Below are 288,358 nucleotides of genomic sequence, written 5' to 3'. Positions count from 1 at the left end.
ATTGAACTGGGCTATACCTAAAAATGTACATGAGTTATGTTCTTTTCTAGGTCTTGCTAGTTTTTACATGAAGTTTGTGCGAAATTTTTCATTACTCACCTTGCCTTTGACTAAACTTTTAAAGAAAGGTATTGTTTATCATTGGTCTGGTAATCAACATAAATCTTTTGATTTATTGAAACATGCATTAACCCATGCTCCTGTATTACAACTACCTGATTTTAATAGACCATTCTTTTTAGTAGTTACTGATGCTAGTGGATCTGGAATAGGAGATGTACTTATGCAAGATAATCATCCCATAGCCTATTTTAGCTGTAAATTGAAACCCTCCGAACTTAAATATTCCACATATGATAAAGAATTGTTAGCTGTTGTACAAGCTTTAAGACAATGAAAACATTACTTAATGGGTTCTGAGTTTATGATTAAGACTGATCAACAAAGTATTAGACATTTACTTAGTCAACCTCAAATATCTGACCAACACATCAAATGGGCAGCTTTTATTCAGAGTTTTCATCCCCTTATCCAATATCAACCAGGTAAAGAAAATGTAGTGGCTGATGCATTAAGTAGAAGACTGACCATTCATAATATCTGTGTTATATCATTTGATTCTCTAACTCCTATAAAAGATACTTATCATCAGGACATTACTTTTCATGTTGATTGGAATAAATTAGTTGGAAATAACTAGATTCCTATTGATTCACTGTCTTATAATGATGGATTCATGTTTTATGAAAAGAGATTATGTGTTACAGTTCCATTTAGATCTTTTGTTTTGAATGAGATTCATTGTCCTCCATATCAAGGTCATAGAGGTATCATATCTACTTTACGTACATTGACTGAAGATTTTTATTGGCCACATATGGACACTGATGTATCTAACTTTGTTTCTGAATGTTTGGTTTGTCAAAGAGTTAAGAGACATCATGGTAAACAGTATGGTTTACTTATACCTTCATCTATTCCATCAAGACTATGGGAACAGATTTCTATGGATTTTATTACTGGTTTACCTAATACTAAAGCTAACCATGATATGATTTGGACTATTGTAGACAGGTTTAGTAAACAAGCATATTTCATTCCATGTAAGAAAACTTTGACAGCATCTCAGGCAGCACAATTGTTTTTGAAAACTATTTTCACTAATCATGGATTACCAAAAGTTATTATTTTTTACCTAATTCTAGATTTTGTAACAACTTTTGGATTACTTTGTTTGCTAATCTAGGAACAAAGATTGATTTCTCATCTGCATTTCATCCTGAAACTAATGGACAAACAGAAGCCACTAACAGTACTATTTTAGATCTTTTACATGCTTACACTATTTCTAAACCACAGACATGGGATACACACTTACATTTACTGCAGTTTGCATATAACAATACACCACACACATCTACAAAGAAACCACCGTTTGAAGTGATTTATGGTTATAGATTATCTACACCTGTTGCATCTTTATCAAATAGAATACATAGTGCTAATGATATTACTAACATGCACGCTACTATTTTCAATGAGGTTAAAGACATGATTGCCAAAGCCGAACAATCGTATACAAAACAAGCCAATAAGAAAAGACATGCCATGAATTTCAAAGTTGATGACTATGTTTAGTTGAGAATAGAAAAACGTAGATTACAAAGTGTAGATAAACACCCAGTTGTGAAATTAGCACCTAGATTCTATGGACCATTTAAGATCATTCACAAAATCAATGACAATGCATTCAAGTTAGAACTACCACCTCACTGGAAAATTCACAACACATTTCACATTAGTTTATTACGACCCTTTAGAGGCCAATTACCTGTACACCCTGTTTATGAAAACCCTGAAATACTTGAACTTGAAGCTATCATAGATACTGATTTTATGACCACTCGAACTGGCCGTAGATATTCTAGATATTTGGTCAAGTTTAAAAACCATCTTGTTGAAGAGGCCCAATGGATGTACGCCAGAGACTTAAATGCTTTCCCCACTCTGTTAGCTCCACATTGAGCTAATAGTAATTGAGGACAATTGCTATCCCACCCCAGGGGTATGATGCCACGAGGCATATTTCACGATGGATTCCGTGCCACGGTGGATTCCGTGCCGCGGTGGATTCCGTGAGGTTTTACGGTGGATTCCGTAAACTTTGTTGACCGGGGCTCATACACAAAGTGGATTCTTTGTGCGGGAAGTTGATGGGGACGCCTATCCTTTTCGGGCGTTTCATTAATTTAGTGTGTACATGGGTGATTCCATAGCGGGTGATTCCGCAAAATACATATTAAATTAATAAACGTTTATGAGTTTAGAGTGCGTACTCGTGATAATTTAAGGTTAGGATTGATTTCTAACCAGTTGATTTATTTATGTAGCTGAAGACTGCTAGGTATTCACTTTTGTCGGTTTAATTGTATTATTTTACTAACGATTGTGAATGCTTCAATTGATGTGTAGAGATAGCAGCACTGCCGGAGGAAAGCATTGGAGGATAGCGTGTATTCGAGTTATCACTTATATTTTGATGGGCGCATACCTTAGGCATGGCGCCTATATTTTGTCGCGCCTATTTATTGAGGCATTGGATATTTATTTATTATTTTGTATGCGCATGGACGCACGATTATGATATTTGTATTTGGACATTGTATTGGGTACGCCTGACTCTTTAGGTGCCCGCTCATTAGCTTTATTTCTATTTTGTGCTAAAGCAAACTCAAAAGCCAAAAGCGTGCTATTTTGTAATTTGGGCTATTATTTGAGCTTGAAGATGATTAATACATAAAATGCATGCTTTGTTGATGCCAGGAGGCATATTTCACGGTGGATTCCGTGCCACGGTGGATTCCGTGAGATTTTACGGTGGATTCCGTAAACTTTGATGACCGGGGCTCATACACAAAGTGGATTCTTTGTGCGAGAAGTTGATGGGGATGCCTGTCCTTTTCGGGCGTTTCATTAATTTAGTGTGTACATGGGTGATTCCATAGCGGGTGATTCCACAAAATGCATATTAAATTAATAAATGTTTATGAGTTTAGAGTGCGCACTCGTAATAAATTAAGGTTAGGATTTATTTCTAACCAATTGAGTTATTTATGTAGCTGAAGACTGCTAGGTATTCACTTTTGTCGGTTTAATTGTATTATTTTACTAACGATTGTGAATGCTTCAGTTGATGTGTAGAGATAGCAGCAGTGGCGGAGGAAAGCCTTGGAGGATAGCGAGTATTCGATCTATAGATTATATTTTGATAGGCGCCACGCCTATATTTTGTCATGTCTATTGAGGCATCGATTATTTATTATTATTTTGTATGCGCCCTTGCGCACGGTTATGTTATTTCTATTTGGACATTGTATTGGGCGTGCCAGACTCTTTGGGCACCGTCCATTAGCTTTATTCCTATTTTTGTAAAAGAAAACTCAAAAGCTAAAAGCTTGATATATTTTTGTAAATTGGGCTATTATTGAGCATGAAGAAGAAATATACATAAAATACATGCTTTGTGAAGCGCTCACACAAGGCATGGGGGGAGATTGCATCCAATTGGTCTCTTGCTCTTGTCGTTCATGCTTTTTACCTTGTAACTTGTGCAAAAAGTAGAGTTCATTGTTCTTGGGGACCTTCCAGGATTCACTACGTGAGCATACAGCGACCGATCTGCGCACCAATGGTATCAGAGCGGAGCTGAGATCAAGAGCTTCCAATCGCTACCCATCTCGTGCGAAGGCGGAGCTCCTGGAACGATCTGGCTCTACAGTCAATCTCGTCGCGAACCGTCAATACAGGCAGACTTCTGGCGATCAAGAACCCCTGTTTCTGTCATTAGATCGCGAAGGACCGAGCTATACAGGCGGAGGACCACTCCTTCATCTCTTTCATCAAGTTGTGGACAACCAGAGATAAGCTTTATTATTTCCATAGCTAATTCCTTCAAAAAGCTTAATAGTAAGCTTATAAGCTTTAAAGAAGCTTAGAAGCTTCACAAAATCGGTCCACGAGGTATCGAAAGATCTTTGTTTTTTTTTCGCGACGGTTCAAAACGGCCCCCCCCCCCACGAAATTCGCCGATTAAGCTCCAATAAGCTTAAGCTTAATCCATTAAGCTTAGCCATCTAAGTTTCAAACCTTGCAAGTCACAATTAATCCAGGTCACACCACAGAAGTCAAGTTCTGCAAGTAATTTCTGATCAAGTTCCGCAAGTTCCTTAAGTCGAATAAGTTCTGCAAGTCTGCAACTCTGCAAGTCACATAAGTCTGCAACTCTGCAAGTCAGACTAGTCAACTGGAGTCAGAACTGACCTGTGCTCAAAACTCCTAGAAGGACTGTTCCTGCACAGAAACTCCGAACTGCAAAGTTGTTCATTGGAAGGTACTCTACCCATACGCAGCTTTGTTGAAGCATTTTCAGCATACGAAGAAGGAAAAATCCCAGACTTTCTGAAGATTGAGAAAGCTATACCCAAAAACACATAAGCCTTGTAACCCCAAACTTGAGCTACGCTCATCCCGCTAACCTGATTTTGAGTGAGAAAGGTCTTTTGAGTTTTACAGGATGACGGAACCACATATGGATGATCTTATGGGGGCTGAAGACGACCTACCTGAGCCTACGATGAAGCAAAAGCTGGATTTAATCATGATGCAATTGGAAGAAGAACGAAGGGCTAGGCAAGCATTGCAAGCGCAACTGGCAAATTTACAAAGAGTGTCTACTGACAAAGAAGAACCTCAAGAAGCTGAAGATCTGATTCGACGTACCATTGACGCAACTCTTGAAGCACAAACCATTCGCAAGGAATCAAAGATAAGTAAAAGAAGTTTCAAATTCTGTAGTTTCAATGGCATACGAGAAGGAAAAACTGTTCTAGCATTCATTAGTCAGTTTGACGACTATTTCCATGAGGAAACCTATGCAGAAAAAGATAAAATCAAGTGTGTTACTAATCATTTAGTAGACAGAGCATCTCTTTGGTGGACTGTAGTATGGAAGAGCATAGAATGTCCTGCTACTTGGGAAGATTTCAAGAAGAAGTTCATGCAGAATTTCCTTCCACCGCAATTTCATGAGAAAGCTATTAAGCAATGGGATCTTCTTCAGCAATGGGATCGTGAGTCTATACCTCAGTATACAGAGCGTTTTTGGAATGCACTCCTCCAGCTATGCATGCTTGAAGAGGTACCAGAGACGACACATAAGCGCAAGTATATGTCTGGACTCCTTGGGCATTACTACGCTGAAGTTAACATGTTCAAGCCTGCTACTCTTGAAGACGCCATTTCACTAGCTCACGACACTGAAGATAAGCTACGAGGCAGAGACAGACGACCACAGCAATTCCAAGCCAATGGTAATTATGGATCTAAACAATTCAATTCCAATTTTAGAAGATTTAATCCAGGTCATTTCTCTTCATCATCTTTCTGCAAGAATTGGGCAAAACCACCTGTATTACCATCCAATGTCAATCAAAACCCTAAGCCTATTCCACAGCCAAATCCAAATGTACCTAGACTTCCCGCCATTGCAAATAATGTAACCAAAGCCAAGCTAATAGTATGCTATAAATGCCACCAGCCTAGACATCTAGCAACAAATTGTCATTCAAAGAAGCCACCAGCTCATATCAACCACCTTGGAGCAATGGACGAAGACGAACATGAAGATATGCCTGATTTCACTGAAGATGAGGAGGGCACTACTACTACTTCCGATACTTTACCAGGTATGCCTACTCCGCATTCATTATTGACTATGAAATGTTTGGTGTATGGAAAGGAAAAGACTATTTTGCATGATGACGGTAGTACTCATGATTTTATTTCAGCAAAATTAGTAAAAGAATTGAAATTACAGACTGTACCTACGCATTATCGCATCAAAGCTGCATTTTTAGGCACTAGGTATAATGGTACACAGGAAGTGCAAGACTTAGAGATTCAAATTGGTTCATACACTGAAAGAAGAAATTTCTTAGTTGTTCCATTACAGTCAAGTGACATTATTTTAGGTATGCCTTGGCGTCACCAGCATAACCCAGATATAGACTATTCCACACACACAATGAATATTAATTTTCAAGGAAAATCTATTACATTATATGGTATGCATGCATCTAATTTTTTTCCACTGCTTTCGCATACTCAAGCTAAACGTGCATTACACAAGAGTACTAAATCTTACCTCATTTGGGTGAATGAACTGCAAGTAAAAGAAAATCATATGCACCCTAAGCATAAAGAATTTCTTGTATATTTTAAGGACTGTTTTGCAGAAGACCTACCACCTGGTTTACCTCCTTCACGTCCAGAAGACCATAAGATAGATTTGATCCCTGGCACACAACCACCTTGCAAAGCACCATATAGGCACAACCAGATAGAGCAAAAAGAAATCCAGAGTCAAGTTGAGGAATTACTAAATAGAGGATTGATTAGACCTAGCAGTTCTCCATTCGGTGCACCTGTTCTGTTAGTCAAGAAAAAGAATAATACCTATCGTATGTGCATTGACTATCGAGCTTTAAATAAGATCACTGTAAAGAATAGGTATTCTATTCCTAGAGGTGATGACCTTATGGACAAACTGCAAGGATCTGCTATATTTAGTAAGATAGACCTTAAGTCTGGTTATCATCTGGTGAGAGTAGATAAGTCTGACATATTCAAGACTGCATTTAGAACACAGTTTGGTCATTACGAATTTTTAGTCATGCCATTTGGATTGACTAATGCACCTGCTACGTTTAGTAGAATGATGAACCGTATATTTCTGAAATATCAGTATTGTGTAATTGTATTCTTTGATGATATTTTGGTGTTTAGTCAAAATGAGAAAGAACATTATGAGCATTTGTCATTGGGTTTTCAGTTATTGAAAGAAAATCAACTGTATGCAAATCCTGAAAAGAGTGAATTCTTTAAAACAGAAATTGAGTATTTAGGTCATATTGTATCATCTGATGGAATTAAAGTTGATCCTAAGAAAATTGATGCAATATTGAATTGGCCTGTACCTAAAAATGTGCATGAGTTACGCTCATTCCTTGGTCTTGCTAGTTTCTATAGGAAGTTTGTACGTAATTTTTCATTACTTGCTTTACCATTAACCAAACTTCTGAAGAAAGGAATTGTTTATCATTGGACCGAAAATCAACAGAAATCCTTTGACTTACTGAAACATGCATTAACCCATGCCCCTGTTCCACAGTTGCCTGATTTTAATAGACCATTCTTTCTAGTAGTGACCGATGCTAGTGGATCAGGAATAGGAGCTGTACTTATGCAAGACAATCATCCCATAGCCTATTCTAGTTGTAAGCTGAAACCCTCTGAACTAAAATATTCCACATATGACAAAGAACTATTAGCAGTTGTACAAGCATTAAGACAGTGGAAACACTACTTAATGGGTTCAGAATTTATGATTAAGACCGATCAGCAAAGTATTAGACATTTACTTAGCCAATCCCAAATCTCTGACCATCATATCAAATGGGCCTCCTTTATTCAAAGTTTTCATCCTATCATTCAATACCAACTTGGAAAAGAAAATGTAGTGGCTGATGCATTGAGTAGAAGACCTACCATTCATAATATTTCTGTTATATCTTTTGATTCTTTGATTGCTATGAAAGATACTTATCATTAGGATATTACTTTTCATGCTGATTGGAATAAATTAGTTCAAAATAATTTGATTCCTATTGATTCATTGTCATATAATGATGGATTTATGTTTTATGAAAAGAGATTGTGTGTTACAATTCCATTCCGATCTTTTGTTTTGAATGAAATTCATTGCCCCCCATATCAAGGTCATAGAGGTATCATATCTACCTTACGTATGTTAACTGAAGATTTTTATTGGCCGCATATGGATGCTGATGTATCTAACTTTGTTTCTGAATGTTTGATTTGTCAAAGAGTTAAGAGACATCATGGTAAACAGTATGGATTACTTATGTCTTTGTCTATTCCATCTAAACCTTGGGAACAAATTTCTGTGGATTTCATTACTGGTTTACCTAATACTAAATCTAACCATGATATGATTTGGACAGTTGTAGATAGATTTAGTAAACAAGCATATTTCATTCCATGTAAGAAAACTTTAACAGCATCACAGGCAGCACAATTGTTTTTGAAAACTGTTTTTACTAACCATGGATTGCCAAGAGTTATTATTTCAGATCGTGATTCTAGATTTTGTAACAACTTTTGGATTACTCTGTTTGCTAACCTAGGCACCAAGATTGATTTCTCATCTGCATTTCATCCACAAACTAATGGACAAACAGAAGCCACTAACAACACAATTCTAGATCTTTTACGTGCATATACTATTTCTAAACCACAGACATGGGACACACATTTGCATTTATTACAGTTTGCATATAACAATACACCACACACATCTACAAAGAAAGCACCGTTTGAAGTCATTTATGGATATAGATTATCTACACCTGTTGCATCTTTGTCTAATAGAATTCAGAGTGCTGATGATATTGCTAGTATGCATAACAGTATTTTTGATGAGGTTAAAGATATGATTGCTAAAGCCCAGCAATCATATACCAAACAAGCCAACAAGAAAAGACAAGCAATGAATTTCAAAGTTAATGATTATGTTTGGCTGAGAATAGAAAAACGTAGACTACAAAGTGTAGATAGACATCTAGTTGTCAAATTAGCCCCTAGATTCTATGGACCATTTAGGATCATTCATAAAATTAATGATAATGCATTCAAGTTAGAATTACCACCTCATTGGAAAATTCACAACACATTTCACATTAGTTTATTGAGACCATTTAGAGGCCAATTATCTGTACACCCTGTTTATGAAAACCCACCTTTATTAGAGGAAGAGACTGAAATACTTGAACCAGAAGCTATTATAGACACTGACTTTATGACCACTAGAACTGACCGAAGGTATTCTAGATATCTAGTTAAATTTAAGAACCATCCTGTAGAGGAAGCAAATGGATGCACGCTAGAGACTTAAATGCTTTCCCCACTCTGTTAACTCCACATTGAGCTAATAGCAATTGAGGTCAATTGCTATCCCACCCCGGGGGTATGATGCCAGGAGGCATATTTCACGGTGGATTCCGTGCCATGGTGGATTCCATGAGGTTTTACAGTGGATTCCGTAAACTTTGATGACCGGGGCTCATACACAAAGTGGATTCTTTGTGCAAGAAGTTGATGGGGGACGCCTGTCCTTTTCGGGCGTTTCATTAATTTAGTGTGTACATGGGTGATTCCATAGCGGGTGATTCCGCAAAATGCATATTAAATTAATAAACGTTTATGAGTTTAGAGTGCGCACTCGTAATAAATTAAGGTTAGGATTTATTTCTAACTAGTTGATTTATTTATGTAGCTGAAGACTGCTAGGTATTCACTTTTGTCAGTTTAATTGTATTATTTTACTAACGATTGTGAATGCTTCAGTTGATGTGTAGAGATAGCAGCAGTGGCGGAGGAAAGCATTGGAGGATAGCGAGTATTCGATCTATGGATTATATTTTGATAGGCGCCACGCCTATATTTTGTCATGTCTATTGAGGCATCGATTATTTATTATTATTTTGTATGCGATGTCGTGCTGCTGCGCATCCGAGTCGTATACACCTCCATTTCTTTTGTTGTGCATTTGTGTTATTTTCTGCGTGTGATTCATTGTTTGTGTGATGCATTTCGATAATCCACATCCAATGTACATATTCCCTTGCTGCATGTGTATGATTTTGTTTGGATGCATGATGTGTGTGTTTTAGAAAAATATGAAAAACTGATGCCAAAGGACACTATCAAGCTGATAATTTTAATGGTGAACTCCAAGAAAAGTGCAGGATACCGTGGAATCAAAGGAAGCTTTATAGAAGCTGACATTTAAGCTATGAAGACAAAGGTGTAAATTTAGGAATATCATGTGCAATGGGAAAAGCTCAAGGAGTGCTAGACGGGTTTCCTTGTCGAGATGTAGTCTCTTGGAATGCACTTATTGCTGGGTATGCACAGCATGGACCAGGTGAAGAAGCGCTAAAGTTATTTGATAAGATGCAATCTGAGGGTCAGTCTCCCAATGCAGTCTCATTTATCTGCGCCTTGAAAGCATGTGCTGACATAGGAGCACTTGCCAAAGGTCAACAAGTTCATGATGGAATTGTCAGACTAGGTTGGTTGCAAAGTGATATTCTGCTTGGGACTGTTGTGGTGGATATGTATGCCAAGTGTGGTGCATTTGGCAAAGCACAGGGAGTGTTGGATGAGCTTCTTGTCCGGAATGCAATAACTTGGAATGCCCTTATCACAGGTTATGCTTTACATGGGCAGATTGGAAATGTGTTGGACTGTTTTGAGCAGATGTAAGAAGAGGGTGTGTCCCCAGACCCAAGTTCTTTTGTCTGCATGCTGAATGCGGACAATCACTCATGCCTACTATTTGAGGGGGAAGGGAATGTAAAAACAGCACTTGTCGAAAGAAAAAAAGAAGATGCGCTAATATTAGAGGGAAGAAGCTTTTCCTGGGGGCCGTCACTTTATATGATAATGGGACTAAAAGTTTGGCGGACTTGGCTTGGGGAGAAAGACATGGCGGGGATCCCTTGGCTTTCTTCACCGTCTCAGAGAGGGACAAGGTGATAGAATAGCAAAAGATATTTTTTCTAAGAATATCAAACTGTTGCAGCAAAAACCGATTCAAGAAGCTAAAAACCCGGGGGAAAAGCAAAAAAGGCAGTCCAGTAATGTCCGCGCCCTGCTATGGTTTCCATCGGGGAGAATTCGCATAGCTCGGACGGTCTCTCTCAGATTTTTCAAGCCATTCCTTGGTCCTGTCCAGCTTGTAGAAGAAAATTCGTGCAACAGAATGCCTTCACGAAGCACTCATAAGCGACTATCTTTGTTCATGCCCGGAACCATTGCGAAATAGGGGAGCTGCTGAAGGAAGCAAAAGACCTCAAGATTGGATCTGAGTGAGGCGACTGGTCATCACATTATCAATAATAATGGACTCGTCAAAGGGCGTGCTTGCTGGAACAGTTGATAGATTTAAAGAGCACAGCACCGAACTGTGATGCTCAGGTTGATCCGCGTCCTTGGAAATACTGGTCGCAATCCTGCAGCGTCTGAGGTGCCCGTCGTCATGTCCTCCATAAATTCCCACAGGGATTAACGCAGTGGAAGATCTGTTCTGTTTGATGGGCTAGAAGTAGGTGTTAACTGAGCTTCATCATCGTATGCATCACTTGAAATGTCGAAACAGGACACCAACCTTTGCGCTGCTGCGGCTTATCATGTAGGTCTGTTTGACGACACCAACCTTTGCGCGATTCATGCTAAGAGGAATACCTTCAGGGAACTTCGTAAGCATTAGAAGAGAACAGAGCTCTCGAACCGTAAGCTTCCTTTCCAGAGAGAACAAAAAAACGTCACTGTTAAAGGATTGATTACCAGGAAGGGCAATTATCATTTCTGTGATTGACAATCATGTCAAAGGCGCAGCAGGATAGGCATTGCAAAATATGAACTTACTTATGGGTTACCCAGAAGATACTGGACTTCTATAACAACCAATGTTTCCTTAAGGATGTTGGATCGTTTACATTCAATAAAAGCTGTGATGATGTTGCAGAAAACCAGTTTATATACCACCAGTGGAAGCATAACTGATGTCCTTGGCGTGATATCAAAGACCTGCTGAAAAGTCTATGGAACAATCAAGGTTGTAGAATATAGTTATGGTCAACCATCTGGATTTGTCTGATTTGAGAATGCTGAAACTGTGTACTTTTCATTGGAGATGAAGACTGCACTGTATGGGATACAAGACCAACTGAGCTTATTCTGAAAATATCTGGTGATCATTCCAATCGAATCAGAGGGCTGAGTGTATTGGAATCAAGTCATACAGCAGAAGTGTTTCCATTCTCTACTGTCCACTGATATTGTCTTTTCCTGTGGCAATTTCTTGCTGAATTAGATCGAGAAAAAGTTCAGAATTGTTGCCTAGCAGAACTCTTCCAGCAGAACTCTTCAAGTCTCCTCAAGCCTATGTATCAAAGACATAACTGTCTTCAAAAACCTGAATGTAAACAGTTTATGAGAAACTTCAAATTATTCTGAATATGAACTTCTTGTAACTCATTTGACAAGGAATATAGTGAACTTTGGCATCAAATATTTGAGTTTTTCTTGTTAGCCTCATTTCTTGCTGTATCTTGAACCCCGTGTTCTGCAGCCCTTGCGTGAACTCTACGACAGCGCCCTTGCGCACGGTTATGTTATTTCTATTTGGACATTGTATTGGGCGTGCCAGACTCTTTAGGCACTGTCCATTAGCTTTATTCCTATTTTTGTAAAAGCAAACTCAAAAGCTAAAAGTTTGATATATTTTTGTAAATTGGGCTATTATTGAGCATGAAGAAGAAATATACATAAAATACATGCTTTGTGAAGCGCTCACACAAGGCATGGGGGGAGATTGCACCTAATTGGTCTCTTGCTCTTGTCGTTCATGCTTTTTACCTTGTAACTTGTGCAAAAAGTAGAGTTCATTGTTCTTGGGGACCTTCCGGGATTCACTACGTGAGCATACAGTGACCGATCTGCGCACCTTTTGTGGAGCGCTCACACAAGGCATGGGGGGAGATTACACCCAATTGGTCTCTTGTTCATGTCATGCATGCTTTCTACCTTGAGTTTTGTGCAAAAAGTAGAGTTCTTTTGTTCTTGGGGACCTTCCGGCATTCACTAAGCGAGCATACAGCATTTGATCTGCGCACTAGTTATACTTAAAGTTTTGACTATGAGTTGTAAACTTGTGGAAAATTCTCACATTTTCTAAATAGAAATGCTTGAAAATCTATTAAAATATCACAATTTTGAGTCCTTTATAACTTTATTTTATTATCTATATTTGAAGCAGGTTCTTTGATATCTTCATGTTCATAATCTTTATATTTTTTCTATTTTCAAATTTTTTTTTGAAATCAAATTTAAGATTTTTAATATGAATTATTCATTATAATTATATGCATTTTGCCAACTATGATAATCTTGTATTGCTCATATTCATGATTATGAAAGGGAATATATAATAATATATGTTCTCAATAAAAATTATCCAAATCTTTATGTTAGTTGTATTTAATGAATCTTATTATTCTTTCTTTTTTAATTTTATATATTTCTTGTTTATTACTATACAAAAGGCTCAAATTTTAAAAAGACATATTTCTTTTAAATTTTTAGGATGTTTGATGTATTTATCTATACTTTTTTGTATATTATATTTATGGAGTTAGGTGGTGAAATTGATAAATATTTTTTTCATTTTAAAATATAATTTTGTTATTGAAAATATGTATTTAAAATAACAAAATTTCTACTTGCTTGAGATACTAGTAAACTCAACATTAAATAACTAGCTAATTGATAACTCATTTCTTGTGCATTGAAAAATCATTTTCCAAGATCTTTTAATCTTTCTTAAATATACATGACTTGAAGAAGGGATAGCCCATATCGATGTTATATCAATGGGAAGGGTCACTATTATCATCAAGCTATAGAGGTGGTAGGCGATGGTAATGGGGCTCTAGTAAGTGTAGGGCAGTACCTCCATAGCAACCTAGGGGGGGGGAGAGAGAGAGAGAGAGAGAGAGAGAGAGAGAGAGAGAGAGAGAGAGAGAGAGAGAGAGAGAGAGAGAGAGAGAGAGAGAGAGAGAGAGAGAGAGAGAGAGAGTGTGTGTGTGTGTGTGTGTGTAGGGTTTTCTTTAAAAAAAGTATTTCTAAGAGAGAGAATAAAGAGAGAAAATGGAGAGAGAGAGAATAAAGAGAGAAAATGGAGAGAGAGAGAGAGAGGAGAGAGCAATGATGATGATGAAGGAGAACAAGAAGAAGAGAGGAGAGATAAATATTTATAGAGAGAAAATGGTGAGAGAGAAAGAGAGGATGAAGAACTGAGAGAGAGAGAGAGAGAGAGGAGAAGAAGAAAAAGGACAAAGAAATGAAAAGTAAAAAGAGGGGAGAGAAAGAGAATGAACAAGAGGAAAGAGGACAAGGGAAGAACTGAGGGAACTTTGCTTCCAACGCTAGACCATTCGCTTGTAGGTTTGCACTACGACGTAGCCTAGTGTTCCATGTGAGGAATGATCATCAATATTAAAGGAATACAATAGATTTCTTGACTATAATGATAAAGTCAAAATGAACACATTATTCCTTTGGCTACATTGTGTATGTAATCCAAGTGCTTTAAAAATTTATTAGAAGATGTTGATATGTATTTAGATTCCTTAGTCTCTTTCATTTCTTTCATCTTATCAAGTTACTCCCAAATATTTGATGTGGATCTTCTTCTTGTACTTTCCATTTATGATCATTACTTTCTTAACTCTCATGAAAGACTATTGAATTTGTCCAACTATATTAATCCAATAGAACTATCTACAAACATCATGAAATGAATACACAAGTAGAATCTTATGGGGCAAATGAATTGATAAGTACAAGATATTTCTATGTATGTTACCACAAGATGTGTTTAAATCTCTCTCTCAATGACCATTTTTCATAAGTGCTCACGTGTCAAAAAACAAGGTGTTAAATGTTATTCATTGTTTAGTTAATAACATTTTTGTACATAAGTCATGTGTTGAGAAACAAGGTGTTAAATGTTATTCATATTGTTTAGTTAATAACATCTTTGTACATAAGTCATGAGTCGAGAAATAAGGTGTTAAATGTTATTCATATTGTTTATTAATAACATTTTCGTACATAAGTCATTTATGTAAGAAATTTTTGTATAAACTCTTCTTATATGCTGCTATTTAAAAAACTATTTTTTTTTCAAATATTAGCAATATAAATACATATTTACACTTTTGCAAAAGTTGTTCCAATATATGAAAGTTAGTTTGTTGTAGAGAGGCGATGCTTAGCAAAAGCAGTCATATACAAGTAGATCTTAATTAGCAATTAACAAGATTATCATTTTGAATTTAAGAGATCGTGTACCATTGTATGAGGGTTGGCAAGGCCACTCATGAATATTTATGTATATCATGTGGGTTCAAAATAAGAGATTTCTAAAATACTACTTGTATACATATTTTACATACAAAAGAATCTCGTATTAAGGGATTATTTAAATATTGAATAGAAAAGCATTTTGTTTTATTCATGAAAAATTCACATACAAGGGTATTTATAAATAGGCATTGAATGCATGTGATATAGAGGATATATATATATAGTGAACCCCAAAGATGTGAGGTCGATTGACCCTTGTGATGGGAGGGCTTGGTAAGAATATACCATAATGTTTGACAATGTTTAGTATGGTCTACATCCTCAAGGATTAGGCTTACATATGCATTTGAGCATTAGCAACTAATTCATATCGCTAATGATGTTGGAGGCTTAATGGATAATACTTAATCAATGAAAACCCCAAAGTAAGAAAACATAAAGTAAGCAAATAAGAAAAAAATGTTGGAGAGAGAGAGAGAGAAGTGCATAAACTTGCATGATATCTAAAAAGAATCTCTTCTTGACCAACATGTTATGGCTTTCTCTCCTTCTTTGCATGGTTTATTGTTTTTTTCTCTTCTTAAGACATATGTTCGATATATGTTTAGAATTACTAGGTTATATTTGTGTACATTTGTTCAAAAAAAAAAATATATTGCCATATTTTAGCTATAGGCTTGCAATATTGAAGGCATAGATATTTGCAGTACAAAACATACTTGTAGATGCATAGATAAATGCCTTCATGTGTGGAATATAGTTGTATCACTCCAGATAGACACATTTGATCTAACTAAATCAACCTATATAGCAAGCATATAATTGAACAAGATTCTCATTTGTGATCCTATCATTTTTCTTCTATCTTTATGGTTGTAAATTTGCATTGCCATATGATGATTAAGAAAATATAGGGTTGTGCACAATCATAATTCATATCACTACATAGAGCATAAAAATCCAAAGCAACACATAGTGGTTATATTCATCCTAATTGAGAGTGGTGAGGTTTTTTGAGCTATATGCATGGGTTTCTTTTTGGGGATTTGAGACACTGAGAGAGCATGTGTGTTTTGATTTTCAACCTATTGAGCATAATTACCGTTTATCTCAAAGTTCTCAACCTGATATTTTATGCCATTGGAAGTCAATTGTGTTTTGGTATTGTTTATTCCATAAATAGATGGTCAAATTGAGAGAGAGAATCAAACTATTGAGAGTCTCTTAAGATCTTATTGTGGGAGAGAAGTAAGATAGTGCATCCATCATCTACCTCTTATGGAATCTACCTATAATGTAGCTTATCTCAATAGATAATCAAGATGTCCACATTTCAAGCCTTATATGGGCAAGAATGTTGCATGTCCCTAAATTTTTGAGATCCCTGTCACTAAATTGATTACTTATTACGCATTCTCTATTTAGTAAATTTATGTCAATAAATTAATGACTCACTTTTCTTTAAGTGTTGATGATGATCTAGCATGCCCATGAGATCATTTATAGACCAATATTCAAAGCACTATGACGGGGATATTTGCTACATGCATGGCCATGAGACCATTAAGAGACCAGTATTCAGAGCACTATGACGGGGATATCTGGTACAAGTTATAAAGGGGGAAGGAAGTGTTTGCCAAGTGTAAGAGTGTACACAAGAACCAAGGAGTTACACACAAATGAAAATGGATTGAGTTCTAAGAAGAGGAAGTGCATTAGCATGATTGTGTATATGTATTTATGTGTGCATCCGGGGACACATGGGAATGTTTACTTGTGTGTAATGAGCATTGCATTCATTTGGGGTCATCCTCTCCCTTACAAGTCAAGGTTTAAGGTCTTTTCTCTCTTAATGAATTAAGAAGAGAAGTAATTCTTTCATTAAGAAAGATGAGAGGGGTAATTCTCTCACTAAGAAAGATGAGAGATGTGGTCCTTTGGAAGTGAGGAGAGAAGTGATTTTTCCTTTTTAAGGTCTAAAATGACACAAGCTTTTGTGTGGAAGTCAATCTTAAGGTTGAGGCCCAAGGCAATCTAATGAACTGTCCTTATCTATGGCTCAAGGTGTTTGCATGGACCATAAGTTAAGAATAGAGTTTAAAAAGTTACTTTTCTTAAAATAGACATGGTGAATCCATTTTTAAAATATATCGCGATAGAAAGCTGATCTCTAAAAATGGCCCACTAGTGTTATCAGAAACAATAAGATCTACAACTTTCGTGTTGGACGTTTTTCATGTGAGAAATGCATAGAGAGATATTCCAAAATTGGTGTTGTAGAGTAGGTCTTGGAACAACCACATCTTGCATGAAGATCAACCTTTCCAATCTTGGCACTCAATTCACTCTCCAAGAAGAGAAGCTCTTGGAGCCTATAAAAGGGGAGGCTCTCCTTGGGTGTGGGAGAGATGAAGGAAGCATCACTTTGTGTGCATGCAAGAGGAGGAGAGAAGGCTATTTGAGTTTCACAAAGTGCTGCAAAAGATCTGCTGAAATCAAGTTCCAAGAGGAGATCCCTACATATATTGTGTAGGAGAGAATGTGCAAGTTTCAGCAGGCTGCTGCTATTGATTAATAGAACCAAGCAAGTCCAAGTCGTGAGAGATACTCTTTCTACTTCTTCTAACCAAGAATCCAAGGTTCTAGCCGTAACTACCTACAACCAAAAAATATTTTCACAAAAGAACTCAACCCCTTCATCAAAAGCCCAATTTTTCTCCTCAATCAACTTTAAAGGAATTCTTGGTAATCGTCAACATAAGGCCAACTCTTACTAGTCATTTCAACATCGACAATTATGACATGGAAGAGCAACCAAAAACTATCATCATCCTAATAGAATGATAATTTATTTTATTACTATAAAAAGATGTTTCTTATGTATTTTGTGGATTTTTGTTTATTTGTTGATATCACAATAGTGACTTGATGCATGTTGCATGCATGTGTAAGACTATTGCATTATGCCAAATAGATGTCAACGAATTCAAGTGTCTTGTGTTTCTTATGAGAAGATTATATGATGAAGTTATGGAGATACAATTATTTGCATGTTTACCACTATAGTGCATTTTGATATGCAAGATTATCATTATTTTTGGTGCTACTATTATGTGGATGATCTTATGTAATTATGCATTGAATTATTTTTTATTATTATAGCCTTTGTATTATGCCCTAAGGGTAAGACGATTATCTTTGTAAGATTAGTTTCATTAGATAGATTACACCCAAGGAGGGATGTGTATAATATGCTAGGGGTGAGCAAGGCTATCGTGCACATAGTTGATGGGATAAGCTAGGTGAATATCCCAAACCCTGAAATTAAAATGCAAGCAAAGATGGTTCTTGCCCTCTTCTCCAGTCAAAGATACAATGCCCTTATGAACAAAATCGAGGTACCATTTCTAGAAAGCATTGCAGCTGGATCACTAGATGAGGTGGACTGGAATGCCTTCATGTGCAAGTCCATCGAAAACTCAGTAAAAGCCTTGGCCACAAGCACACCAGCAGCAAGAGGAAAGTCCCCGGCCTCCACAATGAGGTCAGCTAGGAAAAAGTCCCCCTCCAAGGCATCCACCATCACGTTCCGTGGAGTACTGATGGCCATCATCCAAGAGGCCCTGAAGGATGCAGAAGGAGGTGAATAGGAAGTAGGGGAGACCCTTGACCGATTGCCATACCCCAACTAGGAGCAGTCCAGTGAGAGGACTATAAGTGATAGGGAAGAGCAAGATACGCTATTTGGACAGAGAGAGCCCAGGGCACCAAAGAAGAGAACCCCATTGAAGCTGCTCAAGGAAACAAAAGAAAGAATGACCAAGGAAAAATGGACCGAATTGAAGAGGGCCCAAAGAGAGTCCAAGAGGGCCGAATAGGAGAGAAGAGTTCTAGAAGGAAGCAACTAAGCTGAAGAGAGTGAAAGAGGAGTTGAGAAGGGCTGAAGAACAGACAAAAAAGAAAAGCAGAGGAAGAGGTGAAAGAGTTGAGGAGAAAGGAAGATGAAGACATGATCGAGGCCATGCACACATTAGTGGAGGAGTCTTTTGGTGCAGAAGAGCTAGCCACCATGAGTCCCCTAGAGGAGGGAAGGAGAGCCAAGAAGAAGCACCAGGGCCTCTGAGGTTGAAGTAGTCCTGATAGTATTAGGCAAGGATAGGGCCCCAATGCACCCCCTTCCATCAATTTTCACATCCCACGCCACGGCCACCTCGACTGCATAAGACACTACAGCTGCCATGGACACACTAGAAAGTTAATGTCCATGATATAGTTTTTGTTAATGAAGATGCAGGAGATAGCTCCGGATTTGGGAGTAGGGGTCCCCACCACAGGAGCTAAAAGACTTGCCACAGCCGATGTCGAGTCAAGGCAGGATCCCAAGAGGTAGAAGCTAGAGGCCTCTACGACTACAACACCTCTCACGACACCCACGGCCACAACATATGATGAGTATGTCAAAGACCTTCTAGCGCAGCTAGAAAAGGCCAAGGAAGAGAAGAGAGCAGCAACATTAGAGTTGGAGACTAAAAGAGATGCCTTAGTAGCACTAAAGTTAGAAGAAATCTGCCAGGAAACAAAGCATCAACAAGAAATTTGAGAGCTAAAAGAGCAACTCAAAGCTAAGGAAGAGGCAGAAGCAAGTTGTCAAGCAAAACTAGGTGAAGAGACACAAGACCTCATAAGCATAAAACGACTTAATGAGGAGCTAGTCAAGTTGTATGAAGAGCTGCAAGGAGATATGAAAAACGTCCTGGATGCCACATAGGAGCTAGAGGTAGCAAGAGAAGAGAGGGCACGAAGACATCAAGAAGAAATAGAAAACTTGAAGAAGAGGACTGCCATAGAGTTGGAGGAATAAGAGAGACTGGAAAGGGAAATCGAATGCTTGGAGAAAGAGAAAGAAGAAGATATCAAAGAAGCAACCCAAGGGATGTAGGAAGAGCTAGAGAACCTAGAGTAGGAGGTGGAAGAGATAAAAACCATGCCTGAATCTAAAAGACAGCAGCATGAAGGAAGGCAAGAAGCCCACGTGCAACAAAAAACGAAGATCTATCTAAAAGGTTATCAGAAACTTCCAAGAGCTACATGTTCTTTTTTAGCAAATCCCTTAGGCCACCCTATGATGCATCATCAGAAGAGGGCTGGGGTGGCACATCCTAAGAGCACCCCTGTATCTATGATGTTGATTGTGTTTATCTATTAATAAAAAGAGAAAAAAAGAAAATAAAGAAAATAAAGAAAATAAAAGAAGAAAAGAAAGAAATGGAAAGAAAAGGAAAAGACTAAGTCTCTGAAATCATTCGACTCCCATAATCCCTGCACCTAGGATTTTTACCTGGCCCCATTTTCCACTTCACTCTTAGAGCACCTCAAGGGTAGGACTTCCAGACCTATCTCACTAAGTCGTGCAATGCACCTACAACAATGCACGAAGTGTGTCCTCAAGTGTGGGACAACACCGCATGCTCGGCCCAACCCTCAGTTTCACTAGCACCTACACCATGCACTACACGAAGAGGTAGATACATCCCTTAGGAAGTGCACAAATTTGTCTTAGAGGTTAAGATTGCATCGTATCGACCTTGGAGGGCACACCGTCCAACACAATCATCAATTTCAAGGACAGATCCATCCATCCACCATTCTTCGAGAAGGATCTATCAAACACCATCTTCAATTTCAAATGATAGATCCACCCACCTTCCGCATGAGGGAGGAATTGGCCCCAACACCATCTTGAAATTTAAGGGTGGATCCATCAAACACTATCCTCAGCAAGGGCATGTATACAAACTCAAAAAGCCATATGGCTACACCCACCCCACCTTCCAGCTACTACCCATAAATGCCATGGGATTGACACTTGATTAGGACGGGGGTAATGTTAACCTCAACACAATAAAAGTGTTAAAAGTGGAAAAGCATAAGTCGGGAGTTCAAAGAGGTGGCCCAGAAGGAAATTGAACCTAGAAGAGTCCAAAAGAGTAGGCATTGCCATAAGAAGTCCAAGGTGTAGCCACTGGAGCCCAAAAAGTGCTAAAAAAGATAAGGCACACCTTTGAATGTAAGGGCATAGCGAAAATCATTATAAAAGAGCGACAGGCTCTCTCTTATGCAAATTATAAGGGTAGGTGGGTGGTAGAAAGGAAGCTAGGAAGATAGGAGGACAATAAGAAAGAGGGCCTAGGCCATCACCGGGCATGTAAAAAAGGGGATGACTGCTCAAAAGGGATAAGGGTTTTGTATATAGACTCAAAAAGTGAATGAGAAGCTCATTCTTTGGTGTTTGGCAAAAAAGCTCTTCTTCTTCTTTTTCTTATTCTTGCCTTCTTGCTTGTGCTTGAGTGAGGGAGTGTGAGTGAAAGAGTGAGGGAGTGAGTGTGTGAGGATGAGAGACTAAGGTGGAGAAGCTTCCACCATATCCTCTCTTCTTCTTCTCTTCTCTTCTCGTCTCTTGTCTCGCGCGCATTATGGAGAATGGAGCTTGAAGGAGAGGAATTGAGGTTGCCCAAGCTTGCAATATCATGAATTGTGGAGCTACCGGTATGCATGAGGGAGGAGGGTGCTCAATCAGGCATTGAGGTAAGCTCATTATAGTCGTAGAGAGGGATAGCATGTCGGCTATGTGAGAGGTAGCCATTAGTGCTCTGCTTACAATGTTTGAAAGAATAAGTGGTCCACTAGTCTTGGCGGTTGAGCGCAAGCTTTCAACAAAGTGTTAAATCTTTTACTTCTTGGATCCTAGTTGCTAGCCTTGTGAACATCATGAACACAATAAAATTTGGAGTCAATACTACTGTAATGAAGTAGCCATCACTACGCCTTCATGTTGCAATCGCCCCTTGAACTCCATATTGGCCCCTCTAAAATACATAGACTAACTATTCTCAAATCAAGTAACTCCTCTCCCTTTCAACACCAAAAGGAGGTTCTTTACAATAATTATGTTGAGAATCCGTGATAATTCATTGATGTGCCTTCAAAAGAGGCCACATAAAACTTTGGAGTCTCCCAGTCAAATATGCTTGATCTTTGATCATGCAAAGCCACCTTGAATCTTCTGCTTTGACATATCACTCCTCATGACATGCCAATAGCCCAAGCCTTCAATATGTTGACTAGTGTTATCTATGTTGAAGCTCTCCTCTCTTGCCTTACTCACATTTTCACCCTAGAAAACATGTGGTTCCAAACAAGATATCTATCAAAGAGAATTTAGGAGCCTCCCTAAATTTGAGGCATCTTCTCTAATACAGTGTTCTCTCCAATATCACCAATAGCAACTCCTTTTCCATGAACATCAATGACAGTCCCTTTACTATCAGTTTTGCAACTTTCACTGATTCTTTCTCTATGCCTTCACAAACTCTACATAGGTTTCATCCTCTTCCTTAGGATTGCAATCGATGATAGTCCTTGAGTAAACTTCTCAAACATGAATGACATCAATGTCTTGGCCTATGATATGTCCATGTAATCATGAAAGGGTTTTGACCCTAGACTAACACCCTGAATATAATAGCTATTCATGTATTTCCTTAATCTTCACGTTCATGTAGTTCAAGCATTCCCTACAGGAAATAGACCCATGTCGTCCTTCTTGAGCTGCATGCCTTGACCATTGGTATTTTCTCCCTTATTGATTAAGGTTTCCCCAAAATAAAATCTGATAACACTGCTAGATAATCTGCCTCAACTTTACACATACCATATCCCCTGCAATCCTCTCCTTCTTTTCTATATTTTCCACCCTTGATCTTCTCCACCACCCAAAGTAGCATGACCACCATGTAAGCATCTTTTCATTCTTTCCAAAAAAACTAGTGAAAGTAAAGCTTAAATCTTAAGGGTATGCTTTTTCTCCCTTCAGCTCCTACAACTTGACACCGAAATAATCTCTTAACCTTAGGAGGTTAATCCTCTTTTTCCCCCACCTTGTAACATAAAGACATTTATCATAAAAGCATAAATGCTTACTTAAGTGGCTTGCCATACATCACAACATTGGGTAATGATACATCACATCAACAATTTACCTACGGTTGCTTTAGCATATGCTTCCTCAAGATAATTATTAAACCTAGAGATTCATGCATTTCATCTCAATGATCACCTTTCATTAAGTATCATACTTGAGTATCTTGCCCTTCCAATCACCCTCACATTCTCTTCATCCATGTATTGGCAATTGCAAACCTATGTATTGGCAAGAGATCCTTTATTCAACAACACAATATGCCAATGGAATTGCAAGTCCCATGCTTGAATTTGTAGTTCAGATAATGCCTTTTGTTAGAATATAGTGCTTCTAGATTGTCTTGTCACTATAATTGTGTAATTGTCACTATAATTGTGGTGGAAAATTGAAAGTTTCAGTAAAAAAAACAAGCTTGAACAAACTGAATGTCTGCCATGCTACCAACCAGCCAGCATAGATGTATTTTTTCTGTCTAGATAGCCACACAATTGGGTGGCATCATTCTTGATGGACTACTCTTGTGTTTAGGATCTATCTTGGGTACAACACATTCTCAGAGATGCTTCAAAAGCTCAATTTCCCCAATCCTTGAGATGAGAAGACCAAGGGCTCATATCATTCTTATTTCTCTATACACACTTCTCTCATCAAGCATTTGTCATATATTGTTATTGTGTGTGTATGTATTACATGCACATGATGTGCTTTGTAGGAATCGTGGATAAATATTGCAATTAAGAGAGCCCTAAGATAGTACTAGGATGGTCAAGATGTGTATTCTAACATTTCTACTTCAATTTTTGTGATTAAAGACCACAAGGTTGGCTCTACAATAGAGTTGAGCAACTAGCTTACTAGCATGTGTGCATTGTACATCTAGTGTCTCTATTTGGATTTTTTTTCAAAACCTTAGCTTTATTCATAAAATTTTAAATTTTACCGTTGGATGTTATATATCATGAAGATATTTTGCAAAGCTTCAACATTACTAAAAAGATAAACTCTTTTATGAACCCTCAAGAGCTAGTTGTGATCAATTTTATGATAAAAATAGTATTTTGTATTTATTACATAAGGATTTGCTAAATTCTTTTCTTTAAAAAATAAATTTATAGTAAGGGATTTATAAATTATTGTAAGAAGTTACATAAGGGTCAAAAAAATCACAAAAAAGGTTGCATAGGGATATATAAAACATGCCATGAGCACACATTATATATAGGATTTATACATAGTGACCCCCCCGAGGTCAATGACCCATTTTTCCTTAATTTACTTCACCTTATTTTTCCCTCTCTATCGGGTGTTCACACATACAAGCACAGAGTGCAAATCTATCTCTTAAAATTTGGGGCCTTTTCCAAATTTGGTGCCTGGCACATATTGTAGTGACCTCTGGACCATAAATTGCAAACATTGAGTACACAATCCTCAGAAATTTTGGGGATTCTCAAATGCAAGTGAAATTTTTGCTTGGTTGAGCCAATTTCTTGGAAATTGTGCACTCTTAGACCCCAAAATTTGGGGCTTTTGCAAAAATCATGAAATTTTTGTAATATTAGCACGTACTTGATGCTTGGGAAGATGTATTTATGCAATTGGAGCAGATTTACTGCGGAAATTCTAGGGCTTTTCACATTGATGATGTATTTTTGAGTCGTTTTGAGATTGGACAGTGAAATTTGTAGCAGATTCACTGTTGAATGGGAGTCTTTAGAGTTTTGGATGCTTGAAATGTTGAAAAAGGGCAGCTTCTCTTGGTACATGTATAGTTGAATACTCATTATGTAGTGAAATCGGTACTTAATGCAAATGTATCAGATTTGATTCGTGCATATGTTGTAATCGGTACTTTAGACTGAAATTTGTAGTTAAGCATTTACTTCTTGGACACCTTGGAAGTACAAGAGTGTGTATTTGTTGTTACAATTTAGAAACCTTGCTATTGGTTGAAAGCATTTAGCCCTTTATTGCAGCTATGAATTGCTAAAGATGGATGGCAATACATCTACATCTGACACAAAGAATCTCTTTGAGATTTGTAAATTTGACGGAAATGGTTTTGATCTTTGGAAAGATCATATGCAGGGTATACTCTTTCTACAGGATTGTGATGATGCGTTAGAAGAACATAAGCATGTTGCTTTGTTAGATGAGGATTGGGCTAAAATGAATAAAAAGGCCATTACTTTCATTAAAATGGCTGTCATAGATGATATCTTGGTTGATATAAAGGGGCTTGATACTGCCTATGTAGTTTGGGGCTAATATCGATTATTCTATGGTGTTGCTAATATCGACGTTTTTTGCGACGACAGCGGTAAATTTCTTTATGAACATTTTCGTCGCTTTGAACGTCGCTATAAGGCCTGTATCTTGTAGTGTTAGGAGGTTAATCCTCTTTTTCCCCCACCTTGTAACATAAAGACATTTATCATAAAAGCATAAATGCTTACTTAAGTGGCTTGCCATACATCACAACATTGGGTAATGATACATCACATCAACAATTTACCTACGGTTGCTTTAGCATATGCTTCCTCAAGATAATTATTAAACCTAGAGATTCATGCATTTCATCTCAATGATCACCTTTCATTAAGTATTATACTTGAGTATCTTGCCCTTCCAATCACCCTCACATTCTCTTCATCCATGCACAAATACACCAAGAAGCATTAAAAGATCCCCTATCACTTGACCTTATTCGTAGGAGAAAGCAAAATTCTTCATACAAGTGGCTAATTAACCACTAAGCATTCTTCCTCCACAAGTTTTCAAAAGTGAATGAACAACACCACAACATCAGTGAGTGCAGTCTTTTGTTAGAGGTGTTGTTGTCGATGAGATAGATAGTAGGAGGATTGTTTCGCTTTGTGTTGTTGATGATGTATGTTACACATTAGAGGTTTTTTATCATAGAAGGGAAACGAGAATTTGGTGATTGAAGGATTCATACGTTGTAAGATCAAGTACTATTGTTGAAGGCTGAATATATGACTTGAGTGAGTGGAATGTTTGACACAGTATTAGGAGTAATGAAATTACAAGTTTCTTTGGGAATGGAAAGAAATTTTCATGTGGCTATATTTCATGCATTTTATGTTGAATATATGTATAGAACTAAAAGAGGCAATTTGTTGCTTGTAGCTTTGTAGTCTCTACAATTCTAGTAGTCTTGCACTACATGCAATGGAAGTTTCTAAAAGTAGGAGAACTATATATATGAATATTTGAAATGCTATAAGATGGATTGAGCTCTCAATGGAAAGAAAATGATATAGGGATCCTTGTTTTACTTTTCATGGTGTCGATTCAAATATGCTTGTTAAGAGAGATTCTTGGTTTTTATCATGTGGTGTTTTCTTGGGAGTTAATAGAGGCTGACGAGCCAATTTACCTATCAGCGTATGTGATATTATGAGTGTTTAAACTTGTTTGGATAACAAGCTCATCTACCAAAGTATAGCTGTTGGGGTTGTTTGAGTACCTTAATTATAACTGAACATATGCTTAAAATATCCCAATCCATCTTCATTATTACCAAGAGATCAAGATGCAAAATGGTTGGTTATGAATTACATCTAATGACTCATTAGTTTGCTAGCAATGTAGATAGAAATGATAAAGCAAATGATGAGAAAGTCAATGTACTAAGGAAACTAGGATGGTTCTTAGATTGTTTCAATGTTTCTATGATGGAAAATAGGCTATTTGTTGACACTACAATAGTGACTTGTTGTACATTGCATGCATGTGTAGCATTGGTTGCATTGTGCCTGTGGCAAATACATGACAAGAAATTCATGTGTTTTGTGTTTCTGGTGAGAAGATTATTCGACGAAGTTATGGAGATGCAACTATTTTCATGTTTACTACTAGATTGCATTTTGGTGTGTGCGATTATTGTTATTTTAGGTGCTACTGTTACGTGGATTATCTTATGCAACTATGCATTGAATTATTTATTATTATTATAGCCTAAGAGCAAGATGATTTTCTTTGCAAGACCAAATTCATTAGGTAGACTTTAGAAAATTATTAGACAAAAGTATGCAACTTCTATAAGGAAAGCATTTAAGGCTCTAAAAAAGGATGCTTTTCATTCAAGACCTATGAGGGTTGAAAAGCTAATAATACAAATTCATAATTGCATGCATGAGGGAGATGCTCACTAATGCATTGGGGGAGATTGCACCCAATCTCTTGCCATGCACTCTTTTCTCTATTTCTTTCTTGTTCTACTTGTGCTCATGCAATTTGTAGTTACTTATTATCCTCGATGGAGAGGAGTTGACATAAAAACAATAGCTTTTAGTCAAGCTAACTTTCAAATAAAAGGATGCTTAGAATTGAGAAAAGGCCTTTGGCAAGGATGGGATCAGCAATACAAGCACCTACCAATACTACCCCATGGCCATAATTTCACCCTCCCCTCGAGCTACTAGGCCTAGTTCAAATGTTTTCGAGCTATTGTGCCCAGGTGAATAAGTTCTAGGTTGAAACGAACCCACCTTTTCCCGAACCATGAACAGTGTGAGTGGGGAATAAATGGCACTTGACGTTTGCCTTGAGGGCTCAACTAAACGTGGTACGTACGTGCATATAAAAGGAAGATAAGGCTGAAATAATAACCTTGGATACCTGGTTGTCCTTCTCCTTTGATATGCTATAAATGATAGGTGCCGTGGAGCGGGAGGAAGCTGACGTAGCATTTGTAGCCGAGCAAAGGCGCTATGACTTGGAGCCTGCTTGATGCACACCTGCTGGGACCTAGGCTACATCTGGACTTCTTTGATAGGTGAAATAAATCAGCGGATATGAGGCATTGAGTACGTACTCATGTGAAATCTTGGGCAAGCTTGGACTCTGGAGCCGTTTTCGTGTCGGGATTCCTCACTTATCTGGGGCAGGTAGCAGCCCCTTTCAATACACCGGGATCACGTTTCAAACACAGAGAGACGTGCATCGTTTTTCCTTCTGGAAGCAAGCTGCGAAATAGGCTATAAAAGGCGCATGCGGGGCGGCAGCTATAGCATTCCACAACACCAGCTCCGCTTGTGTAGCATATAGAAGTAGCTTTCGGGATCAAGCAACATGGCCGCGAGAGTAGCCGGCCTGCGCCTTGGCAGCTGTAGTAGAACGCGCTTTCTTCTTCGTCTTCTTCTTGTCCTGGTAGTAGTCGTGGGTAATGATCTGGTGGCGAGGCCTGCGCAGGGCTACTCGGACAACTGCGCCGGGTCGGGGCTCTGCGGGCAGGTGAGCAAGAACGACTGCATCACCGCCTACAACCGCTTCGATGACGGCACCACCTACTCCGCCTACGCCTCGCGAGTGGCGGGCCACTGCACCGCCATCTACCGCTGCGACGGCTCCTACCAGTCCATCAGTGGTGCCTCCCTCAAGCAGCAGTTCGCCCATATCTACAACTCTCAGCCCTGCGGCCGCTGCGGCAGCCATGCCTTCAACAACTGCGAGGCCACCCTCAACTACTGCGGCAGCTGCAGTGACGTCGGCTAATACTGCTACTCCACTTGCAGAATAAGTGATTAAGCCCTCCTTGCTACAATAAGGCTGGCCTGTATTATGCCAAGTACGGCTGCCGCAACTGATCAATATAAGTAAAAAGCTCTTTTGCTCCGTTACTTCATAGCTTCGACCATGAAAGCCAATTATATTAGAGTTTGAACGTCCAGAAAAAGTTGCTTTGTCAGATGAGAACTTTGCCATTTTTACACGCCAAAAAATGGACTCTATTAATAAAGCGAATACCTTGATGGTCTCACAAAAGACAATATACTATATAGTGGCATTGTGCAAGGGGGGATACACTACTGCACAAGGATAGTACACACAATGGCTAGCATGTGAGGAACGTTGTCGAGACCACATGTGTATAAAGTGTGAAAATAAACATGTTCTTCAGTGTTACGGGATTTCAGTGTGTGTCTATGGAATCAGTTTTTCAGTCATTTATGTGACTTGTTGTCAAGAGAAAGTTAGTGAATGATACGATGTAAAGTATTGGTTCATATGCTAGATATGTAAGTGACAGTTGGATGCTTAGAAAACTTAGCTCAAGAAGAGCTTTGAGATAAATGACATGGGGTATGCCTCTCACATACTTGATATGCGCAATCCCTCTAGGGGACTGTCTCTCTCTCTCTCTCTCTTTATTCTCTCTCACACAAATACATTTTTAAAAAAAATCCTAAATTCTCTCTTTCTCTCTATATTTTCTCTCTTTACTCTCTCTCACATACAAATAAACCTTTTTAACACCCTAATTTCTCTCTATTTTCATTCTCACCATTCTCTCTCTTCATTCTCTGAATTCTCTCTGTCTCTGTCTCTCTCTCTATCACGGTTGCTATGGAGCGATTACCTTGCACTAGCTGGAGTTGCACTTTGGCCATTCGTCACCACCTCCATAGCTTGATGATACTAGTGCCCAAAGCTACGGGCTTCAATCAACTGTTGTTGTTTTGGATGCATGTGCATCTTCACTTGTTGTAGAGAGAGAGAGAGAGAGAGAGAGAGAGAGAGAGTCTATGGACATTCTACCCATCATTGTTGAGTTGTTGCCCAAGACCGCCACCTTCACCCACAGTTTTTACATACATGCATGCTTGTGTAATGCATGTTGTCGGAGCATTTGGGATCGAAAGTCTACCACGGGGGCAAAAGATAGTAGGGTGAAGGAAGATTCAGGGAGAGGAGTAGATGGAAGAGAAGGGGTTTAAAGAAATAGAAGATGTAGAAGAATTTTCATAGAGGTGAAGCCTGACAATTTATTTCTGCATCTTGAGAAGATAAATCTCTTGAGACAAAAACGTGCATAAAACAATAACTTCCTCTCTATTGCTCAGACCACTAATATGATGCTTCCGTTGGCTTGAAAAGAGGGGTAAACTATTAACACACCTAGCCAGAATTCTGCCAAATCACTCCTCCTCCCAGTTTGGAGTGCTATTGTTTACCTGTAAACTGCGATCGCGTGTTTCGCGATTTCGCCTATTCTTCTTTTTACATAAAATCCCCTAAAAATGGCTAAAAGCCACTTGTTTTGGATGCATGTTATCCTATTCTAGAAGTTGTCTATAGTTTTTGGATATTTACAAGAGATAATATTTAAAATATTAAAAATTGGCTAAACTTGTCCAAAAATCTAGTATTTTTAAACCATCCACACTATAGACACTAACATTAATGACTAATATAGCATTGGCTCTCTAGATTAATAAGAAAGCCAAATGATGATGCACTCTAGAGTTTTTCACACTGTGTGCACGTAGTGGCACGACAACGTGCTTGCTATTGAGAGAGAGAGAGAGAGAGAGAGAGAGAGAGAGAGAGAGAATGAGAGAGAGAGAGAGAGAGAGGATGGGTATTTGCCTACCAATTACTAACCAAGATTGTAGCATTTTCCCACCTTTTCTCCATGCTTACGCACTCACTATGCACCTATGCGCACTTGTTGTTGAGAGAGAGAGAGAGAGAGAGAGAGAGAGAGAGATGAAATGAAATGATATATTAACATCTACAAAAGGCCAAAATGACCTATGAGACCATGAGTTACAATCATATGTATGATGCTACAACTATCTAGGCAAAACATATAGCACAAAGCAAAATAAGAAAGGAAACTAACTATGGCTATGTGTAAAACATAGAGCTTTATTTAGTAATAATGAGCTCAGGATGGTAGAATCTCATGTGGGTATGAAGGGCCTAGCTCTATCTCGAGAAATAATCCCATGTATCTGCATATGAAGGCGTTCTCAATATCTATGTCGAGACATAGGATGTCTGGATCGACTAAGCTGAACGGTTCGATCAGTTAGTACTCGTTGTTTGTGTGTGGATTGCGGCGATGAGAGAGTCTCTTGTGTGGATTGGGGCTGTAGCTGTACTGAAGTTTCCTAAGTCTCCCTTGTAAAGAAGTTTGTGAGTTGCCTCTGCAAGGAGCCTCGATATTGAAGTAGCTGTACTCTTGATTAGGCGCATGTCATGAAGCAGGCATATCTTAAGGAGAAAGAGGCCAAGGCATCACTAATCGGTAAAATCCATGACTCTGGATAGTGCTCCTAATCCATCTCTAAATAGATAGTGGAAATGGCCAACGGATCTCTAAATATGCTAGGGAGTGGTGGCGTAAATATAATGTTCCTCTATCTCTGCTCTAATTGACATATCTGGCATATGTGCTCCTCTGGTGAGATCTCTGGTGAGATGGATCTATACCTGCCAATCTCAACATCTAGCTGATGTGAGGAGGTGCACAACTGGCCTATAGTACATCTGATCCCATGGGAACAGTGGGTGTCCATGTATCTTGAGTAAATAATAAATCCATCATATGTAATATGAAGAAAATGCTCATGGTAGAAAACCATCTTTGCCCCTAGCTCCTGCCCTAGCATCAACCGTGTTCACTTGATATCCAACTAGATAAGATCCATCTTGATGATCTTGCGAATCTCCAGCCTGCTCAAATTAAGAGCTGGTGCATCATTGTAGTACTAGAAGGGGGGTAACTTGTCCATGCTAAAGCCATATACCTCAAACCAGGCCAATATCTATGCATACCAAGATGAAGTATCACCCTCTATGGGCAAGTTGCTTGGAGGACTCAAGAGTCAACCATGCATATCTATGTCTAGGTAAGTCCCATAGGCTATGCATGTATGTGATCGATTGGGTGAGGGCCTCTAACAATCGGTGTAGATGCTAGCTCAGCTCTGATGATCTCATGTGGAATTGAGGCCTTACACATCTGATCATCCTAGATGTCATGGACACTAGGGGTTTCTCCATCGACCTCCATCCATCATATCTACTATGGTGGTCAAGACAAGTCTCTCATATCTATACTCCATAGAGTAGTGTGGATGTAACCAATGTATCAAAGAGCCATAGCTTGGTGCAGGGTTCCTAGAGTTGCACCTGTGAGCATATACTCTCCAAACCACCTAGTTCTATGTATCTATGAGTCAGTCTAGTGTCTGCGACCTCTCGCATAGAAAAGATGGGCCCTGTGAATAAGACTCCTAGGTTCGTATAATAGTCTCCATACTCTAGCTCCTTAGGTCCATATGTGAATTTAGGTGTTGATCTCTTAACCCACTATGGTGTAGTATTAAATACCATCACCTTGGTTTTACCAAGGTTCACTGAAAGCCTACTGTAGGAGTGTAATGTCAAGATTGTGGGAGAGAAGGAAGGAGTCTCGCTTGAAGCTTTCTTGCTTGCACAATGGGGGAAGACACACAAGGGTGGAGGCTGAAAACAGTTTTTCTCTTCTTAGTTGTGTAAGCCAAAAGAACTCTAGTACAAAGAAATAGAAGAACCCTCTATATGGGTCTCAAACCAAACTCAACTAACTAAGGTGGCATACTAACTGAGCCACGAACTAGAATAGATAAGGATAGCTATCATATAGCTATTATTCATGGGCGGTGTACCAACCGCATCTGCAACTAACACGTCGGTGACATAAATACACAACGGTCACCCTGGCGTATCACGAGTGGAGCTCGATATCTCAACACTCCCCCTCGAGCTCAATCCCAATTCCTGCACACCAAGCAGGTCTCTGAACTTGCGCAGCTTCTCTGCGCCCAATGCCTTCGTAAATATGTCAGCTACCTGATCCTCTGTGCTGACATAAACTAGAGCAATAAGACCTAGTAAAACCCTCTCTCGCACATAGTGATAATGCACCTCAATGTGCTTTGTTCTAGCATGATAGACTGGGTTATTTGCCAAGTGTATACTACTCATGTTGTCACAATAAATGACAACTGGCCCATCTGAAGGCTGATGCATATCATAAAGTAGCTTATGCAACCAAGCTACCTCACATGCAGCCATTGCTGCACCCCTGTACTCAGCCTCTGTGCTCGACAAGGCAACTGTAGGCTGTTTCTTGCTGCTCCAAGTGACTGCAGCACTCCCAAAAGAGAACACATATCCACTGGTAGATCTTCTATCAGAAATACTACCAGCCCAATCAGCATCAGTGTATCCATGCAGCTGTATCTGAACCCCAGTCTGATAAAATAGTCCATACTGCAATGTGGACTTCACATACCTGAGTATGCGTCTAGCCGCATCCAAATGCGGTTTCCTTGGAGCCTGCATAAACTGACTTACCAATCCAACAGCATAGCTCAAATCTGGCCTGGTAATAGTCATATAAATCAAGCTTCCTACTATGCGTTTGTACATAGTAGGGTCTTCTAGAAGCTCACCTGCATCTGTGCTCAGCTTCACATTCTGCTCCAAAGGAACTGAAATAGGCTTACAGCCTGTCATCCCATATTTGGACAGCATGTCCAATCCATACTGCCTCTGCAAGAGCTGTATCCCACTTGGTGATCTAATCACCTCAATGCCCAAGAAATAACGCAGCTCTCCCAAATCCTTCATCTCAAACTTCTGCTTCAATAGCATTTTCACATGAAGGATATCTTCATCACTGTCACCTGTCATAATCAAATCATCAACATAAATGACAAGTAGCATAATACCTTTCTCTGTTTTTCTCACATAAAGTGAGAAATCTGCCTTGGAAATTTGAAAGCCAATAGTGACAAGATACTGTCCTATCTTGTCAGACCATGCTCTAGGTGCTTGCTTCAAGCCATACAAGGCTTTCTTCAACCTGCAAACAAACTCAGGATGAACAGCATGCACATAACCTGGTGGCTGCTCCATATAGACCTCTTCTTGCAAATCACCATGCAAGAAGGCATTCTTTACATCCATCTGATGTAAAGACCATCCCTTTGATGCAGCCATAGCAATGACTGCTCTTACAGTTGCCATCCTTGCAACTGGACTGAATGTTTCTTCATAGTCAATGCCATATGTTTGTGCATACCCCTTGACTACTAATCTTGCCTTGTATCTATTCACAGAACCATCTGCATTGTGCTTCACCTTATAAACCCACTTACAGCCAATTGCATTTTTACCTTTAGGCAAATGTACCAATTTCCATGTAGCATTTGCTTCCAAGGCATCCATTTCTTCATCCATGGCTTTCTCCCATTTTTCTTTTTCCATGGCTTGCTCAAAAGAAGTGGGTTCTGGTTCCTGTATCACTTTGACTATATATGCATAGTGAATGGCTGTAAATCCATCATATTTCAGCCTATCCACAGGATACCTAGCTCTCGTAGACCTGCGCAAAATAGGTTCACTCCCAGGTGCTCTCAAAACATCCCTGGTTTTCCTTACTCCAGGTGTAACAATAGAAGGAATACCCAACTCATCATCAATGCTCTGTTCTGAGCCACTGGATTCACCATCCACATAAGAGTGACCTGCATTCACATCAAACATGGGCTAATCAACCTTCTCTTTTCCTTTTCGTGATACCTGCATACCACTATCTGCATTACTTTGAGAAGATTCTCCTGATCTCAATCTGCCTGTCCATGGCGAAGAATGTGAACCACTACTAGAGGACGCTCCAGGTCCACTAATATTTTGTGACTGCTGCTGTGAATTTTGTGCAGCATTACCATTTTGTGCATCTACATCATCAATCACATTTACTGGTTTATACCAGCTACTCATCTCATCAAAAACAACATCTCTGCTCACTGTAAACTTACGAGTAGAAGGGTTATAGCATCTATACCCTTTTTGTTGCAGAGAGTAACCAATAAAAATGCACTTCTCAGCTTTTGGATCCAACTTGGATCTCAACTCATCTGGCACATGTACATAGGCAATGCAACCAAAAATTTTCAAATGAGAAATATCTGGTTTCCTACCAGTATACCTCTCCTCTGGAGTCATTCCATGTATTGCTGCAGTGGGAGTCCTGTTCATTATGTAGACTGCTGTAGCAACTGCTTCAGCCCAATAAAAATCTGGCAAGTCTTTTTCATTGAGCATGGCACGAGATACCTCTCTAATATGTCTGTTTTTTCTTTCTGCAATTCCATTTTGCTGTGGGGTATGACTGCATGAATATTGCTGCTTTATGCCATGCTCCTGCAGGAACCTTGCAAACTCATTTGAGAGGTACTCTCCCCCTCCATCTGACCTTAGGCATTTTACTTGCAGGCCTGTTTCTTTTTCAACCATAGCTTTAAGAGTTTTGAAATGCCCAAAAACTTCACTTTTCTTTTTCATAAAATACACCCAAACTTTTCTGCTATAGTCATCAATAAAACTGACAAAATAATGACAGCCTCCAAGAGATGCAGCTTTAGTAGTCCACACATCAGAGTGGATTAATTCCAATGGCTTCTTACTCTCTTGAACATGTTTAGGAAATGGTTTCCTTGCCTGTTTTCCAAATTGACAGGCTTCACATACCTTATGCATTTCTGCAACCTTGAACTTAGGCAATCCTGCAACAATGTTTTGGGCCTGCATTGATTTAAGTCGCTGTATATTAACATGACCAATGCGTTTATGCCAGATATCAATATCTGCAACTACACCGGTCCCATGTGCAAACATTGCTGCACTCAATTCACGCATGTCTGCATCCAATGTAAACATTCTGCCCTTCTTCTTTCCTTTTGCTATCAAGCGACCTTTATTTTTCATATCCTCAACAAAGCATCCATGAGGATTAAATCTGACCTGCAAGCCCTGCTCAACCATTTGACCAACAGAAACCAGATTCTTGGTGATATTCGGGACATGAAATACATCAGACATGTATTTCTTTTTCCCATCCTGCATAGACAAGGGAATTTTTCCAATCTGCACAATAGGATGTGCAGTATCATCACTAGTCTCCACAAATCCTGGTTTTTCCATTTTCCTTGCATCCTCCATCCATTCTGCATGACCTGTCATGTGGTTTGATGCACCTGAGTCAAAATACCATACATCATTGCTTTCTTCTGCACTTGTCATAGAATTGTTCATGTGCTGCACCATGAACAAATGCTCATTTCTGTCATCACCCTGTCTGCTAGAAGATGCATAATTCCCTTGTTGCAGTTTTTCATTCATGATGTCAGTCTGCTTTTTATAGCAGTCTTTAGCCATATGACCCATTTTACCACAGTAGTAGCATTCAACATTACTGTTTGCATTTTGGCCTCTTTGCCATCCACCACGACCTCTTTGGCTCCCCCTGCCTCTAGAGTTACCACGTCCTCCTCCATAGGACTGGTTTTCTTGAGTTTGCTGCATATTCTGATTTCTGCCACGGCCTCCAAATCGGCCTCCTCTACCTCTGCCTCTACCTCTTCCAGCATTTGAGTAGAAGACAGCTTCTTTTGAAGTTCCTCCTGAAGAAGATGCACCACCATTTCTTTGCTCCTCAGAAATTAGAAGAGCAATCAACTCCTCAAAATCAAGAAATCTTTCACGAACTGAAATGGATGTCCGAAACTGTGCATAATCCTTTCCTAGACCATTCAAGGTCACAGAAACTAAATCATCATCTTCCACTGGCGACCCAATGGAAGCAAGTGCATCTGCAATCTTCTTCACCTTCATGTGGTAGTCGTTGATGCTCATATTTTCTCTTTGCACATTATGCAACTCTTGCTTGAGCTGCATTTTCCTGGCTTGAGTATTTGTGCTGTACATTTTTGACAAAGTATCCCATGCCTCCTTTGGCGTACTTGCATCCTGAATATGCACAATCATAGAGTCTGAAATGCTGATAGACAGCCAATACATAACTTTCCTGGCTCTCTTATGCCATGCTTTGAATGCCTGCATTTGCTGTTGATTGGGAACATCAGGAAGAACTGGTTCTTCTTCATTTCCTGCAACAAATTCCCAATATCCTTTTCCCATAAGGAAATTCGTCATTCTAAACTTCCATGCCTGGAAGTTGTTCTTGTCAAGCTTTTCAGTGACAATCTGTGAGAGAGAATCAGACGCCATTACAGAACACTGCGAAAAATTCTGTCACTGCAAAAACTCAGCTTCACCCTCACAAGGGCAAATCTGCGAAACTGGCGAAGGTGGTATTTAACCACACAGTCACTTCCTAGTGACGATTTTGCATCAACAAGCAACAGGGATGATTCTGTAACTCCCAATGTCTCTGCGCACAAGCATACGATGCGATTTCTACAGTAACTTTTCATTGACCTGTAGAACAGTGGTTGCACAACATAAAACTGGGCCTTTTTCCGAGTGCGTGCAGAGAACTTCCGCCTCCAAAACAGGCCCCGAAATGGCCTCAAATAAAAAAAACAAGGTCGCCGAGAGCTAAAGCTCTCGCGCAGCATATACTGCCCTCTTGCTTCACTGCGAAGGGCGTCTCAACCTGAGACAATGCACTCTTGCAATTTCCGGCTGTGCTACCTGCAGAGATCTGCTCCCAAAACAGAAAATGAAAGCAACACTGCTCCTCTTACCAGAACACCGCGAGCTTGGCTTGCTTTCTTGAGCTCCTTACCACGAACAAGGCTCTGATACCATGTCAAGATTGTGGGAGAGAAGGAAGGAGTCTCGCTTGAAGCTTTCTTGCTTGCACAATGGGGGAAGATACACAAGGGTGGAGGCTGAAAACAGTTTTTCTCTTCTTAGTTGTGTAAGCCAAAAGAACTCTAGTACAAAGAAATAGAAGAACCCTCTATATGGGTCTCAAACCAAACTCAACTAACTAAGGTGGCATACTAACTGAGCCACGAACTAGAATAGATAAGGATAGCTATCATGTAGCTATTATTCATGGGCGGTGTACCAACCGCATCTGCAACTAACACGTCGGTGACATAAATACACAACGGTCACCCTGGCGTATCACGAGTGGAGCTCGATATCTCAACATGTAACACATCCAAGTGTCTCTATAGACCCTCTAGAGAGTCAGCTATCAATATAATGTCATTTGCATAAAATAGGGGAGGTATCAAAGTGCGAACTCTAGTGAAGCTCCTTAATCTCCTTCATGTGAAATATAATCAGCAATCCCATCAATGTACATGCAAAATAATGTCAGAGAGAGGGGGCATCCCTGCTTCACCCCGATGGTGGAGTAAATAGGTGTGTGTCGAAAGGCCTTTAGGTGTTTATACTCTACCCACAACCCTCTCAAATAGTGCCAAAATACCCCAATTGAGCTCTTTCAGTAGTCCCATGGTATGCAATATGTGTATTAGCCTATCTATCGACATTGTGTCAAAGACTTTGCAAAAGTCCACAAAGCAGCAGTAGGTTTGTCGGCCATGGGCCTTTCCCTCCTCAATGATCTCTCCAAGTGTGAGGATGTGATCCAATGTGGAGATGCCTCTGCTAAAGCTAGTTTGTTCATGTGCTCTAAAACCCCATATCTCTACCCACCTGCTTAACTCATGCTCAAGGATGGAACAATATATCTTAGCCAATGTATGCCCAACCATGATAGTCCAATAACTACTAGGTAAAGTAGGATCCCCTAACTTGGGGATAGGAACAATAGTGTTCATGCCACAGCTCTTTGGTAGACCTTTACACATGGCTCTATTAAACATGTAAGCTAGTAATCCTACCACCAAATCTTTAGCATGGATCAGTGCTTGGCTACTAATCCATCATGTTCTTGTGCCTTTCCTCTACTTTGTCTATCAATGGCCTCTCGGACCCTATTCGCTATAATGAAAGTGGTGGTATTTGGACAAGGCTTAGGTGGATAGTATAAAGACTAGCTGCATACTCCTCCCATGTGGCAGTGACGTAACAAGTGTGGTCAAGCAATGCTCTCCAAAGAGCCTCCAAGCCTCTCTATAATCCTGGCTCAAGAATAGCTGATATAGGTCTCACTCTAGCTGGGCCAAAAATATTCTCTTCTTCCACCATGTGAGGCATCTAAAGAGTATATGTGCCTATTTGTGGGTACTGGATTCTACTACTATTTCTCTCTATAGCCATGCTTTGGTCTCATGGCACTCATTGTCATACCAGCTATTCGGAGGTGTCACTTTGGTGGAGGCTCTCTATGTGGTTCGTGAGTGTGAAAAGGCTACACCTGCATTGATGTGTAGGGCCTCACTAAACTGTTGAGTCAACTCCTGTAATGAAATGTTGGGTTTGTATCATGTAACAATCTAAAAATCTCCACCTCATAGATATTCTCTATCTCTCTGGAAAAGAGGTATCTCGAGTGTTAGTGAGTTGCATAATGGGTTTGCGTGTTAGTGAATTGGAGGTCGATGGTGAATGATAGGTAGGCATGATCCACTACAACTCTAAGAAGGCATGGTGATATTGAGAGGTAGTAGACGTGAAATATTAGCATCGGTGTCGCATAAAATATGCGCGAGAGTTCATAAAAGTCACTTGCTACATGGATGCTTAGCAAAATGGGAGCAAAAGCTGATAAAAAGTACTTAACTCAAAATAATTACCCAGAAGAAGAAGTTTAGATACAAGACAAATGTGAAAACATACTCATTGATTAAAGATATGGTCAAGATACATGTTCAAAAGACTCTTGGTAAAGAGGAGTTAAAGGATATGTTCAAAAGACATATGATAAGCTCAAGATGGAACTTGTGATGACAAATTGATCATTGATATAATGCCAGGTAGCAAAGATGATGAGGTCATTGTAGAGAAATTCACCATATCTCTTTTAAGCAAGCAGAGGCCAATCAAAAGACAAGGTTGTAATCTTGAATTGAGAGAGAAGAGAAGAAGGTGGAGAGTGACTGATGAAGAGAATTTTAAGAAAGGTGAGGAGCTCAATGCTCAAACTCTATAGCCTCTATGAGAAGCTCAATGCTCAAACTCAAACCACTCTCATAGAATTTTGATGACGAATACTTCAAAGTAGGCGAGGGGCTCAATGCTCAACCTTAAGCCCTTCGAACTTGATGGCAAATACTTTGAAGAGGTGAGGAGATTAAAGCCCAACTCAAGAGCCTCTCATGTGTGGTGTTGATGGAGAGAACGAGGAGGGCCCTTTGCTCTTCACACTCTCTCCTTATATAGATTTAGGCATTTGTCAAAGCATATGAAATATTCTCGACTTGTGTAGCATCACATCCATCGTCCTTGTATGCATATCCTGCAACTCATAAACCTTCTCACATTAACTGCAAGTGTATCTTGCATATCATGTGCATACATCAAGTCATCAATCTCTCTCTCATTCACTATATCAAGTAAGACATAAGCCTCATAGGCCTCCTCATAAGCACTCACAAAATCTACATATGCAATGTCCATCGCATCAACTTCAAGCTCTTTCATGACATCCTATGTATGGCTAATCAGAACCTCAATAGTTTCAGCATAGGCATCCTCGATATGGATAATCTTAGCCTCGATAGCAAATAGTGTAATTTGAGAAAAATCCTATGCCTCTTCTATAAGTTTAGCATCCTCTTCCTGCATCCTTATTTCAATCTCTTCACTTTAACCATTTGTTGCTTATACAATGCAATGAGCCTCTTGCATAAATCTAAAAGGTTCCTCACAAAATCTAGATTGCCATATCCAAGCTCAACCATCTACAAACTTGAATCCAAGACTTCTTGTACATCTTGCAAAGAAAGAATATTTGCATTCGTATCACCCATCATGCTTGAATCTTCACCCCAACCTTTCACATCAAGTTCACCAAAAGAAGTTGGAGTGATGCCACATGCGATGGAAAGAAAGATGCCAAGAAGGTACAACAAAAGCTTGTATATATGTAACTTTAGTTTAAAAACTTCATATGTACCAAAAAATATAAAAGAAGCTAGAGAAACTGTAGAATATAAAACCTATGATCAGATCTTGTGAACTAAAACTCAAAACTCATATCAAATACTCTTAGCAATTAGCCTATAACTCAACTCATCTCCTTGCAGTTAGCCCTGAAGGAGACTCTAACTTTGGACAAACACACCTCAACTCAGCTAGCAAAGAACTTGGCATGGCCTTTACAATCTGGTGTTTTCCATGGCTTCCATCTCAAAAAGCTTGATATTAAGCTCAAGATCTTGTTTTAGAACTCCTTTGAATGTAACTCATGCTATCGAGGCATAGGTATAAGACAGATGCATCAGTTTCTCAATATGAGAAAGATGTACCAATTTTACAATCTTGTTCTCTTGTTGATTTATGCAATATCTTTCTGATTTAACTCCAGTTAGATGCAACACTTTTTCCTTTAAAACAATAATGTGGCTAGGGGATGCCTAACACACACAATTACTTAAGAATCGCACAAGGGCTTAATGTTTTTTACTCATGGTCAATATATGGTATCATAAAGGGTAAATAGTAGAGTAAGAAAGGCACTCAAAGGATACCAATGCAAATGCATGAGGAAGAAGAATGATCATGACTTTCAATCACATACATCTATGGTCAAGGTAAAAGGATGTATATCTCTAAGGAACCAAGGTTGCCATCTCAAGTCACATAGGCATAACTAACCAGTTGCTCTCAATAGTGTTATTCATATGGCTACGTTTCTCATTGTTCTCTATATTTCTTGCACTTGTAGCAACAAAATAGCTACCTTATAGTCCCTTTTCACCAACCCTAGAGTCTTTGGCAAAGAACTCTTGATATGTAGTTACTATTTGATTCTTTGCCCTTGGCTCCTCACTTCAAAATTAGCACCTGCATCCCATGCATTATTTATCAGCTCTCCTAGTGTGCCAAGGACCATTGCATTAAAACTATGGTGGCACATGATTCCTCCTCATGATGAAGATGAAGCTTATTAAGGCGTCGTAGATGAAGGCCAATTGTTTTTCTAACTCCCACATGCCAACTAGTGCTTCATGCCATTGCAACAACCTTTTGTTGCTTTGAAAGGGCCATAGTGCCTCTCAAAAATAGTTCTTGAAGCACCTTGGCAAATGTCATAGATGTATTCAGCACATTCCACAACCATGAAGACTACTTCCTTTCATCAATATAGCCAATTGCCTATGCCCATGTAATGTACTCCCCATTTGCAAGACGAGAGCAAACATGGCTTCTACCATCAACACATGTTTCCATTATCATGCCATGAAGCATGATTGGAATATCTAGCATGCATCAATTCATGTTCCACTCTATTTATGTCATGCAAGCACCTCTTCCTTGTGTCTCACTTGTCACCTCAGTGTAGAAGGCACTAAAACTCCTACCTTCTTCATGCTTCCACTAGAATCTCTAGATATGACTTTGGCATGCCATCATCCAATTGACTTCTAAAAGCTTCTCAATGTCTATGTAATGAAGCTCAAGATGGTCATGTTGATGACTAATAACATCCTTCTCCTTCCTTATCCATAGCAACTTCATGCTCAAGATATCTAGTTGGCACATAAGCCCTCCACTTCACACATCCCACCATAATCACAACGCCATAAATAGCTAGCCTTCCCCTTTGGCCATATGGCTAGCAATGCTAAAGTTCTTCTCCACACGTTGAATTATCCCATGATGTTGCTCTTCTTCCTTACATTTCAGTTTTGCACAATCAACTATTTCTTTTCCCACATGAAATCAATCTCATGCTCATTATCTTATGACATGACTTATGAGTGATGTTGATTTTTTATTTAAAGGCGACCCCACAAACAAAAGATGGCTCTTCCTCTTCTTAGCATGTCTCATGAAATCGGATCCATAAAGTTTGCCTTAGCACACAAAAAAACGAATCTCCTTTTTGCATGTCTTTTTAGCTTGCTTTCCTCCTCTTGATCTTCCTACCGTGAAGCACTAGCCATCCTCCATTAAAGCTTTAGCCCATAAAAGTTATAGCACAAGGGGTTTGTTTGTATGCCACAAAGAAAAACAAGATGCACTCTCCATGTACTTGCCTTCACCTTGGCCACAAGTCTTCTTGTCCCTAATGCATGAATGGATATCACTCTTTTCTTGTACCCCATCATCCAACTTCTATAACACTCGGAGTTTCATACAACCTTAGGCGCTTCAAAGCATACTCTATGATCTCTTCCATGTGAACCATTCCCCTATTGTCCATTTTGCTAGCTTGCATCATACTCCATGTATCTCAACATTTTATTTTGAACCTTGCTTCTACTATCATTGTCAAATTATCCCCTCAATTGGAAATCGACCCAATACATAAAGCAATTAAAGATTTCACACAGAGTATGCTAATATACATGATAATGTGTAGATGTGATATGCTATAGTTGGGAGTCAGCTTGCAAAAAGGAGACACGCATAGACCACAATAATTGTGAGTCCAGAGGAATGGTAGTGTTATTTAGGGAGGAGCTACATCCAGATGATCTAGGTGGTCTTCTATAGAGATGAGTAGGCTAAATACAAGTAAGTGAGAGTGTGTGATGAGGAATGCACTTTTTTGTATATTGCCATATGCCATTTCCTCCCTATGATGTCCCGATATGCCCCACCCAAGGGGCAATTACCATATGTGGCTTTGGATGAGGATATTTGAGATTTCTCGAAGGAGGGAGATGTTATCTTGCTAGGAGACTTTAATGTCGAGACAACCTCCGATCAGGTGTCTTTCATATGAGGAGATGCTATAGGAGCAAGATGTGTCAGAGATCATGGGGGGTTCACTATATATATATTCTCTATATAATGTGTGTTCATGGCCTATTTATAAATATCCTAATCTGTGAATTTTTCTTGAATAAAACACAACCCTTTTCTATTCAATCTGTAAGTAATCCCCTTATATGACACCCTTCTGTATGTAAATAATGTATAAAAATGGTGTTTTAAAAACCCTTATTTTGAACTCAGGTTATATATACATATATTCATGAGTGACCCCCTCGAGTCAAAGATACAGCTAGAGAGGACATCTCAGGGTATGGGGAAAGTCACTGAGTATGGGAGATACCTTGTGGAGATGGGCACAACACACAACTTGGACATTCTCAATGGTCTAGCTAGATACATCCTATCCAATGCCTTCACATCTTATTCTCATAGACAAGATGCTAGCACAATAGATTATATACTTGCTCCACCGATGCATGATGCTGCACGTCCACCACTACAAACCTGAGAGTGGAGTTTTTTACAAGGATTTTGATCTCATTAGTCAGTGTCATTAGGAATTTATTTTCTGTTGTGTGTCTTTTTATTTGCATTTTTGCATGACACACGAGCACATGTAGTTAGTCTAGGCACATTTTCTTCAGTGCATTCATAATTTTTGTATGGAAACATTGATTGATTGATTGCATCGCATAGATTTTAATTTGCATTTTTCAAACCACATGAATGATTGAGCACGAAGTTCTGTTTCATAGCATATTCTTTGCTAGGGCACATTGCATGATAAATAGGTTTATATGAAGAGAATTTTAAGACTCAAGGGTGTGTACTCCATTATGGAGTTTATTACTTGATGTCCTTGCAAGGAATGCTAAGAATGTGGTTTCATTGGAGGGAGTTCCTGACTTTCTTAAGGCTCGCATCAGTGTGGCCTTTCGCAAACACAGGAAAAATGGATTCTAAATCTCTTGCTCTTTTATTTGAAGGAGTGCCTTCTGAAATAGAGACTCTTGATTGCACTCTTATTTCTAAGGTTAAGTTGACCCAAATCATGGGTCAGCTATCTACACACAAGCTAAAGTTTTTGCAACTGGGTTTCTATGGACGAGCTCTATCAGATAACTGCTTGTTAGCAATGATGAACCACAATTCCTCTCCCTATGTCTCAGTTTTCTCTCTCTACATGGAGCTTATAGGCTGTTTGACAAGGGTTTGAAAGTCTTATTAGTTGTCACTCCATCATTCACTCATTTTAACCTAAGTTATGCCTCACTCCTCACCGAGGATGGGATTAAAGTTGTTTTTAGCTGTACTAAATGCGATCATGAGCTTAGTAATGGGAGAAACAGAGAGCAAGCAATCGTCAAGAAGAGGATATTTGAGAGCAGGAAAGAAGTCAAAGAGGGAGTAGGAGAGTCTATTTGCACCACCTTCATTATCAACTTTAGAAGGAGGACCACTCTGGATTTTCAAAGTGTTGGCGCCATCAGTTACATAGTGAATTAGTGATGGTTGATCTCCTTGTGTGTTGATCAACTTGCGATTCAGTCCAAATAGCCAAGACAGGATCCTATATTCCATGCTAGGTACTGCAACATCTAGCTTCCATGAATAACGACCATTCATGGATGATATAGCTATGGCTATTGTACATCTACATGGGAGCTTGCGGGTGATCGAAGATGATGCAAAGTATTGACGAGGAATAAAGCCTGGAATCTTAAGCGAATAGCATGAAAAGGATGACGGGCAGAAGATAGCCAATGACTGGTGAAGCTGGCGTAGATTATCAGGGTGGTGGCCAGTTTTTTGAAGCACAGAGGCTCACACTACTGCCATTTTGTTTGAGCATGCTATCCAAAAATGGTGATGCTAATGCCATACCTAGCACAAGCTACATTCTACCTTTTGCATCTGAAGATTTGTTGCAGGGGGATGATAATGATGAACGCGCTATGAACGTGGGAAAAATAGAAAAAGCTTCACAAAAGCAAAGCTTTTTGCTTCGATTAAAAGCCTTTAAGCTTTAATAAAAGCATTAAGCATTAGAAAATATTCTAAAGATTTTTTTATACAGTGGATGATGTTTTTAAAAATGTGGAGAGAGTAGAAACAAGAGCATCTTCTAGAGTGATGGATTAAAAGAGAGCAAGGATGTTGCTAGGTTTTTTCTTTAAAATCCATGTAGAAAGGATATTTTTCTTTTGTGACGAGGCTAGCTTTATGGATCCAATTGCATGCGACATGCTAAGAAGAGGAGGGCAAGAAGAAGATCTATTTAAGGGGTTACTTATTTTTTTTGTTTAATCAACCTCACTTGCACGTTATGTCTTAAGACAACAAGCAACAACTTGATTTCATGTGGAAAAAGCAATAGCCGATTGTGTAGAGCTAGAATGTAAGGGAGAAGAGCAATGATGTGGGATAATTCAAGGTGTGGAGAAGGGGAATGCTAGTTGTTTATGCCACTATGATTATGGTGGGACATGTGAAGTCTAGTACTTATGTGCCAGCTTGGTTAATTCACTATATGTATACTCTCTATATCACGTGCATTCAAGGCCTATTTATAAATATCATTATCTGTGAATTTTTTCTTAATAAAATATAACCCTTTTCTATTCAATCTATAAGTAACCCCTTTATATGAGACTCTTTTGTATGTAAAAATTGTGTAAAAATGATATTTTAAAAATCTCGTATGTTGAACCTACGTGATGTATACATATATTTATGACTAACACCCTTGGGTGTACTAGCCAGTTGTCTCAAGTGTGTTAGATATGATCAATGCCCCACCCTCATTAGGTGCTACCAATGATCCATGGTGCTCAAAGTTGTAAGGCCCCCATTATGAGGAGAAGCCAAATGTGAGCCCGGACATTGATTGAGTCCTGACTTGTATATCAGATGAGGTCTATGTGACCCGATGGCAAAAAGGTGACCATTGTGGGTCTAATCTTTGGGTTAGACAGAGTGGTTAAGCTGGTAGCAACTCGAGGTGCATTGCATCGAGTTGTGGGGTAAGGGAGTTAAAAGGGGCCCCTATTGTGGGGTCCGGGGGCCGCGGAAGCGGCCCCTGGCTAGGGGGGTCCCAGGGGGGCCCCCCTGGCGGGGGTCCGGGGGTAGCGCCCTCGGCCCGATGGTAAAGGGAATATTCCCTGGAATATTCCCTGGCCAACTAGTGGAGGCTTATACGGTAGGTCGGTCAGGCCAACCTCACGGCCTTTGCAGGCTATAAAAGCTAAACCCCTTCACAGCCATCGAACACTCATCTTTCACCCAGTCAGAGTTGTTGTTCCAGGTAGCCTTAAGCTCTTCACCTATCTTCTATCTAGATCGCCATCTAAGCTTCACACAGTGGAAGCGCACGGGTGGACAGAGCCATCTTTGTATTAGTTGTTTGGAGTTAAAGAATTTACTGATTCTCCTCTTATCTGTTGTGTACTCTCTATCTCTTTCTCAGATTCTGTTTGTTGCCGCGTGTAATATTTTACAAAGTGTGAAGCTGCAATGGATAAGGAAGGAGAAGAACATTATTACCCATCAAGCCAACCATCTTGATCTTAATTACATAGACATTCAGAAGCTTCAAGAAGTCAATTGCATGATGTGGTATCATAATCATATCAAGAGACTATAACACAATATTAGTGATTTTGGGAATCTCCCAATTCCCATTTTTTGAATACTAAAAAGGTGGCACCCGGATAGCATGCCCATAAGTTTATCAAAACCATATGATGTGACCTATCATTGGAAAGCGCTTGAAAAATGGAAACTATTGAGCTATAAAGCGCTCAATTTGGAGTTATAGTGTTCAAGTTATGACAAATCCAAAGATTTGACCACGTGTCTCAAACTTATTGGAAATTTTCATATTCCCCAATATGGTGTTCTATAGTGGAAGCACAAAGAAGGTGGAAGTTTCTGCACCTTATGCATTGAGGTGACAAGTGAGACACAAGGAAGAGATTCTTGCATGATCTAGATAGAGTAGAATGTGAATTGATGCATGCTAAATATTCCTAACGTGCTTCATAGGATAGTGACAATCGGTGTTGATGGTAGAAGCCGTGTGTGCTCTAGTCTTGCAAATGAAAGTACACTATCTGAGTGTAGGGAGCTAGCTATTTTGATGTAAGCCAGTAGCCTTCATGATTGGGCGATGCTAGATGCGACATATGTTGCATTTACCAAGGTGCTTCAAAAACTATTTTTGAGAGATATTGTGCCCTTTTCAAAGTAGGAGAAGGCTGCTACAATGGCATGGAGAAAAAACAATTGGATTTCATCTATGCCAACTTTGTTAGCTTCATCCTCACCATAAGGAGAAATCATGTGCTACCACAGTTTCAGTACTGCAATGGTCCTTGGTGCACTGGGAGAGCTGATAGATAATATCGGGAGGGGGGTCACTCATGAATATATATATGTATAACGTTTTCGGAGGGGTTTTTGTCGAAAGGTCGAATCCACCGGGGATCAGAGGTAGAAGGAAGTAGAGATAGGAGATGGAAGAGAAGAAAGAGAATAGACAAGAGGTAAACACGATAAAGACAAAGCACAATGAACTGAATCAATATGTATTAAAAGAACTTGGAATCCTTGCACTACTCAGAAGAAATCTCCAGGCATTAGATCTCCTGGAGCTTCTTTGTAGAACAAAACGTGCATCAAAATTACATCTCCTTCTCTGCTGCTTGGAACCCAAATCTGATGGCTCTGTTAGCTCCAAAAGGGGGGTAAAACCCAAGGAAGCCTGGTCATGGATCTTCCAGATCACTTCTTCTTCCTCGTCCAATTCAAACTATAGTTTTCAGCCTGTTTACAACGATTGCGATGCGCGGGATTTTGTCAATCCGTCTTTTTTATGAAAATCCCATAACTGGCTGAAAAAGCAACTTGATTTTTGCATGCCATCCTAATCTAGAAGCTTTTTTAACTTTAGCATATTTTTTTACAATAATATAAAAATAGACTAAAATGTTCCAAAAATCTACTATTTTTGGATAATCCATGCAACTCACACTAGTACTAATAACTCAGATCACATTGACTCTCTATATGAATAAAGAAGTCGGATGATGATGCATTCCATGCTTTTCACACTGTGTCCGCATAGCATCATGACAACGTGAGTTCAAAATAACAGGTTTCTAAAATGCCATTTTTATACATTTATCACATACAAAAGGGTGTCATATAAAAGGATTACTTATAGATTGAATAAAAAAGAATTGTGTTTTATTCAAGAAAAATTCACAAATGAAGATATTTATAAATAGGCCATGAATGCATGTTATATAGATGATATATATATATAATGAACCCCCCGAGTAGATAATGCATGGGATGCATGTGCTTTTGAAGATAGGAGCCAAGGGCAAAGAATCAAATAGTGACTATGTATCACGGATTCTTCAGTAGAGACTTTAGGGCATGTGAAAAGGGACTACAAGTTGGTAGTTTTGTTGCTACAAGTGCAAGCAATAGTAGAGAACAATGAGCAACTTGGCCATAGGAATACCTCTGCTCAGAACAACTAGTTAGGAGTTGTGCCTATGTGACTTGAGATGGCAGCCTCTGTTCCTAGGATATCTATATTCTCTTACCTTGACCATAGATGTATATGAATGAAAGTCCTGATCATTCTTCTTCCTCTCATGCCTTTGCCTTTGTGTATCCTTTGAGTGCCCTTCTTACTCCACTATTTACCATTTATGATAATATACATTAACCATGAGTAAAAATCATGAAGCCCTTATGCAATTCTTAAGTAATTATGTGTGTTAGACATCCCTATAGGGCCCACCAAGTGGAACCCTACCCTCCATTGCAATAGAACAAACATATTTCACCATAAATAAGTTAATTTAATATGTATAGATGAACAATATATGTCCCAATGATATAGATCAATGTGTCTATGTGTTTGATTAGATATGTGGAGAAGGAGAAGGAAATGGTGATGTATCCATATTAGTAACTTACTTTAAGAAAGACTTAAGTCTTGCAATAGTACTCTTTTAATTCGAATTGGAAAGGGCTATTGTTGAAAAATACAAAACATCACAAATATAAATACATAGCTTATGAAAGATATGACAAACTAAAGTTGTAGAAATTACATATAATATCAACTATTTATGACCTTGGCCTATCTCTCAAGGAGCATGGATCTCTAGTACATGTATCAAGAAATGAGTCGAAAAGAGCATTGATAAGTAGATTTTTTGTGTCCAATATTATCTCTCTCATATTATGGCTTCCCACATAAACAATATTCTTGAAAGAAGAATGAGGATTCTCTCGATAGAAATACATAACTAGAAAGACGAATACAAGAATTGGATCACCAATATGTATCACTGCTCAACTTGGGTACATATGTATTCTAGTATGAAGCAAGGTTTCAGGGTGAAAGTATATGTAGTTTCACCTCTTAGACAAAGGAAGGTTGATTCTCACCTTATAATAGAGGTGTTGGTACAATAAATACTCATACATGAATAAATACATTTCACGCCCATTGTAACTATGTAACAAAACATTGCAAACAATAAGTCTTTACAACACATTGAGAATGAGAAATTTTATGATATCTACACGATTAATTGCCTTGTATTTATAGATGTATATCCATTGTTGTGAGTGGCTAGGGGTGAATTCCGGAAGATATTTGGGTTGATTTGGGGCTGATATCTTCAGCCATATTCGGAGAATTAGCTATAGAATTGTTCATTTAATTCATTTCTTACTCTACAGAAGACATCTTGTCAAAATATGCAAGTATTATATGTCCCTATGGTAGGGCAATGTTTGTAGATCATTCATAGATGCTTTGAGTTGAATTAAGAGGAGCTTTTTTCTCTTATTTCTTGGCTGTGGTAACTTATCCTTATCAAGAACTCAATTTGAAGCTCTCTTGAAGCAAGTCTCTTTGCCCTACAAGCCTTGTAATTGACTCATAAGCTTTTGTCCCTAACAGTCTACATTGAATGTAATAATGCAAAGTTGATTCATGCTATGGCATCATGCATGAATGATGGGATGCATAGTAGTTTATGATACGTGCACAGGGGATTCACTAGTAGTAATAAAGGAGACGTCACCTGCGTGCAAGAAATGTATGAAAATACCCCTTATCTATCCCCTATTTATGGGACCTTACCTTATAAAATGTACATTCCTTCCCTTAAATAACCCCCCTCCCTTACACTCACGTGATACCATACAGTAAACCCTAGTGGACCCCGTGGGGATATATGATAGCATATTGTACTTGATTTCATAATTTGTGATCGCCCTTACAGTTAAGAAAACAAGGTTGATTTGAGTTAGAACTTATGGGATAATACTCTTGTGATCTTTGCTAAGAACATGCAGTTGGAAGCTCTATTAAGATCTTCAAGAACTTGGCTTGAAACCTTCAACACTTCTCTTATCTCTACCATCTCCGGAGTCTAAGCTCTTGAACCCCCATACATTCTTCTCTCTCAAACCCCTATGATTGACCATGAAGTACCTCTTTAATCTTTAAATATTCACTGTAATCTACTTATATCTTGAAGACACGTCTCTATCTATCTTGTCCAGTTTTCTTGCCAAAACCTTGTGGTGACCTTCAACCCTACGCGTTGCGACATTGGTGAACCCGACGTGAAGGTCACTGTAAGAGAACTACAAGATGGGGGATTCTTCAGGAGATACTCTACAACAATTGGTGCACATACTGCAGCAGACTCAGCAACAACAAATCCAAATGTTACAACAACAACAACAAAGGCAAGATGAAGAGAAGATTGATTCCATAGCTATCAAGGCCCTAGAGGAAGTTGGACGGGAATTAAAACAATTTAATGGTCAAAATGTCTTTGCTTTCATTCGCTTGTATGTTGAGAAAATGCTCTTCTTTGGTGTACCGCAACATGCATGGAGTCGCTATTTTGCTAGACTAGCCAAGCATGGTCTTCAAGAAAGAATCCATGGTCTTTTTCAGCGAGATGCAGATTGGGCTGCATTCAAAAAATCCCTACACGAAGAAATCTTCTTAGAAGACTCTGGCCTAATAATGAAGAAAAGTTTCACTGATTGGGTTGAGAAACCCAACAAAGGTTTAGCTGCAACAGCATTATACCATGAGTTTGAAAGTAAAATTTGGACAACTTGATACTGAAGATCAACAAAGTATGGAAGGTCAGAAGATTACATCAATCCCATTCTGCAAGAGAAGCTTGCTGATCACCTAGAAGATGCTACCTCTGAATCAGGAGTCAAGACTACATGGATAAATGTTATTAATGCAGTTAACATGATTGCTTGAAGAGAGCGGATGCGACTAAGATTGGGATCTACTTCAACTTCAACAACTCCATTGATGGAGCTTGTTCCACCTTCAAAATCCCTTATACCTTTGACTAATCAACCAACTCTTTCTTCTTATGTTCCTTTTAAAAATGATGTCATGGATGAACTCATTAAAAGCATGCGTGACCTTCATCTGAATCTTATAGAAATTAGTTCCAAGGTGAAGAAGTTGGATGTCAAAGTTGAAGAACAAGGACGATCATCAATTCAAAGACCCATGAGAGAAGGCTTTAAGAGGCGATGTATTTAGTGTGATAGCCAACAACATGACAAGAGGGAGTGTTCTGCCTTCCGTGAGGCTGAAGCACAAAAGCTCCTCTTTTGGAAAGACGAAAAAATTCATGCAACTAAAACTGGTCTTCCACTAGAGCCAAATTTTGGCAATGGTGGAATGAAGAAAAGATTAGAAGATTTAGGTATAAAGAATGCCTACGCAGCAATTGATGCAGCTACCTATGGGCTGCAAATTGAACCAACTAAATCAAATTTGAAAGCATATAATGCTAATGTGCAATCTGAAGTATGGATGCAGGCACTAGATCAAATGGAACGTGGTAAAGCAACCAAAGAAGATTTGGCTAACGCCAATCAGTGCATTCGAGGAATAACTAGTTGGAAAGAACCAGTGGATTCTTTTTCCACCTTTGCACATTTGGCTAACGTCAATCATAAAGAAGTCTTGATTGAAGAAAAGAGAAGAAGAGAAGATGAACCAGGGCCTTCCTCTTCTGGCCCTCCAAAACAGGTAACTAGAAGAATGCCTAAACACAACCAAATCTTGTTGAAAACATAACCCCAGATTAAGAGATGGAAGATGCGCCACAAACAAAGAAGACCGAAGGAAAGAAGAAAGGCAAGCAGCCAAGCTACAAATTGCAGTCTAATAGATGATTTTTTATGTCGAGAAGTGCTTAAAAATAGCCAAAAAATCTAAATTTCAAGGGAAAAATAGACTTTGTCGAAGGTGGCAGCTACAATCCCTAAATCCTAATACCAACATTGAGGTTGTACAATGCATGAGAAGCCCAACCCGTTTTAGTCTACTACAACACTCTATTTGTATTGCTTTCAAAGAAATTGTCCACCATTTTGTTGATGATTTGTTGCAATCATTGGTTCTATTTGTACAAGCCTCTTTTCATAGTTTGGCCACCTTCTTCAACATGGTCTTCTTCTCGATGCAAGTCCAAGATATCATTTTCCTCCCTTGAAAGACAGTAGCAACCCCTACTCAAGGTTCTCATGGGCCTGCCATAATCTATTCCTTCTTTTCTTATCCAAGAATAAGGCCCCTTGTTTGTTTTGTTCGGTCACCTATGGCCTGATGATGCATAGTAGAATTGTCATATAACTAGCAAGAGGTTGAAAAATTGTTGAATTGTCATAGTATCCCTAGTTTTAGTGTGTTGTTACATTTCTAGGATGAGAGGGCCAACATTAGTGCATCTAAGGTTTCTTATTTTAACAGCACTAGATAAGAAAGTTTGAACAAGGCATAAGGTAATGCATCTAAGGTCTCTTGATTAATAGCACTACATAAGAAATTTTGGTCACAAATCTTATGACAAAAAAGCATGTGTATTATGCTTGCTTCAAAACCATTTTAGTGACTTCCATTAGACCATAGATTATGGAATTTGGATGCAATGTGTAAAAAACTATAACTTCCTATACATTAACATAATTGCGCTAGTAAGAGCACATCAACACATCAACATTCTATATGTTTTACACTCTTTGAGATTATCTTTACTTGTTGGAAGCTATCTTAGTATTGGCCCTCACTAGTGTAACTTATTTTTGTCATTACTAGTCCTTGTGATTCTATTAACCCTTTATTTATATGAGGTGCCCGCCCATCGGCTTTCCAAGCACTCTTTTAGTGGTCTATCGAGAAACGAATCTAAGCGTCGCTGCCCGGAACTCCCAAGGAATGTTCCGAGTTTTGTCGCCTAGGGTTTCCCGAATCCACCTCGCAACAGAACATTCACGACCGAACCCATTAGGATCGACTTGAAATTCGGGTTCCTAGTTGTCAAGGTCTCCTGTTAGCATTCTAGCGTCGGGTTTTGGACATCCTACTTTACGCAGAGATACCCAATCCGAAGCAGATCCATGCCACACTTGGTTCAAAGAGAATGGGAAACGAGAGGGATGCGTTGCTCAACCTCTCTGCCCATAAGGCATAGTCCCATTCCAATCCCCTAAAACGACATGAATCGGGGTTCTATCCTAACAATTTCTAAGGTCGAAGACGGTAAACCTTGTGAGAAGCCTCCCAGTTCTCTGGAACCACCCTACCATAGGACGGACCCGTCAGGGGTTCCGCCCACCCGCTTCCCTTAATAGCTTTAGTTTTCTAATTAGGTCCTACCACATTTATGTGTGACACTTAAAGCCAGCTTCATTAATTAAGCCTTTTAGGGAACAGGGTTCGTTTGCATAACTTATAGCATAGACACGAAAACAGAGCAAAGCAATCTATTGACAAACAAGATCAAACAAGTTCCTTAACTTATCTTCAAGTTAATCTTTGTCTCCCGCCCATAGAAGAGAAATTATGTATCGCTTCTGTCCAACAGAAGTATCCCTTCTGCCCTGCAGAAGTAACTGGTCCAATTCACATGGCACCACAAACTCAATCCTTTATCTAGAATAGGATCTCCCAACATGTCCAGATGTTGGGGGCCACGGAGGTCTTCAACTCCATTCTAGACTTAGCAAAGGGTGTCCAGAGCTCCAACTGGCCCGCAAGCTGTCTAGGAGCGAAACATCATTCCCATGGTTGGCCTTTTCACCACTCGACCTTCGGCCCATGAATCGAGCAGTGCCCTCTCGGGTTAATACGCGGTGCGACCATGGAGGTGATCCACCCGTACAATATATCCTTCCTTAATTAAATCCTTTAAGAATCAAGCACAAACAAGGCATTCAGCCTAATATCATTTTCCAAGAAAACATTCCTTTATTCCCATGGTGACTTGTCATCACAGACCCTTGCCATGCGTTTACCATAAATCACAAGCACTTGGAATAATCATCCAAACAACAACTAACAACCAGTTGAATATAAAACCATTTTGGATGTTGTTCGATCAATCAACAAAACCAATTGCATTCTTTCCAACCAATGCAAAAATAGACGATATAACATTTTCATCGTATATTTGCTCTCCCCCTTGGGATCTAAGAGCAATACTATGCAAAAATGCTTATTAACACTTCCTTCCTTCGGCTAGGGCATATGTTAAGGGTTCAAACACTATTCATGATGTAAGTTCTATAGGTCACTTACCTTGATTGATAACCCAACCTTGAATTTGGATTGGCAAAAGTCATCATTATCCCACGGATCTCAAGACATCCTAGTTTTAACCCCTATGATCAATTTCTTGTACTAGCTCTTAGTCAAGTCATGAGGCAACTAGAAAATTATCCTCATATATCAAACATGTTATAGGCATAACGTGTAAATAATGGATAAGATAAGTGCGAGATGATCTCAAGTAATTAGACTCCAACAGGCCTTGCATTGAGCTAGAATCTAGTTTTTCTTAATATTTGGGCTCTTAGGCTAAGTACTTTTGAAGTATCTAAACTTTAAACTAGTACTTTCTATTCATGAATCTCAATGCTATCTTCTTTTAGTAATTATGCCATTTGTAACCCTTGACTATACTTTAATCTAGCACTTGTATGCACAATCTTTTAATGTCGTTCTTTTAACGGCTATGCCATTCATAACGCTTGACTAATTCTTCCTTGTAATTACTCTACTAGCAAATAAATCATATGTAACTAGGTGCAATTATCTTCCCTTGATATATGCACTTTACAAACTCCATCTTCCGAGTAGGTGAGATGAAATTTATCCTTTCCCATAACCTATACTCGTGCATCGTAGTATGGGGCCTAACGTATCTCATACGAGAATCAAAGCAAGCATCTATCAATTTGAAAATACATTACTTACGACCGAAACTGCAGTTGGATTGACAATGATGCCTTTGCCCGAAGCCTTGTTGCTGGTTTGCAGGATTGTCATCCGCACGCGACATTCTTTGCTTGGAGGCCATCGTCCGCAAGTAGACTCAAGAGATTAAGGTGGAATAGATTCAAGATGGGGGAGCGTAAGAGAAGATGATTAAGTCGAGGATCGAGATAGAGGGAATTGAGCTAATTCTCTTCCTTGTAGCCTCTCGGGGTGACTCTTCTCTCTCTCTCTCTCTCTCTCTCTCTCAAGCTCTCACTCACAATCTCTTGGAGGGGTATACTCTCTCTCTCCCTCTCTCTTGCAGCCTTTCAGGGTATCCTTATGTTTTTCTTATGCCTCTCCCATGCCTCATATTTATAGTGAATTAGAGAAGAGTGCTTGTGGTTGAGAAGTAGAGCTCTTTGTGGAGGGGGATCTTGGAAAGATCGGTGATTTGATGCTCAGATCATAAATCTGATGGTTCCATTGGCTCCGAAAGGGGGGTAAAACCCCAAGACACTTGCTTAGAAAGCTCTTAGTTCACTCTTTCTTCTTTTCTCTGTTCGAAGTGCTGTCCACTGCCTGTGTACTGCGATCGTAGCGCGCGCGATTTCGCAAATCCTCTCTTTATTTTTTTCTTTTTATAAAATCTCCAAACTAACTAAAATATCTCTTGTCTTTTCTTTTAAATGACATCAGTTTCTAAAAATCTCCATATCTTTTTTTAGGATAATATCTAAAGTATCTAAAATATACTAGTTTTGCCCAAAATCTAATATTTTTGGACCATTCAAACTATACACATTAACCTAGTGATTAATATAACTCATAAGTCTCGTTCACGTTGCAATTTACGTGAAGGGTGGCTACGGTCCTTGCCAATCCGAGAAAAATATCGAATTTACGACTCTTGATTTTTTTAAATAAAATATTTTAAATTAAATAAAATTTATTAACAATTAATGTTAGTTAGTTTTTACCTTAATTAGTCTTTAGTTAGTAAACTTACTAACTTATTAATTGACTAGCTAACTTTCGAACCAACCAACTAACTTTTATTGTGCGGAGATATTACAATTTAAGATATTCACCTCTTATTTGAACAAAGTTACAAACAAAAACACGTGCATGAGAATCATTGGCTTGTAATTGATTAGAAGGAGAATCACTTTCGTGTGGCTTCCTCAAAAGAGTTTCCCCCTCGTCTTGAGATATCTCCACTTCTTTGACAAGTTTGTTAATGTCATGCTCATTAGAAAGTTTTGAAGGTTTACAAAACCCTTGTTTCTAATCCAAGAGTTATTTTCAAACTCTTTTTTTATTACATTATGTGAATTAACTTCTGTCTTTATGTATGTGTGTGTGTGTGTGTGTGTGTGTGTGAGCGCGCGCGCACGTGCGCGCACATGCACAAGCATTCATGTATGTATGGATGTACATATGTGTGTAGATGTATATATATGTATATATATAAAGAATGTGCATTTATGTATATGTACATGTGTATGTGTATATATGTATATGTATGAAGAAATTACATGTTATGTTAAAGATAAAGACAAAACATAAGGTTTTTACAATAGTTATTATTAGGAAGCTTAACTTGTGCCTTATGATAGTAGGGTAATATCACTTTTGAAGGCATGTGTTACAAAATCCTATCGTTATTGACTTACATAGCTACTTACTAATTATGTGTCCCTTGCATCTTAAATTGGAGTGTTCTCAAAATTAGTCTTTTATACCTCCTAAGAAGAGAAAAGAATGCCATCAACTGTTCACGGTCATACTCCTTTGAGCCTAGTTTCATACATACATACATACATACATACATACATACATACATACATACATACATACATACATACATACATACATACATAGAGAGAGAGGAACGAGAAAAAGAAAATAAATCAAATTGTCACACTACATGCATAATCCGTCTATTAATAATAAAATAAGTATAAACAATCTTGATAATTGCCTTCAGAGAATACTTTAGTTCTGAATGTGTATATTGCTTTTGATTAACTTCTAATAGAAGAAGGAAGATTCATTCCATCTTTTTCACATATTTGTGTATGTATGAGAGAGAGAGAGAGAGAGAGAGAGAGAGAGAGAGAGAGAGAGAGAGAGAGAGAGAGAGAGAGAGAGAGAGAGAGAGAGAGAGAGAGAGAGAGAGAGAGAGAGAGAGAGAGAGAGAGAGAGAGAGCATGCATCTCTCATGCAACTCCACAAAATAATATAACAATCACACTTTCTCTTCTTTTAGGTTGGCTTTACAAAAGCTAAGTTGAAGTGCTTGACCACTTTAGAGAATGTCTCTTCAATGTTAGGTCTTTTCACCCATGAGTCATTCATCCTCCACCACTTGTATGAGAGAGAGAGAGAGAGAGAGAGAGAGAGAGAGAGAGAGAGAGAGAGAGAGAGAGAGAGAGAGAGAGAGAGAGAGAGAGAGAGAGCATAATACCCTAAAGATTAGGGGTACTATGTTTACTTGTTGAGGTTCATCATATAACCCTTTTGTTAAAGATCCAGGTCATTTTTATGATTTAATAACACCCTTTTGTAAAAACTTTACATGTTCAATTTAAAGACCCCTTTTGTGAATAGATTTATTGCTTTTAAAATATTGCCTTCTATAAATGTATATCTATAAGCCTATGCATTTTTATATTACCTTTTTTTGAACTCACATTACACACATTTTTATACATAGTGACCCCCTCGAGCCGTTGACATTCTGCCCATCGTCGTTCGTGCACCTAAACACCATGTCGCCCATCACATGTTAGCCTTCTGTCTCTTTGCATGCCTCTAGTCTCGTTGCATAGCAGCGGTCACCTCCAGCCCCCCCGGTTGCGCAATAGCATCATGTAGTAGTCGCCTACTGACTAATCGCCTTCACTGTTCCACTATTGATGCCTGCCCCGACCAGTCGCGTGCCTGGCGTGCTCATCTACTCCTAACGACTTGACAGGCCGATTGCCTGCTTGCATGAGCCATTGGCTTGTTGAGATATCGAGCTCCACTCGTGATACGCCAGGGTGACCGTTGTGTATTTATGTCACCGACTTGTCAGTTGCAGACGCGGTTGGTACACCGCCCATGAATAATAGCTACATGATAGCTATCCTTATCTACTCTAGTTCGTGGCTCAGTTAGTATGCCACCTTAGTTATTTGAGTTTGGTTTGAGACCCATATATAGGGTTCTTCTATTTCTTTGTAAGAGAGTTCTTTTGGCTTCCACAACTAAGAAGAGGAAAACTGTTTTCAGCCTCCACCCTTGTGTGTATTCCCCCATTGTGCAAGCAAGAAAGCTACAAGTGAGACTCCTTCCTTCTCTCCCACAATCTTGACATGGTATCAGAGCCTTGTTCGTGGTAAGGAGCTCAAGAAAGCAAACCAAGCTCGCGGTGTTCTGGTAAGAGGAGTAGTGTTGCTTTCATTTTCTGTTTTGGGAGCAGATCTCTGTAGGTAGCACAGCCGGAAAGTGCAGGAGTGCATTGTCTCAGGTTGAGATGCCCTTCGCGGTGAAGCAAGAGGGCAGTATATGCTGCGGGCTAGGGCTTGAGCCCTCGGCGACCTTGTTTTTTTGATTTGAGGCCATTTCGGGGCCTGTTTTGGAGGCGGAAGTTTTCTGCACGCACTCAGGAAAAGGCCCAGTTTTATGCTGTGCGACCACTGTTCTACAGGTCGGTGAAAAGTTACTGTAGAAATTGCATTGTATGCCTGTGCGCAGAGACATTGGGAGTTACAGAATCATCCCTGTTGCTTGTTGATGCAAAATCGTCACTAGGAAGTGACTGTGTGGTCAAATACCACTTTCGTCAGTTTTGCAGATTTTCCCTTGTGAGGCTGAAGCTGTGTTCTTTGCAAAGACAGAATTTTTTGCAGTGTTCTGTAATGGCGTCTGATTCTCTTTCACAGATACTGAAAAGCTTGACAAGAACAACTTCCAAGCATGGAAGTTTAGAATGACAAATTTCCTTATGGGAAAAGGATATTGGGAATTTGTTGCAGGAAATGAAGAAGAACCAGTTCTTCCTGATGTTCCTAATCAACAGCAAATGCAGGCATTCAAAACATGGCATGAGAGAGCCAGTAAAGTTATGTATTGGCTGTCTATCAGTATTTCAGACTCTATGATTGTGCATATTCAGGATGCAAGTACGCCAAAGGAGGCATGGGATACTTTGTCAAAAATGTATAGCACAAATACGCAAGCTAGGAAAATGCAGCTCAAGCAAGAGTTGCATAATGTGCAAAGAGAAAGTATGAGCATCAACGACTACCACATGAAGGTGAAGAAGATTGCAGATGCACTTGCTTCCATTGGGTCGCCAGTGGAAGATGATGATTTAGTTTCTGTGACCTTGAATGGTCTAGGAAAGGATTATGCACTGTTTCGGACATCCATTTCAGTTCGTGAAAGATTTCCTGATTTTGAGGAGCTGATTGCTCTTCTAATTTCTGAGGAGCAAAGAAATGGTGGTGCATCTTCTTCAGGAGGAACTTCAAAAGAAGCTGTCTTCTACTCAAATGCTGGAAGAGGGAGAGGCAGAGGTAGAGGAGGCCGATTTGGAGGCCGTGGTAGAAATCAGAATATGCAGCAAACTCAAGAAAACCAGTCCTATGGAGGAGGACGTGGTAACTCTAGAGGCAGGGGGAGCCAAAGAGGTCGTGGTGGATGGCAAAGAGGCCAAAATGCAAACAGTAATGTTGAATGCTTCTACTGTGGTAAAATGGATCATATGGCTAAAGACTGCTATAAAAAGCAGAATGACATCATGAATGGAAAACTGCAACAAGGGAATTATGCATCTTCTAGTAGACAGGGTGATGATAGAAATGAGCACTTGTTTATGGTGCAGCACATGAACAATTCTATGACAAGTGCAGAAGAAAGCAATGATGTATGGTATGTTGACTCAGGTGCATCAAACCACATGACAGGTCATGCAGAATGGATGGAGGATGCAAGGAAAATGGAAAAACCAGGATTTGTGGAGACTGGTGATGATACTGCACATCCTATTGTGCAGATTGGAAAAATTCCTTTGTCTATGCAGGATGGGAAAAAGAAATACCTGTCTGATGTATTTCATGTTCCCAATATCACCAAGAATCTGGTTTCTGTTGGTCAAATGGTTGAGCAGGGCTTGCAGGTCAGATTTAATCCTCATGGATGCTTTGTTGAGGATATGAAAAATAAAGGTCGCTTGATAGCAAAAGGAAAGAAGAAGGGCAGAATGTTTACATTGGATGCAGACATGTCTGAATTGAGTGCAGCAATGTTTGCACATGGGACCGGTGTAGTTGCAGATATTGATATCTGGCATAAACGCATTGGTCATGTTAATGTACAGCGACTTAAATCAATGCAGGCCCAAAATATTGTTGCAGGATTGCCCAAATTCAAGGTTGCAGAAATGCATAAGGTATGTGAAGCCTGTCAGTTTGGAAAACAGGCAAGGAAACCATTTCCTAGACATGTTCAAGAGAGTGAGAAGCCATTGGAATTAATCCACTCTGATGTGTGGACTACTAAAGCTGCATCTCTTGGAGGCTGTCATTATTTTGTCACTTTTATTGATGACTATAGCAGAAAAGTTTGGGTGTATTTTATGAAAAAGAAAAGTGAAGTTTTTGGGCATTTCAAAACTCTTAAAGCTATGGTTGAAAAAGAAACAGGCCTGCAGATAAAATGCCTAAGGTCAGATGGAGGGGGAGAGTACCTCTCAAATGAGTTTGCAAGGTTCCTGCAGGAGCATGGCATAAAGCAGCAATATTCATGCAGTCATACCCCACAACAAAATGGAATTGCAGAAAGGAAAAACAGGCATATTGGAGAGGTATCTCGTGCCATGCTCAATGAAAAGGACTTGCCAGATTTTTATTGGGCTGAAGCAGTTGCTACAGCAGTCTACATAATGAACAGGACTCCCACTGCAGCAATACATGGAATGACTCCAGAGGAGAGGTATACTGGTAGGAAACCAGATATTTCTCATTTGAAAATTTTTGGATGCATTGCCTATGTACATGTGCCAGATGAGTTGAGATCCAAGTTGGATCCAAAAGCTGAGAAGTGCATCTTTATTGGTTACTCTCTGCAGCAAAAAGGGTATAGATGCTATAACCCTTCTACTGGTAAGTTTACAGTGAGCAGAGATGTTGTTTTCGATGAGATGAGTAGCTGGTATAAACCAGTAAATGTGATTGAGAAGAATTCTGCCCTTGCAGAGATGGTCACTTTGGCTAGTAAGCTTGCTACTAGTGAGAGTCTGTTCCAGCAATCTCAGGACATTGTAGAGTCCCAACAAAAAGTCATTGAAGAACTTGATCAGAAGGTGGATGTTCTTTATGTTTCCCCTCCTGCTCCTGTATATTCTGTTGTGTCATCCCAAGAGGAGCTTAATCAGTTGCAACATAAGGCTAAGCTCTATGACGGGTTCTCAACTAAGGTTGATCGCCTTCAGCCAGCGGATGGATTGTGTGCAGAATGATTTTTTCCATTATACTGAATTAGTATCACCTCCTCCATCCTTTTGGGTGAGATATCATCAACAGAGGTTTGCCTTATATATCTCTTTGAGCAATGTGGATTTAGAGCCTCCAAAGGATGGATGGTCCAATCTCTAGCCTGTGGATCTCTTACGAGCTGTTTTTGACAGATTTGTGGATGACTTGATTTCCCATGAGGTCCAGTTACTCTCTTTCATGTATCTTACAGGCTATCTATAGATCCCTGATGAGGAAGATTTAAACGTTTATGTGGGAGATTTCATCTTACAAGCAGTGATGTATGTACATTCATTTGAGCTTCTGTTAGCAGAGAGTTTACGAACTTATCATGAGCAGACGTCTTGGTGCAAGGGATATGCTTGGCATCCACCTTTGGAGGATGTTGCTTTGGAACCTCACCGCCTCAGAAGTGTCTTTCATAAATCAGATATCCAGCCTCTTCAATCTCAGTTGTTGAGCTTCATTGCTGATAACCCATTATTTACTGAGTCTTTCTTTTAGGATTTAAATTTCTGATGTTCTATTTATCCTTTAGATCCTGCTGATCTTTTATCATATTCCCTAATGTCTTATCGTTTCCCATTATATGTTTCTCTTCTTTCATCTAGTCCTGATAATATTCCCCTCTTATCATTTACACCTTCAGGATTTCCTCACATTCCAGTGTTCACTACATGTCCTTTCATTGTTGATCCTACATTATCTCCTATTCCTTCTGACATTCCACCTACTGTTCCTCCTGTTCCTTCAGTTTTTCCAACAGAATCCCTTCATACATTTTTGATGTATTCTCCATCTTTTCCACCTTCTTTATCCCTTCAATTACCCTCTTTTTATGATCTGTCCTATCCTCCATTACAATGCCCTCCTTTCATTCCATTACCCTCTCTGACAGATTACATTAATCTTCCTCCCCAAACAGTACTGGATGCCCCAGGGTATGATGGTGACATCCTTCATAGAAGACAGTGGACATTACATGATTCAGTGAGACAGGTCCAGTGTTTAATTGGCCTCTCATTCCAGGGTCCTGGGATACTTCTGCAGCGTGTTACAATTCTTACCTCCACTTTGCTAGGGTACATGGTACTTCTAGAGATACCACACTTCGTCTTGCTGCTCATTTTTGCTGGTATCTTGTGTTCATGCATCATCAGTCACATTTGAATACTCGCAAGGGTATCCCCCAGATGTTGATTAATCCAAATGAGGATGTAGTAGTTGCTCAAATGGATCTCTTATATTATTTTGCACAAGCCTTCCCTACCAGATTCATCATTTTATTGGAAAGGATGTGTTGCCTACAATTCCTCCAAAATGTACCTTAGTACTTTGTGGATGAAAAAAAAGCCTTGGACTGTCTTAAAATTAGTCTGCAGTTTAAGAAGAAATATCTTTATCCTACTTAGTAGGAGGGTTTTCTTGATTATATCCACTCTCTTCTTTTTAATGGAAATTAATTCTTTCTCTTCAACATTTTTGAGGAGTTTCACCATTCAAATTATATTTGTGTATGGGTATATTTTGTATTGGGTATTGTTGTTTTTCTTTGTGGATGAGGAGCTGATGAAGATGGAGCTGTGAAGATTGATGATGTTGTTTATTAGCTGGATGAAGTTGCAGTTGAAGATTTGGAAGCTGAAACATATTATATAGGTTTTATGAAGCTGATGTTGGGGTCGTGATTGTAGCTGGTACATTGTGCTGATTGAAGATTTTTTAGCAAAGAGATTAGAGCTTTTATTCATTTTTTCCTGAGGTCGCGAGGACACTTTCTTTCTAAGTGTGGGGATATGTTGAGTGTGAAATATGTTGGTTTTTGGGCTGTTTTTTTTTTGTTTTTGATGATAAATGGTTGTTTATTTTGAAGTGTTTGGAAAGGTTTGGATAAGTTTGAAGGGTTTTTTATGGTTTTTGATGAGGACGTTTGGTTCTGTAAGGTCTGATTTTCTTCTGTTTTCTTCTGTTTTGGTAGTAGAGATGGTTGAATGAATGTATTGAGAGATGATTGAAGTTGTGTGAAGAGGTTTATGAAAGATTGAATTGGTTTTGTTTTGGTTTTTATGATTTTTATGGGTTCTGTTGATCTTCTGTAAAGTTCTGTAAGCTTCTGTAGCTCTGTTGTTCTATACTTCTATTGCTCTGTGGTTCTGTTTTGTTGTTTCTGCTGAGTGTTATAATGGATGTGTGGATATTTTGGGAAGTGTTTTTGTCTTAGGAAAGGATGAATGTAAGCTCTATCCAAGCTAATTGAAGTGAAGAAGTAACTGCTGCTAAAGATTCACAGAAGGTTACAGAAGATAGTGACAAAAGACAGATCTCACAGGACACTATGAAGTCTTTGGTGACCCTTCATACCAGACATACCTTTTGGAAGGTGTATCCACGACCTAAGAAGGATTATTGAGAGTGAATATTGATTATTGTAGTGAGGATATGATGTACTATTGATGGAGAGAGAGAGAGAGAGTAAGAGATAGTAAAATCTATCAAAACAGTGTAATTGTATATGAGAGATTGAGAGAGAGAACTATGAAGACATTGAAGATGAATAATATGTGATTGATTTCCATTTAAAGATGGTGTATTACTTTGTGTTCTTTGTTATATTGATGGAGATTATGAAGATTATGAAGAATATGGTTGATTTTATCAAATCCGTGGGAGATCTACATGATGCTGCATGAAGATTTGTTGTGCCTGGTATTCTTTTCTTCATTGTGATCATATAAAAACTAATAAAAAAGCTTTTTGATGATGACAAGATAGGTTTTTTTACAGTAGAAACCCTATTTCCTTGGTGTCTCTCTTGGGGCTCCAGAAATCCAAGATGGGGGATTCTTCAAGAGATACTCTACAACAATTGGTGTGCATACTGCAACAGACTCAGAAACAACAAATCCAAATGTTACAACAACAACAACAACAAAGCCAAGACGAAGAGAAGATTGATTCCATAGCTATCAAGGCCCTAGAGGAAGTTGGGTGGGAATTGAAACAATTTAATGGTCAAAATGTCTCTATTTTCATTTGCTTGTATGTTGAGAAAATGCTCTTTTTTGGTGTACCGCAACATGCATGGAGTCACTATTTTTCCAAACTAGCCAAGCATGGTCTTCAAGAAAGAATTCATGGTCTTTTTCAGCGAGATGGGGATTGGGGTGTATTCAAAAATGCCCTACACGAAGAAATATTCTTAGAAGAATCTGGCCTAATGACGAAGAAAAGTTTCACTCATTAGGTTGAGAAACCCAACAAAGGTTTAGATGCAACAGTGTTATACCATGAGTTTGAAAGTAAATTTGGACAATTTGATGCTGAAGACCAACAAAGTATGGAAGGTCAGAAGATTGAATTATTCCTTAAGACTGCAAATCCCATTCTGCAAGATAAGCTTGTTGATCGCCTAGAAGATGCTACCTCCGAATCAGGAGTCAAGACTGCATGGAGAGATGTTACTAATGCAGTTAACATGATTGCTTGAAGAGAGCAAATGCGACTAAGATTGGGCTCTACTTCAACTTCAACAACTCCCTTGATGGAGCTTGTTCCACCTTCAATATCCCCTATACCTTTGACTAATCAACCAACTCTTTCTTCTTATGTTCCTTCTAAAAATGATATCATGGGTGAACTCATTAAAAGCATGTGTGACCTTCATCTGAATCTTATAGAAATTAGTTCCAAGGTGGAGAAGCTGGATGCCAAAGTTGAAGAACGAGGACGATCATCAACTCAAAGACCCATGAGAGAAGGCTTTAAGAGGTGATGTATTTAGTGTGATAGCCAACAACATGACAAGAGGGAGTGTTCTGCCTTCCGTGAGGCTGAAGAACAGAAGCTCCTCTTTTGGAAAGATGAAAAAATTCATGCAGCTGAAACTGGTCTTCCACTGGAGCCAAATTTTGGCAATGGTGGAATGAAGAAAAGATTAGAAGATTTAGGTGTAAAGAATGCCTATGTAGCAATTGATGCAGCTACCTATGGGCTGCAAATTGAACTAGCTAAATCAAATGTGAAAGCATATAAAGCTAATGTGCAATCTGAAGTATGGATGCAAGCAATAGATCAAATGGAACGTGGTAAAGAAACCAATGAAGATTTGGCTAATGTCAATCAGTGCATTCGAGGAATAATTGGTTGGAAAGAACCAGTAGATTCTTTTTCCACCTTTGGACATTTGACTGAAGTCAATCATAAAGAAGTCTTGATTGAAGAAAAGAGAAGAAGAGAAGACGAATCAGGGCCTTCCTCTTCTAGCCCTCCAAAATGGGTAATTAGAAGAACGCCTGAACAACCAAATCTTGCTGAAAACGTAACCCCAGATCAAGAGATGGAAGATGCGCCACAAAAAAAGAAGACCGAAGTAAAGAAGAAAGGCAAGCAGCCAAACTACAAATTGTAGTCTGATTAAATGCCTTGCTACGAGCACAGGTACAATTTCATTTATTGCTGCAAATGGTGATGTCAAAAAGCTTTCAAATGTGTTGTATGTTCCCGAAATTAGGAGAAATATGTTATCAGTTGTTGCCATAATTGATCTTGGTCATGAAGTGAGGTTTAGGAAGACAAGTGCAGAAATTCTTGATAGTGATGGCAAAGTTGTTGCCAAAGGAGAAAGAAGGAATAACCTATATGAGCTTTAAAGTGCTCTTACAGCCACCATTGGAGTGGGCACAAGTAAGCTTTGGCATGAAAGGTTTGGACACATTGGATTTGCAGTGTTGAAGGAGATGCACAAGCAAGGTATGGTTGCTCACCTACCTACAATGACTGAATTGAAGGAACCATGTGAAGCTTGTATGATGGGCAAGCAACAGAGAAAGGCATTTCCACAAGAAAGCAAGAATAGAGCATAGGCTTCTCTAGAGTTGGTGCATGCTGACTTGTGCGGAAAGATGCCTACATGAGCCTTGGGGGGATCTTCTTATTTTATGTTGATTGTCGACAACTATAGTAGAAAGATTTGGGTGTACTTCCTTTGTGATAAGGCTCAAGAATTTGGTAAGTTTAAAGAATGGCTAACACTTGTTGAGAATGAAACAAGGAAAAGTGTGAAGAAATTTAGAATAGATGGTGGTGGTGAGTTCAACTCAAAGGAGTTTGAAGACTTTTGCAAGAGCAAAGGGATCAAGCATCAATTGACAACGCCTCACACACCTCAGCAAAACGGTGTTGTGGAACACAGGAATCGCACTATTGTGGAGATGGCAAGATGCATGCCAAAGGGAAAGGGATTTCCTAACCATTTTTGGGCTAAAGCTATTAATACTGCAGTCTACATTTTAAATCAGACCTACACAAAGGCTCTCAAGGGAAAAACACCTCATGAGGCTTACACTGGAAAGAAACCGTCTATCTCACACTTTAGAATTTTTGGATGTGAATGTTATCCACATGTTTGGTCACCTATGGCCTGATGATGCATAGTAGAATTGTCATACAACTAGCAAGAGGTTGAAAATTTGTTGAATTGTCATACCCCTAGTTTTAGTGTGTTGTTACATTTCTAGGATGAAAGGACCAACATTAGTGTATCTAAGGTCTCTTTATTAATAGCACTAGATAAGAAAGTTTGAACATTGCATAATGTAATGCATCTAAGGTCTCTTGATTAATAGCACTACATAAGAAATTTTGGTCACAAATCTTCTGACAAAAAAGCATGTGTATTGTGCTTGCTTCAAAACCATTTTAGGACTTCCATTAGACCATGGATTATGGAATTTGGATGCAATGTGTAAAAAACTATAACTTCCTATACATTAACATAATTGGGCTAGTAAGAGCACATCAACACATCAACATTCTATATGTTTTACACTCTTTGAGATTATCTTCACTTGTTGGAAGCTATCTTAGTATTGGCCCTCACTAGTGTAACTTATTTTTGTCATTACTAGTCCCTGTGATGCTATTAATCCTTTATTTAAGATATTCACCTCTTATTTGAACAAAGTTACAAACAAAAACAGGTGCATGAGAATCATTGGCTTGTAATTGATTAGAAGGAGAATCACTTTCGTGTGGCTTCCTCAAAAGAGTTTCCCCCTCGTCTTGAGATATCTCCACAGCTTTGACAGGTTTGTTAATGCCATGCTCATTAGAAAGTTTTGAAGGTTTACAAAACCCTTGTTTCTAATCCAAGAGCTATTTTCAAACTCTTTTTATACTACATTATGTGAATTAGCTTCTCTCTTTGTGTGTGTGTGTGTGAGCGTGCACGCACATGCACATGCATACATGTATGTATGGATGTACATATGTGTGTAGATGTATATATATGTATATATATGTATATATAGGTGTATATATAAAGAAAGTGCATTTATGTATATGTACATGTATATGCGTATATATGTACATGTATGAAGAAATTGCATGTTATGTTAAAGATAAAGACAAAACATAAGGTTTTTACAATAGTTATTATTAGGAAGCTTAACTTGTGCCTTATGATAGTAGGGTAATATCACTTTTGAAGGCATGTGTTACAAAATCCTATCGTTATTGACTTACATAGCTACTTACTAATTATGTGTCCCTTGCATCTTAAATTAGAGTGTTCTCAAAATTAGTCTTTTATACCTCCTAAGAAGAGAAAAGAATGCCATCAATTGTTCACGGTCATACTCCTTTGAGCCTACATACATACATACATACATACATACATACATACATACATACATACATACATACATACATACATACATACATACATACATACATACATACATACATACATACATACATACATACATACATACATACATACATACGTAGAGAGAGAGAGAGAGAGAGGAATGAGAAAAAGAAAACAAATCAAATTGTCACGCTACATGCATAATCTATCTATTAATAATAAAATAAGTATAAACAATGTTGATAATTGCCTTCAAAGAATACTTAAGTCCTGAATGTGTCTGTTGCTTTTGATTAACTTCTACTAGAAGAAGGAAGATTCATTCCATCTTTTTCACATATTTGTGTATGTATGAGAGAGAGAAAGAGAGAGCATGCATCTCTCATGCAGCTCCACAAAATAATGTAACAATCACTCTTTCTCTTCTTTTAGGTTGGCTTTACAAAAGCTAAGTCCAAGTGCTTGACCACTTTAGAGAATGTCTCCTCAATGTTAGGTCTTTTCACCCATGAGTCACTCATCCTCCACCTATTGTATGAGAGAGAGAGAGAGAGAGAGAGAGAGAGAGAGAGAGAGAGAGAGAGCATAATACCCTAAAGATTAGGGGTATTATGTTTACTTGTTGAGGTTCATCATATAACCCTTTTGTTAAAGATCCAGGTCACTTTTATGATTTAATAATACCCTTTTGTAAAAACTTTACATGTTCAATATAAAGACCCCTTTTGTGAATAGATTTATTGCTTTTAAAATATTTCCTTCTATAAATGTACATTTGTAAGCCTATGTATTTTTATATTCCCTTTTTTTGAACTCACGTTACACACATTTTTATACATAGTCACCCCCTTGAGTCGTTGACCTTCTGCCCATTGTCGTTCATGCACCTAAACACCATGTCGCCCATCACATGTTAGTCTTCCATCTCATTGCACGCCTCCAGTCTCATTGCGCAACAACAATCACCTCCAGCCCCCACGGTCACATAGTAGTGTTGCATAGTAGTCGCCTGTCGACCTGTCGCCTTCACTGTTTGACTGTTGATGCCTGCCTCGACTAGTCGCATGTTTGGCATGCTCTCGTCTACTCTTAATGGATTGACAAACCAATTGCCTAATTGCATGAGCCATTGGCTCTGATACCAGTTTGCAGAGTCAAAGCAGAAGAGCAGATAGAGAAAGAGAACTGAGAGCTAAGAGAGGGCATACTGATTGAGGAGTTCAATGACTCAGAGCTGAACAGTGTTTGATAGTGATAGAGTGAGAGTGTGTCGTAGGATAGATGTGTACCAGTGTGGTACACACAAAGATTAAATGAATGTATTTATACTTAGGGTACGGTACACTTACACCCGTTAGGGTGGGTGCACATGTGTGAAGTAATATATACACAAGAGAGCGCGTAAGGGGCCTTTACACCCAACATCAAGTAGTACGAGGTCCAACACAAAGGTTCATTGCATACACACATCATTCTTTGGATACGTGAGGCTAATATTGACAATAAAACAAATGAGATCAATGCATACATCCTAGCCAATAGTGTTGAGATATCGAGCTCCACTCGTGATACGCCAGGGTGACCGTTGTGTATTTATGTCACCGACTTGTCAGTTGCAGATGCGGTTGGTACACCGCCCCTGAATAATAGCTACATGATAGCTATCCTTATCTACTCTAGTTCGTGGCTCAGTTAGTATGCCACCTTAGTTAGTTGAGTTTGGTTTTGAGACCCATATATAGGGTTCTTCTATTTCCTTGTATAAGAGTTCTTTTGGCTTACACAACTAAGAAGAGGAAAACTGTTTTCAGCCTCCACCCGTGTGTGTCTTCCCCCATTGTGCAAGCAAGAAAGCTACAAGTGAGACTCCTTCCTTCTCTCCCACAATCTTGACATGGTATCAGAGCCTTGTTCATGGTAAGGAGCTCAAGAAAGCAAGCCAAGCTCGCGGTGTTCTGGTAAGAGGAGCAGTGTTGCTTTCATTTTCTGTTTTGGGAGCAGATCTCTGCAGGTAGCACAGCCGGAAAGTGCAGGAGTGCATTGTCTCAGGTTGAGACGCCCTTCGCGGTGAAGCAAGAGGGCAGTATATGCTGCGGGATGGGGCTTTAGCCCTTGGCGACCTTGTTTTTTTTATTTGAGGCCATTTCGGGGCCTGTTTTGGAGGCGGAAGTTTTCTGCACGCACTCAGGAAAAGGCCCAGTTTTATGCTGTGCAGCCACTGTTCTACAGGTCGGTGAATAGTTACTGTAAAATCTGCATTGTATGCTTGTGCGCAGAGACATTGGGAGTTACAGAATCATCCCTGTTGCCTGTTGATGCAAAATCGTCACTAGGAAGTGACTGTGTGGTCAAATACCACTTTCGCCAGTTTTGCAGATTTTCCCTTGTGAGGGTGAAGCTGTGGTTTTTGCAGTGACAGAATTTTTTGCAGTCTTCTGTAATGGCATCTGATTCTCTTTCACAGATTGTCACTGAAAAGCTTGACAAGAACAACTTCCAAGCATGGAAATTTAGAATGACGAATTTCCTTATGGGAAAAGGATATTGGGAATTTGTTGCAGGAAATGAAGAAGAACCAGTTCTTCCTGATGTTCCCAATCAACAGCAAATGCAGGCATTTAAAGCATGGCATGAGAGAGCCAGGAAAGTTATGTATTGGCTGTCTATCAGCATTTCAGACTCTATGATTGTGCATATTCAGGATGCAAGTACGCCAAAGGAGGCATGGGATACTTTGTCAAAAATGTATAGCACAAATACGCAAGCTAGGAAAATGCAGCTCAAGCAAGAGTTGCATAATGTGCAAAGAGAAAGTATGAGCATCAACGACTACCACATGAAGATGAAGAAGATTGCAGATGCACTTGCTTCCATTGGGTCGCCAGTGGAAGATGATGATTTAGTTTCTGTGACCTTGAATGGTCTAGGAAAGGATTATGCACTGTCTCGGACATCCATTTCAGTTCGTGAAAGATTTCCTGATTTTGAGGAGCTGATTGCTCTTCTAATTTCTGAGGAGCAAAGAAATGGTGGTGCATTTTCTTCAGGAGGAACTTCAAAAGAAGCTGTCTTCTACTCAAATGCTGGAAGAGGTAGAGGCAGAGGTAGAGGAGGCCGATTTGGAGGCCGTGGTAGAAATCAGAATATGCAGCAAACTCAAGAAAACCAGTCCTATGGAGGAGGACGTGGTAATTCTAGAGGCAGGGGGAGCCAAAGAGGTCGTGGTGGATGGCAAAGAGGTCAAAATGCAAACAGTAATGTTGAATGCTACTATTGTGGTAAAATGGGTCATATGGCTAAAGACTGCTATAAAAAGCAGAATGACATCATGAATGGAAAACTGCAACAAGGGAATTATGCATCTTCTAGTAGACAGGGTGATGACAGAAATGAGCATTTGTTCATGGTGCAGCACATGAACAATTCTGTGACAAGTGCAGAAGAAACCAATTATGTATGGTATGTTGACTCAGGTGCATCAAACCACATGACAGGTCATGCAGAATGGATGGAGGATGCAAGGAAAATGGAAAAACCAGGATTTGTGGAGACTGGTGATGATACTGCACATCCTATTGTGCAGATTGGAAAATTTCCTTTGTCTATGCAGGATGGGAAAAAGAAATACCTGTCCGATGTATTTCATATCCCGAATATCACCAAGAATCTGGTTTCTGTTGGTCAAATGGTTGAGCAGGGCTTGCAGGTCAGATTTAATCCTCATGGATGCTTTGTTGAGGATATGAAAAATAAAGGTCGCTTGATAGCAAAAGGAAAGAAGAAGGGCAGAATGTTTACATTGGATGCAGACATGCCTGAATTGAGTGCAGCAATGTTTGCACATGGGACCGGTGTAGTTGCAGATATTGATATCTGGCATAAACGCATTGGTCATGTTAATGTACAGCGACTTAAATCAATGCAGGCCCAAAATATTGTTGCAGGATTGCCAAAATTCAAGGTTGCAGAAATGCATAAGGTATGTGAAGCCTGTCAGTTTGGAAAACAGGCAAGGAAACCATTTCCTAGACATGTTCAAGAGAGTAAGAAGCCATTGGAATTAATCCACTCTGATGTGTGGACTACTAAAGCTGCATCTCTTGGAGGCTGTCATTATTTTGTCAGTTTTATTGATGACTATAGCAGAAAAGTTTGGGTGTATTTTATGAAAAAGAAAAGTGAAGTTTTTGGGTATTTCAAAACCCTTAAAGCTATGGCTGAAAAAGAAACAGGTCTGCAAATAAAATGCCTAAGGTCAGATGGAGGGGGAGAGTACCTCTCAAATGAGTTTGCAAAGTTCTTGCAGGAGCATGGCATAAAGCAGCAATATTCATGCAGTTATACCCCACAACAAAATGGAATTGCAGAAAGGAAAAACATGCATATTGGAGAGGTATCTCGTGCCATGCTCAATGAAAAAGACTTGCCAGATTTTTATTGGGCTGAAGCAGTTGCTACAGCAGTCTACATAATGAACAGGACTCCCACTGCAGCAATACATGGAATGACTCCAGAGGAGAGGTATACTGGTAGGAAACCAGATATTTCTCATTTGAAAATTTTTGGTTGCATTGCCTATGTACATGTGCCAGATGAGTTGAGATCCAAGTTGGATCCAAAAGCTGAGAAGTGCATCTTTATTGGTTACTCTCTGCAGCAAAAAGGGTATAGATGCTATAACCCTTCTACTCGTAAGTTTACAGTGAGCAGAGATGTTGTTTTTGATGAGATGAGTAGCTGGTATAAACCAGTAAATGTGATTGATAATGTAGATGCACAAAATGGTAATGTTGCACAGAATTCTCAGCAGCAGTCACAAGATATTAGTGGACCTGGAGCGTCCTCTAGCAGTGGTTCACATTCTTCGCCATGGACAGGCAGATTGAGATCAGGAGAATCTTCTCAAAGCAATGCAGATAGTGGTATGCAGGTATCACGAAAAGGAAAAGAGAAGGTTGATCAGCCCATGTTTGATGTGAATGCAGGTCACTCTTATGTGGATGGTGAATCCAGTGGCTCAGAACAGAGCATTGATGATGAGTTGGGTATTCCTTCTATTGTTACACCTGGAGTAAGGAAGACCAGGGATGTTTTGAGAGCACCTGGGAGTGAACCTAGTTTGCGCAGGTCTACGAGAGCTAGGTATCCTATGGATAGGCTGAAATATGATGGATTGACAGCCATTCACTATGCATATATGGTCAAAGTGATACATGAACTAGAACCCACATCTTTTGAGCAAGCCATGGGAAAAGAAAAATGGGAGAAAGCCATGGATGAAGAAATGGATGCCTTGGAAGCAAATGCTACATGGGAGTTAGTACCTTTGCCTAAAGGTAAGAATGCAATTGGCTGTAAGTGGGTTTATAAGGTGAAGCACAATGCAGATGGTTCTGTGAACAGATACAAGGTAAGATTAGTAGTCAAGGGGTATGCACAAACATATGGCATTGACTATGAAGAAACATTCAGTCCAGTTGTAAGGATGGCAACTGTAAGAGCAGTCATTGCTATGGCTGCATCAAAGGGATGGTCTTTACATCAGATGGATGTAAAGAATGCCTTCTTGCATGGTGATTTGCAAGAAGAGGTCTATATGGAGCAGCCACCAGGTTATGTGCATGCTGTTTATCCTGAGTTTGTTTGCAGATTGAAGAAAGCCTTGTATGGCTTGAAGCAAGCACCTAGAGCATGGTCTGACAAGATAGGACAATATCTTGTCACTATTGGCTTTCAGATTTCCAAGGCAGATTTCTCACTTTATGTGAGAAAAACAGAGAAAGGTATTATGCTACTTGTCATTTATGTTGATGATTTGATTATGACAGGTGACAGTGATGAAGATATCCTTCATGTGAAAATGCTATTGAAGCAGAAGTTTGAGATGAAGGATTTGGGAGAGCTGCGTTATTTCTTGGGCATTGAGGTGATTAGATCACCAAGTGGGATACAGCTCTTGCAGAGGCAGTATGGATTGGATATGCTGTCCAAATATGGGATGACAGGCTGTAAGCCTATTTCAGTTCCTTTGGAGCAGAATGTGAAGCTGAGCACAGATGCAGGTGAGCTTCTAGAAGACCCTACTATGTACAGACGCATAGTAGGAAGTTTGATTTATATGACTATTACCAGGCCAGATTTGAGCTATGCTGTTGGATTGGTAAGTCAGTTTATGCAAGCTCCAAGGAAACCGCATTTGGATGCGGCTAGACGTATACTCAGGTATGTGAAGTCCACATTGCAGTATGGACTATTTTATGAGACTGGGGTTCAAATACAGTTGCATGGATACACTGATGCTGATTGGGTTGGTAGCATTTCTGATAGACGATCTACCAGTGGATATGTGTTCTCTTTTGGGAGTGCTGCAGTCACTTGGAGCAGCAAGAAACAGCCTACAGTTGCCTTGTCGAGCACAGAGGCTGAGTACAGGGGTGCAGCAATGGCTGCATGTGAGGTAGCTTGGTTGCATAAGCTACTTTATGATATGCATCAGTCTACAGATGGGCCAGTTGTCATTTATTGTGACAACATGAGTAGTATACACTTGGCAAATAACCCAGTCTATCATGCTAGAACAAAGCACATTGAGGTGCATTATCACTATGTGCGAGAGAGGGTTTTACTAGGTCTTATTGATCTAGTTTATGTCAGCACAGAGGATCAGGTAGCTGACATATTTACGAAGGCATTGGGCGCAGAGAAGCTGCGCAAGTTCAGAGACATGCTCGGTGTGCAGGAATTGGGATTGAGCTCGAGGGGGAGTGTTGAGATATCGAGCTCCACTCGTGATACGCCAGGGTGACCGTTGTGTATTTATGTCACCGACTTGTCAGTTGCAGATGCGGTTGGTACACCGCCCCTGAATAATAGCTACATGATAGCTATCCTTATCTACTCTAGTTCGTGGCTCAATTAGTATGCCACCTTAGTTAGTTGAGTTTGGTTTTGAGACCCATATATAGGGTTCTTCTATTTCCTTGTATAAGAGTTCTTTTGGCTTACACAACTAAGAAGAGGAAAACTGTTTTTAGCCTCCACCCGTGTGTGTCTTCCCCCATTGTGCAAGCAAGAAAGCTACAAGTGAGACTCCTTCCTTCTCTCCCACAATCTTGACAAATAGTGAGTTTTGCAACTTAACACAAAGATTGAGAAGTCTAGTCCTATATCAAAATAGCTTCATAGGTGTCACTAATTTTTATATGTATAACGAAAAGTATTGACATGCAAGAAAAATGCAAGTTACAGGTTTCCATTCCCACCATGTCACACAATCGAAGCAACAATAGATCATTAAACACAACTGTACATATACTATTTGGAGCCTCAAAAGGAACTCCAAGAAGATAGGGATTCTATTGCAAGAAAATCTAACTTGTATAATCAACAACCATATTCTTCACATCTGATATGACCACAACAAGGAAAAGAACACCAGGAACAAGAAATCCACACGCAGCTTCATAGAAACAATTCTCGCACGGCTTTAACTTGAATCACAATTCATTATGCTCTTCATAATCTTCATAAAATTCATTGATATTCCACAAAAACATAAGAGAATACACCACTTTGAATGGAAAGTTATCACATAGTATTCTTCTTCAAAGGTTCCATAGCTTTCACTCACAATCTCTCACTCATAAATACATTGTTTTGGCTATCTTTCACTCTCTTTCTCTCTCTCATACATGCTTTTTCTCAATAGTACAATGAGATCATCAAGAATAATCATTCATAACCCCCATTGTTTCATGGATACCAGTATGTTTAGTATGAAAGGTTACCAGGACCACCACAGTGTCCCTTGAGAGCTCACTACTGTCATTTCACTTCAGTCTTTACTTCAAGTCTTCAGCAACTTCTTTGAGCTAATTTGAACTTATATTCATCCCTTCCCAAGATTAGAAAAGTTTCCCAAGCTACACATTCATTCCATATCACACTTACAACGGCATACAAAAACAAACAGAACAGAAACAAATGATCTACAAATGTAGACACTCGATAGAGGGTTAACAGAAAGCATAAAAAAGCCTCTAGCTCACTTAAATCATTCCAAACCCATCAATAATCAATCAACAAGCTTCCAAACACTCTCAAACTTTATCAATCATTACTCCACAATTAACAGACTCAAATAAGCACACTCTCAAACTTTATCAATCAACAGACTCAAATAAGCACAATCAGACATTAATAGGACATCAACAAAACATCATATCTCCACTATAAAACATCATGAGCTTTCAAAACATAGTCAACCTCATCCAAAACACTCCCAAAAACTTCCAAAATAACTCAGCATCATTCAAAATCCATAAAAAATCAACCATTCGGTCCAGAAAAGCAACAAAATCAGCCAAAAAGTCAATCGTTTCAACCCTCAACATATCCCCACACTTAATCAAGGAGCATCCTCACGACCCAAGAAGAAGATAATATAAGTTCAAAATATAGCTCATCTCGATCTTCTGTAACTTCTTCAATAAATACCATCCAACTATGGCCCCAACTTATAACCTATTTCTAGTAAAGAATACAAAGAAAAGAAAACACCTTAATCTATTATCTCAAGTTTGAAATAGAAAAGCAATATTAACAAGATTGTGTCATTTTAGACCTTAGAAATGAAAAATCACTTCTCTTCTCACTTCTAGAGGATCACACCTCTCATCTTTATTAGTGAGATTTACCTCTCTCGTCTTTCTTAATGAAAGAATTACTCCTCTTCTTAATTCATTAAGAGAGAAAAGACCTTAAAGCCTTGACTTGTAAGGGAGAGGATGACACCAAATGAATGCAATGCTCATTACACACAAGTAAAGGTTCTCAGGTGTCCCCGGATGCACACATAAATACATATACACAATGCTAATGCACTTCCTCTTCTTAGAACTCAATCCATCTTCATTTATGTGTAACTCAGTTCTTGTGTACACTCTTACACTTGGCAAACACTTCCTTCCCCCTTCATAACTTGTACTGCGTGTACTAGATATCCCCATCACAGTGCTCTGAATACTGGTCTCTAAATGGTCTCATGACCATGCTAGATCATCATCAACACTTAAAGAAAAGTGAGTCATTAATTTATTGGCATAAATTTACTAAATAGAGAATGTGTAATAAGAAATCAATTCAGTGAAAGGGATCTCAAAAATTTAGGGACATGCAACATTCTTGCCCATATAAGACTTGAAATGTGGACATCTTGATTGTCTATTAAGATAATCTACATTATAGGTAAATTCCATAAGAGGTAGATGATGGATGCACTACCTTAGTTCTCTCCCACAATAAGATCTTAAGAGATTCTCAATAGTTTGATTCACTCTCTCAATTTGACCATCTATTTATGGAATAAACAATACTAAAACACAATTGACTTCCAATGGCATAAAATATCAGGTTGAGAACTTTGAGATAAATAGTAATTATGCTCAATAGGTTGAAAATCAAAACACACATGCTCTCTCAGTGTCTTAAATCCCCAAAAACAACCCATGCATATAGCTAAAAAAACCTCACCACTCTCAATTAGGATGAATATAACCACTATGTGTTGCTTTGGATGTTTATGCACTATGTAGTGATATGAATTTTGATTGTGCACAACCCTATATTTTCTTAATCATCATATGGCAATGCAAATTTACAACCATAAAGATAGATGAAAAATTATAGGATCACAAATGAGAATCTTGTTCAATTATATGCTTGCTATATAGGTTAATTTAGTCAGATCAAATGCGTCTTTCTGGAGTGATACAACTATATTCCACACATGAAGGCATTTATCTATCCATCTACAAGTATATTTGTACTGCAAAGATCTATGCTTTCAATATTGTAGCCCATAGTTAAAATGTGGCAATACAAATTTTTATTTGAACAAATGTACACAAATAGAACCTAGTAATTCCAAACATATGCCAAACATATGTCTTAAGAGAAAGAAACAATAAACCATGCAAAGAAGGAGAGAAAGCCATAACATGTTGGTCAAGAAGAGATTCTTTTTAGATATCATGCAAGTTTATGCACTTCTCTCTCTCTCTCTCTCTCTCTCTCTCTCTCTCTCTCTCTCTCTCTCTCTCTCTCTCTCTCTCTCTCCAACATTTTTTTCTTATTTGCTTACTTTATGTTTTCTTACTTTGGGGTTTTGAAAAAAGAAAACCCAAGACTTAAATGTTTTCTAAATTCATATTTAAATTTCATTTTAGATACTTTCATGAACACACATGTAGATGTGCATATAGATACTCTTGTAATGAAGTGCATCTATATTGCACAACTATTGCACCATTTTCTAATAGAGAGAGAGTGTGTGTATTCATGTAAATATGTGTGCATATGTATGTATATGTATGACTAGACACACGTATATGCATGTGTGTGTGTGTGTGTGTGTGTGTGTGTGTGTGTGTGTGTGTGTGCGTGCGTGTGCGTGTGCGTGTGCGTGTGCGTGTGCGTGTGCGTGTGCGTGTGCGTGTGTGCGTGTGCGTGTGTGTGTGCGTATGATAGAGAGAGAGTGCATGTATTCATGTAAATAAGTGTGCATATATATGTATGTCTAGATACATATATATCATAAGCCATTGATTAAGTATTATCCGTCAAGCCTCCAACATCATTAGCAATATGAATTAGTTGCTAATGATCAAATGCATATGTAAGCCTACTCCTTGAGGATGTAGACCATACTAAACATTGTCAAACATTATGGTATATTCTTACCAAGCCCTCCCATCACAAGGGTCAATCGACCTTACTTCCCCGAGGTTCACTATATATATATCCTCTATATCACATGCATTCAATGCCTATTTATAAATACCCTTGTATGTGAATTTTTAATGAATAAAACAAAACTCTTTCTATTCAATATTTAAATAATCCCTTAATATGAGATCCTTTTGTATGTAAAATATGTATAAAAGTAGTATTTTAGAAATCTTTTATTTTGAACCCACATGATATACATAAATATTCATGAGTGGCCTTGCCAACCCTCATATAATGGTGCCCGCTCTCTTAAATTCAAAAGGACAATCTTGTTAATTGCTAATTAAGATCTACTTGTATTGACATATATCACTGATTTTTCTAAGCACTAGACTCTCTACAACAAACTAACTTTCATATATTGGAACAACTTTTGCAAAAGTGTAAATATGTATTTATATTGCTAATATTTGAAAATTTCTTTAGATTCTTAAATAGCATCATATAAGAAGATTTTATACAAAAATTCCTTACATAAATGACTTATGTACGAAAATGTTATTAATAAACAATATGAATAACATTTAAGACCTTGTTTTTCGACACATGACTTATGCACAAAAATGTTATTAACTACACAATATGAATAGCATTTAACACCTTGTTTTTCGACACATGAGCACTTATGAAAAATGGTCATTGAGAGAGAGATTTAAAGACATCTTGTGGTAACATACATAGAAATATCTTGTACTTATCACTTCATTTGCCCCATAAGATTCTACTTGTGTATTTATTTCATGATGTTTGTAGATAGTTCTATTGGATTAATATAGTTGGACAAATTCAATAGTCTTTCATGAGAGTTAAGAAAGTAATGATGATAAATGGAAAGTGCAAGAAGAAGATCCACATCAAATATTTGGGAGTAACTTGATAAGATGAAAGAAATGAAAGAGACTAAGGAATCTAAATACATATCAACATCTTCTAATAATTTTTTAAAGCACTTGGATCAGATACACAATGTAGTCAAAGGAATAATGTGTTCATTTTGACTTTATCATTATAGTCAAGAAATCTATTGTATTTCTTTAACATTGATGAGCATCCTCACATGGAACACTAGGCTACGTCACAGTGCAAACCTACAAGCGAATGGTCTAGCGTTGGAAGCAAATTTCCCTCATGTTCGTGGGCAGGGTTTTGGACCTCGATACTCGTGTTCGTGCTTGCAATTGTTCATGTGTGAGGACACGTGTGTGGTTGTTTTGTGGGGTAACGTGCTAGCAGATGCTCACATGCAGTTGACATGCAACCCATTCTGAGGTACATTTTTTTGAATTTTTAAATCTTTCAAAATTAAAAAACACTTTAAAAACACATGAAAACTTATCAACAATTGTAAAAAAACCATAAAATTTTCAAATTAAGTTGAAAAACTTCTAAAATTTTTGCTAAGACCATTTGATACTTTTTGAAAATTTTGAAAAAAAAATGCTGAAAATGCTAATAAAAATTTAGAAAATAATTAAAAACCTTTTATTTTATGAAAATTTACCCAAAATTGCTTGAAATTTTGTTTAAAAAGTAGAAAAGTTCCCCAAAAAATCCAAAAAATCATACTCACTTTCCTTTATATTTTTATATCATTCACATATGATGCAATCATCAACATTAATTGGGAATCAATTAATTGAATAATAAACCCTTATTAAACGCGTATATTCTTGGAAATTTCTTTTTCATTTCTAAAAAATAGCTAGAAAAATTTTGAAAATTTTGAAAAATATATTGGAATTTTATGCTTAGCTTTTAACCTACATTTGGCTGAATGAACACAATAAAAAAATATTAGTCACACATCCATATCAAAATCAATTTAGAAAGAAAAAAAACAAATCGAACTTATAATACACACAGACAAATCTTTCAAAGAAATTTAATTTAAGAAAAATAAAACAAAAAGAAAATAAAATACACAAACCTACCACATAATTACCTAAATGCCAAACCCTCTTTTGTCCCTGTTCGTTTTTATATTAGGATGTGGTTTTTTGTAAATGCCAAGAGGCCGACTGCTCCTTGATCACCTTGTTGGTTGTATACCAATGATTTTCCTATCTTTTGGATAGTTTACAAGTGGGATTTTGCACGACAGACCTTGCGGGCGTCCACATGTCGCCAGGTTTTTCTCTTTCCCTCCTTCGCATCCACTGTCATACATAAGTGGTAATAAAAATTAACCGATCATTGCACCCAAAAAATTAATAAAATTCATATCCTAACTTTTAAATTAAAATGAACCGGCTATTAAGTTATAAAAGGAACCTCACCGTTGAATGAGCATAATTGCACCATAACTCACTTAATTTGGTAACTTAAAATCCATTCACATGTGCACGTACACACACGCTATACACACAATTAGTTTATAATTAATAATAGACCTCCCAAAGTCACACATGCATGCACTTTATGCCAAATATAATGTAATTTCTAAAAATGAATTGCATTAGTAGAGACCCCCAGTCTAGTCAAGTCAATATGAGTTGGGATTGGCCTACACAAACAACTCATCATGCATTAATGGATTAACTTAATAATAAACCTGAGCTTAATTGATCATCTAATAAAATGAATCATGCAGTTTTCACTCACCCACTTCACCACACCCTAGGTATACGCCTTACATTTATGAGGATTGGGATTTTTCTTGGTCAAAGATAATATATTGTTTGTTTATATTTATTGATGGTCATAGTATATGATAATTTCATCTTACTTTGTGTATTATCTTTGGGATATGGATTGTGTGAAATTTTATTTTCTTTTGATGTCAAATTTTTTGTAGGATGTGAAATGCTTAGGGAGGTCTAGTTGAGTCTAGTCAATGTGTTGATATTGCTATTTTTCTTTTCCCTATTATCTATCTTAGTGGTGTTATGTGTGGGTTTTGCATGAATCTTTCCTCTTTTCCTAGTTTTGTGTGTGTGTGGATACTCTAGTGTGGTCTAAATGGCACTTTTTTCCACTATCCCACTTATTATCTAGCATGTACCATTACTGGTCAATGACTATTCCCTTCTCTTGGATGATGAATGTATCTACAAGATTGGCCTTCATCTTTAGTGTATGCAAAGCTTTGTCATTCTTTTCTCGAGACTTACAGGAAGCAATCAGGCTTAGTTTATGGCCATCAATTTTGTTTATCTCCTGTTACTATCAATAAGGCCCTATTCCTTCCTTTTGCAACTTTTTCTATGCTTAGTGGTAATTAATTATTATCCACTATGGAGATCCTTGCCTTGTTACAGAAGGAAAACCCTACTCCATTGGTAGCACATAAAGTTATCACTAGCTCAGGAGTATCACTAGCCCATACTACCTCTCCATTATGGAAACAATTATGCCAATTTCTCCAAGACAGATTTATGTCAAGCAAGCTTGCTTCAAAGTGTTTGTCTAGCGAACTCTTCATAGCCTCTATTAGAATCCTGGAAGGGGTTGCTTAAATGGATAACCTTTTTGTTGGCCAAGATGGATCAACATTTTCAACGAGTCACGAAAGGTTAACTTAATAATGTGTCTTATGGAGTTTTCCTACAAAAATCATTCAATTGTTGGCACCTCTCCCAGGTTTCTTCTCCTCTTGTGGAAGTTAATTCTCCTCTCCTAGGCGGCATTCCAGTGCTTGATCCAGTTCCTATTCCACAACAGTCTCCTCCACCTGTTTCTTCTCCTCTTGTGGAAGTTAATTCCGATCTAGTAGATGAACCCCCTACCCAATTCATTCGAAAGAACCATCATACACACGGTCCTTCTGATCCTCTACCTGTTTCAACCCCTATGGTACAGGTTTTGACCCTTGAGTTGTTTGGTAGCTCCCTTCCCTTGTTCCTCTCATGTACCAATCTTTTTGTTGCACAAAGGGAAGGACAATTGGATCCACAAATTCCTTCTTCATTACAAACAATCCTTTTTGGATTTATGCTATCACAGCTAGTTTCGGGTGTTCAAAATGCTTTCAATACTTCCATGACTTCATGTCTTCAGACCATTTATACGGGAGTGTATACTTCCTTGCGAGATAAGGTGGATGCTTTGATGAGTCAGCTTAGTAAAGCTCTTGTAGATTTAGCCTCGGAAAAGACTACTTTCAATGACATCCATACCCAAATGACTACAACTACGGCTTTGATGGATTCACAGCAGGTCATGATTAAAGAGTTAGAAGCTAAGGTTGCTACTTTAGAGGAAGAAAATGTGCCCTTAAGTAAAGAGAAGGATTATTCCCTTGAGGAGATTATTGAAACAGTTCGGAAGCTTGGTGTTTATGAAGGCCAATTGCATCATTCTCAAGAGATTATAGAGTGGCAGAAGTAGTCTATTGATGAACTTAATTAGAAAGTTGCCACTCTTTCTGTTCCTCCTCCAGCTCCCATGATGTCTTCTTTATTTCCTAAAGAAGAACTGGACCATTTGCAACCAAAAGCTAAATTGTGTGATGGATTTTCTGCAAACGTAGAATGCCTTCATAAGTGCATAAATTGTGTCCAGGAGGATTTTGCCCACTATGCTGAATTGGTGTCACCTCCATCATATTTTTGGATTCAGTATCAATAGTAGCGCTTTGCATTGTATGTCTCTTTGAGTAATGTGGATTTAGAACCTCCAAAGGATGGGTGGAAAAATATGTGGTCAGTAGATTTACTGAAAGCAATATTTGACATATTTGTAGATGACTTGATCTCTCATGAAGCTCAACTCTTATCTTTTATGTATCTCCAAGGAGATTTACATATTGTTGATGAGGAGGATATGAACTTTTATGTAGGAGATGTGATTTTACAGGCATTCATGTATGTCCATTCAGCTGAATTGAATTTGGTTGAGGGCCTGAAGACTTATCAGTAGTAGACATTGTGGTGTAAAGGCTATGCTTGGCATCCTCCTTTGGAGGATGATGTTATGGAGCCTCACCATCGACAGAGTGTATTTCACAAGTCAGATGTTCAGCCCTTGAGATCCCAATTGTTAAACCATATTGCTAACAACCCCTTATTCAATGAAGATTTCTTCTTAGCCTTTGATCTTAATCTCTTATTGATTACCATTGTATATTTCCATTCTTCAATCTAATCCAAATAGTATCCCTCTATTATCTTTTACTCCAATTGTTTCCCCTCAAATTCTAGTTTTTACTAAATGTCCATTTATTCTTGATCCTATATCCTCGCCTACTCCTATTGAAACTACTTCTATTGTTCAACCTATTCTTTCTATTTTTCTAGCAGAATCCCTTAAAAAATTTCTACTTTCTTTTCCTTCTCTTCTACCCTCATTATCTCTACATATATCTTCATTCTATGATTTATCTTACCCCCCTCTTCACTATTCTCATATTATCCCTTTACTATCTCCATCAGATTATATTAATCTTTCTCCCGGCCCAATCAGTTATGGATACTCCTGGGTATAACAGTGATATCCTCCATCGATGTCAGTGGATGTTACATGATTCTTTGATAGGACCAGTGTTTAATTGGCTTATCATTCCTGTTTCCTAGGACACTTCAGCGCAATGTTCCACTTCTTATCTATAGTTTGCTAGAACACATGCTTCTTCTAAGGATACTTTGGTATGATTGGCGTCTCATTTTTGTTGGTATCTTGCTTTTATACATTAGTAGTCTCATGTGAATACTGGAAAGAGTATTCCAAAATTGATGATTAATCCAAATGAGGATGTGACTGTTGCTCAGATGGATGTTCTATATTATTTTGCACAAGATTTTCCTACTAGGTTCATTATCCTGTTGGAAAGGATGTGTTGCTTACAATCTCTTCAAAATGTGCCTCTATATTTTGTGGATGAGAATAAGAGTCTGGAATGTCTCAAGATGAGTATGAAGTTCAAGAAAATATACCTTCATCCTACATAGCTATGGACACTCTCTTGATTAATTAATCCTTTTTAATGCAAATCTTTCTCCTTGCTCTTTAATTTTTGGGAGCATCTGTCATTTAGACTACATTGTCTTGTGTCCATGTGAGTTGTGTATATGTTTTATGGTGTATGTATGGTGTTTTATTCATTGTGCATGGAGTTGAAGATGAAGATGAAATTAATTGAGAAGATGATTAATGGTGGTTCGAGATGATATCTATGGGATGGATGTTTTTGACAGAAGAAAGCAAACTTCTTATATCCTTTTACAAGTTTGTCTTGCTTTTCTATTTCAAAGTTGAGATAATAGATTAAGGTATTTTCTTTTCTTTGTATTCTTTATTAGAAACAAGTTATATATTGGGGTCATAGTTGGACGGTGTTTATTGAAGAAGTTACAAAAGATCGAGATGAGCTATATTTTGAACTTATATTCTCTTCTTCCTGGGTCGTGAGGATGCTCCTTGATTAAGTGTGGGGATATGTTGAGGGTTGAAATGATTGATTTTTTGGCTGATTTTTGTTACTTTTATGGACTGAATGGTTGATTTTTGATGGATTTTGAATGATGCTGAGTTATTTTGGAAGTGTTTGGGAGTGTTTTGGATGACATTGACTATGTTTTGAAAGCTCATGATGTTTTATAGTGGAGATATGATGTTTTCTTGATGTCCTGTTAATGTCTGATTGTGCTTGTTTGAGTCTGCTGACCTTCTGTTTTGCTCTTCTTTTCTTCTGTATGAAGGGTTGGAGTAATGATTGATAAAGTTTGAGAGTGTTTGGAAGCTTTTTGATTGATTATTGATGGGTTTGGAATTATTTAAGTGAGCTAGAGACTTTTTTATGCTTTATGTTAACCCTATGTTGAGTGTGTGCGTTTGTAGATCATTTGTTCTTTTTCTGTTTTGTTTTGTATGCCTCTGTAAGTGTGATATGGAATGAATGTATAGCTTGGGAAAGTTTTCTAATCTTGGGAAGGGATGAATATAAGTTCAAATTAGCTCAAAGAAGTTGAAGAAGTAGTTGCTGAAGACTTGAAGTAAAGACTAAAGTGAAGTGACATTAGTGAGCTCTCAAGGGACACTACGGTGGTCCTGGTGGCTTTTCATACTAGACATACCTCTTGGGAGAGGTATCCATGAAACAATGGGGGTTATGAATGATTATTCTTGATGATCTCATTGTACTATTGAGAGAAAGCATGTATGAGAGAGAGAGAGAGAGAGTGAGTGAGAGTGAGTGAAAGATAGCCAAAATAATGTATCTATGGGTGATAGATTGTGAGAGAAAGATATGGAACCTTTGAAGAAGAATACTATGTGATATCTTTCCATTCAAAGTGGTGTATTCTCTTATGTTTTTGTGGACTATCAATGAATTTTATGAAGATTATGAAGAGCATAATGAATTTTGATTCAAGTTAAAGCTGTGCGAGAATTGTTTCTATAAAGCTGCATGAGGATTTCTTGTTCTTGGTGTTCTTTTCCTTGTTGTGGTCATATCAAATGTGAAAAATATAGTTGTTGATTATACAAGATAGATTTTCTTGCAATAGAATCCCTATCTTCTTGGTGTTCCTTTTGGGGCTCTAAATAGTATATGTACATTTGTGTTTCATGATCTATTGTTGCTTCGATTGTGTGACATGGCGGGAATGGAAACATGTACTTGCATTTTTTTGCATGTCATTACTTTTCATTATATGTAGAAAAATTAGTGACACCTATGAAGCTATTTTGATAGGACTAGACTTCTCAATCTTTGTGTTAAGTTGCAAAACTCACAATTGGCTAGGATGTATGCATTAATCTCATTTGTTTATTGTCAATATTAGCCTCATGTATCCAAAGAATGATGTGTGCATGCAATGAACCTTTGTGTTGAACCTCGTACTACTTGATGTTGGGTGTAAAGGCCCTTTACGCACTCTCTTGTGTATATATTACTTCACACATGTGAACCCACCCTAACAGGTGTAAGTGTACCATACCCTAAGTATAAATATATTCTTTTATTCTTTGTGTGTACCACACTGGTACACATCTATCCGATGATTCACTCTCACTCTATTACTATCAAACACTGTTCAGCTCCTTTGAGTCGTTAAACTCCTTAATCACTATGCCCTCTCTTAGCTCTTAGTTCTCTTTCTCTATTTGCTTCTGCTTTGACTCTGCAAACTGGTATCAGAGCCATGTCAAGATTGTGGGAGAGAAGGAAGGAGTCTCACTTATAGCTTTCTTGCTTGCACAATGGGGGAATACACATAAGGGTGGAGGCTGAAAACAGTTTTCCTCTTCTTAGTTGTGGAAGCCAAAAGAACTCTCTTACAAAGAAATAGAAAAACCCTATATATGGGTCTCAAACCAAACTCAAATAACTAAGGTGGCATACTAACTGAGCCACGAACTAGAGTAGATAAGGATAGCTATCATGTAGCTATTATTCATGGGCGGTGTACCAACCGCGTCTGCAACTGACAAGTCGGTGACATAAATACACAACGGTCACCCTGGCGTATCACGAGTGGAGCTCGATATCTCAACACTCCCCCTCAAGCTCAATCCCAATTCCTGCACACCAAGCAGGTCTCTAAACTTGCACAGCTTCTCTGCGCCCAATGCCTTCGTGAATATGTCAGCTACCTGATCCTCTGTGCTGACATAAACTAGATCAATAAGACCTAGTAAAACCCTCTCTCGCACATAGTGATAATGCACCTCAATGTGCTTTGTTCTAACATGATAGACTGGGTTATTTGCCAAGTGAATACTACTCATGTTGTCACAATAAATGACAACTGGCCCATCTGTAGACTGATGCATATCATAAAGTAGCTTATGCAACCAAGCTACCTCACATGCAGCCATTGCTGCACCCCTGTACTCGGCCTCTGTGCTCGACAAGGCAACTGTAGGCTGTTTCTTGCTGCTCCAAGTGACTGCAGCACTCCCAAAAGAGAACACATATCCACTGGTAGATCGTCTATCAGAAATACTACTAGCCCAATCAGCATCAGTATATCCATGCAGCTGTATCTGAACCCCAGTCTCATAAAATAGTCCATACTGCAATGTGGACTTCACATACCTGAGTATGCGTCTAGCCGCATCCAAATGTGGTTTCCTTGGAGCCTACATAAACTGACTTACCAATCCAACAGCATAGCTCAAATCTGGCCTGGTAATAGTCATATAAATCAAACTTCCTACTATGCGTCTGTACATAGTAGGGTCTTCTAGAAGCTCACCTGCATCTGTGCTCAGCTTTACATTCTGCTCCAAAGGAACTGAAATAGGCTTACAGCCTGTCATCCCATATTTGGACAGCATGTCCAATCCATACTGCCTCTGCAAGAGTTGTATCCCACTTGGTGATCTAATCACCTCAATGCCCAAGAAATAACGCAGCTCTCCCAAATCCTTCATCTCAAACTTCTGCTTCAATAGCATTTTCACATGAAGGATATCTTCATCACTGTCACCTGTCATAATCAAATCATCAACATAAATGACAAGTAACATAATACATTTCTCTGTTTTTCTCACATAAAGTGAGAAATCTGCCTTGGAAATCTGAAAGCCAATAGTGACAAGATACTGTCCTATCTTGTCAGACCATGCTCTAGGTGCTTGCTTCAAGCCATACAAGGCTTTCTTCAACCTGCAAACAAACTCAGGATGAACAGCATGCACATAACCTGGTGGCTGCTCCATATAGACCTCTTCTTGCAAATCACCATGCAAGAAGGCATTCTTTACATCCATCTGATGTAAAGACCATCCCTTTGATGCAGCCATAGCAATGACTGCTCTTACAGTTGCCATCCTTGCAACCGGACTGAATGTTTCTTCATAGTCAATGCCATATGTTTGTGCATACCCCTTGACTACTAATCTTGCCTTGTATCTATTCACAGAACCATCTGTATTGTGCTTCACCTTATAAACCCACTTACAGCCAATTGCATTTTTACCTTTAGGCAAAGGTACTAACTCCCATGTAGCATTTGCTTCCAAGGCATCCATTTCTTCATCCATGGCTTTCTCCCATTTTTCTTTTCCCATGGCTTCCTCAAAAGAAGTGGGTTCTGGTTCCTGTATCACTTTAACCATATATGCATAGTGAATGGCTGTAAATCCATCATATTTCAGCCTATCCACAGGATACCTAGCTCTCGTAGACCTGCGCAAAATAGGTTCACTCCCAGGTATCAAAGATGCATTCTCCTCCTCTAGTTTAATAACCTTAGCTTCTAGCTCCTGAATACTGACCTTCTGTGAATCCATTAAGGCTGTGGTAGTAGTCATCTGATTGTGGATATCACTGAGGGTAGCCCTTTCTGAAGACAGATCCTCCAGTGCCTTACTCAATTGACTAGTGAGGGAATCCACCTTGTCTTGCATGGAAGTGTAAACACGGTGTACAGTGTCTGAAGACAGGAAGTAAGGGAAGTTTCCAGAGTAGACTGGACATTGGAGGAAGCATGGGTCTAGCTAACATGGTTTGTAATGATGAAGGGATCAGTGAATCTAATTTTCATTCCTTTTGAGCGGCAAATAGATTGGTACAGGAAAGAAATGAAGGAAGGGCACTACCAGACACATCAGGAGTGGATGTTTGCACCAGTGGATCTTGGACAAAAGGATTGGAAGGTCCCTTTGTGTGAAGGTCATCTTCTGAATTAAGATGCATGGGCCTAGGAGAAGAAACTGATATTGTAGGTTGCACTGGTAAAGGAGCTGGATCTGGCACTGGAACACCACTAGGAGGAGGTGCAAAATTAAGGATCCTCTGTAGGAAGGCACCATAAGAAACAGTACTATTTTGACCCTTCCTGACACACTGGAAATGTTGATCCATCTTAGATAACAAGAAACTTGCCTAGTTGAATTTAGCTCCCTCTAGAATCTTCACAGAAGCTGTGAATAATTCTTTTGACAGGTATTTGGATGCAGCCTTTCCTGACATGAACCGGTCCTGTAGGAACTGGCATAACTGCTTCCAGATTGGAGAAGAAATGTGGGCAATAGACACCCCTGAGCTATTAATGAGCTGGTTAAGGAGCAAGGGGGTGGAAGTTTCCTTCTTCATCAGTGTGACTATCTCCTCAGCCGTCAGTAGTAGCTGGTTACCACTGGGCACAAAGGAAGCAGATAAGGGCAAACATAATGCTTTACTAATATTGGCTACTGATAAACAGAATGTCCAATTGTAAGCCAGGCCAGGCTGGTTTTTGTAAGAAGTGAGGAAAGAATAACACAGCTTCTCATCCACAGGTGGTAAAGTGAGAGCCACAAATGGGCGAAGGCCAGCTCGTCAAATACAATCTGCCTCTAACAAAAGAGAATAGTCATGGACCGCAAGAGGAACATGCTGGACCACAATTGGAGGCGTAGAAAGAGGTGCCATTCAGACCATGGTAAAAAAAAAACCCACACACACAACCAGGAAAACAAAAAGAAAACCTTCAAAACCCAAAAACAAAACCAAGACTGAGACCAATGACAGGAAACCGACTAATTTATACGACTGACTGGACCATAACAACCCCCAGGCAAACCACATTCTAGAAAAAAAATTCATCATGACGTCTACACACATGCGACCGAAAGCTTCATGCTATGCACACATACATGCACCTTGTGACCCCGTATCAGGCAGAAAATAAAATAAAACTACATTCCGTAGCCCCCACAGAGACTCAAAAAAAATCATGACGCAATCAAATATTCTGACTAAAAACAAGAATAAATACCATGTTGACCAATGTCAAATTACTACTCCCACTCCCACGTAGCGTTCACGTCCTACAGTGCGGTGGAGTGTGTGAGTGAAACTAACGACTCATTTTTTATTATATAAACAATCAAGCATCGTTCATTATTAAATTAACCCGTTAATGCATGGTGAGTCGACATCGTAACCCAGGCCCACTCAGAGTTTGACACGACTTGACTGACTGACTGGGTCTCTACTAATGCAGTTCCTTGTAATAATTAGATGATGTATGGCACTTGCGTGCATGCATGCGTGACTTCAGGGGTTGATTTTAATTACAAGTTAATGTGTCTGAAACGCGTGTGCGTGTGCATTTGTGAATTGATTTTAATTTACAACTTATGTGGGTTAGGATGCAAAGGTGCACGTGCAACGGCAGGGTTTCTTTTTACAATTAACGTCCGGTTCATTTTATTTACAATTTATGAGGTGCAGTCTATTAATTATGTGTGTGCAACGTTCGGTTGATTTTATTTATAATTAATGTGTGTTATTGTGCAAGTGAGAGGGGGAAAAAGGAAGGAACCTGGTAATGTGTGGATCTGCCTGCGAAGTCTGAAAGCACAACCTCCAAAAGTGGAATGCCCAGTCCACAAAAATCCACAAAACGGTCAAACAGTCGATTGCCAAGAGTCGTCCTATTGGATAGAAAAACAAAAACGAGCTAACCGTGACCACGACAAAGAACAATGAAATGGATGACCAAAAGAAAAGAAGAAAAAAAATGTATGTCTTGGATTTATTTGGATGTGTTGATTTGTAGGGTTTTTATGTTTTAGTTTGTGGTGTTTGGTTAAGTTGTTATTTGTTTTTATTGTGTATGGTTTTATATTTGTTTTTGTTTTTGTTTGGGGTTTGTGGTGTTTTTTGTTTGTTTGTGTTATAATTTTTAAAAAAACCAAGAACCCAAATTTTCCCACTACGAGGACGGAAACCCATATTGTTTCAATGTGATGGAAATGTTCATTTGATGTTGGGGAGTTTCGAAAAATTTTGTTTATAATAAATACATTGTCATGAGATGTTTTCAAAAAGAAATAATTTCCCAACATTATGTGAATAAATTTTTTTATTCCAAGAAAATGTCCAAAATAGGAAAGAGAGTAAATGTGATTTTTTGAAATTTTTATTTGTTTTTATTTTTTACTCTTTTTTTGAATTATTTTCTGATTTTTATGTATATTTCTGAATTTTTTAATCAATTTCTATCAATTTAGAAAGAATTTCAACCAATTTGGAATTTTCAAGAATTTTCTAATAGGATTTTCCAGGAAGAAATTTTATTAAACTGTGGAAAAAGGTTTCAGCAATTTTCGGCAATTTTTTAGAATTTGTTTTGATTTTTTAATGATTTTTTTTCAAATTTTAAATGTGTTTAATGGATTTTGTGATTAAAAAATGATTTTCGGGATTTCAAAAATGAATACCCGGACACGTGTGAACAGCTGCGTGTGAACGAACGAGCACGCACCATCGCACGGACAAGTCCAAACGCGTGTCTCGCGCGTGAATAGTCGCAAAGAGACGCGTACACGCACGCAAACAACTGCTGACGGTCTCCCGCATGAACAACACACAGGCGAATCCACGCACATGAACACGCGGTGGGGGAGGGTGGGGTGAAGCCAACTGGGGGGCGGGGGGGGGGGGGGGGGGGGGGGGGGCGGGGGGTTGGGTCTGGTTAAGGGGGGAAGGTGGGTGTTAAGGGGGGAATGGGTGGTATAGGAAGGGGTGGAGGGTTGAGGGGGAAATGGGTGGTGTGGGAATGGGGGGTAAGGGAGGGATGGTGGGAATGGGGGGTAAGGGGAATGTGCGAATGGGGGGAATGGAAGGGTGTGTGAATGGGGGGTAAGGGAGGGGTGGTGGGAATGGGTGGTGGGTGGTGCGCAAATCGGATGCTGTACGCTCGCGTAGTGAATGCCGGAAGCTCCCCAAGAACAATAGAACTCTACTTTTTGCACAAATTACAAGGTAAAAAGCATGAACGACATGAACAAGAGACCAATTGGGTGCAATCTCCCCCCATGCCTTGTGTGAGCGCTCCACAAAGCATGTATTTTATGTATTAATCCTCTTCAAGCTCAAATAATAGCCCAAATTACAAAATAGCAAGCTTTTAGCTTTTGAGTTTGATTTAGCACAAAATAGGAATAAAGCTAACGGACAGTGCCCAAAGAGTCTGGCATGCCCATTACAATGTCCAAGTATAAATAACATAATCGTGCGCCCATGCGCATACAAAATAATAATAAATATCCAACGCCTCAATAAATAGGCGTGACAAAATATAGGCGTGGCGCCCATCAAAATAAATCGAATACTCGCTATCCTCCAATGCTTTCCTCCGCTTGCTGCTATCTCTACACATCAACTGAAGCATTCACAATCGTTAGTAAAATAATACAATTAAACCGACAAAAGTGAATACCTAGCAGTCTTCAGCTACATAAATAAATCAACTGGTTAGAAATAAATCCTAACCTTAATTTATTACGAGTGCGCACTCTAAACTCATAAACGTTTATTAATTTAATATGCATTTTGCGGAATCACCCGCTATGGAATCACCCATGTACACACTAAATTAATGAAATGCCCGAAAAGGACACGCGTCCCCATCAACTTCTTGCACAACGAATCCACTTTGTGTATGAGCCCCGGTCATCAAAGTTTACGGAATCTACCGTAAAACCTCACGGAATCCACCGTGAAATATGCCTCCTAGCATCATACCCCCGGGGTGGGATAGCAATTGACCTCAATTGCTATTAGCTCAATGTGGAGCTAACAGAGTGGGGAAAGCATTTAAGTCTCTAGCGTGCATCCATTGTGCTTCCTCTACAGGATGGTTCTTAAATTTAACTAGATATCTAGAATATCTTCGGCCAGTTTTAGTGGTCATAAAATCAGTGTCTATGATAGCTTCAGGTTCAAGTATTTCAGTCTCTTCCTCTAACAAAGGTGGGTTTTCATAAACAGGGTGTACAGGTAATTGGCCTCTAAATGGTCGTAATAAACTAATGTGAAATGTGTTGTGAATTTTCCAATGAGGTGGTAATTCTAACTTGAATGCATTGTCATTTATTTTATGAATGATCCTAAATGGTCCATAGAATCTAGGGGGAGGCGCCAGGGCGGAGGCGCTAAGGAGGGAGGCGCCAAGGGCGGAAGGGCGGTCAACGGGCCAGCGGGTGGGCAGTGTCTCCAGCGGGTGGCCAATGGGCCAGCGGGCGGGCAGCGTCTCCAGCAAGTGGCGCAAGGCGGAAGGCCGCCTCCAGCGGGTGGCGCAGGCGCCTAGAGGGAAGAAGGGAGAGAAAGGGATGGAGGCGGGAGAAGGAAGAGGCGGGGGAGTGGAGGCGGGAGGGAGCAGAGGAGGAGGGTGGAGTAGGGGAGGAGATGGAAGATGAAGGGAGGAGGGAATGGAGAAGAGAGAAGGAAGAAGGGAGGGGGTTACGGGGAGAAAGAGGGAGGGGGAGGAGAGAGAAACAAAGAATAAGAAGAAGAGAGAGAGATAGAGAGAAGGAGAGAGAGGAGGGAAGGGGAGAGGAGAGGTAACGTACATGGGAAGGGGGGATATAATTATTTTTTAAAAAAATAAATATTTTTTTTGTTAAAATAATAAATAAATTAATTAAAAGAAAGGCGTGCCCCCGTCCCGCGCGCATGCACGGAGCGGGGTAAAAAAATTTGCAGTGGTGGGATTGGAACGACGCCGGGACATCGGCACGAGGTGCGCTTACGCGACCGGGCATGGCAAGTCGCGTAAAACTGAAAATGCGTGCATTCACGCGCGAGATGAGTCGCGCAAGACATGTCAAAATAAAGAAAAATTAATATCTCACAATCCGATCGTCGAAATGAAATAGTGTAAAAAAAAATGTACAAGACGGCAGGGGGAAGATAGGGGAAAAGGTCAACGGGGGTTCCGGGGGAAGTAAAGGCGTGCACATGCAAAAAAACATGAAAAACGGCCCCGAAAACACATACAGGGATTAATTTCGGGAAATCTGTGCATTCGAATAAAGTGTGGAAAGAAGGGAAAATGGGCAAAAGAATGCACCCGACAACCCTATCATGTGAAAACACCGTTCCAACTGAGATAAGACACATTCACATGGAAAAAACGTAAAAAGGACACACGCAAAGACGGTCGAAAATTAATAACAGAAGATCGGTTCACCGAAACAGAGGGCAACAAAAATGAAAAATATGCGGGGGAAGGGGGGGGCACAAGCCTGTCATGTTAAAACGTAGTTCCGATAGGGTTAGGAGGCGTTCATATGCAAAAAATACCAAAAAGACACTCGAAAACACTTTTAAAAATTAATAATTAAAAATTCGGAAGTCGGAATAGGGGGAGAAAAAAGAAAAAATGTAGGAAAAGGTGCATGGACACGGATTTCAAGCCAAACTAGAATTCTGATGCAAACAAGGCAGGTTCACATGGAAAAATGTCAAAAATACGCACAAAAAGGTCCCGAAAAACCACAAAAATTAATATTGGACAAACCGTGCATCAGAATGACATGGAGTAGCAAGGACAAATGTCAGGGAGGAGGGTTAAGACAGGTCGGATGCATCAGATCAGAGTTCTGAAGCAACCAAGACGCGTTCACATGGAAAACCGTCTAATGGATGCAAAATCCTTCAAAAATTAATAACTCAAAAATCGTGCATCGGACTAGGAGTGGGTAAAAAGGAAAATTGGACAGTTTAAAGGGACGAACAGGGTTGTAAGGGCAGATGGGGATTCCGCTCAACGTAGGGTACGTTCACATGGAAACACATCAAAATAAGGAAGAAAGAGAAATGGAGGAGGAACAGCCCCAAGTGAGGGGTGACAGTGGACGAGTGGTTGGAGAAAGGACCCTAGGAGGGTAAAAGAAAGTCATGGTGTACATGCATGATCAAAGTGAGGCATATGCAAGGCGGTATGCCACATAGACGTGCAAGGACGCGTCCCCAGACTTAAAACATTAACGGTAAGGGAAATGCATCATGAAAACCTACGATTCGACAACGACTGGACGCTTTGACAGACTGGACGCTGATGTCCACACACTTAGCACCTCAACATACACGTGCAATCAGGAGATAGGGTTAGGAAAACTTGGCCCATGTGGCAGATAGTTAAAATTGATTGTCGATGTCGCGCGCTATGTCTCAGGCGGTGACAAGAGGTACCAAAGCTTGCTCTGCAACAGACGCGTCCAGCATGGTAGTGACCATGTAACAACACCCAGTGAGGTAGCTAATGGATGAATCTCGTCGGGTCGGTGTCGCTGATGAAGGATAATCACTCAGCTTACAGCACTCAGATGAGATGAGAGAACAGTCACTCGCCCCATGACGGACATCACTCGATGAATAATTATTGAAACCCATATCTCACACCTGGTTTAAGAATCGACAAAGAAACGGTGCAAAGGAGTACGCCAGGGTGCACAGTTGATGGTGCATCAGTGCGTCCAACCTGTCTGGCATAGGTGCAAAGGAGAAAGGCAAGGGAGCCTTGTAGTGCAGTGTATAGAACATAATGATGCGTCCTGTGTTGATGGCAGAAACCCAGCCCGTGGGTGCATAGAGAAATGGAAACGTACCTAACTCCAAAGGTCGTAACGTCTCTCAATCCTCACCTCTCAGTAATTGATTGAAGAAACTCCTGTCACACTTAGCCCCACCCTCTGTCTCACACTCCGTTGAAAGATACAGAGGGCAGCCATGTCCTGAAACCCGTTGATATAATCCTCACGGTCACTTGTGCAAAGGTTGTATGCCTTGTGCGCATTTGATGGTGCAACTGTGCATCCCACCTTGTGCCGACATATAGTGCAAGAAGGAAGGCCAGGGAGCCTTATAGTGCAGTGCACAAGAATCGATCGTGCTTTGTGCATTGAGAGGCCCATCCTGTGCATACAACACTCCATTCACACATCGTACCTCTCATTTGATTTGAAGGGAAAAGACTGGTCACTCGCCCCACCCTCTGCCTCACACTTGTTAAAAAAAATTTATGTGCTAAGACAAAAAATAGAGTATGAAGTACAAATACTGAAGGTTCCAAGGGTCATGAAGGATACCGTCACCACAACCAACATTCATCAAAAGAAACAAAGCTAGTAAATATTAGTGCCCACCTGTAGCTAACTATCAAGACTAACAGGTTTCCCTCCTGATAGAATTCAAAGACATCTTTGCTTGGAATTACTGTGAAATAAAGGGACTAAATCCCTAATTTTACCAACATCGAATTTCCCTCAAATTCGATATTGTGTTTGGTGCACAGATTTGACGCCGTATGTGCACGTAGTGAGCGTCAGAAGGTCCCCAAGAACAAAATAACTCTACTTTTGCACAAAAAACAAGGAAGAAAGCTTGCACGACATGAAGCAAAAGACTAATTGGGTGCAATCTCCCCCCATGCCTTGTATGAGTGCTCCACAAAGCATGTATTTTATATATTATTGATCTTCAAGCTCAAAAAATAGCCCAATTTACAATTAGCATGCTTTAGCTTTTGTGTTTTCTTTTGTGCCACTAAAGAATTAAAGCTATTGGGCACCCAAAGAGTCAGGCAGTACCCAAATACAATGTCCAATACAAATATTTAAATCGTGCACCCATGTGCATACAAAAGTAATAAATAAATATCAAGCGATTTAATAAATAAGTGCGTCAAAATATAGGTGCCATGCCTAAGATACACGCCCATCAAAAATTGATGATAATTTGAATACACACTATCCTCCAATGCTTCCCAATGCCACCGCTGCTTACTCTACACATCAACTAAAACATTCACAATTGTTAGAAAAATAATACAATTAAACTGACAAAAGTGAATACCTAGCAGTCTTTAGCTACAAAAATAAATTGGTTAGAACTCAATCCTAACCTTAATTTATTTAACAAAATGCCCGAAAAGGATAGGCGTCCCCATCGACTTTTCGCACAAAGAATCCACCTTGTGTATGAGCCCCGGTAATAAAATTTTATGGAATCCATTGCAAAACCTCACGGAATCCACCGTGAAATATGCCTCTTGGCATCATACCCCCGGGGTGGGATAGCAATTGTCCTCAATTGCTATTAGCTCAATGTGGAGCTAACAGTGTGGGAAAAGCATTTAGGTCTCTAGCATGCATCGATTGGGCCTCTTCAACATGATGATTTTTAAACTTGACCAAATATCTAGAATATCTACGGCCAGTTCTAGTGGTCATAAAGTCAGTATCTATAATAGTTTCAGGCTCAATGATTTCAGTTTCGTTGTGTAGCAAAGGAGGGTTTTCATAGACAGGGTGTATAGGTAATTGTCCTCTAAAAGGTCATAATAAACTGATATGGAAGGTGTTGTGGATTTTCCAATGTTGTGGTAATTCTAATTTAAATGCATTGTCATTGATTTTGTGTATGATCTTGAATGGTCCATAAAATCTAGGTGCTAATTTGACAACGGGGTGTTTATGTACACTTTGTAATCTTCGTTTTTCAATTCGTAACCAAACATAATCATCAACTTTAAAACTCATAGCTTTTCTTTTCTTGTTTGCTTGTTTTGTGTATGATTGCTGGGCTTTGACAGTCATATCTTTAACTTCATAAAAAATAGTAGCATGCATGTTAGCAATATCATCAGCAGTTTGAATTTTGTTTGACAATGATGTAACAGGTGTAGGCAATCGATATCCATAAATAATTTCAAATGGTGCTTTCTTTGTAGCTGTATGTGGTGTGTTATTATATCCAAACTGAAGTAAATGTAGATATGTATCCCATGTGTGTGGTTTTGAAATTGTGTAGACACGCAAAAGATCTCAAATGGTACTGTTAATAGCTTCTGTTTGACCATTTGTTTCAGGATGAAATGCAGATGAAAAATCAATCTTTGTTCCTAAGTTAGCAAACAAAGTAATCCAAAAATTATTGCAGAATCTAGAATCACGATCAGAAATAATGACTTTTGGTAAACCATGGTTAGTGAAAACAGTTTTCAAAAACAATTGAGCAGCTTGAGATGCAGTTAAGGTTTTCTTGCGGAATAAAAAATGCTTGTTTGCTAAACCTATCTACAATAGTCCAAATCATATCATGATTAGTTTTAGTGTTAGGTAGACCAATGATAAAATCCATTGAAATCTGTTCCCATGGTCGTGATGGAATGGATAATGGCATTAGTAAACCATATTGTTTACCATGGTGTCTTTTTACTCTTTGACAAATTAGGCATTTAGATACAAAATTAGATACATCAGTGTCCATGTGTGGCCAATAAAAATCTTCAATCAATGTATGCAAAGTAGATATAATTCCTCTATGACCTTGATATGGGGGACAATGAATTTCATGCAAAACAAATGATCGAAATGGAACAATCACATATAACCTTTTTTCATAAAACATAAATCCATTAGTATAAGACAATGAATCAATAGGAATCCAATTATTTGCAACTACTTTATTCCAATCAGCTTAAAAAGTAGGATCTTGGTGATAAGTATCTTTCATAGGGATAAGGGAATCAAATGATAACACAGAAATATTTTGAATTGTTGGTCTTCTACTCAAGGCATCAGCAACAACATTCTCTTTTCCAGGTTGATATTATATAAGGGGATGAAAACTTTTTATAAAAGCAGCCCATTTAATGTGTCAGTCAGATATTTGTGGTTGACTAAGGAGATGTCTAATGCTTTGTTGGTCAGTTTTGATCATGAATTCAGATCCCATTAAGTAATGTTTCCATTGGCGTAAGGCTTGTACTACGGCTAGCAATTCCTTGTCATAGGTAGAATATTTAAGTTCAGTTGGTTTGAGTTTGCAGCTAGAGTAAGCTATGGGATGAGAATCTTGCATAAGGACTGCTCCTATTCCAGATCCACTAGCATCAGTAACTACTAAGAAAAATGGTCTATTGAAGTCAGGTAATTGTAATACAGGAGCATGAGTTAAAGCATGTTTCAGCAAATCAAAGGACTTTTGTTGATTGTCAGACCAATTATACACGATACCCTTCTTTAAGAGTTTTGTCAAAGGTAATACAAGTAATGAGAAATTCCTCACAAATTTTCTGTAAAAACTAGCAAGACCTAGGAAAAAACGTAATTCATGCACATTTTTGGGTATTGGCCATTTTAAAATTGCTTCTATTTTTTTAGGGTTGACTTTAATACCTTCTGATGAAATAATATGTCCTAAATATTCAATTTCTGTTTGGAAGAATTCACTCTTTTCTGGATTAGCATATAATTGATTGTCTTTTAATAACTTAAAAACTAAAGACAAATGTTCATAATGCTCATTCTCATTTTTACTGAAAACTAATATGTCATCAAAGAAAACAATGACACAATGTTGATGTTTCAAAAATATGTGATTCATCAAAGAGCTGAATGTGGCTAGTGCATTAGTTAAACCGAAAGGCATAACCAGGAATTCATAGTGTCCAAATTATGTTCTAAATGCAGTTTTGAAAATATCAAATTTGTCCAATCTTACTTGATGATATCCAGATTTAAGATCTATCTTACTAAATATGGTAGATCCTTGTAGCTTGTCCATAAGATCATCTATCCTAAAAATTGCGTATCTATTCTTGACAGTAATTTTATTTAGGGCACGATAATCAATGCACATGCGATAGGTATTATTTTTCTTCTTCACTAATAAGACAGGTGCACCAAATGGAGAACTACTAGGTCTAATTAATCCTCTGTTAAGCAATTCGTCTATTTGGTTTTGAATTTCTTTATGTTCAATTTGATTATGTCTATATGCTGCTTTACATGGTGGTTGTGATCCAGGAATTAAATCTATCTTATGATCTTCAGGATGACGTGCAGGTGGTAATCCAGGTGGTAAATCAACATCAAAACAATCTTGAAATTGGGAAAGAAATTGTGCATGCCTAGGATGCACCTGGTTTTCTTTAGCTTGAATTTCATTCACCCATATTAAATAGGATTTGCTACTTTTACGTAATGCACATTTAGCCTGAGTATGAGTAAGCAATGGAAAATTATTGAAAGTGTGCATACCATGCAGTGTGATTTGTTTTCCTTGAAAATAAATTTTATTGAATGCATAGAATAATCTATATCAGGATTGTATTGATGACGCCAAGGCATTCCTAAGATAATGTCACTAGACTGCAAAGGTACAACTAAGAAATTTCTTCGTTCAGTATAATCACCAATTTTAATTTCTAAATTATGCACCTCTTGTGTTCCATTATATCTCGTACCTAGGAATGCAGCCTTGATGCGATAATGTGTAGAAACAGTATGTAAATTCAATTCTTTGACCAATTTTGTAGAAATAAAGTCATGTGTGCTCCCATCATCATGTAGAATAGTCTTTTCTTTACTATGCACACAACATTTCATTGTTAATAAGGAATGGGGAGTTGGCATACCTGGCAAAGTATCAGAAGTAGTACCAATGTCGTCATCATCTTCCGTAAAATCCGGCATCTCTTCACGTTCTTCATCTTCTATTGCTCCCAAATAATTGATATGAACACATGACTTTTTGGATTGACAATCGGCTGCTAGATGTCCAGGTTGATGACATTTGTAACAAACTATGGGTTTTGTTTTGGATACATTATTGGTAATGGCAGGAAGTTTAAGAATGTTGGGATTTGACTGTAGAGATGGCTTAGGGTTTGGATTTGTGTTTTATGGCAAGGCAGGTGGTCGTGTCCAAGGTTTGTAGAATGAAGATGGAAGAAAACGACTTTGATTGAATCTTTGAAAATTTGAATTGAATTGTTTGGAACCAACGTTACCATTAGTTGGAATTTGTTGTGGTCGCTTATCTCGTCCGCGAATTTTTTCTTCAGTGTCATGGGCCAAGGAAATTGCATCTTCAAGGGTTGTTGGCTTGAACATATTGACCTCCGCATAAAAATGTCCAAGTAGACCAGACATAAACTTGTGTTTATGAGTTGCTTCAGGTGCATCTTCAAGCATACATAATTGCAATAGAGCATTCCAGAAACATTTAGTATATTGTGAAATAGGTTCGCGATCCCTTTCTTGTAGAAGATCCCCTTATTTGATTACTTTTTCATGGAATTGAGGTGGAAGAAAATTCTGTAAAAATTTCTTTTGGAAAGTCTCCCAGGTAGTGGGACAATCAATGCTTTTGTAGACAACAATCTACCATAAGGATGCTCAGTCAACTAAATGGTTAGTGACACATTTAATTTTGTCTTTCTCAGCATATGATTCTTCATGGAAATAATCATCAAATTGATTGATAAAAGCAAGTACAGTCTTTCCATCGCGTGATCCATTGAAAGTACGAAATTTGAAGTTTCTTTTACTTACCTTTGTTTCTTTCCGAATAGATTGGGCTTCAAGTGTTGCATCGATGGTACGTCGTATAAGATCTTCAGGTTGCGATCCATCTTGGTCAGTGGTAGATCGTTGCAGATTGGCCAATTGAGCTTGCAAAGTTTGTCGTGCTCTTCGTTCCTCTTGAAGCTGCATCATAATCAAATCCAATTTTTGCTCCATTGTTGGTTCGGGTAGATCACCTTCAACCATAAAATCTTCCATGGTTTGATCAGTCATCCTGAAAAATTCCAAATGACCTCACACACTCAAAACCTTGTTAGCGGGATGAGCGTAGCTCAAAGGCAGGTTTACAAGGCTTATATATATATATTTTAGTTTGGCTTTTGTAGTATTTTTCCTTTATGATTGCAAAATTTGATGTCACAGTCGTCTTCCAAGAAAATAATTTTGCGTATAGATTGTGTGTTGCCGATTGTTCGCTGTAATCTGCTTCTATCAGTTCACATATGTGAACAGTGTCAAGATTGTGAGAGAGAAGGAAGGAGTCTCACTTGTAGCTTTCTTGCTTGCACAATGGGGGAATACACACAGAGGTGGAGGCTGAAAACAGTTTTCCTCTTCTTAGTTGTGTAAGCCAAAAAGAACTCTAATACAAAGAAATAGAAGAACCCTATATAAGGGTCTCAAACCAAACTCAAATAACTAAGGTGGCATACTAACTGAGCCAGGAACTAGAGTAGATAAGGATAGCAGTCATCTAGCTATTATTCATGGGCGGTGTACCAACCGCATCTGCACTGACAAGTAGTGACATAAATGCACAACGGTCACCCTGGCATATCACGAGTGGAGCTCGATATCTCAACACTCCCCCTTGAGCTCAATCCCAATTCTTGCACACCAAGCAGGTCTCTGAACTTGCGTAGCTTCTCTACGCCCAATGCCTTCGTAAATATGTCAGCTACCTGATCCTCTGTGCTGACATATACTAGATCAATAAGACCTAGTAAAACCCTCTCCCGCACATAGTGATAATGCACCTCAATGTGCTTTGTTCTAGCATGATAGACTAGGTTATTTGCCAAGTGTATACTATTCATGTTGTCACAATAAATGACAACTGGCCCATCTGAAGGCTGATGCATATCATAAAGTAGCTTATGCAACCAAGCTACCTCACATGCAGCCATTGCTGTGCCCCTGTACTCTCAGCCTTTGTGCTTGACAAGGCAACTGTAGGTTGTTTCTTGCTGCTCCAAGTGACTACAACACTCCCAACAGAGAACACATATCCACTGGTAGATCGCCTATCAGAAATACTACCAGCCCAATCAGCATCAGTGTATCCATGGAACTGTATCTGAACCCCAGTCTCATAAAGTAGTCCATATACTGCAATGTGGACTTCACATACCTGAGTATGCGTCTAGCCGCATCCAAATGCGGTTTCCTTGGAGCCTGCATAAACTGACTTACCAATCCAACAGCATAGCTCAAATCTGGCCTGGTAATAGTCATATAAATCAAACTTCCTACTATGCGTCTGTACATAGTAGGGTCTTCCAGAAGCTCACCTGCATCTGCGCTCAGCTTCACATTCTGCTCCAAAGGAACTGAAATAGGCTTACAGCCTGTCATCCCATATTTGGACAGCATGTCCAATCCATACTGCCTCTGTAAGAGCCATATCCCACTTGGTGATCTAATCACCTCAATGCCCAAGAAATAACACAACTCTCCCAAATCCTTCATCTCAAACTTCTGCTTCAATAGCATTTTCACATGAAGGATATCTTCATCACTGTCACCTGTGATAATCAAATCATCAACATAAATGACAAGCAGCATAATACCTTTCTCTGTTTTTCTTACATAAAGTGAGAAATCTGCCTTGGAAATCTGAAAGCCAATAGTGACAAGATACTGTCCTATCTTGTCAGACCATGCTCTAGGTGCTTGCTTCAAGCCATACAATGCTTTCTTCAACCTGCAAACAAACTCAGGATGAACAGCATGCACATAACCTGGTGGCTACTCCATATATACCTCTTCTTGCAAATCACCATGCAAGAAGGCATTCTTTACATCCATCTGATGTAAAGACCATTCCTTTGATGCAGCCATAGCAATGACTGCTCTTATGGTTGCCATCCTTGCAACCGGACTGAATGTTTCTTCATAATCAATACCATATGTTTGTGCATACCCCTTGACTACTAATCTTGCCTTGTATCTGTTCACAGAACCATCTACATTGTGCTTCACCTTATAAACCCACTTACAGCCAATTGCATTCTTACCTTTAGGCAAAGGTACCAATTCCCATGTAGCATTTGCTTCCAAGGCATCCATTTCTTCATCCATGGCTTTCTCCCATTTTTCTTTTCCCATGGCTTGCTCAAAAGAAGTGGGTTCTGGTTCCTGTATCACTTTGACCATATAGGCATAATGAATGGTTGTAAATTCATCATATTTCAGCCTATCCACAGGATACCTAGCTCTGGTAGACCTTCGCAAAGTAGGTTCACTCCCAGGTGCTCTCAAAACATCCCTGGTCTTCCTTACTCCAGGTGTAACAATAGAAGGAATACCCAACTCATCATCAATGCTCTGTTCTGAGCCACTGGATTCACCATCCACATAAGAGTGACCTACATTCACATCAAACATGGGCTGATCTACCTTATCTTTTCCTTTTCGTGATACCTGAATACCACTATCTGCATTGCTTTGAGAAGATTCTCCTGATCTCAATCTGCCTGTCCATGGCAAAGAATGTGAATCACTGCTAGAAGACGTTCCAGGTCCACTAATATTTTGTGACTGCTGCTGTGAATTCTGTGCAGCATTACCATTTTGTGCATCTACATCATCAATCACATTTATTGGTTTATACCAGCTACTCATCTCATCACTATAAACTTACGAATAGAAGGGTTATAGCATCTATACCCTTTCTGCTGTAGACAGTAACCAATAAAGATGTACTTCTCAGCTTTTGGATCCAACTTGGATCTCAACTCATCTGGCACATGAACATAGGCAATGCAACCAAAAATCTTCAAATGAGAAATATCTGGTTTCCTACTAGTATACCTCTCCTCTGGAGTCATCCCATGTATTAAGCACTATATACTCGGGTTTCATCTCTATTTCATTCACTAATTTTCCAAATCTCTTGTTGTATAAGAAATATGCCTAGGTCAAAGATAGCCACAAAGAAACTTCCTCTCAAAGCCCCATATTGTGGTTAGCTCGATGGAGCATTTGCTAGCTTGGATGCACTCTTTGACAAAGACACTTCGTAGCATGCCCCTTTTCAACCTAACCTAGTTTTCTCAAATTTCCCTGAGAGGGATTCTCCCCTTAGCATTTCCACAATAAACATAAGTGGAGGCCAAGTACAATAGCCCTAGCAAAAATCAAGAAGTATCAATGCTCTTTTGATCTCATCATTCCAAAGGCTACCTTCTCAAGACTTACTCCTAAGATTGTGTAAGATCTGTACTGAAAAAAAAAGGAGGAGGTGGTTTTTGGTATAGGGTCACGATAGATCCGATCAATTTACCAAAATATATAATCATGCTCTGCAAAGGGATATAGAGGTTTTTTTGATAGACTTAATGACTAATACTCTGTGTTATGAAATACATACAAATTGCATTAGTATAATCCCCAATGACTTTCAACTTGTAAGAAGTTTTCAAGCTATGAAGGATACATTCATAACAATGGAATGAATGTTTTTTGTAATCTTATATTTTTGGAATAGTATTCTCCAAGTGTATAGGAACATGGCTGTGTCCCACTACAAAACTATTGTGCTAGCCTAATAGTATGAATAAAGTTTTCACTTTTAGCATTTGCATTCAACTTTAATGTGCATCTTTGCTGTGCTTTTTAATATTTAATTGTAGTTTTTCCTATCCTTGTCAAATTCAATTTAAAAAACATGAAAAAATTATCATTTCTTACTGCACACTTTACTCTTGATGCCTTCATATAGCATATGTGGTGTGAAATTTTTGAGGATCAGCACAATTGTAATGTTAAATTCTCCATTATTGATCTATACATATTTTTAAGTAATAATTTTTAGAATACCAAATTTCATCAAAATGCGACAAAATTTTATACACACTCATTAGGTGGCCAAAAGTCCAATACATTAATAATAATAATAAATACAAGTATGGCCTTGAGTTGTCTTTTAAAACCATAAAAAATTTAATCAACTCTTGGCCATCTAACAAGTGCACATATGAAGTTTCATCGCATTGTGAAAAAAGGTTATGGATTCATAATCAGACAATGAATTGTGTATGGAATTGTATTTGCTCAGTTTAGGGTTTAAATGGGTTGAAAGTTGATTCTTCTTCTTATTTTCACATCTTTCTTTCTTTCCTCCAATCTCACTTCCCCAACTTCCATCTCTCCCCCATCACATCCTCCTTGAGCTTGCATGACACACACTAAACAAGCCCTAGCTGTTTTCTAGCAAAGACTACACGCATGATCTTGCCAAGAGCACAAGGTGAATCATCATCTAGGGCAAAAGTAGAGCATGAAAACTGCCACAAAATAAGAGGAGATGAAGATCATGCATTGTTGCCCTACAAGAGATAAGGTGCATTCAATGTGGCTAGGAGCTACTTATCTCAAAGGCATCCTTCCAAAAGGTGATTCAAAAAAATTTGCAAGACATGCAATCGAGTAGGTTAGGAAAGTACTGGGCATAAGTGGTCAATGGCACATTTCCATGCAAGTGGACTAGAGCAAGCATGGAGGCCCTACAAAGAGCTATAGAGGGATTTCTCATTGACCTACTCAATGAGACAAAATTGGTAGCCATCCATACAAAGCACATCAACGGCATTGACAAATATATGAACTTTATCATTTGTCTTAAACATGACAAGAAACATTTCCCATAGGATGATGCCACTTATGATGCAAAGTCTTGCCATATATGATATATCTTGGAAAGCCAAAACATTTTGTATACTCTTGTAATGAAATATATATAAATATTTGTTCTTGTGATATGTACTTAGTTCCAATAATTTCAAGTAAAGTTGTTTGTTTTGTTTCTTGAAATGCTCCACCATTAACTTATGTCTAATATATGTACACATGGCAACTAGTAGTAGGTACACGTATCACGCATGATGTATCACACGTGTCACTATACGAATACAAGTTACATTATTACATATACACAATCACACATGTATGAATCACATGTTTAGATAATTAAATTTGATTACACCAACGTGTACAAATACATCGTAAGTTATTGCATCTACACAACACATCACCAAACATTCATGTACCACTACTTCTATCTTAAAAGTCCTAAGTTTTAAACCATTAAAGGACTATTTGCATATGATATTTAGTTGTGTTTTAACTAACATCTTTGTAAAATTGACCAATATATATAAATGTATCAATGTGACACATACATAGTATATTAGTTGATATTTAGAAGAAGCCCCCTCTCTCTCTCTCTCTCTCTCTCTCTCTCTCTCTCTCTCTCTCTCTCTCTCTCTCTCTCTCTCTCTCTCTCTCTCTCTCTCTCTCTCTCTCTCTCTCTCTCTCTCTCTCTCTCTCTCTCCCCCAACATAAAAACACACACATATGCTATCAAGTCATGTTGGAGGGAAGACACCTTCCTACATCCCCCCATGGATGTTTGGATATATGCATCTTATTTGGATTAAAAAACTATGTATGCATCTTATCTCAATTTAAAAATGTGTGTATATGTGTTCTTAATAATCAAGGTTAGGAGAGGCATTTCTCTTCCCCAATGTGCGATTGGGCGTATGCATCTTATCTCAAATTTTAAACTATACATATACATGTTCAAATAGTTCCAAATATAATTGCATAAACATACAGGAAATTAAAAAATACTTAAAAATCAAAATATTACAGAGTGTAATATTTTGCAAAGCAATTGCATTCCTTTAGTTAAAAATCCAAAAGTTACAAGTATTGGATATTACAACTTATGGAGTTGGGACATTTAAGAAGGCTTCACAATTTCTAAGACGTGTAGAGTCGCACACTTTCCATTGGTAACCATACCCTTAGCTCAGCTTCAAATCATTCTAGAAATTGAAAATAGGGCTAACAAGTGGATTCTCCAATAGCTTTGTAATTCCTTGGTGCATTATACTCAAGGGTTAATCAACATCCATTTGCAATACTTGAGGATCATGACCCTCATAGATAATAGTAGCATCCACAACTATAGTATCATGTGTATCTTGATCAAGGGACAACCATTCATCCTTGACCATGCTCCATCTACAATACTTGAACGACAATCATATATTATATCATATAACAATGGTACTTAAAATTGAAAAGAAAAGTTAGCCAAGCACCCTAAAGTAAGAATATAATAGTGATTTTCAATGTCCAAGTTTGTCTTAGAATTATTATGATATATAGTCCTCCAATGCACTTTTTGCAATGCACTTTCTTTTAGTACGTCTCAAACCTCACATTCCTTGAACATATATGCAAATATTGTAATTAGTATAAACCAACTTAGATGCACATTCTTTTAGTCAGTGCTTGGCTTCATTGAGTTCAATATGTCTATTGAAACTTTTATGAAATACATGTGTAAAATAGCACTACTACACAATGGCCAATCTATGGATTTGAAATTTGTTACATACATAGACTCAAGAGTTCCATATTCTTGATCCCCCTTGGGTAGTATGTACTTAGAATAATAGAAAAATACAAGGTTTTCTACAAGCTACTTAGTCGTATGCTCCTCAAAAAGTAATCAACCAATTTGGATGTGGTAACACTTGAAAGAACTTGTAAAACTCTCAACAGTTTTCCACTCACAACAATGGATATACATCTATAAATACAAGGAAATTAGTCACGTAAATATCATGAAATTTTTCATTCTCAATGTGTTGTAAAGACTTATTGTTTGCAATGTTTTGTTACATAGTTACAATGGGTGTGAAATGTATTTATTTATGTATGAGTATATATTGTACCAACACCTCTATTATAAGGTGAGAATCAACCTTCCTTTGTCTAAGAGCTAAAACTACATATACTTTCACCCTAAAATCTTGCTTCATACTAGAATACATATGTACCCAAGATGAGCAATGATACATATTGGTGATCCAATTCTTGTATTCGTCTTTCTAGTTATGTATTTCTATTGAGAGAATCCTCATTCTTCTTTCAAGAATATTGTGTATGTGGGAAGCCATAATATGAGAGAGATAAGATTGGACAGAAAAAATCTACTTATCAATGCTCTTTTCGACTCATTTCTTGATACACGTACTAGATGTCCATGCTCCTTGAGAGATAGGCCAATGCCATAAATAGTTGATATTATATGTAATTTCTACAACTTTAGTTTGTCATATCTTTCATAAGCTATGTATTTATATTTGTGATTTTTGTATTTTTCAACAATAGCCCTTTCCAATTCGAATTAAAAGAGTACTATTGCAAGACTTAAGTCTTTCTCGAAGTAAGTTGCTAATATGGATACATCACCATTTCCTTCTCCTTCTCCACATATCTAATCAAACACATAGACACATTGATCTATCTCATTGGGACATATATTGTTCATCTATACATATTAAATTAACTTATTTATGGTGAAATATGTTTGTTCTATTGCAATGGAGGGTAGGGTTCCACTTGGTGGGCCCTACAGGGATGTCTAACACACATAATTACTTAAGAATTGCATAAGGGCTTCATGATTTTTAATCCTGGTCAATGTATATTATCATAAATGGTAAATAGTGGAGTAAGAAGGGCACTCAAAGGACACACAAAGGCAAAGGCATGAGAGGAAGAAGAATGAACAGGACTTTCATTCATATACATCTATGGTCAAGGTAAGAGAATATAGATATCTTAGGAACAGAGGCTGCCATCTCAAGACACATAGGCACAAATCCTAACTAGTTGTTCTGAGCAGTGATGTTCCTATGGCCAAGTTGCTCATTGTTCTCTACTATTGCTTGCACTTGTAGCAACAAAACTGCCAACTTGTAGTCCCTTTTCACATGCCCTAAAGTCTCTACTGAAGAACCCGTGATACATAGTCACTATTTGATTCTTTGCCCTTGGCTCCTAACTTCAAAAACACATGCATCCCATGCATTATCTACTCGGGAGGTTCATTATATATATATATCATCTATATAACATGCATTCATGGCCTATTTATAAATATCTTCATCTGTGGATTTTTCTTGAATAAAACACAATCCTTTTTTATTCAATCTATACGTAATCCTTTTATATGACACCCTTTTGTATGTAATAAATGTATAAAAATGGTATTTTAGAAACCTGTTATTTTGAACTCATTTTGCCATGATGCTACGCGGACACAGTGTGAAAAAGCATGGAATGCATCATCATCCGACTTCTTTATTGATCTAGAGTATCAATGTGATCTAAGTCATTACTACTAGTGCGAGTTGCATGAATTATCCAAAAATATTAGATTTTTGGATAATTTTAGTCTTTTTTTTATATTATTGTAAAAAAATCCACAAAAGTTAAAAAAGCTTCTAGATTAGGATGGCATGCAAAAAGCAAGTTGCTTTTTCAGATAGTTATGGGTTTTTCATAAAAAAGGACAGATTGACAAAATCCCGCGCGTCGCGATCGCTATAAACAAGATGAAAACTGCAGTTTGAACTGGAAGAGGAAGAAGAAGTGATCTGGGAGATCCATGATTAGGCATCCTAGGGTTTTACCCCCCTTTCAGAGCCAACGGAGCCATCAGATTTGGGTTCCAAGCAATAGAGAAGGAGCTATAATTTTGATGCACGTTTTGTTCTATGAAGAAGCTCCAAGAGATCTAATGCCTAGAGATTGCTTCTGAGTAGTGCAAGGATTCTAGGTTCTTTTAATACATATTGATTCAGTTCATTGTGCTTTGTCTTTGTCATGTTTACCTCTTCTCTATTCTCTTTCTTCTCTTCCATCTCCTATCTCTACTTCCTCCTACCTCTGATCCCCGGTGGATTCCACCTTTCGACAAAAACCCCTCCGACAATGTTATACATATATATATTCATGAGTGACCCCCCCTCCTAATATTATCTATCAGCTCTCCCAGTGCACCAAGGACCATTGCACTGAAATTGTGGTGGCACGTGATTTCTCCTTATAGTGAGAATGAAGCTAACAAAGTTGGCATAGATGAAGTCCAATTGCTTTTTCTTCATGCCATTGTAGCAGCCTTCTCCTACTTTGAAAAGATATCTCTCAAAAATAGTTTTTGAAGCACCTTGGTAAATGTCGTAGATGTTGCATCTAGCATCGCCCAATCATGAAGGCTACTACCTTACATCAAGATAGCCAGCTCCTTGCACCCACATAGTGTACTTTCATTTGCAAGACGAGAGCACACATGGCTTCTACCATCAACACCTATTGTCACTATCCTATGAAGCATGCCTGGAATATTTAGCATGCATCAATTCACATTCTATTGTATCTAGATCATGCAAGCATCTCTTCCTTGTGTCTCACTTGTCACCTCAATGCATAAGGTGTAGAAACTTCCACCTTCTTTGTGCTTCCACTATAGTCTCTTGATATGATTATGATACCACATCATGCAATTGACTTCTTGAAGCTTTTGAATGTCTATGTAATTAAGCTCAAGATGGTTGGCTTGATGGCTAATAATGTCCTTCTCCTTCCTTATCCATTGCAGCTTCACACTTGAGACAACTGGCTAGCACACCCAAGGAGGTCAATCATAAATATATGTATACATCATGTGGGTTCAACATATGGGATTTTTAAAATATCATTTTTACACAATTTTTACATACAAAAGAGTCTCATATAAAGGGGTTACTTATAGATTGAATAGAAAAGGGTTATATTTTAATAAGTGAAAATTCACAGATAATGATATTTATAAATAGGCCTTGAATGCACGTGATTTAGAGGGTATACATATAGTGAATTAACCAAGCTGGCACATAAGTACTAGACTTCACATGTCCCACCATAATCATAGTGGCATAAACAACTAGCATTCCCCTTCACCCATATGAAGTAGGAATCCTTAAGTTTCTCTCCACACCTTGAATTATCCCACATCATTGCTCTTCTCCCTTACATTTCAGTTCTACACAATTGGCTATTGCTTTTTCCACATGAAATCAAGCTGTTGCTTGTTGTCTTATGACATAACTTGCAAGTGAGGTTGATTAAACAAAAAAAAAAGTAACCTCTAAATAGCTCTTCCTCTTCCCCTCCTCTTCTTAGCATGTCTCATGCAATTGGACCCATAAAGCTCACCTCGTCACAAAAGAAAAAGCTCATCTCTACATAGCTTTTTAAGAAAAAACCTACCAACATCCTTGCTCTCTTTTAATCCATCACTCTAGAAGATGCTCTTTTTGCTACTCTCTCCACATCTAACACAAGATGAGCGCATCCAATACACTTTGAGCATCCTTGAAAGCGTATAGGCATTCAATATCTTGACGCATCTCTAAATTTCCTATCAAGGCATCTGTCAAAGCATATGAAATATTCTCAACTTGTGTAGCATCACATCCATCATCCTCTATATGCATATCTTGCAACTCATAAACCTTCTCACATTGATTGCAAGTGTATCTTGCATATCATGTGCATACATCAAGTCATCGATCTCTCTCTCATTCACTATATCAAGTGAGACATGAGCCTCATAGACCTCCTCATAAGCACTCACAAAATCTACATATGCAATGTCCATCGCATCAACTTCAAGCTCTTTGATGACATCCTATGTATGGCTAATCAGAACCTCAGTAGTTTTAGCATAGGCATCCTCGGTATGGATAATCTTAGCCTCGATAGCGAATAGTGTAATTTGAGAAAAATCCTATGCCTCTTCTATAAGTTTAGCATCCTCTTCCTACGTCCTTATTTCATCCTCTTCACTTTAACCACTTGTTGCTTTATAGAATGCAATAAGCCTCTTGAATAAATCTAAAAGGTTCCTCACAAAATCTAGATTGCCATATCCAAGCTCAACCATCTACAAACTTGAATCCAAGACTTGTTGTACATCTTGCAAAGAAAGAATATTTGCATTCATATCACCTATCATACTTGAATCTTCACCCCAACCTTTCACATCAAGTTCACCAAAGACGTCGGAGTGATGTCACATGCGATGGCAAGAAAGATGCCAAGAAGGTACAACAAGAGCTGGTATATAGGTAACTTTAGTTTAAAAACTTCATATGTACCAAAAAATATAAAAGAAGCTAGAGAAACTCTAGAATATAAAACCTATGATTAGATCTTGTGAACTAAAAACTCAAAACTCATATCAAATACTCTTGGCAATTAGCCTATAACTCGACTCATCTCCTTGGAATTAGCCCTCAAGGAGACTCTAATTTTGGACAAACACACCTCAACTCAGCTAGCAAAGAACTTGGCATTGCCTTTACAATCTGGTGTCTTCCATGGCTTCCATCTCAAAAAGCTTGATATTAAGCTCAAGATCTTATTTTAGAACTCCTTTGAATGTAACTCATGCTATCAAGGCATAGGTATAAGACAGATGCATCAGCTTCTCAATATATTAAAGATGTACCAATTTTACAATCTTTTTCTCTTGTTGATTTATTCAATATCTTTCTGATTTAATTCCAGTTAGATGCAACGCTTTTTCCTTAAAAACAATAATGTGGCTAGGGGATTCCTAACACACACAATTACTTAAGAATCACACAAGGGCTTAATGTTTTTTTACACATGGTCAATATATGGTATCATAAAGGGTAAATAGTAGAGTAAGAAGGGCACTCAAAGGATACCAAGGAAAATGCATGAGGAAGAAGAATGATCAGGACTTTCAATCACATACATCTATGTTCAAGGTAAAAGGATGTATATCTCTTAGGAACCAAGGTTTCCATCTCAAGTCACATAGGCACAACTAACCAGTTTCTCTCATTAGTGTTATTCATATGGCCAAGTTGCTCATTGTTCTCTATATTGCTTGCACTTGTAGCAACAAAACAGTTGCCTTATAGTCCCTTTTCACCAACCCTAGAGTCTTTCGCAAAGAACTCTTGATATATGTAGTTACTATTTGATTCTTTGCCCTTGGCTCCTCACTTCAAAAGCACCTGCATCCCATGCATTATTTATCAGCTCTCCTAGTGCGCCAAGGACCATTGCATTGAAACTATGGTGGCACATGATTCCTCCTCATGATAGAGATGAAGCTTATAAAGGTGCCGTAGATGAAGGCCAATTGTTTTAGGGAGGTGTTATATTATAAAGCTTAAAAAGGAGACACGCACAGACCACAATAATTGTGAGTCCAAAGGAATGGTAGTGTTATTTAGGGAGGAGCTAAATCTAGATGATTTAGGTGGTCTTCTATAGAGATGAGTAGGCTAAATACAAGTAGGTGAGAGTGTGTGATGAGGAATGCACTTTGTATGTTGCCATATGCCATTTCCTCCCTATGATGTCCCAATATGCCCCACCCAAGGGGCAATCACCATATGTGGCTTTGGATGAGGATATTTGAGAGTTCTCGAAGGAGAGAGATGTTATCTTGCTAGGAGACTTTAATGTCAGGATAGCCTCTGATCAGGTGTCTTTCATATGAGGAGATGTTATAGGAGCAAAATGTGTCAGAGATACAGCTAGAGAGGACATCTCAGGATATGGGGAAAGTCATTGAGTATGGGAGATACCTTGTGGAGATGGGCACAACACACAACTTGGACATTCTGAATGGTCTAGCTGGGTACATCCTATCCAATGCCTTCACATCTTATTCTCACAAACACGATGCTAGCACAATAGACTATATACTTGCTCCACCGATGTCATGAAGCTGCACATCCACCACTGCAAACCTGAGGGTGGAGTTTTTTGCCAAGATTTTGATCTCATTATTCAGCATCATTAGGAATTTATTTTCTGTTGTGTGTCTTTTTGTTTGCATTTTTGCATGACACATGAGCACATGTAGTTAGGCTAGGCACATTTTCTTTAGTGCATTCATAATTTTTGTGTGGAAGCATTGATTGATTGATTGCATCGCATAGATTTTAATTTGTATTTTTCAAATCACATGAATGATTGAGCACGAAGTTCTGTTTCATAGCATATTCTTTGCTAGGAAACATTGCATGATAAACAGGTTCATATGAAGAGAATTTTAAGACTCAAGGGTGTGTACTCCATAATGGAGTTTATAGAAGAAGGTATATGAAGAACTATGAATAAGTGAGAATACGCAAGGGATGGCGAGAAACTTCAATAATGTATGGATCTCTTCAAGAACTTGCACTTTATTTTCTTACAAGGAATGCTAAGAATGTGGTTTCATTGGAGGAAGTTCCAGACTTTCTTAAGGCTTGCATCAGTGTGGCCTTTCGCAAACACAGGAAAAATGGAGTGTTGGCCCCATCAGTTACATAGTGAATTAGTGATGATTGATCTCCTTGTGTGCTGATCAACTTGCGATTTAGTCCAAATAGCCAAGACAGGATCCTATATTCCATGCTAGATACTGCAACATCTAGCTTCCATGAATAACAACCATTCATGGATGATATAGCTATGGCTATTGTACATCTACATGGGAGCTTGCAGGTGATCGAAGATGATGCAAAGTATTGACGAGGAATAAAGCTTGATGTTAACCCTCAAATGAACAAAGGTGGAAAATTTGGAAAAGTTGAAGAAGAAGACAAGGCTAAGGTAAAAGTGAAACGGAAGACGAAGGCGCGCCAAGAAAAATCTAGAAACACAAGAAGCGCAGAAAAGTCCTAAATAAGGAAAAAATGTGCACAAGGAAAAGCGCAAGTCAATACTTTTGTAAAAGAGCGCAAGCGCATCATGATTTAATTTAAGGAGCGTCGGGCTCTCTCCCGTGCAATTTGTAAATGTAGACGGGTGGTGGAAAGGAAGCTAGGAAGATAGAAGGACAATGGGGAAAATGGCCTAGGCCACGGCGGGCCATGTAAAAAAGGGGATAAGGGGATGATCGTCCAAAAGGGATTTAGGGTTTTGTATATAAAGTTGAAAAGTGAATGAGAAGCTCATTCTTGTGTGTGGCCAAAAGTGGCTCTCCTCTTCTTCTTCTTCTTCTTCTTCTTCTTCTTCTTCTTGCTTGCTTGAGCTTGTGCTTGAGAGAGGGAGTGTGAGAGTGTGAGGGAGTGAGTGTGTGAGAGTGAGGGACTGGGGAGGAGAAGCTCTCCATCTTCTCCTCTCTTATTCTCTTCTCTTCTCTTCTCTTCTCTTGCTCGTGGCGATGGAGCTTGGAGCATGGAGCTTGAGGATGGAGCTTGCTTGAAGCTTGCACTTGGATCATGGAGCTACCGGAGTGCGCGAGAGAGGAGGTAACTCAATCGGCATGGAGATAAGCTCACTACACCCGTAGATATGGATGGCGCATCGGCTATGTGAGAGGTAGCCATTAGTGCTCGGCTTGGAACGCTTGAAACAATAAGCGGTCCGTGGGTCTTGGTGATTGAGCGAAAGCTCCCACATTTTGGTTCCATTGCCAGGACCAACCGATTCAAGCCTTGAGCGCTTGCGCGCTTCGAATCGAGCACTGAAGTAGGGTTTTCCCCAAACCGGTGCTTGAGGTAGATAGGTAGGAAGCAAGGGAGTTTGAAGAGGTATTAGATCTCCTTAACAAGTAGGTTTTTGTTGTTTTGGACTTGGGAAAGCATGATGGAGTAGTGTAGGTATTTTTCTTATAATTCTTTTAGGAAGGATAGGAGCAAAACATTGGAGCAAACAGTAGGGTTTTTTGTTGTTGTATAACAAGCTGAAACAGGTAAATAGGAGCACAGATTCAGATTTCTGGCTGGAAGAGTATGAGGGATTAATTTCTTAGGTTACAGCAGGCTGGGATGGGGCAATAAGAGGCCCAGGGAACCAAAAAAGACCACATTTGACATTCTGCCTTGTGAGAAGAGAGTAAGCTGAGAGTCAAGGAGAGAGCAACAGAAAGTAAGAGCTGTGGGGAGATCGTTGAAGCACCGATCGATTCAAGCGCCGCATTGTTTCCAAGTATGCCTGGCAGTTCCTTCTATTGTCTTGCACCTATTTGGAAGGCACGACACAATTCCGTGGAGTAGGCATTGACCTTGAAGCATCACGCGCAACCCGTAGGCCATCGTCCGCGCCATCGAACCAGGCCGTTCGAGTCCCAGAATAGGACCGCTCGATTTCTAGAGTTGGACCGTCCGACTCTAAAAATCAGACCACTTTTCTGATCCGACTCCCAGAATCGGACCACTCCGAAAATTGGACCACTTCGTCCGAGTGCTATAGTCGGACCCTGAAAATCGGACACACTGAAAATCAGACTTTAGAATCGGACACACGAAAATCAGACACAAGGAATCGGACGAGTTTAGAATCAGACACCTATCAAAATCGGATGTCCGATTCCAGAAATTGGACTGACCAAAATCAGACCACTGGACCGATCTGACCAACCCAAAATCGGACGTCCGATTTTGATAAACGGACTCCTGAAAATCGGACATCTAAGAATCGGACAGAAAACTGTCAAAATCAGACAGGTATCTAGAACACAAATTTTGATGCATCTAAACCCTGATATTGACCCCAAAGGCTACGTAGAGCTAAAGGCACATCAGAGATCCATCACTGGGTTGAAACTTAGAGCAAGTAGTTCAGAATTTGGCTATAAACGGTCCTCCAAATTGTGCATGGCGTTTACCGTAACGGCCCTGCGGGCTGGGGGATACTCCCCTCCCGGACCCCCGCAGAGGGGGCAGAGCCTCTGCCCCCTCCGCACCTCCCCCAAGTAGGTTGGAGAGAAAATGTGTGCCGTGACAGGTCCTCCAAATTAGACCCTAGTGTAGTAATGGCTCTACATGAGCATGGATTCTCACTTGCAAAAGAGCAACCAAAAGCCCATACCCGAACATAAAACAGAGACCGTAGAACCTCAATGGGCCAGTCTAGCCACCAAGGGCAAAAAGGACACACTGCAAAAACACATACGTGTTGCATTCAGACTGCATCTAGTCAAAGCGAAAAGTAACAACATCAAGCTACAACTGCAAGGAGGACTAGATATGACAATCCTAATGATAGATGCTGCTTGAATAGCACTGCACTGACAATCCAAGACATCAATGGAGAATCCACATCTGATAGTGCAGTTGGGGACTCAAGGGCATTTGTCAGAAGGCTTAAATTTACAAGCCAAGACCCGGAAGACGAAGACATAGCACCACCTACTTATCTTAGGGTCAAACTCACCACGAAAAGAGAGTATACTATCGATGCTCTGATTGATGAAGGAGCAGATTTTAATATCTTGACCTATGAATCATGGACCCTACTAGGCCAACCAGAGCTCACACCGACTAATGCAACTCTTAGCCCTTACAAGGGACACCCACAAGCACTCATGGGAAAGTGCAAAATCCTTGCGACAATTGAAACTGAGAGCTTGCCTATCCTATTTCATGTTCCTCCAAGTAATCCTAATTGTGGGAAGGAAACCCTCCTAGGAAGACCCTTCAAAAGGGCGACCAAGTGTGAGGCCGACTATGTAGCACAGAGGATACACCTGACACTACCAGGTGTGAGGATAGTCACAACCTTTAGCAAGGGTGACCTCATCGAACCTCGAGGGAAAGGCAAGGAGGGTACTCACATAACAATCAAGCATGCTAATGAGAGCAAGGACTTGTTGGAAAAGTTGATACAGGCACAGGTCGAACAACGAGAACCAGTAAGTGAGGCCATGCCTGAAACAAGAAGGTCAAGAGACAATGCCAAGGATGGGCTTCGGACTTGAAAATATCATAGAAGACCCCAAAATAAGCCCAAGCCTTATAGACGAAGGCATTGATGGAGGGTCAGCACAACGCCACGATGGATATCCAAAGCATTGCTACGTGCTCAAGGGTATTATGCAGGTAACTGATGGATTTGGGTAGCAAAACCCCTTGCTAAACCTCCCTTGTCGATTGAAAGCCAGATCGTATCAAGAGCGAAGAAGCGTAGGAGGAGATCTAAACGAAAAACCAAGTCTTGAGTCAACAAGAATGGAGTGACCGAGCCCCTCATTGTCGAAATCAAGAAATCAAACGAGACCAATCAGAGGGTAGATCCTCAGCCTAGCGTGCTTGACAAGTAGATATTAGATGTAATCATTGAGGATACGCAAAAGCCACTAGTTCCCAAGGAGCCTTTGATTCCCCAAGAGGATAGCAGGCATCATAGGCTCAACATTGCTCATGGAAAGGTTAAATGCTCAACAAAGCAAATAGCAAAATCATCTAACAGCCACCACGAGTAAATCTCCCAGCTAGTGTCAAAGCCATTTAGGATCCCCAAGTCTCCTACACCCTCTTCCCCTAAACGGACACATGAAGCACAACAGTCGTCAAGTGCAGCTACTCAATCCCAATATCTACCTACATCAGAGCTTCCAAATGTCCAAGAGACAGAACACGACACCATCCTTAGCTCTCAACCTACGGATATGCCTATGCACTCCATTGTAGCTAGCTCAACTGATACTCGATCTACACAAGTGAATGCTCTAAGGGCAACAAAATACACGACCACTTCCAATCGCTGCTACTACTTCCAATCCAAAATCACTGTAGTCACAACCCTTGGTCGTGTGACAATGCCCCTCGTAGAACATGTCCTTAGTAGTTTACCTATGGAGGAGGTGTCGCAACCAACTTCATTGACAACTCCAACACTTCCAAAGTGCCTAAAGTCTAGGCTGGAGGAGTTAAACAGAAGGGAAGAGCTAGACTCTCCAAAAAGGGAGGTAGTTGTACCCTCACAACCTAGCAAGGCTATTCAGCAGGCCACGGCTATGTCCCATAAGGACACACTAGAGAAAGAGAATGCGGAGGCCCAACCAAGCACATCAACGGTTGACCTGGTCCAGGGTCCTGAGCCGTTGAGAGATGCACCTTCACTGACCAACAAAAGGAGGAGAAAACAACGAAAACAACAACAGTTAAATGTGGTTGTGGACCCCAAGAACATTGAGACCAAGAGCACTGGAGAGATGAGGAATAAAGCATTGAGTCCATCCACCAATGAACCCATTGATGCCTCTCCTAATAGTGGTGAAACCTCAGACACATCCATGTGCTTTGAAAAATCAAAGCAGTCGTTACCATCAACGGTTTCTTGCAACACTCAATCCACCGACAACAGAACTCGCATTGACCAATCAAGAGTGGATACAACCCTGTCACAACAGGGTGACAAATTTATACCAGTCACATCCAAGGAGAACCATGATGCAATAACGAAGCCTCATGAGAAACATGGAAACCCCAAGAGCATAAGAAATCCTAGCATTGACCAATCTTGCTCGTCTAGGCGAGCCCCCAGCTATGCTAAAGCCTAGGCAAACTCCTAGAACCTTGCATGAGATAGCAACCGAGCAAGCCCTCGTTGAACATAGAAGTGTCGCAAAATGCTTAACCGAGTTGGATGCTAAGCTCAAAGTGTTCACACGTGTCTACGTCCTAGTAGACATGGATGCATTCCCTAAAGAGTAGCTTGAAGAATACTTGTCATTTCCCTTATCCTGGGAAGAGCAAGAACATCTTGACGAGCACTATAACAGGCTCTTGCATGAACGCATGCAACTCATCTCTGATGAGGAAGCCGATGAACTACGCTTAACTGTAACATTCAATGATGTGCTCTGCCAACCAAATCTCTTAGAGATAGAGCAATTAAAGCAACAATCAGAGGGTCAAAGTCAATTCGAATAACGTTAGTGTAAAAACCCCATTGCAATGGGGGCTGAGCTAGGAGCCCAGATCATGACAGTCTCAGAGGAGCGATTGGCCAAATGGCGGTCTCAAAGAGACCCAATCTATGTGGCACCAACTTCCTTTCGAGTGCTGAGTGCCATTCGGGGTATAGACTTAGCTGAAACTAGCCAAGAGAACTCTTTGTCTGATAAGGTTCTCACTGAGGAGGAGTTACATGTTGCCAGTAGACTCGGGCAAGGTTCCATACTACTCGATGTTGCAAAATATCTATTGGTATTGAGTAAGCTGCCACAAGTAGTAGATGCGTGTGCCACACTCCAGTAAAATCCGGAGTTCTACAATTGGCTTTTATCCTCATGAAGTGACATGGATTCGTAAATATGTACATAAGTAAACTATGAATTTTGTGACCCTGTATAGACAATATCAACATACACAAGCAATGATAGTCAAGTGCAGGGAGAAGAGTTGGGTTTGACAGGCTAAGCTCCTCAGGTCCTCCTCTCACCACACATTTAGAAGTTGTGTAACCATTCCCGCCTCCAAGGGGAGGGCATGCAACCCTCATTACTGACATAGGAAGCCTTGACCAACATATCTTATGGTGTAGATAGGGCACCATCCCTTTCTATACACCTTTCCCCCTTTTCGGTCTATCCTTCCAAGGATGAGCCTTGTCCCACTGCATGACAACCAGTCCACGCAACTTAGCATAAGCCAAGATCTGGAGGCCAAATGAACATCATCATGGGGGCCATCCCTCTACAACAAACACTGCATGCCTCACCTCTCCCCTTCTTGTCATGTGCACTTGATAAACCACTGTATAATCCCTTCCATATGAATTGTTTTATCCTGCCTCAAGGCCTAATCCTCGATTCGCATCTTGTAGGTCCCCCTACGGTAGCAGACATGGAGTACCCAGTGCAGCTGTCTTGCAAAGATGCTATCCGCCGTCTAAGGGAGTATGCAGCACAAGCTCCTCCACTGGAACGCTACGCACCTACCTTTAAAAGGTATGCAAAGAAACGAGGCCCCAAGCAACACCGCCTCGGAAGTAGGCCAAAAAATCCCAAGGCCAAGGAAATAGAAGCTCAAGGGAGCACACAGGGCGTGGCAACACCGGTCGTGCGGGCCCCCAAAACAGACACTCGAGCACCAGGTGCTGGAAAGAGGAGAGGGCAGCTCGAGACAAGCAAGAATTTGATGCATTGTTCAAAAGTATTCTGGAAACAGTTGCGGCCATGGACTACACCATTCAGGTCCCGAGCGACATTTTCCTTGCCCAGTCTCACAGGAGCCCCTCACCAGCACAGCCTCAGTCGCATGACCACCCAGACTCGCCCTGCCTCGTACAAATAGAGTAGCCCCATGTTGTATAAAAGGCTTATCAAATGCTCCCTGGCCATGACTTTTTGTCTTAAAAATGGTTAAGTGCTGACATGTTCCCCAATTGTACAAACTTTTCATATCTGCTTTTAATATATTTCACGTCTTTAGCAAAAGAAAAAGCTAATCAAGCACAGATGATAAGTATCTAAGTCAACACCATGGAATTTAGATAAGTGATGTCTCCTTGCATTGCATTGGTTTATTATAGTTGCGGCATATGTCGTGCATGTACTCTCATGAAGTGACAAGTGGATGCAGGATGATGCAGGTCTTTGTGCGAAAGTGTTCAATGCCCAAGTCACTGCAAGACCACCGATCCCAGAAAGAGCGGCGACAAAGCCTACTTCCAAAAGCAAAAATCACCCGTGCAAGTGCCCACATCACACACTCTACGTCAGGTAATCACGGCAGTTGTTACCCCAATTGTACCAACATCGCACGTTCCAAAGAGGGTTGCAATATCTCAAGTGTATCTCCCCATCTCAACGACTACTTCTCTAACAACGAGGCTAGGGCACAATCATCACTGTAATATCCATTTCCTGAGCCTTCGAAGTTTGACATTTCCCAAACCATCGAAAGGCTGATAGTCTCAACATATTGCAATGATTGTACTCAGGAAAGTCCAAAAAAAAAGGGGAGAAAAGATAAGAGAAAGAAAGAAAGAAAAAAGCACAAGAAAAAGAAACGAAAAAAGAAAACGGAAAAGAAAAAAAGGAAAAGAAAAGAATGAAAAGATATGAAGCACCCATGATCACATCACAACACCTAGGGGTCCTCAAATTAGGTATGTCCAGTGACCTTGGTCAGCTGGCTCCGTCCCTAGCCCTTTAGCATCACCCACAATTTTTCAGGGCACATCAAGGGCAGGACATACCTAGGGAGCTTGTCTCGCCTATGGTTAGACCTGTCACCCTGACCCATTCGCACGATTCCCTCTTACACTCTGCCTTAATACCATTGCAATCAATTGTGGTAAGCACTGCACGAATGGCCATGAAAAGTACACTGTCCTCATCACATAGGTCCAATGGCTACCAGTTACCGATAGTGCAGTGTCCCTGTGTTTAATTATGTTATGTCATGCACTCACAATGCACAGGATGTCACACACACCTTCACGTGTACTTCTTCTCAACATGGATGCCTTTGCTTCATCCACACATTGTCACGAGAAACTAGCCGCAGTCCTCTAACTACGTAATATCTAAGTATGCACGAGCACTCACATAATATCTGCACTGAAATATATACACAGTTTGGGTCCTTAAGTGCAGGACAATACTCTCAGCTTGCTTAGAGTTCGACTTGTCTCCCAAACTAATTGAACTATGTCTTGTGCACGATAGAGAAGACTAGCACTACATCTAGGGAGAAACCACCTATGAGAGGTTTTCAATTGCAAGTATTGAAGACTCCAACGAAAGTGTCGTTCGCTCTTCATCGACACCCAACTTTGAACTCTTATCCTTTATCATCCTACAAGCCCGTCAAAGAATCGTTATGTGCCGAATCCCCAACAAACCAACACTTGTGTTGGCCATCAGTGCAATCCCCAACAAAGAACAGCCCTACCACCAACTCCAACAACTCTACCACCAGCCACCTAGGCCACCCACGTGCCCCCAACGACCTTCCTCCACACCACCACCAACACTCCTCCACGGCAGCCATCAATGTCCCTTTCACCCACATCTTCAATGCATGCCAAAGCCTGCTACCCACAATGGTGAGTGCCATGGGACTGGCACTCGTCTAGGAGGGGGTAATGCTAACCCTCAAACGAACAAAGGTGAAAAATCCAGAAAAGCTGAAGCAGAAGACAAGGCCAATGCAAAAGTGAAACGGAAAACAAAAGCATGCCAAGAAAAATCTAGAAACACAAGAAGCGCAGAAAAGTCCTAAATAAGGAAAAAAGGCGCACAAGGAAAAGCGCAAGTCAATATTTTTGTAAAAGAGCGCAAGCGCATCATGATTTAATTTAAGGAGCACCGGGCTCTCACCCATGTAATTTGTAAATGTAGATGGGCGGTGGAAAGGAAGCTAGGAAGATAGAATGACGATGGGAAAAAGGGCCTAAGCCACGGCCAGCCATGTAAAAAAGGGGATAAGGGGATGACCGCCCAAAAGGGATTTAGGGTTTTGTATATAAAGTTGAAAAGTAAATGAGAAGCTCATTCTTGTGTGTAGCCAAAAGTGGCTCTCCTACTTGCTTGAGCTTGTGCTTGAGAGAGGGAGTGTGAGAGTGTGAGGGAGTGAGTGTGTGAGGGTGAGGGACCGAGGAGGAGAAGCTCTCCATCTTCTCCTCTCTTCTTCTCTTCTCTTCTATTCTCTTGTCTTGCTCGCGGCGATGGAGCTTGGAGCGTGGAGCTTGAGGATGGAGCTTGCTTGAAGCTTGCACTTGGATCATGGAGCTACCGGAGTGCGTGAGAGAGGAGATAACTTGATCGTCATGGAGGTAAGCTCACTACACCCGTAGATATGGATGGCACGTCGGCTATGTGAGAGGTAGCCATTAGTGCTCGGCTTGGAACACTTGAAACAATAAGTGGTCCGTGGGTCTTGGCAGTTGAGTGAAATCTCCCATACCTAGAATCTTAAGCGAATAGCATGAAAAGGATGACAGGCAGAAGATAGTCAATGATTGTTGAAGCTGACATAGATTACCAGGGTGGTGGCTAGTAATTTGAAGCACCGAGGCTCACACTACTGCCATTCTGTTTGAGCATGCTATCCAAAAATGGTGATGCTAATGCCATACCTAGCATGTCAAACAACGATTTGGAAAAAGGAAATATCCAAAGCAAAGTTGACGGTATTGAGAGTGGGGATATTGTGCAACTGAGAGTTGAAACACTAAAGAACAAGCACAGAGTTTCTACCTTTCGAGGCCTTGTGATGGCAATACGGAGGTACAGGCTACATTCTACCTTTCGCATCTAAAGATTTGTTGCAAGATGACGGTAATGATGAACGCGCTATGAACGTGGAAAAAATAGAAAAAGATTCACAAAAGCAAAGCTTTTTGCTTCTTTAAGCTTTAATAAAAGCATTAAGCATTAGAAGATATTCTAAAGATTTTTTTAATACAGTGGGTGATGTTATAAAAAAATCTATATAAGGAGAGAGTGTGAAGAGCAAAGGGTCCTCTTCATTCTCTCCATCAAGACCACACATGAGAGGCTCTTAGTTGAACTTTAAGCTCCTCGCCTCTTCAAAATATTTGCCATCAAGTTCAAAGGGAGTGGCTTAAGGTTGAGCATTGAGCCCCTCGCCTACTTTGAAGTATTGGTCATCAAATTTCTATGAGAGTGGTTTGAGTTTGAGCATTGAGCTTCTCACATAGGCTATAGACTTTGAGCATTGAGCTCCTCACCTTTCTTGAAATTCTCTTCATCCCTCAGTCACTCTCCACCTTCTTCTCTTCTCTCTCAATTCAAGATTACAACCTTGTCTTCTGATTGGCCTTTGCTTGCTTAAAAGAGACATGGTGAATTTCTTTACAATGACCTCATCATCTTTGCTACTTGGCATTATATCAATGATCAATTTGTCATCACAAGTTCCATCTTGAGCTTATCATATGTCTTTTGAACATATCCTTTAACTCCTCTTTACCAAGAGTCTTTTGAACATGTATCTTGACCATATCTTTAATCAATGAGTATGTTTTCACATTCGCCTTTTATCTAAACTTCTTCTTATGGGTAATTATTTTGAGTTAAGTACTCTTTATCAACTTTTTCTCCCATTTTGCTAAGCGTCCCTACGGCAAGTGACTTTTACAAACTCTCGTGCATACCTATCATTCACCATCGACCTCCAATTCACTAACACGCAAACCCATTACGCAACTCACTAACACTCGAGATACCTCTTTTCCAGAGAGATAGAGAATATCTATGAGGTGGAGATTTTTAGATTGTTACATGATACAAACCCAACATTTCATTACAGGAGTTGACTCAGCAGTTTAGTGAGGCCCTACACATCAATGCAGGTGTAGCCTTTTCACACTCACGAACCACATAGAGAGCCTTCACCAAAGTGACACCTCCGAATAGCTGGTATGACAATGAGTGCCATGAGACCAAAGCATGGCTATAGAGAGAAATAGTAGTAGAATCCAGTACCCACAAATAGGCACATATACTCTTTAGATGCCTCACATAGTGGAAGAAGAGAATATTTTTGGCCCAGCTAGAGTGAGACCTATATCAGCTATTCTTGAGCCAGGATTATAGAGTGGCTTGGAGGCTCTTTGGAGAGCATTGCTCAACCACACTTGTTACGTCACTGCCACATGGGAGGAGTATGCAGCTAGTCTTTATACTATGGAGGGTCAGCCACCTCTTCCTACCCACCTAAGCCTTGTCCAAATACCACCACTTTCATTATAGCGAATAGGGTCCGAGAGGCCGTTGATAGACAGAGTAGAGGAAAGGCACAAGAACATGATGGATTAGTAGCCAAGCACTGATCCATGCTAAAGATTTGGTGGTAGGATTACTAGCTTACATGTTTAATAGAGCCATGTGTAAAGGTCTACCAAAGAGCTGTGGCATGAACACTATTGTTCCTATCCCCAAGTTAGGGGATCCTACTTTACCTAGTAGTTATTGGACTATCATGGTTGGGCATACATTGGCTAAGATATATTGTTCATCCTTGAGCATGAGTTAAGCAGGTGGGTAGAGATATGGGGTTTTAGAGCACATGAACAAGCTAGCTTTAGCAGAGGCATCTCCACATTGGATCACATCCTCACACTTGGAGAGATCATTGAGGAGGGAAAAGCCCATGGCCGACGAACCTACTGCTGCTTTGTGGACTTTTGCAAAGTCTTTGACACAATGTCGAGAGATAGGCTAATACACATATTGCATACCATGGGAGTACTGAAAGAGCTCAATTGGGGTATTTTGGCACTATTTGAGAGGGTTGTGGGTAGAGTATAAACACCTAAAGGCCTTCCGACACACACCTATTTACTCCACCATCGGGGTGAAGCAGGGATGCCCCCTCTCTCTGAGATTATTTTGCATGTATATTGATGGGATTGCTAATTATATTTCACATGAAGGAGATTGAGGAGCTTCACTAGAGTTCGCACTTCGATACCTCCCCTATTTTATGCAAATGACATTATATTGATAGCTGACTCTCTAGAGGGTCTATAGAGACACTTGGATGTGTTACACTCCTACAGTGGGCTTTTAGTGAACCTTGGTAAAACCAAGGTGATGGTATTTAATACTACACCATAGTGGGTTAAGAGATCAACACCTAAATTCACATATGGACCTAAGGAGCTAGAGTATGCAGACTATTATACGAACCTAGGAGTCTTATTCACAGGGCCCACCTTTTCTATGCGAGAGGTCGCAGACACTAGACTAACTCATAGATACATAGCACTAGGTGGTTTGGAGAGTATATGCTCACAGGTGCAACTCTAGGAACCCTGCACCAAGCTATGGCTCTTTGATACATTGGTCACATCCACACTACTCTATGGAGTATAGATATGGGAGAATTGTCTTGACCACCATAGTAGATATGATGGATGGAGGTCGATGGAGAAACCCCTAGTGTCCATGACATCTAGGATGATGGATCTTATCTAGTTGGATATCAAGTGAACACGGTTGATGCTAGGGCAAGAGCTAGGGACAAAGATGGTTTTCTACCATGAGCATTTTCTTCATACTACATATGATGGATTTATTATTTACTCAAGATACATGGACACCCACTGTTCCCATGGGATCAGATGTACTATAGGCCAATTGTGCACCTCCTCACATCAGCTAGATGTTGAGATTGGCAGGTATAGATCCATCTCACCAGAGATCTCACCAGAGGAGCACATATGCTAGATATGTCAATTAGAGCCAGAGATAGAGGAACATTATATTTATGCCACCACTCCCTAGCATATTTTGAGATTCGTTGGCCGTTTCCACTATCTATTTAGAGATGGATTAGGAGCGCTATCCAGAGTCATGGATTTTACCGATTAGTGATGCCTTGGCCTCTTTCTCCTTAAGATATGACCGCTTCATGACATGCGCCTGATCAAGAGTACAGCTATTTCAATATCGAGGCTCCTTGCAGAGGCAACTCACAGACTTCTTTACAAGGGAGACTTAGGAGACCTCAATACAGCTACAGCCCCAATCCACACAAGAGACTCTCTCATCGCCACAATCCACACACAAACAACGAGTACTAATTGATCGAACCGTTCAGCTTAGTCGATCCAGACATCCTATGTCTCGACATAGATATTGAGAACGTCTGCATATGCAGATACATGGGATTATTTCTCGAGATAGAGCTAGGCCCTTCATACCCACATGAGATTCTGCCATCCTGAGCTCATTATTACTAAATAAAGCTCTATGTTTTACACATAGCCATAGTTAGTTTCCTTTCTTATTTTGCTTTGTGCTATATGTTTTGCCTAGATAGTTGTAACATCATACATATGATTATAACTCATGGTCTCATAGGTCATTCTGGCCTTTTGTAGATGTTAATATATCATTTCATTTCATCTCTCTCTCTCTCTCTCTTTCTCTCTCTCTCTCTCTCTCTCTCAACAACAAGTGCGCATAGGTGCATAGTGAGTGCGTAAGCATGGAGAAAAGGTGGGAAAATGGTAGTCTTGGTTAGTAATTGGTAGGCAAAATACCCATCCTCTCTCTCTCTCTCTCATTCTCTCTCTCTCTCTCTCTCATTCTCTCTCTCTCTCTCTCTCTCTAGCAAGCACGTTGTCATGCCACTACGTGCACACAGTGTGAAAAACTCTAGAGTGCATCGTCATTTGGCTTTCTTATTAATCTAGAGAGCCAATGCTATATTAGTCATTAATGTTAGTGTTTATAGTGTGGATGGTTTAAAAATACTAGATTTTTGGACAAGTTTAGCCAATTTTTAATATTTTAAATATTATCTCTTGTAAATATCCAAAAACTGTAGACAACTTCTAGAATAGGATAACATGTAAAAAAAACAAGTGGCTTTTAGCCATTTTTAGGGGATTTTATGTAAAAATAAGAATAAGCGAAATCACGAAACACGCGATCGCAGTTTACAGGTAAACAATAGTACTCCAAACTGGGAGGAGAAGTGATTTGGCAGAATTCTGGCTAGGTGTCTTAGTAGTTTACCCCCCTTTTCAAGCCAACGGAAGCATCAGATTAGTGGTTTGAGCAATAGAGAGGAAGTTATTGTTTTATGCACGTTTTTGTCTCAAGAGATTTATCTTCTCAAGATGCAGAAATAAATTGTCAGGCTTCACCTCTATGAAAATTCTTCTACATCTTCTATTTCTTTAAACCCTTTCTCTTCCATCTACTCCTCTCCCTGAATCTTCCTTCACCCTATTATCTTTTACCTCTATGAAAATTCTTCTACATCTTCTATTTCTTTAAACCCCTTCTCTTCCATCTACTCCTCTCCCTGAATCTTCCTTCACCCTATTATCTTTTATCCCCGTGGTAGACTTTCGATCCCAAATGCTCCGACAACATGCATTACACAACAAGCATGCATGCATGTAAAAACTGTGGGTAAAGGTGGTGGTCTTGGGCAACAACTCAACAATGATGGATAGAATGTCCATAGACTCTCTCTCTCTCTCTCTCTCTCTCTCTCTCTCTCTCTCCAACAAGTGAAGATGCACATGCATCCAAAACAACAGCTGATTGGAGCCCATAGCTTTGGACACTAGTATCATCAAGCTATGGAGGTGGTGACGAATGGCCAAAGTGCAACTCCAGCAAGTGCAAGGTAATAGCTCCATAGCAACCATGATAGAGACAGAGACAGAGAGAATTCAGAGAATGAAGAGAGAGAATGGTGAGAATGGAAAGAGAGAGAAATTAGGGTGTTAAAAAGTTTATTTGTATGTGAGAGAGAGTAAAGAGAGAAAATATAGAGAGAGAGAATTTAGGATTTTTTTTAAAAATGTATGTGTGAGAGAATAAAGAGAGAGAGAGAGAGAGAGAGACAGTCCCCTAGAGAGATTGCGCATATCAAGTATGTGAGAGGCATACCCCATGTCATTTATCTCAAAGCTCTTCTTGAGCTAAGTTTTCTAAGCATCCAACTGTCACTTACATATCTAGCATATGAACCAATACTTTACATCGTATCATTCACTAACTTTCTCTTGACAACAAGTCACATAAATGACTGAAAAACTGATTCCATAGACACACACTGAAATCCCGTAACACTGAAGAACATGTTTATTTTCACACTTTATACACATGTGGTCTCGACAACGTTCCTCACATGCTAGCCATTGTGTGTACTATCCTTGTGCAGTAGTGTATCCCCCCTTGCACAATGCCACTATATAGTATATTGTCTTTTGTGAGACCATCAAGGTATTCGCTTTATTAATAGAGTCCATTTTTTGGCGTGTAAAAATGGCAAAGTTCTCATCTGACAAAGCAACTTTTTCTGGACGTTCAAACTCTAATATAATTGGCTTTCATGGTCGAAGCTATGAAGTAACGGAGCAAAAGAGCTTTTTACTTATATTGATCAGTTGCGGCAGCCGTACTTGGCATAATACAGGCCAGCCTTATTGTAGCAAGGAGGGCTTAATCACTTATTCTGCAAGTGGAGTAGCAGTATTAGCCGACGTCACTGCAGCTGCCGCAGTAGTTGAGGGTGGCCTCGCAGTTGTTGAAGGCATGGCTGCCGCAGCGGCCGCAGGGCTGAGAGTTGTAGATATGGGCGAACTGCTGCTTGAGGGAGGCACCACTGATGGACTGGTAGGAGCCGTCGCAGCGGTAGATGGCGGTGCAGTGGCCCGCCACTCGCGAGGCGTAGGCGGAGTAGGTGGTGCCGTCATCGAAGCGGTTGTAGGCGGTGATGCAGTCGTTCTTGCTCACCTGCCCGCAGAGCCCCGACCCGGCGCAGTTGTCCGAGTAGCCCTGCGCAGGCCTCGCCACCAGATCATTACCCACGACTACTACCAGGACAAGAAGAAGACGAAGAAGAAAGCGCGTTCTACTACAGCTGCCAAGGCGCAGGCCGGCTACTCTCGCGGCCATGTTGCTTGATCCCGAAAGCTACTTCTATATGCTACACAAGCGGAGCTGGTGTTGTGGAATGCTATAGCTGCCGCCCCGCATGCGCCTTTTATAGCCTATTTCGCAGCTTGCTTCCAGAAGGAAAAACGATGCACGTCTCTCTGTGTTTGAAACGTGATCCCGGTGTATTGAAAGGGGCTGCTACCTGCCCCAGATAAGTGAGGAATCCCGACACGAAAACGGCTCCAGAGTCCAAGCTTGCCCAAGATTTCACATGAGTACGTACTCAATGCCTCATATCCGCTGATTTATTTCACCTATCAAAGAAGTCCAGATGTAGCCTAGGTCCCAGCAGGTGTGCATCAAGCAGGCTCCAAGTCATAGCGCCTTTGCTCGGCTACAAATGCTACGTCAGCTTCCTCCCGCTCCACGGCACCTATCATTTATAGCATATCAAAGGAGAAGGACAACCAGGTATCCAAGGTTATTATTTCAGCCTTATCTTCCTTTTATATGCACGTACGTACCACGTTTAGTTGAGCCCTCAAGGCAAACGTCAAGTGCCATTTATTCCCCACTCACACTGTTCATGGTTCGGGAAAAGGTGGGTTCGTTTCAACCTAGAACTTATTCACCTGGGCACAATAGCTCGAAAACATTTGAACTAGGCCTAGTAGCTCGAGGGGAGGGTGAAATTATGGCCATGGGGTAGTATTGGTAGGTGCTTGTATTGCTGATCCCATCCTTGCCAAAGGCCTTTTCTCAATTCTAAGCATCCTTTTATTTGAAAGTTAGCTTGACTAAAAGCTATTGTTTTTATGTCAACTCCTCTCCATCGAGGATAATAAGTAACTACAAATTGCATGAGCACAAGTAGAACAAGAAAGAAATAGAGAAAAGAGTGCATGGCAAGAGATTGGGTGCAATCTCCCCCAATGCATTAGTGAGCATCTCCCTCATGCATGCAATTATGAATTTGTATTATTAGCTTTTCAACCCTCAAAGGTCTTGAATGAAAAGCATCCTTTTTTAGAGCCTTAAATGCTTTCCTTATAGAAGTTGCATACTTTTGTCTAATAATTTTCTAAAGTCTACCTAATGAATTTGGTCTTGCAAAGAAAATCATCTTGCTCTTAGGCTATAATAATAATAAATAATTCAATGCATAGTTGCATAAGATAATCCACGTAACAGTAGCACCTAAAATAACAATAATCGCACACACCAAAATGCAATCTAGTAGTAAACATGAAAATAATTGCATCTCCATAACTTCGTCGAATAATCTTCTCACCAGAAACACAAAACACATGAATTTCTTGTCATGTATTTGCCATAGGCACAATGCAACCAATGCTACACATGCATGCAATGTACAACAAGTCACTATTGTAGTGTCAACAAATAGCCTATTTTCCATCATAAAAACATTGAAACAATCTAAGAACCATCCTAGTTTCCTTAGTACATTGACTTTCTCATCATTTGCTTTATCATTTCTATCTACATTGCTAGCAAACTAATGAGTCATTAGATGTAATTCATAACCAACCATTTTGCATCTTGATCTCTTGGTAATAATGAAGATGGATTGGGATATTTTAAGCATATGTTCAGTTATAATTAAGGTACTCAAACAACCCCAACAGCTATACTTTGGTAGATGAGCTTGTTATCCAAACAAGTTTAAACACTCATAATATCACATACGCTGATAGGTAAATTGGCTCGTCAGCCTCTATTAACTCCCAAGAAAACATCACATGATAAAAACCAAGAATCTCTCTTAACAAGCATATTTGAATCGACACCATGAAAAGTAAAACAAGGATCCCTATATCATTTTCTTTCCATTGAGAGCTCAATCCATCTTATAGCATTTCAAATATTCATATATATAGTTCTCCTTACTTTTAGAAACTTCCATTGCATGTAGTGCAAGACTACTAGAATTGTAGAGACTACAAATCTACCAAGCAACAAATTGCCTCTTTTAGCTCTATACATATATTCAACATAAAAAGATGCATGAAATATAGCCACATGAAAATTTCTTTCCATTCCCAAAGAAACTTGTAATTTCATTACTCCTAATATTGTGAATACTTCAAACATTCCACTCACTCGAGTCATATATTCAGCTTCAACAATAGTACTTGATCTTACAACATATGAATCCTTCAATCACCAAATTCTCGTTTCCCTTCTATGATAAGAAAACCTAATGTGTGACATACATCATCAACAACACAAAAAAGTGAAACAATCCTCCTACTGTCTATCTCATCGACAACAACACCTCTAACAAAAGACTGCACTCACTGATGTTGTGGTGTTGTTCATTCACTTTTGAAAACTTGTGGAGGAAGAATGCTTAATGGTTAATTAGCCACTTGTATGAAGAAATTTGCTTTCTCCTACTACGAATAAGGTCAAGTGATAGGCGATCTTTTAATGCTTCTTGGTGTATTTGTGCATGGATGAAGAGAATGTGAGGGTGATTGGAAGGGCAAGATACTCAAGTATGATACTTAATGAAAGGTGATCATTGAGATGAAATGCATGAATCTCTAGGTTTAATAATTATCTTGAGGAAGGATATGCTAAAGCAACCGTAGGTAAATTGTTGATGTGATGTATCATTACCCAATGTTGTGATGTATGGCAAGCCACTTAAGTAAGCATTTATGTTTTTATCATAAATGTCTTTATGTTACAAGGTGGGGGAAAAAGAGGATTAACCTCCTAAGGTTAAGAGATTATTTCGGTGTCAAGTTGTAGGAGCTGAAGGGAGAAAAAGCATACCCTTAAGATTTAAGCTTTACTTTCACTATTTTTTGGAAGGAGAATGAAAAGATGCTTACATGGTGGTCATGCTACTTTGGGTGGTGGAGAAGATCAAGGGTGGAAAAGATAGAAAAGAAGGAGAGGATTGCAGGGGATATGGTCTATGTAAAGATGCATATTATCTAGATGTTATCAGATTTTATTTTGGGGAAACCTTAATCAATAAGGGAGAAAATACCAATGGTCAAGGCATGCAGCTCAAGAAGGATGGCATGGAGTCTATTTCCTATAAGGAGTGCTTGAACTATATGAACATGAAGATTAAGGAAATACATGAATAGCTATTATATTCTGAGTGTTAGTCTAGGGTCGAAACCCTTTCTTGATTACAGCACATATCATAGGCCAAGACATTGATGTCATTCGTGTTTGAGAAGTTGACTCAAGGACTATCATCGATTGCAATCCTAAGGAAGAGGATGAAACCTGTGTAGAGTTTGTGAAGGCATAGAGAAAGAATCAGTGAAAGTTGCAAAACTGATAGTAAAGGGACTGTCATTGATGTTCATGGAAAAGGAGTTGCTATTGGTGATATTGGAGAGAACATTGTATTAGAGAAGAGGCCACAAATTTAGGGAGGCTCCTAAATTCTGTTCGATAGCTATCTTGTTTGGAACCACATGTTTTCTAGGGTGACAATGTGAGTAAGGCGAGAGGGAAGAGCTTCAACATAGATCACACTAGTCAACATATTGAAGGCTCGGGCTATTGGCATGTCATGAGGAGTGATATGTTGAAGCGAAAGATTCAAGGTGGCTTTGCATGATCAAAGATCAAGCGTATTTGACTGGGAGACTCCAAAGTTTTATGTGGCCTCTTTTGAAGGCACATCAATGAATTATCACGGATTCTCAACATAATTATTGTAAATAACCTCCTTTTGGTATTGAAAGGAAGAGGAGTTACTTGATTTGAGAATAGTCAGTCTATGTATTTTAGAGGGGTTAGTATGGAGTTCAGGGGACAATTGCAACATGAAGGCGTAGTGATGGCTACTTCATTACAGTAGTATTGACTCCAAATTTTATTGTGTTCATGATGTTCACAAGGCTAGCAACTAGGATCCAAGAAGTAAAAGATTTGACGCTTTGTTGGAAGCTTTGTTGGAAGCTCGCGCTCAACCACCAAGACCCATGGACCACTTATTCTTTCAAACATTTTAAGTAGAGCACTAATGGCTACCTCTCATATAGCCGATGTGCTATCCCTCTCTACGACTATAATGAGCTTACCTCAATGCCTGATTGAGCACCCTCCTCCCTCATGCACACCGATAGCTCCATGATTCGTGATGCAAGCTTCAACAACCTCATTTCCTCTCCTTCAAACTCCATCCTCCATAATGCGTACGAGACAAGAGAAGAGAATATAAGAGAAGAAGAAGAGAGGAGATGGTGGGAGCTTCTCCACCCTAGTCTCTCATCCTTACACACTCACTCCCTCACTCTTTCACTCACACTCCCTCACTCAAGCACAAGGAAGAAGTCAAGAATAAGAAGAGAAGAAGAAGAGCTTTTGCCACACACCAAAGAATGAGCTTCTCATTCACTTTTTGATTCTATATACAAAACCCTTATCCCTATTGAGTAGTCATACCCTTTTTTACATGCCCAGTCATGGCCTAGGCCCTCTTTCCTATTGTCCTCCTATCTTCCTAGCTTCCTTTCTACCACCCGCCTACCCTTATAATTTACACAAGAGAGAGCCTGGCACTCTTTTATAATGATTTTGGCTATCCCCTTACATTCAAAGGTATGCCTTATCTTTTTAGCACTTTTTGGGCTCTGGTGGCTGCACCTTGGACTTCTTGTGGCCATGCCTACTCTTTTGGACTCTCCTAGGTTCAATTTCCTTCTGGCCCACCTCTTTCAACTCCCGACTTACGCTTTTCTACTTTTAACACTTTTTATTGTGTTGAGGTTAACATTACTCTCGTCCTAATCGAGTGCCAATCCCATGGCATCGATGGGTAGTAGCTAGAAGGTGGGGTGGGTGTAGCCAGATGGATTTTTGAGTTTGTATACATGCCCCTGCTGAGGATGGTGTTTGATGGATCTACCCTTAAAATTCAAGATGGTGTTGGGGCCGATTCCTCCCTGACGCTGAAGGTGGGTGGATCTATCATTTGAAATTGAAGATGGTGTTGGACAGATCCTTCTTGAAGAATGGTAGATGGATGGATTTGTCCTTGAAATTGATGATTGTGTTGGACAGCGTGCCCTCCAAGGTCGATAGGATGCGATCTTAACCTTCAAGACAAAGTTGTGCACTTCCTAAGGGATGTATCTACCTCTTCGTGTAGTGCATGGTGCAAGTGCCAATGAAACTAAGAGTTGGGCTGAGCCTACTGACGGTGTTGTCCCACACTTGAGGACCCACTTCGTGCATCGTTGTAGGTGCAGTGTGTGACTTAGGGAGACAGGTCTGGAAGTCCTGCCCTTTAGGTGCCCTAAGTGTGAAGTGGAAAATGGGGCCAAGTAAAAAATCCCAAGTGCAAGGATTGTGGTAGTCGAATGATTTCAGAGACTTTGACTTTTCCTTTTCTTTCTTTTTCTTTCTTTTCTTCTTTTATTTTCTTTTTATTTTTCTTTTATTTCCTTTTTTTTTCTCTTTTTCTTGATAGATAAACACAATCGACATCATAGATACATGGGTGCTCTTAGGATGTGCCACCCCAGCCCTCTTCTGATGATGCATCATAGGGTGGCCCAAGGGATTTGCTCAAAAGAGCATGTAGCTCTTGAGATTAGCCCTGACGTTTAGAGGTGTGGTTGAAAAAATGGGGTGTCCACACCTCGTAAAAACTGGCTATTGTTCATATCTTCGAGTACCTTCATACAAAAAGAGGTTAACAACATAGCTCTGACCATTAGCCGAGCCATGGTACAGCTATCTATTCCTTGGTTGAGATAAAAAAAGAGTGGAGGGAGGTGGGCCTCCTCGGTAGCTAGATTTTTCTTTAGTAGAAACTTAATAGTCCTAAGATAATTACAAGTTGTGATGAAAGCGGGGTCTAGACAGGATGAGAAATCCTCGAGGAAGCGCGTGATTGACGGACGAATGTCTCCTACCTTGAAGGTTAGGCCCTCCTCGGGATCTTGGGAATCTAGTACACCTTGTCTTGCCAGTAATCTGGGACCTTCCACCTCCATTGAGTGATAACTATGCTCCACTCCTTGACCCATCGATTCACCAAGTTGTTGGCCATTTGAATTATGTTGTCCACTACTTCCACTGGTAGGACTCGGTCCAGGGCCCGTGGGTAGAGGAATGATAGCTCGAAGGGTCAGATTTGGAGTTTCCCTTGCTCCCAAATAATCAATTCCTGGGGCCAATTGATAGGATAGCAATCCTTGCATTATGGCACGAGCTCTCCAGGAAACTGTTGGGGTTGCACTCTAGCTCTCTACTACGTTTGCTCCACCAATTTCCATATTCTTCTCTTAGCTGCAATGATGCGCTTGGATACTTGGTTGCCTTCTGGATCTTGTTGAGGCACATTTGGTAGTGGTGAGCTAAGCTCTTAGGCATGTTGCTCTTCTTCTAGCTCTGCTCGAAGTCTAGCCCTTTCTCTGGAAATTACTCTTGTGGGATTAGAGCTAGGGGTGGATGCGACTACTCCTGCTCTTCAAAACCTAGCTCCTTCAGGTCATTGGTGGAGAGGCTAGCTTGCCTCAAATACTATCATTGTTCTTTTCTTGTTAGGATGGTGTGCCGGTTGGAAGAGAATGCTCTTGCAAGCCATACTTCAGGGCTTTGGTATTCATCTCTTCTCATCCTCTCCAAAGAATCCCCATCGTCCACTTGCGTTACATGGAGCAATGTGCTTAATAAGGCTTGTTGTTGCGCATCTGAACTTGCTTCTGTGGCTTCGGTTCTACTCTCTACCAACACCCACTCACATTTTGCTATGCACAAGCACTCGGCAAGTTATCACACCCATTCAAAGTTGTCATGTTCCCACAATTTGTCTCTCTCTTCCAATTCCTTCCTGCCCTTCTCCATGCTTTGAGACAACATCATTACCACTTGCTGTTTTTCATTCCATACTTTCAGCATGTGTGTTTTTTCCTTGTTCGAGCGGTTCACCTGCTCCTCAACTATCTTCTGGGCTTGTTGCACCACGGAGAGCTGCATGGAAGTTTTTGACAGCCTTTTAGATAGATCTTCGTTTTTTGTTGCACGTGGGCTTCTTGCCTTCCTTCATGCTGCTTTCTTTTAGATTCAGCCATGGTTTTTATCTCTTTCACCTCCTCCTCTAGGTTCTCTAGCTCTTCCTACATCCCTTGGGTTGCTTCTTTGATAGCTTCTTGTTTCTCTTTCTCCAAGAATTCGATTTCCCTTTCCAGTCTCTCTTATTCCTCCAACTCTATGGCAATCCTCTTCTTCAAGTTTTCTATTTCTTCTTGATGTCTTCGTGCCCTATCTTCTCTTGCTACCTCTAGCTCTTATGTGGCATCTAGGACAATTTTCATATCTCCTTGTAGCTCTTCATAAAACTTGGCTAGCTCCTCATTAAGTCGTTGTATGCTGATGAGGTCTTGTGTCTCTTCACCTACTTCTGCTTGACAACTTGCTTCTACCACTTCCTTAGCTTTGAGCTTCTCTTTTAGCTCTCAGATTTCTTGTTGATGCTTTGTTGCCTGGCAGATTGCTTCTAACTTTAGTGCTACTGAGGCATCTCTTTTAGTCTCCAACTCTGCTGCTGCTGCTGCTCTCTTCTCTTCCTTGGCCGTTTCTAACTGCGCTAGAAGCTCTTTGACATACTCATCATATGTTGTGGCCGTGGGTGTCGTGGGAGGTGCTGTAGTCTTAGAGGCCTCTAGCTTCTACCTCTTGGGATCTTGCCTTGACTCGGCATTGGTTGTGGCTAGTCTTTTAGCTCCTGTGGTGGGGACCCCTACTCCCAAATCTGGAGCTATTTCCTGCATCTTTGTTACCAAAAACTGTATCATGGACATTAACTTGCTAGTGTCCATGGTAGAGCTGTAGTGTCTTGGGCAGTCGAGGTGGCTGTGGTGTGGGATGTGAAGATTGATGGGAGGGGGTGTGTTGGGGCCCTACCCTTGCTTGATACTATCGAGACTACTTCAAACTCTAAGGCCATGGTGCTGCTTCTTGGCTCTCCTTCCCTCCGAGGGCTCATGGTGGCTAGCCCTTTTGTGCCAAAAGACTCCTCCACTAACATGTGCATGGCCTCGGTCATGTCTTCCTTTCTCCTCAACTCTTTCGCCTCTTCCTCTGCTTTTCTTTTTTCTCTCTTCTTCAGCCCTTCTTGACTCCTCTTTCACTCTCTTTAGCTTAGTTGCTTCCTTCTCCCTTCTCTCCTCTTCAGCCCTCTTGGACTCTCTTTGGGCCCTCTTCAGTTCGGCCCATTTTTCCTTGGTCATTCTTTCTTTTGTTTCCTTAAGCGGCTTTAATGGGGTTTTCTTCTTTGGTGTCTTGGGCTCTCTCTGGCCAAATAACTTATCTTGCTCTTCCCTATCACTTATAGTCCTCTCACTGGACTGCTCCTACTCAGGGTATGTCAATCGGTCAAGGGTCTCCCCTACTTCCTATTCACCTCCTTCTGCATCCTTAAGGGCCTCTTGGATGATGGCCCTCAGTACTCCACCGAACATGATGGTGGATGCCTTGGAGGGGGACTTTTTCCTAGCTGACCTCATTGTCAAGGCCGGGGACTTCCCTCTTGATGCTGCTGTGCCTATGGCCAAGGCTTTTGCTGAGTTTTTGATGGTGTTGCACATGAAGGCATTCCAATCCACCTCATCTGGAGATCCATCTACAATGCTTTCTAGAAATGGTACCTCCATTTTGTTCATAAGGGCATTGTATCTTTGACTAGAGAAGAGGGCATGAACCATCTTTGCTTGCATTTTAATTTCAGGGTTTGGGATTTTTGCCAAGCTTATCCCATCAACTATGTGCACGACAGCCTTGCTCACCCCCAACATGTTATACACATCCCTCCTTGGGTGTAATCTATCTAATGAAATTAATCTTACAAAGATAATTGTCTTACCCTTAGGGCATAATACAAAGGCTATAATAATAATAAATAATTCAATGCATAATTACATAAGATCATCCACATAATAGTAGCACAAAAAATAATGATAATCTTGCATATCAAAATGCACTATAGTGGTAAACATGCAAATAATTGTATCTCCATAAATTCATCATATAATCTTCTCATAAGAAACACAAGACACTTGAATTCATTGACAACTATTTGCTAGGCATACTGCAATAGTCTTACACATGCATGCAACATGCATCAAGTCACTATTGTGATATCAACAAATAAACAAAAATCCACAAAATACATAAGTAACATCTTTTTATAGTAATAAAATAAATTATCATTCTCTTGGGCTGATGATAGTTTTTGGTTGCTCTTCCATGTCATAATTGTCGATGGTGAAATGACTACTAAGAGTTGGCCTTATGTTGACGATCACCAAGAATTCCTTTAAAGTTAGACTGAGGAGAAAATTTGGGCTTTTAATGAAGGGGTTGAGTTCTTTTGTGAAAATATTTTTGGGTCGTAGACAGTTACGGCTAGAGCCTTGGATTCTTGATTAGAAGAAGTAGAAAGAGTATCTCTCACAACTTGGTCTTGCTTGGTTCTATTAATCAATAGCGGCGGCTAAAACTTGCACTTTCTCTCCTACACAATATGTGTAGGGATATCCTCTTGGAACTTTATTTTAGCAAAGCTTTTGCAACACTTTGTGAGAATCGAACAACCTTCTCTCCTCCTCTTGCATATGCACACAAAGTGATGCTTCCTTCACCTCTCCCACACCCAAGGAGAGCCTCCCCTTTTATAGGCTCCAAGAGCTTCTCTTCTTGGATAATGACTTGAGTGCCAAGATTGGAAAGGTTGATCTTCATGCAAGATGTGGTTGTTCCAAGACCTACTCTACAACACTAATTTTGGAATATCTCTCTGTGCGTTGCTCACATGAAAAATGTCCAACACGAAAGTTGTAGATCTTGTTGTTTCTGATAACGCTAGTGGGCCATTTTTAGAGATCATCTTTCTATCGCGATATATTTTAAAAATGGATTCACCATGTCTATTTTTAGAAAATTAACTTTTTAAACTCTATTCTTAACTTATGGTCCATGCAACCACCTGGAGCCATAGATAAGGAGAGTTCATTAGATTGCCTTGGGTCTCAACTTTAAGATTGACTTCCACACAAAATCTTGTGTCATTTTAGACCTTAGAAAGGGAAAACCACTTCTCTCCTCACTTCCAGAGGATCACGTCTCTCGTCTTTCTTAGTGAGAGAATTACCTCTCTCATCTTTCTTAATGAAAGAATTGCTTCTCTTCTTAATTCATTAAGAGAGAAAAGGACTTAAACCTTGACTTGAAAGGGAGAGGATGACCCCAAATGAATGCAATGCCCATTACACACAAGTAAACATTCCTAGGTGTCCCTAGATGCACACATAAATACATATACACAATGCTAATGCACTTCCTCTTCTTAGAACTCAATCCAATTTCATTTATGTGTAACTCCTTAGTTCTTGTGTACACTCTTACACTTGGTAGACACTTCCCTCCCCCTTCATAACTTGTACTGCCTGTGCCAGATATCCTGTCATATTGCTTTGAATACTCGTCTCTAAATGGTCTCATGGCCATGCTAGATCATCATCAACACTTAAAGAAAAGTGAGTCATTAATTTATTGACATAAATTTACTAAATAGAGAATGAGTAATAAGTAATCAATTCAGTGATAGGGATCTCAAAAATTTAGGGACATGCAACATTCTTGCCTATATAAGGCTTGAAAAGTGGACATCTTGATTGTCTATTGAGATAAGCTACATTATAGGTAAATTCCATAAGAGGTAGATGATGGATGCACTATCTTAGTTCTCTCCCACAATAAGATCTTAAGAGATTCTCAATAGTTTGATTCACTCTCTCAATTTGACCATCTATTTATGGAATAAACAATACTAAAACACAATTGACTTCCAATGGCATAAAATATCAGGTTGAGAACTTTGAGATAAACAGTAATTATGCTCAATAGGTTGAAAATCAAAACACACATGCTCTCTCAATGTCTCAAATCCCCAAAAAGAAACCCATGCATATAGCTCAAAAAACCTCACCATTCTCAATTAGGATGAATTATGGTTGTGCACAAACCTATATTTTCTTAATCATCATATGGCAATGCAAATTTACAACCATAAAGATAGAAGAAAAATGATAGGATTAGAAACGAGAATCTTATTCAATTATATGCTTGCTATATAGGTTAATTTAGTTAGATAAAATTTGTTTATCTGGAGTGATACAACTATATTCCACACATGAAGGCATTTATCTATGCATCTACAAGTATGTTTTGTACTGCAAAGATCTATGCCTTCAATAAAATATGGCAATACAAATTTTTCTTTGAACAAATGTACACAAATATAACCTAGTAATTCTAAACATATGTCGAACATATGTCTTAAGAAGAGAAAGAAACAATAAACCATGCAAAGAAGGAGAGAAAGCCATAACATGTTGGTCAAGAAGAGATTCTTTTTAGATATCGTGCAAGTTTATGGAATTCTCTCTCTCTCTCTCTCTCTCTCTCTCTCTCTCTCTCTCTCTCTCTCTCTCTCTCTCTCTCTCCAACATTTTTTTCTTATTTGCTTACTTTATGTTTTCTTACTTTGGGTTTTTGAAAAAAGAAAACCCAAGACTTAAATGTCTTCTAAATTCATATTTAAATTTCATTTTAGACACTTTCATGAACACACATGTAGATGTGCATATAGATCCTCTTGTAATGAAGTGCATCTATATTGCACAACTATTGCACCATTTTCTAATAGAGAGAGAGTGTGTGTGTGTATTCATATAAATATGTGTGCATATGCATATATATGTATGTCTAGACACATATATATACATGTGTGTGTGTGTGTGTGTGTGTGTGTGTGTGTGTGTGTGATAGAGAGAGAGTGCATGTATTCATGTAAATAAGTGTGCATATGCATATATATGTATGTCTAGACACATATATATACATATATATCATAAGCCATTGATTAAGTATTATCCATTAAGCCTCCAACATCATTAGCGATATGAATTAGTTGCTAATGATCAAATGCATATGTAAGCCTGCTCCTTGAGGATGTAGACCATACTAAACATTGTCAAACATTATGGTATATTCTTACCAAGCCCTCCTATCACAAGGGTCAATCGACCTCACATCTCTAGGGTTCACTATATATATATCCTCTATATCACATGCATTCAATGCCTATTTATAAATACCCTTGTATGTGAATTTTTCATGAATAAAACAAAACACTTTTCTATTCAATATTTAAATAATCCCTTAATACGAGATCCTTTTGTATGTAAAATATGTATAAAAGTATTATTTTAGAAATCTCTTATTTTAAACCCACATGATATACATAAATATTCATGACTGGCCTTGCCAACCCTCATATAATGATGCCTGCTGTCGGAGGGGTTTTTGTCGAATGGTCGAATCCACCAGGGATTAGAAGTAGAAGTAGAGATAGGAGAGGGAAGAGAAGATAGAGAATATCCAAGTGGTAAACACTACAAAGACAAATCACAATGAATTGAATCAATATATATTGAAAGAACTTGGAATCTTCACACTACTCAGAAGCAATCTCCAAGCATTAGATCTCCTGGAGCTTCTTCGTAGAACAAAACGCTGTTGGAGGGGTTTTTGTCGAAAGGTCGAATCCACTGGGGATCAGAAGTAGAAGGAAGTAGAGATAGGAGATGGAAGAGAAGATAGAGAATACCCAAGTGGTAAATACTACAAAAACAAATCACAATGAATTGAATCAATATGTATTGAAAGAACCTGGAATCTTCGCACTACTCAGAAGAAATCTCCAGGCATTAGTTCTCCCGGAGCTCCTTCGTAGGACAAAATGTGCATCAAAATTACAGCTTTTTCTCTACTCCTTGGAACCCAAATCTGATGGCTCCGTTGGCTCTGAAAGGGGGGTAAAACTCCAGGACACTTGGTCACGGATCTCCCAGATCACTCCTTCTTCTCCTTTCAGTTCAATCTGCAGTTTTCAGCCTGTTTACAGTGATCGCGACGCACACGATTTCGTCAATCTGTCCTTCTTGTGAAAATCCCCTAATTGGCTGAAAAAGCAACTAGCTTTTTGCATGTCATCCTAATCTAGAAGCTTTTTCTAACTTTTTCGGATTTTTACAATAAATAATATCAAAAATAGGCTAAAATTATCCAAAAATATAGTATATTCGGATAATCCATTCACCCATAAGGCTCACACATATGTCCAACAATCAAAAGCTCTTCAACTCCAAAGACAGACTTTTGTCCAAAAAGAGTTAAATGCACCTCTTCTAGACATGTCAAAATCCTCTCACAATCCACAATATGGTCTACAACAAACTGTCTGCATCCATGAGCATCCATCTCTTCATTCTTTTCATCCACTGCACACCCTTTTATTGGAACATCATCCAAGAAGGGCATAGTCAATTGTGGTATAAAATCCCTCAGTACCCTATTCATAGCATTTGTCATGTGTGCCACTGAGTTTATTGCACCCTGTGGGAGAGTACACATCCGTACTAACCCCAAAGGATTCTTCATGGTTGTGATATGCCTGCTTTCAATTGCAAGCTGAAACTCATCATAACCCAAGTAAAGATCACCCAAAGAATAGATTGCTCTACCTGCAAAAGCCTCTGCAAATTCATCAACCACAGGACCTGCACCCACATTTCTTATGGTCACTTTATTGACCGGTTGCATGTCTTGAATAAATCTCAAAGCCCCATTCTTTTTGGGCACAGTAAACCAACAATTTGAGTACGGGACTGAAGAAGGCTCTAAGATCTTCATGCAAATCTTTTCATTTAGCAAATCCATCAGCTTTGGCAAGTAAGCTTTAGGCACTGGAATAGGCCTCAAGTTTTATGGTACATGTGGCACAATAAATATGACCATAGAAGAGACAACATTTGGATCCACACAACCTATTTCACTTGGCTGAAATGCAAATGCCTTCCCATGTCTAGCCAACATCTGCATAAAACAATCTCTCTCAGCAGGCAAATGAAACCCTTCTACACCAACTTTCAATTCCTGTAATGTTTCAGATGTAAATTGATGACCTATATCTTTAGGATCCCATAAGCTTGGCTGCCTTGACACTTTTTCATACATACCCTCACTCTCTGGTGGAAGTGGCAAAGCAATTGGTTTCACCTTTTTGTCAACTGTCTTATACTTTGTCTCCACAAGTGCTTTAGCCCATTGTAATCCTTCCTGTTGAGCAAACAATGCTATAACATCTTACATATCCAAAGAACATACTGACAACACTTTGTTTTCAGCCTCATTTTATGCATGTATAGTTGCTGAAATTTCAGCCATAGTGTCAGTAATATTTAGCCCATAACAGATGCCTAAAATGCCATCATTTTCAGCTAACAACCCCAATGGTCTCAGTTTCTTAGTAGCCCGTTTCATAGATATGCGTTCAGCCCTACACATAGCTTCCATAGGCTTAAACCAACATGAACTGTTGCTGTAAACTGAGAATTATCAATATTAAATACATGCTTCATTTCATCAAGAGGCGAGTACACCCACTGAACAGCACTACTGTAACCCCGCATTACAGCAGTGCTTGATGAAAATCCAGGTCTTTGAATTCCCTTGCATTTGGAACCAAAGGAGACTCTCGAAGCGTATCCCGATTTCTAGGATGATTAACACAAACAGTAAGAAATTGGATTGCTTTTCTCCCATCCTGGCTTCTGACTCTTGCATAATCAAAACCATCATCAAGCACTTTTGTTTCCATACGCACACCTATAATATAGGGTTGTCCCAAAATCACTTCATATGAGGAATTATCTTGCACAAAGAAGTGTTGCTCTTCCTGTACATCACCAATCATGACTTTTACATTAGGACATGCAGCATAGAGCTCCCCTGAAGAATTATTTGCAGCCCTCATTCGCCAACCATGATCAGTGTCTACAAGCCATGTACCATTTTCATACAATCCCCGCTCAATGACATTTATCTCAAACCCATGGTCAAGTAAAGCAACAAAAGGAGTTTCACGTTCCCCTATTTTCACTACCGTTTCAATGGTAGCTCTAGCCCAATGATTTCTTGTGTAGTGACTTCGAGGAATAAATCCTAGAGTCTCTTCCCCATATTGTTGCATCTTCCTTACTCCACCATGCATATTGCTACAAGACAATGCATTTTCAGCCACTTTCTTCTCTTTTCCACATGCTATCCACTGATTAGTAGCATCCTGCATAGATCCAGTACTTACTTCATGCTCATATTTAGCCCGAATACCCAGCAAACCAGTTTTCTCTTCAAATTATAGCAATGTACTAGTGGTATTACCAAGAAACTAACGCTTCCTCTTAATTATGTCAATGATCTCATCATGAAATTCTCGCTTGGCAATGCCGAGTACCTCTCCCAAGGTAAATTCCACCCGACTGTTTAAGATCCGTTCTTCAAGAAAGATCTGTGGCTGTCTCAATGTCACATTACAACTTATATCCTGGCTGCTTGCCATTATTTTTTCCCTCTTATTTGCTATCCTATTTTTGCTCCTGACTGACCTCTTCCATAACATGCTCGAGAGGTGGTTGATTTGCAACTTTCGACTGATCCACACTTCTTCTTGTCATTCTTTTAGATGTCCTTGCAATATCTTCATCTCTTTTTCGTTTTTCTTCCACAAGTACATCCGTGTTTTGTACCATTGCTAAATATGCATACACTGAATATGTATCTACTGGTGATTCCCAACCAGTTATGCCACAATGTCTTGCTCTGCATGAGACATTTCACTATTAGTGACCTTTCTCTTTTTAGCTGCATGTAAAGCATGTGTCCATATTTCAGCCTTTGGACCATTCATTCTATCCAATCGTAGACCAAAAGTAGAAGCATGTACTGCCACATAAGCATTTTGGACAACCAAGTCTTCCAACAACTTCTGCATACCTCCCTTTCCAAAATTCAAAACAAGAGGCAATCCCGTTTCTTGTGCATGTATCTTGCCATCTTTCCAAAAGATAAGCTGTCATGTCAAGGCCTCCTAATAGGCAGCACAATCCTTTCTCTTGTACTATAAACTGTCACACCACATACATCTTTTTCCAGGCTTAGGGGATGCTACCCATCCCCTTTCCTCTTGTCCTTTTTCGTCCAATTTTGCAACCTTCAATTGAAGATCCCGCATGCCTTTGACCAATTCATCTAAGACATCTTCCCTATAACAGAGGGAACAATAGTAGGTACAGCCATAGGGTTAGCCACAGAAGTAGGTGGCTTACTGGATACATCAACTGTCTTGCCCATAACAGTGGGCAAACTAGAGACATGCAATCTTTCTCTTCTTCTATGCTTCTTCACAAGTGCAGTAACAACTTCCTTGACATGTCTCCACTCTGTTTTCAAACCTATCTCTGTAGTTTGATCCTCCAGCAAATCATCAAGCTTCTCTTGAAGCTCAGGATCAGCTGCCTGTAAAAACAATTCAATTTTTTGACTTGCAAGAGCTTGATGTTCTGCAAGATCCAACTGCTCAAATCGACTTTCAAATTCTCTTAAAAATTCCGTAGTCACAAGACCCTTATTGGGTTGTAAAACCCACTCTTGAAAAGTCTTGCGCGTAATCAAACTGGTGTCCTCAATGTAAAATTCTTCCCTAAGTGTCTTCTTGAAGGCTACCCAGTTAGCATCCTACAAGTATAATTTAGTAATCCATGCTTTCAGTTCACGAACAGTAACACGTACAAAATACCGGCTCCATGCAGATTGAGCCACCCCAAATAATTCCATCTTTTGAGCATAGGTATATACATATGTAGATACATTCCTGCCATTGAATAACTTCACCTCACACTCAACTGCTTGCAAAGCATTCATCACAACACTTTTTGTTTGAGATGAAGCTTGCATCACCTGTTGTTGTTGTTGTACCTACATAAGCATATTCATATTTTGCACCAACTGTTGTAAAACATAACTGGAGAATGTATTCGAAGATTCTCCCATCTTGTCTTTCCTTCTTCTGACAACCTTTCACGTCAGGTTCACTAATGTTAGAGGGGTTTTTGTCGAAAGGTCGAATCCACCGGGGATCAGAAGTAGAAGGAAGAAGAGATAGGAGATGGAAGAGAAGATAGAGAATACCCAAGTGGTAAACACTACAAAGACAAATCATAATGAATTGAACCAATATGTATTGAAAGAACCTAGAATCTTCGCACTACTCAGAAGCAATCTCTAGGATTTAGATCTCCTGGAGCTTCTTTGTAGAACAAAACGTGCATAAAAATTACAGCTTTTTCTCTACTGCTCGGAACCCAAATCTGATGGCTCTATTGTGGCTCCGAAAGGGGGTAAAACCCTAGAACACCAGGACACCTGGTCACGGATCTCCCAGATCACTCCTTCTTCTTTTAGTTCAATCTGCAGTTTTAGCCTGTTTTCAGTGATCATGATGCAGGCGATTTTGTCAATCTGTCCCTCTTGTGAAAATCCCCTAATTGGCTGAAAAAGCAACTAGCTTTTTGCATGCCATCCTAATCTAGAAGTTTCTTTCTAACTTTTTCAAATTTTTACAATAAATAATATAAAAAATAGGCTAAAATTATCCAAAAATCTAGTATTTTCGAATAATCCATGCAACTCACACTAGTACTAATGGCTCAGATCACATTGACTCTCTAGATCAATAAAGAAGTCGGATGATGATGCATTCCATACTTTTTCACACTGTGTCCTCATAACATCACGACACCGCTCTCTTAAATTCAAAATGATAGTCTTATTAATTGCTAATTAAGATCTACTTGTATTGACATATATGACTGCTTTTGCTAAGCACCAGCCTCTCTACAACAAGCTAAATTTCATATATTTGAACAACTTTTGCAAAAGTGTAAATATGTATTTATATTGCTAATATTTGAAAATTTCTTCAAATTTTTAAATAGCATCATATAAGAAGAATTTATACCAAAATTTCTTACATAAATGACTTATGTATGAAAATGTTATTAATAACAATATGAATAACATTTAACACCTTGTTTCTCGACACATGACTTATGTACAAAGACGTTACTAACTAAACAATATGAATAACATTTAACACCTTGTTTCTAGGCACATGACTTATGCACAAAAATGTTATTAACTAAACAATATGAATAACATTTAACACCTTGTTTTTCGACACATGAGCACTTATGAAAAATGGTCATTGAGAGAGAGATTTAAACACATCTTGTGGTAACATACATAGAAATATCTTATACTTATCATTTCATTTGCCCCATAAGATTCTACTTGTGTATTCATTTCAGGATGTTTGTAGATAGTTCTATTGGATTAATATAGTTGGACAAATTCAATAGTCTTTCATGAGAGTTAAGACAGTAATGATGATAAATGGAAAGTACAAGAAGAAGATCCACATCAAATATTTGGGAGTAACTTGATAAGATGAAAGAAATGAAAGAAACTAAGGAATCTAAATACATATCAACATCTTTTAATAAATTTTTAAAGCACTTGGATCAGATACACAATGTAGCCAAAGGAATAATGTGTTCATTTTGACTTTATCATTATAGTCAAGAAATCTATTGTATTCCTTTAATATTGATGATCATTCCTCACATGGAACACTAGGCTACGTCGCAATGCAAACCTACAAGCGAATGGTCTAGTGTTGGAAGCAAAGTTCCCTTAGTTCTTCCCTTGTCCTCTCTCCTCTTTTTCATTCTCTTTCTCTCTCCTCTTTTTACTTTTCATTCTTTGTCCTTTTTCTTCTTCTCCTCTCTCTCTCTCTCTCAGTTCTTCATCCTCTCTTTCTCTCTCACCATTTTCTCTCTATAAATCTTTCACTCTCCTCTCTTCTTCTTGTTTTCCTTCATCATCATCATTGCTCTCTCTCTCTCTCTCTCTCTCTCCATTTTCTCTCTTTATTCTCTCTCTCTTAGAAATTCTTTTTTTAAAGAAAACCCTACACACACACACACACACACACTCTCTCTCTCTCTCTCTCTCTCTCTCTCTCTCTCTCTCTCTCTCTCTCTCTCTCTCTCTCTCTCTCTCTCTCTTCAGACAGTCTGCTTCCTACACAGATTTCAGGATATGGACAGAGATCGCATTGCATATAGAGCATATATGGCATCTCAGGAGATGGCTCGAGCAGGGGATACCACATCATGGTATGCACAGACTAGAGCTTGGTTTGACAGACATGGGCTGGACATTGATAGACTTCCACCTCTTCTATATGATACTCAGGCTCCCACTTACACCCTCTCTCTCTCTGAGAGGAACAGAGTCATCAGACAGGAGATATGGCATATTTATATACAGAGGACATGGGTCAGCCCTGCACAGCCACTGCCATCGAAGATGGCACATTATTATACACAGTTCTTGAGCATATCAGAGTAGGGATTCATAGAGATTCCGAGATATATGCAGATCTATATGCCACATCGATTGAGAGTTCTTATTGGACAGCTCAGGGAAGCTTTAAGAAGATTTTACACATACATTCAAAGAGTATATTCAATATTGTGTGCTCTAATAAATAATTAAAACTAAATTCTTTAAAGTAATAAAATTTAAAAGAGCTATTTTCAAAATATAAACAAATTAAACTACTTATGTTTCATGAAATTTCATTCATTTGAAAAAGAACATTTCACTTTGCTAATAATAGAATGAGATTCATTAAGCATAATTACATAGAATATTTTGGAGGTATTGATGTGTTAATATACAAAGACTTATATCAAATTGGATATATAAAAGACAAATGGATATTTGAATGAAATGATGGTGATATATTTGATGTGAACTTTTGGATTGAGCAATTAAAATACTATAAATTAAATGAACTTATAGTAGAAAAGATATATCATTTATTAATATTTTAAATCAAATGTGAATAGAAAAACATACAAAATAGGACATAGAAACCTTTGAATAACAAACGCTTACAAAAATAGTATTTTCATACTTAGATACCATCACTATTTTTTAGAAATATTGCAAAGGAAATTTTTGAGAAACATAAAACATTAAAGCTTTTGAATATTTTTTAGAAAAAAATTTAGAAACATAAAACATTTAAAAATTAAATTTTTTAGAAACATAAAACATTAAAACTTGAAGATTATATTTTTAGAAATATATGATTACATTTAAAAAATATAACATTAGAGTAAATAATAAATAAACATAAAATATTAAATTGAATATACTAAGACTAAGTACATATTTAATAGAAATAGATCATTTTTAAAAAATAATAATAAATAATTAGATTCAATTTTAACATATGTCAAATCCTTCAATATTTTAAATATTTGTACATTTAAGAACATTTATGCTAAATAAACAGCACACGTAAATACATAGATAAATACAAACACACAAAATTTATATTTTTTAAATAAATTATATATATAATATAAATATTAATTATATATATATATATAATACAAATATGTGAATTTTTTAAAAAATGTATTTACCTTTAATTTTTTATTTGGATAAATTAAGGTATTTCTTGTGAATAGTTAAGGATTATTGCATTCAATAAATACTTTTAGAGATTATATATATTGAAGCAATCATAAACATACAAATGATCAATAAGAAAAAACGATAATTAGTAATGGATGTTTTTGGCTGTTGTTCAAGAATTAGAAGATTATGTAATATAGAAGTTCATATCAAGATAAAACTTGGAATCTCCATGTAGATGCTTTACAACAACATACATGGAACACTTCGTACACTAGCAATCTTGTGTTCATCTAGTTGGCAACTCCTCGTAATCTAATGGACCGCACCATATTTACAACTTTCACCATTGAGATTGCTAGAAGTTATTATTACTATTATAATAACACAATGTAGTTTCTAAAGTTATTGGATTTTGAAGACTTTAAAACCAACTTTCTTTCCCTCTAATATTGCAAAGCCTGAATTTAGGGGTTGGATAGAAAAGAAATCAAAAGACTCCTAGTAGAAGGATATTGATGTGGAGGATCAAGCAATATATGTAATCTACTTGAAGTCCTTTAAAACACGATACAAAAAGCTTTAGTATCCATATAATGTACTTTACAATGACCAATATTAGGCTAAGTTCCTATTGTTAATATACATATATATAAAGTTTACTATCTCCAAAATATTTCTTAAACTCAAGTATATCTTTTTAAATTTCAAAAAGACTTTGAAATCTTCAATGCTTTATTATGTTCAGGATGTATGTAACAAATATCAACTAATTTTCACATTTAGTATTGATGTTTTCCTTTTCTATCACAATACGCTAATGAGATTCAATATTTTGTAATGCAAATTGTCATTATAAATCATTAAAAATATGAATTTCTAATTCTTGAAATTGAATATCAAAACATTACTTTAATACACATGCTAAATTTACCATCTCAGAAATATGTCTCAAACTCGACTGTATCTTTTAATTAATTTTCAAACAAACTTAAAAATCCTAAAATGTTTATTATTTTCAATATCTACATAATAAATATTATTCGATTGTCGCATTTATACTAATGTTTATCTCTTATATCATAACATGTTTGTATTTTGCAATACAAACTATTATTATAAATAAAAAAAGAGATACACATGTAGATTGAGTATCAAAAGTCTTCTTTAATATCCATATCATTGTTCTATATAGATTGTTCTCAAAAAATATATTTGAAAATTTTTATCAAAACTAATGACCATAATATATTTTATTTTAATTTATATAAATAAAGGTAATTTATTTAAACAAATCCAAAAAAAAAGATAGGACCATATTTGTGAGAAGATGGACTTTTTTGTAATACGATGGATTTATTAAGGTGCAAAGATAGCACATATAATTGAGACAATTAGATATTAAATTATTAAAGTGCTAATACTCCATATCGATTAAGCAAATGACACCCCTTATATATGTAAAGTTTTATAAAGGAGAAGCCTTAGTAGTTTGGTATGTGTTCAACCTACATAATCTTTTTTGTTGTGTACTTTGTGTGTTTCCACTTTCTGTTTGACCTTTCTCTTAGAATTGTGCCACAACTTATTACTATTGGTGCTTGTTTCTCTTTTGTGAAGGCTTTTTCCTTACATTGGAAAGTGTCAGGAAAGTATGTGGTTTGAAGCATGGTTCAATGATAAAATATCTATTATGAAGTAATGATGATCTTTTCTACATGGCACCATGCCTTGATGCAATGATGATCTTTTACACTTAGCATGACATCCATGTGTTAGCACTAGTGTTTAATTGTCATGAAACTTGCATCTAGTATTCATAAAATTTGCATCTACACATAAATTTGGAAACATCGTTGTCGTAGAGTTCGTGCAAGAGCTGCAGAACACGGGGTTCAAGATACAGCAAGGAAAGAGGCTAACAAGAAGATCTCAATTTTTAATGCCAAAGAACACTATATTGCTTATCAAGTTCATAGAGTTACAACAAAGAAACTGCCAACAAACAAATTTTGTTCAAGTCCTTCAACATGTAACTTTTGGCTTTACTCCAAGGCTCTTAAGCAAGCTCAAACTTTCACGCCGTTAACAAAGGTAGACAGCAGAAGGTTCACAATTAGTCTTCAACCCCATGTATAAATCAAAGCAACATCAAGGGCCACCTGTACCTCAGCATTGCTGAACTCCCATAAACCTGGGTGAAATTTTGTTCATGTACTTCATGCAGAAGTGTGTCATCAACAGGTGCTGCTTTGTTCCATCTCCAAACAGCTGCAACAAACACTTGAAGTATATGAGTTAGAGGGCTTCCACCAGGGGTATGTATAAGCCTGTGTGACTTTCTTTACCACTGGCAAAAAGTAGAGAGCAATGTTGTCATTGATAGGAGGACTCTTCTGAAACTTGGGCAATGTTCGGTTTGATGGATTTGCTTGTAGTCCATGAAAACTAATCTGAGAGTTGCCTGGGGAGAAACATTGTATCTCAGAAAAGCATATGCCAAACTCCAGTTTCAATCCCTCTTCCCATGCAAGTTCAGCTAAAGGAAGAATATAATAGCATGCCTGCAATTAAGGCTCCAATCCAATGGCAGCTATGGTGCCATCATTGTCATGGAGAGGAATTTTCGAGTGTGATGGATGCCCCTTTTTAATTATCTCAATACTTTTCTGTTTCTTTCCGTGAACAGAGGTACGAACATCAAAGTGGATATTTGGCAGCGACGATTAGGAAGCAGCAGAGGCTGCTTCCTTGTACCGACGAGGTAGTTACAGGACTCTGCTGCATAATTGCCTTCTCCTGTCAAGCTGGAGGATGTTGGAAGCGAAGCAGGAAAGAAAACGGGGAGGGTTGTTGCGCAAGAACTGCACAGGAAGAAGAGGATTTAGACGCTATTTTGGGGGAGCTTGATAGCTCTGTACCACCCTCTCAGCCTGCACTCCAGCAAACTACAACTCTTGTTGTTGTGTATGCTCTCCTTGAGCCTGAGGAGAAACAATAATGCAGACTGCCAATCCAGAAAGAATCGTTCCGATGGAGAATTGAAGATGAATGCGTTTCTTGACCGTTGGATCCCTATGTTCCCTGGCGGCCGATTCTCTGACTGGTTTTTCGCTTCATCGTCTTTGTTTCTCCACAATGTCACCTTCAGTCACCTCTGATGCTTTATGTTTTTCATCCGTTCCCCTATCGTCATCTTGCAGAGCTTCATCAGCCTCCTTCGACTCGTTACTACCACAATTTCCTCTTCCTAGTTGTCATCTTCATCTAGAGGTCGATTCCCTCGATTTCGGCTCCTTCCTCTTTCCTCCACCTGTCTTTCTTCGGATCAATCCCCTTACTCCCATCCCTTCAGCTCCTATTTCCTTCCAAGAGCTTTTTCTCTCTTTCTTCTACATGCACATCGCTGAAAATCCAGAGCTCAGAACCACTGGGAAGAAATGCATCTAGAACCTTGATCATGTCATGTATGTCTCGTCGCCAACCACAGAATAGAATCCGTTCTGGAAGTTTTGGAGGCGCATTTACTTCAGGCAAAGATCCTTTTCGTACCTGAATGTCACGAATTAAAAGAAGAGTTGCAAGGGAACGTGAATCAGCGATGACAACATTCTCCTCCAGCTTCTCATCCGCAAGAATTAAAATCGAATCAAAGCTCTGAAGCGGGAGACTTTCCAGGTGGCGACGAATCACAGGATTGCCTTCACGGTGCTGAAGTTTTATGTTCTCTAGCGCTTCAAGATTTCCTTCCGCTTTCTTTTCTCTGGCGTCAGTTCTTCCCTCCATTCACTATTCGAATTCTCTCCCGAATTAGTCTTTTTTCCCCTTCCTTTTCTCCTCTGTTTTTGGTTTTTCTTTTTCTTGTTCACATGTCAAAATTAGGCAAGCGACCTTCCTCATTTATCTGAAACTCCAATCTCTTGATTTTTGTGTATATGTCTCGAGAATCCATGCAGCTTTTGTCTCCTGCCACAAAACCATAGAGTCTGTGGACAATTTCAACAAAAGCTTCTCCTAGCTTCTTATGTAATCTCATGGAACATTGTCGCATCTTCTGTATCTCATTAGCTTCTTCCCGCATTCCAGCACTTTTATAAAAGTCTGACATGAGCATAATTTTTGTCAAAGCATTGCTGTGCTAGCAATATGTCACCATGCCTTTTGCATTAATTTAACATTGACATCCAAGCAACCAAGATTATTTGCAAGAGGCATATCTTGCAGCAACTCTGCTTCCTCCTTTAAATGTCCTTCTTGTAGCATATCTTCAAAACACTTGCACCAAGGCTGTCATGTTGGAGCAAACTTTGACTGCAGAAACAAAAGTAACTTCATTTGGTTGTTTGAAAACAGTAACCTTTTTCCTCAACCCTGAAGTTCCTGGTTTTTGACCTTCATACCGAGATGTATAGCATGTGGTGATCTTAAAGACTGTCATTGCACATAGAGCTAGAACAAATAGCAGCAGGACAAAGATCCTTTGGCATCAGTTTTTCATATTTTTCTAATACACGCACATCATGCATCCAAACAAAATCATACACATGCACTAAGGGAATATGTACACTGGATGCGGATTATCAGAATGCATCACACAAACAATGAATCACACGCAGAAATTAACACAAATGCACAACAAAAGAAATGGAGGTGTATACGACTCGGATGCGCAGCAACACGACATCCACCCCCTCTAAACCTGCGCATCCTCCGGATGTGCCAACTAACCAGGATCATTCAACTCCACAAACAGGTCGAGTCCATCTTCTCATTCTAGTAGACCTGTTTCTCCATCATCTTCATCATCTATGTTTTCTGTCTCTTCTGCTTGTCTTTCCTCTATCTGCTTTTCTTCTGTCAATGCTTCAAGTGCATATTCTTCATCTTCTCTTCTCTTGAAAATCTTAACTCGTTTTCCAGCAATAGGCACCCTCAAGTTTGTTCCATCTAACTCAGCCAGCTCATAGGTACCATTGTCAAAAACCTTTTTCACTTCATACGGTCCAAACCATCTTTGAACCATTTTTCTCATGCTACTATGTTGATTTTCTAGACTACTGTCATAGACTAGAACCCAATCACCTTCTTTTATGGCTCTAGGCCTCAAGCGATGCCTTAAATCAAACCTGTCCTTATTTCTGAGAGAAGCTGCCTTCAAATGATCAACGGCTAGCTGCACATCTTCTGTCCTTCTCTCTAGTTGACGGATTCGAAGGGCTAACAGCTCTTCCCTTGATAAATTCTCATGCCGCGGAAGAACACTCCAAGTGAGAGCACAAATTTCAGTAGGCATAACAGGTTTTTGCCCATACATCAACTCCGCATGCATGTATCCAGTAGTCACACTATGTGTAGAGCGATCAGCCCACAATGCAAAAGGAAGTAATCTCGGCCAATCTCCAATCCGACCTCTACAAGCTTTTGCCAATGCTTTAACTATTGGCGGATGTCCTCTTTCACTTTTGCCATTTCCTTTTGGATTATAGGCAGTAGTAAGAGCCAATTTAATCCCAAGCTGTGAGAAGAATTCTCTAGCTTCATCAGCATCTAGCTCTCCACGATCAGCTGTAATCTTGCCTATACATCCATACCTGCAAAATATTTCTTCCAACAAGAATTTACATACTGTAGTGGTGGTCTTCGTCCGCAACGGTCTACCTTCAACATAGTTTGTAAGATCCTCCCTAGCCAAGACAAGATATCTCATCTGCCAAAGTCCCACTGGCAAAGTAACCAAGTCTACCACCCACTTGTAATGCATACATAGTGGATAAGTCGGATGCAGCTCATCACGATGTCGCACTAAAGAGTAAAGCTGGCAGTCCCTGCAAGTCTCCACAAAGTGAGAAACATCTTTATACATCCCTTTCCACCAGTATCTTTCTTTGATTTTCTCATAAGTAGCCCACACACCTCTATGTCCAGCCCATGAGCTCTCATGAAACTCTCGCATAATCTGTATTTGCATCGCTACATCACAAACTACTCTCAAGGGCAAGCCTCCTCTTTTTCTTGGATGCTTCCAAAGAAAACCATCTTTCAAGAAATACCCATAAGCTTTCCTTCTGATTTTCTTGAATTCATCATCTGTCCAATCAGCTCTTCGAGTCAATGAACTTAGATACTGTCCAATTTGCAGCCACTCATCAACATAAAGTTCTTCAATAAAAGCTTCAACAGTAGATACATGACAATCATGAATAAGGACAGAAGCAGCAAACTCTGTCTCATCATCTTCTGCAAGCATTGACTCCTCATTATCATATCTCGCTCTAGATAGCATGTCAGCAACTGAATTATCTTTCCCTGCTATGTGTCAAAATTCTGGATTCAATGATTTGATATAGGCAATCCATCGAAGCATCGCTATATCTGGAGTCGAGCAACTAGTAATCATGCCAAGCAAAGGCAAACAATCCGTTTCCACAACAACTGAAGCTCCAATAAAATACCCTTTGTCACACTTCAGTGCAGTGACTACTCCCCACAACTCTCTTTTGATCTGTGGATATCTCCTTTGTCGCTCATTAAGAACTTTAGCTCCAAAGCGGATTGCATACCTATTTCCATCAGCATCATCCTGTCCCACAGCCCAACCTATGCCAATAGGGCTAGTATCAACTGTCAACATGATCGGCCGTCCACACTGATAATCTGCCTTACGTAGAGTAGGAGCTGATTGCAACAGCTTCTTGAGCTTACGCATGGCTTTTGAATGCTTCTCATCCCAATGAAATTTCTGCCCCTTTTGAAGCAGCTGATAGAGAACATCTGCAATATGAGCAAAATGAGGAATCCAAATCATGTAAAATACACAAGCTCCCACAAATCTCCGCACCTCTGAAGTAGTCGAGCAATACTCTGCAATCCTGTTTATGGCATCCACCTTTGCAGGAGAAGGTTTTCTGCCATAATATCCAACCATATGCCCAACTATGATGACTTCATTAACAGCAAAGACAGATTTCAGCCCTGAAAGTGTCAAATTTACCTCCTCTAATCGTGTCAATATTTGTTCACAAGCATTCAAGTGATCAGCCACAAACTGTCTACATCCACGCAAATCAAGACTTTCATTCTTTTCTTCTTCTGCACAACCCTTAATAGGCACATCATCTAGAAAAGGCATGGTAAACTGCGGAATATAGTCTCAAAGAACTCTATGCATAGCATTCATCATATGAGCAACTGAGTTTGTAGCACCTTGAGGCAAGGTACACATCCTCACAAGACCAATAGGTGTCCGCATAGTAGTAATATCCCTGCTTTCCAAGGCAAGCTGAAACTGATCATAACCTGAATACAAGTCTCCTAGAGAATAGATGGCTCGTCCTGCAAAAGCCTCAGCAAATTCATCCACAACTGGACCTGTACCCACATTCCTGATTGTCACTTTGTTCACGGGCTGCATATCCTGAATAAATCTCAAAGTACCATTCTTCTTTGGTACAGTAAACCACCTGTTAGAATAAGGTGCAGAAGAGGGTTCCAAAATCCCCATTTTAATCTTCTCATTCAGCAACTCTATCAGCTTTGGCAAGTGTGCTTTAGGCACAGGTATAGGACGTATATTCCATGGTACATGAGGAACAGTGAAGATGACCATAGGTGCAACCAATTCGGGACTAATGCAGCCAATTTCATGTGGAAAGAAAGCAAATGCCTTACCATGACGTCCAAGCATCTCTCTAAAACATTCTTTTTCCACTGGAAGCAAAAAATCATCATTTCCAATCTTCAATTCTGCAAGAGTTTCAGCTGTAAACTTATGTCCAATATTTGCAGGATCCCTCAACATAGGCTGCTTCATAGCTTTTTCAATCTGTTCATCACTATCAGAAGGAAGCGGGCCTGCAACCGGCTTAACCTTCTTATCAACTGTTTTATATTTTGTGTCAACCTTGGCATCATTCAAGCACTCTTTCCTTTGCTGCAATTTCTGCAAATTTTCAGTATCTTTCAACTCTGTTGGCTGAAAAATTTCAGCCTTTAGCTCTATGGACTGCATGGGTGCAGTCTGAAACTCTGTATGCAGAAATTTTTCTGCGTTCAACTCTGTTGGCTGAATGAATTCAGCCCTCGGCTCTATGGACTGCATAGATGCATCCTGAAACTCTGTATGCAGAAATTTTTCTGCATTCAACTCTGTTGGCTGAATGAATTCAGCCCTCTGCAATTCTATTAGCTGATCAAGATCAGCCATAAATTCAGTTTGCTGAGTTTTCTTAGCCTCTAACTCTGTTTGCAGCATAAAACCAGAAATTTCCTGAAACATATCCAAGGTTTGCACAGGTATGATCTTTGAACCCTTGCATACATCAGTTTTCAGCATTGCTCTTATCTCAAACAATGTATCTGCATAAGACATCCCTTCATACAATCCATCCACATGCTCTTCTGCTTGCAAGATACCTGCATTCTTCAACTCTTTCTCCTTACGACCAATGTACTGCCTGGCAGCTCTAGGCAAATCTGAAATTTTCTGATAACTTATTGAACTATCTGAAGTAAACCCAACAAAGTTATTGGAGAAAGACTGGCTGCCAGGAGGCGAGATCTCCTCTTTTCTCCGCTCCGTACCACTGGCGTCTCGCAAGACAGCGGTACCTAATGAAAATCCAACTCCTTCGCAGGTAGTGGTGCCTCACGCAAGGAGTCCCTGTTTCTCGGATTATTTACCCCAACAGTCATAAACTGAACAGCTCGCATACCATCTTTACTGCGTATCCGCGCATAAGCTGACCCATCATCCATCACTTTTGTTTCCATTCTTGCTTCTGTAATGAAAGGCTGTCCAAGAATAATCGGATAAGAGCATGAATCCTGAACAAAGCAATGATAATCCTCTTCAACATTACCAATAGAAATTCTGATACTCGGACAAGCAGCATACATATCACCAGAAGTATTATTGGTGGCTCTCATGCGCCAGCCATGCTCTGCATCCATAGGCCACTTGCCACTCTCATAAACACCTCGAGCAATAAGATTAATCTCAGAACCATGATCAACTAAAGCAATCAAGGGAATTTGTTTCTCTCCAATCCTTACCACTGTCTCAGTGGTTGCTCTAGCCCAATGACTTCGTGAAAAATGGCTGCGAGGAATGAGAATAGGGGTCTCATCATCTTCATATTGCATAGGCTGCACTATGTTCTCCGATTGCGGATTAACAGAAGCATTCTCAACCATCACTGCATCATCATGCTCTTCCCCAAGAGCTCCATGCCACAATCCCTGTAAAGCAGGTCCTTCCATCGCATGTCGTTTCCTCCGCAAAAGATCCTGCATCTGATCCTGTATTTCTCTTCTAGCAATCCCAAGAGCCTCTCCAACAGTAAAAGTGACTTCACTATTCAATATTCTTTCATGAAAAATCTTACTCATATCCGTTTGCATATCAAGGTCTGACAAGAGCTTGAATCCTGGCTCTTTTCTTGGTTGCCTCTTTTCTTTCTGCTTGTCTCCCATTGGTTGATCAGTACCTGTTTGAGCTGGAGAATTTGGCATAGGTGGAGCTGTAACAGGTGGTGAAACAAAGTCACCCCCTCTAGTCTTTTTGGAGGAGCTAGGACCCTCCTCATCTCTTCTTCTCTTTTCCTCAACCATGGCATCTAAACCCTGCGTTTTAGCCATATAAGCAAAAATAGAATACCTGTCAACAGGAGAATCCCATCCTGTTTCTCCTCGGATGCTAGAGCCCACACAAGTCATAGTAGAAGTTTGAACTTTCCCTCTTCTCGCTATCTCCAAGGCAGAAGACCATAAAGCAGAGTCTCCATCAGATTTCTGCTCAAGCTGGACTCCAAAAGCTGAAGTATCTCCTCTAACACTCACATAAGCTGATCGCGCAGCCATATCATCAACAAGCTTCTTCATACCTCCCTTACCAAAGTTCGTGTCAAGAGGAGCGCCAGTCTCTGTCAGCCATATCTTCCTATCTTGTCCCCAGAACACTACGTTCTTCTTACGTGCTTCCTGAAAAGCATCACAATCTCTGCAGTGTTGGTGCTCTGTACTATCACACCAAATACATCGTCGCCCTTTCCTTTGACCAGCTGGAAACGCAGTCACTGGAGCAGGTGCTACAGCAGGTACTGACATAAGTTGCTCCTTTAACTTACCAACTTCAGCTTTGACTGCTTCAATTGTCAAATCTGCCAAGCCTTTAATAACATCATCTACAGATAAGGGCACTGGAGCAGGAGGAACTGGTGGATTCATAACAGGAGGAGTAGGCTTAGGCAAAGAAGCAGCAGGGGTAGAAGAAGAAGTCTCCAAGGATTTTTCAAGAACTGATCCTGTATTTCGATGCAATCTTACTCTCCTGCGCTGCTTCTTGACAAGAGCATTCACAGCATCAATGACATGTCTCAAGTCAGTCTTTAAACCTGAATCAGTAGCTTGATCTTCCAAAAGATCATCCAACTTTTCCTGTAAATCAGCATCTGCAGCTTGCAAAAATAACTCCACTTTCTGCATCTCCAAAGCTTGCTGTTCAGTCCCATCCAACTGATCATAACGGCTTTCAAACTCTCGCAGAAGAGCGGTAACAGAAAGTCCCTTATTAGGCATAGAAACCCATGCTAAAAACTTCTTGCGATTCATAAGACCTGTATCCTCCAGGAAATATTCATCTTTTAATGCCTTTTTAAATTCAGCCCAACCTGCATGTGCCTCTTGAATTTCTACAATTCGACCTTCAAGAGCGCGCACCACGATCCGCAAGAAGTAGCGGCTCCAAACATCTTGAGAAACCCCAAAAAACTTCATCTTTTCTTCATACAAATGCAGGTAAGTTGACACTTGCTGGCCATTAAACTGCTTCAACTCCTGTTGGACAGCATCCATAGCATCACTGTCTCGTTTTGCATGAGCTTGCTGCTGCATATACATGGTAAATGACTGACACAGGTTCTTCATAACATTATCATCTGTCATCTCTTCTTGCGAGTCTCCCATCTTGCTGATGACGCAGCACTTTCACGTCGGGTTCACCAGAAGTGTCGTAGAGTTCGTGCAAGAGCTGCAGAACACGGGGTTCAAGATACAGCAAGGAAAGAGGCTAACAAGAAGATCTCAATTTTTAATGCCAAAGAACACTATATTGCTTATCAAGTTCATAGAGTTACAACAAAGAAACTGCCAACAAACAAATTTTGTTCAAGTCCTTCAACATGTAACTTTTGGCTTTACTCCAAGGCTCTTAAGCAAGCTCAAATTTTCACGCCGTTAACAAAGGTAGACAGCAGAAGGTTCACAATTAGTCTTCAACCCCATGTATAAATCAAAGCAACATCAAGGGCCACCTGTACCTCTGAATTGCTGAACTCCCATAAACCTGGGTGAAATTTTGTTCATGTACTTCATGCAGAAGTGTGTCATCAACTTCTTTCGTGCTCTCAAATATCCTCTTCTTGATGATTGCTTCCTCTCTGTTTCCCCCATTACTAAGCTCATGATCGCATTCAGTACATCTAAAAACAACTTTAATCCCATCCTCGGTGAGGAGTGAGGCATAACTTAGGTTAAAATGAGTGAATGATGGAGTGGCAACTAATAAGACTTTCAAACCCTTGTCAGATAGCCTATAAGCTCCATGTAGAGAGAGAAAACTGACATAGGGAGAGGAATTGTGGTTCATCATTGCTAACAAGCAGCTATATGATAGAGCTTGCCCATAAAACCCAGTTGTTGCAAACACTCTAGCTTGTGTGTAGATAGCTGACCCATGATTTGGGTCAACTTAACCTTAGAAATAAGAGTGCAATCAAGAGTCTCTATTTCAAAAGGCACTCCTTCAAAGAAAAGAGCAAGAGCTGCTTTGTTCCATCTCCAAACAGCTGCAACAAACACTTGAAGTATATGAGTTAGAGGGCTTCCACCAGGGGTACGTATAAGCATGTGTGACTTTCTTTACCACTGGCAAAAAGTAGAGAGCAATGTTGTCATTGATAGGAGGACTCTTCTGAAACTTGGGCAATGTTCGGTTTGATGGATTTGCTTGTAGTCCATGAAAACTAATCTGAGAGTTGCCTGGGGAGAAACATTGTATCTCAGAAAAGCATATGCCAAACTCCAGTTTCAATCCCTCTTCCCATGCAAGTTCAGCCAAAGGAAGAATATAATAGCATGCCTGCAATTAAGGCTCCAATCCAATGGCAGCTATGGTGCCATCATTGTCATGGAGAGGAATTTTCGAGTGTGATGGATGCCCCTTTTTAATTATCTCAATACTTTTCTGTTTCTTTCCGTGAACAGAGGTACGAACATCAAAGTGGATATTTGGCAGCGACGATTAGGAAGCAGCAGAGGCTGCTTTCTTGTACCGACGAGGTAGTTACAGGACTCTGCTGCATAATTGCCTTCTCCTGTCAAGCTGGAGGATGTTGGAAGCGAAGCAGGAAAGAAAACGGGGAGGGTTGTTGCGCAAGAACTGCACAGGAAGAAGAGGATTTAGACGCTATTTTGGGGGAGCTTGATAGCTCTGTACCACCCTCTCAGCCTGCACTCCAGCAAACTACAACTCTTGTTGTTGTGTATGCTCTCCTTGAGCCTGAGGAGAAACAATAATGCAGACTGCCAATCCAGAAAGAATCGTTCCGATGGAGAATTGAAGATGAATGCGTTTCTTGACCGTTGGATCCCTATGTTCCCTGGCGGCCGATTCTCTGACTAGTTTTTCGCTTCATCGTCTTTGTTTCTCCACAATGTCACCTTCAGTCACCTCTGATGCTTTATGTTTTTCATCCGTTCCCCTATCGTCATCTTGCAGAGCTTCATCAGCCTCCTTCGACTCGTTACTACCACAATTTCCTCTTCCTAGTTGTCATCTTCATCTGGAGGTCGATTCCCTCGATTTCGGCTCCTTCCTCTTTCCTCCACCTGTCTTTCTTCGGATCAATCCCCTTACTCCCATCCCTTCAGCTCCTATTTCCTTCCAAGAGCTTTTTCTCTCTTTCTTCTACATGCACATCGCTGAAAATCCAAAGCTCAGAACCACTGGGAAGAAATGCATCTAGAACCTTGATCATGTCATGTATGTCTCGTCGCCAACCACAGAATAGAATCCGTTCTGGAAGTTTTGGAGGCGCATTTACTTCAGGCAAAGATCCTTTTCGTACCTGAATGTCACGAATTAAAAGAAGAGTTGCAAGGGAACGTGAATCAGCGATGACAACATTCTCCTCCAGCTTCTCATCCGCAAGAATTAAAATCGAATCAAAGCTCTGAAGCAGGAGACTTTCCAGGTGGTGACGAATCACAGGATTGCCTTCACGGTGCTGAAGTTTTATGTTCTCTAGCGCTTCAAGATTTCCTTCCGCTTTCTTTTCTCTGGCGTCAGTTCTTCCCTCCATTCACTATTCGAATTCTCTCCCGAATTAGTCTTTTTTCCCCTTCCTTTTCTCCTCTGTTTTTGGTTTTTCTTTTTCTTGTTCACATGTCAAAATTAGGCAAGCGACCTTCCTCATTTATCTGAAACTCCAATCTCTTGATTTTTGTGTATATGTCTCGAGAATCCATGCAGCTTTTGTCTCCTGCCACAAAACCATAGAGTCTGTGGACAATTTCAACAAAAGCTTCTCCTAGCTTCTTATGTAATCTCATGGAACATTGTCGCATCTTCTGTATCTCATTAGCTTCTTCCCGCATTCCAGCACTTTTATAAAAGTCTGACATGAGCATAATTTTTGTCAAAGCATTGCTGTGCTAGCAATATGTCACCATGCCTTTTGCATTAATTTAACATTGACATCCAAGCAACCAAGATTATTTGCAAGAGGCATATCTTGCAGCAACTCTGCTTCCTCCTTTAAATGTCCTTCTTGTAGCATATCTTCAAAACACTTGCACCAAGGCTGTCATGTTGGAGCAAACTTTGACTGCAGAAACAAAAGTAACTTCATTTGGTTGTTTGAAAACAGTAACCTTTTTCCTCAACCCTGAAGTTCCTGGTTTTTGACCTTCATACCGAGATGTATAGCATGTGGTGATCTTAAAGACTGTCATTGCACATAGAGCTAGAACAAATAGCAGCAGGACAAAGATCCTTTGGCATCAGTTTTTCATATTTTTCTAATACACGCACATCATGCATCCAAACAAAATCATACACATGCACTAAGGGAATATGTACACTGGATGCGGATTATCAGAATGCATCACACAAACAATGAATCACACGCAGAAATTAACACAAATGCACAACAAAAGAAATGGATGTGTATACGACTCGGATGCGCAGCAACACGACATCGTATACCCTTCTAAACATTTTTGACACTAAATTATGCAATAGGGACTAAAACATAGTTGAGAGAGAGAGAGAGAGAGAGAGAGAGAGAGAGAGAGAGAGAGAGAGAGAGAGAGAGAGAGAGAGAGAGAGAGAGAGAGAGAGAGAGAGAGAGAGAGAGAGAGAGAGAGAGAGAGAGAGAGCATGTTAGTAACAATAGAAACATAATAATAGACTCTTATGGAACTTACACCTTTAGATTGTTAAAGTTATACTAACAACAAAGGATGTTTACTATCCAAAAACTTTGTGGCATTTTTGCACTTAGCATAGCATCATGTATTGTTAATGTTAGAGTTGAATTGTATACACACATTGTATTAGAAATGTTTCCTACCCTTCATGACATTTTGAAATGAAAGGAGAATTGGCAGGGCATAAAAGAGTGAGACACATGATATGCTGGAGAAGCCATCAAGTGCAAAATATAATTTTGAGATTGAAAGAAAATCGAGCAATTAAGGATATCTTAGAAACCCAAAGAATGAAAGGAATGGCCTATGTTAGGTGGGGGAAAAAGGATGGAACAAAGGGAGAATATATAATGCACAAGGGTGTTGGATTATGCAATTTTCTAGTTGTGAGTTCTAAGAGAGAACTGTTCGCTTTACATGCATTGCTCAACTATCATGTTCTTTGAGATCCAACCATCAACTAGAATACAACTTAGAATCTCTTGATCATTGCTATGAATCTATATAGATCTAGCATTGCTAAGTGAAGAAAATGGAATACAAAGAAAGAATATTCAAAGGATTGGTGAATTAGAGGAACACTACAACATTAGAGGAAAAATAAGTATTACAAAGGAATGCTACATCTATACCATCTTATCACTTTCATTGTAGCTTTGGGGGTTTCTGAGCCTTCACAAATGGAATCTATTGGGCTATTGAACACCAAATTTGGAGCCATGATGTGAGAGTTATAGCAAAGTGAAAGTTTTGAGCACGAGTCCTAAACTTGTGGGAAATTTCCAAAATTGCTAATGGCATGTTCTCCCTTCCTCTCTCTCTCTTCCTCCCCCCTCCCTCCCTCCCTCCCTCTCTCAAGGTAGTAGGTGTGCAAGTACAATAAGCACACAGTGCCAGATGGTCCTCCAGATAGAGCTCTCTCTCTCCCTCTCACTCAAGATAGGAGGCATGCATGGGCACATAGAATGGAAAGTGATGTTGGCCTCCTTGAGTCATGTACAATGGCATGTTTCTAGGGTGATAGTGTTGAGGGTTGAAATGATTGAATTTTTTGGTCCCTAGAAGCCCTCCATGGGACATTCATCCACGAAGTGGAAAGAGAAAAGTAATTAACTTTCATGGCTACTGAAGGTATTGAACGTCACTTGAAGGTGGGTATCAATCTTCTAGAAGAAGAACTATTGGTCCTGCATGACCTATTGAAGGGGAATTAAGATGGGTTTGCATGGTCATACAAAGATCTGACGGGGATTGATCCCACAATATGCCAACATCACATCAACCTAGAACCTGATGCCAAGCCTGTGAGACAAAAATAGAGGCACATGAATCAAAATTACTCTACCTTAGAGAAGGCTGAATTACTAAAGCTCCTTGAAACTGAGTTCATCTATCCAATGGCCAATAGTGAATGGGTTTCGCCCATATCGTGGTAGTACTCAAGAAGAATGGGAAGCTACGAATATGTGTGGACTTCCAAAATTTGAACTCCAAGACCAAGAAGGATCATTTCCCTATCCCTTTCATAGACCAACTATTGGACACAGTGGTAGGCCATGAGCTTTATTCCCTCTTGGATGGATTCAGTGGATATAACCAAGTCCAAATCATAGAAGATTATCAACCCAAAATAACCTTCACAACAGAATGGGGAACCTATGCTTATAGAGTGATGTCGTTTGGGCTCTGTAATGCCCCTATACCTTCCAACAAGTGATGATGGCTACATTTCAAAACCATATGTATGATTTCATTGAGGTGTACCTAGATGACTTCTATGTCTATAGCCTAATCCGTGAGCATTGGGGACACCTAGAGCAGTGATTTGACAAATGTTGAGAGTATGGGATTTCTCTCAACCTCGATAAATGCGCATTTGTCATGTTGTCAGGAGTTCTTTTGGGCCACATTGTCCTTGCATAGGGGGTAGCAAGAGACCCTACAAAGATCGAGAAGATTGCAGCCTTAATAGCGCCAACCAACCTCAAACAATTGAGGGGATTCCTTGGCCATGTGAGCTATTATAAAAGATTCATTGCACACTTTGCAACAAAGGCAGCCCCCTTGCATAAACTTCTCAGAAAAGATGCAGAGTTTACATGGACCACTAATTGTGACGAGGCATTCAACACCTTGCAACAATGCCTGATTGAGGCACCCATCCTGCAACCTCCTGATTTGAAGAAGGAGTTCCATGTACATATTGATGTGTTAGTTGAAGGCCTAGGTGTAGTTTTATGCCAAAAGGGCCCCTCGAAGTTAGATCAACCTATCTATTATGCCAACCAAAAAGTAACCGATAGAGAAAGGAATTATACCATGACAAAGCTTGAGTGCTTGGCAATGGTGTTCGCCTTGGAGAAGTTTCGACACTACCTGCTATTGATGTAATTCAAAATCTACATGGACCATGAAGCCCTATCCTTCCTTATGAACAAGGCTAATGTGAAGGGAAGAATGATAAGATGACTCCTTTTGTTTCAAGAGTTCGAGTTTGAAGTGGTTACCAAACCTAGTCATTTCCCTATTTCTAGTTGATCATCTATCGCGAATCCCTCAGAAAAAAGATAAAAAATAAATAAATAAATATATATATTGGTCATGGGAGAAAAGGACTTCGGTCCCTTTTATGCTGACCTATTCTTCGAGAAAATTGGAAACACCCTTGGGGGTAGTGCAAAAGAAAAGAAAATAAAATAAAATCCAAATTGTTATGGGAGAAAATGAAGAAATTCCCTATCATCACAGGCCTTGTTACAAGAAAAGGTGGCACATACCCTTGGATGGGAAGCTGGTTGTGGAAAAGGTGGTAACATCCTGTAGTCCAAGATAATTGAATTACTAGCAGAACTCTTGCAAAAGAAGTTTCAAAGCCGCCTTACTTGGTGCACTAAATCCTGTAGCCCCATCAATGCTTATGATTTCTCCAATAGACAATATTTCCAATATGCACTCCCAGTACCATACGTGTTGGCTACCTCCATGGGTATGCCTCTTCATCAACCAATCCAAGTGACATTATCAACCAAACAAAGCCAATCTTCATCCACAACCCTTGAGTGATAAGATCTATCATCCTAATTGGATGGGGATGTGAGGATGGGTTGCCCTCTGTATTCATCAACAGAGCATGAGATAGAGGGTGGGATGAGTGACCAATCCTTACCTTTTTTTTATCTAACAGAGAGGTGAGATGTGTGAATGGAGCATTGCACACACGGGGTGGGCCTCTCAATGCACAAAGCACAAAATTATTTCTATGCATTGTACTATAAGGCTCCTTGGCCTTCCTTCTTGCATCGTATGCCAGCACTGTCAAGATTGTGGGAGAGAAGGAAGGAGTCTCGCTTGAAGCTTTCTTGCTTGCACAATGGGGGAAGACACACAAGGGTGGAGGCTGAAAACAGTTTTCCTCTTCTTAGTTGTGTAAGCCAAAAGAACTCAAGTACAAAGAAATAGAAGAACCCTCTATATGGGTCTCAAACCAAACTCAACTAACTAAGGTGGCATACTAACTGAGCCACGAACTAGAATAGATAAGGATAGCTATCATGTAGCTATTATTCATGGGCGATGTACCAACCGCATCTGCAACTGACACGTCGGTGACATAAATACACAACGGTCACCCTGGCGTATCACGAGTGGAGCTCGATATCTCAACACTCCCCCTCGAGCTCAATCCCAATTCCTGCACACCAAGCAGGTCTCTGAACTTGCGCAGCTTCTCTGCGCCCAATGCCTTCGTAAATATGTCAGCTACCTGATCCTCTGTGCTAACATAAACTAGATCAATAAGACCTAGTAAAACCCTCTCTCGCACATAGTGATAATGCACCTCAATGTGCTTTGTTCTAGCATGATAGACTGGGTTATTTGCCAAGTGTATACTACTCATGTTGTCACAATAAATGACAACTGGCCCATCTGTAGACTGATGCATATCATAAAGTAGCTTATGCAACCAAGCTACCTCACATGCAGCCATTGCTACACCCCTGTACTCAGCCTCTGTGCTCGACAAGGCAACTGTAGGCTGTTTCTTGCTGCTCCAAGTGACTGCAGCACTCCCAAAAGAGAACACATATCCACTGGTAGATGGTCTATCAGAAATACTACCAGCCCAATCAGCATCAGTGTATCCATGCAACTGTATCTGAACCCCAGTCTCATAAAATAGTCCATACTGCAATGTGGACTTCACATACCTGAGTATGCGTCTAGCCGCATCCAAATGTGGTTTCCTTGGAGCCTGCATAAACTGACTTACCAATCCAACAGCATAGCTCAAATCTGGCCTGGTAATAGTCATATAAATCAAGCTTCCTACTATGCGTTGTCAAAGAGATCGCGCAAGGGCTGCAGAACACGTGGTTCAAGGTACAGCAAGGAAAGAGGCTAACAAGAAGATCTCAATATTTTTGATGCTAAAGATCACTATATTCCTTGACAAGTGAGTTACATGAAGTTTATGTTCAGAAAAATCAGAAGTTCCTCATAAACTGTTTACATTCAGGTTTGTGAAGACAGTGATGTCTTTAATACAAAGGCTTGAGGAGATTCGAAGAGTTCTGCTGGGCAGCAAAACTGAACTTTTTCTCGCTTTAAACATTGAGCAATCAACCCATAAATCAGCCCAACATTCAGCATCAGTTCAAGTTTATTTTCAGCATTCAGATTTCAGCAAAGTTTATAATTCCAACTAGATCGACTAATGGAAGAATCAGCCAACTCTGATATCTTTTGCGTGACCTTGAAATGCTGAAAGTGATACCTATAATTCTTAGCAACAATTCTGTTATTACCACATGTTCATGGAATGACACATGCTTTATGAACTGTAAATGCAAAGTCACTGCCGTGTTTGAGAGCTCCTCAAAACCAATCAAAATAAGCCAACGTCTGACGCTCTTTCAAGATAGAGCATTCACTGCAATTTGTAAAGCTTTTACAGCTAGATCAACAGAAATTCAGTGAGGATGATGACGACAACGTGAGCACCCCGCAGTAAGGAGCTGATCGTATCTGGAATTTCTCAGACAATTTTTTTTTTACTTCCTTGTAACTGTTATAGTTCTTGTATCTGCTCTAGAGTAAATTTACTTTTTGTGAGCTTAAGGAGTACACTACCCACTTCTGAAGACTCGACTTCCTTATTTATAGTTTCAGAGTCCATTGCATCTAATTTGAGATTGAACTGCCCCAGATGCCTTACAGAAGCTGCACACAAATTGTGTCTGTTCTCAGAACTTCGACGGCATCACCATCCAAGGGCTTTCCCTAACCGGGAAGTTCCGAATCAGAGGGCCGATAAGGTCCTCGCCTCTAAAACCTGCTGAAAATTGATGTTGCACTGATAGCAAGCTCCATATCTTGTCATGTGACATCAAAATCCAAGCCCCTTGTCTGATCAGTGCTGTGGTTCCCTGCCCTTTGAAGGTCGTTAGACCATTCGTTCATCCCTTTTCGCTCATACGGAGGACTCAATCACCTTGCCTTCTTGTTCTCTACCTACCCTGCTGCTCGTACTCTATGCCTATTCCATGCTTGTCCTGCTCTCAGCATATCTCCGACCCAGACCTGTCGATTTCTGCTCCTGCTCCTGTTGATGTTGTACTCTACTCCTGTTGCTGCCGCAACAGCAACCGTTTCAAGGGCAAGCGTTTAAGCCATCGCTAACATGACAGACATGCCAAATATGGACGCTGTTCAGGATTACACCCGTAGATTAAAACGATGAAAATAAACGAGCCGCATGAGATTGACTTGATCAGAAGTCCAACTTGAGCTCTTGATCATAATCTTTTTTTTTTGAGAGGAAGTGCATGGAGTAGGGAGCGATGCGAATGACTGCGATCCAAGTCCCAAGAATGGTGAGATGCTTGCGGAGCTGCTTGTAGGCCTCTGCCTTGTTCAGAACGACTCTTATATTATCTTCATGCCCAGGAAGGGATGAAATTACACGCTTGAATTCATCACTGATGTCCAGCTTGTGGGGATCAAACAGCAGTAAAATAAGGTCGCACTTGGATGCAAACCACTCTGTCACACCTGTGAAGTCATAGCTACGTTGTGTCCGCTGCTTTTCTCCGGACAAAACTCCAGGGGTGTCAATTAAGGTAACTTGTTCCTTTGACGGCATAGCCTTTCTCAAGCAGACGCTTGACAAGCCAAGAAGCTATGAATCCACCGGCTCCAGTCACACACACGGCCGGCATTTGTGCTGGATATGTGCAAGAACAGTGTCTTGCAGGGATACTGCGGAAAGGCAAACAGGCTCCTGTAGGAAGAACAAGATAGAACTGTAAAACAATGTAGAATTGAAGGTCGAAAGATACTTTGTATGACCGAGAAGGTTCTGGAGATGCAAGCAATAAAGGACAGAAACAACTGGAGTAATAAGCCTGTCCGTCGTTGCTGCTGCTGCTGCCTGTCTCTGATTAATTGACGGCTACAAGCAGGGCCAGGGTTTATGCGCCCCAGTGAAGACAGTCTTTGCCCCAATTCATCATCGACGCGTATTGGGATAAGGTTCTCCGTTGTTGGCATTCGAATCTTAACGTTCCACTTCGACGATCCTCCATAGCTTATTCAAGTCTGTGTCCTCTCGTCCGCAACACAGCCCGCCATCAAGTTTATGACGCCACCTTTCCCTCTCTGTCAATCCTCTGTTTTTCCCTATCCTCCAGCACTCTCTTCCCGTGTCCCTATGACCATCGAGTATCAGCATGACAGTGTTGCATCTCCTCCATTCGAACGCGTGAAGACCAGTCTTTTTTCCCCCCTTTTCGCCATTCGAATTCTCTTTTCCCAATTAGTCTCCTTTTTCCCTTCCTTTTCGTGACTCTGCGTCCCACTCTGTTCTGCCTTTTCTGTCTATTTCCCTCCTTTCACTATATCAAGCTTTTTCAAAAAAAAATATCCCCTTTTCTCCTAGAATAGACACAGCATCATCATCCACTTAATCTCGTAATAAGGGCATTCATTTTGGTTCGTGTTTTGCATAAAGCTTTCACGGTTTTCGACCCCATACATTCTTGTCAGATAACCAAAAGATCAATTGCTTCTTCTGTTAGCTTGATTCATAACAAGCAATGGATGTATCCATAAGACTTTACAATGTAAAAGCTTTCACATATTACCCTCTGTTCATCTCCTTGCTTCCGACGTAGTGATTTTCCACAACATCTGATGTCTGACATCTCTTTGCAATCAGCTTTTCATATTTTTCTAATACACGCACATCATGCGTCCAAACAAAATCATGCGCAAGGGAATATATACATTGGATCCGGATTATTAAAATGCATCACACAAACAATGAATCACACGCGGAAATTAACACAAATGCACAACAAAAATGGAGGTGTTCACGACTCGGATGCGCAGCAACACGACAGCGTCTGTACATAGTAGGGTCTTCCAGAAGCTCACCTGCATCTGCGCTCAGCTTCACATTCTGCTCCAAAGGAACTGAAATAGGCTTACAGCCTGTCATCCCATATTTGGACAGCATGTCCAATCCATACTGCCTCTGCAAGAGCTGTATCCCACTTAGTGATCTAATCACCTCAATGCCCAAGAAATAACGCAGCTCTCCCAAATCCTTCATCTCAAACTTCTGCTTCAATAGCATTTTCACATGAAGGATATCTTCATCACTATCACCTGTCATAATCAAATCATCAACATAAATGACAAGTAGCATAATACCTTTCTCTGTTTTTCTCACATAAAGTGAGAAATCTGCCTTGGAAATCTGAAAGCCAATAGTGACAAGATACTGTCCTATCTTGTCAGACCATGCTCTAGGTGCTTGCTTCAAGCCATACAAGGCTTTCTTCAACCTGCAAACAAACTCAGGATGAACAGCATGCACATAACCTGGTGGCTGCTCCATATATACCTCTTCTTGCAAATCACCATGCAAGAAGGCATTCTTTACATCCATCTGATGTAAAGACCATCCCTTTGATGCAGCCATAGCAATGACTGCTCTTATGGTTGCCATCCTTGCAACCGGACTGAATGTTTCTTCATAGTCAATGCCATATGTTTGTGCATACCCCTTGACTACTAATCTTGCCTTGTATCTGTTCACAGAACCATCAGCATTGTGCTTCACCTTATAAACCCACTTACAGCCAATTGCATTCTTACCTTTAGGCAAAGGTACCAATTCCCATGTAGCGTTTGCTTCCAAGGCATCCATTTCTTCATCCATGGCTTTCTCCCATTTTTCTTTTCCCATGCCTTGCTCAAAAGAAGTGGGTTCTGGTTCCTGTATCACCTTGACCATATATGCATAGTGAATGGCTATAAATCCATCATATTTCAGCCTATCCACAGGATACCTAACTCTGGTAGACCTGCGTAAAGTGGGTTCACTCCCAGGTGCTCTCAAAACATCCCTGGTCTTCCTTACTCCAGGTGTAACAATAGAAGGAATACCCAACTCATCATCAATGCTCCATTCTGAGCCACTGGATTCACCATCCACATAAGAGTGACCTGCATTCACATCAAACATGGGCTGATCAACCTTCTCTTTTCCTTTTCGTGATACCTGCATACCACTATCTGCATTACTTTGAGAAGATTCTCCTGATCTCAATCTGCCTGTCCATGGCGAAGAATGTGAACCACTGCTAGAGGACGCTCCAGGTCCACTAATATTTTGTGACTGCTGCTGTGAATTCTGTGCAGCATTACCATTTTGTGCATCTACATCATCAATCACATTTACTGGTTTATACCAGCTACTCATCTCATCAAAAACAACATCTCTGCTCACTGTAAACTTATGAGTAGAAGGGTTATAGCATCTATACCCTTTTTGCTGCAGAGAGTAACCAATAAAGATGCACTTCTCAGCTTTTGGATCCAACTTGGATCTCAGCTCATCTGGCACATGTACATAGGCAATGCAACCAAAAATTTTCAAATGAGAAATATCTGGTTTTCTACCAGTATACCTCTCCTCTGGAGTCATTCCATGTATTGCTGCAGTGGGAGTCCTGTTCATTATGTAGACTGCTGTAGCAACTGCTTCAGCCCAATAAAAATCTGGCAAGTCTTTTTCATTGAGCATGGCACGAGATACCTCTCCAATATGCCTGTTTTTCCTTTCTGCAATTCCATTTTGTTGTGGGGTAGAACTGCATGAATATTGCTGCTTTATGCCATGCTCCTGCAAGAACTTTGCAAACTCATTTGAGAGGTACTCTCCCCCTCCATCTGACCTCAGGCATTTTATTTGCAGACCTGTTTCTTTTTCAGCCATAGCTTTAAGGGTTTTGAAATGCCCAAAAACTTCACTTTTCTTTTTCATAAAATACACCCAAACTTTTTTGCTATAGTCATCAATAAAAGTGACAAAATAATGACAGCCTCCAAGAGATGCAGCTTTAGTAGTCCACACATTAGAGTGGATTAATTCCAATGGCTTCTTACTCTCTTGAACATGTCTAGGAAATGGTTTCCTTGCCTGTTTTCCAAATTGACAGGCTTCACATACCTTATGCATTTCTGCAACCTTGAACTTAGGCAATCCTGCAACAATGTTTTGGGCCTCCATTGATTTAAGTCGCTGTATATTAACATGACCAATGCGTTTATGCCAGATATCAATATCTGCAACTACACCGGTCCCATGTGCAAACATTGCTGCACTCAATTCAGACATGTCTGCATCCAACGTAAACATTCTGCCCTTCTTCTTTCCTTTTGCTATCAAGCGACCTTTATTTTTCATATCCTCAACAAAGCATCCATGAGGATTAAATCTGACCTGCAAGCCCTGCTCAACCATTTGACCGACAGAAACCAGATTCTTGGTGATATTCGGGACATGAAATACATCGGACAGGTATTTCTTTTTCCCATCCTGCATAGACAAGGGAATTTTTCCAATCTGCACAATAGGATGTGCAATATCATCACCAGTCTCCACAAATCCTGGTTTTTCCATTTTCCTTGCATCCTCCATCCATTCTGCATGACCTGTCATGTGGTTTGATGCACCTGAGTCAACATACCATACATCATTGCTTTCTTCTGCACTTGTCACAGAATTGTTCATGTGCTGCACCATGAACAAATGCTCATTTCTGTCATCACCCTGTCTGCTAGAAGATGCATAATTCCCTTGTTGCAGTTTTCCATTCATGATGTCATTCTGCTTTTTATAGCAGTCTTTAGCCATATGACCCATTTTACCACAGTAGTAGCATTCAACATTACTGTTTGCATTTTGACCTCTTTGCCATCCACCACGACCTCTTTGGCTCCCCCTGCCTCTAGAGTTACCACGTCCTCCTCCATAGGACTGGTTTTCTTGAGTTTGCTGCATATTCTGATTTCTGCCACGGCCTCCAAATCGGCCTCCTCTACCTCTGCCTCTACCTCTTCCAGCATTTGAGTAGAAGACAGCTTCTTTTGAAGTTCCTCCTGAAGAAGATGCACCACCATTTCTCTGTTCCTCAGAAATTAGAAGAGCAATCAACTCCTCAAAATCAGGAAATCTTTCACGGACGGAAATGGATGTCCGAAACTGCGCATAATCCTTTCCTAGACCATTCAAGGTCACAGAAACTAAATCATCATCTTCCACTGGCGACCCAATGGAAGCAAGTGCATCTACAATCTTCTTCACCTTCATGTGGTAGTCGTTGATGCTCATATTTTCTCTTTGCACATTGTGCAACTCTTGCTTGAGCTGCATTTTCCTGGCTTGCGTATTTGTGCTATACATTTTTGACAAAGTATCCCATGCCTCCTTTGGAGTACTTGCATCTTGAATATGCACAATCATAGAGTCTGAAATGCTGATAGACAGCCAATACATAACTTTCCTGGCTCTCTCATGCCATGCTTTGAATGCCTGCATTTGCTGTTGATTGGGAACATCAGGAAGAACTGGTTCTTCTTCATTTCCTGCAACAAACTCCCAATATCCTTTTCCCATAAGGAAATTCGTCATTCTAAACTTCCATGCTTGGAAGTTGTTCTTGTCAAGCTTTTCAGTGACAATCTGTGAGAGAGAATCAGACGCCATTACAGAATACTGCAAAAAGTTCTGTCACTGCAAAGAACACAGCTTCAGCCTCACAAGGGCAAATCTGCAAAACTGGCGAAAGTGATATTTGACCACACAGTCACTTCCTAGTGACGATTTTGCATAAACAGGAACCAAGGATGATTCTGTAACTCCCAATGTCTCTGCACATAAGCATACGATGCAATTTCTACAGTAACTTTTCACCGACCTGTAGAACAGTGGCTGCACAGCATAAAATTGGGCTTTTTTTTGAGTGCGTGCAGAAAACTTCCTCCTCCAAAACAGGCCCCGAAATGGCCTCAAATCAAAAAAACAGGGTCGCCAAGAGCTAATGCTCTTTCCCGCAGCATATACTGCCCTCTTGCTTCACCGCGAAGGGCGTCTCAACCTGAGACAATGCACTCTTGCAATTTCCGGCTGTGCTACCTGCAGAGATTTGCTCCCAAAACAGAAAATGAAAGCAACACTGCTCCTCTTACCAGAACACCGCGAGCTTGTCTTGCTTTCTTGAGCTCCTTACCACGAACAAGGCTCTGATACCATGTCAAGATTGTGGGAGAGAAGGAAGGAGTCTCGCTTGAAGCTTTCTTGCTTGCACAATGGGGGAAGACACACAAGGGTGGAGGCTGAAAACAGTTTTCCTCTTCTTAGTTGTGTAAGCCAAAAGAACTCAAGTACAAAGAAATAGAAGAACCCTCTATATGGGTCTCAAACCAAACTCAACTAACTAAGGTGGCATACTAACTGAGCCACGAACTAGAATAGATAAGGATAGCTATCATGTAGCTATTATTCATGGGCGATGTACCAACCGCATCTGCAACTGACACGTCGGTGACATAAATACACAACGGTCACCCTGGCGTATCACGAGTGGAGCTCGATATCTCAACAAGCACAAGGCGGGATGCACTGTTGCACCATCAATTGTGCACAAGGCATACAACCTTCGCACCAGTGGCAGTGAGGACTCAATCAAAAGGGTATGAGAAACTCAATTGCCCTCTATAATCATCAATAGAGCATGACACAAACGGGGGGCTGAGTGTGATGATTTTCCTTTCATCAACTGAGAGGTGAGGATTGAGGGACGTTTCGACAATTGGAGGCATGTACATTCTCGTTTCCTTATGCACACAAGATGGGCCCTCTCTGGCATCATTATACACCTCATTCTATTTGGCGCATTGCATGCTAAGGTTGCATGGCCTTCCTTCTTGCACCTCTGCAAAATGAGTGGGACACATTGATGCACCATCCATTGTGCACATTGGCATACTCCCTTTAAGCCATCCTTCTTACCGATCTCTAAACTAAATGTGAGCTATGGGTTTCCATCATTATTCTTCAAGTGATGTGCGCCATGGGGTGAGTGATAGATCTATCCTTTCAACATGAGTGACTATCAAGATTGAGTGTTGTATACCTCGCCACCACTGACAACCTAACCAACATTTCATCAACAAAGCTACCTCCATGGGTGCTACTGCATGGTCCCTGCCATGCTAGATGAGTGTGATGTGGCAATCCGTGGTACCTCCTACCAATGACTACGATCCTTGATGTGACTGCGACAGTTCACCTCGAGTATCGGCAAATCAGGCTAAGTTTTTCTAACCCTACCCTTTCTGGTTACAAGAGTTAGTTATGTTTTAAGTGTGGGGATGTACATGTACAACTTGTGATCAGGTATTAGGCCCTTGTGATTAGTCAATTCAAGCTATTAAGGTCTTAAGTGTGGGGACACGTCCATGCGCGTCCGCTTTGCATACCGTCTTAGAAACCTCCCTATCATATGATTTGCGCATACCATGTCCTGGTCTGCCCTGATAGGGTCTCATCCCCACCCATCCTCTTTTCAACCCATCTTGGGGTTGTTCCTTGGCCGTTTGTCTTTATCCTTTGTTTTGATGTGTTCCCCTAAGCATGCACTCTATGTTCACCAAAAGTCAAATTTGACCTCATAGTCCTATTCATCCCTTCAAATAGGCTACATTTCCATTTTAGCACCCTATGTTCTGAGCCACGGATCATGAGTTATTACTTTTTAATGAATTTTATATCAATTTTACGTGGTTCCATGCGAACATGCCTTTTTCGCTTCAAATCAATGATCTCATTTGATAGCCTCGACCTACACCTTCCTATGGACATTTTTTCTTTTTACTACCCATCATTCTGATGTACGGTTTGTCCATGATTGATTTTTCCATATTTTTGGGAATTCTCTTGTGCATTTCTGACCATTTTTCCATGCAAACCTTCCTTAACCACCTCAAAATTCACTTCAGATTTGATAATCCTATTTGGCTTGCTCCCTTGCATTATTTTCATTTTTTCTTCATCCTGTTCCAACCTACTGATTTTATTTTATTAAATTTTCACTAGGTTTTTTTGTGCCTTTTTTCTATTTTTCTCATGTGAATGTCCCCCTAACGCTACTAGACCCGCGTTCTAACCTGCTAGCCCTATCCCAGAGGTTTTCTCTAACTTTTTTTTTTGGTTGCACTCCGTTCTTCTCTATGGATATTCTCATATTAATTTTCAACTCCTTTTTTATTTGTGTTTTTGCTATTTTTTCCATGCGAATGTGCCCTATTGCCCTCGAAACCACGTTTGACCCTACCTATCCTATCTGACATCTACCTGCAAACATTTTTCATTTCCACTATGCTTGGTTTCAATGAACGGATTCTTATGTATTAATTTTTATTTTCCATTTTGAATGAGTTTTTTCGATTTTTCCCATATGAATGAGTCCTATCCTTGTTAGAACTATGTTCTCATCTAGTAAGCCTGTCTGGCACATCATTCTGCATATTTTCCTTCTTTTTGCACTTCCTTTCGGCAGTCAAAATTTTTAAAATGATTTTTTCTAGGAATTTTCGTTCTGATATTCTATGTGTTGCGTGTGAACGTCCCAATTTACGTCTTATGATGCACGTTGACACATCTATCATGCCGTCCACCCGCGCACATGTCCATACACCCTCTCAGTCCCCAGGAATGCAAAATTTTTTTACCCTCGCCCCGTGCCCATGCGCAAGACGAGGGGGATGACGATCATTAAGGGGAAAAAAAAAACAAAAACAACAGAAAACTAAACAAACAAAAAAGGAGGAAAAAAGAAAAAGAAAAAAAAACAACAAAACCAATACCAACACTTTATCCCATTCCACCTCCACCCCCACCACCCCACACCCACCTCCTTACAGCCCCCCACCCCCCCCCCCCCCCCCCCCTCGCAAGTGTCACTTTCCCTCCCTCGTCCCCTCATTCCTCTCTCTCCCCCCCATTCATGTGCTCTCTCCCACCCACTCTATGCTTTTCCCCTCCGCTTTATCTTCTTGCCGCCCGTTGTATCCCTCAGATGCTTGCAACGCTGTCGTGGAGTTCGTGCAAGAGCTTCTGAACTCGAGGTTCAAGATGCTGCAAGGCACGAGGCTAACAAGAAGATCTCAATTTCTTATGCCAAAGATCACTATATTGCTTGCTAAGTGAATTACAACAAAGAAGCTACCAACTACTCTTGACAAGAATCTGCAGTTATAGGCATACCGCCTTAGAAAAATAACTTGTGATCTCCATGTATATCCAAGAAGACTGGCAAGTTCAGCTCCTTTGCTTATCTGACTTTACGCCATCACCGTGCCTATGATAAGAAGCTGAATCCGCAGACATCAAGGGCGAGGTGACAAAAATCTCCTCTTTTTTGTACTGATCGACTTCGTCCATAGTTATGTGCTGCTCTAACAATACATTGAGTGTACCACACGATACATGATGTGTTTCACCAAGTATGGGATTGAAGGGAGCCTGTCCAAAAGGAGCCAGCCTTCTGGTTGAAATATGCCAAGCTACCACACTATGAAAACGTTGCATCGGACTTGTGCCTTCTGCACATTTGGAGAGTAGATCTTCTCCACAGCAATACAAGCTTCCCCATAAACTTGTAGTTCAGATTTGGGCATGTTCCGCCCCAATCCAACAGCTCAGGTGCCATGTAGAAGAAATGTGCTGTCCTGCCACGAAAAGAGGTCTCCTCCAGCAGTTTGCAGTATCGCGCCAAGAAGAACATATGAAACAGGAAGTCCAAATCATCATAAAGGTGAGCGAGTTCAGCTCAAAAACAGAATTTTTGTTAGGGACTCAGACACCAGCTGGAACATGCCACCAACAAGCACAATTCCTGTCAAGATGCTTCCCCCTTCTGTAAGCAGGTGCCCGTCGGTCCCAACTTCGCCAGTCATGTCTTTGGGGTTTTGAGCCTCTACTCGTGCAACCCCCAAAGTCTGCTATCTTTAACTGCCCCTTCTTGTCTAAGAGCATGTTCCCTGATTTCCCATCTCTGTCAACAATTGACTGTGAATGAAGGTAGCTAAGTTCCTCGAAAGATCGAGTGCAAGCTCCAATATAGCGCGTCGTTTTCCCCAGAAACAACCAGACGAAAAGCAAAACGAAAATCACGCCCCAAAAATCGACAGAGAAGGCGCCTAGAAAACCACCAAAAGCAAGTCGTCGTTTTTTCCAGAAGCTCCTGTAAGCTTCTTTTGAAGCTTTTACTCAATCATTGGAAATGATTTGATAAGGCTTGAGCTCTCTTCTTGCTTTCGGAGTTACTCACTAAGAGTGAGAGAGAGTAGAACTCGTTCTTGTGGATGTTCCCATCCCGTATGATCTCCCAATGGTGTGGCCAGTGTAGTAGCCACAACACGATGCTCCTTACTTGTTACAAAAAACTGGGCTACAGCTCTTAAGTTACCGCCTTTGTTGCTTCATTGTCCCGCATGTTACGTTGGCCTTGTTCACGTTCAACCTTTGTCTTCATAGCTTAAATGTCGGCTTCTACATGGCTTCCTTTGATTTCACGGTTTCCTGCAATTTTCTTGGAGTTCTTCATTGAAATTGACAGCATGATAATATTCTTTGGCATCAGTTTTTCATATTTTTCTGACACACACACAACACGCACACAAGGAGAAACACATGCAAACACAAACACACAAGTGTAGTATGTACATTGGATGCGGGTACAGAAAAGGACGGAAAGATAACGCAGCAATCAAACACAATGAAATACACGTGAAAAGATAACACAGATGCACAACAAAAATGGAGGTGTTTACGGCTCGGATGCGCAGCAGCACGACAACGCCGTCATCGCTATTGTCAATGCTGCAATTCTGTTGAAGTCGCTAGCGATGCTACCACAAGGTCACCAGCACACCATAGCGGCCGTCGCCTATGGGGACACTGCTTGCGACTAGCCACTGCCTCCTTGCGTGCTCGCTCTGACTCTACCCGTTGACGGCATCCCCTTCACCGTCTGCCCGCCTACTAACCCCCCTCACCAGGCCGCCCATCCCACATGACCCCCACCCATTAAATAACCCCCCCCCCCCCAAAATTTAAAAAAAAAACAATAACCTTACATATAACATTAAATTCCACACAAAAAAGAAGACAAAGAAAAACAAACTGTCAACACCCCCCCCCTCCACACACACACACACATACTTTCTTTATTTTTTATTTTTTAAAACACCAACAAACAACCACTTACTAATACTACTCCCAACCACTTTTCCCTACCCTTCCCTCTCTTGATTGTTGGCCTCTGCATCTCCTTTCTTCTCCCGCGCATGACAACTCCCTTTCCCCCTGTCTCGTGCATGTGTTTCCCCTCAAGTCTTGTTCACATGCAGGGTTTTGGACCTCGATACTCGTGTTAGTGCTTGCAGTCATTCACATGCGAGGACTTGTGTGTGTTTTTTTCGTGGGGTGATGCGCTAGCTAATGTTCACATGCAGCTGACATGTAACCCACATTTTGTTGAATTTTTAAATCTTTCAAAATTGAAAAACACTTTAAAAACACATGGAAACTTATCAACAACTGTTAAAAAACCCGTAAAATTTCCAAATTAAGTTGAAAAACTTCTAAAAATTTTCTAGGACCATTTGATAATTTTTGAAAAAAAAAAGAGCTGAAAATGCCAATAGGAAATTATAAAATAATTAAAAACCTTCCATTTTATGAAAATTTACCTAAAAATGCTTGAAAATTTGTTTAAAAATTAGAAAATTTCCGAAAAAAATCCAAAAAATCATACTCAATTTCCTTTATATTTGATATCATTCACATATGATGCAATCAATCAACATTATTTGGGAATCAACTAATTGAATAATAAATCCTTATTAAACGTATAAATTCTTGGAAATTTCTTTTTAAATTCTAAAAAATAGCTTTAAAAATTTAAAAAATATATTGGCATTTTATGCTTAACTTTTAACCTACATTTGGTTGAATGAACACAATTAAAAAATATTAATCACACATCCATATCAAAAGCGATTAAGAAAGAAAAAAACCAAAAAAAAAAACCAAACCAAACTTAAAATACACATAGATAAATCTTTCAAGAAAAATTAATTTAAGAAAAACAAAACAAAAAGAAAATAAAACACACAAACCTACCACATAATTACCTAAATGCCAAACCCTTTTTTGTTCCTATTCGTTTTTATATTAGGATTTGGTTTTTTGTAAATGCCAAGAGGTTGACTGCTCCTTGGTCACCTTTTTGGTTATGTACAATGATTTTCCTATCTTTTGGATTGTTTACAAGTGGGATTTTGCATGACAGACCTTGCGGGTGTCCATACGTCGCCAGGTTTTTTTCTTTCCCTCCTTCCACATGCACTGTTATACATAAGTGGTAATAAAAATTAACCGATTGTTGCACCCACAAAATTAATAGAATGCATATCCTAACTTTTGAATTAAAATAAACTGGATGTTAAGTTATAAAAGGAACCTCGCCGTTGCATGAGCACAATTGCACCATAACTCACTTATTTTGATAACTTAAAATCCATTGACATGTGCACGCACACACACGCTATACACACAATTAGTTTGCAATTAATAATAGACCCCCCAAAGTCACGCATGCATGCACTTTATGCCAAAGATAATGTAATTTCTTAAAATGAATTGCATTAGTAGAGACCCCCAGTCTAGTCAAGTGCATATGAGTTGGGGTTGGCCTACACAAACGACTCATCATGCATTAATGGATTAACTTAATAATGAACCGAGCTTAATTGATCATCTAATAAAATGAATCATGTAGTTTTCACTCACCCACTTCACCACACCCTAGGTATATGCCTTACATTTACGAGGATTGGGATTTTTCTTGGTCAAAGATAAGATCTTGTCTGTTCATATTTATTGATGGTCATAGTCTATGATAATTTCATCTTACTTTGTGTATTATGTTTGGGATATGGATTGCGTGAAATTTTATTTTCTTTTGAGTGCTTGATATGGGGTTTCAGGGTGCCTCACTGTCTGCATCGCATGAAGCTTTCAGTCACATATGTGCGTAGGTCACGTCAAAATTTTCATAGGATGTGAAATGCTTAGGGAGGTCTAGTTGAGTCTAGTCAATGTGTTGATATGGCTATTTTTGTTTCCCTATTATCTATCTTAGCAGTGTTATATGTGGGTTTTGCATGAATCTTTTCTCTTTTTCTAGTTTTGTGTGTGTGGATACTCTAATGTGGTCTAAATGGCACTTTTTTCCACTATCCCACTTGTTATCTAGCATGTACCATTACAGGTTGATGACTATTCCCTTCTCTTGGATGATGAATGTATTTACAAGATTGGCCTTCATCTTTTTGTGGCCTTGAAGCTCCCTCCAGTATATGCAAAGCTTTGTCATTCTTTTCTCGAGACTTATAGGAAGCAATTAGGCTTGGCTTATGGCCATCAATTTTTCTTATCTCTTGTTACTATCAATAAGGCCCTATTCTTGCCTTTTGTAGCTTTTTCTATGCTTAGTGGTAATCAATTATTATCCACTACGGAGATCCTTGCCTTGTTACAGAAGGAAAACCCTACTCCATTGGTAGCACATAAAGTTATCACTAGCTTAGGAGTATCACTAGCCCATACTACCTCTCCATTATGGTAACAATTATGCCAATTTCTCCAAGACAAATTCATGTCAGGCAAGCCTGCTTCAAAGTGTTTTTCTAGAGAACTCTTTATAGCCTTTGTTAGAATCCTGGAAGGGGTTGCTTAATTGGACAACCTTTTTGTTGGCCAAGATGGATCAACATTTTCAACAAGTCATGAAAGGTTAACTTAATAATGTGTCCTATGGAGTTTTCCTGCAAAAAATCATTAAGTTGTGGCACCTTCCCCAGGTGGCATTCCAGTGCTTGATCAAGTTCCTATTTCACAACAGTCTCCTCCACATGTTTCTTCTCATCTTGTGGAAGTTAATTCCGATCTAGTAGATGAACCCCCTACCAAATTCATTCAAAAGAAGCATCATACACACGGTCCTTCTGATCCTCTACATGTTCCAATGCCTATGGTATAGGTTTTGACCCTTGAGGTATTTGGTAGCTCCCTTCCCTCGTTCCTGTCATGTACCAATCTTTTTGTTGCACAAAGGGAAGGACAATTGGATCCACATATTCCTTCTTCATTACAAAAAGTCCTTTTTGGATTTATGCTATCACAACTAGTTTTGGGTGTTCAAAATGTTGTGAATACTTCCATGACTTCATGTCTTCAGACCATTTATATGGGAGTGTATACTTCCTTGCAAGATAAGGTGGATGCTTTGATGAGTCAGCTTAGTAAAGCTCTTGTAGATTTAGCCTCGAAAAAGACTGCTTTCAGTGACATCCATACCCAAATGATTGCAGCTACAGCTTTGATGGATTCACAGTAGGTCATGATTAACGAGTTGCTACTTTAGAGGAAGCAAATGTGCCCTTAAGTAAAGAGAAGGATTCTACCCTTGAGGAAATGATTGAAATAGTTCAGAAGCTTGGTGTTTATGAAGGCCACTTGCAACATTCTTAAGAGACTATAGAGTCATAGAAGTAGTCTATTGATGAACTTAATCAGAAAGTTGCCACTCTTTTTGTTCCTCCTCCAACTCCCATGATGTCTTCTTTGTTTTCTAAAGAAGAACTAGACCATTTGCAACCAAAAGCTAAACTATGTGATGGATTTTCTGCAAAGGTAGAACGTCTTCAGTAGCACATAAATTGTGTCCAAGAGGATTTTGCCCACTATGCTGAATTGGTGTCACCTCCATCATATTTTTGGATTCAGTATCAACAACAGCACTTTGCATTGTATGTCTCTTTGAGTAATGTGGATTTAGAACCTCCAAAGGATGGGTGGCAGAATACGTGGTCAGCAAATTTACTGAAAGCAGTATTTGGTAGATTTGTAGATGACTTGATCTCTTGTGAAGCTAAACTCTTATCTTTTATGTATCTCCAAGGAAATTTACACATTGTTGATGAGGAGGATATGAACATTTATGTAGGAGATGTGATTTTACAGGCAGCCATGTATGTCCATTTAGTTGAATTGAATTTGGCTGATGGCCTGAAGACTTATCATCTCAATAGACATTGTGGTGTAAAGGCTATGCTTGGCATCCTCCTTTGGAGGATGGTGTTATGGAGCCTCACCGTCGATGGAGTGTATTTCACAAGTCAGATGTTCAGCCCTTGAGATCCAAATTGTTAAACCATATTGCTAACAACCCCTTATTCAATGAAGATTTCTTCTTACCCTTTGATTTCCATTGTTCCATTTATCCTCATGATATCCTATTGTAGTCCTTAATCTCTTATTGATTACCATTGCATATTTCCATTCTTCAATCTAATCCAAATAGTATCCCTCTATTATCTTTTACTCGAGGTGTTTCCCCTCACATTCTAGTTTTTACTACATTTCCATTGCTGATCCTATATCCTCGCCTACTCCTATTGAAACTACTTTTGTTGTTCAACCTATTCTTCTCTTTTTCATGCAGAATCCCTTCAAAATTTTCTACTTTCTTTTCCTTCTTTTCCACCCTCATTATCTCTACAGATATCTTCATTCTATGATTTATCTTACCCCCTCTCTTCACTATTCTCCTATTATCCCTTTACTATCTCTGTCAGATTATATTAATCTTCCGCCCTAATCAGTTATGGATACTCATGGGTATAACAATGATATCCACAATCGACATCAGTGGATGTTACATGATTATTTGATAGGACCAGTGTTTAATTGGTTTATCATTCGTGGTTCCTGGGACACTTCAGTGCAATGTTCCACTTCTTCTCTGTAGTTTGCTAGAACACATGCTTCTTTTGAGGATACTTTGGTATGATTGACGTCTCATTTTTGGTGGTATCTTGCTTTTATACAGTAGCAGTCTCACATGAATACTGGAAAGAGTATTCCAAACTTGATGATTAATCCAAATGAGGATGTGACTGTTGCTTAGATGGATGTTCTATATTATTTTGCACAAGATTTTCCTACTAGGTTCATTATCTTGTTGGAAAGGATGTGTTGCTTACAATCTCTTCAGAATGTGCCTCTATATTTTGTGGATGAGAACAAGAGTCTAGAATGTCTCAAGCTGAGTATGAAGTTCAAGAAAAGATACCTTCATCCTACATAGCTATGGACACTCTCTTGATGTATTGATCCTTTTTAATGCAAATCTTTCTCCTTGCTCTTCAGTTTTTTTGAGCCTCTGCCATTTAGACTACATTGTCTTGTGTCCATGTGAGTTGTGTATATGTTTTATGGTGTATGTATGGTGTTTTATTCCTCTTGCATGGAGTTGAAGATGAAGATGAACCTAATTGAGAAGATGATTAATGGTGGTTCGAGATTATATCTATGGGATGTATGTTTTTGACAGAAGAAAACAAACTTATTATATCCTTTTACAAGTTTGTCTTGCTTTTCTATTTCAAAGTTGAGATAATAGATTTAGGTGTTTTCCTTTCTTTGTATTCTTTATTAGAAACAAGTTATAAGTTGGGGTCATAGTTGGATGGTTTTTATTGAAGAAGTTACAGAAGATTGAGATGAGCTATATTTTGAACTTATATTCTCTTCTTCCTGGGTTGTGAGGATGCTCCCTAATTAAGTGTAGGGATATGTTGAGGGTTGAAATGATTGATTTTTTGGCTGATTTTTGTTGCTTTTGTGGACTGAATGGTTGATTTTTGATGGATTTTGAATGATGTTGAGTTATTTTGGAAGTGTTTGGGAGTTTTTTGGATGAGGTTGACTATGTTTTGAAAGCTCATGATGTTTTATAGTGGAGATATGATGTTCTATTGATGTCCTGTTAATGTCTAATTGTGCTTGTTTGAGTCTGCTGACCTTCTATTTTGCTCTTTTTTTCTTTTGTATGAAGGGTTGGAGTAATGATTGATAAAGTTTGAGAGTGTTTGGAAGCTTGTTGATTGATTCTTGATGGGTGTGTAATGATTTAAGTGAGCTAGAGGCTTTTTTATGCTTTCTGTTAACCCTCTGTTGAGCGTCTGTAGATCATCTGTTTTGTTTTGTATGCCTCTGTAAGTGTGATATGGGATGAATGTGTAGCTTGGGAAAGTTTTCTAATCCTGGGAAGGGATGAATATAAGTTCAATTTAGCTCAAAGAAAATTCTGATTACAAGATAATCCCACGTAGGGGCACAAGGTACAATGATAACTTAACAAGATACGAAAAATCCCACAATCCGGGATCGTAGGTATGGACAACATGACTCGATGAGATATGAAGGATCCCACAACCCGGGACTGTAGGTATGGATACAAGATATCATAATTACAAGATCTCCCTCAATGGGGATGAACATGATACAAGGCAATACTAGACAAGATCTTATACTACAAGATTACAAGGTGACAAGAAAATAGGAGGACAAGACAAGACTAGATACCATGACTAGATAAGAACTAGAACTGGAACTCGAAGTCACTTACTTGGAGGTCTTGACTTCTTGAGCTCTTAAGACTAGCATTGGCAAGACTGAGGAGCTCTAAAGTGAGCCACTCCTAATGTTCCATGAAGACATCATTGATGATGCAAGTGATAACATGGCATTTCTTCTAGAAGGTCCTATTATGACATGGCAAGGGTGGGTTTGCATGGTTGGCTCGAGGATGTCCTATTAAGGTGCGTTCACATGGGATGTGGATTCATATGGCATGAACAAGAATTAATCTGTACACTTGATCTTAGCATGTTCATGACAATAACTTCTTTCTAATGCTATGACAGTGGAGGACATGTATATCACTAAAATAGATGTGATAGATGTTTTTTTGTGAGCTCATGATGGTTTGTCACAATCGTGGATTGTTGACAGTGGTGCTTCTTTTCATGTAACTCCATCTCTGGAGTGTTTTTCTACTTATCCAGAAGGTAAACTTGGAAAATTTTTCCTTGACAACAATCATGCATGTGATATTGAAGAAATGGGCACCATACACCTAGCTCTAGAAAATGGTCAGGAATTGATTCTTCATGATGTTAGGTATGTTCTTGGGATTAAGAAGAGCTTGTTGGGCAGCTAGACAACAAAGGTTACTTCACTACTTTTGGTGGTGGTATGTGAAAAATACAGAAATAATCTATGCTAGTCATTAGAGGTGGTAAAAAGGGGACTTTGTATTATCCCTATTGCAAGGCACTTCCTGGAAAGTTTGCTGTAGTTGTAGGCACTCTCTTCACTTGGAAGATTTGATGTGAAAAGCTCAAAGCTTGACTTTTGTGATGATTGTGTTTTTGGTAAACATGTAAAGAGTCCCTACTCTCATGGAGCCTCTAGGAAGGCATGTATCTTGGATTTAGTCCATTTTGATGTTTGCACTATGCCAATAAAAACTCATATTGGTTTGCGTTATTTTGTGTTTTGGATTGATGACCATTCTACGAAGCTATGGGTCTACTTGCTTAAGCAGAAAAGTGAGGCATTGGATGCTTTTAAAAGTTTTTATACATTGGTTAATACTCAAAAAGGCTTAAAGTTAAAATGTATAAGAATAGATAATGGGGGAGAGTATGTATCTAAATAATTCAATAAGTTTTGTGATGACAATGGGATTAAACGAGAGCTTACAGCTCCTTACAATCCATCTTCTAATGATGTGGATGAGTGAATGAATCCACATTATGTGAGAAGATTCAGTGCATGGTTTCCATAGCTAATATCTCACAATCGTTTTGGGGAGAGGCACTTAAAACTGCGGTGCATATGTGCAAGTGATCTCCACATCGTGCACTTGAAAGTGGCATCCTTGAAGAGGTTTGGTCTAGCAAACCTACTTCATATGACCACTTAAGAGTCTTTAGCTGTGAATGCTATGTACATGTACAGCAGAACCAAACTTGACATGAAATCTCATAGAGGCATCTTCATGGGTTATGGAGATAAAGGTGAAATGGGCTATCGAGTTTGGGTTCCAAGCATAAAAAAGGTGCTACGCATCTGAGATGTGATATTCAATGAGTCAAAGTTGCTAAAAAATGTCACATCTAATAACTCAGACAAAAAGAAAGTTAAATGTCAGCATGATCAGTTACTTGAGCAACGATCAACCACTGAAAATTCAGCTCCTTTTGATGTTGATTATGACAATCAGAGTATCATTATTGAGCCAGATGAAATGGGCAGCAAGGGGATGTTGACAGCTTGAGCACCAAAATCAACATGCTAGAAATGAATTAAGTAGTCTAAAATTGTATTACAACAACGTGAATATGCAGTTCAGCAGCCAAACAATGAGGTCATTGGCATTCCCGTGGATGTGGATCCATTACATGAATAACATAGATCATTGGGTAAAAAGGTCTACACGTGTTAGAAGACCTATAGAAAGATTTGATCCTTCTTTGGACTGCATTTTGCTCACAGATGAAGGTGAACCTCTTACGTATAAAGAGGCCTTATCATGTGAGTTAAAGAAAAAGTGGGAGCTAGCTATGCAGGAGAAATGAAGTCATTGTATCAAAATGATAATTGGGATTTGGTTACATTGCCCAAGGATAGAAAAGCCATCCCTAACAAATGGGTCTAAAAAATCAAATGTGTGGATGGAAACCCCAAATACAAAGCCAAACTTGTGTTTTAAGGGCTATACACAAAAGGAGGGCATTGATTTTCAGGAAGTGTTTTCTCCTGTTGTCAAAATCACCACTCTTCGAGTGTTATTTGCCATTGTAGCATCTATGAATCTTAAACTTGATCAAATGGATGTTAGAATTGCATTTCTGCATGGTGATCTAGAAGAAGAGTTGTACATGAAACAACCCGAAGGCTTTGTTATACATGGAAAGGAGCATTTGGTATGTAAGCTTAAGAGAAGCTTGTATGGTTTGAAATAGGCTCCTAGACAATGGTATAAAGAGTTTGATGCCTTCATGCTCTCACATAGTTTTAAAAGGAGTAGTGCAGATCACTACTTATATATTAAGAAGGCTAATGATGGAAGCTTTATTATACTTGTGCTTTATGTGGATGATATGATTATTGCTGGTAAGCATAAAAGCCAGATTAATGCATTGAAAAGGTAGCTGAATTTAGCCTTTTCTATGAAGGATTTGGGTGCAGCTGATCATATTTTGGGCATGCATGTAACATGAGATAGAGAGAAACAATTCTTATTTCTCTCACAAGAAAAGTACATCAACAAAGTACTTGATCATTTTTCTATGGCTGATGCTAAGCCTCTTGGTGTACCTTTTCCGCCCTATCTTAAGCTTAGCAAAGCAAATTGCCCAAAAGATGATAAGGCAACCAGTACTATGAAGGGTGCTCCTTATGCTTCAGCTTGTGGTTCACTCATGTATGCTATGGTTGCCACTAGACCTGACATTGCTTATGCAGTGGGAGTTATAAGCATGTTCATGTCAAATCCTAGCAAAGCACATTGGGAAGCACTGAAATGTATCTTACGGTACCTTAAGGGCACACAAATAAAATATATTTTCTATGGCAAGGGTACATTGGATCTACAGGGGTATTTGATGCCGACATGGCAAGTGACTTGGATACTCACAAGTCTACAAGAAGGTATATCTTTACCTTGATGGGTGGGGCGGTTTCTTGGTGCTCTAGATTGCAAAAAATAGTAGCACTCTCTACCACTAAGGCTGAATATATTTTAGTCGCCGCTGAAGCTTCAAAAGAAGCAATTTAGCTTGGTCGTTTGGTCAAGGATTTTGGGATGCCCACCAAAACACTTGTACCTAGATGTGATAGCCAGAGAGTTGTATGCTTGGCTAACAATGCCATGTTTCATGCACGTACCACAAACATATTGATGTTCAGTATCATTTTATCAAATAGGTTCTAGATGATGGTCTAGTCACCCTGACTAAGATCAAATCACATGATAACCCTGCATATGTTCTCATTAAAAGTCTTGCAAAGGCTCAACATGAGCATTGCATTAGAATTTTGGGAGTTGGTTAAAGGTTTGCTTAGGACCTTTAAGCAGGAGGCTGTTGGGTGTAAAGGCCCTTTACGTGCTCTCCCGTGTATATATTACTTCACACCCTAACAAGTGTAAGTGTATCATACCCTAAGTATAAATACATTATTTTATTCTTTGTGTGTACCACACTGGTACACATCTATCCGACGACTCACTCTCACTCTATCGCTATCAAACACTGTTCAACTTTGAGTCATTGAACTCCTTGATCATTGTGCCTGCTCTCAGCTCTCAACTCTCTTTCTTTATTTTCTTCTGCTTCGACTTTGCACTTGAGAACATAATATTGGACACGTCCAAGGAAACCATCCTTTGCAAGGATGTTTTGGTTGAAGAAAAGGTGAAACTTGGTATGGAATAGGAGTGCACATTCTATGAGGCAATCTTTCCATGAGAAATTTGGATTAAACTCATGTGCTATTGATTCCAATGTGTGGATCTTCTACCATCATATACTGGTGACTTCATCTATAGTAAATGTGAGGAAGAGGTGCAACATATCCCAAACATTGACTATTGTAATTAGGTCCTTCAAGTTTCATATGTGCCATGATGGAGAGCCTAGTATTGATGCAAGAATGCTCTAGCAAAGTATATGCTATACTATTTCTACATTTGAGATGTTTTTATTTGTACACTTGTAATTATTATGAATCTTTGCATGTTGTTGTGTTGTTTGTGACCATAACAACTTATTTCAATTAATAAAAAAGAAAAATGTAAGCCTTATGCATAATTTATATAAAAAATGAAGTGGATAAGTGCATCTTGATGTATTCATTGAGGTAAATTGTGCCATCAAATGACCCATGTCCAAATGGAAATAAGAATGGAAACACTACATTCTCCAAGTTGATGTTTGTTTTGAATAGTGACATTGTTCCTATAATATTATCATTGTTGTGTAGTATGATAGATGCAAATTCATGTCGATCAAACCTTTGGAATGCTTATCTTTGACTATGCTCAACTATGTTCTCTAGCACACTATAGGCTAAAACATTTTTTGCTTGTAACATTGTGTTGAATGGAGCATTATCATAATGTAGTTGTATCATGCTTTGCATCACCTCTTGGCTAAGGATAGAGAGGTCTTTCTTTGGATGGTGATGTTCAGCTCTATCATCATGTACTTTTGGATTATGGAATTTTGTAACATGTTGAATGTAAGTGCATTAGTGATGCTAGACTTTGTGAGCTCATGACCAAGTGTTGTGGTACATGCTTTGCTATTGTTCAAATGCTCAAAAGAATTATCAAATATTGATCTATTATCTAGTGTTCCATTTGCAATGGCCCTTGCTATCTTAGTAACAACAATTGAAACATCAATAATACTCAAAAGTTGTAATTGCAAAGGCTCAGCACACACATAATCCTTCCCATATAGTAGCAATGAAATGACATGTATGTTGTGCTCTTTATTGAAGTAGCAAGTAGTACACCTTTCAATAATGATGTCCACGGTATGTTTTTTGCAAGCAAGGGCCATGGTAACTTCCATTGGTTCTATAAGCTCATCTTTTATGTGGGAAAGTTTGGACTAATAAATCAATGAGACTAACCCACATATAGGATATATCACGTGTGCCAATGATATTTACACATTTCCTAGCATAGGAGGAGTCCATTTTGTATATAGTACTTGCTTGTTGTACATGGTTTTAGTAATGTTTTTCTTAGAGCCATTGCTTTTCTAATTCTTGAAGATCTTCATGATGCCATAGTGATTAACACTTGTGTGTTGCTCATTTTTCTATTGGACTATGTTGACATAAGTGAGGGTAGTTTTAGTCAATATGATTTTTGGAATGTTGTGATGTTTGTAAATGTTTTCTTCATTGCATGCCATAATTTTGGCATAGAATGAGACTACATTATTGCCTTGTTTATTGCGTGTCTAGACATTAGTATTTGAAAATCCTTAACTGCGGGCATGTTATCACATGTGGACAAACTAGATAAGCAATAAAAATGCCACTCATTTGACTTTTCAAAGCCCTCCCACAGCGGGAGTATGTTAATAGAGGGGAGTCTCTTATTTGCTATGTGCTTTTTTCACTTCGGTTTAAAATACATTCCTACTAGAAAAAGTGCAGTCCTATTGATAGGAATTGCAATCCCACTATAATAATTTGGATACCGGGTAGAATTTTTAAGTGTTTAACATCATGTTTGCCACTTTTCATGGGGAGGAACCTTAATAAAAGAGGAAAAACTTGGAAGATGAAAAGGAGAGGAAAAACACAACAAGAGGAGAAAAGACCTGCAAAAGGTGATAGAAGTTTACGTGATTTTCACATCTGATGATGAAAGGATGAATAATAGAATTGTGAGGTGAAATCTACTACATTAATTTCTCTCTTTTTCAACTACAATTTTGCTCTATGTTATTGATGGTATATACAATGTGTCATATGTTTCTCATCAATTAGAGAAGGAAAATGGAAGTTTTGGCTTGCTCGCTTCACATGAAAAGCTCAAAAATATTCAATACATTAGGCCTCAAGTTTATTAGTTTCGAAATTGCATCCTTACTACATAGCGTTACAAGAAGAGAGAACAAGATGAAGACCATAATAGGAAATTTGTTTTATGGAATTGAAAATTTGATTAGAGTAACTATATTGAAGGCCTCTAGTTTAGTGGTAATAGCAATGGTCTCCAACAGATGAGTTAGATTATTTCCCTTCTATGATGCTCTTTTCATAGACTGTTTTCTTTTAAGGAAATTTGGCATGAAGTGATTCATGGATATTGGACAATGTTGTTTGCCTTGATGTTTGGTTGGTAGTGTTGGATCATCTTCTTGGATTGTTATACCATCATATTGAAGCTAAATATCAAGCCACAAACAAATGTCGACACTCCTTTTCTTTAGTGTCTGGGTTGTATGAGAGGATTTTCCTTGATCACCACTTGCGATACATCTTTTTTGGTGCCCCCACTAAGGAGCATTGAAGGTGTTTTGGTGCTATTTTTTGGTAGTATTATTGATTTCAGAGATGGCGACTTTCCATGGGAGATTGAATGAAGATGTGTATGCTTGGGTTCAATATTCGAAATAGTGTATGTACATGTTTAAAACTATGGATGACGAAAATATGGTGAATTTTGCTTTATAGGGATTTGAAAACTATACCTTGGAAGTTATCAATTATGTCCCAAATGATATTATAAGTAGTTGGGAAAGTGTCCCATTGTTTATACAAAGTTTTTTCTTTGTTCATCTTGCAAGTTACGGCATGAGTGACTGGTCATGTAGAAAGTTTCACGGATTGTACCATCTTTGACTCAATGATATTAGAGAGATACAATGCTATTATGAGGATTACATGGATGTATTGGATCCGCTTTGGCAAAAGGTATAGGATTTGTCATATGGAGTATATCAGCAATGGAGTGTTCAGTATGTTGAAGAGAAGGCATGTACGTATACTGAAGAGAGGGAAAGATGTATATTAGTGGATTATTCTTTAGCTTTGGAGAAAACTTAACTTTTTGCAAGAAGGACAGTCTTTGACAATGAGAGAGAAGAGAGGGAGGGCTCTCATGAGTCCCCTACATCGTGTGATGATATAGGAGGTGTTATGTCCATGTCCACTTACTTTGGTTTGGACTCCTTGGTTTGCAAGGAGGATCTTGGTGTTTCTTTTGGATTTGGTGATGTATTGAGTGGTGTTGTGAGTTGTCATGATGAAGTGATCCATGATGATTGTGGAGATGTATGTGGTGTTGATGGTGATGAGTTGGCTGTAGAGATGGTTGTTAAAGGAAGTAGATTACATCACTTGTCCTATATGCTAGAGGATGAGGGAATTCCCGATGAGTATCTCTTGGAATTGGATGATGCTCCTAGTATTGGGAAGATGGTTTTGGATAGTTTGGGAAGTGACAATGATGATGAGCTTGTGTATGTCGAGAGTTGATGCAAAGTGATGTGTGTGGAGAAGAATTCCCACTTGTTATCTTTTCCTCTACTTTGGATGAAGATATGTTTTATGATTTGTACTTTGCAAGGTATGTTTAAGCTAATGACAGGTTTGGAAAGGAACTTGCTATGGATATTTCTTATGGAGGCTTTGTTCTATGGGATGCAAAAGCTTGTTCAAAGCTTCTTGAATTTCTTATTTGGACGTATACCGATGTTTGCAAAGCTTGCAGGTTTTGAGAAAGTGGATATATTGTGTGGAGTAAAGGATTTGAGACTATGAGTTGATGGTGAAATTTTTGTGGATATGTTTCATATGAAGCATTTTGTGTGGGATACTGTATTGCAATATTCATAAGTATATGAGTTATATGGTTTATCTTCACGCCTAGAAAAGTATCTTGCATGGGAGGAAAATGATGTAATTTATGTGTTTGATAGAGTTTAATTAGAATGCTTTACATGAGAGATTGATGAAACTGGAATTATCTTTGTATTCAATCCAAGTACCCAAAAAATCATTGTTGTTGGTCATCGTGATGAGAGTCAAATTATTTTTGTCTTTGATCCAGGTGGACTGCTATGCATAATGCTTGCAAACTAGGGGGAGGCTAAATATCTCAAGTGACTTTCAACAAGTTTTAATTGTTCTAATAGAGTGTGGAAATGACCCCTAGTGAATGGAACTAATTCCATTTGGTATGGCCTAAGAGCTTTAGTAGCCAAGATATGGATTCAAGATTTGGAAGACATTTCTTGAAAGACATAGGATGTTGATCTTTGTGTGGAATTTGATTAGTTAATTTTGACAAAGACATGTTTTGATATTTTTGAGATGGATGGGTATGAATGTATACCCTTGCTTGGGGTTTTTGTTATTGGGGTTTAAACAAACTATAGCAATTAAAAAATTATTGTGAAGTGGCATCAAGCCTAGAAGAGCAACATATAGGATGCGATATATGTGAAAAGCATTGATTCAAAAGCTAATACTTTTAGCTTTAGGAAAAGTGTTTTTGATGAAGCTTTGCAAATCGTGAAAATATGTATATCAATGGATTTTTCTTTAGCTTTAGAGAAAGCTCATTTTTTTGCAAGAATGACAGTCTTTGATAGTGAGAGAGAAGAGGGAAGGGCTCTCATAAGTCACCTATATCTTGTGGTGATATAGGAGGGTGTTATGTCTACTTACTTTGGTTTGGACTCCTCGGTTTGCAAGGAGGATCTTGGTGTTTCTTCTGGATTTGGTGATGTATTGAGTGGTGTTGTGAGTCATCATGATGAAGTGATCCATGATGATTTTGGAGATGTATTTGGTGTTGATGGTGATGAGTTGATTGTAGAGATGGTTGTCAAAGGAAGTAGATTAGAGCAACAATTTTCCCATATGCTAGAGGATGAGGGAATTCTTGATGAGTACCTCTTGGAGTTGGATGATGCTTCTAGTATTAAGAAGATGTTTTTGGATAGGTTGGAAAGTGATGATGATGATGAGATTGTTGTATGTGAGAGCTGATGCAAAGTGATGTGTGTGAAGAAGAATTTTCACTTGTTATCTTTTTCTCTACTTTGGATGAAGATATGCTTTATTATTTGTACTTGAAGGGTATGTTTTCAAATGATGATAGTTTTGGAAAATAACTTTCTATGTATATTTCTTGTGGAGGCTTTCATCTATTGGAGTATGCTCATGAGCATTTTTAGAAAGATGTTGGTACTATGCTTTTATAAAGATAGTGCTAGATGTGTCTATCAAAGAGAATCAAGTTATGCTGATAGAGGAGGCTATTCCCAGTATTTGTTGGATGTATGCAACAATATGTGTTTCCATAGTATCAAGGAGGTCTACATAATGAACCCATTGGAATTGCTGCTTGATGAGAAAGTAGTATTAGATTTGAGGTGTGATCATGTTTATTGCTTTGTAGAGTCCAAATCAAGGGAAGCGAGAGTGTTGATTGTTATATACATACCTGCAAGGATGCAAAATTTTATTTAGAGCTTATTGAACTTATTTTGATGTATACAAATGTTTGAAAAGCTTGCAAGTTTTGAGAAAGTGGATATGAATTTTGGAGTCAAGGATTTCAGTCTACAAGTTGATGGGGAAATTTTTGTAGATATGTTTCACATGAAGCATATTGCATGGGATACTGGACTAGAGTATTCATATATGTATGAGTTATATGGTTTTTCTTCATGCCTAGAAAAGTATCTCGCATGGGATGAAACGGATATAATTTATGTATTTGATTTAGGAGTTCAGTCCAAAATGCTTTATAGGGGAGACTGATGAGAGAAGAATTATCTTTGTATTTGATCCAGGTATCAAGAAATCATTCTTTTTTGTCATCATGATGAGAGTCAAATTACTTTGATCTGGGTGGATTGTTGCAAAGAAATGCTTGTAGAATAGGGGAGGGCTAAATATGTCCAAGTGATTTTCGACAATTTTTAATTGTAATTACAGTAGAGTGTAGAAACTACCCCTAGTGAATGGAACAAATTCATTTTGGTATGGCCCAAGAGCTTTACCAAGAGATGGATTCAAAATCTAGAAGAAATTTACTGAAAGATAGAGGATGTTGATCGTCATCTAGAATCTAATTAGTCAATTTCAACATATATATGTTTCGATACTTTTGAGATGGATGGCTATGAGTATATACCCATGCTCGGGGTTTTCGTTATTGAGGTTTAAACAAACTATTGCAATTAAAAAAAATATTGTGAAGTGGCATCAAGCCTAGAAGTCAACATATTGGATGTGATCTATGTTAAAAGCATTGATTCAAAACCTAATGCTTTTTAGATTTAGGAAAAACATTTTTGATGAAGCTTTGAAAAACGCTAGAGGAAGGATAGTAAAAAAGGGAAAGAAATTGTGTTTGAATAGGGCTATTTATACATAAGTTATTGACTTGATCGGAGGAAAGCTCATTGGATATTTTGGAAAAAGATTGATCGCAAGATGGAAAAGATGTAGGGCTACCATCAATGAATTCGAAGAAGGACATTCGATGGGAGGAGTGAGATATGCAGGGAGAGCTTGCTAGGAGTAAAAGATGGTCAATACAACCTTTACAAAAGGCACATGAGAAGTTGGAGCTTGTTTTGGAAGCCGAAGGAAATCGTGCAGGAGGAAAGTAGACCGTGGGAGAATGCTAGATGAGGAGCATGTAAGTTGGAAGGGGGAATCCTTCATGTTAGAGGAGGTTGTTACTACCGGGGTGCTTACTGGTTCTATGCAATAGAGAGGAGGATGAAGGGAGAAACTATCAATGATAGCAGCTACATCATCGCATGTGGATGGTCGAGGTGGAAGGCCATTGCTTTGGCAAATGCCCTAGGTAATTCACTATATGTATACCCTCTATATCACGTGCATTCAATGACTATCTATAAATATCCTTATTTGTAAATTTTCTCTTAATAAAGCATAACTCTTTCTATTCAACCTATAAGTAACCCCTTTAGAGGATCTCCAAGGAATAGATAGGAGGACTTTGAATTCTTCAACTTTAGGAAAAGAGGACATATTGCTCCTAATTGTCCATATCCAAGAAGAATAGAAGGGGAGATGTATTCCATGCGGCAACAAAAAGCTAGGCAAGATGTCCAAACAACGACAACTTGAATCTCCTAGGCAATAATTGAAAAGAAGACCTAATGAAGGCCCATTTGGCATGAACCTAATTGAAACTAGCATATCTAATGATGGATAAAATGAAAATATTCTAGCTAATAAGCGAGCCAGGGAGAGGAAGATAATGGCCAAGGTTACATATGGGCAATTGTTGCAAGTGAGTTCATCCTTGAGGAGACAATGGCATGGGCTGGTTGGTATAAAAAAAGGGAGAATTAGAGCTGAGCATGTGGGGATTCTATGTTTGTCAAATGTGAAAGACATTACATCTACTAGGATGCATGGATATATGGAAGAAAAGTTGATCAACTTTATGTAGATGGTGGTATTTGAGTCTTTGTAATCACTAAAGACACAATGCTACAAATGTATCTTAAAATGATAGGGAAGTTAATGTTTAAGGTTAAAATGGCTAACAGCTCAAAGGTAAAGTATTTAGGAGCTATTGAAAACTTGGAGATTAATATTGGAGGGCATGCTTGGACTTTCATGTTATATCTACAAAGTTAGAGGCATATCCTCTCATTTTGGAGTGACCAGGTTGATCGGTATGAGATCTAGATAGGATTGGTATAGAGGCCAATTAGAATTCTATTTGGATAAACCTACTCATAAGAGGGTGATTTTTCAATTGAAGACAAGGTTCACAATTCAAGGTGAACATGAAAGTGATGTTTAAAGACATGAGATCAACACTTTAGAAAGTTCTAGCATTGATGTAGAAGATAGAGAATGGAAAACCATTTTACTTGGACCTAGAGATATTGAACTTTCTGGCTGTCAATTCAAGGTCCAAAAGAAGGGAAGAGAATAGTAAATCTTGCACATAGGAAATGCCTAACCAACAAAAATCCATAACTTGCAGTAGGAAATGCATAACCTAAGGCCAGGAAATACATGACTTGCAAGAGGAAATGTGTGACCAGTAGTAGGAAATGAATGTTGGGTTACCTAAGATGATGAACATGTTGGGAAATGACTTGACTGATAGTGAAAGAGCTAAATATGCAACCATCTTTCAAAAACACTCGAAGCTATTTGTTGTTGAATATTATTAACTAAGGGATACCAATAGTATTGTGCATCGCATTAAATTGAAAGAAGGATGTAAACTAGTAGCTCAAAAGCTAAGAAGACATGATATAATTCAAGAAAGCATACTCATAGATGAGGTTCAAAAACTATTGGAGACAGGGTTTATTTACCTTATTGATGATGCAAAATGGGTATCTCATTTTGTAATTAGATTAAAAAAGAATGGAAAACGGAGAGTGTGTGTTGATTTTAAGCCTCTTATAATTGTAATCAAAGGGGATTACTATCCTCTTCCATTTCACAATGAGATTTTGGACCAAGTAGTAGGTCATGAGCTTTGCATAAGAAATATTGTTACCCTAACATAGGCTCGAATGATCCAATGAAGAGATTAAAGGCCTTAATGACCCCATAATTATATAGGCTTGGCACGACTCTATTGCTTCAAATCATGTAATTTTTTAGTTTATCAAAAATATAGTTCAAACGATTAGCTCTTATTATACCTTATGACTAGCTTTCTTTTTGCGCATAAGTATGCTTATACATAAAAGGCATCAACATGGACATGTCTTTGGTACATAAAAATTACATACTAAATTGGACAAAATAAACATTATAAGAAATAACCCCTCATCAAAATGTAATTAGTTAATAAGAAAAAGTAAACATAATAAGAAGAGATTTACCTATTATTAATTAAATCCACGCTGTCAATCTACTCAAATTGTAATATAGGTGAAATGGGCTATATATTGTGGTTGTGTTTATATCTAGGACTTATGCATGAGATTATACGAGGCTTAATGGCATGTGAAAAAGAGGATAAAAGGCTTATTTGAATGACCTAAAATAGAAACTAGGTGTGAGAAGAAACTAGAAGGTGTCTGATAAGGTTCGAGAGGATGTCAATGTCTAGCTGTCGATGACGCTTTGAGCTCCCATGCACATACATATGCCAAGGATGATGATGATGCCCACCTACTGCAACATCGTCCAGAATATTGTTCCAACTAGTGTCACAATCTTGGCTCTCTCTCTCTCTCTCTCTCTCTCTCTCTCTCTCTCTCTCTCTCTCTCTCTCTCTCTCTCTCTCTCTCTCTCTCTCTCTCTCTCTCTCAGCTTTCATCAGAACATTGCTTCGACTCTCTCTCCCTCTCTTGTTGCTCAGAGAATATTGTATACTTGGCGCGAAACAAACCTTCCAATCCTAGCTCCCTATACCAACCAAAATCCTTATTAAATTAATTACAAGAGAGTGATAAAATTAAAAGACACCATCTTCTAAGAGCCCAATCACATGCACTTATATGCCATTTTCATTTGAGCTATTGGGTCTATGCTTTATGATCTATCAAGGCTTCGATAAACACTACTCCTATAAGAATTGGGAGGAAGAATAGTGATGAAGTTGGATGGTGAATGATATGCATACTTGCAACAAGTGTGTATTGTGAATGTCATAGAAACTCTAGCAATATATGTCTTTGAATTGTTTTTCTGTAGTATTGAATGTGATGAATATGGAGTCCAAGTCTAACAAAATATACATTTTTCAATATATGAGGTCAATCTAGAGAAATGTTGTCTCTTTATCACACGGATATTTTGTCTCTCATCACAACCTTACATTTCCTCCTCGTTGTCACTTTTCCCATGTAGGACTACTAAAACTTAGAATGTAATATTGCTAATGGTGATACTTGTTGAGCTCTTATTTTGCAAAAAAGGGAACCATCCAAAGCTTGATTTCCTTTCAGTTGTGTAGAGATAAAAATGTCAAATTCCGACATACATACCAAATGGGCGAGAAATGAATCACATGAACAAATGTTGCTAGCACGGAATCAAGTGATTGCTTAGTTTAAGGTCTCCCATTGTAGAACATTGTGGCCATTTTGCACACACAGGGAATGCATACATATATAGCTAGGATTCCCTAGTAAGATATGTGGGGATCTTCATACCTAGGAAATATGAGAAAATTTCCTACATTTCATAAGTTTTCCTACATAGGAACTTATCAAAAGCTCCTTGTGTCATATCAGTTATAATCTAGAAATGGGAAACTCATGGGGTAAGCTATGACCCAAAAATATGTCTTCCCATATGCCTTTCTAGATGACTTACTATAAGGTGAAGAAGCACCTACTTCATCTTACATTCCCAATGCTTTGTAGAGAATGGATATTCTATCTTTCGTTGTTCCTACACAAATAGTAATAGATTGTGCTCTCTTAATTTGCAAATCTTGTGGCTACATGGTCATGGTATAAGCATGTATTATCATTATGTACATAGCTACTAAGGTTAGTGTACAAATGAAGCAACCTGCTAAGATTGAATTACAAATTGATGCACAAACAAAGCAACTTACTAAGATTAGCTAGTAAGGTTGATGCACAAACAAAGAAACCTACTAAGATCAGATTATAGATAACAATAACACACTACTCATGAGATTAAATATTGGGGTCATGGAGGAGTCTGAATAGTTGTCATTGAATATTGTTGCCTCACAAAGGAGTTTTTGGAGAGAGAGAGAGAGAGAGAGAGAGAGAGAGAGAGAGAGAGAGAGAGAGAGAGAGAGAGAGAGAGAGAGAGACCCTATCCATGTATCAATCAAATCAATTTCTCTCTTACAAAAATTGTTTTTTTTTCCTTTTTTTGTTTGTAACATCAATTTGAAGTTCCAATACTCTTGGTCCTTTGGATATATGTTTGCAATAAATCCAAACATTATCCCATTTTCCTAATTTTGATGTATCAATGTTTTCTAGAATAGTATCACCACGATCTATGTAAGCTTTTTATGTATCTCCGATAGTATTTTCCAATGTTTGTTTATTTATCTTGATCTAGAAGCAAACGTAGATGATATTTCTTCATGTCCTAATTATTGTAGTATTTTCAATGCTTTTTGTGGAAAATAAGAGTGGAAGCAAAGATTGAAGTGTGCACAAGAGGGAGAGAAGAGTTTTCAAGTGCAAGAACAAGTCTTGCTTATTCAGTTGCTCATGAAAGTACAACTTGGATCACTCTCATGCAAAAGTTGATGTAGACCCTTCGGCTGTTTATATAGCCCCAACTAGCTAGGGTTAGGGTTTTCCCTTCCCCCATTCACACTCAGCTACCCTTATCCTCTCCAGTATAAGGAGAGTTCACATGCTTACATTCTCAACAGCCCCCCTCAATGACAGGTGGCATTGGATAAACTATGATAGGATGCCCCCCCTTAATCCATAATGAGATGCCTTTATAAATCAGGCTACAAAAGATGGTTATAGGTAGAGAGTTTACAAGACTCAAAAGAGTTGATCTTCAGTGGATTGGGAGGAAAAGTTAGCCTCCCATTCCTTAGGTGCTTCTAGAACACTGGGACACTTACTGGTGATATGCCTAGTCTTTTTGCATTTCTTGCACTTCATTTTTTTGGGATACTTCTTCCATCAATGACTTACAATATGCCCTTTTTATGACAGAAGGAGCACTTTGTAGAAACTATATGGACACTTGCTCACGGGAAGTAAATGCTGAAGTGCCTTCATTATGGTTCCTCTTCTCTTCATCCATGCATGATTGGATGGTACTTGCCGAAGTTGGGTTTGGGATATTAGTAAGGGTAGTAACGAGGGTTGGAAAGACCTTCTTTACAGACTTCAGAAGGATGGCAATGGCATCCTCATCATGAATTGGTGCTTGAACGGAGGCCAGTTGTGCCATGAGCCCCTTCATATGTGAAATAAACTTACTTAGATATTCTCCTTGTTTATACTCCAAGCTAAAAAATCCAATCTCTTTAGAAAAATCTTGGAGTTCTTTCCTATAGCGCCATAGAGCCTTTCAAGCTCATCCCACTTCTCCTTGTTGCCAGTGGAGAGTTGGTCAATATGATGAATTAAGGATTCATCCAAATGAAGCAAAATGATGGCATGAGCTCTTTCATCATCTTCTACATCAAGGGGATTTTATGGATCAATAACTTTGGTCCCTTTTATGAAGGGCTAGTAGCCCCGTTCCATCATTTTATATTTCACCAGGACTTGCCAGGGATGGAAATCTTTTCCATTAAACTTGTGGATTTGAGGCCTTACATTTGCAAAGGCCATGGCCATTATAGGAAGGTCTTACCTATTGCCTTAGGTAATGGCAGTGTCTAGTCCTTTACAGGTGGCCAAGTATGAACCAAATAACAGAATTGATAGCCCTACAAATGATGACCAACTTTAAATCTGTAAGGATGAAAAAGGTTGGAAATTTTACATATGTAATATCTCAAGGTAAGATTTTGGCTGTCCTATCCTGGGAACAACCTTTGATTTAAGTTCTAAAAGGTTTCCTAGGTTTCAATGAGGTGTTGAACTTTAACTAGACTTCTAGCTCCTCCCCACCTTGTGGTTTAGTGTGGAAACATTTGGTTGAGCAAGGTCGATTAATGACTTCGACACTTGGTAAAGAATCTAAGGAGATCTCAATCACATTAATATTCATGTTTTGACATAAAGCAGTAGTACTAATGTCACTAAATGCCTTTTCAGTTCTTAGAAGCACTCATCTAAAGATTGAGATGTTTAGGTATTTACCTTGTCAAGCTTGGTGAGATACTTGACTCATTACTGGTGCTGAGAGCAAGCTTCTTGGTGAGCTTTTGATGTCCTCCGAGTGTTGAAGCTATTCAAAATTTAGGAATACACTTTATAGCATGTGCTTCAGTGATTAAAATCATTGTTAATGATTCCCAAATCTAATTGAAAAAATGGAAAATAGGAACCTTGAAGCTTCTTGGCTATGGCTGCCAGAAAACCCACAGTTAGGGTGTTGGTCACAGCAGCCGATAGAGGAGGAATTAGTTCAAACCCTCTTAGAGGGAGATGGCCCACTAGGGGGGCTAACAAAGCCTCATGGTAGATGCCAACATTGTGCCTTTGTCAACATGCACAACAGCTTGAGATGTGTCACCTACAAATTTGCGCCTTTCGAGAAAAACATAATGTTTCCCTCCACATCGCCTAATCTCCACCTTTGATGTGCCACACTGAAGCACCCTGAGCTGATGAGAAGATCTCCAAAATGAATTGGGAGCTGAAATGCTCTCCTTTGCTCTCCCCAAGTCCAAAGGAAGGTAAATGAGAGGGCAAGAGTCTCGCAAGAGTTCTTCTTGTGCACTTAGGTGTGCAAAGAGGTTGAGGGAAGCTGAAGGATCAGAGATGGCTCTGATACCATGTGGAAAATAAGAGTGGAAGCAAAGATTGAAGTGTACACAAGAGGGAGAGAAGAGTTCTCAAGTACAAGAACAAGTCTTGCTTGTTCGGTTGCTCATGAATGTACAACTTTGGTCACTCTCACTCGAAAGTTGATGTAGACCCTTGGGCTATTTATATAGCCCCAACTGGCTACGGTTAGGGTTTCCTCTTCCCCTCAGGACCATTCACACTCAGCTACCCTTATCCCCTCCAGTATAAGGAGAGTTCACATGCTTACATTCTCAACACTTTTTTAGTATGGAATCTTTGAAGTTATATATAGAAACATTATCACTAAAGCAATTTCACTATTTCATCACTTCCATGTTTTTCACTGCATATCTAATCACATTTGTAGCAATCCTTTTTTGCCTTGGACTATATTTTGATTCCTTTTACAACAAATAAAATTTGCATGCCCTAAGAAAGACAAAGATATTTGTATCAATAGAAGTAGACTATATGTTTAAATGTTACTATTTTGGTGTGTGTGTGTGTGTGTGCGCGCATGCGTAAACATGTATACATACATATACACATATACATACACAAAAATATTTGTATACTTATATCTACACCTAGATGTTTTGAAACAAAATTAGAAACACATAAATAATATACTACAAACTTTAATAATTAGTAAATTGTCACTATTTGAAGCCTTCTTCATTGCACAAAGTGACATTAAAGCAATGTTTTTTTAAGAAGGACAATTATATCTATGTTTATTTATTGACCCTTATTAATAAAAGCACAGCCATATCCATGTTTTCTTGTTATTACTTCAGATAATAATATCTTAAGCACCCATGATTAAATTTTTAAATTTATATTATTTATTTTTTAAAGAAATTTATAACAATCTATTTGAATTTATTGTCTTGTCACTTTTCTACAACTATGGCACAACATACGTCTTTTGATCTTGTATCTCATTGAATGTGTAAAAAGATTATGTATGTAGAGTATGTACTTTTCAACAAAATTATTAATTTTTTGTTCATCTACTACTATTAGTTAGTATTTTTATTTTTATAATTTATTATGTTTATGGTATAATTTAAATTTATACTTAATTAAATAAAACTATATGATCATTATAGTAATATTTGCAAAAGAAGTTTGTAATGTCTCTTATATAGTTGTTAATGTATTTTTATATATTCTAAATTGGATATTTAACCTATAGATATTTAAAGGACTTTAAGAACTTTATAGTAGATAATATTTCCAAGATGGCCTATATTCTCCAATCAAAAATTAATTCATATGGAAAAATGATTCCACTATGTATTATAATATGCAATAGTTTTCATGTAATTAATGCAAATTCTAATGTCTAGACTTTATTGAAAAAGTCTTCCTAAACATTAGAATAGCTAAGGTTATTTTTTATTTCTTTACTGATCAATATAAATTATATTTCAGTTACTTAAACATAAGAATAGCCAATGAAGATGGATTGGGATATTTTATACATATATTAAAAAACAATTGAACTAGACTGAGCTTATGTAGCTCAAGGGAAGAAAAAGGGGGAGGTGGGTTTGGGGGGGGGGGGGGGGGGGGGGGTGGCAGATTTATGGCCATGAAATAGTATTGGTAGGTGCTTGTATTGCTCCCATCCTTGCCAAAGCCCTTTTGCCAATTTTGAGCATCCTTTTATTTTAAAGTTAGCTTGACTAAAAGCTATTATTCTCATATTAAGTCCTCTCCATCGAGGATATTAAGTAACTACAAATTGAATGAGCGCACCTAGGATAAGAAAGACATAAAGAGAAGAGTGCGTGGTAGGAGATTGGGTACAATCTCCTCCAACACGTGAGTGAGCATCTCCGTCATGCTTTCAATTTTGTATTGTTAGAATTTTGTCCTCGGAGATCATGAAAAGTATCCTTTTAGAGACTTAAATCTTTTCCTTACAAAAATTATACACTTTTGTTTAATAATTTTCTAAAATCTATCTAATGAAACTAATCTTACAAAGATAATCGTCTTACCCTTAGGGCATAATACAAAGGCTACAATAATAGTAAATAATTCAATGCATAATTACATAAGATAATCCACATAATAGTAGCACAAAAAAAAATGATAATCTTGCATACCAAAATGCACTATAGTGGTAAACATGCAAATAATTGTATCTCCATAACTTCATCATATAATATTCTCATAAGAAACACAAGACACTTGAATTCATTGTCATCTATTTGCTAGGCACAATGCAATAGTCTTACACATGCATGCAACATGCATCAAGTCACTATTGTGCTATCAAAAAATAAACAAAAATCCACAAAATAAATAAATAACATATTTTGTAGTAGTAAAATAAAGTATCATTCTATTTTTCATCATATAGATGTAATTCATAAGCAACCAGTTTGCATCTTGGTCTCTTGGTAATGAAGATAGATTGGAATATTTTATACATAATCAATCATTTCGCATGTTGCTCTCTTTGCATTGTGCTTGTCTTGGTGGCTTAAGATGATATGGACCCAAGAGTTCATCATTGATAACTTATAGAATCATGTAAGTGTAGGGGAGGGAGGTTTTTTCTAAAAATGCATGTGCATACATTAGGGATCTGTAAGAACACAACTATACCTTGAAAACTATATCTACTATGGTATTTCTAAGATGGCTTTCATTCTCTAATTAAAAATTAATTTTTATTAAATTTTGATTCCAATATGTATTATAATATGCAATAGTTTTTATGTAATTAATGGGAATTCCATTATCTACTAGACTTTATTGAAAGCCCCATGGTCAAATCAAGCCTCCCAATGCACCCACGTTTATGTAATCTTCAATAAGGTTATACCTAACCTATCATCAATCTGATATCCTCGCTGATATTCTAGACAGCTAGTAACTAATATTACAACAAAAATATGCAGGTAATATACCAATCCTTGTAATTAGCTATATGTACATTAAGATGAATGAATTCTATCAAGAGGAATATACGAGAAAAACCAATATTACTATAGATTGCCATGGTCCTACTAGCTATGCTACAATATTGTTTATCAAAACAAGGCTTTGATGATGGACTAATGAGGGAGGTTTGTGGTTCAAAATCCAAGGTCTATGATTTACTTATAGCATATTTTGATTGGGGGCCTTAAGAATCCTACTTTGTGGTTTATCTTATCCCTATGCACATAAAAATAGGGATTGTTTAACAATATAATAGGTTAAGAGCAACAAAGCTTACTTGATTAGGACAGGATTTCATTGACTTCTAAACTAAATTCAATGTAGCTATCTTTTCATTCTACTCCACAACAAACTAATTCATGCTCAATTTTTAATCAAAGGTCGAGTAGAGTTTCTCATCAACATCGATGCATCATACAATAGAGATATGATATTGTGCAGACACTCAATCCTAGAAATGCTCTAATAACCAGAATTTTCTTTGGCAAGGAAACAACAAAAAAGTATTTTATTACTCTCCACATGTAAAACGTAGTGCTTATCATCCCAAATCTCATGAGAAGGCTAAAATAAACAAGATTCCATATTCATCATGTGGTGGGTAGTCTCACATATGCTAGGATTGCCACTTGCTTAGACATTGCTTTCGTTACTAGAAATACTAAGCAATACATGTCAAATCCTGGTAAGAGGCATTGGGAAGAAATGAAAGACATTTTTAGGTACTTGAATGGTACAAAAGATATGTGCATATGCTTTGGGAGGAGCAATAGTGATATACTTGGGTACACAAATGTAGACTATGCAAGGAATATTGACATTAGAAAGTCAACCATAGGATATGCATTTTCCTTATATGGTGGTGCCACATCATGGATATCTCCTTTGCTGAAATGCATGGCATGATCTACTATTGAAGCAAAGTATGTTGTAGCCATGCAGAGGTATGCAAAGAATCCATATAGCTTACTCCTCTAGTGGGAGAGTTGGGCCTTGGCAAAGACATGCCATTGTTGCGTAGTGAGAGCTAGAGTATGATCATGCTCGCAAACAATCCTATGTTTCATATAAAAACCAAGCACATAGAAGTGAACATTAGAAAAAAGATGAACTCAAAAATGGGCCTTTTAGCCTATTCCCCTCTCTCATTAAAATAAGGAAAGTTTGAGAGAAGGATAGTTAGATAACCCTATTCTCTCTCCACTTAAGCAATCTCATTTTTCCTTTTTTATATTCTCCACAAATTGGAATCTGCTCAAATTCGTTTTCTCTCCTAACCCTTTTTTAGCCAATTTTTATATTTAGAAAGAAGTTAGTTATAGGAGGATGGTGCTTGATCTTCAATGCAAAATGATATTAATAGATGTGGACTATTTCATTTGTTAATTAAAAAACAACAAAAATAAAATTTTGAGAGTTCACTTTAATATTTTAAAGGGATTTTTTAATATTCTAGATTTTAGTACAAAGCTTACTGATCAATATTTTATTTAGAAATATTTTTGGAGATAAAAATTAAATTTCTAAAATTCTAAAACTCTTAGACATCTCTTCTCTCTGAGTTATTTTGCTCCATTTCAATACTCTCATAGCTCTACTATGATCTTTTCTATGTGTCTCACTACAAGATATAGACCTTATACCGACGTTTAAAGCGACAAAAATACAAACAATAAAATTTGCCCCCATCGTCGCAAAAAGCGTCGTTATTGATGACGCCATAGAAACGTCGCTATATGCGTCGCATTTGTGACGCATATAGCGATGCAAATAGCGACACATATAGCGACGCAACCAGTAAATTTGCGACGCTCATAGCGAGGCCAATAGCGACGCGAGTAGTAAATTTGCGACGCAAATAGCGACGGTAACAGGGAATTTTTTTTTAAAACTGTGTGCTATATGAGAGCCATACAAAATAGTTTCTGCACTACTGCATACAAAGCGCTTGCAAACAAAAAGAATGTATACTGAAATCATAAAACTGATACATGAAATAAATACATGATCGCATAAAATGCGATTGGTACAATCATGAAAGGATATCACTAATACATAGAAAATGTCTACATAGATCAGGCGACTAAAAAGTAAAGGTGTGTGAGCTCCACAACTCCCTCATGAGATCCATCACCCTCCTCCCCTCATCATTCATGATGATGGCTCCTGACCTACTATCAACTAGGTATCCATAACCCCTAGGAGTCTGCCTAAGATGGGTCCTCTCCCATTTCCGTCCACGCTCCTGGGCATATCCAGGAGACCCCTGTACATCCGGTGTACCGACGGGGGTACCCTCTCTTGGAGTGCCACTCAAAGCGGTGCCACCAAAAGGAGTGCCACCAAAAGGCGTGCCACCTGCTGACGGCTGCGCAAAAGCCGGAGTAACTGGAGTAGACGTCCCCACAGGTGTGACAAATCCTGGAGGTGACGCAGCTCCAGCTGAACGACGAGACGGAGACACCACGTCCGTGTCTCCACAGCAGCACCCCCTGATCCCAATGCAGTCCCTCCCTCTGGCCCAAGTCGTGAGCGTCGAGATCGTCTGCTCGAAGCTGAAGCATCTGATCGCGCTGAAGCAGATCTAGCAGAGCGCCCTGACGAAGAATGAGACAGCTCCTGGTCTGCCATCTCTCTGAATCTCGCGAGGTGATCTAGAGACATGCGTGCCATCATGTCCTGAAACTCCTCATCGCTCATCCCTTGACTCATCCTGAAAATGTCACTTGCACAGATAAAAAATGATGTTAGAATAACCAATTTAAACTATACAAAGCACAGTAATATAAATCATTTTTGAAAAATCCCTCTTAAAATGCATATCTTATGTACCTTTATGGAAGATCTAAACAACGAATTGAGTAATACAATTCTCCAAGAATGAAGTATTCTATGGTCCCATGTTAATCTCCTGACACAACTCTGCATACACTGGAAGGTCGATAGACATGTCACCACAAAAGAACGAGTCTGCCTCGTTCTCAAAAAATTCTTGGACTTTTGTATTTCCATCATTGTTAGCCGATGCGGGCTCCAAACTTGCGGTGGCCTCCACCCCTTGTAATATCGACCCCTCTATTTGCATATTTTCTTCATCTATGCCTCGAACATCGCTTTGATCATATACTCTCGCACTTCGAGGAGTTGAAGGTATAACATACCACCATCGAGGTTGTCGAGGGTTTGGATAGAAGATTACCTGTTCACAAACACGTACAAAGCGAGTTCAAACCATTGTGACATAAACCATGTTGTATTACAATTAGCAAGCAAATGACTATTTGCACCTATTCACAATGGGCCGGCAACACAAAGGTGTCGTGCAAATCCGTTCATTTTTTTTCGGAATCTATTTCGAGAAATCCAGATGGACCTCGTCGAACTGTTGCTCCAGCTCCTCCAAGTACCACTTTGAACCACTGCACATCGAATAGTATCATGGAGAAGCTACGGTAATCCACCGTAATAATACTTTGCAAGTTTCCAAAATACTCCATCTCATCCACAATCGTGTTCGGATCCATTGCTCGTCGCCGGCTCTCTTGCTCAAACCTTGCCATGACACCACAGTCCATTGTGGAGCGCATTTTGTCAATATGCTCCACGCGAAAATGCCGTCCGCGCGACCACGCTGCACTATATATTTTGTACTGTACATTGAAACACTCAAATTAGATGTAGCAAGTAAATTTAGATACGACACGTTCTAAACCCCTCATTACCTTTGGACTACATCCCCTCGAGAACTCCCACTCCTCCATTGAGACCTTTGTCCCTTCGCTAGATGCTACGGTCAAGGCTCCATGCAACCATCGTGTTGACATAAAACGTGGCATCTCCTCCATGCCTTCGGGATATCAAATCGGTCGGTGACGCGTACTGCGTCGGAATTCAGCTCGCGCTTCCTCTCGATCTTGCCTTGCAATATGGTACTTGGCGAGCCATGTCTCCATAGAGGCATGGTGCAACATACAAAAGCGATTCACCTTATCTTCCATTGAGGCATCCATTCTTTTTTCTACCCCATTTCCAACCACCACATCTCGAGTCAGCCTATCATCGTCCTTCAGCATCCATAGCATTTCATTGTCTGGTTCCACTGTTGGTAGCCATTGTGAGATATCCACTAATGCCTCTGACACCAACCAACCTTCTGCCATGCTACCTTCTGGACGAGCTCGTTGTCGCAAAAAGCCTTTCAAGGTTTTCATGAAGCGCTCCAGGAAGAACATCCATCGCGTATGGACAGGTCCAGCAATCTCCACTTCGTCCACAAGATGCACAAGAAGGTGAACTTTATCGTGAGCATGCTAGTGGCAGGTATTTCTCAAAGAGACAGACCGTCTCAACTGCTCCCCGCCTTGCGGATTCAATAGAGGACGTCTTAATCTCTTTCTGTGAGATCCATTGCACCAAAGTCGACAACTTGTAAATGGCCCCGCAAATTTCTGGAGTAAGATATCCTGCGATCGCGATCGGTAGGACAAACTGCCACAAATGAGAAAGCATTATGAATACTGGCCATTTTTCAAATTGCAAAATGCCCACGCTAATTACAATCCATTCTGCTCAAAAACCTGACATATCTTATGCCAATCATGGGATTTTAGCCCCGACAATTGGTCATCTTTAGAAAATGCGGACCTAAGAGAATGCATCATACCCGTCGGAGTGCGGATAGACTTGATTACTTGCTTCACAATGCACTCTTCTTTGGTAGACAAAACCCAGGGAGTGTGAGGAAGCTGCACTCCCCCTTTAGCACTCGACTGCGGCCAAAGCGCCTCCATCTTACCTACCTCCTTCAAATCCATTCGTGACCCTATAGTGTCTCTCTTTCCTGTGATGTGGTCCCATAGTGGTGCGCAGATCGGACGCAGGTAGCTCACGTAGTGAATTCCCAAAGGTCCCCAAGAACAAAGTACTCTACTTTTTAGCACAAAAACCAATGTAAAAGCAAGCACGACATGAGACAAGAGACAAATTGGGTTGAATCTCCCCCATGCCTTGTGTGAGCACTTCACAAAGCATGTATTTAATGTATATTTCCAATCTTTTTGCTCAAAAATAGCCCAATTACAAAAATATGACAAGCTTTTAGCTTTTGAGTTTGCTTTCTACCAAAAATAGGAAAATAAAGCTAATGGACAGTGCCCATAGAGTCTGGCACGCCCAATCTCAATGTCCAAATAGAAATAACATATCCAGGCGCATAAGCGCATACAAAATAATAATAATAATCGATGTCTCTATAGACATAATAAAATATAGGCGTGGCGCCTATCAAAATATAGTCCAAGAGTCGAAAACCCGCTAGACTCCAATGCTTTCCTCCGCCACTGCTGCTATCTCTACACATCAACTGAAGCATTCACAATCGTTAGTAAAATAACACAATTAAACCGACAAAAGTGAATACCTAGCAGTCTTCAGCTACATAAATAAATCAACTGGTTAGAAATAAATCCTAACCTTAATTTATTACGAGTGCGCACTCTAAACTCATAAACGTTTATTAATTTAATATGCATTTTGCGGAATCACCCGCTATGGAATCACCCATGTACACACTAAATTAATGAAACGCCCGAAAAGGACAGGCGTCCCCATCAACTTCTCGCACAAAGAATCCTCTTTGCGTATGAGCCCCGGTCATCTAAGTTTACGGAATCCACCGTAAAACCTCACGGAATCCACCGTGGAATATGCCTCCTGGCATCATACCCCCGGGGTGGGATAGCAATTGACCTCAATTGCTATTAGCTCAATGTGGAGCTAACAGAGTGGGGAAAGCATTTAGGTCTCTAGCGTGCATCCATTGTGCTTCTTCTACAGGATGGTTCTTAAATTTCACTAGATATCTAGAATACATTCGGCCAGTTCTAGTGGTCATGTAATCAGTGTCTATAATGGCTTCTGGTTCAAGTATTTCAGTCTCTTCTTCTAGTAAAGGTGGGTTTTCATAGACAGGGTGGATAGGTAATTGTCCTCTAAATGGTCTCAATAAACTAATATGAAAGGTATTATGAATTTTCCAATGAGATGGCAATTCTAACTTGAATGCATTGTCATTAATCTTATGAATGATTCTAAATGGTCCGTAGAATCTAGGGGCTAATTTGACAACTGGATGTCTATCTACACTTTGCAGTCTACGCTTTTCTATTCTAAGCCAAACATAATCATCAACTTTGAAATTCATGGCTTGTCTTTTCTTGTTGGCTTGTTTGGTATATGATTGTTGGGCTTTAGCAATCATATCCTTTACCTCATCAAAAATAGTGTTATGCATAACAGCAATATCATCGGCACTTTGTATTCTATTAGACAAAGATGCAACAGGTGTAGATAATCTATGTCCATAAATAACTTCAAAAGGTGCTTTCTTTGTAGATGTGTGCGGTGTATTGTTATATGCAAATTGTAATAAATGTAAATGAGTATCCCATGTCTGAGGTTTAGAGATAGTGTATGCACGTAAAAGATCTAAGATAGTGCTATTTGTGGCTTCTGTTTGTCCATTTGTTTCTGGATGAAATGCAGATGAAAAATCAATCTTTGTGCCTAGATTTGCAAACAGTATAATCCAGAAATTATTACAAAATCTAGAATCTCTATCTGAAATAATCACTTTCGGCAATCCATGGTTAGTAAAAACAGTTTTCAAAAATAACTGTGCTGCTTGTGATGCTGTTAAAGTTTTCTTACATGCAATGAAATATGCTTGCTTACTAAATCTATCTACAATTGTCCAAATCATGTCATGGTTAGATTTAGTATTTGGTAAGCCAGTAATGAAATCCATAGATATATGTTCCCAAGGTTTAGATGGAATAGATAAAGGCATTAATAACCCATACTGTTTACCATGATGTCTCTTTATTCTTTGACAAATCAAACATTCAGAAACAAAATTAGACACATCTGCATCCATATGCGGCCAATAAAAATCTTCAGTTAACATGCGTAATGTAGAAATGATACCTCTATGACCTTGATATGGGGGACAATGAATTTCATTTAAAACAAAAGATCGGAATGGAATAGTAACACACAGTCTCTTTTCAAAGAACATGAATCCATCATTATATGACAATGAATCAACAGGAATGAAATTATTTTGAACTAATTTTTGCCAATCAGAATGAAAAGTAATATCCTGGTGATATATGTCTTTCATAGCAATCAAAGAATCAAAAGATATGATAGAAATGTTGTGAATTGCAGGTCTTCTACTCAATGCATCAGCAACTACATTTTCTTTTCCAGGTTGGTATTGAATGATAGGATGGAAACTTTGAATGAATGAAGCCCATTTAATATGGCGGTCAGAAATTTGGGGTTGGCTAAGTAGATGTCTAATGCTTTGCTGGTCGGTCTTTATCATGAATTCTGAACCCATTAAATAATGCTTCCATTGTTTCAATGCTTGTACAACTGCTAAGAGTTCCTTGTCATAAGTGGAATATTTAAGCTCAGAGGGTTTCAGCTTAGAACTAGAATATGCTATTGGATGGTTGTCTTGCATAAGCACGGCTCCTATTCCTGATCCGCTAGCATCGGTCACAACTAGAAAGAATGGTCTGTTAAAGTCAGGTAATTGTAGAACAGGGGCATTGGTCAATGCACGTTTGAGTAAATCAAAGGATTTCTGCTGGTTTTCAGTCCATTGATAAACAATACCTTTCTTAAGAAGTTTGGTCAGTGGTAAAGCAAGTAATGAGAAATTACGTACAAACTTCCTATAGAAACTAGCAAGACCAAGGAATGAGCATAATTCATGTACATTTTTAGGAATAGGCCAATGCAATATTGCGTCAATTTTCTTAGGATCAACTTTTATTCCTTCTTTTGATACAATATGACCTAGATATTCTATTTCTGTCTTAAAGAATTCACTCTTGTCAGGATTTGCAAACAATTGATTTTCTTTCAGTAATTGAAAAACTAATGATAAATGCTCATAATGCTCTTTTTCACTTTGACTGAACACTAAAATATCATCAAAGAAAACAATCACACAATACTGATATTTTAGAAAAATACGATTCATCATTCTACTGAAAGTGGCAGGTGCATTAGTTAATCCGAATGGCATAACTAAGAATTCGTAATGGCCAAACTGTGTCCTGAATGCAGTCTTAAATATGTCGGATCTATCTAACCTCACCTGATGATATCCAGATTTAAGGTCAATTTTACTAAATATAGAAGATCCTTGCAGTTTGTCCATAAGGTCGTCAACTCTAGGTATAGGATACCTATTCTTTACAGTGATCTTGTTTAATGCTCGGTAGTCAATACACATCCGATAAGTATTATTCTTTTTCTTGACTAAGAGCACAGGTGCACCGAATGGAGAACTGCTAGGTCGAATTAAACCTCTATTTAGTAATTCTTCTACTTGACTCTGGATTTCTTTTTGTTCTATTTGATTATGCCTATATGGGGCTTTGCAAGGTGGTTGTGTGCCAGGTATTAGGTCAATTTTATGGTCTTCTGGACGTGATGGAGGTAAACCTGGTGGTAGGTCTTCTGCAAAACAATCCTTAAAATATGCAAGAAATTCCTTATGTCTAGGGTGCATATGAGTTTCTTTTGCGTGCAATTCATTCACCCAAATGAGATATAATTTAGTATTCTTGCGTAGTGCACATTTTGCTTGAGTATGCGAAAGCAGTGGAAACATATGAGATGCATGCATACCAAATAATGTAATAGATTTTTCTTGAAAATTAATATTCATTGTGTGTGTAGAATAATCTATATTGGGATTATGTTGGTGTCTCCATGGCATTCCTAGAATAATGTCGCTAGACTGTAATGGGACAACTAAGAAATTTCTTCTTTCAATATATGGACCAATTTGAATTTCTAGATCTTGAACTTCTTGTGTGCCATTGTACCTAGTACCTAAAAATGCAGCTTTTATGCGATAATGCGTAGGTACTGTATGCAGTTTCAATTCCTTTACCAATTTTGCTGAAATAAAGTCATGCGTACTACCGTCATCATGCAATATAATTCTTTCTTTTCCATGCACCATACATTTCATAGTCAACAATGAATGTAAAGTAGGCATACCTGGTAAAATGTCGGAAGTAGTAGTAGGATCATCTTCTTCTTCAGTGAAATCTGGCATATCCTCATGCTCGTCTTCGTCCATAGCTCCAAGGTAGTTGATATGTGCTGATGGCTTCTTTGAATGACAATTTGCTGCGAGATGGCCTGGCTGGTGGCACTTGTAGCATACGATAGGCTTGGCTTTGGTCACATTATTTGCAATGGCTGGGAGTCTGGGTATATTTGGATTTGCTTGTTGGATAGGCTTAGGATTTGGATTGACAGTGGATGGTAATGTAGGTGGTTTAGGCCAATTCTTGCGAAAAGATGGTAATGAAAAACGACCTGGATTAAACCTTCTGAAATTTGAATTGAATTGTTTAGATCCATAATTACCGTTTGCTTGGAATGGCTGTGGTCGTCGATCTCTTCCACGTAACTTATCTTCAGTGTCGTGAGCTAAGGAGATGGCGTCTTCAAGGGTAGCAGGCTTGAACATATTCACCTCAGCGTAGTAATGTCCAAGAAGTCCAGACATGTACTTCCGCTTATGTGTCGTCTCTGGTACGTCTTCAAGCATGCGTAGATGTAAGAGTGCATTCCAAAAACGCTCTGTATACTGTGGAATAGGCTCAGGATCGCGCTGTTGGAGTAAATCCCATTGCTTGATAGCCTTCTCATGAAATTGCGGTGGTAGGAAATTTTGCATGAACTTCTTCTTGAAATCTTCCCATGTAGCAGGACATTCTATGCTCTTGCGGACTACAGTCCACCAAAGTGATGCTCTATCTATCAGATGATTAGTAACACACTTGATTTTATCTTTCTCAGGATAAGTTTCCTCATGGAAATAGTCATCAAACTGGCTAATGAATGATAAAACAGTCTTTCCTTCTCTTATGCCATTGAAAGTGCGAAACTTGAAACTTCGTTTACTTATCTTGGATTCCTTGCGAATGGTTTGTGCTTCAAGAGTGGCGTCGATGGTACGGCGAATCAGATCTTCAGCTTGAGGTTCTTCTTTATCAGTGGATGCTCCTTGTAGCTTTGTCAATTGCGCTTGCAAGGCTTGCCTAGCTCTTCGCTCTTCGTCCAATTGTAGCATGATAAGATCCAACTTTTGTGCCATGGTAGGCTCGGGTAGGTCGTCTTCAGCCATAGGATCATCCATATGTGGGGTAGTCATCCTGTAAAACTCAACAAACCTTTCTCACTCAAAATCAGTTAGCGGGATGAGCGTAGCTCAAATTTGGGGTTACAAGGCTATGCATTTTTGGGTATTTTCTTCTTCAATTTTCAGAAATTCTGAAATATTTCTGTCTCCGTTTGCTGAAAGTACTTCAACGAACTTGCAGATAGGTAAAACAGCTTGCTGCGAACAACTTTCCAGTTCTGAGTTTTTGCAAACGAACAAGTCTTCTAGGAGTTTCGAGTGTTAGTCAATTCTGATTTAGTCTGACTTGCAGAGTTGCAGACTTAACAGACTTGCAAGGTTGTTGACTTGCTGGACTTAGCCGATTTGCAGGACTAGCAGGACTTGTTTACAAGTGACTTGCTGAACTTGTCTTCTGGAGTGCGTGACCGAGAGTTTGCCGACTTGTCTGCCCAGTAGAACTTGCAGAGTTTGAAGTAACTTAAGCTTAATTAGTTAAGCTTAAGCTAATAAGCTTAAGTAAGTCCGCCGTTTTTGATCGTGAGGGGAGGGGGCCGTTTTGACTGCGCGCGATTTTCGGACGTCTCCCTTGCTGATCGATTGATGATTATGAAGCTTATAAAGCTTCTTAAGCTTTGTATTAAGCTTTTACACTAAGCTTTTTGAAGATAGAGTTATGGCTTTCTTACTGTTTATCACGACTTGTTCATGGAAATGAGGGAGTGGTCCTCCGCCGACAGAGAGTGGTCCTTCGCGATCTGACAGTAGAAATAGGGGTTCTTGATCGCCAGAAGTCTGCCTGTATCGACGGTTCGCGACGAGATTGACTGTAGAGATCGTTTGTTCCTGGAGCTCCGCCTTCGCCCGAGATTGGTAGCGATTGGAAGCCCTTGATCTCTGCTCCGCTCTGATACCACTGGTGCGCAGATCGGACGCAGGTAGCTCACGTAGTGAATTCCCAAAGGTCCCCAAGAACAAAGTACTCTACTTTTTAGCACAAAAACCAATGTAAAAGCAAGCACGACATGAGACAAGAGAAAATTGGGTTGAATCTCCCCCATGCCTTGTGTGAGCGCTTCACAAAGCATGTATTTAATGTATATTTCCAATCTTTTTGCTCAAAAATAGCCCAATTACAAAAATATGACAAGCTTTTAGCTTTTGAGTTTGCTTTCTACCAAAAATAGGAAAATAAAGCTAATGGACGGTACCCATAGAGTCTGGCACGCCCAATCTCAATGTCCAAATAGAAATAACATATCCAGGCGCATAAGCGCATACAAAATAATAATAATAATCGATGTCTCTATAGACATAACAAAATATAGGCGTGGCGCCTATCAAAATATAGTCCAAGAGTCGAAAACCCGCTAGACTCCAATGCTTTCCTCCGCCACTGCTGCTATCTCTACACATCAACTGAAGCATTCACAATCGTTAGTAAAATAACACAATTAAACCGACAAAAGTGAATACCTAGCAGTCTTCAGCTACATAAATAAATCAACTGGTTAGAAATAAATCCTAACCTTAATTTATTACGAGTGCGCACTCTAAACTCATAAACGTTTATTAATTTAATATGCATTTTGCGGAATCACCCGCTATGGAATCACCCATGTACACACTAAATTAATGAAACGCCCGAAAAGGACAGGCGTCCCCATCAACTTCTCGCACAAAGAATCCTCTTTGCGTATGAGCCCGGTCATCTAAGTTTACGGAATCCACCGTAAAACCTCACGGAATCCACTGTGGAATATGCCTCCTGGCATCACATAGCAAGCTGCCCACATTCTTAAAAATATGCATGGGATCCAACAAGTGGTTGACCTGTAAGTGGGTCCAATATGGCAACTCGAAGAAAACTGAGAACCGTCGCATTCCATTTGGATGTGATTCCGGGTTTACCATTTTCAGCTCATACTAGCTTGCAGCGTTCATACGTGCTAGAGGTCGTCCAAGAAAACCTTCCCTGATTTCATGATCCTCTGGCAAGAAAGCGGCGTGTCCTTGATATACCATCTTCTTCATGGTTCGTGACCTTCGGGAGTCTAACTGTGGCCCACACAATGGACATGCATGATAACCTGAGGTAACTAGACCTGTAAGGCGAGCCACGACCTAGTGAATACTTGATTGAATGAAATAAAATATAGATATTACCAGCGAGAACGAAGGTCTTCTCACCTGAGCACTCTCCCAATCCCGGAAAGTCATGCATCGTCCACATGAGAATGGCTCGAATGTTGGCTGATCGCCGACCATCGGGCCTGCTCATATCTTGCACAGTGACCCCCTCCTCCCACAAAATCTTAAGCTCATCGACTAATGGATGAAGATACACGTCCATATTTTTTACTTTGTAGCGGCCCGGGATGAGCAAGCTAAGGATGAGATGTCCTTTCTTCGTAGAAAGCCATGGAGGGATGTTGTAGTTGACAAGCACTATAGGCCACACACTGTAAGAAGTCGAGCGCAGACCGAATGGGTTCACACCATCCATGGCGAGACCGAGCCGAAGATTCCTTGGCTCTCGCGCAAAGCCTGGGAAGGTAGAGTCAATGTGGCTCCATGCGCGCGAATCCGCTGATATTCGTTGAACTCCATCCGTGGACCTATTCTGCACATGCCACGTTGTCAAGCTTGCCATGCCAGACGTGCGAAACATGTGGTTTATGCGGGGGATGAGCGGAAAGTGTCTGAGAACTTTTTGAGGGATGGTTTGCCCTTGCAAGTCCTGTCGATACCTATGAGCACCACACTTTGGACATGTCTCCATAGTCTCGTATTCATCTCGAAACAATATGCAGTCGTTGATACATGCATGGATGTTATTGTAGTCCATGCCAAAGCTTTCGTAAAACATGTCGTACATCATCACGAGACTCAGGCATGGTATTTGCAGGTGGTAATATATGATATTTCAATAACTTGAAAAAAATCATAAAACACCTTGAAAAAGCACAAATGTTTGCAATAATACTGTTAAAAAAAAAATCAATGAAGCCTATGTGCAAGGTACCTGAATAACTCAGTCACACTCGTATCGCTCCAACCGTATTTTGCTTGCACACCTAAAAGTGCAAGCAATGTCTTCAACCGAGATACTCGGCACCCATCATATAATGGTATGGATGCTTCCTCTCTAAGCGGGTCAGATGTCTCAACATCCATGGGAATCAATGCATCGATCATTGCCTCCATCTCAGGCTCCGAGATTGTAGGTAGGTCGGGAAGGATGTCTGTCTCCTCTGGCATTGACGATATAGATGGGCCTTGCGAGTGGTGGATTGGCTCCTACAATCCATCCATCGCACGTCCACGAACTCTTCTAATTGGCCGCAAAGGGTGCACTCCCCCTTGGGTCGAGACATCACCCCCCTAGATAGAAAATTTGCCAACAAGACCCAATCTTATTGTGTATGGTTTTCAATTAGCTTGCGAGTACAATGTATGATTAATATTAACTTCAAATTACCATTTTCTGAAAATCCGCAATCGCCTGATCAATGATCTCAGATTGAAACTCGCCAAATCGTCATACGTGTTCTATAGACAATCGGCGTTTTCGTCTAATTGCCAACTTGCATTGAGAGCAAGGACATGGGACATGCTGATTAAGATACGCCTCGCGGTCTTGAACAATAAGACCTTCTTCGTTTTCCATCTTATCTACATTATAGCAAATGAGGCTTAAATGGATAGCTTTATGGAGATGTACGTCAAGTTGCAAGTTGACCATAAATCTTGCATTGTACATAGTAGTTGAGAGATTTTTCGATGTTATATCTCGGCCTTGTATCATGCTCAAGGATTTGTTTGTCTCGGTAGATAATTATTCGTTATTGTAAAAAACTGCACTAGAGGGCTTTGAGTATAAGTAATCCATTTTGAGCATCATTGAGGATCTCTTAGTCTAATAATAAATCAGTCTCAACAAAAAGCATCTTAGAAATGTGGTTTTTTTGTCCTAGGATCGCGTATTAAAATTAATGCCATCTATGAAATTTATCAACTATAGCAATAAAATTTATTTCAATCAATTATACTCATAGTCATAAGACCTGAGAGAAAATATCCTATACTCAATTTAAGGGATTCTTCTTCTATAACAATACTTTTGGGTTCATTTTGATGAAGTACCGTAATGACCATTAGCTAGGGTATCATTTTCTTTTAGTCCTTCCGTTGACTAGTTGGCATGATTTCTAATTTGTTATGCCTATAAAGTTAATACAAAAATAATGAATTATGCATATCACAATTAGATCCCCTACTTGGACATTATGAAGGACGTGACCAATTTTAAGCCATCTTAAAGAGTCACCAATGTACGTGGCCCATGGCAAAGCACATTGCATACCATTATCAATAAGTCTATTATCTTAAATTTCCTTCCCCTCCCTCTCCCTCTCTTTCTCTCCCTCTCTCTCCCTCTCCCTCTCTTTCTCTCTTTCTCTCTTTCTCTCTCATTCCTAAACAAGCAAAAAATAAAGTGATTTAAACATTAAACAAGCAAAAGGGAGAGGGAGAGAGACAATGCACTCTCCCTCTCTTTCTCTTTCTCTCCCTCTCTCATTTCCTTCCCCTCCCTCTCCCTCTCCCTCTCCCTCTCTTTCTCTCCCTCTCTTTCTCTCTCATTTCCTCTCCTAAACAAGCAAAAAATAAAGTGATTTAAACATTAAACAAGCAAAAGGGAGAGGGAGAGAGAGAATGCACTCTTCCTCCCTCTCCCTCTCTTTCTCTTTCTCTCCCTCTCTCATTTCCTCCCCCTCCCTCTCCCTCTCCCTCTCTTTCTCTTTCTCTTTCTCTTTCTCTCTCTCCCTCTCCCTCTCCCTCTCCCTCTCCCTCTCCCTCTCCCTCTCCCTCTCTTTCTCTCTTACTCTCTCGTTTCCTCTCCTAAACAAGCAAAAAAGAAAGTGATTTAAACATTGAACAAGCAAAAGGGAGAGGGAGAGAGAGAATGCACTCTCCCTCTCTTTCTCTTTCTCTCCCTCTCCCTCTCCCTCTCTTTCTCTTTCTCTCCCTCTCTCATTTCCTTCCCCTCCCTCTCCCTCTCCCTCTCTTTCTCTCCCTCTCTATCTCTCTTTCTCTCTCATTTCCTAAACAAGCAAAAAAAAAGTGATTTAAACATTAAACAAGCAAAAGGGAGAGGGAGAGAGACAATGCACTCTCCCTCTCTTTCTCTTTCTCTCCCTCTCTCATTTCCTTCCCCTCCCTCTCCCTCTCCCTCTCTTTCTCTCCCTCTCTTTCTCTCTCATTTCCTCTCCTAAACAAGTAAAAAATAAAGTGATTTAAACATTAAACAAGCAAAAGGGAGAGGGAGAGAGAGAATGCACTCTCCCTCCCTCTCCCTCTCTTTCTCTTTCTCTCCCTCTCTCATTTCCTCCCCCTCCCTCTCCCTCTCCTTCTCCCTCTCTTTCTCTCTTACTCTCTCGTTTCCTCTCCTAAACAAGCAAAAAAGAAAGTGATTTAAACATTAAACAAGCAAAAGGGAGAGGGAGAGAGAGAATGCACTCTCCCTCTCTTTCTCTTTCTCTCCCTCTCTTTCTCTTTCATTTCCTCTCCTAAACAAGAAAAAGAGAGTGATTTAAACCTTGAACAAGCAAAAGAAAGAGAGAGGGAGACTCACCGATGAGATATGGCGAGCGTGGGGCGACTTCTCTTTGCGATGAAGGCTCCTCCTCTCCTTCGCGAACAACAGCGGCGGCGGCAAGTCTTCTTCCTCTCCTTCTCTCACGACGGTCGCTCTCTCCCTCGCTCTCGCTCTTGCTCTCAAAACTCTCAATGGAGCAAACAAGAAATGAAAACCGCGCTCGGTTTCGGCCGCGTTTTTTCCTTGCGGCCCGTCGCTATTTGGGTTGCTATTTGCGTCGCAAATAGTGATGCAAATAGCGATGTTATTAGCGATGCCGCTATCCGCCGTCGCTAATCGGCGTCGCTACTAGCCCAAATCCTTGTAGTGTCTACGCAATCTACATGAATACATTGAACTACCTTGATCTCTCTTACTTATAATCAATCATCAATATTCAATGTATGCAATGTACACATATCTATGTACTTTGCATTTACACTTAGCTATTCCATTTCCATTAACATCTCTATGTGTCTATACATCTTATCTTCACGCCCTAAGCTTCCTACTTCCCTTTGATATCTCTATCTATGTAATTATGCCTCTCTAGTCTTTCTTCTCAAACATCTAACTCCCTATTTTCATTACCATCTATGTGTGTCTATATGTGCCTCTCCAATCTAGCTCCATAGAAAAGCACCCTAATACCATTAACATCTCAGTGTATCTATCTATGTCTCTCTAGTCTACCTTGATAGACATCAAACCCTCTATTTTCATTAATATATCTATGTGCCTATGTAGAGTACATTGACACACTCAACATATATTGAGCTAAGTTGTGTAATCAATTCATATAACTATAAGTAGAATACAATCAATAAGTAGAATGAATTCAAGAAAAAATGAGTTATGTGTTGAGACCAAGCTGGAATACGTCACACTGTTGAAAATGATAGAGTGCACCCATAAACATAATATTAGTGAGTTTGGAAATCTCCCAATTCCCATTTTTTGAATACTAAAAAGACGGCACCCGGATAACATGCCCATAAGTTTATCAAAACCATATGATGTGACCTATCATTGGAAACTGCTTGAAAAATGGAATCTATTGAGCTATAGAGCACTCAATTTGGAGTTATAGTGTTCAAGTTATAACAAATCCAAAGATTTGACCAGGTGTCCCAAACTTATGGGAAATTCCCATATTCCCCAATATGGTGTTTGTATTCATTATCAAGTTCCACAAAGATACATGTAGATGGAATTAAAGCACTTAGACTTCTAAGATGATGGGGGAATCTACCCAATTTATCTCCTAACCATTAAACCTTCTATTTTCTTACAGTAAGTAGCTCAATGAAAGGGCATTAAAACTATTCATAACTTTCCAAGAAACTACAAAAAACTATTATGATCTGAGCACATTAACTTCAAATGCAATAGCTAATAGGACAAATAAAGCAACTGAATAAAATTATAACTCGAAAAAGTAATTATAGTATCACAATGTCGGATACTATTAATGAAATTTGATTCTTGTATGAGGGAAAAAAGCTACAATTGGATTACTTGAAGAAGACAAACATCAAGTTGACACAAGAAGACAAATGAAAGAAAAAGTCAATCTATGAGTTAATTGTAAACAATGGCTAGTTGAAGCAATGTATCAAGGTATGTAAGGTTGCTTGGAATAAAAACCTAGATGCGAATCATCCATTCAAAGACTACTAGAGGCAAGTAAATTGAAAGATGCTCTGAACAACCCAAAGTTCAAGATTGTGAAGGAGAAGGCAATTGAGTCCACACTAAAAGATGTCTAAAACAAGTTCTCGGCTATGGATACACAATCTATTTGTGACAAGGCTTAACACAAGGACTTACTAAAAAATATACAAGGGTCTGAAAGATGGGTTTGGTCATGTGTTCGAAAAAAATAGAATCATGCCTCTTCGTAGACCTTCAAACTAAATAATAGCTCAAAGGCTACTCAACACCAAGGTTTTGGAGCTGACAGGAGATTCCATACATGATATTGGTATGGAAACACTAAAGGTAGTGTTAACCCCAAGTCGAGATGGTGAAGAAATGAAGGAAAAAGTGAAAAAAAGATGAAAAAAGAGCAAAGACATGTAGGCAGCCTTTAAAGCTAAGCTGGGGCAAAAAGCGCAATTTTAAATGAAAGGCGCCTGAAACAGCTCTAAAAAAGAGTGCCAGGCTCCCTCCTATGCCATTTGTAAAAGAATAGATGGGTACAGATTGAGGCCATGAAGCAAGAAGAGGGAATTAGAAAAAGGGACCTTGCCACAATTTTCGGTCATGTAAAAAGGGATGGGCACCCATGGGAATTTAGGGTTTTGTATATAAAGTTCAAAAAGTGAATGAGAGCTCATTCTTTGGTGTGTGGCTAACAAGAATTCTCTTCTTCTTCTCTTCTCCTTGCTTGTATGTGCTCTTGAGAGAGGGAGTGTGAGAGTGTGAGGGAGTGAGTGTGTGGGAGTGAGGGATCAAGAGGGTGAAGCTCTTCACCATCTCCTCTTCTCTTCTTCTCTTCTCTTCTCTTCTCTCTTCTCGCGCGCCCAGCTATGGTGGATGGAGCTTGGAGATGGAGGAGGCTTGAGGATGCTTGAGCTAGCATCTAGGATCGTGGAGCTACCGGCGTGTGTGAGAGAGGAGGCAACTCATTTCAGCATTAAGGTAAGCTCACTACACTCATAGGATCGATGGCGCATCAGCTAGGTGAGGGATAGCCATTAGAGCTTGCTTGAAATGCTTGAAACAATAAGCGGTCCGTGGGTCTTGGCAGTTAAGCGTAAGCTCCCTCTACATTTCGGTTTCATTGCCAGGACCAACGGATTCAAGCTTGAGCACTTGCGCATTTCATATCGAGTATTGAAGTAATGGGTTCATCCCCGAACCGGAGCTTGAGATAGTTAGGAAGTTGGGCTTTTTTATCTTCAAATCAAGTAATTATTTTGGGTTATTTTGTTTGTTTGATGTTTGGAAAACATGGAGAAACCATTTCAGTTTTTTGCTTTGGATTCTTGTTGCATTTAGCGTAGGTTAGGATTAGGAAATCAAATCGGAAAAGGGTAGCGTTTACCATTGCAAAATAGGGCAAAACACAGCACAAATCATGCAAAAAATGGCAAAAAGATTGCTTGGGATGCTTAATGTCGGCAAGTGAGTAATTGGGAGCATCCAAACCTTACCTGGGGAAGGGGTTTAAGAGCCAAGAGGCCCAAGGGAGAGCTCATTTGCAACCCTTGCAGTGAGAGAGAGAGAGAGAGAGAGGGAGAGGGAGAGAGAGAGCCCATGGAGAATCGATTTGATCTTGTCGACGGAGAGCCTACCGATCGCTTCAGGTATATCAATCACTTCTCCTTGCATCCTAGTTGTGATCTAGAAGGTTGAGTGTGAAATGATTGGCTAAATCGTCAATTCGATCAAAATCTCCTCGGCGTTGCCTCGTCGTGCGCAACTTGGCCCATCCGAGCGGCTGGTTTCTGGGACGAGTTCTAGAATCGGCCCTCGGCCCTGGCCGGCTTGGCCCAAAACCCTACTCGGCCCATCCGAGTGACATCACTCGGCTCCACTTACAAACTCGGCCCTCGGCCAACCATCCCGCTTGGCTCTCGATCCCCCATCCGAGCGACCCAATTCGGCCCTCGACCCGCACAAAACTCAACCCTCGGACAAACCTGATTCGACCCTCGGCCCATGTGCGCCTTAGCCCATCTGAGTAGACTCCCTCAACCTGTCTGAGTGACCCCGTCCGAGTGGACCTTTTTGGCCCGTTCGAGTTAGCACCTCGGCCCGTCCGAGTCCACCCTGTCCGAGTCGTCCATTCGGCCCTCGGTCTATGCACCTCGGCCTGTCCGAGTCATCCACTCGGCCCCTGCAATTCGGACAAATGTAAAGATGGAGATAGCCAAGCTACAAGACATGTTGAGATGACCAACGCACCCACACGTCGAATGCCTATACTGTGGCGGAAACCACTTGCTAGCCGAGTGTCAAGATCCTAGGTCAAGACCGTGCACTAACTGTGGTAGGTTCGGTCACGACGTCGCTCATTGTAGATTACCAAGAAGACTTCTGTATTTGCAACCATACGGCCAGCCCTACCTAGTGAACAGGCCGCAGCCATTCTTCAAAAGGGGAGTCCCATTGGCCCTTCCTGTACCTAATGAAACTAAGTCAACTGTTCCTAGGATGGACATAAATCCTATAGGCATAACTAGACCGCTTGGTCCCTACGTGACCCATCCACGAGGTGACGCTCCAGTCCACTATGTGGAAGAGCCGAATGAGGAAGAGCCTTACGTATACCCTTACGTCTCACATGACAATGAGGGCAACACAGTCCTTATGGACTATCAACTAGTATTGGTGATGGAATTAGAAAGAGGACGAGGTAGAGGCCTAGGAGGGCAGACGCAAGATCCAATCATCTGTTGGACTTCTGGTCACCCAAGGCATGTCTCATCACGCTGCCCTGAGAGAGAATAGCAGAATAGAGACAAAGTTGACCTAAGGTGCCTTGAGTGTGGGATCACTCATCTCTTCGTTGATGACTGCCCAAAGTGAAAACCATCTTCGAGTTCAACCAACGTGCCATGTGTCGTCCCATTGGGGCTGTTTGGTGTTGAGAACATCGATGGGGAGGCCACACCTATTCCATTGCGGGTCATGACTCATGCCCAGATGAAGCAGGTCGGCATATCACTGCCAGGGCCTAGCAACCTCGATGCAACATTGATAGGGAAGAAGAGTTGTAGGTGGAGAAAGAAGAGGCCTGAAGCTAAGGTTGCACTGAAAACTAAGAGTGCTACGACTCTGCCTACTGGAAAGAAGACCGGTCACTAATGCAGAGGCAAAAACTTCAGCCCTAAGACGGATGAAAAGGGAAGTGCTAAGGTAGGGGAATACCCGCATCTGAAACACCAACTAGAGGCCATAGAGAAAGTGAAGGAATGGGTGAAAGAGGCCCAAGAGCACCTAAAAGACGCTGAGCCCATCCTAGAGGACGAGATCGATGATCTCTCCAACATAAGCACACCAGTCTCACCCCCTCAACCAAAGTCGAGGGATGCAACCACAACACAAGCAGTACCTCTTAGGCCCGCAAATCAGTCACGAACATTGGCCAGGACAATCTGGATTAGGAGAGAGACGAGCAGCCAACGACCTCCTTACCACGTTGGTGACCACCCCTGTGACACTAAGTCTGGGAGACCTGCTTAAGCAGCATCCCACCCCCTATGGCAAGACCTGAAATAGTGGATTCTACAAGCCCCAGATTGGACCATTACCTTACACGTGCATATCGATGCCTTGAAATTTGCTGTGGGGGCAGTGTTGTGTCAACGTGGTGAACACAACCTGGACTACCCAATGAGCTTTGCTAGCAGACAACTCACTGAGATGAAAATGAATTACTTAATGACAGAGAGGGAGGGCTTGGCCATGGTATTTGCTGTGAAGAAATTTTGGCATTATCTATTGGCTACACCCTTTACCTTCTTTGTGGACCATCAAGCCTTGCTATATGTAGTGAATAAACCTTGCGCTACAGGATGCATAGCTCAGTGGCTCCTTTTGCTTTTGGAGTTCGACTTCTCTATGGTTGTACGGAAAGGAAAACAACACTACATGGCTGACCATATGTCACACATCCCCACAGGAGAGGCCGCTGGAGAAGGCATTGCCGAGGAATTGCCAGATGCCCATCTCTTTAACCTTTCCAGCGAGAGAGATTTACTTAGGCGACTCATCCTCAAGATCAAACCCTACTAGTTGATAGCAGGCCAGCTATATCGACTAGGGCAAGATGGATTGCTACATAGATGCGCGTGCAAGCATGAGATGCACGATGTGCTCTCAGAGGCGCACAGTGGAATCGCTGGTGGGTACTCTAGCAGAGACACAACAACCCGCAAGACGTTGGAGTCTCAACTATGGTGGCCAACACTGTTTCATGATGCAACACGATTCATTAAGCATTGTGACGAGTGTCAATAGACAAATGTCCCGATTCGTAAGGATCAAATGGAGTTGATCCCAATCATTGCACGACAACCCTTTAAAAAATGGGAAATTGATTTCATAGGACCCATCAGCCCAGCTGCATAGTATTCACAGGCCAAATACATCATTGTGGCCACAGAATACCTAACGAAATGGATAGAAGCGATAGTGACACGAAAGAACGATGCTAAAACGACTGCCAAGTTCTTGTGGGAGCAGGTGATTTCACGATTCAGCATCGAACTAGTCATTAACCAGGGCACACACTTCATCAATGAAGTGATATCATATCTTCTATCTACCTTTCTAATTATCCATCGAAAATCGTCTCCATATTACTCTCAAGAAAACAGCCAGATGGAATCCACAAATAAGATTCTTGTAAACATCCTGACCAAAGTAGTCTCAGCTTTGTGCAGCGATTGGGATAACAAGCTGATGGCATCCTTGTGGGCTTACCAAACAACTTATAAAATGGATGTTGGCCAGACTCCCTTTAGGTTGACCTACGAAACTGAAGCAATTCTCCCTGTAGAGTTCTTCATTCCTAGCCTGAGAATAGCACTTCAGGAATGATGGGAAGGAAAGGAGGCATGGATGCAATGCCTGGTTGAGCTCAAACGCCTCTCAGAAACTCATCTTCTAGCCACTCATGCACTCATATGTGAGAAGGCACAATGCAAGAGCTAGTTTGATAAGCATGTCAAGCAACGTAATTTTGAACAGGGAGACTTAGTACTCTTGTACTCAGTTAAGGGGCATAAGCAAAAAATGAAGTTTAGAGGTCTTGGACCTTTCAAAGTTTGTGCAATCAGCCAAACTGGCAACATTGAGCTGGAGACTCTAGACGGCGAGGGTATAGGCTTCTTCAATGGCAGTTGTGTCAAGAAGTACTACCCTCCCACGCATCCTTTGCATGAGCCACCAATGTTACAACTCATTATCAAAGTACGAGTAGCCACGATCACTGAAATGGATGATGAGGATGAGGAAGCCGTAGAACCTGCATACCTACACATCATAGTCACTACTGCCAAGCGAACATGCGCTTTCAATGCCTTGATTGACGAGGGAGCAGACTTCCATGTCTTAACTCACGATCATTGGACCCAACTGGGCAAACCACCAGTACAACCCACCAATGCCAAATTAAGCCCATATGGGGGCTGCTCATACGCACTTCTCGGCAAGTGTAGGGCTGTCGTTTCTATCGAGTATGAGATTGTACCAATGATCTTCTAGGTGTTGCCAAACGCTGTGAAGATGCAGGCACAGAATCGTTGCTAGGGCGAACCTTCAAGAAGCAAACTCACTGCAATGTTGATTATGAATCGCAGGGTACCCACCTTGCCATAGGCAATGTTTGCATTGTTACAACCTTGAGCAAGGGCTACGTGACCTCGTCAAAGTCTGCAAGACCATCGATAGAAATGTTAGCAACCAAGTCTAAGGAGGGGGGTAGTGCTCGGCCACCACCCACCGAATCTCTAGAATCGCTGCTCACAGCAGCAAAGGCTAAGGTCCAATAGCCTAGGCTTCAATGGAGGCCCAAGCAACTGCAATCGTCACCTAGGAGTCGATGCTCACGTCCTCATAACACCAGAAACTCTAAACCTAGGAGGCCAAGGCGCAATTACAGAAATCGACGCATGATCAAGCCAAGATGGATCCCTAAAGCCCTCTTGCATGCGCAAGGCTACTATGAGGAAAATTCCTGGATATGGATCCCTAAGGCCTGCACAGCTGGAGGCACTACTCGCATGCTGCCCTCAAGTTTGATCACACCAAGCCCCATAAAACCTCAAAGCAACGCTTTCAAGATCCATATCCATCAAGCTCATCCGCACATATGCCAAAGAAAATCGATTAAGCCTATCGGCCCAAACGACAAACACTGTTACATGAATCAACACCCGATAGAGCCACTCAGACTTCCCTAATCCATACCAAAGGCAGCAGTCCATCAGACGTCACTACTACTACCCCAGCCCTAATTCAAGAGGTCGAACCGCAATCTCAAGAACACATGCAACAGCAACTATTTGTTTTCAAATCCTCTAGTTCTATCAAACCCCAACCGCCAACAGGCCTTCGACCCCCTTATGAGTGGAAATCATTCTTAACACTAGCCATCGATCTAGCTGAGGACACAGAGGAGGATGTGTGTTGATTGCATAAGACAACTCGATGCCACTTTCATGTTGTTAGCTCTGAGCTATGATCACTTGGATTTAGGCCTACTGTAAGTACCCTTTGCAAATGAAGTTTGAATGATGCCTTGTTCTTGGGAGACGTTTGAATTTGCATTCACAAAATCCTCTAACTCCGCTGCTGAATTGCTCACCAGTGATATATCCAGAGAGAAGGCCATCAAACAGCCCTCATCAATCCTATGATAAACGCACCAATTCTGCCATTACTGACCAAGAAATCATAGAATTATCAAAACTTACTGATACTCAATCCCCATTCTTAAGGCACTAGTATACTTTTCGATTGCAATGGGAAGTTCAAGGATGCCAAATAATGACCAACGCTAAGCAGCACCACGCAATCAAAATAGCGGAGTACGACCCCATTTACGTCTTGCCAACCTTGTATAGAGTGTTAACCACTCTTCGTGGCCGACCCATGGAAGAGCACATCAAAGGACACCCCTCCCTCAATCGCCTACTGACTGAGGAAGAGTTACTGTGTCGATTCTGGTGACTTCCTAATAGATGTTCTCACATACATCACACACATAGGCATTTGACCCTTTGATCTAGACCACGCAGCTCAATTAGAGTACAATCCCAATTTCTATACTTGGCTCCTACGCAGGTAAATCCTAGAAAGGATTCTTCTCAAGCTGGAAGGGGAGGGGGGTAAGGTGAATCAAACCAAAACCAAGGAAAATCAAACAAATGCATAAAAACATAAAAAGCAAGTGAGTTAGGGAAAATGGCACGAGAATTTTGAAATAAAGGGAAAAAAATTTCAGATCTGAAGGGAAGAATCTACATTGGATTTTAATGCTTTCATTCAATAAACACATAGAGTCTTTCTTTTCCAACAAATTATTATTTTGAAAGCACTAATGAAAACTTGGATTCATGACAGGAATGAAAGATGTCACAACAAGACCGTGCCCACCGACTCCTATTCACGGAGGAGGAAAGGACGCAATATCGCATCACCCTAGAAAATTGCACCTACAACTAGCTCAAATTTTGAACCATCCATAACATAGAGGGTGTGGTGGACAAGGAGGAAATAGCCAAGAGAGTTGTTGAGCAATGCAACCTCACAAAGTACCTTGAGAAGTTTGCACAAGAGCTTGACCACACAAAGTGTGTGAAGTTCCTCAGGACGTACAACCCACACCAGGAGTGCGGCACTGTGATAGTGGGAAGGGGAGAAAAGGCCAAGCAGGTTCAGATTCACTTAAACAACCCAGCCCTAGTGGAGAAGGTGTTGGGGTTGGAGCCGAAGGGAGAGAAAAATCATAAGAGAGATGTTTATGCCATGCTTAATATGAAGAGGGAAGAAGTGTTGACCAATGATGGCATCAACATCCAGGACATTCTTGATGCAGAAGCCCATCTACAAGCAAAGCTAATGCATGCGCTCTTCTCCAGCTAGTGCTATAACTCCTTGATGCATCAAATCAGAGTGCCTGTGCTGGAGAATGTGGCAGCTCGCACCTTGGACGAAGTCGATTAGAATGGCTATGTACGTAAGACCATTGACCAGGGCAGCAAAAGCACTAGATTTGGGTAGTAAACTAGCAGGTGGGGATTCCCCAGTGTCCAAGACCACAGAAAGGAAGAAGGCCTCATCCAAAGCCTCATCCATTGGCTACAGAAGCATTTTGACTGCCCTCATTCAGGAGGTGGTAAAACAGGCTCAGGATGCAGAGGAAGGAGAAGGAGAAACACCCGAGATATTGCCCTCTCACCAGGACAAAGAGGTATCTAGTGACAGAACTAAGAGTGAAGAAGAAGGGGAAGAACAGAAGGAACAGATGAGCAAGAAGACACCAAAGAAACCTGTTAAAAAGACAGCACAAAAGAAGAAGCAGGATGCAGGTTGGAAAAAAGAGAAAGAGGATTTAGAGAGGGCAAAGAGGGAATCCCTCAAGAAGGTCGAAGAGAGGGAGAATAAGAAAAAACAAGAAGTAGATAGATTGGAAGAAGAGTCTAGGAAAACAAAGAATGAGAGGGAGAGAAGAGCTGCTGAAGAAGAGGAGGAGCTAAGAAGGAAGGAGGAGGAAGACTTGGCCGAAGCTACACACCAGTCAATCGAACAGCAAAGCAGGGCTGATGACCTAGGGGCTATGAGCCCACCCAAAGAGGAGGGGCTCGATTCCAGCACATAGGTGCCAAAAATCGTACCACCAGCTGTCATTGAGGGCAAAGGCAAGGCTCCCATCCACCCTATTCAGACCCTCCTGGTGTCTCCCACTGAAGCAACAACCCTCATCTGGAGCATCCCCACCAGTGTAGATGTCTCAAACTTCATGGCGTGGATGGTTATTAACAAAGAACTGGCCCAAGGGAAGAGCACCAAGATCATAGCCACATAGTAGAAAAGGCCGGGTACGGACGCCGAGTCAAGGCAGGATCCAAAGTGCCAGAAAAAGTGGAGGCCTTGATCATTCCCATCCACACAGCCATGATGCCACCAGCTAATTACGACAAGTACGTCGCCGAGCTACTCTCTTAATTGGAGAAGGCTAAGGAGGAAAGGAAGATAGTTGTGGTTGAGTTAGCGGCAGAAAAAGAGTCGGTGGCTGCATTTTAGCTCAAAAAGACCCAAGTAATACCCATGTAGTAAAGGGAGATCTTTGATCTCAAATAGGAGTTGAAGCCTAAGGATGACAGGGAAGAGGGCTGGAGGCAGCAGGTGGAGGATGAAACACAGGAACTCGTGAAGATGCAAAGAGAATACAAGCTCCTGATCATTCAACATGAAGAGTTGATTGCAAAAACTGATCAGATCGAAAAGCTTATGGCTGAGTTTACCGCTAGGGATGAGGAAAGAAAGTAGGAGTTAGAGCAGCAGTAGAAAGAGATCAAAACCATGACTGATAAGCTGGACCAAGGAAAGAAAGAATAGGAAACCATGAGCAAAGAGCTAAAGGACCAAGAGCAGAAACTCGTGTCCCTGGTCCAGAGGCAGGGTGAGAGCATGGAAGAGATGAAGAAGAGAGCCAAGGAATGGGCAAGGCAAAATGAAAGAAGGGTGAAGACACTGGCGCGGTGCCTGGATATGGTAGAGAAAGAGAAGATCCTTGTAGATAGCAAAGCAGAAGCCGCCCAGGTAGCCTTTAATACCCAGCAAAAGGCCTTTCTAGATACACTGATGGACACCACTTGCCCAGAAGAAGGAGAGTCATTGGAGGTGGTTAAGAAGAAACTCAGTATCGCATGCAGAGCTCTGCATGCAGGGTTGCAGATGCCACCCCAACCTGCGGAGGTTAAGCAAGCCTGGATGATCAACGAAAGTACTTGTTACTGGCCAGCCTAACCCCCCAGGAAATTGATGTGATAGGGTTTGAAGAGGGAATACAACAAGGAGACTGGTAGTAGGGGGATGAAGTTGGACTTCAATTCAATATGGAAAGGTTTAGAGAAGAGGTGATCTCACAGCCCCCCGCGCCGCATTCTCAAGAGCAACAACCGGTCGACACATCTGCAAAAAAACAATCCGCGCTTAGGGAAAGAAGGAAAAATTTAGTAGAAGAAACCAAAAAGCAGTTAAGGGCCAAGCCAGCTGTGCAACCATTCCGCGCCCCTCCCACCATGCCCTGATGACATTCCCACAGGATTCCATGCAGAACTAGTAGTTTGGGAGTGATAGGAAAGAGAAAAATAGCCATTCACTTTCAGCTTTCTCATGCCCAATAGCCTGCGGAGGGTCTTACCACTCAAGGTGATGGAGGAGGTGATTGGGATTGGTAGGCGACTAGGACAAAAGTGACTGGAAGAAAGAGAGAAGAACCCCACTCTTTGGGAAACTGAAGAAGCCAAATTCTGGCAAAATAAAGTATTTGAAGTACCACATTCCGTGCAAGGTTATAACTGCCAGCCCCTGTGGAGGAGGCGCGTGCGCGACATCAGCATACTTGCCTGGATGGCTTTTTGCAACACCCTGCCCTACAAGAGGAACAACCCCACATTTATGGCATACCCTTGTAGGGTAGGAGTGGATTTTGATGCCATCCTCCATGGGTGATATGATTTTCCCATTATCTACAACTCTAATGTTGTCTCTTTTGGACACACCCTCATCTTCAACTCGGAAAGCTTGGATGACTCCGTGACTTGCTTCCTCGCCAACTTCTCCTCTTGCCATGATCCAGTTTTCATAAGTACATGTAATTATCTTAGGCTTCTTAAATTATTACTTAAGCAAGACCCGACTCCGCAAGAACATGGCCTGCCTCCCCTCTTCTTTAATCCTAACGCCATCGGCAAGCTGTGCCATGATGCGCCTGATGATGAGGGCTAGCCTCCTCCCTTATTTTTGCCTAGCTCTCCTGGAAGACATGAACGACAGCCAGTTCACCAGATGTAATCATCCCTTCCTCTCCACCACTTCACTCCACGTTTGCATGAATCTTAAAGGATACATGCAGAGCTGGCAATTTTTTAGCAAATCCATCCGACCCCCTTCTCCACCTAATTCAGACGATGAGAATTAGGCAATGGCTGTCATCCTACTAGTGTAATACTTATTTTTTTTAAAAAGAAAAAAGAAAAAAAAGAAAGAAGAAGAAGAAGCAAAAGAAGAAAAAGAAAAGCATGAAAGGAAAAGCAAGAAGAACATCACACAAGGACCTGGAAAAAACGAGTCACTTGAAGAAGCACTTAGCACCACATAAAACACGATCACTGCACCTAGGGGTCCTCAAGTTAGGTGTGCCCGGTGGCTTCGGTCGATCGGCTCCGCTCCTAACACCCTAGCCCTTTTAATCCCCCACTTCACGCTTAGGGCCCATCAAGGGCAGGACATACCTAGGGAGGTAACACTCGCCTATGGTTAGACTTGTCACCCTAAGCTACTTGCACTGCACCTCCCTTTGCACGAATGGGGTTCTCAAGTGTGGGACGTCACCCAGGCTTGCTTGTGGTTAGATATACCTCCCCATTCCACTAGCACAAGCACGATGCACCACACAATAAGGTAGACACTCCCCTTAGGTAGCGCACCTTACCTTCTCCTTTTAGGCATTACAAAAGGTGACAAACCACCAACTTCAGAGGCCCCCATCATCCACTTGGCATCCAATTGGCTTCTCCAACAAACATCATTACCAAGCTTCCACAAGCACGTGAGTCTACATGTGGTCCTACCCTCACCCAAACAATTTGCCAGCTGCTTACCATTCCCCAACAGTAGCCAGAAGTGCCATGGGACTGGCACCCATCTCGGAGGGGGTAATGTTAGCCCCAAGTTGAGATGGTAGAGAAAGATGTTGGATAAATAAAGAAAAAAGAGGAAAAAAGATTGGAAAAGAGCAAAGACATGCAGACAGCCTCTAAAGCTAAGCTAGGAAAAAAGGCGCAATTTTAAATGAAGGGTGCCTAAAAAAGCTCTAAAAACTCTTGTAAAATAGTGCCAGGCTCCCTCCTATGCCACTTGTAAAATAATAGACAAGTATAGGTTGAGGCCATAAAGCATGAAAAGGGAATTAGAAAAAGGGACCTTGCCACAATTCCCGGTCATGTAAAAAGGGATGGGCACCCATGGGAATTTAGGGTTTTGTATATAAAGTTCAAAAAGTGAATGAGAGCTCATTCTTTGATGTGTGGCTAACAAGAGTTCTCTTCTTCTTCTCTTCTTCTCTTCTCCTTGCTTGTGTGTGCTCTTGAGAGAGGGACTTGAGAGAGGGAGTGTGAGAGTGTGAGGGAGTGAGTGTGTGGGAGTGAGGGATCAAGAGGGTGAAGCTCTTCACCATCTTCTCTTCTCTTCTTCTATTCTTTTCTCGTGCACGTGGCTATTGTGGATGGAGCTTGGAGATGGAGGAGGCTTGAGGATGCTTGAGCTAGCATCTAGGATCGTGGAGCTGCCGGCGTGTGCGAGAGAGGAGGCAACTCATTTCGGCATCAGGGTAAGCTCACTACACTCGTTGGATCGACGACTCGTTAGCTAGGTGAGAGATAGCCATTAGAGCTTGCTTGAAATGCTTGAAACAATAAGCGGTCCGTGGGTCTTGGCGGTTGAGCCTGAGCTCCCTCTACAGGTAGAGACAAAAAATACATATGAGGTTAAATTTACAGAGCTCAATAATTACAACATGGATCTATGCAAGATGTAGTTGATAATGGTAATGTATTATAATATATATGTTGAATAATATATGGTAAATTATAATTTGTCATTAAATTAGATAAAAGTGAGGTCATCAAGGGAGTGAAGCTCAAAAGAGTAAGTGTCACTTTGATAAATAGAGCCTTAAAGTTTGACAAGAACAATCAAAGGAATTTAAATGTTCAATCAAAGCACCATGTATTGTCACTTGCTACTGCTACTACTCTTCTTCACACACACTAGCATTCTAAACATCATCAATCACCAAGAACATGGTAAGGTACTCTAAGTCGAAGGGTATGTTGAATACCTAATTGAATGGCACCTTGCATGAGACCTAAAAGCTTTGAATTGCATGTGTGGAATCTTCAATGGTACAACTGAAAACTATATGTGCCTATATTGCTTGACAAAGAGGGTGGAAGGAAAGGACAAGAAGAAGAATTGGCAAAGAGTGATAGGTACTACACTGACACATGATAAAAAAAGATCCCACATGGAAGCCCATTTTCAACATTCCATTGGATTGTATTTACATTTTTTAATTGCATGCTTTTGTTTGGATTATGGAGAAAATTGTATATGAATATATTTTATTTGCTTATACAATGCAACCAAGAAAAGAAGCAAGTGCAATGTATAAGAATGTGGAGTGAGTGATATCAAAGATTAGGCTACATAAACATCCAATAACGATTGAAAAGGACAAGAATAGATCAAGAACCTCTCTTTGGAGGAGTCTAGGCTAGGAAATTTCTTTCAACACTAATCAATGAGCAAGGGAATTCGCATTTCACAAGCCACAAGACTATGATGGATTTTAAAACTGCATGTTGTGGTTCCTGATTGAAGTAATGGAGGAAAAGCAAGGTCGGAAAAAACCAAGATTTAGATTTGTCTCAATAAATTAGCTTCTTTACTTTGAAAGATGGTGTTTGACAATGGAGATAAGTAAGAGTTTACTAATGCTATACATAACTTCTACAGAAACATGATGCAAGCACGGGATAAAAGCTCTATCACACATTACATAATATGTAAAAACTCAAAATCTTAGAAGTATATGAATTGAATAAGCTTGACACTCTATATATTAGTACTATGAGTGATTTTCAATGTCCAATTTTGGCTTAGAATTCTTATTATTTATAGTCCTCCAATGCACTTTTTGCAATGTACATGCTTTTAGTATGTCTCAAACCTCACATTCCTTAAACATATATGCAAATATTGTAATTAGTATAAACCAACTTAGATGCACATTCTTTCAATCAGTGCTTGGCTTCATAGAGTTCAATATGTATATTGAAACTTTTATGCAATACATGTGTAAAATAATGTTCCTACACAATGGCCAATCTATGGATATGAAATTTGATACATGCATAGACTCAAGAGTTCCATATTCTCGATCCCCCTTGGGTAGTATGTACTTAGAATCATAGAAAAATACAAGGTTCTCTACAAGCTACTTAGTCATATGCTCCTCAAAAAGAAATCAACCAATTTGGATGTGGTAACACTTGAAAGAACTTGTAAAACTCTCAACATTTTGCTACTCATAACAATGGATATACATCTGTAAATACAAGGCAATTAGTCATGTAGATATCATGAAATTTCTCATTCTCAATGTGTTGTAAAGACTTATTACTTGCAATGTTTTGTTACATAGTTACAATGGGTGCCAAATTTATTTATTTATGTATGAGTATATATTGTACCAACACCTCTCTTATAAGGTGAGAATCAATCTTCCTTTGTCTGAGAGCTGAAATTTTATCCTTCTAGTACTTTGATATATCTCCAATTGTAGATGCTTTCATACATCTACAATTGCATATACTTTCACCCTAAAATCTTGCTTCATACTAGAATACATATGTATCCAAGATGAGCAGTGATACATATTGGTGATCCAATTCTTGTATTCGTCTTTCTAGTTACATATTTCTATCGAGAGAATCCTCATTCTTCTTTTAGGAATATTGTTTATGTGGGTAGGCATAATATGAGAGAGATAAGATTGGATATAAATTTGTCACTCCTCTTTTCAACTCATTTCTTGATACACATACTAGAGATCCATGCTTCTAGAGAGATAGGACAAGGTCATAAACAATTGATATTATATGCAGTTTCTACAACTTTAGTTTGTCATATCTTTCATAAGATGTGTGTTTATATTTGTGATGTTTTGTATTTTTTAGCAATAGTCCTTCCCACTTCGAATTAAAAGAGTACTATTGCAAGACTTACGTCTTTCTCAAAGTAAATTGCTAATATGGGTACATCACATTCTCTTTCTCCTTCTCCACATATTTGATCAAACACATAAGCACATTCATCTATGTCATTGGGACATATATTGTTCATCTCTACATATTATATTAACTTTTTCATGGTGAAATATGTTTGTTCTATTGCGATGGAGGGTAGGGTTCCACTTGGTGGGCCCTATAGGGATGTCGAACACACATAATTACTTAAGAATCGCACAAGGGTTTCATGATCTTTACTCATGGTCAATGTATAGTATCATAAACGGTAAATAGTGGAGTAAGAAGGGGGCACTAAAAGGATACACAAGGTAAAGGCATGAGAGGAAGAAGAATGATCAAGACTTTTATTCAGATACATCTATGGTTAAGGTAAGAGAATATAGATCTCTTAGGAATGGAGGCTGCCATCTCAAGTCACATAGGTAGAACTCCTAACCAGTTGTTCTGAGCATTGGTATTCCTATGGCCATGTTGCTCATTGTTCTCTACTATTGCTTGCACTTGTAGCAACAAAACTGCCACCTTGTAGTCCCTTTTCACATGTCCTAAACTCTCTAGTGAAGAACTCCTGATACATAGTCACTATTTGATTCTTTGCCCTTAGCTCCTAGCTTCAAATGCACATGCATCCCATGCATTATCTAGTCGGGGGGTTCATTATATATATATATATATATATATAATCTATATAATATGGGTTCATGGCCTATTTATAAATATATTAATCTGTGATTTTTTCTTGAATAAAACACAACCCTTTTTTATTCAATCAATAAGTAATCCTTTTATATTACACCCTTTTGTATGCAATAAATGTATAAAAATGGTATTTTAAAAACCCCTTATTTTGAACTCACATTGTACATAAATATATTCATGACTAACCCCCCTGAGATTATCTATTAGCTCTCCCAGTGCACCAAGGACCATTACACTGAAAGTATGGTGGCACATGATTCCTCCTTATGGTGAGGATGAAGCTGACAAAGTTGGCATAGATGAAGTCCAATTGTTTGTGTTTCATGCCATTGTAGCAGCCTTCTGATACTTTGAAAAGGGCACAATGCCTCTCGAAAATAGTTCTTGAAGCACCTTGGAAAATGTCGCTTTCAACATTGCCCAATCATGAAGGCTACTACCTTGCATCAAGATAGCTAGCTCCCTGCACCCACATAGTTTATTTTCAAGATAGCTAGCTCATTGTCTTATGACATAACTTGTGAGTGAGGTTGATTTTTTTAAAAAAAGGTAACCCCTCAAACAACTCTTCCTCTTCCTCTCCTCTTCTTAGCATGTCTCATGAAATTGGACCCATAAAGCTAGCCTCATCACAAAAGAAAAATCTCCTTACTACATGGATTTTTAAGAGAAAACCTAGCAACATCCTTACTCTCTTTTAATCCATTTCTCTAGAAGATGCTCTTGTCGCCACTCTCTCCACATCCAACACAACCTGAGTGCATCCAATATACTTTGAGCATCCCTGAAAGCATCTATGCATTAAATATCTTGAAGCATCTCTAAATTTCTTGTCAAGGCATTTGTCAAAGCATATGAAATATTCTCAACTTGTGTAGCATCACATCTATCATCCTCTATATGCATATCTTGCAACTCATGAACCTTCTCACATTGACCGCATGTGTATCTTGCATATCATGTGTATACATCAAGTCATCAATCTCTCTCTCATTCACTATATCAAGTAAGACATGAGCCTCATAGGCCTCCTCATAAGCACTCGCAAAATCTACATATGCAATGTCCATTGCATCAACTTCAAGCTCTTTCATGACGTCCTATGTATGGCTAATCAAAACCTCAGTAATTTCAGCATAGGCATCCTCGGCATGGCTAATCTTAGTCTTGGTAGAAAATAGTGTAATTTGAGAAAAATCATGTGCCTCTTCTACTCGGGAGGGGGGGTCATTATGTATAAATCCTATATATGACATACGTTCATGGCATGTTTTATATATCCTTATGTAACCTTTTTTGTGATTTTTTTTACCCTTCTGTAACTTCTTACCATAATTTATAAATCTCTTACTGTAAATTTATTTTTTAAAGAAAAGAATTTAGCGAATCCTTATGTAATAAATACAAAACACTATTTTTATCATGGAATTGATCACTCTCTTGAGGGTTCATAAAAGAGTTTAGCTTTTTAGTGATGATGAAGCTTTGCAAAATATCTTCATGATATATAACATCCAACTGTAAAATTCAGATTTTTATGAATAAAGCTAAGGTTTTGGAAAAAAATTCCAATAGAGACACTAGATGTATAATGCACACATGCTAGTAAGCTAGTTGCTCAACTCTATCGTAGAGCCAACCTTGTGGTCTTTAATCACAAGAATTGATGTTGAAATATCAGAATACACATCTTAACCATCCTAGTACTATCTTAGGGCTCTCTTAATTGCAATATTTATATTGGTGTTGTCCTATTGTGATAGAAACGGGCTATTATTACATCTTTTTCATCTAATTCATCTTAAATTATTTTCTCCACCATTCCTACAAAGCGCATCATGTACATGTAATACATACACATGCAATAACAATATATGACAAATGCTTGATGAGAGAAGTATGTATAGAGAAATAAGAATGATATGAGCCCTTGGTCTTCTCATCTCAAGGATTGGGGAAATTGAGCTTTTGAAGCATCTCTGAGAATGTGTTGTACCCAAGATAGATCCTAAATACAAGAGTAGTCCATCTATGATTCAAGAATGATGCCACCCAATCGTGTGGCTGTCTAGACAGAAAAAATACATCTATGCTGGTTGGTTGGTAGCATGGCAGACATTCAATTTGTTCAAGCTTATTTTTTTTATTGAAACTTTCAATTTTCCACCACAATTATAGTGACAATTACACAATTACAGTAACAAGACAATCTAGAAGCACTATATTCTGACAAAAGGCATTACCTGAACTACAAATTCAAGCATGGGACTTGCAATTCCATTGGCATATTGTGTTGTTTTAGAAAGGATCTCCTGCCAATACACAAGCTTGCAATTGTGAAAAAATAAGATAATCACATATACACAACACTGCACTAGACAAAACATGTTTGATTACCAAAGTGCTCTAGTTTCCCAACTAAGAAAATACAAGATGTTCCTCTCTTTGTTCTCTTGGATGAGAGTACAAGACTATATAGCACTTGCCATTGTAAAACTTTCCATACTTGCTTGAAGGTGTAGCCTCTTTTGAGTTTGAATTTATATGCCAGACTTGAGCAACACTCCATTAGTCTAATTGTTGATCCCCTGTAGTCATGCCCTACCATAAAAAATATTAGCCACGGATATACACACAAAAGGACTAACATAAGTAAATGTAGATATTCCAACAAAATAAACTCCACATTCAAAAACAAGAATGCTTAATCTCAAATTCAACTTAATCATATCCTAGAAATTCTTCAAATCCTAAAATTCAAAAATGAAGGCTTGGCTAATGCTTGAAATTGCCTATAGGGTTTGCTTTCTCAAGCTTGTTCAAGAAGTATACCCCCTATTCTACTGGCATTGTCCTGATAATATCAGAATCACCTGAGATCATCAATAACCAAGTAACTATCAGGAGCTTGATCACGATAGATTTACATAGTTAATACTTTCTTACTATGACATTGGATCTCATGCCATGGATCCCCATTCACACATTTCCTGATAACAAGTTTACAACTACCACTAGACAAGAATATTTAGAAGCTTGTACAATAGACCACACCTTACCATGTCATACTTTGATCCTTTAGATATAAGGACTTTCTCTTCCTCCATGTAGTCCTCTTCTTGCTTCCTGCAACTAAAATTAAAAATCCTGAAAGTTTTGAGCTTCAGTTCGAGCAGGCACTAGTCATATGCACTCCACTTGCATTTTACTTCCTTGCTGCTAGGATACTCTTGCTTAAAAGTTCTTCCTACTAGTTGAGTTTTGACTTGTGCTCAGACCTGATTTGGCTACTCCAGGTGGATAGCTCACTTTTCATGCTAAGGCACTCGTGTTCTGTTTGCTGCTCCCTACTCATGGATTTTTTTTCCAATCATCACTTACCATTGAACGCACATTGGAGGTCTAAGAGGGTATATTGGCATTCTCAATCCTCCAAAAGCATGCTCTATACAATTACTCGATGCTAGCTTAAAGCATCTGTTAATGTAATATTTCCGCACACTACGTACCGTAAATATTGACTTCCCGCACGTCGTGTAAATCCTGTGCAAGGTTATCCCCTACATCGTATTATTGGTAGCTTAATCCATACCATGCACGCTCAAAAAATGAGGCCTCCGCATTGTAAATAAGAGGCTGAGGTTGAAGACCGTAAAAGCCGCGAGGGAACACCCTTTTTGAAGGGGCAATTTGGAGATTTTTAGGCAAATTTTTTTAATTATTATCCCTTCCCCCCAGCCGATGCATGGCTGGAGGAGAGGGAGTGTGGGGAGGAATGGCCAAGGAGGAGTGAGTCGGATTGCATGAGGAGGAGTCCTCCACGTGTGTGGAGGCCCTCTTTCCCCCCCCATGCCTATATAAACACCCCCTAGCTAGAGGGGGGGAGGCTAGAGGGGAGGGCCGTGCAGACAGAGGGCCGGCTGTAGGAGGAGGTCGCCGTGCTGCAGCAGGAGGTCGCCGTGCTGTAGGAGGAGGTCACCACGCTGCAGTCCCCCAGTCCGCCAGTCCGCCGCCCGCCTGGATCACGACCCTTTCCCCCCATCGACGTGCTGCTGACGACTAGAAGCTTCTTAAGAAGCTTCTAAGGGGGGGCTTCCTTAACCCCCCTTCCCACTACATCCCCATAGACCCGTTCATACCCCCCTCCCCGGGACTTTGAAGAGGAGAAGGTGAAGCCCATAAAGACCTCCCACAAGACCCTTCGTAAAAGGCTTTTCGCAAAAAGACTTCAAAGCCCACAAGCCATCCGTGAATCAATTCCGTGCCAACCCGGGTTTTCCCTAAAGAACTCATAAAGCCCTCTTCCGCAAGCACCATCTATCCAAAATCTCGTAAAGGAATCTCCTGCGTACGAGGGAAAAAGGCAAAGGTCGGGAGGTTGCATGCCAAGGCAAGTCAATTCGTAGACCGCAAAGGCTAACCAGAAGCCGAGACCACGCCCACGATGGCCCCAAAAAGATCACAAGGTGCGCCTGCGGGAGGTTCATCTCCAAGCATTCAAGTGGATATCTCCCCGAGCCCTCAAGTCCAGGTTTTTTCGAGTTTATTCTCGCATAAAGAAATGTTTAGGCGCGCTTAATTCCATAAGGGAGAATGCATTTTAAGCTTATTTTTAATGCATTGTGGCAGCGTTAAAAAATACATTTGATAAATTATCTCTTTAAACATTAGACAAGGTTGATGCATGTCATGAAATTGAAACGGTTGCCTTTCCAGAGTTGTCCGCCTTAGAAGACTAGCTGCATGTTGCTATTTTGGAACATTATCAAAGTAATGAGTCTAAACATATATTACTTAGGGCAAAGAAATGAAGTTGATAAGTGCAGTTGGTTACTAGACATGGTAGGAATAAGCGTGTGCCGCATTTTAGGCAACATCTTCCTTGTAATGATTCATGAGGAAAAGTTAACACCCATAAGATATTATCCGAAAAGAAATAGAAGAGTACGAAAATGACATTATGGACTTGCAAGTAGCATGTACATGGAATAAGTTAACACTAGCTTTAGTTTGGTATGAACTTCATTAACTACATTGTAGCTAGGAGAAAGTTGCGTATTGCATAGTCGTCATGCAGAAATGTCATTCATCAGGAGCCGCATTTAGGAAAGGTTGCATGGTTTGTCACAGCATAAGATTCTAAAGTGTAGACAACAAGGTTGTAGGCATGATTATTTGATGTAAGTCCTAGTAGGACCTACGAAAGTTAGTGTCCAGATTATCAGGAATTTTTACTTACTAAGGAAAGATAGAGTTATTGTAAACCATGTGATGTGTAGAAGCAATGAATCACATGTTTACATGTATTGCGGTAGTTGCAACTATTTTTCCTCCTTTAGATCTACTTTATTATCTCTAGGAAGGATTCATCCTTGTCGCAAGACAAGCATAGTGAATTACCCAAATCACCTAGTCACAAAGGATTCACATGGGTATGGTTCAGTCGACATGACAAATATCCCAAGTGCTCACTTGGGTTTAGTACGATAAGGAGTCGACCTAGTTTACACTTGTTGCCAAGTCAAAACCCTCAAACCCAAAGATCATACCCACATTCACGAAATGTTGAGTCAATTGGATGCTCATGCATAAAACGATCTAAGGTTTCTATCCTAGGGATCACTCGTTCAAATGATGAAACTCCGACTGAGTTGGAAATTCCTAGGACCGTGGACCAATATAATTAGGAATGGGTTGGGTAAGAAGACACCCTAAACTCTGCTACTCGCCTGAAGGCAATTCCGTGACCAGAAAACGCCATTCAATGGGTGAAATGATCCCGTGGAATAGATGCAACACATGTGCAAAAAGTTGCAACATCGCATAGACTTGTGATTTGTCCACAAGAGAGTTTTGTCATTTCTTGAAATGAGGTTGGCAGATTCTTGCGCAAATTTAACTTACAAGAGGATGAGTAATCATCTTGTTACATCACCTTTCTTGGGGAATAATTGCCAAGAAAAAGGAGAGTTAGGTATTTGCCTGGAAGCAAATGACCAATCAATAAATTGAAGCGACATGGTCGCCAGGATTTACTATTAATAAAACCTAAGGTATTGGTTAAGTTGGGTTAACAGGGTATGGCCCTAACCCAAGGACAAAAGGGTGAACAAACAAACCCTTGGGGATCTTGCCAAGTCGCAATTTGATCCCAGATCGAATGCTGGATGCATTCGAAGAGAAGATTCACTTTTTAGCAGTTGGCCAAATAAAAGACCACTGAAATTGATTGTGCTTGAATAGTTTAGAAAGCACTGTTTGCATTGTTTGCTCAATGAACTAAAGGATGAAAAGATATCTAAATACTTCAGGTTGAAGGCTTGAAGGGAGAGGCAGCTTCAGTTACCCCCGACTGCCTGCCTGACCCTAACCAAGGGGGTTGTTAACCGCGCCGGGAACGTGGACCGAACCCGCCGTGAGAGGTCTTTCCGTTGAGCTCTGCTTGGAGCAGGAGGACGCTTGGGTGCCAGGGGGGGCTCTGGCCGTAAATCCCTCGCCTTCCGGGCCCTGCACAAGAGGCTAACGTGACTCGGGATTGGATCTCGAGGCCCGCATACTAGTCTACGGGCGGAAACTTGGATTAGTGATCCCTGGTGGATTGCTGGATAGCCTTCGGGCGGATTATGATCAAGCCTACGGGCGGAACTCCTTGTATTTCAAAGATAAAAGGATAAAATGATAATAAAGGAGTTGTTTGACATTGTTTTCTTTATGTCCTGTGATAAGATTACGTGAAGGAACCAGTGCTTAACAGGGCTAATCAAAGAAGCTGTTTGTTATATGTCAAATTAATGTGGTAGGTAATTACATAACTAAAACAAACCGAGGAAAGTGCGGAGGATGGACCATGGGTCCGTCCTATGGATGGGTGGTCCCGGTTAGCCGGGAACTTTTCTCAAAGATCTGGAAGAGCAGCGGGACGATCATCATCTTCAAAGCTAATAATGAGAACGATGACCTAGAATTACCTATTACCCGATTCACGCTGATTTAGGGGAACGGAGTGGGACTATGGCAGAGAGGTTGAGTTTTGCATCCCTCTCGTTTCCCATTCTCCTTGAACCAAGTGCAGCGCGATTCCGCTTCGGACCCGGCGTTTCTGCGTAAAGTAGTTCGCTCGGGTCTGGCGCTAGTTGCTGCTAGCTAACGACCAAACAGGAAAACCCAAATTCAGGTCGATCCTAAGTGGGAACGGCCAGGATACTTCCGCTACGTGGCAGACATGGGAAGACCTAGATCGCAAGTCCCGTAACATTCCATGGGAGTGCCGGGCGGAGCTTTCTAGACATCCTTTCCGATGGACTGCTAAGACGTGTCCGGGATGATCCTAGGGGACACGTTACAGTTGGTATCAGAGCAAACCAACAAAGGATTTGTTTTTAGAAAATTCTACGAAGTAAAGAAAATGCTACTGTCCCAAACATTTCCTTACTTCAATGCTGTCTTGCAGAATTATGAAGCATGGAACAAGTTCTTAGTGTTCCGAGTCATGTTTATGACCGCGATGCATTCCACGGATTATCGACCAAGGGTTGAGATGATGAACATCCTAGACCGCATTTACAATCCATCGCCTGTGTACGTGGAACGGAGATGGATGGGTATTTCAGGGATCTATTACATAACTGCCTATCAACCTGCATACCTTCAAATTAACTTGAAGAGAATCAAGTGGATGGAGGATTTGAAGATCGTAAAGCTGTTCGTCTTTGTTGAGGCTCATGCAAACGCGACCCTACAGGTCGGAGGTCGAAGGGTTAACCAGAATAAGTATGTGTACAGAGAAGTGATTCAAAGAATCCCTGCCGACCGAATCAAGGTTTTGGGACGTCATGTGAAGAAGGGATATCAAAGGAAAAGATACCCTAATCTTCCAATGAACTATCGATTCCTGAAAATCGATGACCCCAATCCGTACTACTACTCAGTTCCTGTAGCTGAATGCAATAATATCTTATTCTCTTCGAATTAATGTATTAACTTGTTCCATCGCCCCAAGAAATAATTGTACCTCGAAAGGGCTATGTTGATATGAATGGAATAAAACTTTTTTCTCCCGATTGTCTTGACTATGAATATTGATAAAGAAGTAAAGTGATTTGGCCACTTGGCTAAAGGAATACGCGGAGGTAGTTCCTGAAGAGTTAACAGAACTTCCGCTTCAAAGAGAAGTAGATCATGAGATCAAGCTAGTAATAGGAGCTGCGCCAATTGCGAAGAGACCTTATAGAATGTCTATTCCGGAAGCTATCGAGTTGAAGGAACAACTCAAGCAACTGTTAGATCAGGGTTACATCCGTCCTAGCAGTTCACCATGAGAAGCACCAGTACTGTCCCAGAAAAAGAAAGATGGAACACTTCGGCTATGTATTGATTACAGAGGGTTGAATCAATCAACAGTCAAGAACAAGTATCCTATTCCTAGAATAGATGAGCTTCTCGATCGCCTTCAAGGTGCAAAGATCTTCTCCAAAATTGATCTCAGGTCAGGTTATTACCAAATCAGGATCAAGGATGAAGATATTCCAAAAACGGCCTTCAATACAAGATATGGGCACTTTGAATTCTTGGTTATGTCATTCGGGCTTACAAATGCACCTGCCACCTTCAATAGATTAATGCAGGATATTTTTAGACCATATCTTGATGATTTCGTGCTTGTCTTCTTCGATGATACTTTAGTCTATTCTAAACAGGAAGAAGATCATGAATCTCAACTACGGATTGTCCTTGAGACAATGAGGTCTCATAAGCTATATGCAAAAATGAAGAAGTGTGCATTCTTCAAACGTCAGATTGAATATCTAGGATTCATAGTATCATCAGAAGGAATATCAGTAGACCCAGCCAAAGTCAGAGATGTGCTTGAATGGCCAGTACCAGTATCCGTCAAAGAAATACGCAGTTTTCTTGGCTTGACAGGATGGTATAGGGTCTTTATCAAAAACTATGCTTTGATTGCAGCACCTCTTACCGACTTACTAAAGAAGCAGACTTCTATTACATGGTCAACTCCCGAGCAAAATAGCTTCGACCAATTGAAGCAATGTTTGGTATTGGCACCTATTCTGAAACTTCCCGACCTCAATAAGGAGTTCGAGGTAGTAACTGATGCCAGCATTCTTGCCTTGGGGTGTGTACTCATGCAGGAAGGTCATCCCGTAGCTTATTCTTCAAGGAAATTGAAGAGTCATGAAAAGAATTATGCCACGCATGATCTGGAGTTATTAGCTGTCATCCATGCTCTAAAGCTTTGGAGACACTACCTGTTGGGTAACAAGTTTACTCTAGTAACAGATCATAAGAGTCTCAAATGGATTTTTACCCAGAACGAGCTCAACATGAGGCAACGTCGATGGATCGAAGTATTGGAGGAGTATGATTTTGAGATCAAGTATCGACCAGGGAAAGAGAATGTAGTTGCCGACGCACTCAGTCGCAAGGCATTCCTAAATTCCCTAATCTTGCAGAATCCATCAACGGCCAGATCTCTGGCTACAAAGGTATCTATGCCAAGCAACCCTATACTCGAACTAGCTAAAGAAGAAGCAAGCCATGACTTAGCCTACCAAGCAATGATAAAAGAAATATCTACCAAGGAACAGAATCTGAAGTTATAGGCCAAGTATCATGAATTTTCTATTGACAATGGACTTATTTACTATAGAACAAGGTTATGTATACCAACAAGCCAGTCACTTAAGCAAAAGATATTATGGGAAGCTCATGATTCCCCTTTCGCAGGACATCCTGGCTATGCAAAAACTCTTAATGCAGTTAGGAAGAGCTATCATTGGGAGAGGCTCAAGGGTGACGTTCTCAAATATGTCACTGAATGTTTGTCTTGCCAACGTATCAAGGCTGAACATGTCTTGATGCCAGGAAAATTGCAACCACTTGACATTCCCCAAATGAAATGGGAATTCATCAGTATGGACTTTGTGGTGGGCTTACCCCAAGTCCAAGGAGGATACAACTCCATTATGGTTGTAGTTGACATGCTTACTAAGGTTGCACACCTGATTCCAGTCAAGACAAACTATAAAGCCTCCGACATTGCTAGAGTGTTTATCAAAGAGATATTCAAGCTACATGGGCTACCTAGAAGGATCGTTAGCGATCGAGACTCTCTTTTCACTTCACACTTTTGGAGAGCTATCTTTGAAGCTATTGGAACTCAACTATGTTTTAGCACTGCCTACCATCCCCAAATGGATGGACAAACAGAACGAGTAAATCAAATCATTGAGGATATGCTTAGGGCTTACTGCTGTCGAGAGCCGAAGAGATGGATTCAGTACTTGCCGTTAGTAGAATTTGCCTACAATGCTTCTTACCAGCAGAGCATTCAAATGACCCCTTTCCAGGCATTGTATGGTCATGATTGTCGAAGCCCCCTAAATTTTTCAGATCCTACCCTGAGAGTGGAAGCTTCAAGACAAATGTTGGAGGACATGGATGACCAAATAAGGTCAATAAGACAAGACATACAAGCAGCCAAAGATAGACAAAAGGCATATGCGGATTTGAAACGCCAAGAGAGGGTCTTCGGAGAAGGAGACATGGTTTTCATTCGTGTGCGCCCCAAAAGGAGTTCTTTATCTCTAGGAGAATGCAAGAAGCTAAGTCCAAGGTATTGTGGTCTGTATAAAATCCTCAAATGCCTAGGACCCAATGCCTATAAATTGCAACTTCCAGATAACCTAAAATTTCACAATGTATTCCATATTAGCCTCTTAAAAAAATATGTACCCAACCCAAATCATGTACTTGATGACCAACAAATTGTAATGCCTAGTCAAGGAGTCCTTGAACTAAGACCGAAAAAGATTTTAGATGTCAGGGAGAGACAATTGAGATCTAGAATCTTGAAAGAATACCTCGTCCAGTGGAAAGATTATCCTGAAGAGGATGATGCAGTCCCCCAGTCCGCCAGTCCGCCGCCCGCCTGGATCACGACCCTTTCCCCCCATCGACGTGCTGCTGACGACTAGAAGCTTCTTAGAAGCTTCTTAAGAAGCTTCTAAGGGGGGGGCTTCCTTAACCCCCCTTCCCACTACATCCCCATAGACCCGTTCATACCCCCCTCCCCGGGACTTTGAAGAGGAGAAGGTGAAGCCCATAAAGACCTCCCACAAGACCCTTCGTAAAAGGCTTTTCGCAAAAAGACTTCAAAGCCCACAAGCCATCCGTGAATCAATTCCGTGCCAACCCGGGTTTTCCCTAAAGATCTCATAAATCCCTCTTCCGCAAGCACCATCTATCCAAAATCTCGTAAAGGAATCTCCTGCGTACGAGGGAAAAAGGCAAAGGTCGGGAGGTTGCATGCCAAGGCAAGTCAATTCGTAGACCGCAAAGGCTAACCAGAAGCCGAGACCACGCCCACGATGGCCCCAAAAAGATCACAAGGTGCGCCTGCAGGAGGTTCATCTCCAAGCATTCAAGTGGATATCTCCCCGAGCCCTCAAGTCCAGGTTTTTTCGAGTTTATTCTCGCATAAAGAAATGTTTAGGCGCGCTTAATTCCATAAGGGAGAATGCATTGTAAGCTTATTTTTAATGCATTGTGGCAGCGTTAAAAAATACATTTGATAAATTATCTCTTTAAACATTAGACAAGGTTGATGCATGTCATGAAATTGAAACGGTTGCCTTTCCAGAGTTGTCCGCCTTAGAAGACTAGCTGCATGTTGCTATTTTGGAACATTATCAAAGTAATGAGTCTAAACATATATTACTTAGGGCAAAGAAATGAAGTTGATAAGTGCAGTTGGTTACTAGACATGGTAGGAATAAGCGTGTGCCGCATTTTAGGCAACATCTTCCTTGTAATGATTCATGAGGAAAAGTTAACACCCATAAGATATTATCCGAAAAGAAATAGAAGAGTACGAAAATGACATTATGGACTTGCAAGTAGCATGTACATGGAATAAGTTAACACTAGCTTTAGTTTGGTATGAACTTCATTAACTACATTGTAGCTAGGAGAAAGTTGCGTATTGCATAGTCGTCATGCAGAAATGTCATTCATCAGGAGCCGCATTTAGGAAAGGTTGCATGGTTTGTCAAAGCATAAGATTCTAAAGTGTAGACAACAAGGTTGTAGGCATGATTATTTGATGTAAGTCCTAGTAGGACCTACGAAAGTTAGTGTCCAGATTATCAGGCATTTTTACTTACCAAGGAAAGATAGAGTTATTGTAAACCATGTGATGCGTAGAAGCAATGAATCACATGTTTACATGTATTGCAGTAGTTGCAACTATTTTTCCTCCTTTAGATCTACTTTATTATCTCTAGGAAGGATTCATCCTTGTCGCGAGACAAGCATAGTGAATTACCCAAATCACCTAGTCACAAAGGATTCACATGGGTATGGTTCAGTCGACATGACAAATATCCCAAGTGCTCACTTGGGTTTAGTACGATAAGGAGTCGACCTAGTTTACACTTGTTGCCAAGTCAAAACCCTCAAACCCAAAGATCATACCCACATTCACGAAATGTTGAGTCAATTGGATGCTCATGCATAAAACGATCTAAGGTTTCTATCCTAGGGATCACTCGTTCAAATGATGAAACTCCGACTGAGTTGGAAATTCCTAGGACCGTGGACCAATATAATTAGGAATGGGTTGGGTAAGAAGACACCCTAAACTCTGCTACTCGCCTGAAGGCAATTCCGTGACCAGAAAACGCCATTCAATGGGTGAAATGATCCCGTGGAATAGATGCAACACATGTGCAAAAAGTTGCAACATCGCATAGACTTGTGATTTGTCCACAAGAGAGTTTTGTCATTTCTTGAAATGAGGTTGGCAGATTCTTGCGCAAATTTAACTTACAAGAGGATGAGTAATCATCTTGTTACATCACCTTTCTTGGGGAATAATTGCCAAGAAAAAGGAGAGTTAGGTATTTGCCTGGAAGCAAATGACCAATCAATAAATTGAAGCGACATGGTCGCCAGGATTTACTATTAATAACACCTAAGGTATTGGTTAAGTTGGGTTAACAGGGTATGGCCCTAACCCAAGGACAAAAGGGTGAACAAACAAACCCTTGGGGATCTTGCCAAGTCGCAATTTGATCCCAGATCGAATGCTGGATGCATTCGAAGAGAAGATTCACTTTTTAGCAGTTGGCCAAATAAAAGACCACTGAAATTGATTGTGCTTGAATAGTTTAGAAAGCACTGTTTGCATTGTTTGCTCAATGAACTAAAGGATGAAAAGATATCTAAATACTTCAGGTTGAAGGCTTGAAGGGAGAGGCAGCTTCAGTTACCCCCGACTGCCTGCCTGACCCTAACCAAGGGGGTTGTTAACCGCGCCGGGAACGTGGACCGAACCCGCCGTGAGAGGTCTTTCCGTTGAGCTCTGCTTGGAGCAGGAGGACGCTTGGGTGCCAGGGGGGGCTCTGGCCGTAAATCCCTCGCCTTCCGGGCCCTGCACAAGAGGCTAACGTGACTCGGGATTGGATCTCGAGGCCCGCATACTAGTCTACGGGCGGAAACTTGGATTAGTGATCCCTGGTGGATTACTGGATAGCCTTCGGGCGGATTATGATCAAGCCTACGGGCGGAACTCCTTGTATTTCAAAGATAAAAGGATAAAATGATAATAAAGGAGTTGTTTGACATTGTTTTCTTTATGTCCTGTGATAAGATTACGTGAAGGAACCAGTGCTTAACAGGGCTAATCAAAGAAGCTGTTTGTTATATGTCAAATTAATGTGGTAGGTAATTACATAACTAAAACAAACCGAGGAAAGTGCGGAGGATGGACCATGGGTCCGTCCTATGGATGGGTGGTCCCGGTTAGCCGGGAACTTTTCTCAAAGATCTGGAAGAGCAGCGGGACGATCATCATCTTCAAAGCTAATAATGAGAACGATGACCTAGAATTACCTATTACCCGATTCACGCTGATTTAGGGGAACGGAGTGGGACTATGGCAGAGAGGTTGAGTTTTGCATCCCTCTCGTTTCCCATTCTCCTTGAACCAAGTGCAGCGCGATTCCGCTTCGGACCCGGCGTTTCTGCGTAAAGTAGTTCGCTCGGGTCTGGCGCTAGTTGCTGCTAGCTAACGACCAAACAGGAAAACCCAAATTCAGGTCGATCCTAAGTGGGAACGGCCAGGATACTTCCGCTACGTGGCAGACACGGGAAGACCTAGATCGCAAGTCCCGTAACATTCCATGGGAGTGCCGGGCGGAGCTTTCTAGACATCCTTTCCGATGGACTGCTAAGACGTGTCCGAGATGATCCTAGGGGACACGTTACAGTTAACAAATAAATAGAGCTACATCATTGGTAAATTACAATATCGATGTTGGACCTGTGTTTTTAGACCTTCCAATGTGCAGTCTATAGGGCTGCTCCATGATGATTATTATACCAAACATAAACAAGAACTTTCAAGATATTTAGAACTACCATAAACATAAACTAAAAGAAACTTCATAATACAAGCCCATAGCTCACTCTGGATTGCACCTCATAATAGACTAATGACAGTCCTCCTTGGGAAGAAGCTTGTATGCCACCACACTGAAGTTAATGGAGGACAATGGATGATTTTTGTAGTCCTCGTGCTGGTCAAGGTTGTTTACAGAATGTCCATAATGTCAAGTTGATCCTCTCCATAGATGATCTTCAAGTAGCTTCTTCCATCAATTTTGTGGCATCACATGGTAGTCATTCTAAACACCTAAATAGCCATATGCTTTCATATAATAAAGTAGTTAGTGTCCCACACAATAGCAACATGATAAATTCTTCCAAAAAATGTTTGCAAGCTTTCTCTTCTTCTTTAAATTGTTTCAATACTCCCCTCATGACCATAGCATTATGTGCTAGTACCTCTGAGGAGATAGATAGATTCTGGCAGCCCCTCTCTAAGAAGTAATTGAGGTCTCACTCCTTCAAAGTTGAATGCTCTAGTGTTTTATGCAACCATCCTTGGAATCTAGCAAGTTAGTTGTCCACTTTGTTCCTTCCCCAAATAGATCTTTGATGGACAAAATAGATAGCCTACATGCCTACCCTGAAAAGATCTCCACGAAGGATATGCCAACCCTCTTCTATACATGTGACATCATTCTTTCTCTTCTTATAAAATTGCTCCTCCTTTCAGTGCTATTGCTGTCTTTTTTTAAAGCAAACCTATTCTATAAGCATGAGATTTGCTTACTACTTCTTCCAAATCAGTGATCTTTGAAGCTTTCTTTTAATGATACATTATAGCTTTTCTCTAACTTCTTTGGAGGGTAACCTTGGTATTAACCAATGGAGTACATGCTATAGGAGACTCCCATATCAATAACATCAAAAATAGAATGGGAGGGATTCATGTTGTAGACACAATGACCTATAAAAATACTTCTCCCCTTCATTCCTTCATGGTTTGAGGCTCCATGATCTTCTCCACTACTGCTAGCTCTCTTAGCATCACATAGAATCTCCGCTCTTTCTTTTTATTGTAGTCCCAAAAGGATTTTTCATTGTAGCAAGATTTGTATTGAATTCACCTTTAAAAGAAGAAGATCAATACCATCCCTCTTCCATTTAGACATTGCTGATTCCCTTCACCTCTCTCATGCCTGACACATGAACCTATTACCAAGCTTTTCCTGTAACTACCTATTAGAATGAGATCTCATGAAAGAGTTAAAACACACTCAAATGCTTCATATAGCTCACAAAAGGATTCTGCCCATGAGACTAGTCAGTACCAAAGGGAGCATAATGTCTACTAATCCTTTTAAAGCATTCGCAACATGAATCTGAGCAGAGAATTCCAGATAAGCATAACCTCATTTTTACATTCCATTTGTTCTCGATGTATTTTGACCACTTTGACAATTTGAAACATTGCCCTCACATCGTCCTTAAATGCATTTGTAGCATGACTGTGAGTACATCATTCCAAAAAAGCATATCTCTATATCCACGTTGTCACAAACCTCAAGTCTCCTCCTCGTCTGCCTTTCTCCATATGGTCTCTACTCAGGTAAGGTATATTCATCCTCTCCCTCTCCCTCCTCCTCCTCAGCATCATCATCTTCATCTTGATCATCCTGAGTCCTCTACATCCTGGAAACTACTCTAATCCTCTTCTCTTTGTGATCTCGGCATCCTCCCCTCATAGCGCAATTTCAAACCTCTAGTTTTGACCATTTGAACTAGCATCTTCTACTTAAAACTTTCTCAAATTTTCCTCCTCTCTCTTTCTCTTTTTTAGCTTTTTTGGAATTGGCCTCACTCCTCCAGAGCCCTTATTCACATACCAATAATCTATATATATGCAAGCAAGCTCATACATACCAAAAACATGCATATATACACATATGTATGTATGTATATATGTATCAAGCACACGATGTTCACTTAGAAAAAGATGAATGCATTCAAAAAAGTGCATAAAAAAAGGTGAAATTAGTGCATCTTCCCCTTGGCATGGATGCAATTTGTGAAGTAGGGGTATATGAAGCCCCAATGCCTGTGCTAAAAAACAATGTGCAGTTAAGTGCTTGTGACCCTTTAATCCTAGTGAACTACATGAGTTAATGGTGAAGAAAACTTTACCTTATTCTCTTATTGCTAAATCTTGTGCATTGCACTTCCTTCGAGCCTATACACATGACCAAATCTTGGCATACAAGTTTGTATGCATTATGGAAATTCAAAACCAAAACAAGGTTTAAGCTCCTTATTGGAGATGGAGTTTTTTTTCAATAAAAAAAACTTCAATGCCACTATCACACAAATAAAAAAGCCCAAAATCCTAGCCATTCTATGTAAACTTAGGAATTTTTTAGGTTTAGTGGAAGCACATACCTTCTCACTGCACATGGAGATTGCTTCAAGTGAGTAAGGTTGTTTGGGTATGAAAAAGTTACATATTCAATATTCTATGAATTGGCCTTTTTTCACCGACCCAAAGAGAAAGAGTTTCCAAAACATGCATACATGTGTTCTAGACAAAGGAAGTTTGCCATTACTCTTAGGCCCCTCAAGTGTGCATGCGTAGAAATACAATTAGACTTCCTAATACTCTGTGTGCACCCTCCAACAAGACCAATCGAGATGTGGTGTCCAATTTTGGACCTTGCCTAAATAATTTATTGTTTGTGTGTGTGTGTGTGTGTGTGTATGTGTGTGTGTAGACATACATATAATAGAGAAAGAGAGAGATTCCATATGGAGATGCAAACAGGTCCAAATATATTTTTGAGTAACTTGATTTGTGATGGATTCTCTTGCGGGGATGCTCCTACAAATTAATGAGGGCTCCATATAACATGGGCGTGGGCTAGGTTAGAAGTCAATCAATCAATTAGGGTAGCCAAGTGGTGCAAAGCATCGGCCTAAACCTAGTGCAAAGCATTGGAAGAATCTAGGCTCAGAGTGTCTAGTGTCTTTTATGCTAGTGCTACAATAAAATTGGACATAGAGATGTTAATGAGACATGAACTTGAGCGTTATTTTGCATGAATCATTGAGGCCAAGGGTAGGTTAATGATGATACAATGTATAACCAATGGTAATTCTACAAATTTATCAATATATAAGCTCTTAGACATTGAAAGTAAGGGCTACATTAACTATGGAAATCTTTGTGCAATTACCCCACAACAATGTCCCCCCCCCCGGTTCACATCTCCCATATAGTCCATTTTCTATGGTAGGTTGCCACCCAATTCTTGATAATGATAGCCCATAGTTGTTGTGCATCCAACCTCTTAAGCAATTGAAACACTGAGGAATATGCTCCCTCTTTTGGTTTCATTAATCCATGTCCTCCTTTTGACCTCTCAACTTATGACCACAACTCCCATGCTACAACATGTCATCGATTTTTGTTTCCTTCATGTTCGAGTTAGTCTCCATTTTCACAGTCATCCTAACAGACCTACAAATTTGAATTTTAAGTTGTCCACACTTGCATTGTCACCCCTCACACTAACCCTAAACCATAATACCAACATTGAGGTTGTACAATGCATGAGAAGCCCAACCCGATTTAGTCTACTACAACACTCTATTTGTCTTGCTGTCAAAGAAATTGTCCACCATTTTGTTGATGATTTTTTGCAATCATTGGTTCTATTTGTACCAGCCTCTTTTCATTATTTGGTCACCTTCTTCAGCATGGTCTTCTTCTCAATGCAAGTCCAAGATATCATTTGCCTCCCTTGAAAGACAGTAGCAACCCCTACTCAAGGCTCTCATGGGCCCACCATAATCTATTCCTTCTTTTCTTATCCAAGAATAGGGCCCCTTGTTTGTTTTGTTTGGTCACCTATGGCATGATGATGCATAGTAGAATTGCCATACAACTAGCAAAGGTTGACAAATTGTTAAATTGCCATACCCCTAGTTTTAGTGTGTTGTTATATTTCTAGGATGAAAGGGCCAACATTAGTACATCTAAAGTCTCCTGATTAATAGCACTAGATAAGAAAGTTTGGACACTACATAAGGTAATGCATCTAAGGTCTCTTTATTAATAGCACTACATGAGAAAGTTTGTTCACAAAGATTTTGCATGACAAAAAAGCATGTGTATTGTGCTTGCTTCAAAACCATTTTAGTGACTTCCATTAGACCATGGATTATGGAATTTGGATGCAATGTGTAAAAAAATATAACTTCCTATACGTTAAAATAATTGGGCTAGTAAGAGCACATGAACACATCAACATTCTATATGTTTTACACTCTTTGAGATTATCTTTACTTGTTGGAAGCTATCTTAGTATTGGCCCTCACTAGTGTAACTTATTTTTGTCTTTACTAGTCCATGTGATGCTATTAACCCTTTATTTAAGATATTCACCTCTTGTTTGAACAAAGTTACAAACAAAAACAGATGCATGAGAATCATTGGCTTGTAATTGATTAGAAGGAGAATCGCTTTCTTGTGGCTTACTCAAAAGAGTTTCCCCCTCATCTTGAGATATCTCCACTTCTTTGACAGGTTTGTTAATGTCATGCTCATTAGAAAGTTTTGAAGGTTTACAAAACCCTTGTTTCTAATCCAAGAGCTATTTTCAAACTCTTTTTTATTACATTATGTGAATTAACTTCTGTTTGTGTGTGTGTGTGTGTGTGTGTGTGCGCGCGCACGCGCATGCACAGGCATACATGTATGTATGGATGTACATATGTGTGTAGATGTATATATATGTACATGTATATGTGTATATATGCACATGGATGAAGAAATTGCATGTTATGTTAAAGATAAAGACAAAACATAAGGTTTTTACAATAGTTATTATTAGGAAGCTTAACTTGTGCCTTATGATAGTAGGGTAATATCACTTTTGAAGGCATGTGTTACAAAATCCTATCGTTACTGACTTACATAGCTACTTACTAATTATGTGTCCCTTGCATATGAAATTGGAGTGTTCTCAAAATTAATCTTTTATACCTCCTAAAAAGAGAACAGAATGCCATCAACTGTTCACGGTCATACTCCTTTGAGCCCAGTTTCATTCATTCATTCATACATACATACATACATACATACGTACATACATACATACATACATACATACATACATACATACATACATACATACATACATACATACATACATACATACATACATACATACATACATACATACATACATACATACATACATACATACATACATACATACATACATACATACATACATACATACATAGAGAGAGAGAGAGAGGAATGAGAAAAAGAAAACAAATCAAATTGTCATTCTACATGCATAATCTATCTATTAATAATAAAAGAAATATAAAAAATCTTGATAGTTACCTTCAAAGAATACTTTAGTCTCGAAAAGCATCTGCATCCCATGCATTATTTATCATCTCTCCTAGTGCGCCAAAGACCATTGCACTGAAATTATGGTGGCACATGATTCCTCCTTATGATGAGGATGAACCTTACAAAGGTGCCATAGATGAAGGCCAATCGTTTTTCTAACTCCCACATGTCAACTAGTGCTTCATGCCATTGCAACAACCTTCTGTTGCTTTGAAAGGGCCATAGTACCTCTTGAAAACAGTTCTTGAAGCACCTTGGAAAATGCAATAGATGTTGTATTCAACACATTCCACAACCATGAAGGCTACTGCCTTGCATCAATATAGCCAGCTGCCTATGCCCATGTAATGTACTCCCCATTTGCAAGACTGGAGCAAACATGGCTTCTACCATCAACATATGTTTCCATTATCACACTGCAAAGCATGATTGGAATATCTAGCATGCATCAATTCATGTTCCACTCTATTTGTGTCATGCAAGCACCTCTTCCCTGAGTCTCACTTGTCACCTCAGTGCATAAGGCACTAAAACTCTTACCTTATTCATGCTTCCACTAGAGTCTCTAGATATGACTTTGGCATGCCATCATGCAATTGACTTCTAGAAGCTTCTCAATGTCTATGTAATGAAGCTCAAGATGGTCATGTTGATGACTAATAACATCCTTCTCCTTTCTTATCCATAATAGCTTCATGCTCAAGATATATGGCTGGCACATAAGCCCTCCACTTCACATATCCCACCATAACCACAAAGACATAAATAGCTAGCCTTCCCCTTTGGCCATATGGCCAGCAGTGCTTAAGTTCTTCTCCATACCTTGAATTATCGCATGATGTTGCTCTTCTTCCTTACGTTTAAAATTTGCACAATCAACTATTGCTTTTCCCACATGAAATCAATCTAATGCTCATTGTCTTATGACATGACTTATGAGTGATGTTGATTTTTTTAAGAAAAAGGCAACCCCACAAACACAAGACGGCTCTTCCTCTTTGTAGCATGTCTCATGCGATCGGATCTATAAAGTTGGCCTTAGCACACAAAAAAATGAATCTCCTTTTTGCATGGCTTTTTAGCTTGCTTTCCTCCTCTCAATCTTCCTACCTTAAAGCACTAGCCATCCTCCATTAAATCTTTAGCCCATAATTATTATAGCGCAAGGGGTTTGTTTCTATGCTACAAAGGAACACAAGATGCACTCTCCATGTATTTGCCTTCACCTTGGCCACAAGTCTTCTTGTCCTTTGCCTCTAATGCATCAATGGATATCACTCTTTTCTTGTACCCCATCATCCAACTCCTGTAACACTCGAAGTTTCATACAACCTTAGGCACTTCAAAGCATAGTCCATGATCTCTTCCATGTGAACTCTTCCCCCACAATCCATTTTGCTACTTTGCATCAACTCCATGTATCTCAAAATTTTATTTTGAACCTTGCTTCTACTATCATTGTCAAATTATCCCCTCAATTGGAAATTGGTCCAACACATAAAGAAATTAAAGATTTCACATGGAGTATGCTAATCTACATGACAACATGTTAATGCGTAGATGTGATAGGCTATAGTTGGGAAACCGCTTGCAAGAAGGAGACACGCACAAACCATAGTAAACGTGAGTCTAGAGGAATGGTAGTGTTATTCAAGGAGGAGCTACAATAGATGATCTAGGTGGTCTGTAGAGATGAGCAGGCTAAACACAAGTAGGTGAGAGTGCGTGGTGAGGAATGCACTTTGTATGTTTTCATATGCTATTTCCTCCCTATGATGTCCCAATATGCCCCACCCAAGGGGCAATCACCATATGTGGCTTTGGATGAGGATATTTGAGAGTTATCGAAGGAGGGAGATGTTAACTTGCTAAGAGACTTTAATCCCAGGATAGCCTCCCATCAGGTGTCTTTCCTTAATGCATCTGAGGAGATGCTACAGGAGCAGGATGTGTCAAAGCTATAGCTGTAGAGGACATCTCAGGATATGGGGAAAGTCACCGAATATGCGAGATACCTTGTGGAGATGGGCACATCACACAACTTGGATGTAGAGGACATCTCAGGATATGGGAAAAGTCATTGAATATGGGAGATACCTTGTGGAGATGGGCACATCACACAACTTGGACATTCTTAATGGATGCTAGATATACCCTATCCAATGCCTTCACAACTTATTCTCACTGACACGATGCCAGCACAATAGAATATATACTTGCTCCACCGATGCCAATATCTCACATCTAGAACCTCTCAATATCACCATGCCTTCTTAGAGTTGTAGTGGATCATGCCTATCATTCACCATCGACCTCCAATTCACTGACACGCAAACCCATTATGCAACTCATTGACACTTGAACCTCTTTTCTAGAGAGATAGAGAATATCTATGAGGTGGAGATTCTTAGATTGTTACATGATGCAGACTCCAAAATTTCACTACAAGAGTTGACTCAACAGTTTAGTGAGGCCCTGCACATCACTACAATTGTAGCCTTTTCACAGTCATGAACCATATAGAGAGCCTACACTAGAGTGGCACCTCCGAACAGTTGATATGATGATGAGTGCCATGAGACCAAAGCATGGCTACAGAGAGAAATATTAGTATTGGGGTCCACTACCCACAAATAGGCACATATTGATGGAACCTAAAATGGGCCGGCACTGGCTATGGCACTAGCCGAACCTCATGCACCAAAAGACAAACCCACCACATGGCCTCGTGGGCCAAGAGCATCTCTAATACATTGATGAACACTAGATAGACTTAATTATGTGTTTTTAGTTGATATGTAGTCCAACATTTATCTTCCTTTCTCCGCAAAGGGAGATCCCATAACATGTAGGCATAGTACCTCATCACACAAACATTAGGAAGCTCCCCTTGGTTGATTGCTACGGCTCCACTGTGACTCTCCTACACCTCAAGGATTGGCCCCAAGATGTATCGCTCCAACATATAAAACATAACGCACAAACTCCTCTCTTTTCTTATTTTATATGATCCAAGAATATATAAATCCTCACCAAACAATCCCAAGGAAAGCACACAACTGACCTACAGCAAAGGCTCCTTTCCACTCAGCATATAAGTCATATCCTAGGAAGACAATTTCTATGCAATCCAGGACTGATACCATGTCATGCGTCATGCATAGTGCATATGATCCTAGTGCACAAACAATATTTATCAAATCAGCATTTTGTGATATGGAAAAACCAGCCCTTTCATGATTTTCACTAAATGTATGCTTCAATGTATGGAGACTCGCACCAATTTCTCATGCTACTAGCCCCTTAAACTAAATTATCGCAATTCTAAATGGAATGCACAATCAAAAATTTCAAAGATTCAAACCCTCTCAGCCCTTTAATCTCATAACATCACCCTTTCCCTCTAACGTTTAGGTTATGCTGCATTGCATAGGTACAGGGTATTATTTTGTATGTATTTTTCACATAAAATAAAAAAAATATGAACTATGACACATAAAAAAAGTTGAACTGAAGCCAAACTTCATGCCTTAGCTTTGTTTACAGCAACAACCACGAATCATAATTTTCTAGATTTTTATAACGCGAAAATCCTATTTTTCTCTATTTATTTGTGCATAAAAATAGATTATTTTCTGATTTATGATTAGTGACTCATTATAACAGCTGAAAGATTTTTTGCCTCAGAATTTTGTCCCATGTGCATCTATTTTTCCCACTCGAAACTAATAAAACCTTTATTTTTACACTAAAAATGCGCTTTTCAGGCCATAATTTAATTATTACGACTATTTATCATTACGGGTCTGCAATTTTTTTAATGCACAACCCTTAATCATAATGAAAACAAGATCCAATTTTTTTTTGCTCCATATGAATTTCATTTAGACCATCAAACATGAACAAGAAGCACATTTCCTTTGTAAAAATGAGGCTCCAATCCAACAGTCGAAGAAATTATGAAAATTTCCCAACCATCGTTCGGTGGGTCTTTAAAGAACTTTTGGGACTTTGCCGCTTAAAATTATATTGATTGCAGCTGCCACCTTCGACGAAGTCTATTTTTCCCCTAAAATTTGGATTTTTTTTCTATTTTTTAGCACTTCTTGGCATCAAAAATCATCTGTCATTTGTGACCACAGGATAGGGTGACTCAGCTCGTCAAATCCCATGAATAGATCTGCACATAAACACAACCACAAAGAGCATCAAGCTGATATAAAAGAAATACACAACAAAAGACATCACAGCTCTCACCCTACCCCCTGACAAAACCAAGGCATGAAATCCACGAGGAGTATGCCTAGCATAATCTGACAGAAAGCCCAAAGCGAGTCACTAACCGACTGCTCCAACATGGCCAAGCTAAAAAGAACTATCAAAGAGTTCATCCTAAGTGGTGGTCTAAACTACCTATCTAACTAAGGTCAACTAAACGAGGAGCTCCAACTAGGCGAGGACTCCTATAGCCTGATCAATAGATTGTGTCTTTTAGCACGTTTCCCTTTTAGCTTTTAATTTTCCACATTCGAGAGTGTAAAAAGGAGGGAGGTGAGTGTAGTGACCCAAGGAGAACAAGGCATCGGCCTCAAGTCCTATGTTGGTACCCAAGAACCTACCAAGCCCTCGCAAGGTGACAGTTAATCCTTTTCTAACTCTCACTTTTATTTTCAGCAAAGGCTCCCGCCAGCGACTTCGTCAACCTATATGATGTGATCACTAAAACAGAAAATCGTTAAACGTACCTACACCAAATAGACATAGGGCCCTCTTGGCCTAAAGAAATAGCACACTTCACTACAAACTAATCAGTGCTCTTGGACTAAAGAGAATAGCAAGAGGTGTAAGCATAACATGTTGTCTGACCAACCTATGGGTCCAAGATAGTAGTGGTAGATACTCTTTAGATGCCTCACATGGTGGAAGAAGAGAACATTCTTGACCCAGCTAGAGCAAGATCTATATCAGCTATCCTTGAGCTAGGATTCTAGAGAGTCTTGGAGGCTCTTTAGAGAGCATTTCTCGACCACACTTGTTACGTCCACCGCTACATGGGAGGAGTATGCAACTAGTCTTTATATTGTGGAGGGTCAGCCATCTCTTCCTAACCCACCTAAGCCTTGTCCAAATACCACCACTTTCACTATAGAGAGTAGGGTCTAAGAGGTCATTGATAGTTTGAGTAGAGGAAAGGCACAAGAACATGATAGATTAGTAGCCAAGCACTAATCCATGCTAAAGATTTGGTGGTAGGATTCCTAGCTTACATGTTTAACAAAGCCATGTGTGAAGGTCTACTAGAGAGCTGCAGCATGAACACTATTGTGCCTATCCTCAAGTTATGGGACCCTACTTTACCTAATAACTATTGGACTATCATGGTTGGGCATACATTGGTTGAGATATATGCTTCCATCCTTGAGCATGAGTTAAGCAGGTGGGTAGATATATGGGGTTTTAGAGCACATGGATAGGCTAGCTCTAGGAAAGATTTCTCCACATTGGATCACATCCTCACACTTAGAGAGATCATTGAGGAGGGAAAGGCCCATGGTCGATGAACCTACTATTACTGTGTGGACTTATGCAAATTCTTTGACACAATATTGAGAGATAGGTTGATACACATATTGCATGTCATGGAAGTACTGAAAAATCTCAGTCGGGGTATTTTGACACTATTTGAGAGGGTTGTGGATAGAGTACAAACACCTGAGGGCCTTTTGGCACACACATATTTACTCCACCATTGGGGTGAAGCAGGGATGCCCCCTCTCTCCAACATTATTTGGCATGCACATTGATGGGATTGCTGATTATATTTCACAGGGAGAGAGAGGAGCTTCACTAGAGCTAGCACTTTGACACCTCTCCTATTGTATGCAAATGATATTGTATGGATAGTTGACTCTCTAGAGGGTCTACATAGACACTTGGATGTGTTACACTCCTACACTAGGCTCTCAGTGAACCTTGGTAAAATGAAGGTGATGGTATTTAATACTACACCATAGTGGATCAAGAGATCAGCACCTAAATTCCCATATGGACCTAAGGAGCTAGAGTATGTGGACTCTTATACACATCTAGGAGTCTTATTCAAAGGTTCCACCTTTTCTATGCGAGAGGCAGCAGACACTAGACTAACTCGTTGCCGCAGTGCATAGGGTTGAAGGTCACCACAGGGGTTTGGTAAGAAAACTGGACAAGATAGATGGAGATGTGTCTTCAAGAGATAAGTAGATTACCGTGAATGTTTAATGGTCCAAGTGGTACTTTACAATCAATCACGGGGGTTTGAGAGAGAAGAATATATCGGGATTCAAGAGCTTAGACTTCAGAGATGGTAGAGATAAGAGAAGGGTTGAAGGTTTCAAGCCAAGTTCTTGAAGATGTTGATAGAGCTTCCAACTGCATGGTCTTAACAAAGATGACAAGAGTATTATCTCATAAGTTCTAACCCAAATCAAGCTTGTTTTCTTGACTGTAAGAGCAATCACAAATTATAAAATCAAGTATAATATGTTGTCATGTACCATAAACAACTCTGTATCCCATCATTCATACATGATGCCATAGCATGAATCAACTTTGCATGATTACATTCAATGTAGATTGTTAGGGACAAAAGCTTATGAGTCAATTACAAGGCTTGTAGGGCAAAGAGACTTGATTCAAGAGAGCTTCAAATTGATTTCTTGATAAGGATAAGCTACCACATCCAAGAAATAAGAGAAAAAGCTCCTCTTAATTCAACTCAAAGCATCTATGAATGATCTACAAACATTGCCTTGCCATAGGGGCACATAATACTTGCATATTTTGACAAGATATCTTCTGTAGAGTAATCAATGAATTAAAAGAACAATGTTGTAGCTAATTCTCTGAATATGGCTGAAGATATTAGCCCCAAATCAGCCCAAATATCTTTCGAAATTCACCTCTGATGATAGCATAAACTTTTCCTAACACGGTGTCGGTGCATTTGATATCAAGAGTCCACCATGGGGGTAAGAGACAACAAGGTGAAGGGAGATTTAGGGAGAGGAGTAGATGGAAGAGAAGGGGTTTGAAGAAATTAAAACGTAGAAGAATACTCCCAAAAAGAATTAGAAAATGTAGAAGAATACTAACAGAGATGAAGCTATCAGTTTATTCCTGCATTATGAGAAGATAAAACTCTAATAGACAAAAATGTGTGTAAAATAATACATTTCTCTATGCTACTTAGATTGCCAATCTCACTTTTTACATAAAATCCTCTCAAATTGGCTAAAAGCTACATGCTTTCTTTTACATGTCATCCTAATCTAGAAGTTCTCGATAGTTTTATGTATTTTTACAAGAGATAATATCTAGAAGATCAAAAATTGACTAAAACTTTTTCAAAAATCTAATATTTTTGAACCATGCACACTAACACTAATGTTTAAAATGGCATTGTCTCTCTAAATCAATAAGAAAGCCTCACTCTAGTTTTTTTTAATACGGTGTGCACGTAGCGGCATGACATCCACCCCCTCCTAACTTGCACATCCTCTAGCATGTGCCAAAGTCTTACGGATTTGCAGTGTCAGAAGAAGTATCTTCTGGCATGTCAATGTCTTCATCTTCTACCTCTTTTTCTTCCTCTATGTCTTCATGCTCTTGAATTACATCCAAGTCTTCTAAATCATATGTTGAACTTTCTCTTCATTTGAAGATCTTGATTCATTTTCCAGCTACGGGTATCTTCATGCTTGTCCCATCCAATTCATCCAATGAATATGTGGCATTGTTATGAATGACCTTTATCACATAGGGGCCAAACCAACGATTTACCATCTTCCTAGAAGCACTGTATTGATTGTCTAGGCTGCTGTCATAGACAAGCACTCAGTCATCTCAATAGATGTTTGAACATCTTCAAGCTTCTTTCTAGTTGCCATATGCGCAAAGTGAGAAACTCTTCTCTACTGGTGCCTTTCTCCCAAGGTAGAAGACTCCATGTGATAATAGATTCTTCAATTGACATAATTGGTTGTTGTCCATGCATAAGTTCAGCTGGCATATAGCTAGTGTACTGTGAGTAGTTTGGTCAGCCCATAATGCAAAAGGTAGCATTTTAGGCCATTCTTTGATCTTTCCTCTACAAGACTTTGCTAGGGCTTTGAGAATAGGATGGTGCCCTCTCTCACTTTTTCCATTGCCTTCAGGGTTATAGGCTGATGTTAAAGCCAAATTAATACCCAATTGAGCAAAGAAGTTGCATGCCTCATCAACATCCAACTCTCCTCTATCTACAGTTACTTTACCCACACGACCATATCTATAAAACACTTCTTCAATCAAAAAACAACAAATAGCTTGAGTGGTCTTGGTTATTAAGGCTTTGCCTTCAACTTGATTGGTTAGATCCTCTCTTACAAGCACTAAATATCACATATTCCATATTCCTGTAGGCATGGTTACAAGATCAATAACCGATCTATAATGTATAGACAAGGGATAAGTCAATTGTAACCCATCTTGATTCTTGACTATAGAATACATCTGTCACACATAACAAGTTTCAAAAAAATGCTCTATATCTCGATACATGTTTTGCCACCACTATTTTCCTTTAACTTTAATAAAGGTTCCCCATATGCCTCTATGGCCAACCCACAAGCTTTCATGAAATTCCTTCATTACCTATTGTTGCAATCTTTTGTTACCTAAAACTCGGACATGCGCTCCTTTCTTCTTATTTGCATGCTTCCATAGATTCCCTTCTTTAAGAAAAAAGCATAAGCTTTCCTCTTAATATGTTTGAACTCTTCATCAGTCCAAGACTCCTCCTTCTTCATTGTGCTCAAATATTGGCCAATCTTCAGCCAATCTTCTTCATAATTTTCTTCAAGGAAATGAACTAGAACTTGAGCAATGCAATGAGCATATTGGCTTCTAGTTGACCACCCTTCTTTCATAGATAAATCTTTGATCTTTGTTGTTGTATGTTGATTTACAATAGTACATTTTCATGTTCTTATTGTACTTAATGCTATACCATTAAAAAGAGCAACTTCACTTGCAAGATTTAACTTTGGGTTTGTATATGCAGCAACTGAAAAGGTACTTTCAGTAGCCATGGAATGAAATTCAGCAAGTATTGATTCTTCAGCTTCATCTTCTTCCATAAGCTCTTCTTCATTGTCGTATCTTGCATGTGATAGCATGTCAGCAACAACTGGATTCACATTTTCTACAATATGCTTTAATTCGGGGTTGAGAGATTTAATATATGCAATCCATCTTAGCATAGCAATGTCGGGTATAGAGAAGTTGGCAATCATGCCCAAGAGTGGAAGACAATCAGTTTCTACCACTACGGAAGCACCTATAAAGTATTCACGATCACACTTTAATGATGTTATAACTCCCCACAATTCCCTTTTTACTTGTGCATACCTTCTTTGACGTTCATTGAGAACCTTTGCTCCAAAACAAATTGCATACCTGTTACCTTCAAGGTCTTCTTGGCCAACAGCCCAGCGGCGACCTCCTCCTACAGCACGGCGACCTCCTGCTGCAGCACGGCGACCTCCTCCTACAGCCGGCCCTCTGTCTGCACGGCCCTCCCCTCTAGCCTCCCCCCCTCTAGCTAGGGGGTGTTTATATAGGCATGGGGGGGGGAAAGAGGGCCTCCACACACGTGGAGGACTCCTCCTCATGCAATCCGACTCACTCCTCCTTGGCCATTCCTCCCCACACTCCCTCTCCTCCAGCCATGCATCGGCTGGGGGGAAGGGATAATAATTAAAAAATTTTGCCTAAAAATCTCCAAATTGCCCCTTCAAAAAGGGTGTTCCCTCGCGGCTTTTACGGTCTTCAACCTCAGCCTCTTATTTACAATGCGGAGGCCTCATTTTTTGAGCGTGCATGGTATGGATTAAGCTACCAATAATACGATGTAGGGGATAACCTTGCACAGGATTTACACAACGTGCGGGAAGTCAATATTTACGGTACGTAGTGTGCGGAAATATTACATTCTCTCCCCCTTAGAAGAATCGAGATGTCCTCATCTCGTGATAAACTGGGGATATTGAAGATTGAGAGAGTTTTCATCCATCCAGGTAGCAGCCCATCCTATCCCAATGGGACTTGTATCCACAATAAGGATGATGGGTTGACCATTTGAATAATTAGCCCTTTTGAGAGTGGGGATTGAAATTAACAACTCCTTTACTTTGTGGACAGTGAGAGTATGCTCTTTTTCACCAGAGAATCTTTGGCCTTTTCTTAATAATTGATAAATATTTTCGACGACATGAGCAAAATGTGGTATCCATATGAGATAGAATACACATGCGCCAAGAAATCTTCTCATCTCTGAAATATTTCTGCATTTTTCTTGCATTCTGCTGAATCTGGCATCTATCTTGATTGATGAAGGTTTACGTCAGGGGCCACACAAATGTCCAACCACTAGGACTTCTTCTACTCCAAAAATTGACTTAGCTCTAGAAAGGATAAGATGTACCTCTTCTAGCCTTGTCAAAATCCTATCACAATCATCAATATGGTTAATTACAAATGTCCTGCAGCCATCTTTGTTAAGCTCCTCATTCTTTTCATTGACTTCACATACCTTGATAGGTACATCATCAAGAAATGGAAGAGTAAGTTATGGAGTAAAGTCCCTTGAGACTTTGTGCATGGCATTCATCATATGGGCTACGGAGTTTGTTGCACCTTGTGCTAGAGTGCACATGCGAACCAATCCAAGAGGTGACTTCATTGTGGTAATGTCTCGACTTTCTAATGAAAGCTGAAATTAGTCATATCCTGAATATAGGTTGCCCATAGAATAAATTGCTCTACCTACAAAAGCTTCAGCAAACTCATCAACAATTGGACCCGAACCAACATTTCGGATTGTGACACGATTAACAAGATGTAGATCTTGAATGAATCGTAAAGATCCATTTTTCTTGGGCACGGTAAACCATCGATTTTAGTAAGGTGCTGAAGAAGGTTCTAAAATCTTCATTTTGATATTCTCATTTAGAAGTTCCAATAATTTGGGCAAATGCGCCCTTGGAACGGGAAGCTCTCTTCTGTATTTCTATCTTGTTCTCCATCCCACCTTGATGAGTTGTGTGTGTGAGTGAGTGTGTGTGGTGTTGAGAGAGTAAGGAAGTGAGTAACATATGGTGAGAAGCTCTCTACTTCTCTTCTTTACCTATCAAGTGCATGTGAAAAAAGAAAAAATAAATAAAAATTTAAAAAGTAAATAATAATCCTATCACCTTATCAATGCCTCTTCCTCTCCTCCATCTCCAAGTAATTGTCAATTGGCTAGTGGTGGAAAGGATGCTAATGGTGGTATTAGAGATGAGAAGGTGATTTTATGGTCGCACATGGCAATGAAATGTACTAGAAAGCTTCTTTTAGGTGGCTTTGTACTTGACAATCTGTTGTAACTTAAAGCTAATCTGATGATGAATTATGTAAACAATCTACAATGGGAGGTGGGTATGAGGAAGGGGTTGGAAGAAAATATTGACTATTGCATAAGATGCTGCCCCTACTACAGACAATGATGTTATACTTATCGTGCATGATGAAGGGGGATAATCAATTGGCTAATGCAAATCAATGATTAGATGATTGCTATCTTGGATTGCATACTACTACCATGATTTTTTTGCTCTTGTGCACCATTTGCCATCATTTCTATCATGCATGCAAAATTGCTCTCATCATGCATGAATGTTAATATTTTTACCTATATCAACAAGCCTAAAATCATCAAGTGAAAAAAGGAGTAGTCATGGTTATATCCTATAAAATATGGGCTAAATCTATGAAGAAGGTGTTGTTGCAACAAAGTTAAAAGTAGCTCTTGCAAGCGATAAAGCTATAAAGGTAGGAGAGAGAGGGTTTTTCCAACTGATGTGTAGACGAATGCACCTTCATACCCCTATAGATCATAGTGTATATGTGTACTAGTGCAAACCAAGTTGTTAGGAAAAGGATATTTAAAGATTCAAGTACAACATTTTTCATACGAAGAAGTCGAGTACTTGACAAATACCAATGCACTTGGATATCGTGCATGTTAAATCTTCTAGTAGAGACACACTTTTGCACTCATTTGTATACTTTCAAATTCTTAATTCAAAACAAGGGTGTTGCAATAGATATATTTTTGTGCATGGATATATATGATTGGGAGGCCAAGCAAAGTATGTGAATGAGAGATAAGATTCTCATGTTTATGCTCTAATTGTCCAAGGATAAGTGGTGGAAATCTGTGGTCGATGCATATCATATAATGACGCCTATCATGTATGCTATACATAGCATGGACATGGAAAACTTATGGATTGTTGGGGTAAAAGGCCCTTGGGCCTACCTGTGTACAATGACTACACATATTCTTTATTCATATATATATGAAAGTGCAATAAGGCTGTCATAACATTGTTGATAGCACCTACATTGTGTGTGCTCTTCTCTCCCGCGTCTCCTATATCTTTTTCAATTGATATCAGAGAAGGTCCTTCGCGAGTGCTTCCCGGCCTTCCTCGACATCTACACGAGGTATGAGAGCTTGCTTCTCACTCTGTTTTCAGCCATTCTTTGACATGAACAGTAGGGTTTCATGAAGAGGCAGCCATAGCTTCCATCATTGAAGCTTGTTCTCTTCACCTCTTGCTTGGACTTGTCCTAGGCTTGTGTAGGCCTGTTGTAGGCCTTCATTGGGCTCTTGCTTATCCCCTACCCACCCTGATTTGGCCCCTCAAGTACAACAGCATGGTCTTATTTTATTTGCACCTGTTTGCAAAAATGTCTCAAAAATCACTCTTTTTTTCATATCTCGAGCATTCGAAACCCAACTCAAGCAAGGTAAGAGTCTAAGTTGTGGTTTTGGCATGCTCCAGACGTGATGGTGATGTTGAATTTGCCAAATTCTGATGACAAAATATTTTGCAATAGATTTTAGGTCTGAGACAGCATGTATTTGTATGCCTATGGCTTATGTGATGCTTCTACTGATGTCTATTGATACCGGATCACTTGTGGATGTTATGCATCTTATGTGAGACACATTTGGAGTTGATTTAGCTTAGCCATTGACTGTTTTGAACAGGCACAGGTCTATCCAAAATAGGGCAGCCACCTGTTACTTCAATTTTATGCTTACAGGTCTTGCCATTTGATGCTCGATTATGCCCAGTTGGTGCCTAACTACTTGGCTTTTTCCATTACAAACTTAGATGCTATATGGGATTTGATGCTCTGATTATGGATCTTGGCTATTACTTGGATGCACTTACAGGTATTGAGCAGTGAATTGCTCCCTTGTTTTGGCACTTGCCTATTGAGCTGTGATTGCTCGTTTGCATTTGATATGCGGGATACTTACTAATCAGTGGACTTGGATAATGCTTGGGATTTACAATTATGGCCATCCTACTTCTCTATTGTATGGCATTTATGCTATTTGGGCTGCTATTGCCCGTGTATGTCAGGGAGCAGTTGATCTTTATGGCCACCCGTGTATGCACATGGTTTGTTACTATGTATTTTACAGAGCCTCTTACTTGGATGCTTTTACACAAATATTTGGGTTTTTATTGGAGCTTGATTCTTGTAGGTTTATTTGCCACCTGCCATTCTTGGCTGGACATGTATGTCAGTATATGGTATGAGACACTGCAAAGTTATGTATACTCCTATGTTTCAGGGATACTTATGCATTTATGACTCCAAGGCATGCTTATGCTTTTATGGCTATGAGCTACAGTGGTTGGATATGTCATGCTTTTGTCTACTAGGCTTGTCCGTGTGGGAGCATTTGTATCCATGGTTGATGCGTTTGTGTTCTCCCCTTTTGGTTTGGATGAGTTCCCTTTGTAGTATGCTATGACGACTTCCAGCTCTTCTAGTCATGCAGACAGTTCTCTTGATGAGCATGTTCTCTCTGATGAGAGTTCCCTTTGTAGTATGCTATGACGACTTCCAGCTCTTCTAGTCATGCAGACAGTTCTCTTGATGAGCATGTTCTCTCTGATGAGAGTTCCCCTGATTCTTTGAGTTCCTTGGATGTATTGGACAGCCCTACTCATGCTATTACAAAGCAATTGTCCTCTTCTACAGGTTTTACAGGTTTTGTTTGCTTTCATTGTGGAAAGACAGGGCATGTTACACAGATACCACATGCATTGTTGTGGCATTGTTTCCTAGGCCATGTACGACACACTGAGATGGATGCTTTATGTGATGTGGGCTTGTTGCCTGCTCTTTCGCATGCTACTTGCCCTCATTGTACTCATGGTCCGTGCAGAGCCTCTTTGGCTTATGGTGATCGTGTGAGGCATGCTCCTTTAGATCTAGTCCATGTTGCAATATATGGAACTTTTCCTTCCTAGTCACTTGGTGGAGTGTTATTTTTTGTGACCTTCATGGATCATACTACCCACCGTGTTTGGGCTTACCCTTTGGTATAGATTGAGGATGATGTTACTATGCTTGACAGGTTTATGGATTCTACTGGCAGCAGGCCTAGATGCTTACAGATGGATTATGAGAGTCATGCTATCTCTCCCAGCTTATGAATCTCTTGTTAGCAATATGGCATTGATTTCTTATGCCCACGGTATTATGGGATTGCTCATGGCATGTGTCCTGACTTTACAGGCAAAGGTTGCTTCTATGCTTACCATAGCTAGGTTGTCTTATGGCTTTTGGGCTGAGGCCCAACAGTCTACTTGGTTACTCGGATGTCCTGTTTCTCTTTGGATGTTATTACTCCTCATGAGGCATGGAGTGGCATGAGACCCTCCTATGATCACTTAAGGATGTTTGGCTGCCATGCATCTGTCAGTATGCCACATGAGCCTATGTCACGCAGGTGCATACTCCTTGGTTATGGAGATGGTGACTTTACGGCTTACAGATTTTGGGATTTAGATGGCCAGCAGGTTCTACGCAGTCGTCATGCTATCTTTTATGAGACGCAGACACCTCTCAGGCCTCTTGATGTGCGTTTAGTGCGCTTTATGGCTGATTCTACAGTCGTACGCTAGTCTTCCGCTTTGCTGAGGCCACTTACTGTCTTGAGACCCCGTTTGACTTGTGTCCGAGATGCTGGCCCTCTTTTGATGATTGGCCTTGGAGCGTCTGTATGCTCTCCACTATCTTTTATGCATTGCGCTGGTGCTATGTGCCACTATGATGCTTTACAACCATGCATTTATGAGTTGTGTTGCTTGCTTCATGAGAAGCAGTCATGGATTGCTCTATTTTCTAGAGCTATGGGATCGCTTATCTCTTGATGTCATGGACTCAGGGATGCTTGACTCTTCTTGTGAGGAGGTTCTCGCCACTTATTGCACAGCTCGCTTTCCGATTGGGCATTGGGTGAGATGTCATGATTCCTCACCCTATCTCTTTTCTTTTCTTTTGTTTTTTCACTCACTGGCCCATTGGCCTTTTAGTGGAAGGTTGTTGGGGTAAAAGGCCCTTGGGCCTGCCCGTGTATAATGACCATCCATATTCTTTATTCATATATATATGAAAGTTCAATAAGGCTGTCATAACATTGTTGACAACACCTACATTGTGTGTGCTTTTCTCTCCCGCATCTCCTGCATCCCTTTCATGGATGACATGGTGGACTATGGAAGAGAGTTTGGAGTCTTCTCAAGAAACTAAAGACTCCATAGAAAAGTCATGGCAAAAACTATTTAAGCCATCTCACAAAAGCTATTGCTAAAATATGTTCAAAGAAGGGTTGCAGCCTATAAACCATTACATAGTGTTGCATACATATTAGATAATGAGTTTGAATCCTAACATATGGACCAACAATGAGGTGGTTGCAAACTTCTACATTGTGAGATCAATATGCTTTATGGAGATGATGAGATAACAAAAAGGAATGTGTCAAGGAGATCTCTAGATTCTGTTGAGATGGTAAGCTCAACACATGCGGACATTGATGATGGACCACCTGGCTAGATGAGTCCGCATGTCTACACTTAGCACGTTGGTGGTCATTATGATACTCACATGGCCATTGACTTATCACAATCGATTAGTGTAGTCAGTTATGCACTGTTTGACTTAGAAGGCCACTTTCCTTTATGTTGTATCTTATCTATACTTTGTGTATATTGTATAGTGTGTGGAATAAGAAGAAAAATCAATAAGAAAATGTTTTGGCCTCCATCTTCTTGTGTTCTTGAGTGAGCTTCCTCTTGTGTATACAGTGTGTGTTTGGTGCAGCAACTCAAGCGAATCCCCCCATCACATGATTCTTGACATGGTATCAGAGCCATTGTGGGAGGGGTTTTTGTCGAAATGTCGAATCCACCGGGGATCAGAAGTAGAAGAAAGTAGAGATAGGAGATGGAAGAGAAGATAGAGAATACCCAAGTGGTAAACACGACAAAAAAAAATCACAATGAATTGAATCAATATGTATTGAAAGAACATAGAATCTTTGCACTACTCAGAAGTAATCTCCAGGCATTAGTTCTCCTGGAGCTCCTTCGTAGACCAAAAACATGGATCAGAAAAATCAGCTCTTTCTCTGCTGCTCGAAACCCGAATCTGATGGCTCCGTTGGCTCTGAAAGGGGGGGTAAAACCTCCAGCATGCCTGCTCACGAATCTCCCAGATGACTCCTTCTTCTTCTTTTAGTTTAATCTGCAGTTTTCAGCCTATTTACAGTGATTGCGATGCGCACGATTTTGTCAATCTGTCTTTTTTATGAAAATCCCTTAACTGGCTAAAAAAGCAACTAGCTTTTTGCATGCCATCCTAATCTAGAAGTTTTTTCTAACTTTTTTGGATTTTTACAATAAATAATATCAAAAATAGAATAAAACTATCCAAAAATCTAGTATTTTCGGATAATCCATGCAACTCACACTAGTACTAATGGCTCAGATCACATTGACTCTCTAGATCAATAGAGAAGTCAGATGATGATGCATTCCATACTTTTTCACACTGTGTCCTCATAAAATCATGACATCCACTCCCTCTGAACCTGCACATCCTCGGATATGTGCCAAAATCCTAGTTGTCACCAGATTCTGAGTCCTCCTCATCCTCTACAACCATATCCTTTACTTCTTCATCTTCTATATCTTCCTGGCTAGCCCCTGTATCATGGCCACTATTTTCTTCCAATTCTAGCAACTCATAGGCAGTACCACCTTTTGAATAATTTGATTCTTTGCCCTACTACCGAAAGTTTTATGGTTGTCCCATCCAGCTCATTTAGTGCATAAGTAGCATTATCAAACGCCTGTCTTACCACATAGGGTCCAAACCATCTTTTGGAAACTTTACGCATGGCACTATGCTGATTATCTAAACTATATCATAAACCAATACTCAATCCCCATCTTATATGGTTCTTGGTCTCAGTCTATGTCTTTTGTCAAACCGTTTCTTGTTATGTATCCTTGCTGCCCTTAACTTTGTAGTTGCTGCCTCTATGTCTTCTAACTTTCTTTCCAACTGTCTAATGCGTAAGTCCAACAACTCCTCTCGATTCAACTCCTCCTCCCAAGGTAACACACTCCATGTGACCGTCATCTCTTCTATCGGCATGATAGGTTTTTGACCATACATCAATTCTGCAGGCATATATCCTGTAACAGCACTATGAGTTGTTCTGTCAGCCCACAAAGCATAAGGGAGCAATCATGGCCACTCTTTTATCTTCTCTCCACATGCTTTTGCTAATCCCTTCACAATAGGTGGATGACCTCTTGCACTTTTTCCATTTCCTTCAAGTTATAGGTTGATGTTAAAGCAAGCTTTATCCCCAGCCGTGCAAAGAAATCATGAGCTTCATCTACATCCAACTCACCCCTATCTGCTGTAATTTTTCCCACACATCCATATCGACAAAAGATCTCTTCTAAGAGAAAAGTACATACGGCATTTGTCGTCTTGGTACGTAGAGCTCTCCCTTCCACTTGATTAGTCAAGTCTTCATGAGCAAGCACAATATACCTCATTTGCCAAAGACCTATAGGCATTGTGACCAAATCCACCACCCACTTAAAATGAAGAGACAATGGATATGTGGGTTGCAATCCATCCCGATGTCTCACAGTTGAATACATTTGACATGTCGTACATATTTCCACACAGTGAGAAACATCCTTATACATACCCTGCCACCAATATCTTTCTTTGATCTTTGTAAAAGTACCCCAAACACCTCTATGACCAACCCATAAGCTTTCATGAAATTCTTGCATTACTTTTAACCGTACCCATAGGTGCTATTGTACCCACATAGTGTACTCTTTTTGTGGGTACAACAGCAATTGTGGATACAATATCTAGTACCTTCTACCTATTACATAATATCATGGTATCCTAATATTTACTATCTATTAAATATTATCATGCTAGCGAAGTATTTACTATCTATTGCATAATATCATGCTAGCCAAGTATTTACTATCTATTATATAGTATCATAGTACCCTAGCATGTACTACCTTGTACCTATTACATACTATCATAGTACCCTATTATTTAGCACCTAGTACCTAATACATAGTATCATAGAATCCTAAATCTACTACCCACTATTGAGTACCTTTTAGTACTGAAGTATTTGGTACTTAGCACATAATATGCTAGTACCCTAGTATCGATTACCAAGTATCTGGTCCTAGCACATAGTATCCTAGTACCCTAGTATCGATTACCAAGTGTTTACACTAGTATCATAATATCCTAGTATCTAGTCGTAAGTACCTAGCACATAGTATCATAATACCCTATTATCTAGTCGCAATTACCTATTACTTAGCACAAAGCACTTAGTACCCTAGCACCTATTACCTAGTAGCAAAGTACCCTAGTAGCTAGTACCTAGTGCCCTGTATCTAGCACACACTCTCATAGTAGCCTTGTCTTTAGTACCTAGTGCCTAGTACCTAGCACATGGTGTGATATTACCCTAGTCTCTAGGAACTAGTATCATAGAATCTCACATCTATTGCATAATGCTTAAGGTACCCTAGCACCTGCTACATAGTATCATAGTACTGGGTACTTGGCACTATGACACTAGAGTACTAGGTGCTAGATACTAAGATACTATGATATTATGTGCTAGGTACTGAGTACTAGGTACTAAATGCTAGTGTTCTATGATACTATAAGCTAGATATTAGGTACTAGATACTAAGGTACTATGATATTGTTGTAGTGGTAGTCATGGTCGTGGTCATTGTCGTAGTCGTAGCCATGGTTGTAGTCGTAGTCGTGGTCGTGGTCATGGTCGTGGTCGTAGTCATAGTCGTGGTCATAGAAAAAGAGAGAGATGGAAGGAGAGGATAACAATCTAAGAAAAAAAAGAATGATAACAAAAACAAATTGTTTGTTGTAACATAGACAAAATGGAAAACGATGAAGGTCCTGTTGTTCAAGATCGCGAGGCGTATCTTAATCAGCGTGTCCCATGTCCTTGCTCTCAATGCAAGCTAGCAATTAGACGAAAATGCCGATTGTCTATAGAACACATACAACGATTTGGCGAGTTTCAATCTGAGATCATTGATCAGACGATTGCGGATTTTTAACAAACGGTAAGAAAAGTTAGTATCAATCATGCATTGTACTCGCAAGCTAATTGAATACCATATACAATAAGATTGGGTCTCATTGGCAAATTTTCTATCCAGGGAGGTGATATCTCGTCCCAAGGAGGAGTGCACCCTTTGTGGCCAATTAGAAGAGTTTGTGGGCATGCGATGGATGGAGTGCATGAGCCAATCCACCACTTGCAAGGCCAATCTATACCGTCAATGCCAGAGGAGATAGGCAGCCTTCCAGACCTACCTACAATCTTGGGGCCTGAGATGGAGGCAATGATCGATGCATTGATTCCCATGGATGTCGAGACTTATGATCCGCTTAGAGAGAAAGTATCCATACCATTATATGATGGGTGCCGAGTATCTCGCCTAAAGACACTGCTTGCACTCTTAAGTTTGCAAGCAAAATGCAGGTGGAGCGATACGAGTGTGACCGATTTGTTTAGGTACCTTGTACATACGCTTCGTTGATTTTTTTTGGGCACTATTATTAAAAACATTTGTACTTTTTCAAAGTGTTTATAATTTTTTCCAGGTTATTGAAATATCATATATTACCACCTGCAAATACCATGCCTGAGTCTCGTGATGATGCACGATATGTTTTACGAAAGCTTGGCATGGACTACAATAACATCCATGCATGTATCAACGATTGCATACTGTTTCGAGGAGAATACGAGACTATGGTGACATGTCCAAAGTGTGGTGCTTATAAGTATCGACAGGACTTGCAATGACAAACCATCCCTCAAAAATTTCTCATACACTTTCTACTTATCCCCCGCATAAACCACATGTTTCATACGTCCGGCATGGTGAGCTTGACAACATGGCATGCGTAGAATAGGTCCATGGATGGAGTTCAAAGAATATCAGTGGATTCACGCGCATGGAGCCACATTTACTCTACCTTCCCAAGCTTTGCCCGAGAGCCAAGGAATCTTCGGCTCGCTCTTGCAATGGATGGCATGGACCCATTCGGTCTGCGCTCAACTTCTTATAGTATGTGGCCTATAGTCCTTGTAAACTACAATATCCCTCCATGGCTTTCTACGAAGAAAGGACATCTCATCCTTAGCTTACTCGTCCCCGGCCGCCACAAAGTCAAAAATATGGATGTGTATCTTCATCCATTAGTCGATGAGCTTAAGATTTTGTGGGAGGAGGGGGTCACCATGTGCAAGATATGAGCAGGCGTGATGGTCAGTGGCGGTCAGCCAATATTCGAGCCATTCTCATGTGGACGATGCATCACTTTTCGGGATTCGAAGAGTGCTCAGGTGAATAAGCCTCCATTCTCGTTGGTAATATCTATATTGTATCTCGTTCAAGCAAGTATTCACTGGGTCATGGTGTAGAAATAGGTCTGGTTACCTCAGGTTATCATGTATGTCCATTGTGCGGGCCACAGTTAGACTCCCGAAGGTCACTAACTAAGAAGAAGATGGTATATCAAGGACACGATGCTTTCTTACCAGAGGATCGTGAACTCAGGAAAGGTTTCCTTGGACGACCTCCAACACATATGAACGCCGCAAGCTGGTACGAGCTGAAAATGGTCCACGCAGAATCACATCCAAACGAAATGCGATAGTTCTCAGTTTTCTACGAGTTGCCATATGGGACCCACTTTCAGGTCAACCACTTGTTGGATCCCATGCATATTTTCAAGAATGTGGGTAACTTGCTATGGGACCACATCAGAGGAAAGAGAGACACTATAGGGGCACGAATGGATTTGAAGGAGATAGGTAAGATGGAGGCGCTTTGGCCGCAGTCGAGTGTTGATGGTCGCGTGCAGCTTCCTCGCGCTCCTTGGGTTTTGTCCACTAAAGAAGAGCGTATTGTGAAGCAAGTAGTCAAGCTTATCTGCACTCCGACGGGTATGATGCGTTCTCTCAGGTCAGCATTTTCTAAAGACGACCAATTATCAGGGCTAAAATCCCATGATTGGCATAAGATATGTCAGGTTTGTCCTACGAATGGATTGTAATTGGCGTGCGTATTTTGCTATTTGGAGTGTAGCCATTTATAGGTTGTCGACTTTGGTGCAATGGATCTCACACAAGGATATTAAGACATCCTCTATTGAATTCGCAAGGCGTGGAGCAGTGGAGATGGTCTGTCTCTTTGAGAAATACATGCCCACCAGGATGCTCATGATACAAATCCACCTTCTTGTGCATCTTGTAGATGAAGTGGAGATTGTTGGACCTGTCCATACGCGATGGATGTTCTTCTTGGAGCGCTTCATGAAAACCTTGAAAGGCTTTGTGCGATAATGAGCTCAGCCAGAAGGTAGCATGACTGAAGGTTGATTGGTGTCTGAGGCACTAGTGCATATTTCACAATGGCTACCAACGGTGGATCCAGACAACGAAATGCTATGGTCATTGAAGGACGATGATAGACTGACTGGAGATGTGATGGTTGGAGATGTGATGGTTAGAAATGGGGTAGAAAAAAGAATGGATGCCTCAATGGAGGAGAAGGTGAATCGCTTTTGTATGTTGCACCATGCCTCTATGAGACGTGGCTCGCCAAGTACCAGATCGCTAGGCAAGATCAAGAGGAAGCGTGAGTTGAATTCCGACGGAGTACGCATCATCGACCGATTCGATATCCTGAGGGCATGGAGGAGATGCCGCCGTTTATGTCAACACGATGGTTGCATGGAGCTTTGACCGCAGCATCTCGCGAAGGGACAGAGGTCTCAATGGAGAAGTGTGAATTCTCGAGGGGATGTAGTCCAAAGGTGATGAGGGGTCTAGGATTTGTCGTATCTAAATTTTATATGCGACATCTAATTTGAGTGTTTCAATGTACAGTACAAAATATATAGTGCAACGTGGTCACGCGGACAGCATTTTTGCATGGAGCGTATTGACAAAATGCACTCCACAATGACTGTGGTATCATGGCAAGGTTCGTGGAGCAAGAGAGCCGATGACGAGCAAAAGATCCAAACACGGTTGTGGATGAGATGGAGTATTTTGGGAACTTGCAAAGTATTGTTATGGTGGATTACCGTAGCTTCTCCATGATACTATTCGATGTGCAGTGGTTCAAAGTGGTACTTGGAGGAGCTGGAGCAACAGTTCGACGAGGTCCATCTAGATTTCTCGAAATAGATTCCGAAAAAAAATGGATGGATTTGCGTGACACCTTTGTGTTGCTGGTCCATTGTGAACAGGTGCATGGACTCATTTGTTTGCTAATTGTTTTACGACATGATTTATGTCACAATGGTTTGAACTCTCTTGTACGCGTTTGTGAATAGGTAATCTTCTATCCAAACCCCTGACAACCTCGATGGTGGTATGTTATACCTTCAACTCCCCGAAGTGCGAGAGTATATGATCAAAGCGATGTTCTGCGCATAGATGAAGATAATATGCAAATAGAGGGGTCGATATTGCAAGGGGTGGAGGCCATCGAAAGCTTGGAGCCAGCATCGGCTAACAATGATGGAAGTACAGGAGTTCAAGAATTCTTTGAGAATGAGGTGGACTCATCCTTTTGTGGTGACATGTCTATCGACCTTCCAATGTATGCAGAGTTGTGTCAGGAGATTGACATGGGACCATAGGATACTTCATACTTGGAGCATCCACTTACTCAATTCATTGACCAATTGCTTATAAGGGTACATAAGACATGCATTTTAAGTGAGATCTTTTTTTAGGATTTATATTAATGTGCTTTGTATGATTTAAATTGATTATTCTAACATCATTTTTTGTGTGTGCAGGTGACATTTTCAGGATGAGTCGAGAGATGAGCGATGAGGAGTTACAAGATATCTTCACACACATATCTCCAAACCAGATTGCGAGATTCAGAGATATGGCAGACCAGGAGATGTCTTGGTCTTCGTCAAGGCGCTTTGCTAGATCTACTTCAGTGCAATCGAATGCTTCAGCTTCGAGCAGACGAGCTCGACGCTCCAGACATGGGCCAGAGGGAGGTAGTGCTTCGGGGTCAGGGGGATGCTGCAGAGATACGGATGCAGTGAACCCGCAGTCGACACGGGATACAGGTGCGACTCCTCGCTCTCGTGGCCCTTCTAGGGAGCGTGGCTCAGGCTTAGGTGGATGTTGTGGAGGCACGGACGCGGTGTCTCCGTCTCATCGTTCAACTGGAGTTGCGCCACCTCAAGGATTTGTCACACCTGTGGGGACGTCTACTCTAATTACTCTGGCTTTTGCTCAGCCATCAGTAGTAGGTGGCACCCCTATGGGTGCCACGCCGAGAGATATTACCCCGATCGGTACACCGAATGCACAGGGGTCTCCTGGATATGCCCAGGAGCGTGGACGCATATGGGAGATGACCCATCTTAGGTAGACTCCAGGGGGATATGGATATCTAGTCGATGATAGGTCAGGAGCCATCATCATGAATGATGAGGGGAGGAGGGTGATGGCTCGCATGAGAGAGTTGTGCCAACAAGTTTTTCGGCACAACGTCTTAGATCATTGGAAGAACATACCAGAGGGGAGCAAGGACTACATAGTAGCATCGTTGCATGAGGAGTTTTCGATTCCAGCCTCAGTAGATAGATTTTCTACGGGCTAGATGATAGATTGCATGCGTGCATATATGTCACACAAACAATCCAACGCACGCAAGGCAATCAAGAGTGGGGCTGCAAAGCCCGAGTGGTTAGATGCAGACGACTGACGTCGACTGAGGGAGGAGGCTACAGATTCTCCAGGACATTGGAGTCAGCAGCGTGAGGCGGTGAGGGCACGACTCGAGGTCGGAGTGGTCCATCATCTTGGGAGTAGCGGCCACATGACATATTTGGAGGACTTTGTAAGTTTTTCTTTTGTTTTGTTTGTTTATTTTTTTGCAATATCATTTATACTGACAATCATATTTCTAACAGTTAGCATTTTGTTTTCTTTGTAGCACTCCATTACAAATCGCGATCCGACCGACCTTGAGACTCGCAGAAAGGCACAGTCTCACTTCATGATTGACTGATTGTATAGACGCAGTGGCCCTGTAAGTCACTCATCTTTCTTGTCCATAGTTACCATGTTTAATTAGAATGCATTATTGTATGGTGGACTGATGTGTTGTTTCTTTTTTTGCAGAGTCCGTTCGATACTCCTTTGCAATGGGACGAGCTTTCGGAGGGTGAGGATATGTAGCTCGCCCTTGGATCCCTGGAGCTCACACGCCTTTATTTTTGGGTCGCCTGATCTATGTAGACATTTTCTATGTATTAATGATATCTTTTCATGATTGTACCAATCACTTATTATGCAATCATGTATTTATTTCATGAATCAGTGTTATGATTTCAGTATACTTTGTTTTTGTTTGCAAGCACATTGTACACAGTGCAGAAACTATTTTGTATGGCTCTAATAAAGCACACAGTGCTATATACTGCCCTGCCATAAATTTTTTTCCCCCTATTACCGTCGCTATTAGCGTCGCAAATTTTACTACTTGCATCTTTATTGGGGTTGTTATTTTCGTCACTATCAACGTCGGTATTGGCGTCGGTATCAGCATCGCAAATGCGACGCTGATACCGACGCTGATACTGACTGTTCTATGGCATCGCCAATAACGACGCTTTTTGCGAAGACGGGGGCAAATTTTGTTATTTGCATT

The sequence above is a fragment of the Lygodium microphyllum genome, chromosome 7 (genome assembly GCF_053477565.2).
Source record: "Lygodium microphyllum isolate KBCC chromosome 7, Lygodium_microphyllum_v1.1.10, whole genome shotgun sequence".
In the NCBI taxonomy this organism is placed as follows: domain Eukaryota; kingdom Viridiplantae; phylum Streptophyta; class Polypodiopsida; order Schizaeales; family Lygodiaceae; genus Lygodium; species Lygodium microphyllum.
This window is presented reverse-complemented; position numbering follows the sequence as displayed.